The following is a 282116-nucleotide window of genomic DNA, read 5'->3' on the forward strand; positions in this document are numbered from 1 at the left end:
CTTAGAACTACTTAAACCTAACTAACACAACACCCAGTCATCACGAGGCAGAGAAAATCCCTGACCCCGCCGGGAATCGAACCCGGGAACCCGGGCGTGGGAAGCGAGAACGCTACCGCACGACCACGAGCTGCGGACGATCCGTGAATTCGAACTCGATTCCCTGGAGGGAAGAGGACGTTCTTTTAGCGAAACACTTTCGAAAGTAGAGAACCAACATTTGCGGCAAAGCTATCATATATCTCACGTAAGGACCACAAAGACAAGAAAACGAAAACTGGGCCTCGAACGGAAACATACAGACAGGAAAGGGAACGACAGTAGTGGTGTAAGTTCTTTCCACCATGCACCGTATGGTGTCTTGCGGAGTTTGTGCGAGTGCCTACTGAAAAATGATTCCTCCGAATTTTTTATGAGGATAGTTCAAAAATGGTTCAAATGGCTCTGAGCACTATGGGACTTAACGTCTATGGTCATCAGTCCCCTAGAACTTAGAACTACTTAAACCTAACTAACCTAAGGACATCACACAACACCCAGCCATCACGAGGCAGAGAAAATCCCTGACCCCGCCGGGAATCGAACCCCGGAACCCGGGCGTGGGAAGCGAGAACGCTACCGCATATGAGGATAGTCTTAAAGCTTGTAAATAAAACAAATTTTCTCCATCTTTACTCTTCACATCTACATGCTAAGTTCACAACATAATCGTCCTGGCGATGAATAAATTCCTCCCAACGAGCGACCAGTTTTATGTTAGTCTGCAGGATATCGTCGCCATTGGCACTTAAATTAAAATCTGCTTGAATGTTAGGCCGCGCCATATTTCTCCAAACAATTAGCGTTTCCACCCCTGTGCTGGAATCTTCCTCAGTATCTTGTGGTGTCCACTGCAATTGGACACTGTCAGAGAATAGTGACAGCTTGTCTTGTAGAGGAGAGTTTTCCCGTGCTTGTGCTGAAGAAGTGGGATTACTGGATGAAAAACCTTGGTCGACAGTTGCTGGGGCGTCTTCATTAGATACTGAGTGTTATTCCGTGCTAATACCGAAGAAGGGAGCTACTGGCAAAAGCTTGGCGGGCCAGCGTCATTGGTTACAAAGGGTGTTATTTTCGTATACTTACGCTGGAGAAGAGTTATTAGTTAAAATTCCTCCTGCTGGTGTTGCTGGACTCTTGCCATTGGCAAACAGGTAGAGAATGAAAGAGGTAATGTTTATCCAAACTATTATTGTCCTCAGAGGTGGTTTACAGGGAGTTGTTGTATTGCTCGTAATTTTGGAAATTTGTGATAAGAGCCGGCCGCTATGGCCGAGCGGTTCTAGACGCTTCAGTCCGGAACCGCGCTGTTCCTACGGTCGCAGGTTCGAATCCTGCCTCGAGCATGGATGTGTGTGATGTCTTTAGGTTAGTTAGGTTCAAGTAACGGCTGAAAGCAAGGGGAAACTACAGCCGTAATTTTTCCCGAGGACATGCAGCTTTACTGTATGATTAAATGATGATGGCGTCGTCTTGGGTAAAATATTCCGGAGGTAAAATAGTCCCCCATTCGGTTCTCCGGGCGGGGACTACTCAAGAGAACGTCATTATCAGGAGAAAGAAAACTGGCATTCTACGGATAGGAGCGTGGAATGTCAGATCCCTTAATCGGGCAGGTAGGTTAGAAAATTTAAAAAGGGAAATGGATAGGTTAAGGTTAGATATAGTGGGAATTAGTGAAGTTCGGTGGCAGGAGGAACAAGACTTTTGGTCAGGTGATTACAGGGTTATAAATACAAAATCATATAGGGGTAATGCAGGAGTAGGTTTAATAATGAATAAAAAAATAGGAGTGCGGGTTAGCTACTACAAACAGCATAGTGAACGAATTATTTTGGCCAAGATAGACACAAAGCCCATGCCTACTACAGTAGTACAAGTTTATATGCCAACTAGCTCTGCAGATGATGAAGAAATAGATGAAATGTATGACGAGATAAATTATTCAGGTAGTGAAGGGAGACGAAAATTTAATAGTCATGGGTGACTGGAATTCGTCAGCAGGAAAAGGGAGAGAAGGAAACATATTAGGTGAATATGGATTGGGGGGAAGGAATGAGAGAGGAAGCCGCCTTGTAGAATTTTGCACAGAGCATAACTTAATCATAGCTAACACTTGGTTCAAGAATCATAAAAGAAGGTTGTATACATGGAAGAATCCTGGAGATACTAAAAGGTATCAGATAGATTATATAATGGTAAGACAGAGATTTAGGAACCAGGTTTTAAATTGTAAGACATTTCCTGTGGCAGATGTGGATTCTGACCACAATCTATTGGTTATGAACTGCAGATTGAAACTGAAGAAACTGCAAAAAGATGGGAATTTAAGGATATGAGACCTGGATAAATTGAAAGAACCAGAGGTTGTAAAGAGTTTCGGGGAGAGCATAAGGGAACAATTGACAGGAAAGAAATACAGTAGAAGAAGAATGGGTAGCTCTGAGGGATGAAGTAGTGAAGGCAGCAGACGATCAAGTAGGTAAAAAGACGAGGGCTAATAGAAATCCTTGGGTAACAGAAGAAATATTGAATTTAATTGATGAAAGGAGAAAATATAAAAATGCAGTAAATGAAGCAGGCAAAAAGGAATACAAACATCTCAAAAATGATATCGACAGGAAGTGCAAAATGGCTAAGCAGGGATGGCTAGAGGACAAATGTAAGGATGTAGAGGCTTGTCTCACTAGGGGTAAGATACATACTGCCTACAGGAAAATTAAAGAGACCTTTGGAGAGAAGATAACCACTTGTATGAATATCAAGAGCTCAGAAGGCAACCCAGTTCTAAGCAAAGAAGGGAAGGCAGAAAGGTGGAAGGAGTATATAGAGGGTTTATACAAGGGCGATGTACTTGAGGACAATATTATGGAAATGGAAGAGGATGTAGATGAAGACGAAATGGGAGATAAGATACTGCGTGAAAAGTTTGACAGAGCACTGAAAGACCTGAGTCGAAACAAAGCCCCTGGAGTAGACAACATTCCATTAGAACTACTGATGGCCTCGGGAGAGCCAGTCATGACAAAACTCTACCATCTGGTGAGCACGATGTATGAGACAGGCGAAATACCCTCAGACTTCAAGAAGAATATAATAATTCCAATCCCAAAGAAAGCAGGTGTTGACAGATGTGAAAATTACCGAACTATCAGTTTATAAAGTCACAGCTGCAAAATACTAACGCGAATTCTTTACAGACGAATGGAAAAACTGGTAGAAGTCGACCTCGGGGAAGATCAGTTTGGATTCCGTAGAAATGTTGGAACACGTGAGGCAATACTGACCTTACGACTTATCTTAGAAGAACGATTAAGAAAAGGCAAATCTACGTTTCTAGCATTTGTAGACTTAGAGAAAGGTTTTGACAATGTTAACTGGAATACTCTCTTTCAAATTCTGAAGGTGGCAGGGGTAAAATACAGGGAGCGAAAGGCTATTTACAATTTGTACAGAAACCAGATGGCAGTTATAAGAGTCGAGGGGCATGAAAGGGAAGCAGTGGTTGGGAAAGGAGTGAGACAGGGTTGTTGCCTTTCCCCGATGTTATTCAATCTGTATATTGAGCAAGCAGTAAAGGAAACAAAAGAAAAATTCGGAGTAGGTATTAAAATTCATGGAGAAGAAGTAAAAACTTTAAGTTCGCCGATGACATTGTAATTCTGTCAGAGACAGCAAGGGACTTGGAAGAGCAGTTGAACGGAATGGACAGTGCCTTGAAAGGAGTATATAAGATGAACATCAACAAAAGCAAAACGAGGATAATGGAATGTAGTCAAATGATGTCGGGTGATGCTGAGGGAATTAGATTAGGAAATGAGACACTTAAAGTAGTAAAGGAGTTTTGCTATTTAGGGAGTATAATAACCGATGATGGTCGAAGTAGAGAGGATATAAAATGTAGACTGGCAATGGCAAGGAAAGCGTTTCTCAAGAAGTGAAATTTGTTAACATCGAGTATAGATTTAAGTGTCAGGAAGTCGTTTCTGAAAGTATTTGTATGGAGTGTAGACATGTATGGAAGTGAAACATGGACGATAACTAGTTTGGACAAGGAGAGAATAGAAGCTTTCGAAATGTGATGCTACAGAAGAATGCTGAAGATAAGGTGGGTAGATCACGTAACTAATGAGGAGGTATTGAATAGGATTGGGGAGAAGAGGAGTTTGTGGCACAACTTGACTAGAAGAAGGGATCGGTTGGTAGGACATGTTTTGAGGCATCGAGGGATCACAAATTTAGCATTGGAGGGCACCGTGGAGGGTAAAAATCGTAGAGGGAGACCAAGAGATGAATACACTAAGCAGATTCAGAAGGATGTAGGTTGCAGTAGGTACTGGGAGATGAAGAAGCTTGCAGAAGCTTGCACAGGATAGAGTAGCATGGAGAGCTGCATCAAACCAGTCTGAAGACTGAAGACCACAACAACAACAACAACAGGTTTAAGTAGTTCTAAATGTCGGGGACTGATGACCTCAGATGTCAAGTCCCATAGTGCTTAGAGCTATTTGAGCCATTTGGGGCAAGTTCCTATGGGTCGAAACTGCTGACGTCATCGGTCCCTAGGCTTACACACTACTGTATCTAGCTTGAACAAACTTACGCTAAGGACAACACACACACGCATGCCCGAGGGCGAATTCGAACCTCCGACGGTGGTAAGGGCGGGGGGGGGGGGGGGGGGGGGGGGGAGGGGGGGAGCGCAAACCGTGGCAAGGCGCCTAAGACCCCACGGCTCGTAAGCCGCACCTCAAATTCACTTCCTTGATGGCAAAGAGCCAAGATGCCGGAAGCTATAGCGCTCTTAGACACTTCAATCGCATTTCGGACTTTTCTTCTGTAAATGTTGGTTTCCTTAGCCAACAGCTGTACGATATTGAAATTGATGTCAAGGCCATAGTTCTCGAGACGTCCGCTAACGTCGATTTCATACTTCATGCTTTGTTTCAGTCGCGTGTGGCGTCTGTGTTCCTTAATACGTTCTCTAGCAGTCCTTCCCCCTTACCGCAGCCACACGTCACCTTACAGAAGCCTACAGTGTGCAGGCAATCAGGTGCATCCATTTTCCGTCGCAAAAAGTCTTTTACTTTGTTTTGGCTGAAGAAAGTGGTCTGAATACCATTTTTCATTAAAATTCTACTTGTACGCTCAGTGATCTCAGAAGCAAACAGTAACTTAAAAGATTGAAAAGGCGCTTCCCCACCCTTCCTATTAGGACAATTAATACTTCGGTTAAGTCTTGTTTAGGGAAAAACTTTTAGAGCCGTTGGCCTTCATGGTCTTCTTTAAAAGATCCAACATCTACTCCAATCTGTTGCCGTCGCTTATATGTAAGGCACGTGAAGACAGAGCATCCCAGTTGGATGTCTTCAGCTCAGCTCAGCGTGTGAAGCTCAGGGCCAGGAATCTGACTGGAGTAGAAGTGTGTTCAGTGATGAGTCCCCGTTTCGAATTGAGCCCCTGGCAGTCGCTCGCCTTACGGCCCAACAGCTAGAAGAGATGGTCTGGGGTGACATTTCATTTCGTAGCAGAACCTCTTAGGTTGTTATCAGCAGCACCTATAGAGCGCTCCGGTACATCGTAGACATTCTACGCCCAATTTTGTAGCCCTTCTTGGCGAGCCATCCTGGGCTAACGTTTCAGCAAGATAATTCCCACCCCCCACAGAATTTCGCACGAGATCCCGGAGCAGGATATCTGATAACTGCTTGCCCAAGGACCAGAGGTGAACCAACACGCTATTAACTTGGTCAATTTTTGAATATGTTTATCTTGAATAAATCATCCATTTTTTCTTAAATTGTAGTCATTAATTTTTCTGTAAAAGTAGATCACATCTACCGGTTTCCCTCCCATTCGGATAATTCCTTCATAGTGTGCATATTTATTTTTATTTTTGTCATAGAGTGTATAAAAATATACATTATTGAAACTTCAAACAGTAACTTAAAAGACTGAAAAGTCGCTTCCCCACCCTTCCTATTAGGACAATTAATACTTCGGTTAAAAGTCTTGTTTAGGGAAAAACTTTTAGAGCCGTTGGCCTTCATGGTCTTCTTTAAAAGATCCAACATCTACTCCAATCTGTTGCCGTCGCTTATATGTTAGGCACGTGAAGACAGAGCATCCCAGTTGGACGTCTTCAGCTCAGCTCAGCGTGTGAAGCTCAGGGCCAGGAATCTGACTGGAGTAGAAGTGTGTTCAGTGATGAGTCCCCGTTTCGAATTGAGCCCCTGGCAGTCGCTCGCCTTACGGCCCAACAGCTAGAAGAGATGGTCTGGGGTGACATTTCATTTCGTAGCAGAACCTCTTAGGTTGTTATCAGCAGCACCTATAGAGCGCTCCGGTACATCGATGACATTCTACGCCCAATTTTGTTGCCCTTCTTGGCGAGCCATCCTGGGCTAACGTTTCAGCAAGATAATGCCCACCCCCCACATGGTGAAGGTTTCTACTATTTGTGCTTGCAAATCCGCACCTTGGCCAGCAAGATCGTCGGATCCGTCCCCAACCGAGAACGTTAGAGACATGAAGTGCAGGACCCTCCAAAGCGCCAATTGGACAGAATTTCGCACGAGATCCCGGAGCAGGACATCTGATAACTGCTTGCCCAAGGACCAGAGGTGAACCAACACGCTATTAACTTGGTCAATTTTTGTAGATGTTTATCTTGAATAAATCATCCATTTTTTCTTAAATTGTAGTCATTAATTTTTCTGTAAAAATAGATCACATCTACCGGTTTCCCTCCCATTCGGATAATTCCTTCATAGTGTGCATATTTATTTTTATTTTTGTCATAGAGTGTATAAAAATATACATTATTGAAACTTCCTGGCAGACTAAAACTGACCGCCGGACCGAGACTCGAACTCGGGACCTTTGCCTTTCGCGTGCAAGTGCTCTACCAACTGAGCTCTCCAAGCACGACTCACTCTCCGTCCGCACAACTTTACAGTTTTAATCTGACAGGAAGTTTCACATCAGCGCACACTCCATTGCAGAGTGAAAATCTCATTCTGGAAACATCCCCCAGGCTGTGGCTAAGCCATGTCTCCGCAATATCCTTTCTTTCAGGAGTGCTAGTTCTGCGAGGTTCGCAGGAGAGCTTCTGGAAAGCCTGGAAGGTTGGAGACGAGATACTGGCAGAAGTAAAGCTGTGAGGACCGGGCGTGAGTCGTACTTGGGTACCTCAGTTGGTAGAGCAGTTCCCTGCGAAAGGCAAAGGTCCCGAGTTCGAGTCTTGGTCCTGCACACAGTTTTAATCTGCCAGGAAGTTTCATATCAGCGCACACTCCGCTGCAGAGTGAAAATCTAATTCGGGATGTACATTATTCACTGCTCACAAATAAGTCATTATACTGATATATAATAATCGTGATGCCCAATAGCTGCTTATGTCATGTAGAGAGTGACAATTATTGAACTATATGAAAAAATCTACCTCTGAATCTACATCCATACTCCGAAAGCCACCTGACGGTGTATGGCGGAAGGTACCTCGAGTACCTCTATCAGTTCTCCCTTATATAACTTAGTAACAAACTACAGCGTGGACACAATTTATTCAACATGTAAACGTCACTGCAGATATTCGTATTTAGGTTGTGACACGTTCGATATGCTTGCCATCATTGACGATGGTGTGGCGCAGACGAATAGCGAAATTCTGCATTACCCGCTGAAGTGTGGGAACATCGATGGTGTCGATGGCTGTTTTCAGCTCAACAATGGTTTTGGGATTACTGCTGTGGGCCGTCTTTAATATAGCCCCACCAAAAGCAGACGCATGTGTTCAGATCCGGAGAATATAGTGGCCAATCGAGGCTATTGCCAGTGGCCTCTGGGTGCCCCAGTGCCCGAATGCGTTCCCCAAAATGCTCCTCCAGGACATTAAACACTCTCCTGTTTCGATGGGATCGAGCTCCGTCTTAGCATGAGCCACATCTTGCCGAAATCAGGGTCGCTTTGGATAATGGGGATGAAATCATCTTCCACAACTTTCTCGTACCGTTCGGTAGTCACCGTGCCATCAAGGAATATCGCAGCGATTATACCGTGACTGGACATTGCACGCCACACAGTCACCCATTGAGGCTGAAGAGACTTCTCCGTCGCGAAATGCGGATTTTCAGTCCCCCAAATGTGCCAGTTTTGCTTATTGACGAACCCATCCAAATGAAAGTGGACTTCGTCGCTAAACGAAACCACACAGCGCATACTAATTCCGATCATGCCCCGCAGCCAACCGTGCAGTTTGAACGTCCTACGCAAACAGTTCAGAATTTATCACGATTTTGTTTCATACAGTTCAATGATTGTCATTCAGGCCGCTGGACCTGATGGGATACCAGTTCGATTTTACACAGAGTACGCGAAGGAACTTGCCCCCCTTCTTGCAGCGGTGTCCCGTAGGTCTCTAGGAGAGCGTATCGTTCCAAAGGATTGGAAAAGGGCACAGCTCATCCCCGTTTTCAAGAAGGGACGTTGAACAGATGTGCAGAACTATAGACCTATATCTCCAACGTCGATCAGTTGTAGAATTTTGGAACACGTATTATGTTCGAGTATAATGACTTTTCTGGAGACTAGAAATCTACTCTGTAGGAATCAGCATGGGTTTCGAAAAAGACGATCGTGTGAAACCCAGCTCGCGCTATTCGTCCACGAGACTCAGAGGGCCATAGACACGGGTTCCCAGGTAGATGCCGTGTTTCTTCACTTCCGCAACGCGTTCGATACAGTTCCCCACAGTCGTTTAATGAACAAAGTAAGAGCATATGGACTATCATACCAATTGTGTGATTGGATTGAGGAGTTCCTAGATAACAGAACGCAGCATGTCATTCTCAATGGAGAGAAGTCTTCCGAAGTAAGAGTGATTTCAGGTGTGCCGCAGGGGAGTGTCATAGGACCGTTGCTATTCACAATATACATAAATGACCTTGTGGATGACATCGGAAGTTCACTGAGGCTTTTTGCAGATGATGCTGTGGTGTATCGAGAGGTTGTAACAATGGAAAATTGTACTGAAATGCACGGGGATCTGCAGCGAATTGACGCATGGTGCAGGGAATGGCAATTGAATCTCAATGTAGACAAGTGTAATGTGCTGCGAATACATAGAAAGATAGATCCCTTATCATTTAGCTACAAAATAGCAGGTTAGCAACTGGAAGCAGTTAATTCCATAAATTATCTGGGAGTACCCATTAGGAGTGATTTAAAATGGAATGATCATATAAAGTTGATCGTCGGTAAAACAGATGCCAGACTGAGATTCATTGGAGGAATGTTAAGGAAATGCAATCTGAAAACAAAGGAAGTAGGTTACAGTACGCTTGTTCACCCACTGCTTGAATACTGCTCAGCAGTGTAGGATCCGTACCAGATACGGTTGATAGAAGAGATAGAGAAGATCCAACGGAGAGCAGTGCTCTTCGTTACAGGATCATTTAGTAATCGCGAAAGCGTTACGGAGATGATAGATAAATTCCAGTGGAAGACTCTGCAAGAGAGACGCTCAGTAGCTCGGTACGGGCTTTTGTTAAAGTTTAGAGAACACGCCTTCACGGAAGAGTCAAGCAGTATGTTGCTCCCTCCTATGTATATCTCGCGAAGAGACCATGAGGATAAAATCAGAGAGATTAGAGCCCACACAGAAGCATACCGACAATCCTTCTTTCCACGTACAATACGAGACTGGAATAGAAGGGAGAACCGATAGAGGTACTCAGGGTACCCTCCGCCACACACCGTCAGGTGGCTTGCGGAGTACGGATGTAGATGTAGATGTAGGTAATCGTGTTGCTCAGTGGTTGCTTATGTCATGTAGGCAGGTCGAACATTTTCTGACTTTTCAGCTTGCGCTTCAGAGTAGTCATAAAACTGAAAAGACGGCTGTGCTCAATAAATGAATACTGGTTTATAGTCTAATGGAGGAAATTTCCTTTAAAAAGATTGCGTACGTAGCGGGAACGCTGCGAGTGCGCAGTGGTGTACTCGCTCTCCTTTCAGAGCGAGTCGAGTTCAGTTGTTCCCGACAGGTGACGAGAGTCTAGTCTGCGAACACACGGACAGGGCGCGCTTAGAGATAACATCAGAGGACTCGTTGGCGAATTTAAAAAGCGTATACGGAGCTTATTTCTGATATCTACCACATACCTGAGTATTCTTCTACTGTCGGAAACACAAGTGTCTTGTTGAGCAGTCTCCGTTGTAAGGTGACTGCTTTTTCCCAGTATGCTACCAACAAACTGAAGTCTGCCACCAGCCTTACCTACAATCTGGCTTATATTTTCATTCCATTTCACATTCCTGCAAACTGTTACACCCAAATATTTGTATGAGTTCAACGATTCCAACTGAGACGTACAGGGTTGTAGTCATAGGATACTCCTTTCTTTCCTCTTGTGAGGTGCGTAATTTTATATTTATACTAATGTAAAGCAAGTTGTCAATCTTTGATTATGTGGACCTTATCGCAAAAAGTGTCTCATCACACACTCAAGCGCCAAACAAACTGGTATAGGCATGTGAAATACGTAAAGAGGGTGAATGCGACGCTGCAATCGGCAACGCCTATATAAGACAACAAGTGTCTGGTGCAGTTGTTAGATCGGTTACTGCTCCTACAATGGCAGGTTATCAAGATTTAAGTGAGTTTGAACGTGGTTATACAGTGGGTGCACGAGCGATGGGACACAGCATCTCCGAGGCAGCAATCAAGTGGGGATTTTTCCGTACGACCATTTCAAGAGTGTAGCGTGAATATCAGGTGTCCGGTAAAACATCTAATCTCCGACATCGCCGCGGCCGGAAAAAGATCCTGCGAGAACGGGACCAACGACGACTGAAGAGCATCGTTCAACGTGACAGAAGTGCAACCCTCCCGCAAACTACTGTAAATTTCAATGCTGGCGAGTGTCAGCTTGCGAACCATTCAACGAAACATCATCGATATTGGCTTTCCGAGCCGATGACGCACTCCTGCACCGTTGATGACTGCACGACAGAAAGTTTTGCACCTCTCTTGGACCCCACAACATCGACATTGGACTGTTGATGACTGGAAAAATGTTGCCTGGTCGGACGAGTCTCGTTTCAAATTGTATCGAGTGGATGGACGTGTACGGGTATGGAGACAACCTCATGAGTCCACGGACCCTGCATGTCAGCAAGGTACGTTTCGAGCTTTTGCAGGCTCTGTAATGGTGTGGGGCGTGTGCAGTTGTAGTCTAGATACGACTATGACAGGTGATACGCACGTAAGCATCTTCTCTGATCACCTGCATCCATTCATGTCCATTGTGCGGTCCGAAGAACTTGATCAATTTCAGCAGGACAATGCGACAGCCCGCACATCCAGAATTGCTACAGAATGGCTCCAGGAACACACTTAGGAGTTTAAACACTTCAGCTGGCCACCAAACTCCCCAGACATGAACATTATTGAGCACATCTGTAATGTGTTGCAACGTGCTGTTCAGAAGAGATCTCCACCCGCTCATGCTCTTACGGATTTATGTACAGCGCTGGAGGATTAATGGTGGCAACTGCCTCCAGCACTACTCAGACATTTGTTGAGTCCATGCCACGTCGTGTTACGGCACTTCTACGTGGTTGCTGGGGCACTACAGGTGTACCAATTTCTTTGGCACTTCAGTCTACTTAGCAACCTGAGGCCAGCACGTGTGTGCATTTATCACCATGGTCAGCCAATGACCAAGGTGAAACACCCTGACAAACTGTGCGCACTGACTTTTAATTCTCTCAGTTGTTGTTAGCAGTAACAGAAGCGTCGATTCACATCTCAGTGCTTCGGCCTGCCGGTAATCTACACTCCTGGAAATGGAAAAAAGAACACATTGACACCGGTGTGTCAGACCCACCATACTTGCTCCGGACACTGCGAGAGGGCTGTACAAGCAATGATCACACGCACGGCACATCGGACACACCAGGAACCGCGGTGTTGGCCGTCGAATGGCGCTAGCTGCGCAGCATTTGTGCACCGCCGCCGTCAGTGTCAGCCAGTTTGCCGTGGCATACGGAGCTCCATCGCAGTCTTTAACACTGGTAGCATGCCGCGACAGCGTGGACGTGAACCGTATGTGCAGTTGACGGACTTTGAGCGAGGGCGTATAGTGGGCATGCGGGAGGCCGGGTGGACGTACCGCCGAATTGCTCAACACGTGGGGCGTGAGGTCTCCACAGTACATCGATGTTGTCGCCAGTGGTCGGCGGAAGGTGCACGTGCCCGTCGACCTGGGACCGGACCGCAGCGACGCACGGATGCACGCCAAGACCGTAGGATCCTACGCAGTGCCGTAGGGGACCGCACCGCCACTTCCCAGCAAATTAGGGACACTGTTGCTCCTGGGGTATCGGCGAGGACCATTCGCAACCGTCTCCATGAAGCTGGGCTACGGTCCCGCACACCGTTAGGCCGTCTTCCGCTCACGCCCCAACATCGTGCAGCCCGCCTCCAGTGGTGTCGCGACAGGCGTGAATGGAGGGACGAATGGAGACGTGTCGTCTTCAGCGATGAGAGTCGCTTCTGCCTTGGTGCCAATGATGGTCGTATGCGTGTTTGGCGCCGTGCAGGTGAGCGCCACAATCAGGACTGCATACGACCGAGGCACACAGGGCCAACACCCGGCATCATGGTGTGGGGAGCGATCTCCTACACTGGCCGTACACCACTGGTGATCGTCGAGGGGACACTGAATAGTGCACGGTACATCCAAACCGACATCGAACCCATCGTTCTACCATTCCTAGACCGGCAAGGGAACTTGCTGTTCCAACAGGACAATGCACGTCCGCATATATCCCGTGCCACCCAACGTGCTCTAGAAGGTGTAAGTCAACTACCCTGGCCAGCAAGATCTCCGGACCTGTCCCCCATTGAGCATGTTTGGGACTGGATGAAGCGTCGTCTCACGCGGTCTGCACGTCCAGCACGAACGCTGGTCCAACTGAGGCGCCAGGTGGAAATGGCATGGCAAGCCGTTCCACAGGACTACATCCAGCATCTGTACGATCGTCTCCATGGGAGAATAGCAGCCTGCATTGCTGCGAAAGGTGGATATACACTGTACTAGTGCCGACATTGTGCATGCTCTGTTGCCTGTGTCTATGTGCCTGTGGTTCTGTCAGTGTGATCATGTGATGTATCTGACCCCAGGAATGTGTCAATAAAGTTTCCCCTTCCTGGGACAATGAATTCACGGTGTTCTTATTTCAATTTCCAGGAGTGTATTTGGCACAAGGACCTCTAGCAAGTTCCGGATAACTTATAATGCTAATAATAAGTTAATTATGTTGTTCTACAAGTTCTACCACTTCATTTCACAGGGCCACCCATTCCCATTCTCCAGCAGTTCACGTCAATTCCAGATGCGCACGAGCGTATTAAGCCGCAGCAGCGTCCCACACAACTACTTGAGGAACATCCGCCGTCGGTCGCTATCTCCTTCTGGTACAGGACGTTGAGACGACGAGAGACATATTAAGCACACTTTGCTGGAAGTGGGTTTCCGGCCGCAGTTGAAAGGGTGGGGGAATCGTGGAAGCGATAGCGGTACATCACACAGGAGCCAGAGGCCTGTGTAGCAGCAGACGCTACTGGAACTACCTAACGCCACATACACGACAAGCGAGGGAGTCCAAGCACACCTCAGGATCTCAAACCGTGAGTAAGCGATCCTGTGTTCTGAAGATGTACGGGGTGTTCAAAAAGTCTCTGCGCAATGCCGTATGACTGTTAGCCGTGCGTGCTGTATGATTGTTCGCCTGGCTGGGTTACTCCTTTCAAGTGGACTCTCCCAACACTCCACTGTTTCGTTTATCTCAGCCAGCGTCAGTAGCATCGTTGGTGTGTGTCGTTACGTGTTGACTTGAACGTTCCAGTTTAGTTCTTTTGTTCGTTTGTTTCGTTTTTGTCACTGTTAAAATGCTAACCATTGAAGAACGTGTGTTTTTAGTCGAACAAGGTTTCAAACGGCTCTGAGCACAAGGGTTCAAAGCTGGCGGTAAATACAAGGGTTCAGTTCGTCAAACATTTAATTCAGTTTTCCAGGAGGCAACACTCCCACGTCGCTATACTGTGCGAGATTTCATTAACAAATATCGAAGTACGGGTTCAGTGACAGATGCACCGAGTAGTGGGCGTCCCAGCGTTTTGTCTGAGGATAATCTACTCGATATTTCCGATAAGATGTCCACGAGTCCGAACAAGTCAGTAAGAAAACTCGCCCTGGAAATAGATGTTGGTGTCGGAACGGCCCACACAGCTGTAAGGAAAAAATTAGAACTTATCCCACACAAAGTGACAGTCGTGCAACAACTGAAAAATACTGATCAAGGCAAGAGACTGCATTATTGTCAATGGTTCAAAATTTCGTCCAACAAAATGGAAGGGATATTCTTAATGAAACGTTTTGCACTGATGAGGCGTGATTTCATTTATCCGGGTACATGAACTCGCAAAATTCTCGTACGTGGAGAACTAAAAAATCAGTTGTGTATTCATGAGGAACCACTTCATTTTGTGAAAATAGGAGATTGGATTGCAATTTCTAGATGTCGGATTGTGGGTCCCATATTTTTCAACGAAACAATAAATGCACAGCGATACTGCAGTCATATTATGTACCCATTCATAGGAGAACTTGTGATAAGTGAAACACTGAACGGTTATTGTCAACAAGATGGTGCAACTGCGCATACAGCTCGCGTTTCAATGTCACTGTTTGCTGATGTTTTTGGTGGTCGCATAATTTCACAGGGGCTTTGGCCTCCACGATCGCCTTACCTAACACCACCTGACTTTTTATTCTGGGGTGCGGCGAAAGCAACTGTCTATAAAAACCGTCCAGAATCCATCGATGAACTGAAAACTGCAATATCCACTTTCACAGCTTCTGTTACAGAAGAAATGTTACAGCTTGTGTTTGGAAACACGATTAGACGAATTGAATTGTGTATTCAAGAAGAGAGGGGACACTTTCAACATTTGGTGTGAAAATTTGTAAGTGAAAATGAATATTCAATAAATTAATAACTTGTATTTCACTGAGTTTCATTTCGGTATATTCACTGCGGCATACGGCACGCGCGGCTAACAATCATACGGCACTGCGGAGAAACTTTTCCAACACCTCGTAGTTACTTATATGCTCTTAAACAGACACCATGCTCTACTTTAAAAAAAAAAAAAAGAAAAAAGAGTCATTCCTTGCGCTCTTGTTATTGTCATAAATAGAATCAATGTAAAGGGTATGCTGTTTGGCGTTCCTTTCACTTGATGTAAGAAATCAGTTAGATGCGAAGACCCAAGATCCATATTATGTATTAAATTGGCTGCAGACCATTCCATGAGATTGGTGCCAGAGTTCACTTGTACTATGTTCCGTGTTTCAAGTAATAAATCAAAACATCTATCTGAACTATGTGGTTTTTTAGTAAACACAGTTCAAGGAGTTCGGAATTTACAGTAACAAATATCGGCCATGTTTTTTTCACTGTTGCCAACTTAATTAAGGAAGGTCTTCACAAAAAAGGGAAGTACTGGACGTTTTAACCACATACCGCAACAATAAGTCATAACTGCCTGCGTTATCCCTTACAAATCTTTGTACAGACATTCCTCTATCCACCATATCAAGGGATGTGAAATAAGAAAACCAAAATATAAACATGTACTTCTTGTAAGAATTACGCTTCCTGGTGGCAAACACTACGTCATTTAATATTATTTTTAATACAGGACAGATTCTCGTTTGTATATTAAATCCATCGGAAACTGTACAAGTGTGATTGCATCAATATTTGAGTCTGTTATTGCTTCCACGACTCGTTCTGCCATCTTAGCAAAGTCAAGTAAACGTAATTTGTACAAACTTTAGAATGAATGTGAAATGACGTATAAAATGTCTCGTCCCGAAGGAACTGTTATACTGATTGCAAATCTGGTTTTAGATTTTGCGTGTCATCCATAATTACACACTTATGGAGAACCTGATAGTGTGATTAATATTTTATCACTTTAATTCACCTGTTATGTTTGGATGCCAGCTGTGTGTGTAAAAGATTATCTTTTGTACACTAGAATCAGTTGAGTCAGAGTTACTTTTGAAAACAGTCTTTTAACTGGATTTAAATACTGGGTAACAGATCCCTATCTGATTACGTGATACTACAGTTTTGAAATTACCCAAAACAGAAGGTCCCAAATTGACCTTTTTATCCTGTCGTGATATTTAGTTGTTATTAATTCTCAGTTCCTGGTAGTAAAATATGGGGTAATGAATTACTCTGGTTTCAACATTCTAAATATGTATGTCTTACAAGGCTCCGAAAATGCTGTTTCAGAAGGATTGTTTGATATCTACAAAATAAGCAAGCAATCACCAATGTTGTGGTGTTGTTAAAAGCATGTCTTATGTTTAAAAAATATATATAATTTATGAAATGTTGGTTTAGGTTACTGGTACGATCAAATAGTCTGATACAAGATGTCGCGATCACCTTTGCTTCAATAGACGACAACCAATTACTTCAATTGTGTCTCAATTGGAAGGTACTATTTTGAGTTCTGAAGGCAGGGGGGATAAAATACACGTAGCGAGAGATTATCTGCAACTTTTAGAGAGAGTGGACTGTAATCAGAAGAGTCGAAGGATATGAAAGGCGGTCAGTAGTTGAAAAGGGAGTGAGCCAGGGGTGTAGCACATGGCTGTCTTATTCAGTCGGTACAAGAACAAATCAGTGATGGGAAGTACGGAGAGATCTTGGTGAGGGGATTAGCCTTCAGGTAAAAGAATTGAAATCATTCGGGTTTACTGACAATATTGCAATTAATTAAATTAAAAAAGCCTTCGAACGGAGTGGAGAGTGTTTAAAACAATGGTTGTAAAATGAATATCAAGAAAACAAAAATGAGGCTAGTGGAAAATAGGCTAATAAATTCAGGCGATACGGAAGGGATTAGCTAGGGAATGAGACACCAAGCGTAGCAGACGAGTTTTGGTGTTCGGGCAAAAAAATAGCGAACGATGGCAGGAGAAAAAGATGTAAAATGGAAACTCCAAATATAAAAAAAATCTTATCTGGAAGAAAGGAATTAATTGGCATTGAAAAACTCGGAAGTCTCGTCCTAAGGCATTTTGCTGTTGTGTCCGTCTGCTTTGGTGGACAATTGTTCACATAGGTTTGGTAGAATACGTTTATTTAACAAGAAGGAATACCTCTTATCCGAAGTGCATTGACTACAACGTAAGAATTAACAATGTAAAAAAGACAGTTCCTTCTGAAATGTTTTCTTTATGCAGTTCTTCGTAGCGGATGTAAACTGAAGAGCCAAACAAACTGGTACACGTGCCTAATGTCGGGTAGGACTCCCGACAGCTCGCAGAAGTGCCGCAACACGACGTGGCATGGACTCGACTGATTTCTGAAGTAGTGCTGTAGGGAAATGATACCGTGAATCCTACAGGACTGTCCATAAACCCATAAGAGTATGAGGGGGTGGACAGCTCTTCTCAACAGCATGTTGCAAGATACCCCAGATATGCTAAATCATGATCATGTCTTGGGAGTTCGATGCCCAGTGGAAGTGTTTAAGCTCAGAAGAGTGTTCCTGAAGCCACTCTGTAGGAAGTCTGAGCGTGGGGAGTGTCGCTTTGTCCGCTAAAATTGATCAAGTCTGTCGGAATGTGAAATGGACATGGATGCAGGTGATCAGACAGGATGCTTACGTACGTGTCACCTGTCAGAGTCGTATTTAGACGAATCAGGGGTGCACACGCCCGACACTATTACACAGCCTCTACCAGCTTGAACTGTCCCCTGCCGATACGCAAGGTCCATGGTTCAAATGGTTCAAATGGCTCTGAGCACTATGGGACTTAACATCCGAGGTCATCAGTCCCCTAGAACTTAGAACTACTTAAACCTAACTAACCTAAGGACATCACATACATCCATGCCCGAGGCAGGATTCGAACCTGCGACCGTAGCGGTCGCGGGGTTCAGACTAAAGCGCCTAGAACTGCTCGGCCACACGGCCGGCTCAGGGTCCATGGATCCATGAGGTTGTCTCCATATCCGTACCTGTCCATTCGCTCGATACAAATTGAAACGAGATTCGTCCGACCAGGAAACATGTTTCCAGTCATCAACAGTCCAATGTCGGTGTTGACGGGCCCAGCCGAGGCATAAAATTTTGTGTCGTGCAGTCATCAAAGGTACACGAGTGGGCCTTCGGCTTTGAAAGCCCATATCGGTGATGTTTCGTTAAATGCTTCACACATTGACACTTGTAGATGGTCCAGCTTTGAAATCTGCAGCAATTTGCGGAAGGTTTACACTTCTGTCACTTTGAACATTTCTCTTCAGTCTTCGTTGGTCGCCTTTTTGCAGAATATTTTGCCGACCTCAGCGATGTCGGAGATTTGATGTTTTACCGGATTCCTGATATTCACGGTACATTCGTGAAATGGTCGTATGGGAAAATCCCCACTGCACCGGTAACTCAGAGATGCTCTGTCCCATCGCTCGTGCGCTGACTATAACACCACGTTCAAACTGACTTAAATTTTGAGAACCTGCCATTTTAGCAGCAGTAACCTATCTAACAACTGCCGACCGCAGCGCCGTAATCTGTCTGTTTACATATCTCTGTATGTTAATACGCGAGTCTATGCCAGTTTCTTTCACGCTTCAGCGTATGTTTCATGGAACTCATGACACTTGCCTGCATTAGAACAACTGATTAATTTGCTACCGGCTTCGGTCAAAGACCATCATCTGGCACCTGAATGCATGTTAAAAAACCGAAATGACAAGGAAACTTCACTGCACATAACGCCATAAGAACACAAAAATATAAAACGTAAGTTGTGAAAAATTGTGAGTGCACGAGAACAATTATTTTCCCACATCAGCAACGTTTATCGTACACACGCGATAGGAAATTGGACATATGTAGTCTGGACCTGGTATTAGTAGATAATAACTTAAACGACATTTACAATATCTTGTTATACTTTTTTTTGGAACGGCGTGTCGCAGGGTACTGTGGCGGTTACGTTCCTCCGACTTCTAGCATATACACAATTCTGGCGGCTACGCCAACAGATGTCGCTGATTATTTACTTTAATCTTCTGTTTCCACCCTTTTTCGCTTCTTTTCTTTAGTTATTCTACCAACTTTATGTTATTTAATTAGCTCCCTGAGCTTGTTCTTGCGTATGTTATTATTTTTGTCCAAAATGACCACAAGACCTTTCCTTTTAACAATTTTAAATTTAACTTTACTCGTGTTTTTAATTTTTACAGTTTATCACTGCAATAACTTATATATTTGGCAAATCCATTATAGATTTCAGCTATTGTATTCTTCGCTTATTGCAACTGTACAATTTTTATAATCGACGAATATCTGAAGGGCTTATTTCAATACTAGTCCATTATCTCCACTTTTCTGTCTATAATGCTTCTGAAATTAATGGTTCAAACAAACAGAAAGTAAGGTTCATCTCTAGTAAGAATATTTCTGGTATCTCAACTGCAGAGTTTTCAGCGCCCTTTTAACTTTAGGACTCTGTATCTCAGAATGAACAAAAATGGAGTTGTACCACTACTGAAATAAGCCCTTCACCTGTTCACTTACAGTAGCGACATCAAATGAGCTAACGACACAAACATACTATGTTGCGGCTGCTGTATTGCAGTTTGTTATGACCAGTAGCGACAGAGACGGTATGACACAGCCAGAACTGTAGCGTAGTTTACATAACATTTTAAATATGTTCGACGATGCTGGTCTCATTTTGTATATGTTTTGTGACGACGCCATTATGGCTTTGCTAGTTTATGACAAGTTATAAAACAGGCATGCTGCGTCGTATGTTCAGCTCATGTTTTCTTATCCATTAAAGTAATAATTTTTCTTTACAGCGTATTTTATTGTTCTAAGATGTAACCTGTTCACGAGTTGTATTCCATTTCCCATTATTTTCTGCAGATCTGAAGATGGTAATTGCTGACTGAAGCTGGTCTGATGACGAAAAGCTTTGTGGTAACTGGCGGAAATAAAAGAAACTCATCCTACGCTTCCTGGATCACAGTCTTATCCGCGACTGCGTCGCAACTTGCGAAATTTTGCTTTGTTGGAAAGACATACTGTACTCACTGTTCATGCTTCTAGTCTCGCAAGTAAGGCGTCTCAGATGAAAAGAACAACGAGAGCACAAGAGTGACGATTCAGTTTGAAATATTTTTAAATATTTAAATACATAACGCTTCTTCCAAAATTAATGAGCAAACATGTTGATATTAAAGCAGTAATAGTGCATCATACTTTCTGTGTATGGTTTCATAAATTTGAATTAAATCTTGAATTTTACATATCCTTGCAGAAGGGAAGGGAGTAATCATCCCTGGCTGGGATGGCTAACATAAAAGGAGAGGGTGTTATGGTCTGGTACAGAGTGGGGAAACCATCCCCTTCTTTGTCCCCCTTTCCCCCTCTCCCCCCCCCCCCCCTTTCAACGCAGAAAATCGCACATTGCTTTTCGCTCTCTAGGGGCATCTGTCCTTTTTTGAAACGCGTACACCACTCAGATAGTTGCCGCACCTCCTCCCGACCATCTCGGCGAAAAGAGGTCCTTCTGACCAGGTTGCGGATTGGGCATTGCCGGTTTAGCCACCGCTACCTGCTCTCCGGTGACCCAGCCCCGCAGTGCCCTTGTGGTCATGCATTAACAGTGCGCCATGTTTTATTGTCGTGTCCCCGTTTTAGTCAATCTCGTGTTGTCCTGTCTCTGCCATCTACTTTACAGGATATTTTAGCGGATGACGCTCGAGCAGCTGCTCGTGTTCTTCGTTTCATTACTTTGACTGGATTGTCCAAAGACATCTAACTCTTTCACTTACTTTATCTACATCTTTGTAAGAACTTTCTGGTGTCCCCCCCCCCCTTGAGTTTTACTAGATTCTATGTACTCTAACTATTGTGACTGGACGCTAACGACCTCAGTAGTTGAGCGCCCTTAAATCCCCCCCCCCCCCCCAAAAAAAAAAAAAGATAGTTGCCGTTTTAACTATTACAACGCAAATTCGAAACACTGTTTGTTGCTCTACTACAGTTTGTGACACAACAGCTTTTTTTTTTGCATTATGTTCGTTGTTGATCGTTGTTTGGTCGTTGCGGACGTCACAATGACATCCTTTCAAGTTCGTTTGTTGATCCTTCCACTCAGTTTTTTTTATTACAGAGGCTCTCTGAGGCACGGAATGCGAACACGCTGAGCTACCGTGCCGGAACTCTGACACACTACGGCCGCCCGTCCACTGCTTAAAGCTGCCTGCTCGCAACTGACTGGTCAAATGCACGTGTGTTGTTTACAGCTGTATGTTCAAGCTGCCTCCGGAAAGGAAAGGAAATTTATGGTGAGGTCTTATGGGACCAAACTGTTGAGGTCATTGGTCCCTAAGCCTACACACTACTTAAACTAACTTACGCTATGGACAACACACACATCTATGCCCGAGGGAGGACTCGGGCTGCCTCCGTTGTTACTATCCCGACGTCGTTTAACACGCCAGGCATAAAATGTCTCTGAAATTTTTTGCATGAACTCTGTACGTTTACACGTAAAGCATGGAAAATGTTTCTGAATTGTTTAACATTCCGATAGTGGCTGCCCTGCAGGTTGACACATAAGATTTATATTTGATGTTTTTCATTTTCTTATCTTTTATTCTTTCACTCGGGGTGTAACTGGCCAGCGACGTATGTACAGTCGTGGACAAAACGAGCGAGATCCCTCGCCTTTTCGTTATGCTGATACGCACAGCTTTAAAGTCTGCTACACAGCATAACAGGCAAGGCGACGAAGTGCTACCAACATAATATGCACAGGCGTGAAATTGACGAACTATACAAACTTTGTCAGACTGTTTTCAATCATATGTAAGACTATACAAGGGTTGGAACTTAGATAGTGGCAACTATTTATTCACAACCGATACAAAAGAGTTACAAGTTTGCACCTGTTACTGTCCTTCAAAGTTGTCACCAGCGTTATGTAGAACCCGTTGCCGTTACCTGCTAATAGCAGTATTTTGTTGTTTCGATTAACATCCCGAATGATTGTCACATAAGCGGTGACATAAAGGTAGAAAATTCATGTTTTAGAGTCCAGAAAGCGCTGTGCAACAGAAACTGCAGATCATTTTGCCATTTTCATTGCGAAATTGCTGGCTTATTCAAGTCTGGGGTAATAATAGAGGGCTGTTTGCCTGGGTTGTGTGCTAGCATAGTGAAAGGTGTTTGCCACTGCAAGGGAGGTCTGGTTTGTTTTCGGTTCTAATCTCGATGGAGGCAAATAGACTATCAGTAAAGCAATTTTAAGAAATTCTCGCGCCCCCAATACGTCCCGGGTTCCCGCGTTCGATTCCCGGCGGGGTCAGGGATTTTCTCTGCCTCGTGATGGCTGGGTGTTGTGTGATGTCCTTAGGTTAGTTAGGTTTAAGTAGTTCTAAGTTCTAGGGGACTGATGACCATAGATGTTAAGTCCCATAGTGCTCAGAGCCATTTGAACCATTTGAACCCCAATACGTTTTATTGCTACATTTATTGTGTACTGGCGCCCTGTGGATGTCAATATGAAACTCTTGTAGAATTTAGTACTTGTTGCTGCCTTCCTTTTTCCGATTCTGTCAATAATTGAATTGACTTCCGTGTGGCACTGAATGATTTTTAACTGAATTTCGTTATGAATCTTCACGCATTGCTGAATTTGCACACTTTCATGGTAGGTCAGCAACGGTAATCCACAATGACTGGTCTGAAAGTTGACACAAACCGTTTCGCGGCCGAATGCGCATAATATTTTGCTAATTCCTAACGATCTGGAGCACTTTGTCTTACTAGAAGAGTTGTGTTATCTCGATAAGCTGAAATTCATTTTTATTAGTACAGTTCATATTAATTAGCGTTTCTTCTTTCATTTATATCTTATATTTACGTGTTGTGTTTAACACACTAATCAGCATTAAAATAGTCTTACACATGATTGAAAACAGTCTGACAAAGTTCGGATAGTTTGTCAATTTCACGCCTGTGCATATTATGTCGGTAGCACTTCGTCGCCTTGCCTGTTATGCTGTGTAGCAGACTTTAAAGCTGTGCGGATCAGCATAACGAAAAGGCGAGGGGTCTCACTCGTTTTGTCCACGACTGTACACTAAAGCGCGTGACATAACATGCAGCTGTTTAAGGATGGACAAAAGAATAGCGATGACCGCTAACAAACGACCATAGTGAAGCAATCATTATAGAATTCTGTCCCCCAATCGGTGAAAACGGAACCTTTGGAGGTGCACTTAGCTCTCCGTCTGTCTGTCCGATTGTTAAGATCCCTTTTTCACAGGAATGGGCTGATGTACCAGGTTGAAATTTATGTCACATACAGCCAGGCAGCAGCAGCCGACCGAGACAGACGCAGCAACAGGAAAGGAACCGATTTTGTGCCATTTTACGAGTTCCTAACCAGAAGCGAATTGTGCTGTTTCATCCATGTACTTTCGTAGATCAGTTTCTCGAATTTCTACGTGTTAATGTAACGTTTAATAGACATAGTCCTCGCATTTTCGTTTATAGCGGAAAGTAAACCGATTTCGTGACTTCTTACAAGTTCCTAATCAGGAGCGAATTATTTAGTCTCACCTGAGTGCTTTGGTAATTTAGTTTTTGAATCTCTGAGCATTCATCTAATTTATTAGACACAGTTCTTGCATTTTCCTCAGTGTCTACATGTAGTGTTCAGTAGCGTGTGTCAATTGTCCTTTGTTTGTCTGTGTAGTGTAGTTGTCAACGGTCTTTGGTGTGAGCAGGGATTGTGACTGCTGTGTTGCGGATGTGAGCCAAGTTGGTGACACTTCACTCTCGGGCTCCAGGCTGTGATGGCTTCGGTTACACAGCTTGAAGCTGCAGTGTATGATGGGCATCACTGTTGTGGGCCGGTCGTGGGGATCCAACGGACGTCCAGCATGTCTGAGAACTCTGATCGGTCTGCACCAGTGGCCAGCCAGCTGAAAAGTACAAAGAAAACTTGAGTCTCATTTCAAATGCGTACCTGACTCATACAATTATAATTGATGGTGACTTCAATTTAATTTCGATCTGTTGGCAAAAATAAATGTTTAAATCCGGAGGCGCACATCAAACATCGTCCAAAATTATGGCAAACGCATTCTCTGAAAATTATTTCGAGCAGTTAGTTCATGAGTCCACTCGAATAGTAAACGGTTGAGAAAACATGCTGGACCTCTTAGCAACAAATAATCCTGAACTAATAACGAGCGTCAAAACAGATACAGGGATTAGTGAACACGGGGTTGTCGTAGCGAGACTGAATATTGTAACTCCAAAATCCTCCAAAAATAAACAAAAAATGTACCTACTCAAAAAAAGAAATAAAAATTCACTTCACGCCTTCCTGAGAGACAATCTCCATGCCTTCCAATTTAACAATGTACCGGTAAGTGTAGACCAGATGTGACTTGAATTCAAAGTAGTAGTGTCGACAGGAGTTGGGAGATTTATACCAAATAAATTAACACACGAGGAGCTGACGCCCCTTGGTACACAAAACGGGTCAAAACACTGTGGAAGAAATAAAGAAAAAAGGATGCCAAATTTAAAAAACGCGAAATCTCCAAGATTGGCAATTATTTGCAAATGACTGACTCCCACCACAAATTCCTCTCCTGTGCCAACCTCTTCACGTTAGAGTAGCACTTGCAACCTACGTCCTCAATTACTTGCTGGATGTATCCCAATCTCTGTCTTCCTCTACAGATTTTGACCCCTACAGCTCCCTCTACTACCATGGAAGTAATTCCCTCATGTCTTAACAGAAGTCCTATCATCCTGTCCCTTCTCCTTATCAGTATTTTCCACATGTTCCTTTCCTCCCCCATTCTCTGCAAAACCTCCTCATTCCTTACCTTATCAGTCCATCCAATTTTTAACATTCGTCTGTAGCACCACATCTCAAATACTTCGATGCTCTTCTATTCCGGTTTTCGCGTAGTCCATGTTTCACTACCATACAACGCTGTGCTCCAAATATACATTTGCAGAAATTTCTTCCTCAAATTAAGCCTATTTTTTATACTAGCAGACTTCTCTTGGCCAGGAATGCCCTTTTTCGCAGTTTCAGTCTGCTTTTGATGTCCTCTTTGCTCCATCCGTCACTGGTTATTTTCCTGTCATGGTAGTAGAATTCCGCAACTTCTAGACCATCAATTCTGACGTTAAATTTCTCGCTGTTCTCGTTTCTGTTACTTCTCACTACCAGAAAAAACTCGAAATTTTATGAAATTCTTATCCAGCGTTCCATCAAGGGACGAATTTTGAAAAGTTTGTCACTTTCATCAATTGGGATTCTGTAGAGATGTGTGTTATCACTGAAGATGCCGCTTGGTTTACATATATCTGATATGGTTTACATTTGTCGTATGCAGTTTATATCAAGACATATACTCTTCATTCCAATATCATTGTTCTTGAGGGAGAGCAGTATAGCTAAAAACTTTTTATGCATTCATTGAATAACTCATGAAATACTCTGTTAGCATGTCTGATCTTTTCACTCGAAATCAATATTCAGTACTTGTTCATCAGAAAATTCCGCAAAGCACTCAACTGTAGATTTTCTTTTGGCGTTGCTACCAAATTGCATTACGCTGTTCCATTCCTCACAGATTGGGGTAGGTTTTACTGTAAGTTGCATCGTATGTTGTCCAATTGAAGGGAATATTAGCTTTCGTTTTCTTCTTGCAGTTTTTACTGCATTTTGCTCGTCCTCTCTTTCTTCATTAACATGAACTTAGAACGTACCTAGCACATCAGTTGGAAGGGTATCTTCCAATGCATTTTTATGAATACCATCACAGTCAGACGTGTCATATCTGCGATCTGGAGAGAGCTCAATCATGTCCGTGGTCTCGTTCACTTCACATGCATCATCAGAAGAAGCCATGAAATTGGGATCGTATAGAATTTATTCAATTTCCCTTATATGAAGCGCTTTATAGTGACACATTGTGGCTGGGGAGAAAAGAAAATGACCCTCAAATTGGGATCGAAATTCAGAGAACCCTCACGGGAAAATAAAATAAGCCTTGGAAATAAAGCAGCGATGAACATCCTTTAAAACTATTACAGAATATGTCAGTACACAGCTGCCGGAAGTTTTTTACGTAACCAAATAACAGTGCTGTTTTGAAAATGTTCAACTCTTGTAACTCTGAGAATCTTTACTTCTTCACACAAATAACCCTCTACAGGTCACTCGTTTAGGACAGCTGACTAGCAATCAACGCTCAAGCTCGACAAAAGTTCAGATAACATGGCAAGATAGTAAAAATAGCTACGAAAATAATTAGATATATAAAATTTCCGCTATAAAGACAAAGGTTCAAATGGGAATCATGGCAGTTAATGGATTAATATCTTCGCTTCTGTGTGCCATACTACACAGTTTCGAATTTGTACACTGTTTAATGCGTTGGTACATTGAGCCTTGAGCATTTTAGAAGTCTTAAGTATTTATAAAGAAATGTTTAGCACTCGTTTATATTTCTCAAACATTTTCAGTACTATTACTTTAAAGTTGTCTCTCTTCCTTTGAGCATGTACTAATCCGCTCTGGCATTGATGACCAACAGAAACGAGACCCCTGCCAGGATGTGCTGCTGCATCACCCACTGGCGCCTGACTACGCTCGTCATTGCAGTCCTCAGTTTGGTGAGTTTGAAAGCAACCATATATAATTACTTTGGAACACATTCTGGGAGCAGACAGAGATCAATGTTATTACTAATACCTACTATCACTCTTGATCACAAATTTATTTATTCTGGTAACCGGTTTAGACCACGCCTGTGGTCATCTTCAGACCTACAAGTCTTAGTGACCAATAGTGCATGTCACCTGCTTCAGTGTTTGTCACAGGTACCTGTTAATTCCGTACCTTGCACTGTCATTGTTTTATTCTTAGTATTCTAGTACTATTTTTTTATACTTTACCTATATTTTTGTTTATAAGACTGGCATGTAAAATAAAACATAGCAATGCTGTTTAATATTGTCTCATGTAAAATTTGCAATATACACTCCTGGAAATTGAAATAAGAACACCGTGAATTCATTGTCCCAGGAAGGGGAAACTTTATTGACACATTCCTGGGGTCAGATACATTACATGATCACACTGACAGAACCACAGACACATAGACACAGGCAACAGAGCATGCACAATGTCGGCACTAGTACAGTGTATATCCACCATTCGCAGCAATGCAGGCTGCTATTCTCCCATGGAGACGATCGTAGAGATGCTGGATGTAGTCCTGTGGAACGGCTTGCCATGCCATTTCCACCTGGCGCCTCAGTTGGACCAGCGTTCGTGCTGGACGTGCAGACCGCGTGAGACGACGCTTCATCCAGTCCCAAACATGCTCAATGGGGGACAGGTCCGGAGATCTTGCTGGCCAGGGTAGTTGACTTACACCTTCTAGAGCACGTTGGGTGGCACGGGATACATGCGGACGTGCATTGTCCTGTTGGAACAGCAAGTTCCCTTGCCGGTCTAGGAATGGTAGAACGATGGGTTCGATGTCGGTTTGGATGTACCGTGCACTATTCAGTGTCCCCTCGACGATCACCAGTGGTGTACGGCCAGTGTAGGAGATCGCTCCCCACACCATGATGCCGGGTGTTGGCCCTGTGTGCCTCGGTCGTATGCAGTCCTGATTGTGGCGCTCACCTGCACGGCGCCAAACACGCATACGACCATCATTGGCACCAAGGCAGAAGCGACTCTCATCGCTGAAGACGACACGTCTCCATTCGTCCCTCCATTCACGCCTGTCGCGACACCACTGGAGGCGGGCTGCACGATGTTGGGGCGTGAGTGGAAGACGGCCTAACGGTGTGCGGGACCGTAGCCCAGCTTCATGGAGACGGTTGCGAATGGTCCTCGCCGATACCCCAGGAGCAACAGTGTCCCTAATTTGCTGGGAAGTGGCGGTGCGGTCCCCTACGGCACTGCGTAGGATCCTACGGTCTTGGCGTGCATCCGTGCGTCGCTGCGGTCCGGTCCCAGGTCGACGGGCACGTGCACCTTCCGCCGACCACTGGCGACAACATCGATGTACTGTGGAGACCTCACGCCCCACGTGTTGAGCAATTCGGCGGTACGTCCACCCGGTCTCCCGCATGCCCACTATACGCCCTCGTTCAAAGTCCGTCAACTGCACATACGGTTCACGTCCACGCTGTCGCGGCATGCTACCAGTGTTAAAGACTGCGATGGAGCTCCGTATGCCACGGCAAACTGGCTGACACTGACGGCGGCGGTGCACAAATGCTGCGCAGCTAGCGCCATTCGACGGCCAACACCGCGGTTCCTGGTGTGTCCGCTGTGCCGTGCGTGTGATCATTGCTTGTACAGCCCTCTCGCAGTGTCCGGAGCAAGTATGGTGGGTCTGACACACCGGTGTCAATGTGTTCTTTTTCCATTTCCAGGAGTGTATGTAGGAGCGTCACAGGCAGTATTTTTATGCACAAGTACTGTGCCTTCTCGATTACCTTCTTTCTCAGTTTTTATTTGCAAGAACTAATTATTATCTCTCGAACAATATAAACAAATGGATGTCTCTGGTTACACCTTGAAATTCTATCTGTGCAGCATATACTACAACACGTCGGTCAACGATTTTTGCAGCCTCATTAATGGAAAGCGCCATGGTAGAGCATCTGTCGTTTCCATAACAACATGCTGCCGTTCATGGTACGTCGTCTGACGTGACAGTGTTCGCCTATCGATATTACAACAACCTTGTTGGAGAGTAGCCTGCTGCCACATCTTTGAAATGGCGTCTACACTTACCTTGGCAACTAATAGCTTCTAAATGGTTCTCCAACAGGCCCGGACGGGGCAACCCATGCACTGTCGAAACGATTTTTATTTCTCTCATATGTTTAATATTTTTAGATATTTTATCTGACAATAGCTGTTGAACCAGTTAAGTTCCATGTATTTTTCATTCTTATCATCGTTCTTTCATTATGAAATTTTACGTTATTATTTGACGTTTAACGCATTGGTTAGCGATGACATCAGTCTATCAAAAGTGGGCTGAGCCTCCAGTATATAAGTAAGACGCGCACTGCTCTATCTAGCAGCGATTTACCACCAGAAGGAGGCTTCTGCTCGTACAGAATTATGGTAATTCATCGTCTTATAACTTTGTAGTTTTACATAATTTTCTTTAATGTACCGGGTGATCAAAAAGTCAGTATAAATTTGAAAACTGAATAAATCACGGAATAATGTAGATACAGAGGTACAAATTGACACACATGCTTGGAATGACATGGGGTTTTATTAGAACAAAAAAAAATACAAACGTTCAAAAAATGTCCGACAGATGGCGCTTCATCTGATCAGAATAGCAATAATTAGCATAACAAAGTAAGACAAAGCAAAGATGATTTTCTTTACAGGAAATGCTCAATATGTCCACCATCATTCCTCAGCAATAGCTGTTGTCGAGGATAATGTTGTGAACAGCACTATAAAGCATGTCCGGAGTTATGGTGAGGCATTGGCGTCGGATGTTGTCTTTCAGCATCCCTAGAGATGTCGGTCGATCACGATACACTTGCGACTTCAGGTAACCCCAAAGCCAATAATCGCACGGACTGAGGTCTGGGGACCTGGGAGGCCAAGCATGACGAAAATGGCGGCTGAGCACACGATCATCACCAAACGACACGCGCAAGAGATCTTTCACGCGTCTAGGAATATGGGATGATTCTAATAAAATCCCATGTCATTCCAAGCATATGTGTCAATTTTTACCTCTATATCTACATTATTCCGTGGTTTATTAATTTTTCAAATTTATGCTGACTTTTTGATCACCTGGTAGTAGCCCTCTGATCAGACTTGTAGGTCTGAAGAAGACCTCAGGGGTGGTCGAAACCGGTTACCAGAATAAATAAATTTGTGTGTCAAGACTGATGTTAATAGTAACTATTAACCATGTATAAAATATAAGAGGCAACAAAACGAAACAAAGAGGATGTCAGTAAAGAGGTTGGACCAAAATACGGAAACACCGCAAGCCAATAGTTGGCTGAATATAAATGCAGGTGACAGCCTGCACTCTGCGCTGTTTTGATTGACCACGAACGGCGTCTCAGCTATACTGATAAACCAAAACATTTTGACCACTGTCCACCTCGACGTTGGACGCCGCTCGGTGGAGTTGCGGCCACGTGACGCGGTAAAGAAAGTATATAAGAGCAGACAGGGGATCACCCTAACGAAGATATGGGCTGAAAATGGGGAAATCCATTGAGATAAGCGACTGAAAAAGGGCAGATTATTATTACGCAAAGCCTGTGAACGAGCATGTCGAAAACGGCGAAGCTGGTCGAATGTTCACGTGCTACTGTCGTGAGCATCTACGGAAAGAGGTAGGACAGTGGAACTGTAGGCACGAAATGGTTGGACGTCCACGACTCTTCACAGAACATGGGTTCGGAGGCTTGTCTGCTCTGTAAAGTAGGTGATATGTGACATCTCTGCCGAAAGAGAACAATGCTGGTGCGAGCACAAGTGTTTCGGAACGTACCGTTCATCGTTCATTGTTGAAGATGGAGCTCCGCAGTAGACCACCCCTACGTCTTCACTTGTTGACCCAACGACGTCGTCAATTACGATTGCAGTGGGCACGGGGCCATCGGAATTCGACCGTCGATCAATGGAAAGTGTTAACTCTTCGGTTGGATCACATTTTTGCTAGTCTAGTTTGCTTGTCGTCTCCACAAATGCCGTCATCTTCATGAACGGCGGCTCGAAACGTGTAGCGTGGCACGGACGCAGGCTGGTGGGAGCAGTATTATGCGATGGGAGACATTCTGTGCTTGCTTGGGACCTGCGGTAGTAATCGAAGACACGGTCACACTTGCGAGCCCCCTACATCACTCCATGCTTGATTTGTAATGTATTGGGAATACATAGAAAGAAGGATCCTTTATTGTATGATTATACGATAGCGGAACAAACACTGGTAGCAGTTACTTCTGTAAAATATCTGGGAGTATGCGTGCGGAACGATTTGAAGTGGAATGAAAATTAATTGTTGGTAAGGCGGGTACCAGGTTGAGATTCATTGGGAGAGTCGTTAGAAAATGTAGTCCATCAACAAAGGAGGTGGCTTACAAAACACTCGTTCGACCTCTACCTGAGTATTGCTCATCAGTGTGGGATCCGTACCAGATCGGGTTGACAGAGGAGATAGAGAGTATCCAAAGAAGAGCGGCGCGTTTCGTCACAGGGTTATTTGGTAACTGTGATAGCGTTACGGAGATGTTTAATAAACTCAAGTGGCAGACTCTGCTAGAGAGGCGCTCTGCATCGCGGTGTAGCTTGCTCGCCAGGTTTCGAGAGGGTGCGTTTCTGGATGAGGTATCGAATATATTGCTTCCCCCTACTTATACCTCCCGAGGAGATCACGAATGTAAAATTAGAGATATTAGAGCGCGCACGGAGGCTTTCAGACAGTCGTTCTTCCCGCGAACCATGCGCGACTGGAACAGGAAAGGGAGGTAATGACAGTGGCACGTAAAGTGCCCTCCGCCACACACCGTTGGGTGGCTTGCGGAGTATAAATGTAGATGTAGATGTAGATGTCTTCCTCAATGGCGATGACAACTTTCAGCAGTATAATGTCGTGTCGTGACATAGGTGGAAAAGGCAAAAAGGGGTTGCTGGTCAGTCTGCGCTCCCGAGCGGTACAGAGGGGAAGGCTGAAGGACAATTCACGGTGAAGGCATTTGATTGTTTTCTTCTATCTGAGCCAACACTGGCACAGGCATTTTCTAGAAATGCAGGTGGTGACACTGGGTAGGGAACTCGTTGTGGAGACTCTTGGACAAACAGAGTTTTGAAGCGGTTGTTTATTCCAGACAGGACTAACTAATAAACTGGAGGCTAGTTCTAGGGTTAGAAAAAGCATGAATAACACTGTTACAACAGAAGCCAGTGCAGAAGTCCCAGGAGTGGATGCTAACCACAGTAGCAAACACTGGCAGCGTCTTAAGGCAACAACTTAGTTGCAAAACAAAACATACTGAATGTGACACTGTTCACTAGGCACTCCAAGTGAGAGAGCTGGACCGATGCTGGAGTCGACGGACGCGGATTTGCCGGCCAGATCGTCTGACTCAGAACTCGGCCAAAATGCGGAATCTAGGGGTTTTAAAGAGTCGCGTGGGGGTGCTGTTTTTCCCACTTAAAGCCACCCAGCCAATCCCGTAGGTCTCTTGCAGGTGCCTGCCAATCATGGTTTAGTTATGTCCCCTCTACTGCTCCTGAGGCGGGGATGTTAATGCAGTTGCACTAAGTCCGTATTTGGTATCAAAATTGTTCAGCTGAAAGCTAAACGTAACTGCTCTGACAAATACGGCTTACAACATTATTGTTATACGTCATTTAGTCCCGCCCCTCGGGCTTCTCGGAATAGGGACTGCTGCGTCAACAGTTTTTGGCGTTTTCGCTATCTTTCTAACCCTTGTGAGTCTACTGACGTTGCTGTTCTCAGGGCTGGTATCAAGCTGGCTTTATATGCTACTGCGTGCCTGTTGGTTACAAAGTTCTACGGTGGCAACCTACCACAGCGTCTAGACGACATATGAAGTTACATGTTGATTCCTTGAAGAGTAACTAACGCCCTGGGACCGCGTCTGGGGGCGTCTGCATTTTCGGAAGGCTCTCCCCTTACCGTTTACTTCATGTAACAATATCTCTCCTAGTTTCGTCTGCCCTCAGCATCGTCTCTGCTTCCGCACCTTGGAGCGCCTGTCCTCCTTTCTCACAGCTTCAAGATAACACTATAGTAGCAAGGAATAATCAATATATTACAAAAATTGTCCGTGTCTTGGAGCCAGAACCGTGCTGAGCGATTTGAGGAGAATTATAGTGAACTCACGTTGTGTCTCTGGGACCAAATTCGCCTGACGTACATCCTGTGGAACCCATGTGGGTCGCTATCGGGCCCCATCACCGCGTACGCACAGCGGCGGCCTGTTATTTACGCGAATTACGTGTCTGTGCGTAGACATTTAATACCACACACCTCCACAAACCTACCAACAAACTTTCACGTCCCTTACACGCAGAATCAGTGACGTATTTCGTTCCAAAGACGGACAAATAACCTGTTAAGCAGGTGGTCGCAACGTTTTGGCTCATCAGTGAAATCTGGTTTCGCAGGACAGAGCGGATCAAGTTACGGTTGTGGAAAGGGGCCAAAATGAGTTACGGTCAATTGGACAAAACACACATACTTTATTTTCCTAAAAACACTTAATCACACATGCCCTTAAAAGGATTCAATACAATACGGCTGAAAGCCCGACCACAAGTTATTACAGTTGCTTTAAGGAATACACATGGCTGAAGGCCTTACTTAAAAAAAAAAAAATAAAAAAAAACTTAAATACTCGGCTGAAGGCCACACACTGGACACAGACGAACTAAGGCTTTGGGCCTGGATAACAAGAATTTAGGAAAAAGAAGAAAATGTTAAACAAGTGAATTTTCAATTTTTATTTAAGACGGCTGGAGACCATATCTTAAAATATTTCACGTAAATGCTCGGCTGAAGGCCACATACTGAACGTAGGACAACTCAAGGATAATAAGGATTTCAAATAGAGCAAAATCTCCCTTTTTTAAAATAAGTTTTAAACAAATGAATCTTGAGACCTTAATTTAAGCTGGCTGAAGGCCTTATTTTAAAATTGAAACAAACTAAAGTAATAGATGGCTGAAGGCCTTGCACAGTACTTGAGACTAAAAGAAAATCACAATCTAAAAACAACAGAACAGTGGTGCTCAGAAGTGTTCTATGGGTCGGCCCGAGGAGTAACTCTAACATAAGCTTAGGTGAAACAGGCAGCCAAGAGTAAGACTAAATAATCGGATGGCAACCCGACCCAGGGACGGCTGAAGGACTGACCAACAACCTAATCAATTTCCTTCCGCTCGACCAACGGCACGACAACGGAAAATATCAGCGAGGACGAAGATACTAGCAGCACTACGTCTTGAAAATTGGCGTCTAAATACAGTCAAGGCACAATAACCACTCAAAATATGAACAACACCAAGACTGTCGAACTACACGCCGTGCTGGACAGCATCAACATGTCGAGGAATAACACGCTAATGACCAGGGCAGGCAGCTGGAACGTTAACGGCCACAAGGCAGAAAATACCGCTGGTGCACTTCACTAATAAGTAACAACCAATTCAATAGTTAAACGCCATACAGGAGCCGGCCTGGGTGGCCAAGCGGATCTAGGCACTACAGTTTGCAACCGCGCTACCGCTACAGTCGCAGGTTCGAATCCTGCCTCGGGCATGGATGTGTGTGATGTCCTTAGGTTAGTTAGGTTTAAGTAGTTCTAAGTTCTAGGGGACTGATGACCTCACCAGTTAAGTCCCATAGTGCTCAGAGCCATTTGAACCATTTGAACCATACAGGAAGACGGCTGTAAGATTTGAAAGTGGGCAAATTTTTGGCGCCTGTGTGGTGGGCGCTTTAGTGGGAAATAAGGAAAACTCCATCCGCTAAGTCACAACGCGGACGGAAATATTTTTGAGTGATAGTGACAGGTCGTGATTGAAGAGCATTGTTACGAAAGATAGGAGTAAGACAGCTGCAAAAGTCACTGCGTAGCCGCGCAGTTGGCCGGCGTTGCCTGGTGAAACGTTGTTGTGATGTCTCGTGTAAGGAGGAGAAATGCGTACCATCACGTTTTCGACTTTGATAAAGGTCGGATTGTAGCCTATCGCGATTGCGGTTTATCGTATCGCGACACTACTGCTCGCGTTGGTCGAGATCCAATGACTGTTAGCAGAATATGGAATCGCTGGGTTCATGAGGGTAATACGGAACGCCGTGCTGGATCCCAACGGCCTCGTATCACTAGCAGTTGAGATGACAGGCATCTTATCCGCATGGCTGTAACGGATCGTGCAGCCACGTCTCGATCGCTGAGTCAACAGATGGGGACGTTTGCAAGACAACAACTATCTGCACGAACAGTTCGACGACGTTTGCAGCATCATAGACTATCAGCTCGGAGACCATGGCTGCGGTTACCCTTGACGCTGCATCACGCAGAGGAGCGCCTGCGATGGTGTACTCAATGACGAACCTGGGTGCACGAATGGAAAAACGTCATTTTTTCGGTTGAATCCAGGTTCTGTTTTGTTTGGCGACATCGCGGTGAACGCACATTGGAAGCGTGTACTCGTCATCGCCATACTGGGGTATCACCCGGCGTGATGGTATGGGGTGCCATTGGTTACACGTTTCGGTCACCTCTTGTTCGCACTGACGGCACTTTGAACAGTGGACGTAACATTTCAGATGTGTTACGACCCGTGACTCTACCCATCATTCGATCCCTGCGAAACTCTACATTTCAGCAGGATAATGGACGACCGCATGTTGCATGTCCTGGAGGGGCCTTTTAGGATACAGAAAATGTTCGTCCGATGCCCTGGCCAGCACATTCTCCAGATCTCTCACCAATTGAAAACGTCTGGTCAATGGTGGCCGAGCAACTGGCTCGTCACAATACGCCAGTGACTTCTCTTGATGAACTGTGGTAGCGTTTTGAAGCTGCATGGGTAGCTGTACCATTCACGCCATCCAAGCTCTGTTTGACTCAATGCCCAGGCGTATCAAGCCCGTTACTACGGCTAGAGGTGGTTGTTCTGGGTACTGATTTCTCAGGATCTATGCACCCAAATTGCGTGAAAATGTAATCTCATGTCAGTTCTGGTATAATATATATATCCAATGAATACCCATTTATCATCTGCATTTGTTCTTGGTGTAGCAATTTTAATGGCCAGTAGTGTAGTTCAAGCGTACGACGAATTCCAAAGGCCGCAGAATGTACATTGCAAGATAGCTGCACGCTATGAACGAGGGCGACCAGCATTGAAGGATGGAGTACTGCGGGTAGTTTGAAGGCATGCTTCTCGAAGGTGAACCGTTTTCAGGTATGTTTATCTGGTCTGACAACTGGCAGTCCAAACTGAGCGGTACTATAAACAGCCACATCTGCTTGTACAGGGCTCCTGAAAATCGCAACATTCGCGTGGACGAACATGTTCATCTACTGTGCTTTAATGTGTGCTACCATCGCGTTGTTTGACTGGTCCATTCTTCTTTGAAGGTACTGTAACTGGTGAGATGTATCTTCATGTACTGTACACGCCGTTCGAGGGGTGTTTGGAAGTGAAAGATTTTACGTAGAACAAGATGGCGCTCCACCTCACTACCGCAGAGATGTGACATCATATTTGGGTGAAGATCTACCTGGACGATGGATACGTGGACTATCACAATCTGCCCTCGGTCGAACCCAGATATATCGCGCGCCTTCGCCATTCTGTTGACGGATAGCACGCTCACTGATACTAAATGCTCCGTGCGTGTGTCTGAGTAGCAGTCGTTCCTCGCCAGGTGACGCTGCTATAGCCTGGACGATAGTAAAAAGGTTCAAATGGCTCTGAGCACTATGGGACTCAACATCTATGGTCATCAGTCCCCTAGAACTTAGAACTATTTAAATCTAACTAACCTAAGGACATCACACAACACCCAGTCATCACGAGGCAGAGAAAATCCCTGACCCCGCCGGGAATCGAACCCGGGAACCCGGGCGTGGGAAGCGAGAACGCTACTGGACGATAGTAGGTCGGTGGTCGTAAGGTTCTGGCTGATCAGTGCATGAATCTGAATTTCAGCCTTAAATGAAGTAAAATATGGTCGAATAACAGCCCTGACAAGACGAAAATAGATTTAGAAACGTATTACAGCAGAATACTGAAGACTGGGTGAGCAGATCTTTTGTTCCTACTGCTGGTCAGCATTCTATACTCCCTTTTACTTCTGTTACCGTTATTTATGTTTCCAAATAGCAAAACACTTCTACCACTCTCATTTTCTCATTTTCTAATCATGTCCTCAGTGTTGCCCGACGTAAACGGACCGACACTCCATTACTCTAGCTTCTTTATTTACGTTAGTCCGATAACCTCTGTCCGAGACACTATCCACTCCATTCGATTGATTTCTCAAGTCCTTTGCAGACAGACAGAGTGACAATATCATCAGCATACACTAAAGCTTTATTTATATTTGGCTTTAACGTGTTACTAAAATAATACGATAACTTAAGTAACCAAGGAAAAACACTACTCACGCAACCAGTTAAGCGTACTTAAGTTGCATAACAAAAAAAGGTAGCTGTTTCTTCTTTACTTTGCCTGAAGATCCTTATACGAATGTGCAGCCGTTTGTAAAAAACTTCTTGTATTGTATTGTATGTTAACCGGGGGCCCAGAAACGACGGAGAGGCTCCGTCCCCGCCGCAGCCGCAGTGGTCCACAACCCCACGACGACTACCGCAGTCCACTTCACCCCTCCGCCACCCACACCGAACCACTCTTTCAGAGTTACTGTGCAGTTCGGCCCCCGGTGGACCCCCACAGGGACCGTCTCACACCAGACGAGTGTAACCCCTACGTTTGCGTGGTAGAGTAATGGTGGCGTACGCGTACGTGGAGAACTTGTTTGCGCTGCAATCGCCGACATAGTGTAGCTGAGGCGGAGTAAGGGGAACCAGGCCGCATTCACCGAGGCAGATGCAAAACTGCCTAAAAAGTACACAGACTGGCCGGCTCACTGGACCTCGACACAAGTCCGCTGGGCGGATTCGTGCTGGGGACCAGGCGCTCCTTCCCAATCCGGAAAGCCGTGCTTTATATCGCATCGCTAACCGGACGGGCTAAAAAATACCACTTACTTAATACTGAAAATATGCTTCTCTACTTGTCACATATTTTATATCACTGTGTGAATCATCAAAGATTTTTGTCACCCCAAGCACAGTTTCCCCGCAAGGAGTCCACGAAGGTATGAGTTTAGTAGGGAACAGAGACGATGGTTCAGAATGCTTTAGAGGTCTTGCTACAAATGTCCGTTTTCATTAATGTGCAACTGGCATCTATGTGGTAATGATTGTCGAACGCAATAATCAAATGCTCCATGAATAACGGGTACAGCATCAGACAAACACGCAAGCAGGCTTAATGGAGTGACTGTGAGAGTCTGGTGCATCAAACGCTTCGTCTCTACCAAACAGAAAGAAACGTATAGGAGTTCATAAATATCTGTAAAACAATACACTGACGAGCCAAAACGTTATGACCACCTACTTAATAGCTTGTTTGTTCATCTTTGGAACTAAATACAGCACTGCTTGTCCGTGTCAGGAATCCGACAGTTTGATGGTAGTTTTGTAGAGGTGTGTGGCATTAGAGGTCTCCAAACAGGGCGTGTAATTCCCATAAATAAAGGGCCGCTGATGTGCGTAACCGGTGATGCCGCCCGACAGCGACCCAGATGGGATCCATGGGCTTTACATCAGGCGAATTTCATCGGCGGGACGTCAACGTGAGTTCACTACAACGCTCCTCAAACCACAGTAGCACGGTTTTGACTCCGAGACATGGACAATTATAATGCTGAAAGATGGCATCGCCGCCTGGGAAGACATCAAGCATGAAGGGATGCAGTTCGTTCGTATTTGTTAGCGTGTCTTCAAAAATGGCTCTGGGCACTATGGGAGTTAACTGCTGTGGTCATCAGTCCCCTAGAACTTACAAGGGAACCTCCCCATCACACCCCCCTCAGATTTAGTTATATGTTGGCACAGTGGATAGGCCTTGAAAAACTGAACACAGATCAATCGAGAAAACAAGAAGAAGTTGTGTGGAACTATGACAAAAATAATCAAAATATACAACATAAGCAACATCAAGGAGCGTGAGAGATCGACAGCGTCGTGGTGTTATGGTTAGCGTGGGCACCTGCGTAACCAGAGGTCCTTGGTTCAAGACTTCCCTCGAGCGAATATTTTAATTATTTATTTTCAGACAATTATCAAAGGCACTCACACATAATCAACTTCGCTCTCCAAAATTCCGGGACATTTTCAGATTTCCTTGGACAAATACAGGATTTGACGGTCTACGCACGGAAAAATTTGAAAACGTTAAAAACATATGTTTTGACAGAGCACAGGGAAAAGTGTGCGACTGTGAAACGGTTGAATTCATTTGTTGCAGTTTATGTGACAAACTCTTGTGTTTTCATCAGTTTTTTGGGAGTGATTATCACATCCACAAGAAAACCTAAATCGGGCAAGGTAGAAGAATCTTTTTACCCACTCGCCAAGTGTACAAGTTCGGTGGGTCGACAACATATTCCTGTCATGCCGTCACCAGTGTCGTATAGCATATATCAGAAGTGTTTTCCTGTGGAGGAATCGGTTGACCTATGACCCTGCGATCAAATGTTTTCGGTTCCCATTGGAGAGGCACGTCCTTTCGTCTACTAATCGCACGGTTTTGCGGTGCGGTCGCCAAACACAGACACTAAACTTATTACAGTGAACAAAGACGTCAATGAACGAACGGACAGATAATAACTTTGCGAAAATAAAGAAAGAAAGATTTTTTACACAATGGAAGACTTGAACCAAAGACCTTTCGTTCCACAGCTGCTCACGCTAACCACAGGACCACGGCGCGCCCGAGTTGAGATTCTCATTTATGTTGCCTATCTTGCACATGGACTACTCAGTTTGTATATTTTGTTTATTTTTTTCATAGTTCCACACAACTTCTTCCTGTTTTCTTGATTTATCTGTGTTCAGTTTTTCAAGGCCTATCCACTGTGCCAACTTGTAACTGAATCTGAGGGGGGTGCGATGGGGAGGTTCCCTTGTTAAGAACTACTTAAACCTAACTAACCTAAGGACATCACACACATCCATGCCCGAGGCAGGATTCGAACCTGCGATCGTAGCGGTCACGCGGTTCCAGACTGTGGCGCCTAGAACCGCTCGGCCACCCCGGCCGGCAGCGTGTCTTCCATTACTACCACAGGTCCCATGCAAGCGCAGGAGAATGTCTCCCATTGCATAATACTGCTCTCACCATCCTGCGTCCGTGACGCGCTGCACGTTTCGAGCCGCCGTTCACCTCGATGACGGCGTTTGTGGAAACGACCAGCGACTTAGTGTGACAAAATACAGGGTGATTCAAAAAGAATACCACAACATTAGGAATTTAAAACTCTGCAACGACAAAAGGCAGAGCTAAGCACTATCTGTCGGCGAATTAAGGGAGCTATAAAGTTTCATTTAGTTGTACATTTGTTCGCTTGAGGCGCTGTTGACTAGGCGTCAGCGTCAGTTGATGCTAAGATGGCGACCGCTCAACAGAAAGCTTTTTGTGTTATTGAGTATGGCAGAAGTGAATCGACGACAGTTGTTCAGCGTGCATTTCGAACGAAGTATGGTGTTAAACCTCCTGATAGGTGGTGTATTAAACGTTGGTATAATCAGTTTACAGAGAATGGGTGTTTGTGCAAAGGGAAAAGTTCTGGACGGCCGAAAACGAGTGATGAAAATGTAGCACGCATCCAGCAAGCATTTGTTCGCAGCCCAAGAAAATCGACTCGCAGAGCTAGCAGAGAGCTGCAAATTCCACAGTCAACTGTATGGAGAGTCCTACGAAAAAGGTTAGTTATGAAACCTTATCGTCTGAAATTGGTTCAAGCACTGTCTGCAGCTGATAAGATTAAAAGAATCGATTTCTGTGATTTTATCCTTGCTCAAATGGTAACAGATGAATCTTTCGTTTCAAAGATTGTGTTTAGTGATGAAGCAACTTTCCACACTAACGGGAAAGTCAACCGTCACAATGTCTGTATATGGGGCACTGAGAATCCGCGGGAAACAACTCAGTATGAACGTGACTCGCCTAAGGTGAACGTTTTCTGTGCCATTCCAGCCAATAAAGTTTTTGGTCCCTTTTTCTTCGAAGGTGCTACTGTAACTGGACTACAGTATCTGGAGATGTTAGAGAATAGGCTGTTCCCTCAGCTCGAACAAGAAGCACAACAATTCATATTTCAGCAGGATGGAGCGCCACCACATTGGCACTTATCTGTTCGTAACTACCTGAACGTCAACTTCCCGAGGCGATGGATCGGCCGCCAGGCAGCCCGTGACAGAGCACTTCATCACTGGCCTCCAAGAAGCCCTGATCTTACCCCCTGCGATTATTTCTTATTGGGGTATGTTAAGGATATGGTGTTTCGGCCACCTCTCCCAGCCACCATTGATGATTTGAAACGAGAAATAACAGCAGCTATCCAAACTGTTACGCCTGATATGCTACAGAGAGTGTGGAACGAGTTGGAGTATCGGGTTGATACTGCTCGAGTGTCTGGAGGGGGCCATATTGATCTCTGAACTTGTTTTTGAGTGACAAAAAACCTTTTTAAATACTCTTTGTAATGATGTATAACAGAAGGTTATATTATGTTTCTATCATTAAATACACATTTTTAAAGTTGTGGTATTCTTTTTGAATCACCCTGTAAATAAAAAAAAAATTAAATGATCGTGTGTCACTGTTGTTAGGGAGGCCCCATTCGAGAAAGTTCGGCTGCCGAGTGCAATTCTTATTTCAGTTGACGCCACATTGGGTGACTTGCGTGCCGGTGATGAAATGATGATGAGGACAACGCGACACGCTGTCCACGAGCGGAGAAAATCTCCTACCCGGCCGGGAATTGAACTCGGGCCCTCTGCATGGGAGGCAAGCACGTTAGCACTCGGCTAAGCAGGAGGACGTAGTACAGCAAAAATGTGATTCACCGGAAGAGGCCACCAATTTGCAGTGATCGATGGCCGAATCCCGTAGGTCCTGTGCCCACAGCAATGGTGACTGACCATGTCGTTGAGTCAAGATGTGAATACGTTACGGGTTGTCTGCTGCTGAGCTCCAGGATCAACAATGTACGATGAACGGTGTGCGTGCACCAGCATAGTGCTCTTTCGGCAGAGATGCCACAGATTACCGTCTGTCCTACTTCACAGAGCAAACAAACCTCCGAATCCCGTGTTCTGTGAAGAGTCATGGTCACCCAGCCATTTAACGCCAAGTAGTACTTTCATCGAGAGAAGCACGTGAGCATGTGAACAGCTTCGAGATACTCGTTCACAGGTTCTATGTAGTAATAATCTGCCCCTTGTCAGAGTCGCTTGTCTGAATGGATTTCCCCATTTGCGGCTCACATCTTCGTTAAGGTGACCGCCCCTCCGTCTGAGTGGAGTGTCGCATGGGATATCTGTATCCCTCGTTTGTGATTCGAAGGACCGGGACTGCTCGAGCCCATACCATCTGTCGGATAATAAGGGTTTCGAAATGATGGTTTTAGGAGAATCGTGAATGGTGTTTCTTAGGTAGTTGGTAGGATTGTATTGGAAGGATAATTCTGGTATGATTTAGGGTATGGATTGAACTGAGATTGGGATAGGTTCGGATATCGACTTCTTCTTGGCTTCTCTGGCCCCAACGCGCCGACTGCGTTGTGGCTCGGCGAACGAGCTCCGCCCCTCGAGGAGGATGGCGAGATCTTTCCCGGCGTCTCGTGGTACGGTCTGGACGACTGCTGGCTGTCGTGAAACAGCCTTCTTCTGTTCTTTGGCGGAGACGGAGACCGGGGCTGCGTTTTCCTTTGTGGTTGCCTCAACGTTTTCGGAGGCGGCCAATGCAAGCAACCCATCCAGGTCCTTGGAGATCCGCATCGCCATCTTCTTCTTGGGAGGCGGCGGTGCTGGACCTGGGTCCGTTTCCATTTCGTTCTTTTCTTCTGTGGGCTCCCGCCCCGGTGGGGTTGGAGCAGGTGGGGTGAGCCGCAGGGCTTTGGCGGCAGAAGCCACTTCAGCCCGCAGCCGCTGGATTTCCCGATGAGCCGCGGCCAACTCGTCTCGTAGGGCGGTCCTCTCTGCCGCGAATGCGGCTTTGAGGTCCGCTACTGCAGCTTCTGTGGCCGCACGAAGCTTGTTGTGCGGCACAGCGTCGTCATGGTGGCGTCTTTCGGGGGGCGGATGGGCCCCCTGCTGCTGCTGGTCTGTCCCTGCCGCAGGCGCTGGCCCGCGGTCGGAACGGTTTCTTCGTCGCTTCCTCTTTCTCTTCTTGTTGCCTCCGCGACCCCAGTTAGCAATGTAACTGCAGCCACGAAAGCTCGCGACGAGCTTTCCTCCGCAGTTTGCGCACTTCGACGCTACGTCGCGCGGCTTTGTGCAGTCGCGGGTGTCGTGCGGCTCCGCGCACTTAATGCACGCAACTTGGTTGCGCCGGCAGTATTTAGCCACGTGGCCAATCTGATGGCAGCGGAAGCACTGCACATCTCGACGTGGTTTGCCGCCACCGAAACCGAGCGCCTCACTAAAGACACGCTCCATGACGGCGGCAACAAGGCGGCGGCTCGGCCTCCCATCTCTTCTGGGCGGCATCTGAGCCACAGCAGCGACGGCAGCAACACCAGTAGCAAGCGCTCCCCTCTAGCCAGCGTCTCCCCACACAGTGGCCCCCTCCGTGTCTCGTGACTGATCTGCTTATATACTTGTGTTAACGCGTCACGTGCCCACAAAGCCGCGAGGATGCATCCCAGGTCTCGATGGGCAGTGGTCATAGTGTTTTGGCTTATCAGCTTATTTGTACCTTTGTGATTTGGAAGATTCAAAGAAGATAGAGTTTGTTGGTGAAAATTTCGAAAGGTCAATGTATGCCTGACTAAGCACAATGCTAAAATGAATGTTATGTTAGGTAATTTGCCGCCTTTCCAGATCGTTATCCTGCATTCAAAGGGTCTCCCTTATATATTCCGTTCTTGTCAGTGGGGGTGGGGGGTTCAGTTACATAAAAATGTTCTGGGATAGGTGAACCAGAAGCCGCGTTTTGTTGGCAGAACACTTAACAAAGCAGCAACAAATTTAGTAAAGAGACTGACTACACTATATCTGTCCGTCTTCGCAAGAGCGTTACTGTGTGGTATGGGATTAACGGAGGACAAAACGTTCAAATGTCTGTGAATTCCTAAGGGACCAAACTGCTTAGGTCATCGGTCCCTAGACTTACGCACTACTTAAACTAACTTAAACTATCTTATGCTAACAAGGGAACATCCCCATCGCACCCCCCTCAGATTTAGTTATAAGTTGGCACAGTGGACAGGCCTTGAAAAACTAAACACAGATCAATCGAGAAAACAGGAAGAAGTTGTGTGGAACTATGAAAAAAAAGCAAAATATACAAATTGAGTAGTCCATGCACAGGACAGGCAACATCAAGGCTGACGGCAGCTCAGGAGCGCCGTGGTCCCGCGGTTAGCGTGTGCAGCTGCCGAAGGAGAGGTCCTTGGTTCAAGTCTTCCCGCAAGAGAAAACTTTAATTTTTTATTTCCAGACAATTATTATCTGTCCGTCCGATGCGATCACTTTTTTTTGGGAGTGGTTATCACATCCACAAGAAAACCTAAATCGGGCAAGGTAGGACAATCTTTTTACCCATTCGCCAGGTATACAAGTTAGGTGGGTCGACAACGTATTCATGTAATGTGACGCACAAGCCGTCACCAGTGTCGAATAGAATACATCAGACGTGTTTTCCTGTGGAGGAATCAGTTGACCTATGACCTTGCGATCAAATGTATTCGGTTACCATTGGAGAGGCACGTCCTTTCGTCTACTAATCGCACGGTTTTGCGGTGCGGTCGCAAAACACAGACACTAAACTTATTACAGTGAACAGAGACGTCAATGAACGAACGGACATACCATAACTTTGCGAAAATAAAAAAAGTAAAATTTTCACTCAAGGGAAGACTTGAACCAAGGACCTCTCATTACGCAGCTGCTCACGCTAACCACAGGACCACGGCGCTCCTGAGTTCTCATTAGCCTTGATGTTGCATATCTTGTACATGGATTACTCAGTTTGTGTATTTTGCTTATTTTTTTCATAGTTCTACACAACTTCTTCCTATTTTCTCGATTGATCTGTGTTCAGTTTTTCAAGATCTATCCACTGTGCCAACTTATAACTAAATCTGAGGGGGGTGCGATGGGGAGGTTCCCTTGTAAGAACAAAACACACACCTATGCGCGAGGGAGGACACAAACCTCCGGAACGGAGGACATCGAAGAAGTTCAAAGAGAGGCAACTCGTTTTGTACTATCGTGAAGCTATAGCTATATAGCTATTGTACTATAGCGCGCTCCGTCGGCCCCCTAGCGGCAGCCAGGCGAACCTCGTTCAAGGTCAGCCGCCTTAAGTAGCTGCAGCGGCTAAGTGAAGACAGCCATGCATCGACACCCACCCACCTCCCCAGGGGTCAGAACCCCTGCAACCCACAGATTATTATAAACATTAATGATTTAATTAATAGATCAAAAAGATAAGCTTTTTAAGTGAAACAATAAGTAAGCTTTTTTAAAAAAAAATCTCACGAGATAGATAAGGATGCTTCGCAACTTTAAACTGAAAAATGAAAAAAAAAATACTAAGACCATCGAAGACTGTACTAGAGTGAATGCCAGAGTACACCACACAGCTTCTCACAGTACACAAAGGAGCATCCCAGAGTGCCCCAGAGAGCTAAAACACCAAGAAGAATCGCTTCTCGGCTTTTGGCAAGATCAATGTGTAGAAGATCATATCAAATAATAAACAAATAAAACGGTAATAATACGCGAGTTGGGGTGGCAATCATTAAAACAAAAGCGTTTTTTGTTGCAGCGAGACCTATTGACAAAATTTCGTTCACCGACGTTCTCCTACAATACAGAAATTTTTTGCTGACCCCCACCTTCATAGAAATGAAAGTCATAATAAAATAAGTGAAATTCAAGCTCTGACAGAAAGGTTAAGCTGCTCATTTCTTGCAAGTGCAGTAAGAGACTGGACCTGTCGAGAAACAGCCTCAAAGTGGACCTACAAACCCTCCGTCAATCACTTGGCCGAACTGCAGGGTAATCACGTAGATGTAGATGTAAATGTAGAACTTGTTTCTGGAAAATTTTATGAGACTACAAGTCATCAACTGAGATGCACTCTTACGTTTCAGCTGGGGAATGTCAGTGTCCTCGCATTCATAGTGGTGCGGAACTTGAGGATGACGAATGCGGTTTTGCTCAACTTCTTCAAAAATAATGGATCAGGTAAGAAGGTTATCCATCTACAGGAATGATACTTGCTTCACTACCTACATCCATAGAGTCCCACCCAATGCTTAGGACGACAATGCACGTATTTTTTGCATAGTCACCAAATTTTGATTATCACCTCCAAAAAGTGAAATAATGTAATTAACTTTAGTCTGTTAATAAAATGTGACCCAATTGTCGATATGTAAAATTCATCAAGTTTTGGTTACTTAAAATTTTGGACACGGCTGGAGCAGCAACCGGAGAATGAAATCTTCTTGTAGAAGTAGTAAACAACCAGTCAGTTCCAAACTGAAATGTTTATTAATACTCCTTTACCATGATTTGCATGTTTATAAATATGGAGGTGAAATTTTATATTTCAACACGGACGCCTTTCGGCTATATTTTAGCGTAACTCTACCACAACATCTAATGCAGTTGTCTATTTTTTCCTTCTGAAGAAAACGTTTTTATAAACGCTACAAACATCATAAAGGGGCTTTAACAATCCTTACAATTTGCAACTGATTGGCTGTTTACTGTTTTTACAATAAGGTTTTGGCTACTGCTGCAAATGGTCTTCCTCAGGCTGTTTTGATGACAGATGAATGACACAAAACTTGAGTTCTTATGGAGTAGTGGAAGAAGCTGTTTTCATAATCTGATAAGGAACAAAAGATCAGGAGAAGTGTTGATAGATCATCATTGGTGGCGTTTTTGCTTTATTTCTTGTCATTGGTGAGAATAGACGTCCTTGATTGGCATTTGCGTTATTTCTGGCCATTGCTGTAAATGTGCTATGTAGAAACGGGCGGAAAAGTTTTGAGTTTGAGAGTGGTGATGGTGACTGAAAGCAGTGGAGGACCACATCCGTGATCAAATGTTGTATACAGAGCTGTGATCGGTGTTAGTGAAGAGGTCTCCGACACTGGAATGACCAAGTGAGGCTCAGAGCTCAACGAACTGTTGTCAGCAGATAGTCCTGGCCAGCGGCATGTGTGAGTTGCATTGCCCACTGGAGTCAGCGTGATGGCCACAGCCAACAGGAACTTCACACTGTGGCTGATGTACGACCATGCCTTCCAGGCTGCTGGCACATCTCGGAGTGCAGAATCCAACACAGGGCAGGATGGTGCTCAAACACTAGCCCCTGAGATGATCGATGTCGAAGTCGCGAGAACGCTATGTGCGATGACCAGCATCGATCGAAGCCTTCAGGACATGTTGCACAGTGACAAAGAGATTGCGACGCCCCCCAGCCTCGGTTCAAGCAGGCGTTCCACTAGAGGGGTGGCTGCCATTGGGTGGTTACCAAGAAGAGGGAGACACAGTGCTAAAGGCGCTGCCTGCGCCGCTACTGGAAGTCCATTGTTGATGACTGGACGCACCACGAGGCGTTGCAGCAATCTCCGTGTTGAAGACAGCAGATGGAGACGGCAGTAGGTGTCATGAAAACACCCTAGTACTGTCATGTACAGGGAGTGTGAGTGCGCTTCTGAGAACAATTGAGTACATATGAGACTGAGGGTCTGATTTGGGAAGGGGTATTTATGAGGGTCAACTGGCCAGTACTTTTTCAACAGCAGCACTCCCAACCTAGAAGAGCCAACAGGTGGAAGTAACGAGGCTTCGCCATTGGGTGTCGACGACTTCATTCGTATTGCTCCTCTTGTCTAATCAGTTCTTGAAGGAGCCTAGCCACAGGTTTAGTAACGCCCACCTTCGTCCTTCAGAGCCGCTTGCTAGCTTCTTTCGCTTCGTCAGCTCTATAAGTGAGTCCCTTTGCACGTCTTCTTACTTCGTGCTCCGTGGTCTCCACTACCTGGTCAGCACAATCATGGCACCCCTCTCCCTATGACGTCGTTTTGCTGCGTAGGGGAAAGACGGTTCAGTGCCATACATTAGCACTTACCTCAACACGTCGTTTGCGAAAATGTGTTGAACAAGTAGCAGGCGTTACCTATTTGCACTTCCATCCAACCATCCTCCCAGTGAAGCAATATTGTACCTCATCAGCGAGGGTATATCATGCAGGGGGGGACAGCACATCGAGCCACCTAATTTAGTAAATTCACTTCCTTAGCTGCGTCATTTCCCTGAATAGTTTTGCGTCGTAGTTTCCAGTTGGCTGTCACCTCCATACACAGCTTGTCCAGGTGGCTAAATGGAGACCTTGATTTTTCTGCTGGATACACGTGTTGAGTAGACTGAAGGACACCTAGGGAACTTCTCAGCACGGATATGTCCCATCTGCTCCAGTGCCTCAAGATTGCATGCAACTCTGCACCAAATACGCTCTAATCATTGAGCAAACAAAACTTCAGCACAACTCAAACTATTGAGCAGCAAGAGGATTATCGTGCTTAGAACCATCTATAATTACGTCTATACAGCTGTTTCGCTCATATGAAGTGGTCTAGGGGTAGCGTCTTTGATTCATAATCAAAACGTCTTCGGTCCCGGGTTCGATCCCCGCCACTGCCTAAATTTTGATAAATAATCAGCATTGGCGGCCGAAGATGTCAGCCTCATTCTGCCAACGGCCTTGTCAAAGAGGGCGGAGGAGCGGATAGAGGTTCAGGGCACTCTCTTGTCCTAGGGGTGGGAAATTGCCCCTAAAGGCGGAAGAATCAGCAATGATCAACGACATGAGGATGCAGAAGGCAATGGAAACCACTGCATTAAAGACACTGGAATGCAGAAGTATCATGATGATCTCTCCATTGGCAAAAGATTCCGGAATAGTCCCCCATTCGGATCTCCATGAGGGGACTGCCAAGGGGGAGGTTACCATGAGAAAAAGATTGAATAATCAACGAAAGGATAACGTTCTACGAGTCGGGGCGTGGTAGGGAAACTAGAAAATCTGAAAAGGGAAATGCAAAGGCTCAATCTAGATATAGTAGAGGTCAATGAAGTGAAGTGGAAGGAAGACAAGGATTTCTGGTCACGTGAGTATCGGGTAATATCAACAGCAGCAGAAAATGGTATAACAGGTGTAGGATTAGTTATGAATAGGAAGGTAGGGCAGAGGGTGTGTTACTGTGAACAGTTCAGTGACCAGGTTGTTCTAATCAGAATCGACAGCAGGCCAACACCGACAACGATAGTTCAGGTATACATGCCGACGTCGCAAGCTGAAGATGAACAGATAGAGAAAGTGTATGAGGATATCGAAAGGGTATTGCAGTATGTAAAGGGGGACGAAAATCTAATAGTCATGGGCGACTGGAATGCAGTTGTAGGGGAAGGAGTAGAAGAAAAGGTTACAGGAGAATATGGGTTTGGGACAAGGAATGAAAGAGGAGAAAGACTAATTGAGTTCTGTAACAAGTTTCAGTTGGTAGTAGCGAATACCCTGTTCAAGAATCACAAGAGGAGGAGGTATACTTGGCTTGTTGTTGGTTGGTTGTTTTTGGGGAAGGAGACCAGACAGCGAGGTCATCGGTCTCATCGGATTAGGGAAGGACGGGGAAGGAAGTCGGCCGTGCCCTTTGAAAGGAACCATCCCGGTATTTGCCTGGAGCGATTTAGGGAAATCACGGAAAACCTAAATCAGGATGGCTGGACGCGGGATTGAACCGCCGTCCTCCCGAATGCGAGTCCAGTGTCGAACCACTGCGCCACCTCGCTCGGTAGGTATACTTGGAAAAGGCCGGGAGGTACGGGAAGATTTCAATTAGATTACATCATGGTCAGACAGAGGTTCCGAAATCAGATACTGGATTGTAAGGCGTACCCAGAAGCAAATATAGACTCAGATCACAATATAGTAGTGATGAAGAGTAGGCTGAAGTTCAAGACATTAGTCAGGAAGAATCAATACGCAAAGAAGTGGGATACGGAAGTACTAAGGAATGACGAGATACGTTTGAAGTTCTCTAACGCTATAGATACAGCAATAAGGAATAGCGCAGTAAGCAGTACAGTTGAAGAGGAATGGACATCTCTAAAAAGGGCCATCACAGAAGTTGGGAAGGAAAACATAGGTACAAAGAAGGTAGCTGCGAAGAAACGGTGGGTAACTGAAGAAATACTTCACTTGATTGATAAAAGAAGTACAAACATGTTCCGGGAAAATCAGGAATACAGAAATAAAAGTCGCTGAGGAATGAAATAAATAGGAAGTGCAGGGAAGCTAAGGCGAAATGGCTGCAGAAAAAATGTGAAGACATCGAAAAAGATATGATTGTCGGAAGGACAGACTCAGCATACAGGAAAGTCAAAACAACCTTTGGTGACATTAAAAGCAGCGGTGGTAACATTAAGAGTGCAACGGGAATTCCACTGTTAAATGCAGAGGAGAGAGCAGATAGGTGGAAAGAATACATTGAAAGCCTCTATGAGGGTGAAGATTTGTCTGATGTGATAGAAGAAGAAACAGGAGTCGATTTAGAAGAGATAGGGGATCCAGTATTAGAATCGGAATTTAAAAGAGCTTTGGAGGACTTACGGTCAAATAAGGCAGAAGGGATAGATAACATTCCATCAGAATTTCTAAAATCATTGGGGGAAGTGGCAACAAAACGACTATTCACGTTGGTGTGTAGAATATATGAGTCTGGCGACATACCATCTGACTTTCGGAAAAGCATCATCCACACAATTCCGAAGACGGCAAGAGCTGACAAGTGCGAGAATTATCGCACAATCAGCTTAACAGTTGCTTACAAGAATAATATACAGAAGAATGGAAAAGAAAATTGAGAATGCGCTAGGTGACGATCAGTCTGGCTTTAGGAAAAGTAAAGGGACGAGAGAGGTAATTCTGACGTTACGGCTAATAATGGAAGCAAGGCTAAAGAAAAATCAAGACACTTTCATAGGATTTGTCGATCTGGAAAAAGCGTTCGACAATATAAAATGGTGCAAGCTGTTCGAGATTCTGAAAAAAGTAGGGGTAAGCTATAGGGAGAGACGGGTCATATACAATATGTACAACAACCAAGAGGGAATAATAAGAGTGGACGATCAAGAACGAAGTGTTCGTATTAAGAAGGGTGTAAGACAAGGCTGTAGCCTTTCGCCCCTACTCTTCAATCTGTACATCGAGGAAGCAATGATGGAAATAAAAGAAAGGTTCAGGAATGGAATTAAAATACAAGGTGAAAGGATATCAATGATACGATTCGCTGATGACATTGCTATCCTGAGTGAAAGTGAAGAAGAATTAAATGATCTGCTGAACGGAATGAACAGTCTAATGAGTACACAGTATGGTTCTAGAGTAAATCGGAGAAAGACGAAGGTAATGAGAAGTAGTAGAAATGAGAACAGCGAGAAACTTAACATCAGGATTGATGGTCACGAAGTCAATGAAGTTAAGGAATTCTGCTACCTAGGCAGTAAAATAACCAATGACGGACGGAGCAAGGAGGACATCAAAAGCAGACTCGCTATGGCAAAAAAGGCATTTCTGGCCAAGAGAAGTCTACTAATATCAAATACCGGCCTTAATTTGAGGAAGAAATTTCTGAGGATGTACGTCTGGAGTACAGCATTGTATGGTAGTGAAACATGGACTGTGGGAAAACCGGAACAGAAGAGAATCGAAGCATTTGAGATGTGGTGCTATAGACGAATGTTGAAAATTAGTTGAATGAGGAGGTTCTACGCAGAATCGGAGAGGAAAGGAATATGTGGAAAACACTGATAAGGAGAAGGGACAGGATGATAGGACATCTGCTAAGACATGAGGGAATGACTTCCATGGTACTGGAGGGAGCTGTAGAGGGCAAAAACTGTAGAGGAAGACAGAGATTGGAATACGTCAAGCAAATAATTGAGGACGTAGGTTGGAAGTGCTACTCTGAGATGAAGAGGTTAGCACAGGAAAGGAATTCGTGGCGGGCCGCATCAAACCAGTCAGTACACTGATAACAAACAAACAAACAAACAAACAAACAAAAGTTGCAGTAAAAACATAGGCAGGAGTGCAGTCTCTCCAGTACCAGACTAAGAAGAGGAAATAGCGCAGCTACTACCCTATTTAGATTTTCTTCACACTCCTTGAGATGCTGTGACCTAACTTATTTCATACACCAATAAACTACAAAAGCTCATATTTGAAGCTTATAAGAATTCCGAACACTTGCGAAACTGAATCATATTTGTTTCATTAAAAATAAATTTTGTTCAATATTTCATTACGAGAGAGGCCTAGGGCGTACGCTGAAAGTTGTCTCAAGCGTTTCGAAGTTATTCAGGAAATTTTTGTTTAAGGTATATTACTATTATTCCTGAAGTGTAAACTCTTAGCAAGCTTGAGTTGACCAAAAATGGTTCTCGTCCTCTTGGTTTGACACGTCATTGTGTAACCATGGTAACTGGCTACAGAACCCTTAACTCTGTGGCTAGATGTAGCACAGGATTACATATTATACAGTTTAAAATCCACATATGGGTACAGATTTTTGAAATTACAGAAGCTCTCTGCTCCCTGTACCTGGAGGATAGTATACAGAGAAATACGTGAAGTTTCCTGGACGGTGTTTCCATCCCGCGACCGATTTTAGAACCACATGAAGAAATGTGCCCTGCAGACAACCATAAGCAGTACATTAAATGTATTCGCAATTGCGAATGTGGACATCTATCAGCTGTAGAACTGAATGACGACAATGAACAATTGTGCCGGACCGGGCCTCGAATCCCGGAATACCCCGGTTATCGCGAGCGGTCGCCTTACCTTTTGTTATGTACCAAAATTCCAGGAGTCGCCCGCGCCTTCGGATGGTGATACATCCAAACGTGTGTTTTCGAAATTTCTAAAGGAGATTCCGTTCGTATTTCGTTCAGAGCGTCATGTTGGCAAAATAAGCATCAGCATCGCATGGCTTGGACGTTCCAGCCGGAAGGCGGATAAGGAAAGGCGCTCGACAGAAAACTGGAAAAGAACTGCTTGTACCTAGGTTTGCGAACAAGTGCTAGCATTTGACTATCCGTGCACAACTCATGGCCAGGCCCAAACTTCACATGGCGTCAAACATGCGTCTGCAACCTGTACTCGGACATCCAGTGTGTATATTCCGGCGCCCGTGGATAAATACGATATTGCAGTGCCTGAATATCCAAAGGAACTTTGCTTCGTAAATCGGAATAACACAGACACTGCAATATCGTATCGTAACAGAAGCAGTTTCCGGCATTTTGCACTGTTTTTATTGTTGCGAGATATGAAGCATTTTTTTGTGCACGGCTTGTGATTATTATGAATTTTACAAAGTGTTATTATCTATCTAAAAGCTACTTGGAGGATATTGTTAACTCTTCAGTTACAGAGTTTTATGGTGAGTCAAATTCAGTATACTTTGACATGTGTAAGGTTAAGCACACCTACAAACGAAAGGTCTTCTACCATGTAACACGTCATATTTTCAAGTGAATTTAGTTTCTTTAATATTTTAATTGTTTCCCCATTCCGGGAAATTATTTATGTTGGTTGCTAATATCTTCCATTTGTAATGTCACGCCTTTGACTTGTAGAAGGTCTTTTGTGATACTACTTCTTAATTTCATTTCACTTGCTGACTGTTTGTTTGTACTAGGTTAATAATGGAAAAAAATTTTCAAATTTGTGGTAACTACTGAGGTCATCTGTTCTTAGGCTTACGCACTAATTAAAGTAATTTATGCCAAGGACAACACACACACACCCATGCCCGACGGAGGACTCGAACCGCGACGAGGCGCCCTTAGGCCGAGCGGCTACTCCGCTCGGCTCATAATGGAACATAAATACAGTATTGACAAGTTTTGTTTAACTGAAACACTTTTAATTTTAGTAGAAAATTTGCTCCTAGATATATGACAATGTTTTACCTTGGAGTAGTGTTGCACATATGGAAAAGTCAAGTTACAGCGTAATGTTTGTAATTTCGGGAAAAGAGTGCAGCAAACAAGGTGAATGCTATCCTTTCAAAAAGGAATAAGCGTCTAGTACAGGGCTGGGAGTCTTAAAATTAAACTACAGCCTCCCCTAATAGTTATACAAAAATAACTTAAAATTTGAAACAAACATACGAAATGTCATGTTTATTGAAATAATTACACTAGGGCGTTCAGTAAGTAATGCAACACATTTTCTTTCGGTCAGTCTCGGTTAAAAAAACGCGTTGTTTGTTACGGGATGTCGTGGAATAGTCCCGCTTCTGTAGACTCATGAAGTTCCGAAAGGCGGAGGGGCTACACGTAGCTTTCGAAATGGCGTCTGTAACGGATGTTCGTGCCACGATCTTTATAAGCTCTTCCAGAATGTCTACGGAAAACCGACAGTGAACAAAAGCACGGCGAGTCGTTGGGCGAGGCGTCTGCCATCACCGCAACAACGTCTCGCAAACCCGTCCGATCTCCGCATGCTGACAGGCCTCACACAGCTGCGGCTTTTGCCGTGTTGAAACGTGCGGACACACTCATTCGAGGTGATCGACTGATCATAATCAAACACCTCCTGCTCGACTGGACGACTCTGTTGGTAGTGCTGCCACATCCGTCCACCAAATGGGTACTCAATGGTGAGTGCCTGGTGGGTTCCCACCACCAAAAAGAAGACCGTGCGAAATTGCTTACGTATTACGAGGCCGACTATGACAATTTTTTGTCGAACGTCGACACAGGAGGTGAAACATGGGTTCATTACGTCGAACCGGAAAGAAAGCGGCAATCCGTGGAGTGACGTCGCACCACCTCTCCTCCGAAGAAAAAGTTCAAAGCCGCATCTTCAACCAGTAAAGTCAGACGATGGTTTTCTGCATCTCTGACAGGGTTATTCCATTTGATGTCCTCCCTTACTGCGCAACGATCAACTCAGAAGTGTATTTTGCTACTCTAAGGAAATTGAACAAACAACATCAACGTGTTCGTCGCCGGAATAATGCAAACGAATTTCTCCTTCTCTATGACAACACAAAATCTTACACAATCTGCACAGCCGAGGGCAGCTCACAAAACTGCATTGGACCGTTCTTCCTCATCCACTCTAAGAGTCCAGATTTCGGACCTTCCGAACTGCATCTGTTTGGTCCAATGAAGGATGCACTATGCGGGAAGCAGTAATGTAAATGTCGTGTGACTAGGGCCTCCCGTCGGGTAGACCGTTCGCTGGGTGCAAGTGTGCAAGTCTTTCGGTTTATCACCACTTAGCGATTTGTGCGTCGATGGGGATGAAATAATGATGATTAGGACAACACAACACCCAGTCCTGAGTGGAGAAAATCTCCGACCCAGCTGGGAATGAGGGAGCGGCCCCTTAAGACTGACATTCTGTCGCGCTGACCACTCAGCTACCGGGGGCGGACGGGAAGCAATATGTGTATAGAAAGACGCTGGCTCCCGCGTCGACCAGTGAAGTGGTACCATGTGGGCACACAGGCCCTCCCAGTAAGGTGGCGTAAGGCCGTGACATTGCACGTAGATTATGTTGAAAAATAGGGTTTTGTAGGGTAATATGGTGTATTAGAATCTTGATTGGTGTATTAGAATCTTGTTGCATCAGTAATTGAATGACCCTCGTACATGTCAGTAATACTGTTAAACGACTAGAAATACGAGGGTTATTCCAAAAGTAAGGTCCGATCGGTCGCGAAATGGAAACGACTATGAAAATCCGATAAAGCTTTGCACAGATGTGTTGGGTAGTGTCTCTAGTATAACCCCAGTTAGCATCACGTCGCTCTTCTCATTTCTGAGCTCGCAGTGAGTGCGTAAAGATGTCTAGAAAATAGTGTCTGCCGCCAAGTACGAGGGCCTGGTGAGAAATTTCGCCTGAAGCTATGCAGCCAACATTACATAACTGTCGTGCTGTTTCGTCTTCACGACAATTCTCAGCCGCATTCTACAGGGGCAATGAAGATGCTCCTGCATCGTTTTCAAATGGAAATGTTAGATTACCCACAATACAGTCCGCAATTGTCTCCCCCTGAGTTTCATCTCTGGTCACATGAACCGCTGTCTTTGAAGACAACATTTTGACACAGACAACGAGGTGTAGGCCAGCGTGGAGAATTGGCGGAAAGCACTGGCGGCTGCCTTCTATGATGAGGCTATTGAAAAGTTGGTACAACGCTATGACAAAAGTCTAAGTCAGAACGGCGACTACGTAGAGAAGTAGCTGAAAGGTGTAGCTAATTGTTACAAGTAAAACATTTCTGATGTTCACTGTGGTTTCAATTTGGCAATCAATCGGACCTTACTTTTGGAATAACCCTCGTACATTACTGGCCATTAAAATTGCTAAACCACGAAGATGACGTGCTACAGACGCGAAATTTAACCCACAGCAAGAAGATGCCGTGATATGCAAATGATTAGCTTTCCAGAGCATTCACACAAGGCTGGCGCCGGTGGCGACACCTACAACGTGCTGACATGAGAGAAGTTTCCAACCGATTTCTCATACACAAACAGCAGTTGACCGGCGTTGCCTGGTGAAACGTTGTTGTGATGCCTCGTGTAAGGAGCAGAAACGCGTACCATCACGTTTGCGACTTTGATAAAGGTCGGATTGTAGCCTATCGCGATTTCGGTTTATCGTATCGCGACATTGCTGCTCGCATTGGTCGAGATCCAATGACTGTTAGCAGAATATGGAATCGGTGGGTTCAGGAGCGTAATACGCCATGCTGCATCCTGACGGCCTCGTATCACTAGCAGTGGCTGTAACGGATCGTGCAGCCACGTCTCGATCCCTGAGTCAACAGATGGGGGCGTTTGCGAGACAACAGCCATCTGCACGAACAGTTCGACGACGTTTGCAGCAGCATTAACTATCAGCTCGGAGACCATGGCTGCGGTTACCTTTGACGCTGCATCACACACAGGAGCGCCTGCGACTGTGTACTCGACGATGTACCTGGGTGCACGAATGCCAAAACTTCATTTTTTCGGATGAATCCAGGTTCTCTTTACAGCATCATGATGGTCGCATCCGTGTCTGGCGACATGGCGGTGAACTCACATTGGAAGCGTCTATTCGTCATCGCCATTCTGGCGTATCACCCGGCGTGATGGTGTGGGGTGCCATTGGTTACACGTCTCGGACACCTCTTGTTCGCATTGACGGCACTTTCAACAGTGGACGTTACATTTCAGATGCGTTACGACCCGTGGGTCTACCCTTTATTCGATCCCAGAGAAACTCTGCATTTCAGCAGAATAATGCACGACCGCATGTTGCAGATCCTGTACGGGCCTTTCTGGATACAGAAAATGTTCGACTGCTGCCCTAGTCAGCACATTCTCCAGATCTCTCACCAACTGAAAACGTCTGGTCAATGGTGGCCGAGCAACTGGCTCGTCACAATACGCCAGTCACTACTCTTAATGAACTGTGGTATCGTGTTGAAGTTGCATGGGCAGCTGTACGTGTACACGCCATCCAAGATCTGGTTTACTCAGTACCTAGGCGTATCAAGGCCGTTATTACGGCCAGAGGTAGTTGTTCTGGGTACTGATTTCTCAGGATCTGTGAACCCAAATTGCATGAAAATGTAATCACATTGCAGTTATAGTATAATATATTTGTCCAATGAATACCCGTTTATCATCTGCATTTCTTCTTGGTGTAGCAATTTTAATGACCAGTAGTGTAAAAAGGTAATTTATTTTCTACTTCATGCTTCGCATTCATGTACTAAATTTTTATTTACTGTCAGTACCCACACATTAAATGTTAAAAAATGAAAGTATTATTTTCATTAAAAACTGTGATTTCATATTTATTATTTAACATATTTCTTAAAAAATGAGCAAATCATAAGAAGTGAAACAACGTATGGCACTAGCGAGATTCGATTCAATGACATTATATTTACATACCATTCACGCTACACACTTAGCTGCTGGTGACTGTGCTAATAACCAGGTAGTTCAGCAATCTTCCAGTCCCCAAATGCTGTTTTCCTCAACTTTCTTTTTTACATCATTGACATACTGGCTTAGAAATTTAATTCCTGGGCACTGACTTTCAGTCAGAGACGGCTAATTTGTAAGGTGTAAAAATTATTCTGCATCCCTGTAGTTGCCAATTTCGCAATCGACTCCAGTCCTGGATAAATGTTCGTAATTTGATGCTGTTATATATATATATATATATATATATATATATATATATATATATATATATATATATGTACTAAAGTTAAACCGAGTCGGTATTAAGTAAGGTGTGTTGTTGCAGCCCCAGTGGTGATGCTGGCTTTGATGTTGGTGGTGTCCAATGCGGCCATTCTCCTGGACATTGTACTCTTTATTGGCGCTTTCAGAGTAAGTAAACATTAACCATCTGGGCTAGGCTCCAAATTGTCTATCGAATTAGGGAAATATAATAAATAAATAGGGAATTTAAGGAATAGGAATACTCTGAAGCCATTTATAAAAGTGGGTGTAAGTATGATGTTCCACATATTCTTCTAAACCACCTGATCGATTTCAGTCAAGTTTGGTACACATATCACTTATTGTCTGAGAGAGGTATTGTGAGGGTAAGAACCACCTAACTCCCATAGAGTTAGGGGTGGGTGTTCGAAAGCGTTGATAATGCCTGACATGTTGGATGCCCTGGAGGCCTGGCACCTAGTGTGGATCTATTGTTCACTCTGGGCAGTGAATGTGTGGATTGGCATCGTTGAGTGGAGAGATGGTGAAGGTAGAGGCAGATAGTGAGAGAGCTGAGGAGGGGATTATCAGAGAGAGATAATGAGATGGTATAGTGGAGGTAAGAGCTACCTAGTTCCTATAGAGCTAGGGATGAGGCTGGGAATATTTGGTAATGTCTGATATCTTGGACACCCTGCAGGACTGGCCGTTGTGTGGGTCGTATTGGTATGTGTGCGAGAGGTTATAGGTGTGAAGGGGGATGGTTGAGCGGAGAGACGTTAAAGAAATGGTGGATAGAGCGTGGAGGACAGGATGATCAGAGAGAGGGAATATTAAGATATGGACAGATAGAGGGAACGAATAAGTTGACAAAGGAAGGGTAGTAAGAGTTAGTACAGAGATAGAGGTTGGGCGATGAGATGGACAAATAAAAGGTGGAGGAAGAGATGGATAGTTAGTTGGGGAAGGAGGATATAGAGAGAGGTGGGAGGAGAAGGTGAACAGAGGGAGGGAGGATGAGTTGGGTAGAAGGAGGAGGAGACGTGTGCAATATAAAATAAAGAACATTGAAAACAGCGCACCAAAGGGGTATCATCGTATCGAAACGAAATTTATTAGATGTAAAGATACAGGTGAGAGATTCAAGTGATCCCAAAACATAAATAAACAAATACGGTGAGTACAAGTAGAAAAGAACAGTGCAACATCAATAACGTGTTGTTATCATCTGTTGCTGCAGTACATTTAGCAACACGGTTCGGCATCGAGTTGCAGACTGCCCCACAAACCTTGAAGAGAGTTACCTCCAATTCATGTGAAGAGGGACACGGTTACATCTGTGGTTTGAGTTGGTCCCACACATGTACCGTAGAGGACAAGTTGGGGGAGCGGTGGCCACAAATGAATCTGAACGTAACGTAGGAAGAAATCTTGAGAAGCTCGATCTCTATGCGGACCAGCATTATCTGCGGCTGGGAGACCGTGCATGGAAGGTCTCACATGGGGTCGAAGAATATCATGAACATAACGCTGGCCCGTTACGTTTCCACGTACTACAATTAGAGGCGACCCGCTATCGTAGGCTATGAGCCCCCAGACCTTTGCTCGCATCTCGTGGTCGTGCGGTAGCGTTCTCGCTTCCCACGCACGGGTTCCCGGGTTCGATTCCCGGCGGGGCCAGGGATTTTCTCTGCCTCGTGATGGCTGGGTGTTGTGTGCTGTCCTTAGGTTAGTTAGGTTTAAGTAGTTCTAAGTTCTAGGGGACTGATGACCATAGATGTTAAGTCCCATAGTGCTGAGAGCCATTTTTGAACCCCAGACCTTTACGTGGACGCCACGCCGTGAATGGCACTGTAGCGTTCATCAGGCTGCCATATGGCCATATGCGGTTATCATCTGTCCCCGAAACGAATAGGGATTGAAACTAAACACCAGGTTTTGCTAATCCATGGTAGTCCCCGTCATTCTGGCTTGGCACCACCGTACACGGAGTCGCCAATGTCTCGATGTCTCGGCGTTAACAGCAATACACGTCGAGAGCGCCTGGTTACCAAATTCGCACCCGCGAGGCGTCTGGAAATGTTTTGTGGAACAACTGGCACCCGTACATCAGTTTGTGTCTTGGAGCGAGTCACTGTAGGATCCTCGATTGAGTGATGCACGATTCTTCGATCATCTCACCTCGTCTTCTTCCTGGCGTCTCCAGACCGGGTATGTGTCAAGTGGGTGCCAACTCGTGTCAGCTGCTCCCAACATCGTCTGACGGAGCTCACTGAACGATCAATCTGGCTAGCCACACGGCGTGTCGACCTGCCTGCGGTTTCCATGTAGATGACTAGGCCCCTCTCAAACTGGCTTAACTGTGAGAAATGTCATCTGACAGGTCTGTCTGGCATTGTGCTCATACTAAAGTCGTCCTGGAGTCGGGATGCAATGGGCACGTTTGTGACTCGTCCACTATGCGCCTTTTAAATAAGGTCCACTGCCTGACTGCAGCGCCAGTGCAGGGTCTTTGGGCATGCGCATTAGCAGCAAACTTAGATCATTTGCATATCTGATCTCACTTTTCATGTACGCTAAGTTTCGTGCTTATACCTTCCTCCCCTCTAGATGCTCTGTTTTCAGTGTTCATGAGTGTATGTGACATATGCGTACAGTGGTTAAGCAGTGGATAAAAATCTAATATTTATAAATTTCAATGCCTGTGTGCTCTAATTTAGTTATTAATATTATAGTAATATTAATATTATGTGTGAAGCGAGGAGGGATGAGAGATACTAAAGAGCCAGTGGCAGTAGTTAGTTGTCTGCGTGGAGCGCAATTGCGACCTCTCGCTACTATATGTTGAGTCAGCTCCACAATTAAGGTACACCTTCTCAGTGGAAAATATGTACGCCAGCATGTTGACCGTTTACATGATTTCCTGTTTTCTTTTCGTGTGTAGGGTGATACTTAACTGTGTTCAGTACTTCTTTCCCTTCCCTCTCTTAATCACACACACACACATACACACACACGCACACATACTCACACACACGCACACACGCATACAACAGTCATACTACTATACATGTAGAAACTCTAAAATTGAGTAGAAGCATTTCTCGAGCAGATATGATTTCAGTTTTCGTCTGAAGTCAATTTAACATCCACTAAATTCTTTATATCAGTGAGTAGCCATGTTTACGGCTGGATACCTCACTACTCACTACACCACATTAAAAGTGAATAATGGATACAGTCAATAATTTCTCTTCCACTATTATATTTATGAAGATTAGTTCAGATTGCAATTGCTTGTTGACAACAAACTTCATAAATGTACTGTGTGACTACTGACAGTACATCCCATTGCTGAAAGATTTGCCCACAAGAGGTTCTCTAGTCGACAACAAACATTAAACCTCAATAACGAGTTACCCGAGAACATGATGCTGCAAGACATTAGTGAAAGAAAGAAGGGAAAAATAAGTCTACTTTTTTACTTGTTCATGTCTAAAATCTGGTATTATCCGCAATGCAAAAGTTTCAGACGTTTAAGATAATCTGTTACGTGCGATTTTTGGTACAAGTTTTTTTTCTTTACTGATAAAACGTTCGTCAGCCCCTCAGTCATTAATTTCCAGAAGTAACAGAAATTTTGCTGCTTCTTTCAGTGCTTCCTAATTTATTAAATGTGTGAGCATTAAATTTGCTGATGGCCGTCTTATAAGATACCATCCATTGATCAACCAAAACTTAACGACACCTGATCAGTAGGCTGTAGGTCCACCTTTGGAACGATGTAACGAAATACAGTAGAAGTTCTGCATGCCACACATCCGACAAGTGTTCGGTAGCTGTCCAGAGGAATGCGTCACAGGTCACACAAACCCCGTTTATGTGGTGATTTGTGCGCTCGGAGCTGGAGTCCGGTAGGGTCCTAAGCGTGTTCCATCGTGTTCACGTCAAGCGAATTTGCTGGCTAAGACATCAAAGAAAGTTCGCCGACACGCTCCTCAAATTACCGTAGCAGGATTCTGGCCTACAGAGTATAATTCGCTGCTAAAAGACGTTATTGCCCTCGGGGCAGACATGAAGCATGAAAGGATGCTGGTGGTCCACAATAATGTTAATTTCGTTATTCCTTGACGCCTTAACACATGTCCCACCATCCTCTCCCATGTCTTGTCAGTTTTCTCATATATTCCTTGCTTCGACGATTATGCAAAGAACCTTCTCATTCCTTACCTTATCAGTCCAGTCAATTTTCAACATTCTTCTGTTACGCCACGTATCAAAGGGTTCCATTCTCTTCTCTTCGGGTTTTTCCACGGTCCATGATTCACTACCACACACTGCTGTACCCTAAACGTACATTCTCAGAAATTCCTTTCCCAAAATAATTCCTGTGTTTGATACTGATAATGTAGTTCATGAATAATGTAGTTCATGAAATAAGTTTGTGGCTTGTGGAAAATAATTTGATGCTAAATCACAGTAAGACTCAGTTTTTACAGTTTCTAACTCACAATTCAACAAGAACTGATATTTTAATCAGACAGAATGGGCATGTTATAAGCGAGACGTAACAGTTCAAGTTCCTAGGCGTACGGATAGATAGTAAGCTGTTGTGGAAAGCCCATGTTCAGGATCTTGTTCAGAAACTAAATGCCGCTTTATTTACCATTAGAACAGTATCTGAAATAAGTGACATTTCAACACGGAAAGTAGTCTACTTCGCATATTCTCATACGGTTATGTCATATGGTATTATTTTTTGGGGTAATTCTTCTGATTCAAAAAGGGTATTTTTGGCTCAAAACGGGCTGTTCGAGCTATGTGTGGTGTAAGTTCGAAAACCTCTTGTCGACCCCTATTCAATAGTCTGGGAATTCTGACATTGCCCTCACAGTATATATTTTCTATGATGTCGTTTGTTGTTAGCAATATTAGCTTATTCCCAAGAGTTAGCAGCTTTCACTCAGTTAATACTAGGCAGAAATCAAATCTGCATGTGGAATGCACTTTCTTGACTCTTGTGCAGAAAGGAGTGCAGTATTCTGCTGCATCCATTTTCAATAAGCTACCACAAGAACTCAAAAATCTTAGCAGTAGCCCAAACGCTTTTAAGTCTAAACTGAAGAGTTTCCTCATGGCTCACTCGTTCTATTCTGTCGAGGAGCTCCTGGAAGAGCTAAAAAATTAAGCAAATTCCAGTGTTACATTCTTGATTTTCTTTATTTAAACTAACGACGTGTCGCCTGAATATGTTTCTTATATTTCATTTTATCTGTTTCTACAATCAACAACTGAATATGTTTCTTATATTTCATTTATCTGTTTCTACAATCGTGTTATAATTTCATGTATTGACTCGTTCCATGACCATGGAGACTTCTCCTTAATGTGGTTCCACGGAACAATAAATAAATAAATGAATAAATAAATAAATACCAGTAGATTTCTTCTGGCCAGGAATTCCAGGAATTCCCTTTTTCCTGCTCTGTTCAGCTTTTTTAAACCCTTCTTGTTTCGTCCGTCGCATGTTATTCTGCTTCCAAGATAGCAGAATTCTGTAACCTGATTTATTTCGTGATCATCTATATTGATGTTAAGCTTCACGCTATTCTCATTTCTACTACTTTTCGCTACTTTCGACATTCATTCGTTTCACTCTCAATCCATATCATGTACTCATTAGACTCCTTATTCCATTAAACAGATCCCGGCTCAGTTCCACTCTTGACCGTTACTGCTTCACCGATGTACACTGATTAGCCCGAATATTATGACCATCTACCTAATAACGGATAACAGCGGCAACGCGTCGTGGCATGGAAGCAATGAGACCTTGGTAGGTCGTTGGAGGGAGATGGCCCCACATCTGCACACACAAGTCACCTAATTCCCACAAATTCTGGGGAGTGGAACGATGAGCTTTGACGCCACGTTCAGTCACGTCCCAGATGTGCTCGATCAGGCTCATATCTGGCGAGCTGGGCGGTCAGCACACCAGTTGGAACTCTCCACCATGTTCCTCGGCCTTGTGACATGACGCGTTGTCTTGTTGAAAAATGCCACTGACGTCGGGGAAACATTATCGTCATGAAGGGGTGCACTTGCTTTGCAACCAATGTACGACACTCCTTGGTCGTCGTGGTGGCGTGCACGAAGTCCACTGGACCCATGGATGGCCATGAGATGTTCCTCAGGGCTTAACAGAGCCGCCGCCAGCTTGTCTCCCTCCTGCAGTACAGGTCTCAAAGAGTTGCTCCCCCTGGAAGACGACGGATTCGCGCCCCCGTCGGCATGGTGAAGAAGGTATCGGGATTCATCAGACCCTGCAACCCTCCGGCACTGCGCCAGTGTCCAGTGCCGATGATCACGTGCTCCCTTCAGTCGTAGGTGCCGAAGTCGTGGTGTTAGCATTCGCACCGCAGTGGTCGTCGGCTGCGGAGATCCATCGTCAACAATGTTCGGTGTGCTGTGTGTACTCTGCCCAGCATTAAAGTCTGACATTAGTTCTGCCACAGTTCGCTGCCTGGCCTGTTTTACCAGTGGGCCCAGCCTACAACGTCCGATATCTGTAATACGGGGTGGCCGCCCAACCCCAAGACATCTGGACGTAGTTTCACCTTGGTTTCGTCACGTGTAGAAGATCCCCACCCTCCCAGGACTCCTCGAACACCCGGCAAGTCTTGCAGTTTCCAAAATGCTCGTGCCGTCACAGTCCGCCCTCGGTCAAACTCAGATAGATCCCGCACCTTCCCCATTCTACACATGGACAGCACAGTCACTGACTCTGTATGCACCGTGAGTGTGTCTGACTAGCAGTCATTCCTCGCCGGGTGACGCTGCTATCTCCTGGACGGGATTATATCGATAGTTTCTGCAATCGTGTTATAATTTCATGTATTGACTCGTTCCATGACCATGGAGACTTCTCCTTAATGTGGTTCCACGGAACAATAAATAAATAAATGAATAAATAAATAAATACCAGTAGATTTCTCCTGGCCAGGAATTCCAGGAATTCCCTTTTTCCTGCTCTGTTCAGCTTTTTTAAACCCTTCTTGTTTCGTCCGTCGCATGTTATTCTGCTTCCAAGATAGCAGAATTCTGTAACAGTGTCACAGTGTTCTGCTGATCAATGTATAGACTGGAATTGTAGGGGAGAAAGACCACATCCCTGTCTTACACCCTTTCTAACCCGAGCACTTTGTTCTTCGTCTTCCAGTCTTGTTGTTCTATTTTGCTTTTAGTACAGTACATTTTGTATATGGGCTACCCAGCACGTAATAGGCGTTTTGCTCTATTGCAGCAGTGGGCAGGGCTACAGACGTCATATTGGTGCTGTAGCATTGCTACACTCAGTATATACCCAGCGTTGATAGCGTACTGTCTGTGCCTCTGCTGCTATGCTTTCTGTGACGTATTAACAGTTGCATTGCAATAGAAAATCCCGCCATTCGTGAGGTGCATTCTGTGATTAAGTTCTTGTTGGCAAGACACCGCAAACCTGTTGTCAAACACCGACAAAGTTAAGAGTTCCTTTGGTGTTTTGGATGGGAGGTTTTCGATCATCCACCATACAACCCAGATTAGACGCTGAGTGATTACTAGCTCTTCCCAGCAATGAATCTGATAGTGACGCCGAGATGCATGACGTCATAAACCAATGGCTGCAATCGTAGGCGGCAAACTTGTACAGAGACGATATTGAAAAACTTTTATCATGGTATGGTAACTGCCCCAATCTGAACGGCGATCATGCAGAAAAATAGTTTAAAAGTGAACCTTCAAAATGAATGTAATAAAATTAGGGTTTTCTATACTGTTAATTTCTTTTTAATTTCAAAATGTCTGTTTCTTTCTGCATAGCCCTCGTGCATTAACCGTCTATCACTGTAGCTGGAACCTATTTTTCTCGGAATTTCGAAAATCTTGCACCTGTTCACATTGTCGATCTCTCTTTCCGGGTCGACGAATTCCATGAATCTGTGTTACGTTTGCTTCAGTTTTGCTTCCATTAGCAAGCGGATCGTCAGAAGTGGCTCTTGGTGCCTTTACCTTTACTAAAGCCAAACCGATCGTCATCTAACAGTTCCTCAGTTTTCTTTTTCATTCTTCCGTAAATTATTCTTGTCAGCGACTTTTATACATGAGCTGTTACGTTATCTGTTCGATAGTTCTCGCACTAATCTCTTCTTGCTGTCTTCGGGATAGTATGGATGATATTTTTCCGAATGTCCGATGGTATATCGGCTCTCTCACAGATTCTGCACTCCAACTTCAATAGTAGTATGGTTGTCACTGCTCCCAATGAATTTAGAAATTCCGATGGTAGACCTCACGTCAAGTTTAACAGAATATCTGACATTGCGTCCGCAAGGTGTACACTTGATAGAAAAGTTAATGGTGGGACAGATCCTCCTTAGTATACATTGACTGTAAAGAATCTTCTAAGGAAATAGGCTACTGGCTAATAGACGTACAACAAAGCACAGAGTTTTAGGTAGGTGTGCGTGTGTGTGTGAAGTCTTATGGGACTTAACTGCTAAGGCCATCAGTCCCTAAGCTTACACACTACTTAACCTAAATTATCCTAAGGACAAACACACATACCCATGCCCAAGGGAGGACTCGAAACTCCGCCGGGAGCAGCCGCACAGTCCATGACTGCAGCGCCTTAGACCGCTCGGCTAGTCCCGTTTTAGGTAGTAAGATTCTGAATGAATCGTGTATGACAGTGGAGAGGGCCTTCAACAACCACTGTAGCAGGAAATTATCGATGGATCTCTCACAGTATTCAAATAAATTCTAAACAGCGCTCATTCACTTGCGGATGGCGCTGGATCTGAAATTGAAAGCAGTCTAGCAAAAACAGAAATCATTTTCCAATGCGCCATTAGAAAGGAACATCCAAGAGCACTGTGACGATTTAATCCCGGCACTACTGCAAAAATAAGTCATACAAAGTTTTCTGTCGGTGGCTATGAGAAACAACAAAAATCGCTAAAACGAAACAAGGCTTCAGGGCCTGATGGAATCGCTCTCACCTTCTATACAGACTTTTCAGGTGAGCTAGCTCCCGTCATAACCATAATACAATGTAGATCCTTTGTCCAAAAATGCTTGCCCAGCGGTTGAAAGAAAGCACAGATGACACCCATCAGCAAGAAGAATAGCGAAAGAGACCAAGTTTGATATTTCATAAAGGAAAAAGGAATTCAACAATCAGTCGCAAATCTACATCTATTCCAGATCGAGATTTCATCTACTGAATAGCTACATTCAGTGCGTTTAGATTGAGTCATACAGACTCATCAAATTTGTGGCAATACATGTTACAATACGACTTTAACACGAACATTGCCAGATCCTAACTCAAGCCTGAAGAGTCTATACCAGTCGATTTAAACGCATTGAAATAGCACAATTGCTGAAATGAAGATCTGCAAGAAGAATATAGATTGGATTTGCGACTGATTGTGAATTAGTTTTCGCCGGTCGGTGCGGCCGAGCGGTTTCAGGCGCTTCAGTCTGGAAACGCGCGACGGCTACGGTCGCAGGTTCGAATCCTGCCTCGGGCAAAGATGTGTGTGATGGCCATAGGTTAGTTAGGTTTAAGTAGTTCCAAGTTCGAGGGGACTGATGACCTCAGATATTGTCCCATAGTGCTCAGAGCCATTTGAACCATTTGAATTAGTTTTCCTTTTTTGATACAACACAAGGATCCATGAAACAACCGTCATATCTCTTTGCAAGCTTAGTGTTGTGTCTCTAATACACATCCTGGTACGGCAAGTTAACTGCAAGTACGCCTGTTAATTACTTAATATGGTTAAAACATGTTCCAGCGAGGTAGGCGAGGTGGAATGATACTGCCTGTTCAAATGGACACTACAACCAATCTGAGAATTTGTTCATTGATTCTGTATTTGCCACCACGTAGACTCTTTGACCCTACTCCTTTGGTAATAGGAATGAGCGTTGAAATCGCTCCCTACATATTAATAACTTAATTTCGCACAACGGAAACGGCTTCTAGCGAGCAGGTTCTCTCAACAGTGAGGTCATCAGCGCCATTGCTCAAGTAATTGGGTACAAATGAACTCTCAAGGAATGGGATAATTGCTGTGAATCCGTTAACTCCAGTGCTGGAAGTGGGAATACCATATCTCAAAAAACACAGTCACCCACTGAGATGACATACAACGCTGCTACAGAGAAAGTCTCCTTTTCAGTAGTCCATACATTATGCAGAAAGAAGGTAGCACGAATGGGTGCCGCTTTGTTTGAATCAGGGGAGAGCATCACAGAAACGTTGAAAACTTGAACTGGTAAGCGCTTGAAGACGGATATCAGTTAGTCTATCCCGAGAAAGCTATTCTACGCATTGTTCCAGAAGCGGCCGTGGCAAAAGATTAGACTAACTATAGCATGTGCATAGACAATGAAGCAGTGAATTTCCCGGCACTCCACTTGTAGCTGGGACCAGAGGAAAGCCCAGCATGCCGTCCAAAATACTGTCTGCCATGCTCTTCTCAGTAGCTGCAGGGTACTCGTACGTATGTAGATGTAGAAAAATGTGTCAAGTTTATTTGGCAGGAGGATTTAAAAACATTAGCTGCCAGTGGGCATTAATTTATATGAATAGGGCATGTTGGAAATTTGTTCTGGACTGGGGTTCAAATCCACGTCTCCTGCTTACCAGGCACTTCGCCCTCTGAACATAACATCAACATTAGCACATACCTCCCCCCCCCTCCCCCCCCTCCCCCCCCCCCTCCCGCCCCCGCATCCGTCAGACCCCAAATTCTCAATTTACACCACATACTACTGATGTAGTGCCCCTGCCTATTAGTCTCACTACTCTCGCGGCATCTCTCCGACTCCCGTAAGAGTGTCAGTTTGGTGTGCATCTGCACTGACGGGATCATACGTATATCTGAAGGAGTTATATACAGGGCTATTACAAATAATTGAAGCGATTTCATAAATTCACTGTAGCTCCATTCATTGACACACTACAGATACGTAGAAAAACTCATAAAGTTTTGTTCGGCTGAAGCCGCACTTCAGGTTTCTGCCGCCAGAGCGCTCGAGAGCGCAGTGAGACAAACTGGCGACAGGAGCCGAGAAAGCATATGTCGTGCTTGAAATGCACTCACATCAGTCAGTCATAACAGTGCAACGACACTTCAGGACGTAGTTCAACAAAGATCCAACAACTGCTAACTCCATTCGGCGATGGTATGCGCAGTTTAAAGCTTCTGGATGCCTCTGTAAGGGGAAATCAACGGGTCGGCCTGCAGTGAGCAAAGAAACGGTTGAACGCGTGCGGGCAAGTTTCACGCGTAGCCCGCGGAAGTCGACGAATAAAGCAAGCAGGGAGCTAAACGTACCACAGCCGACGGTTCGGAAAATCTTACGGAAAACGCTAAAGCAGAAGCCTTACCGTTTACAATTGCTACAAGCCCTGACACACGATGACAAAGTCAAACGCTTTGAATTTTCGGCGCGGTTGCAACAGCTCATGGAAGAGGATGCGTTCAGTGCGAAACTTGTTTTCAGTGATGAAGCAACATTTTTTCTTAATGCTGAAGTGAACAGACACAATGTGCGAATCTGGGCGGTAGAGAATCCTTACGCATTCGTGCAGCAAATTCCCAATTCACCAAAAGTTAACGTGTTTTGTGCAGTCTCACGATTTAAAGTTTACGGCCCCTTTTTCTTCTGCGAAAAGAACGTTACAGGACACGTGTATCTGGACATGCTGGAAAATTGGCTCATGCCACAACTGGAGACCGACAGCGCCGACTTCATCTTTCAGCAGGATGGTGCTCCACCGCACTTCCATCATGATGTTCGGCATTTCTTAAACAGGAGATTGGAAAACAGATGATGGATCGGTCGTGGTGGAGATCATGATTAGCAATTCATGTCATGGCCTCCACGCTCTCCCGACTTAACCCCATGCGATTTCTTTCTGTGGGGTTATGTGAAAGATTCAGTGTTTAAACCTCCTCTACCAAGAAATGTGCCAGAACTGCGAGCTCGCATCAACGATACTTTCGAACTCATTGATGGGGACATGCTGCGCCGAGTGTGGGAGGAACTTGATTATCGGCTTGATGTCTGCCGAATCACTAAAGGGGCACATATCGAACATTTGTGAATGCCTAAAAAAACTTTTTGAGTTTTTGTATGTGTGTGCAAAGCATTGTGAAAATATCTCAAATAATAAAGTTATTGTAGAGCTGTGAAATCGCTTCAATCATTTGTAATAACCCTGTATGTCTGCAAGAATGGACACCATTTTTGATCCTACAGCCACTATGAATATCAAGACGCAAAGTAGTGGTCAGCGTATGTGCCTAACAAGCAGGAGATCCAGATTCGAATCGCACTCCAGCACAAATTTTCTGCTTGCCTCATTGATATAACTTAATGCCCACTGACAACTAATGTATTTCATTCCTTTGTTTCTTGATTCATAGTGGTTGCACTATCAAAATGTGTCTATCCTGTTGGCTATGTTCAAAAGAACAGACACTACAAATATAATGGCCACTCAGAAAAGTGTATAGGAAATGGAATTATATCCATGATATACAGGCCATTTATTAACATGGTCGATATACCAAGAGTGCAATATCGATGTACGAGGGTAATCCCAAAATTAAGGTCTCCTATTTTTTTATAAGTACATAGATCTGTTCATTTTACAATGGTTTACATCAATTTACAGCTTGAACATTTAGCTATTTTTCGACTTAATTACCATTTCTGTCGATGCACTTTTGTAGACGCTGTGGCAGTTTTTGTATGCCCATGTCATACCAGCTCGCCGCCATGCTGTTCAGAAAGTTATGAACCTCTTCTTTCACCTCGTCGTCGGAACTGAATCGCTTTCCGGCCAAATATTCTTTTAACTTAGTGAACAGGTGATAGTCACTGCGCGCCAAGACAGGACTATAGGATGGGTGGGTGATTATGTTCAACTGAAGCTGTTGCAGGAGAGCAACGGTTTGCCGAGCGATGTGTGGGCGAGCGTTGTCATAGAGAATGTGTACGCTCTTGCTCAACATTCCTCTTCTCCGGTTCTGAATTGCCCGTTTGAGTTTTTTCAGAATCTCACAGCACCTGTCAGCGTTAATTGTGGTCCCAGCGACTCAGTTCCGACGACGAGATGAAAGAAGAGGTTCATAACTTTCTGAACAGCATGGCGGCGAGATGGTATGACATGGGCATACAAAAACTGCCACAGCTCCTATAAAAATGCATCGACAGAAATGATAATTAAGTCGAAAAATAGCTAAATGTTCATGCTATAAACTGATGTAAACCACTGTAGAAATAAACAGGTCTATGTGCATATAAAAAAATAGGAGACCTTACTTTTGGGATTTCCCTCGTATGTACCCACGAAACTACCTAAAAGATTTCGATGTTTAGTATTTATCGATAAATCTTTTCTCTGTCTGTGCAGCGCTGCCGAGATCTGGTGCAGTGCTGGTTGCATGGCCACGTCGTGGTGACCGGGGCCTACCTGGTCTACTTCTGGCTGGTGCTGACAGAACTGTTCCTCACTGGCTCCGTTCAGACTGGCTACTTCATTCTGGCTGCAAACATTCTCGGCATAGGTGAGAGAGCTCTGTAGTAGGACCCAGCTTCCCACAAAAGTAAGACAATAGCGGATAGAGGATCTCTACTTGTACACTACTGGCCATTAAAATTGCTACACCAAGAAGAAATGCATATGATAAACGGGTATTCATTGGACAAATATATTATACTAGAACTCACATGTGATTACATTTTCACGCAATTTGGGTGCATAGATCCTGAGAAATCAGTACCCAGAACAACCACCTCTGGCCGTAATAACGGCCTTGATACGCCTGGGCACTGAGTCAAACAGAGCTTGGATGCAGCTTCAGCACGACACCACATTTCATCAAGAGTAGTGACTGGCGTATTGTGACAAGCCAGTTGCTCGGCCACTATTGACCAGTCGTTTTCAGATGGTGAGAGAGTTGGAGAACGTGCTGGCCAGGGCAGCAGTCGAACATTTTCTGTATCCAGAAAGGCCCGTACAGGTCCTGCAACATGCGGTCGTGAGTTATCCTGCTGAAATTTAGGGTTTCGCAGGGGTCGAATGAAGTATAGAGCCACGGGTCGTAACACATCTGAAATGTAACGTCCACTGTTCAAAGTGCCGTCAAAGCGAACAAGAGGTGACCGAGATGTGTAACCAATAGGACCTCATACCATCAAGCCGGGTGATACGCCAGTATGGCGAAGACGAATACACGCTTCCAATGTGCGTTCACCGCGATGTCGCCAAACACGGATGCGACCATCATGACGCTGTAAACAGAACCTGGATTCATCCGAAAAAATGACGTTTTGCCATTCGTGCACCCAGGTTCGTCGTTGACAACACCATCGCAGGCGCTCCTGTCTCTGATGCAGCGTCAAGGGTAACCGCAGCCACGGTCTCCGAGATGATAGTTCATGCTGCTGCAAACGTCATCGAACTGTTCGTGCAGATGGTTGTTGTCTTGCAAACGTCCCCATCTGTTGACTCAGGTATCGAGACGTGGCTGCACGATCCGTTACAGCCATGCGGATAAGATGCCTGTCATCTCGACTGCTGGTGATACGAGGCAGTTGGGATCCAGCACGGCGTTCCGTATTACCCTCCTGAACCCACCGATTCCATATTCTGCCAACAGTCATTGGATCTTGACCAACGCGAGCAGCAATGTCGCGATACGATAAACCGCAATCGCGATTGGCTACAATAAGACCTTTATCAATGTCGCAAACGTGATGATACCCATTTCTCCGACACGAGGCATCACAACAACGTTTCACCAGGCAACGCCGGTAAACTGCTGTTTGTGTATGACAAATCGGTTGGAAACTTTCCTTATGTCAGCACGTTTTAGGTGCTGCCACCGGTGCCAACCTTCTGTGAATGCTCTGAAAAGCTAATCATTTACATAACACAGCATCTTCTTCCTGTCGGTTAAATTTCGCGTCTGTAGCACGTCATCTTCGTGGTGTAGCAATTTTAATGGCCAGTAGTGTATATCTGTGACAGGACTCATTATATACCGCCTGACAAAAAAGTGACTACCTATAACACATGCTTGGATGTCAGTGTAACTTCATACACATATCCACCATTGGCAGGTATGTATTATGATTGAAGCTGCAATGCTGTGTGAATTGTAGAACGACCAACAGAGTGCATTAGTGTTTTTCGCGTTTAGAGTTATCACACGTCTTTGTAGGGTATATGGTGCGGGCTTTCAAATAATAAAAATAAATCAGGTGAGGTGTTGCCCACAACTATGTACCCTCCGACTCAACGTTGAAATTTTAAAAGTTTTGTCTGGTTTCGTTGTCTAGGGGCTGGGATACGTAGTTGCCACATTACAGGCCAAATACCGCTGAGTCTATAGTATACGATAAGAATACACACATGAATCGAATGGTCGAACGTTTCTATCACTCGGCAATTGCGAAATATGAAAGTAACATATAAATTTATAAATGAAAGATTGCAAATAAATAAAATCTGCAGGTACTATCTTAACGACTGTAAATGATGAGTATGATAGTTGAATTACTTTTGAGAATGCGGTATATTTCTGCAAAACACTCATTGGTGTCGATGGTCCAGCAATTAAATAAAATATAAGTTGAATAACAGGGAAACAATAGATTCCTGCATCACGTAATTAGTTATGAACGACGACATAGCTAGCGATATATTCACTTCTGAACGCATACTTCGACTTCACTGCAGAAGCCACGGAAATCACACAAGAGCACAGGTCGGCACTCCGAAATATTTCTATCTTTCGCGACCACGCGAAAAACTGCTCCACGCTGTCTAAATCTTTCCGCCAACTGTCGCGTCCAGCACTTCCCGTGTCCTGTGCCGTCTCGTCCAGAACTGCCGCACTGCCCAGAATTACCTCATGTTCTCTCCGGAAACGATGCTCCTCCCCAACCTTCATACGTCTCTCTTAGGAACGAGTGCTGTGATTGGCTAGAGCGCTCCCTCCACATCTCCAAGCCAACGTACAGTCACAAATATATTGAAACATTTCGAAACTGGATTTACATTTAAATAACTTGATATTAAATAAATATTCCTGCAGCTGGACCATAAACACAATCTAACACACATTATTAAATACATAATCAAATTAAATAAACATGTATCAAAGGAATAGCAACAAAAGGTAAGCCAGTAGCTTAATGTCTCTGTCCTTTCTAAAACACAGTAAATATTTAACCAATTTCTTTATGAATAGTATACAGGGTGGAAAGTATTTAAACCGAGAAACTCTAGGAGGTTGTAGGGGACATCAAAACAAATATTTTTCCCTAGTGTCATTTTTTCCTACGAGGATTATTTAAACCGTTGGAGGCCGTATTACGCTCTTCAGTTGTAGGCAACTGCTGTCCACCAGTGTAGTAGCGCAGAGTGTCTGTTTACTATTGGAGCGATACACTTGGAGTGAGTACACTGATATGGTTGGTGTGTACTACATAGCGCGCCACAACGGACGAGCTGCACAGCGGGTTTATCAACAACAGAATCCTAACCGCCGTATCCCGCATCATACGACCTTTGCTGCTGTGTACGAACGTCTGAGTGAGACCGGGTCATTTAGCAGATTACCTGGACAGGGATGCCGTCGCACGGTAAGAACGCTGCAATTTGAGGAAGCTGTCTTGCAGCATGTGGAGCGGGATCAGCACTCGTTCAAATGGCTCTGAGCACTATGGGACTTAACATCTATGGTCATCAGTCCCCTAGAACTTAGAACTACTTAAACCTAACTAACCTAAGGACAGCACACAACACCCAGCCATCACGAGGCAGAGAAAATCCCTGACCCCGCCGGGAATCGAACCCGGGAACCCGGGCGTGGGAAGCGAGAACGCTACCGCACGACCACGAGATGCGGGCCGATCAGCACTCGTGTAATTGCACGTAACATGGGAACGAATCAGACGAATGTAAGAACAGTCCTTCGAGAGCAATTGTTACGTCCATTTCACTTACTGCGTGTCCACAACCTCGAACCAGTTGATTATCCACCCAGAGCACAGTTTTCGCAGTGGTACCTGGAACAGAGTGAAATGCTTCCTACGTTTCCATCCTCTGTGTTGTTTACCGATTAAGCAACGTTCGGACGTGATGGAGTCTTCAACATGCACAATTCGCATGTTTGGAGTGAGAATAACCCACATGCCACAGTTACTAGCGCTCATCAAGTGCGGTTCTTCGTTAATGTGTGGGTCGGTGTTGCTGGGGACTGTTCAATTGGACCGTATCTGCTACCTAGTTGTTGTCTCTTGGTCATAAAAAATGGAAAAGCGTTTGTTGGTTTAATTAATTTGCCGCCAGAGAAATCTTCCTCTACCGGTTTAAATACTCCTCATAGGAAAAAATGACATTAGGGAAAAATATTTGTTTTGATGTCCCCTAGAACCTCCCAGAGTTTGTCGGTTTAAATACTGTTCACCCTGTATATCAGATAGAAACAAAGCGATAGACGAATAAATATAAATATATATGTATATAATCATGCTACTACCGTTTTTTTGTGTAACTGTGGAATACTTATGGCCTGACTCGATTAGTAGTACTCGGCCACTTTGACCTCCAATAACTCATATACTATTCAAGTTACATGCCTCTAATTCATTCCAATTTAGGTTTACACTAATAGGTTTCTAAAGACATGTGGATCGACGGAATCGTTTAGATTTTTGAAATTCGTTGCTGGGTGTTACTTTTATAGGTTACCCTCAGATACTGAACTTGAGATTAATAAAAGGTATTGAAAATCTGATTACACCATCAGAATAGTAGTGCAATTAATGGTAATGTAGATGTTTCTTTTTGAGGTATCATGATTGATCTGGCTACTATTAATTTCTATGCAAACTGTGAAATGTCTGCTATTATGGTTCCACAAAGTCTGCCATCTTTGGCACTCCCGGCATAGACATCTCCTTCATCGACACAAAGCACCGTCCTCGTCACGGCTACCCCTGAAGTCCGGCTAACGTTGGGCACCACGTGTCTGCCGCCGGGCTCCGGCTGGCAGAGCGGCGCGTGCGATCGTCCCAACTCCGAACAGAAATACTTCCAAGGCGCCACAACTCACCAATTACCTCACACAGGGTAATTCGGCTGCCCCTACCGATCCCGTTTTATGCAACCCGCAATGCCTAACTATATGCGCCACGCTACCCTGCTGGAAAAACACCTGTGTTACGAATATAATAGAGTACACACTCTGTCATTTCAGTGTTTAATACATTATTTTCTGTACTGTCACCTCGTTTTAAGCATTATTTTCGCTTTTTGTTATACTCGGTCACTAGGCAAGATGTATTAAAGGTGATTCAGTTGCCCATAACGAAATTGTCTGAGAAAACCCAACAAACGTCCTGTAAGTCGTCTTAAGCCCGATATTCCCCTGCTGGCTTACTGCATGGTAATAATTTTCAGTAAGCTCATCTTGCAAACGCCTCTGAACACACCAGATTGGTGGCATAGACCCTTTGGAAAACATCAATCCCTTAAATCATTCATCTATGTCCATTGACATGTAACTAAATATGTGATGGGGTGTAACAATGAGCGACATCAGTAATTAAAACGAGATAAAAGTGTAGTAAATAATGTATTAAGGACCGAGCTGATGGAGTACATACTCTAATCTATTCACAATACAAGCATATTCCCAGCAGTGTAGCATTGTGCATAAGGTTAGATGTTGGCGGTTGCACGAAACGAGGCCGGCCACGGTGGCCGAGCGGTTCTAGATGCTTCAGTCCGAGAACCGCGCGACTGCTACGGTCGCAGGTTCGAGTCCTGCCTCGGGCATGGATGTGTGTGATGTACTTAGGTTAGTTAGGTTTAAGTAGTTCTAAGTTTTAGAGGACTTATGAACTCCGAAGTTAAGCCCCATAGTGCTCAGACCTATTTGAACCATTTTTTGCACGAAACGACATCGGCAGGGGAAGATGAATCATCAGGGCATGAACAGCATCCTATACTGAGTGATCACTGTGAAGAACATGGAGATGCCTGGTGCTTGTGCGAGACAGTGTCATTGGCACCTGTCAGACTTTGAAAAGGGCTTCATCGTGGATCTACATTTGGCTGGATGATCGAATCCTACAGTTTACAGATTTCTGGGCATCGAGATATGACAATGGCCCAGTGCTGGACTGCATGGGAGCGTGAGGACAAGTATATTCGTCGCCAAGGTTACGATTGACCGTATATGGCAACGCAAGGGAGAACTGCATATCGTGCCATTGGACAACAAGTAATGGGAGGATAATTAAATCAAGACCCTACACTGTCGACAGGCGCTGATATACATCAATGGGGACAGTTGAAAATATGTGCCCCGACCGAGACTCGGACCCAGGATCTCTTGCTTACATGGCAGACGCTCTATCCATCTGAGCCACCGAGGGCACAGAGACTATAGGAATTTATCCCTTGCACGCTCCACATGATGCCCACACTCCCAACTTAATGTCCACACACTACATTCGTAGTGCCCCTGCCGAATACACTCATTACTGGCAGCAGATCCATTGCCCGAACTCTTACAGGAATCGGTAAGATTGTCTGCAGCGAGTAATGAGTATAATGGGCAGGGGCACTACGAATGTAGCGTGCGGACTTTAAGTTGGAAATGCGGGTGTCACGGAGAGCGTGCAAGTGATAAATCCCTGCAGTCACACTATCCTCTGTGCCCTCGGTGGCTCAGATGGATTGAGTGTCTGTCATGCAAGCAAGAGATCCCGGGTTCAAGTCTCGGTTGGGGCACACATTTTCAACTGTCCCCGTTGATGTATATCAACGCCTGTCGACAGCGTAATGCCTTGATTCAATTATCATTTCATTCTAGGGCGCCCATGGTCGCCGATGGTATCTGTTCTTTCGGACATGTCCGAAAGAACAGATACCATCTTCATACAAGTAAGTAATGGACTCCCTGCTACATTCTGCGCCATCTGGTACCACTGGGAAAAGGCGAGCAGAGCCGGACTACAGAACTACCATTCCATATGTAGGCTGCCTTTAACACCACAACATAAATTACTGCGTTTGGAGTGGTGCTGTGAGAGGGAAGTTGGACTGCTGATGAATGGCGTCACACTGTGTTCAGCAATGAATCCCGATTCTGTACTAATGTTCAGCAATGAAGCCCAATTCCACACTAACCTAGATGACCATGGTTGGCGAATACGTAGGTGGTCTGGGGGCTGCAACGCCATTTGACTCGATGTAACTACATACTTTTTCAACCCTTGAACTTTCATTTTGTTTCCTCGTCCTCTCCTGAGCGCTTCACTTATTTTGTCTGGAGGTGTAGTTCCCCACTGCATGCAAGTCTGATAAACTGTATGATGCTATATAGCAATGAACAATTATGTACACAATTTGTTTAGAGACCATACCAGGTTGATGTGTGAAGTTTCCAACAGCAAGTAGTATCCATAGGAAATGAGACCATTTCAGAGACTTTACCAGTCTCATACAGATATTTTATTTATGTAAGCTGAAGCAAAGAGTGAAAATTTGTACCAATGCTGGGAATCGATCTTGGGTCTCCTGCTAGGGTTAGCCACTAAGCCACCTTGGCACAGCAGTTAACACAACTACACCAATTACCGTGGCGTGCCTCCCCCCTCGAGTCAAATTCTCAATGCCACCCCAGTCTACTTTGGATCGAAGAGGGAGACGTACCAGGGTAATCGGTGCATCTGTGTGAACTGGTGTGCAGTGGTTGCTTAGTATGTAATGCACCTGTCTAGAAAGCAGGAGACCTATGTTCTATTTCTGGCTGTGGTACAATTTTTCACTCGCTGCTTCAGTCTATATACATAAATGGTTCAAATGGCTCTAAGCACCATGAGACTTAACATCTGAGGTCATCAGTCCCCTAGACGTAGAGCTACTTAAACCTAACTAACCTAAGGACATCACACACATCCATGCCCGAGGCAGGATTCGAACCTGCGACCGTAGCAGTCGCGCGGTTCCAGACTGTAGCGCCTAGAACCGCTCGGCCACTCCGGCCGGCTTTCTGGTACAAAATTCGACATTGTTAACACGATGAAAACATATGATGTTGTTTGTTCCATTACTTACAGCCTAGTGGTTCCAGACTGAAGCGCCTAGAACCGCTCGGCCACAGAGGCCGGCCTATACACATGAAAAAGGAGAAATACCCAAAGACTCACGCCCACTGAAGAGAACTCATTATTGTAATGACAGAGTGTGTGAACAGTTGGAAGGCAACTCTCATAAACGCTGCCTTTATATGGTTCTTTGCAGCTGTAAACAGTTCTCTGAAGGCTTAATCTCATCTGGCTGGAACACCAGATTAAGTTTCTCTACTCTATGACACTCAGTCTGTACGATTGCGAGTCTCCAGTGTACAACTCGATCTTACGATCATAGAGTCACATCCGTTGTTGTTTAAACTCCATTAACAAGAGCCTCAAGAGTCCATGTCGACAACTTGGTGGAAATGAAGCATTAATGCCCATCTCACCTGCTGACTGGAACACTAGTTTCATGACTATTGAATTGTGTAGTCCATTTCTCTCTGGAAGGCCAAGATCCACATCTGCTGCACCATAATATGGAGTCCGTGTGACGGCAGGCCTGAATATGCAACTGGTGGATGGGTCTTCAGGCTTAAGTCATTTGTGATTCATACTACTGAATGAGACCCATTGCCGGCTGGAGTGGCCATGCGGTTCTAGGTGCTACAGTCTGGAACTGCGTGACCGCTATGGTCGCAGGTTCGAATCCTGCCTCGGGCATGGATGTGTGTGATGTCCTTAGGTTAGTTAGGTTTAAGTAGTTCTAAGTTCTAGAGGACTGATGGCCACAGCAGTTAAGTCTCATAGTGCTCAGAGCCATTTGAACCATTTTTTTTGAGACCCATTGTTTCTGTTTCAGCTAATAGCTGGGAAACTAGATCCAAATGTACTGAACGTTATTGTTCAGAGTCTCTTAATAAAAACTGTCAGTGACTCGGCGCCTCAATTGCTGCGTTGGAAATCAATTTCATGACTGTTGCCCCATGTTGAGCATTTCAGCCACTGGACGGGGTGCCAGATCCACGACTGCTGACTTGCGTTTTCCAGCATATGAGACCATGAACCTTCAGTGTCCAGCTCGAATGCTGAAAGAGGCAGCAGACATAGTTCCACTGGGATCTGTTGTTTTCAGACTTTGTGAACCTGAGACCATCGTGTTCACATCTACCGAGGCCTGGGACGCCCGATCCAAGACTGCTCCACTGCATTGTCTGGGATGAGTGCTCTTTGTGTCCATTTAAATGCACCGTAAAATGTCATCCACACCTACTAGCTTGCGTTGTCCAGACTTTGTGATTGCAAGCCTCCAGATCCATATCAGCCGCTGACCTGGATGCCACAATCATTTCAGTCACTGTCACTGTCCAACTACGCTGTTGGATATGATGCCAATGCCACGTCCACTGTAGTGTGTTGTCTTGGCTGTGTGAACAAAAGCCACCAGTGTCCCTCATGACTGTTGGCTGGGACACTGGATCGAAATTCACTGCACAGCGTTATTGAGACTTTGTGTAGATGACCTGACACTGTGTTCATCTCACCTATTATCTGGTACTCTAGATTCAGGTCTACTGAACTATACTGTTGAGACTGTGTGAACGTGACCTGTTATTGCTCATCGCAACTGCTCTCTCAGGAACAACATCTAAATTAGATGCTCTCTGTTGTTGAACTGTGTGAATGAAGATTACGTGTCCCAGTACTATTGCATTTTTCCTGAACTGAAAGATCCACTTGGAAAGATTTAATAAGACATATGGAAGAACTGAAAACAGCTTTGTGTAACTCAATTAGGAGTCAGAGCGACACAATCATCAGAGCAGAATGTAAAGTGTTGATATCTCGACTCTGTTGTCTTCTGTTGCAGCTGTGACCGTGTGTTTCTGGATGATGGTGCGTAGCTACAACCTCGAGTTGCAGCAGAACTTCTTGAGTACAGTGTCTGGGAGTTGTCGTCCATTGATTACCAACAGTTGCGTCCCAGCACCATCGCAGCCGAGTGATCCGTGAGACACTGAGAAGCTCTTGCCAGGGACACTTCATTCTCCCCAACCATGTACCAGTAATATCTAGACCCGACGTACATTTGCCACAGCTCCCGATTTCAGATTATCTTCCGCTGACAATCGTTCACAGTCTCACATCCGACATATACTGTACGAGCCATTGGATTAACTTACAGGCTGATAGCTGGCCACCTGGTATACGCTACATGCTCAAAGATTCGAGAGTTACGTGTGCACTGAAAATGAAATAGAATGTGGACTTGCAGATTAAACCGGGGAGGGCAGTGGTGGTCATAGCAGTTGAAGCAGCAGCTATAGTGAATGCTTCTACCTAACTCTTGGTAAAACGCTATCTGTATATTGGAGTACTTACATATAAAGGTTACATATCCAGTTCATCCGTACGCGCAGTTTCGTGCCTTACGCAGTGATCTATGAGTCTCCATGTGCTTGTTGACACCTTGTGGAGCATCTCAGGAGCTATACTTGGGAAGGATTCCTGGAGATTTGTGTGCAATACTTCACTAATCTTGTACTGACGTTGAGCCAAAAAGGAAATGATTCTTCCCCCATAATGACCTGTCTGGCGTGGCAAAGTCTGGGCTTGAAGGTGGCCATTTCAGTGGGGCTGGAGATGTTGCTGTACCACATCTACTACAGTAGGCCCAAAGTTGTTTCTCGATGAACTCACGCATCTGAATATCAAAGTTTGTTGGAGCTCTGTCTTGCTGTAAACACATGTGATCCTTGATCCTCTTGTCTTCGAGCTGAGCAGGGATACTAATAAAACAACTATTTATTTCTTCCCTTCTGCAGGGGCAAGAGAGTTACGGCGACTTCTCCAAAAGCCATAGAAATCAGGCAACATGGCGAGTATGTGGCGCCAGAGAAAGAGCTGTGACTGTCTTACAGATGGGCCCTACCACGCCACTAAAGACGTCAACCTCCAACTTATTTTTAACGAAGCATAACCACAGACATAACAGGAAACTTTAAATACTGTCTCCGATCATCAGGAAACGAGTTCGCCCAAAACACTGCTAGCGAAATTGTCACTGCACCAAATCGTGAGATGTTTGGCAAGGTCAGTTTGTGATACCATACGGAAATATTTAGATTATGCTAACGATCCATTTTTTCAACTTTGGCGAAAATCTTCTGCTCCTCAGACATTCAAATCTGAATGCATGTTCCAGAAAACCTTGAGCTGAAGTACTATGGTAAATATACTTAATTTGTCCTCAAATTAGGAATCAATAAATGCTTTAATCTTCTTCTTTTAGTATAGCAATGTTAAAAACGTATAGTGAGTGAAAAGTTAGCTTTGAACCAAATACAGCTCAGTCACAATCAAAATAACTTCATTCTAGTCTTCACGTTTCGAATACCCTTATCCCACCATAAGGTCACATCCTAAGCTACACGATACTTCTTTTAAAAACTATGGACTCTGATGTTTTATTTCCTTTCTCACATAATTACATTTGCCGTGATGATCGTACTGTGGTCCAAAAATTGTATGGTGCAGCATAGTTATTTTACTTGAGCTGAAAGATAATTTGCTCGGCTGCAAGGAAAAATACAATGTGGACTTGAAAAATGACAGCATCAACACAGAGATTATTAGATAGGATGCAGATGAAAAATCGAAATCGGTGCTGTTTTTAGGATGTCTGTAGAAGATTCTTGGTTCTATCCTAAGATTCAGGCGAATCTTTTGTACTCAAAGATTTCAATGCAACAGTGCAACAAACATTGACATGTTCCATCTACCAATTAGATGTCTCTCCAGAATCTTTCATTACGTCACAGACACGCGACTAAGACTGAATGTTTTACGTTTTAAGGTACCGAATTTTATAGCTAACAGAGTCGCAAATAGTTACGAAAAGCCATTAAAGTTTTCTACAGCTTGCCTTGTTCCAGTGGGCTTTAATCCAAATAACAGAAGAAATTAGATTTAGTAATTAATCGTGCTATCAGGCAGTAAGTTCATACCATGGAGAACGGCAACACAGGGACCTCTGGAGACGCAGTGAATCAGGGTTTCCACGAATTTCCAGACGCACCAGAGCTGTCGCACCTTTCGCCCAATAGATTGGGCTTTTCTTGTCTTATCAGCAGTAGATTGCGTAAGACGTATAATTCGATAATTTCTTGAATGTTATCACCAAATTTCTTTAGCATGCTCTATAAACAGTACAGAAGTTACTTAAGGTGGGAAATTTCCCGATAATGATCTGACAATCAAACAAGAGTGCACAATATACACTTTATAGGGCAGCTTACGGCAACATATATATTAACATATTTTGAAAGTTCCTGCAGATGTACGCAGGAGCACAGAATCATATGAAAGTGGAACGTGGACTACATGAAATCTACAGAAGGAACTGGAGGTATTGCAAATTTTGCACAATCTAAGAATTGCGATAAACTAAAAAAAAACGGCGACGAAAGAAATTCTTTATCTATTTGAATGATCTCCACTTAATATTCTTAAGCAGAACCGGTGACTTTTGCAGACAGTTCCCCTTTTGAGAGAGAGAGAGAAAGCGATAGAAGAAACTGTTAAAGGTTTGTCATTAAGTGGTTCTTTGAAAATGAGTGTCTCAAAATTTTTGAGAAGACACACTATATTCAGTTATTTACAACATACTGTCACGTCAATAATTGATCCAGAACAAGAACAGGACTTAGTAAAAGGGCTAGAATGCTCCAAATTTCTGGATGTACATACTGATGAAAACTTTAATTCGAAGGAAGGTATTACTGAGCTGCTCAAACAAGTTCAAATTCTTTTCCTCTGTATTATTGCTAGTCCTCAAAACAAACGCATTAACCTCCCAATGTTCTGTCTAATTCCGTTCAGTCAGGTGTTGGGAATAATTTTCTGGTGTAACTCATCAAATAGCAGAAAGAATAACATGTGGCGTTCACACAGTCATATTGTGGGTAAGTCTTCAAGGATTTTGGCATTTTAACTGGACTTCCACAATTCACACTCACACAGTTAAAAAAACCAATTGATTTCATGAAATAGCAGAATACCTAAAATAAACAGGGATCAGTATTAAAATGATAAATGAAAGAGACAAATTCAAAAGTAAAATTATGAACACGAAATTTGAAGTAAAAAATAGAAGGAAACAGCAAAGTGTGGACGGTCCAAAGGAAGCAGAAACACAACCAAAGAATGAAGAAGAGCTTTTGGGAAAAGAAAATGAAGAAAGAAACTAGAAAAAAATGAATAATCATGTAACATTCATGTAACCACTGTCCTGGAGCGAAAAAGGTAAAGCTATATACACAGAGTGCTAAAAAAAGACTCGAATACTTTGAGATGTGGCAGTACTCACCGAAACAAGAAATGTAAGTCCAATAAACATAGGTCTGGAAATGCATACTTTCTGCGATAAACACGTGTTTACAGGAGGTGTTCAACGTGGCGTCCATTTATGACAGTTCACCCTTCTGCCTTCTGGTGTAAGGTATGACACACCCTTTGAAGTATACCCGATTCTTATTGTACCTGCTGGCATGCATTGAAGATGCGACCCTGTACTGTCCGCACATCGTTAATTGGCGTTGCATAGACCATTTCTTTCAAGTGTCCCCATAAGCTAGTCTAGGTGTGAGGGCCCCCTCCACCAATCTAGTGGTCTTGAAATGTCTGCATCAGATATTCGTACACATTGTGACGAAAGAATGCTGGTGCGCCATCTTGTATAAAGACATTTGTACTCCTTGCGGCAGCGGTACAGACTCCAGCAAAGTAGGTATACATTAATGAGAAAGTCCAGATAATGTGATCATGTGGTAGCACGTATGGCCCTTTTAATCTATCGCCAAGTATGCCCGACCATACGACGATTCAGAATTGGTTTGACGCCCTCTTTCTTGGTTTACATCTGCGGACTGGGTGGGATCTTCTACTATCAGTTCTCCAAGGTACCTGTGTTCCTCAGATGCTGAAAAGTCTGTCGAACAGCTTATTACGGGGCACTTTGGTGTGAGAATATTTTTCAGCATAGAGGTCATGGGCTACGTCAATTTTCTAAAGCATAGCAGAATACCACATTCCCCTTTTCACTTCCATTGCTAACGAGTGGTGGAAGAGAGAAAATGTAAATGTACTACACCATTTGCCCGTACAGAAAGCTCAATAACAGTTAACACATAAATGAATCCTTTTGGAAGAAGTTAAAACACCATGATACATACCCAGGGTTGACAGAACCGTACAATAAGGCACACAAACATGACAGAAAATAATGTAGCCTGAAACATATTCGTATTTATTAGTGGATTTTGAAGTAAACTAATGCACAGTCATATTCAGAGTAAAAATTCAAGATTATAAAACTCAGTATTATTAAGCAACCTCATTCCTTTTCACTTCAGTTTAACACACCCACCTTCAAAAACTGATAATTGTAACCACTAGCTAATTCATAATATCCATTTGGTAAAATAATTTTAAATTCGTTATCAAGCTCCATTCATATATTTTCTACATGTGTAGTACTCAAATATTCACAACCTGTGATGTAATATGATCCATTGACTTATAACTCACTAACCTTTCTAAAAGAATTAGAACTGCTTGCATTACTGAGCTTCCTCAAAAAGGATTCCACTTTTATAGATTAAAAATTTAATAACTCTATAGATTTTTAATCTTCTCAATGTGACTAATGTGTAGGATGAATTAAATTTTGACTTTTTCGTTGAAAGAAATAATAAATTAAGAGGGGAACAAGTTGAATATAATATCTGCAAAGAATATTTTAAACCATCTTTAACTATAGAATGAGGGTCATACTTACTGTATGGATGTCTTAAAGCAAATTTATAGAGATGTAGAATACAAAATAAGATTTGTTAGTCATGAGGAAAGTGATATAGAAACATGGAAAGAAATATAAAAGTCAGATTATCTCCTTTTTATGACTGCAAAACAATAGCAAATTACAATTTGCTAATGAATAACTTACCAAAACTATTACAAAATTGTATTAAAAGCTATTCATTATTTTTAAAAGTTTCTCATTCAATAAGTAGAGCTTTTGAAGAAAGAGAGTATAATAAAATTTTACTAGTAAATTTATTTCATTTGCATAAGAAATGTGCCATGGATTTTATGTTTACCTTAGAAAAGAGAAGAGCTTTTTCAATATCCAGAGTCTCCATTTATAAAGAAAATTTTTTATTTATGTTTTCCTTATTAAATTAGATATTTTATAAATTGACTCAGAAAACAACAAAAATTCTACAGGGGTTTATACTGTTGAAAAGATAGCATAAATGATGTATAGTACACATGAATTAAGGTGTTTATTTTTTAAATAATATAATGATTATGAATGTGGGAACTGTACAGAAGATGATAATGATGAATAATGTCCATATTGTAAAGTATTTATTTTACTTTTCAATACATATGTTTCTTCATCGTGACAACTCAGTGCTTTTTTGTCTACATCAACTGCATAGCTTTCATGTTTTTCACTTCAAATCAAATTCATTGTCCTTTATTGTTGTATACTGCTAAATAAATAATCTTTACAATCTGCTAAACTTATTCTGTTTCTAAAAATAGATTTCTTAACACCTTTAGATTTTTCTCTGTTTTATCACCAATTTTATAAGCATATATTTTTGCACTTAAACCACAAAATTCTATTATTTTTCATTAAATTCATTTCTCATTTTTTCTAAAACTTTTTTGTTTCCTTGTGAAATACCATAAATATTATCTGTTGTATAATTAGTCATATGAAAGTAATCAATCATCTGTTTCATGTCTTCATAGAAACCTTTAGTCTGTATATTGTAAATGTAATAGTCTGTATTTTGATAACAAAACAATAGTTGCCCCATATTTTGATTCTATAGTGAAAAAATCATACAACAGTTCTTTAGATAAATGAAGTATACTTATTCCAACATACATGGGTTTATTAAATGTAATTTTTGTCTTATTCATACGAACAAGATTTTCATTAAATATCGCTCTCCCTTTAAATTTATCACATTTTGGAACAGCTCAGACTAAATTTTTTATATCCACTCTGTTTCGTATATATTTGCCATTGTCTTCCCAAACACTGAATTATTCATTGACTTGTGAAAATCTTTCTCAAAAATTCTTTGCTTTCATTCTCATTTCTCTGTTTAACTCTATATATTTTTTCAACCAGTCTGATTGATTGAATTTTAAGATTCTGTGTATTTTTGTTATTTTCATTCTTAGACAGATACTGTTGACGATTTCCATAGTGATCTACACAATTATTTTTGCTTCCCAGAGTAGTGAAGGATGTGCCTTCTTTAGTGTTAAATACAATTTTATTTTCAGGAGGGAGTGGCGAATCTTAATGTAAATCATGTAATTCTTTTGGATATTCTAGATCTACTTAGAAAATATATCCAATTTTAGCATTATCCGAAATCTAGTTTCTTTTTGCACAATCAAAATTACTTGATTTACCCCATTCGTATCCACCATATGGTAAATATTGTCTCATAGCATAACCATATAAAATGTCAGCATCTAAATATGCTAAATAATTTAATATCTTTTTTATGTTGTAATCTATCATATGTTTATTGTTTACTTTTACATTTCTTTTACAATACTGTGATATACCACTTCTTATTCGTTTTTCAACCATAAAAATCGATCGGAATAGTGTAAAAATTCTATTTCTTGTTTAGTCATATTTAACTATGCATCCTATGATAAACCAGGTGCAGTAAAATACCACGATGGATCTAAATCAATGCTTTTATACACGTTTTTTCTAAAATTCTCAATGACATCAAGCAGTAACAGAACATCTGCTTTTAAATACAGATCATAATATTCACAAAATTTTTATATTAAAGTTTTCCAGACCATTTGTGCATGATTGTAGTTTATTCTCCTTTGGTGGAAGCTGCTATCCTTCAAATTTTTTCCAAGAGTCCATGTAATCTTATGGATATACACCTTTCCTGATTACTAGATTGAATAACTCTTCTGGCATAAATAATTCATGTATCACATCATCCCGCATCTATTCCCCATTTTGATCACATAGAAGAATTAGAAATAACTATAACTGATGAAAATGTTAATTCAATTGACTTTAATGTTGCTACTGTAACAGTTATCTTAGAACTGTCTTAATAAATTTTATACTTAATAAATCATGAACAAGGTCAAGAGTTATCAGTTCTAATCATTCCCTGTGAATGAGAGGACTAAAAAAATTTAAATCTCCTCAACAAGAATGCAGAGATTAATGTAACTATTGAAGATGGTTGATTGATTCCTAATCATGCACACTTATACATGAACTTTAGAATTGTTATAGCTAATCGTGATTGATCAGAATCAGATTATCAAACTTATGACAGAAAATCAATAAAAATCAATTGAAAATTATGTTGCAAAACAGTTCAATGCTATCACCATAAAGAAAGGAAACAACAATTTCTTTGGAATGGAATACCCATTTATTTCTTCACTGGCTCATATTCGATTGACTTCGACTACAACCAATGAGTTAACCATAGATGGTCATACCCTCAATAACAGAAAGATAAATAGTAAGGAAAATGAAGTACATTATCCATTAGAATTATTTGACACATTTTTTTAAAGATTATAATGATGTGGGAAGGAGAGTTAACTGTAACTTTTACTTGGAGTCCAACTGCTGGAGATGTTATTCTTCAGTGGATTGACCATAAACAAGCCAATGTGGCATATACAGCCACTCATCCAAAGGACGGTAAGGTTGTAATAGAATCGATGGAAATCCGTATTCCAATGGTTTAATTTGAATTGGAATATTAGTTTGAATTACAACAAAAAAGATTAAAATATCCGAAAATTCCCATATCTTTCTTTGAACCACAAACCATAGGGACAGCTGGATTGGGTAGATGAGAAATTTTGAGGTAGATATTACACATTTCTGTAACTGTGCAGAGTTTGGTATACTGTACTACAATTTCTTTATTTACAGAGGAAAACAGAAAATAGTCAGGTACCTAACTCTTCTTTATTCAGTCATGTAAAATTACAGAATATCTATATAAAAATGGAAGAAATGTAATTTTTCCTCACAAAATATGGAATTTAGATCCAAAAAACAATTACCTAAAGTCATATGACACTTTCCTAGATTTTAAGACAACTACACAATTGAATAGTGATGTAAATGTAAGCCCATTCAGTTTTCTGGGAGATTATTCTATCAGTATGAATAATCTATCTAAAAGAATGAATGTATTAGCCACACAGGAAACTACAATGTAATTAGTTGCAACTTTTAATGATAACATTCTGGATGACACACTTATCTAAGTAGGAATCTGCGGTACAAAAAATTTGACATTCAATTCACAAGACTGAATTTCAGTTGAAAATTTTTAATTACATAAATGAACAAAAAATTGAAAATAACTTACAGAAGTGTTGATTTCATGCTTATATTCCTTTCTGGTAGGTGAATATGGATTGGGGGGGAAGAAATGAAAGAGGAATCCGCCTTGTAGAATTTTGCATAGAGCATAACTTAATCATAGCTAACACTTGGTTCAAGAATCATAAAAGAAGGTTGTATACCTGGAAGAATCCTGGAGATACTAAAAGGTATCAGATAGATTATATAATGGTAAGACAGAGATTTAGGAACCAGGATTTAAATTGTAAGACATTTCCAGGGGCAGATGTGGATTCTGACCACAATCTATTGGTTATGAACTGCAGATTGGAACTGAAGAAACTGCGAAAAGGTGGGAATTTAAGGAGATGGGACCTGGATAAACTGAAAGAACCAGATGTTGTAGAGAGTTTCAGGGAGAGCATAAGGGAACAATTGACAGGAATGGGGGAAAGAAATACAGTAGAAGAAGAATGGGTAGCTCTGAGGGATGAAGTAGTGAAGGCAGCAGAGGATCAAGTAGGTAAAAAGACGAGGGCTAATAGAAATCCTTGGGTAACAGAAGAAATATTGAATTTAATTGATGAAAGGAGAAAATATAAAAAGCAGTAAATGAAGCAGGCAAAAAGGAATACAAACGTCTCAAAAATGAGATCGACAGGAAGTGCAAAATGGCTAAGCAGGGATGGCTAGAGGACAAATGTAAGGATGTAGAGGCTTGTCTCACTAGGGGTAAAATAGATAGTGCCTACAGGAAAATTAAAGAGACCTTTGGAGAGAAGAGAACGACTTGTATGAATATCAAGAGCTCAGATGCCAACCCAGTTCTAAGCAAAGAAGGGAAGGCAGAAAGGTGGAAGAAGTATATAGAGGGTTTATACAAGGGCGATGTACTTGAGGACAATATTATGGAAATGGAAGAGGATGTAGATGAAGATGAAATGGGAGATAAGATACTGCGTGAAGAGTTTGACAGAGCACTGAAAGACCTGAGTCGAAACAAGACCCCAGGAGTAGACAACATTCCATTAGAACTACTGATGGCCTTGGGAGAGCCAGTCATGACAAAACTCTACCATCTGGTGAGCAAGATGTATGAGACAGGCGCAATACCCACAGACTTCAAGAAGAATATAATAATTCCAAACCCAAAGAAAGCAGGTGTTGACAGATGTGAAAATTACCGAACCACCAGTTTAATAAGTCACAGCTGCAAAATACTAACGCGAATTCTTTACAGATGAATGGAAAAACTGGTAGAAGCGGACCTCGGGGAAGATCAGTTTGGATTCTGTAGAAATGTTGGAACACGTGAGGCAATACTAACCTTACGACTTATCTTAGAAGAAAGATTAAGAAAAGGCAAACCTACGTTTCTAGCATTTGTAGACTTAGAGAAAGCTTTTGACAACTTTAACTGGAATACTCTCTTTCAAATTCTGAAGGTGGCAGGGGTAAAATACAGGGAGCGAAAGGCTATTTACAATTTGTACAGAAACCAGATGGCAGTTATAAGAGTCGAGGGGCATGAAAGGGAAGCAGTGGTTGGGAAAGGAGTGAGACAGGGTTGTAGCCTCTCCCTGATGTTATTCAATCTGTATATTGAGGAAGCAGTAAAGGAAACAAAAGAAAAATTCGGAGTAGGTATTAAAATTCATGGAGAAGAAATAAAAACTTTGAGGTTCGCCGATGACATTGTAATTCTGTCAGAGACAGCAAAGGACTTGGAAGAGCAGTTGAACGGAATGGACTGTGTCTTGAAATGAGGATATAAGATGAACATCAACAAAAGCAAAACGAGGATAATGGAATGTAGTCAAATTAAATCGGGTGATGCTGAGGGGATTAGATTAGAAAATGAGACACTTAAAGCAGTAAAGGAGTTTTGCTATTTAGGAAGCAAAATAACTGATGATGGTCGAAGTAGAGAGGATATAAAATGTAGACTGGCAATGGCAAGGAAATCGTTTCTGAAGAAGAGAAATTTGTTAACATCGAGTATAGATTTAAGTGTCAAGAAGTCGTTTCTGAAAGTATTTGTATGGAGTGTAGCCATGTATGGAAGTGAAACATGGACGATAACCAATTTGGACAAGAAGAGAATAGAAGCTTTCGAAATGTGGTGCTACAGAAGAATGCTGAAGATAAGGTGGGTAGATGACGTAACTAATGAGGAGGTATTGAATAGGATTGGGGAGAAGAGAAGTTTGTGGCACAACTTGACTAGAAGAAGGGATCGGTTGGTAGGACATGTTTTGAGGCATCGAGGGATCACAAATTTAGCATTGGAGGGCACCGTGGAGGGTAAAAATCGTAGAGGGAGACCAAGAGATGAATACACTAAGCAGATTCAGAAGGATGTAGTTTGCAGTAGGTACTGGGAAATGAAGAAGGTTGCACAGGATAGAGTAGCATGGAGAGCTGCATTAAACCAGTCTCAGGACTGAAGACCACAACAACAACAACATTCCTTTCTGAAAAATTTTAAGAAAGAAGAAATAAAAACTGAAAAATTTAGTATTCGTGTAAAAGGGTGATACCTAATTTTTTCATTATTCATTCAGTTAGATCTTGTTATGTAGATTATGTTTGGACTTACAATTTGATTGAGAAATTAACAAAAAAGGTTTTTCCCCTTTCTGTATGAGTTATACAGCTAACTTACTTCTATGTGTTGTGGGTAGAGGCTATTCAGAGGTAAAGGTCCTATCCATAAATACAATGAAAATTCTATTATCTCTAAAAACAAAAAAAGTTCTGCAGACTCGCTCATAACGTTTCTATTATGTGTCTCGCTCATAACGTTTCTATTATGTGTCAAACGGTACCGCTAATGCATGTTATATGAACCAAACAGTACAGCAGTTGCACCTTCCATGTCTTAGACTGTACATACAGCAGTGCCTCTGTGTTAGTGAAACTAACTCGATTCACACTTCTGTCAGATGATGGCATTGATGTAGCTTCCATTGAAGTTCAAATGAGAAAAAATTACTTTACACGTTAATTGTTCCTTTCTAATTTTCATTTGAGCATTCTTTTCATACTTACATGTAGTTTATCATTCATATCTTTAATTTAATACTATAATATTAAGAAAATTAATTATTTCTGGCCCCAAATAAACTGATGAAAAGAGAATTTCTACAATGTACTTAGCCATTCAGCTTCCATCTATATATACAAACTGCGATCGAATACATTTGCTCCTAGACTGCCCAGGCTGGAAGCAGACTGTCCACCCAAACAATGAAAATCGTCAATCATCAAGTTGCTGCTTTCCAGGCTCTGACCCTTCAATTAAAGATGACGCCACCAGATGCAGTGAATGTTCACCTGCTAAATCCTGTCCTCCAGGTAGCCCCACAACCAAAAATCACAGGGAGTGAGATCAAGTGATTGTGCCACCCAAGCATTTGGAAACAATCGGCTGATAATCCGATCGTTTCCAAATGTGTTACGGAGAAACACATGAACTTCATGAGAGAGTGTGGTGGAGCCCCATCTTTCATGAAAACTGTTGAGTTCAATGCATGTCTGCCCCGTATGGGGGAGGGGGGTGTTGGAGTCGTTGGCAGTGCATATCACAGTTATGGTGGCTAATCACGCTGAAACTCTTTGGTCCTTGAGCGCCATCTGTTCAAAAAAGAATGAGCCAATAATGAAAGTTGCTGTGAAGCCACACCATATGGTGACACGTTCATCATACAGAGGAACTTCATGCACGTGACAGTAGGTGAAGATCCCCACACTCGACAATTTTTGTGTTCACCTGACCAGTCAGAGAAAGTAGATTCATCTGTCCATAGGATGGTCCAGGGCCAGTGCTTGTCAACTTTAATCCTTGTCAGAAAGAGGAGAGCAAAGTCAACACGTTGTTATGCATCCTGTGGTGCAAGCTGCTGTTGTATGATATGGATCTTGTGCAGATACCATTTGAGAATGGTCTCCAACACGTTCTGTAAAATGAACCATGTGATATTCAACTGTTGTGGCACAGCGTGTGCACTGCTTAACGATCTGGAATTGCGAGCAGCGTTGTCTGCCATAGCAACAGTGATTTCATCGACTACCCGTGGTGCAACAAGTCGTCGGCCTCTTCCTGAAGCGACCCCAGTTCTAAAATTCGTTTGAACTACTTCATCATGCTCTGTACAGAAGGTGGAGAAAGAGGACCCTTCCGTAATCCAGTCAGCCAGCGATATTCTCCAAGTGCAGCTGCAGTATTACTGTTGTTTTGGTGATAGAGCTTCACCAATAATACCCTGCTCCTTTTGTCCAAGCTCATGTTGACACATCAACAAGTACACTGTGACTGGTCAGTTTTGGGGGTCATAGTTGGAAATGGACAGTGGTGTTGTGATGCACGGAAATCATGCACCCCATACGCTGGACATTAATGCTACCAAGTTTGGTACTTGTAAAGCAATTAGTTTCCGTGTTATAGCGTGATGAATAGGGAAAGTGTAATTATAATCACCTGGTACACAAAAATGTCCTTTTATATGCACATAATTTTGTTTGGAGTAGGTATTAAAATCCATGGAGAAGAAATAAATACTTTGAGGTTCACCAATGACACTGTAATTCTCTCAGAGACAGCAAAGGACTTGGAAGAGTGGATTGAATGGAATGGACAGTGTCTTGAAAAGAGGGTATAAGATAAACATCAACATAAGCAAAACGAGGATAATGGAATGTAGTCGAATTAAGTCAGATGATGCTGAGGGAATTAGATTAGGAAATGAGACACTTAAAGTAGTAAAGGAGTTTTGCTATTTGAGGAGCAAAATAACTGATGATGGTCGAAGTAGGGAGGATATAAAATGTAGCAAGGAAAGCGTTTCTGAAGAAGAGAAATTTGTTAACATCGAGTATAGATTTAAGTGTCAGGAAGTCATTTCCGAAAGTATTTGTATGAAGTGTAGCCATGTATGGAAGTGAAACATGGACGATAAATAGTTTAGACAAGAAGAGAATAGAAGCTTTCGAAATGTGGTACTACAGAAGAATGCTGAAGATTAGATGGGTAGATTACATAACTAATGAGGAGGTATTGAATAGAATAGGGGAGAAGAGGAGTTTGTGGCACAACTTGACCAGAAGAAGGGATCGGTCGGTAGGACATGTTCTGAGACATCAAGGAATCACCAATTTAGTACTGGAGGGCAGCGTGGAGGGTAAAAATCGTAGAGGGAGACCAAGAGATGAACACACTAAGCAGATTCAGAAGGATATAGGCTGCAGTAGGTACTGGGAGATGAAGAAGCTTGCACAAGATAGAGTAGCGTGGAGAGCTGCATCAAACTAGTCTCAGGACTGTAGACCACAACAACGACAATTGCCTTTTATTTAAAAATTTAAGCCTTTTATTTTTATGGTTATTTGTGTATAAAATGTCTCATTGTAAAAGTGCGCTTGTGACCCCAAATATAATCTACTTTTATTTAGACTCATGTATATGTCTAATTATTATTGGTCCTGCTGAAAGACATACAGAATTATATGGCGAGACAGCTCTAATCATAATGGAATTCTGACTGAGAACAAACTGAAACAGAAACTAATTATCTTCCTACAAATCATTAAGAAATCAGTTCTGAATTGTCTGACCATGAGTTTTAAAACATTGTCTAACAACTCCTAACAACTGTTCTGCAATGCTTCTGTATGCAAAGGACACCATGCCGCTGCAATTGCATGATCAGCAACATGCTAAAAATATTTCAGAAGCAATACTGCAATCCATACAGATTGCAATGCGTGGTCATAGTAATTGCAAAAACTATGGCCATATTTTTTTATATGAAGAGATTGAATAATGAGGAGGGTTTGGTCGACTACACCTAAATGTGTAAAACAATGAAAGAAACCAATGAAGACTGTAATTTACTATATTTGCAAAGTAGAGTATTTAAACACTGACAACCTTTACACAGACCTTATATATTCCACAAGATCTATACTCAATAAAGACGTCTCTGTCCGCAACAAAGAAACGAATATTACTCTCAAAGTTTGCATAAACAAATCTGACAAAATCCCTCCAGTGCACAAGCAAGCAACAACTACGTGTAACAAAAAGGCAAACTACTAAAAATCTTGAATTAACACCAAAATCTCCTCAGGCACTACTAGCACGATCACAGCAGACTGCAGTCTCTCACAGAATGCAGCTTCTCTCCACCACAGGCTGTGTGCGACCACTTCCAACTCCTCTCAGAAACTGTTTGATGGTTACTACTCATGCTAATAATATCTCAGACTCAGAGTTGATGTATGCACACCACACCAAAATCTTCAACTTTTGCAAAGAACTATTAATGTCCAACTTTCATAACCCCAACCCTCACTTTTAAGAATTTTGTGGGGTGATTCATGTCTAACATGGTGGCAAGGGGGAAAACTCAAAATTCTTACACAAAAGAATTGAGAAAAATGAATCGTATGATTTGTAAAAGTGCTTGAATACATAACATAAGCATATCATCACATTAATTATGTACATAATATGAAAATCATTAGCTGTACAATGTAGTCAAGAAAAATAGTACACAAGCATCATTTTGTGCATATAAGCACTCATCTCCACATGATAGTGACAGTCCTTAATTTGACAAGATAACAAAATGATATTTATAGTTCTCCAACAGTCTAAAAAAATCTTTCAGTTGTGCATTTACATAAACTACATGCAACTATGAATAGTGCAAAGAGAGAGAAAGTAAATATACACATATCATTGTGCAGGTAAGCACCCATAACTGTATGCCATTGGTGGTAGTTCATTTGAGAAGCTAAGAAAATGTTATTTACAGTTCTTCAAAAGAGTAAAAATCATCTGGCAATAGGAAACAATGTAAAGAAGCGCATGTCTTAGGTGCAGCCGACTCAGGGACAATTCATACTATGTCCACTGACAATCACACCGAAATGTTAATATATTCATTTGATGATGCACAAATTTGAGGTGTAAGCGGACTCAGGGACTCCTTATATACTTTATGTAGCCTGACAACCACATCAAAATGGTTTAGTGTGTCACACCTTTTCATATTCAGATAAAGATACTGTACGCAATCTGTAGTAATAGTGTAAGGCACAAGTATATCTTGTTGAACAACAAAGAATTCATGAAGGTAGTAAAAGCATTGATGTATCCCTTGCACAAAACAGGTTCTTGTGATTAAGATAGAAGTTAAAAAGTCTCATATATGACACAATAACAGAAACGAATCACAGTGAGTAAATGAATAATACTAAGTTATGTACACTTGATTATAAAAGTTAACATTATGTGAATAAGCACATAAGCTCAGTGCTTCATGAATGACTCAAAATGTGTATGACCACAGATAATTACATAAGTGTGACAAGTTCCTAAGCACGTTTGTAAATATGAAGTTAAAGGCCAGTCACACAGTGACAAAGTTGTTGCGTATAAATTCATTTTCTGGCGATCCAATACATGTTTTGATCCACAACATGAAAAATGTGTGATATATAACTTTTTGAATAACATAAAGATCTGTCGAAAGATGTTAATAGCAACACATTTAAAAATGTTATAATTAACCATAGATGCCAGAGCTATATATACATAGTAACTACACAAGATTTAAATTATCATACAATAGAAAATTTGTATTGCTCGAAGGTACATTCACATACACAATAAAATTACAGGTGAACAATCAAAATATGAAGTTCATGTAGCCCAATTTCTGTGGTAGTTATTTAAGAAAAAATGTATGTGAGTGTACATGCAATTCCTCCTTATACACTATAAGTGTTTTGAACTCTAGTCAATGTAAATTAGTAAAAAATGTCATTTCTTAGGACTGCATATTCAGTTTAGTTCTCATAGCTTATTATACATTCAGTCATTGAGTAATGGTCTTCGATTATCACAGTACTTCCCTGTTATTACAGTATAATTATTTCATGTTTAAAAATCATAGTAATGTTTACATGATGATTATCGAACATAAAATGGTAAGTCACAAAGTCAGTATCGTCAGATATTGAATGTCTTGTGTGTGAGGAGTCAGAATAGTGTGGGGTCAGAATCTAATGGTGTCATAATCCGATGGAGTCAGAATCGTACAGCCATAGATAGTTACTCACAACAGCAAAACAAATACAACATTCAAAAGATAGATCTTATAAAGCAACTAATAACGGCCTCACTTACTCTAAGATGCAACACAAAATAGTTTTATCCTCGAACTCTTTAGTAGTAGCTGAGAGAAATCGTTTATTAAGCGAAAATGAAGCAAACAACTACTCTTGACCTTCAGTATTGCTTAGTGACAGAAAAGATCGTCTTACAATCATTAACTTAACGTAATAGATTCGGCACTGTATCACTGCTACATCAGAACCATAAGAGAAAGATGAGAAAGACTGAAATAAAATCGTTTAAATAGAAAGACGCTAAAGTACTGAAGTTATTTACTTTACGCAGTTATTTACAACACGCATAAAAATGTTGCTAATCAACTTGCATGAAGCCATAAAAATACTGCAAGCTGAAAAGAAAAAGTTGTCAAAACGTAGAACATATTTAAAAACACATCATGTATCAATGTTTGTAACATAACTGGGTACTTCTGGAATGTCTAGTTCTCCGTAACAGACCACTACAACATTTGCACTGTTAGAATGTAACTCGCTCACTACGATGTTATCCTCAGATCTGAAAATATTGTTCTGTTCATACAAATGCATAAAGTTCTGTGCTCTTTTTATTGCTTCTGCAGTGCGGAAAAATTCATTTATCAGCATGTCACACACAAAAAACAAAGTGCAGTAAGTGTAAACAGTAATAAGTAGGGAAACAAAATTTTTCTTTGAGACAATTTCATTTCACAACTTTGCAAAGCTAGAAAATTCATTTCAAACTTACCTAGCATAATTCATGAGTAGAGAAAAGAATATTTTTAAAACTATCCATGCTCATTACTCGAAAAATACACAATGTGATCAAAAGTATCCGGACACCTGGCTGAAAATGACTTACAAGTTCGTGGCGCCCCCCATCGGTGATGCAGGAATTCAATATGGTGTAGGCTGTAATGGAACTTGAATTACGCAACCATTACGGCACCTCACCTGAACCTCTCGATACCAGCTATATTCTACTGTATTTCTGTTAACTACTTAACATATTTCTGAGACAACATTCAGATTTGATTTCACTTTTGATACATCGATGTGTTTATATTGCAATGATATTATTCTTATGTGTATTCTTTCTTTTGTCACTATGGTCTTTGACGTACTTGTAATCTGATTTTTTGCCGCGTAAGCGATAGTTAGTTAGTTGTTAACTTGTTAGAGAGTTGGATCTTGAGAAAGTCAAGTCGTGGACGTCATGTTGGAAAGACGAATATTGTCGTCAGCTTATAAAATGTGAACTTTAACAGTGACTGTGAGGAAGATGTTTTCAAGTATGTTTTGTATTGTGAAGTGATGTTTGTGTGTTACGTGATAATGCAACAAAAGCGATTAAAAGGAAGTGTAACTTAATTTCGGAGTGCTGATTATTTTTTTACATCACCATTGTCCAGCAAAAGTGTAATGTTCAAGGATGGTTTGTGAAGCGCATCTACATAACTTTTGAATATAGCAGAATAAAATCTAGGCCTCTTTGCATCCGAGCTTGGAATCATAACCACCTAGGTTTTCAACGTGAGCCATGATTTTACGACGAGAGCAGCGTGGGAAAACCAAAAAGATGAGTGCCTAGTTTTTTTATTATTACATGAAATGACTTTATTAACTGTGCTCTAATGACACCTGCCACATAATATGACTGTTGTTGCCCGAAAATGCAGTATTTAGCAGCATGAGCAACACCACAATTGTTATTAAATTCTGACCTTTGTTGTGGTAGGGTTGTTAGAAGGCCCACCCTTAGCCTTGATGACAGCTTCCACTCTCGCAGGCATACGTTCAATCAGGTGCTGGAAGATTTCTTGGGGAATGGCAGTCCATTCTTCAACGAGTGCTGCACTGAGGAGAGGTATCGATGTCGGTCGGCGAGGCCTGGCACAAATTCGGAGTTCCAAAACATCGCAAGGGTGATCTACAGGATTCAGATCAGGACTCTGTGCAGGCCAGTCCGTTACAGGGATGTTATTGTCGTGTAACCACTCCGCCACAGGCCGTGCATTATGAATAGGTGCTCGATCGTGTTTATAGATGCAATCGCCATCCCCGATATGCTCTTCATTAGTGGGAAGCAAGAAGGTGCTTAAAATGTAGACCTGTGCTGTGATAGTGCCACATAAAAAACAAGGGGTGCAAGCACCCTCCATGAAAAGCACTACCGCACCGTAACACCATCGCCTACTTACTGTTGGCACTACACACGCTGGCAGATGACGTTCACCAGGCATCCGCCATACCCACACCCTGCCATCGGATCGCCACATTGTGTACCGTGATTCCTCACTCCACACGTTTTTCCACTGTTCAATCGTCTAATATTTACGCTCCTTACACCAAGAGAAGCGTCGTTTAACATTTACCTGAGTAACGTGTGGCTTATAAGCAGCCGCTCGACCATGAAATCCAACTTTTCTCACCTCCCGCCTAATTCTCATAGTACTTGCTGTGGATCCTAAGGCAGTTTGGAATTCCTGTGTGATGGTATGTATAGTTGTCTGCCTATTACACATTACTACCATCTTCAACTGTCGGTTGTCTCTGTCAGTCAACAGCGGAGGTCGGCCTGTAACCTTTTGTGCTGTAGGTGTTCCTTCACGTATCCACTTCACTTTCACATCGGAAACAGTGGACCTAGGGATGTACAGACGTATGACACAAGTGATAACCAATCACCTGACCAAGTTCGAAGTCCGTGAGTTCCGCAGAGCGCCCCATTCTGCTCTCTCACGATGTCTAATGACTATTGAGGTCGCTGATATGGACCTGGCAGTAGGTGACAATACAGTGCATCTCATATGAAAAACGTATTTTTTGGGGTGCCCGGATACTTTTGATCACATAGTGTATATCCATATATGCACTCTTATCTCCAAACAGGTGAAGAGACAATGTGTCATCAGCAAGTACTGGTGTTTCATATAGGTAAAATTTTCCTGTTTTCTGGAGTTCCCAATGTATATAGCAGGTTGCTTGGTATCTCAAATTGTAATTCGTGTTCTTTCTATATTCGACAGCTCTAAACGTCGTAATACATCTCTTCAGTAGTACTATCCTCACAGAAAGCCTTTCATGACAAATCTCTTTTGAAAATACTACTGTGACACCTTTAAAGAGTGTACTTTTCTTACATTCTGTTGTTCCATAAATAGCTGTAAAAAAATAGTTCCTCACTTAATTGTGTATTCCTGTGAACAATATATTTAATTAACATTCAGCATAATATCCTGCAAACCATAATCCACTTCACATAATACATCGAAATTGCACTATAATGTACCATATTTCCACCATAATGAACCATAATAACGCTAATGGCAACACACACCACGCCCAATGGAGGACTCGAACCTCCGACGGTGGGAGCCGCGCGAACCGTGGCAAGGCGCTTGAGACCGCACGGCTACCCCGCGCGGCAACAACAGAGAAATTGTAGGCGACTGTAGCGTGGATGAAGTATCTGAAATCACTGTTAAGTATTCAGACCTCAGAGCTCTGGGACTGGACGGAATTCCCTTAATTCTGGGCTATTACTGGGACAACTTTTACTACTATTTTAAATGACGTAGCCGGCCGCGGTGGCCGAGCGGTTCTAGGCGCTTCAGTCCGGAACCACGCTGCGGCTACGGTCGCAGGTTCGAATCCTGCCTCGGGCATGGATGTTTGTGATGTCCTTAGGTTAGGTAGGTTTAAGTGGTTCTAAGTTCTAGGGGACTGATGACCTCAGATGTTAAGTCCCATAGTGCTCAGAGCCATTTGAACCATTTTTTTAAATGACGTAATTTGTGGTGGAATTCTGCCTGACGAGATGAAAGAGGGTAAACCGGTCCTCGTATCAAACAAGAGCGGACTGAAAATCGTAGAAAACCTACTATCTTTTACACTGCTGAACGTGGACTACAAAACTGAGATATAACAGCAGGATGAACCCGTTGCTTAAAAAAAGAAGTAAAAAACATTAGGTTTGCATCCTTGGAAAGACTACAATGTCGACTGTTTCTGAAATTACAGACATAATTTCAATAGCTGTTTCTGAAATTAGAGACATAATTTCAATAGCTATTGTGAGCAATAATTACTGCAACTTTTTTTCATCGATTTCCATAAAGTTTTTGATGCTGTCGGCCATATTGAGGATAATGGAGAAAGTGTACATGGAAGAGAAAGTAATAAAAGTCATTCAGAATGTGATCAGTGGCATATCTGCTAGGGTACAAGTTAACGGACATCTAACAAAATATTTTATCATCCAGTTGGGTGTGCCACAGGGGAATTTGTTCTCTATGCTTCGGATTCGACTTGTCACTGTTGAGTACGTCTCATTCCATTCTCGGTGCTGAAGGCATCATAAGAAGAAATACTAATACTACAGTTACACATCCCAAATAAAGAAACTTTAGAAGCTTAAGAGTCAAGGAGCTGAACCGATCTATGCGACCTGTTTATCCTTTATTTTCAAGATGTGAACATAACAACAAAGACAGAAATACAGTCCCCGGCGCTGAAGTTCAGAATACAACGGTGTAAGTAACAATAGTGCAGATATTACAGCAGACGCGATAAAGGGTTCGCGATGGGCCCCTGGCGTTGCTATCGTCAGGGTTTCCTTAACAGCGGCCATATTTCTTCTAATCATAGGGTTGTATTGCTACAAATTTAATTTAATTTACGTTCTATGCCGCAAATAAGTACCGAATTTGAAATTGGTTGTCTCGTAATGTGCATTACCTCCGTGCGAAATTTGTACCTTTGGAGGCAATAAATAGCTCATCCGCGCGAGGAGCGCTAACCAACAAACTGGTCAGTATTTCCTCTGTCAAATGTCCTCTCCAGAAATTGACTAAAATGCCTTCGTTATCCATCTCGTTTCGTCTCTGAGTTATGCCTTTGCAGGCCTACTATCCGTACTTTTTTTTTCCTTTATTGTTATTTTAATATCTGTACATGGGTGGGCCGGCAGCAGCATACTACGCTGCTCTTCAACCTCAGAGTGGACAATGAGAAAAACATAAAGAAGACACATAATAGACTGAACACATTGATGGGTAAAAAACAGTAGACACAGAATACAATAAACACGGAGCCGTTCACACTCGACGAGAAAACACACTGAAACACGTTGGCACGGCGCACGAACACTGACGACGTCGACGGCAAGGTGAACGGAGGAGCGTGACGGCGAACACTAAACACAAACACGATGGAACACACACGAGAAACCGATGGCGATGATCTCCGGCGCGCGAATGTCCACTGAGCGTGTGTACTTTCCGTACGTAGTGCTGGCAGATATACAGGGTGTTACAAAAAGGTACGGCCAAACTTTCAGGAAACATTCCTCACACACAAATAAAGAAAACATGTTATGTGGACAAGTGTCCGGAAACGCTTAATTTCCATGTTAGAGCTCATTTTAGTTTCGTCAGTATGTACTGTACGTCCTCGATTCACCGGCAGTTGGCCCAATTGAAGGAAGGTAATGTTGACTTCGGTGCTTGTGTTAACATGCGACTCATTGCTCTACAGTACTAGCATCAAGCACATCAGTACGTAGCATCAACAGGTTAGTGTTCTTCACGAACGTGGTTTTGCAGTCAGTGTAATGTTTACAAATGCGGAGTTGGCAGATTCCCGTTTGATGCATGGATTAGCACGGGGCAATAGCTGTGGCGCGGTACGTTTAAATCGAGACAGATTTCCAGAACGAAGGTGTCCCGACAGGAAGACGTTCGAAGCAATTGATCGGCGTCTTAGGGAGCACGGAACATTCCAGCCTATGACTCGCGACTGGGGAAGACCTAGGACACCTGCAATGGACGTGGCAATTCTTCGTGCAGTTGACGATAACCCTGATGTCAGCGTCAGAGAAGTTGTTGCTGTACAATGTAACGTTCACCACGTCACTGTATGGAGAGTGCTACGGGAGAACCAGTTGTTTCCGTACCATGTACAGCGTGTGCAGGCACTATCAGCAGCTGATTGGCCTCCATGGGTACATTCTGCGAATGGTTCATCCAACAATCTGTCAATCCTCATTTCAGTGCAAATGTTCTCTTTACGGATGAGGCTTCATTCCAACGTGATCAAATTGTAAATTTTCACAATCAACATGTGTGGGCTGACGAGAATCCGCACGCAATTGTGCAATCACGTCATCAACACAGATTTTCTGTGAACGTTTGGGCAGGCATTGTTGGTGATGTCTTGATTGGGCCCCATGTTCTTCCACCTACGCTCAATGGAGCACGTTATCATGATTTCATACGGGATACTCTACCTGTGCTGCTAGAACATGTGCCTTTACAAGTACGACACAACATATGGTTCATGCACGATGGAGCTCCTGCACATTTCAGTCGAAGTGTTCGTACGCTTCTCAACAACAGATTCGGTGACCGACGGATTGGTAGAGGCGGACCAATTCCATGGCCTCCACGCTCTCCTGACCTCAACCCTCTTGACTTTCATTTATGGGGGCATTTGAAAGCTCTTGTCTACGCAACCCCGGTACCAAATGTACCTAGAGACTCTTCGTGCTCGTATTGTGGACGGCTGTGATACAATACGCCATTATACAGGGCTGCATCAGCGCATCAAGGATTCCATGCGGCGGAGGGTGGATGCATGTATCCTCGCTAACGGAGTACATTTTGAACATTTCCTGTAACAAAGTGTTTGAAGTCACGCTGGTACGTTCTGTTGCTGTGTGTTTCCATTCCATGATTAATGTGATTTGAAGAAAAGTAATAAAATGAGCTCCAACATGGAAAGTGAGCGTTTCCGAACACGTGTCCACATAACATATTTTCTTTCGTTGTATGTGAGGAATGTTTCCTGAAAGTTTGGCCGTACCTTTTTGTAACACCCTGTATACAACGTTTAAAATTTATGCAGTTTGGCAACATTTTTCTTTTTTAATTTCTTACATTGTAATTTTTGATTCTTGTACAAAAAGTCCCTGCATTTTACAGAGCGATCGGAAATCTGTCCCTACGTCCTTACATTTTGAAAATAGAAAAAAAAAGGAAAAATAGCCAGGAGTTGCTACGGGAGGGACATGGCATTAGGCTCTCTACAGCCAGCTGGAAGCGCCTGCCATCTCTCGGCCGCTAGGTGCACTACGTCCTCGATGCGCTGCGGCGATGAACGGCCAATCAGTATGTGACTTCACACAGTCCCGCCGCAGGGAGACGCAGTTGCTCCGAACATGCTATCGTTGTTGTCAAAATTGTGAACTACTGAACATACTGAAGATAAAATAAACAACAAAATCTATCGACAGTAAATAGTGTGGCGGAACTGTGCTCGAGTTCTGGCTTGCTATTGTTAAAGAGAAGATATGGTTGGAAGGACATAACCTGAACGGTTCCATTCACCCTGGAAATGGTTAGTTTTATCGTAACAACCACTGACACTTATTTTTCGCTTAGCAGCTAGCTTTCACTTTGCATAGCACATGTTGTATATAATATAATCGGCATAGTTTATAGCGACACCGCTTTTAATGACGTATTGGCTATAACAGCGAAATCTAGCGGTACCGTCTAAATCGTGTATAAACGGTGAATTCAAAAGATCGACATCGATTATTGCAAGTTCTCGTATCAAACGACTTACTTTTCGACACATTTTCGGAGACACGTATCGGCTACTGGCTGTTACTCGCAGCTGCACTCACATATCAGTAAAATTAAATGAATTTTGTGTTTGGCATTTAGTGCCATTCGGGATGTTCGACCGCTTCCTGCAAGTAATTATTTTTATTTGGCGCCAATTAGGCGACTTGCGCGTAGTTGACGATAAAATGATGAGCACACACACACACACACACACACACACACACACAGACAGTCCCGAGCGGAGAGATTCCGGCCCGGCTGGGATTTCTACCCGGAACCCCGTGATCAAGGGTCAGCAAGGCTAACCAACGAATTGTTGACTCTTATCAGTAACTTTGTTACGATGAGTGACGGCTGGCAACACTAAAGTAAAATATGGACTTCATAAATTATTAAACAGCGTTAAACTGACGAAGAGAGAAAATAAATAACCTGTAGTTCGGTGCAGCGCAAATTTTTGTAACATTTGTATCGGCAATAATGTTAGATGCACCCAGGTTTCTGTCTGTTACAAGCAGGCTGCGCTTGCATATAATCAAATGCAGCCTCACTAAAAGCCTCCCACACGCTACATGTAAAGACACAGTCTCTCTGTTTGTCGTCCAGCGTTTAAAGGACGTAGTTGTGAGTCTGCAAACGTCCCAGAAGCTGGAAGAGACCCGACACGCTCAGCGAATACAATTCGATGCGCTTGTGTCTGAAATTAGAATAGAAGTACGCATTACACACGTTGGGGATTGTATTAGTGTTGTATTACGTTGAATCGTCTTATATATAACGTATAAAACAGTAAAAACATATTCGTAAATATGACAAAGTTCAAAAGTCAAAGAGTAAACAGCTTTCTCAAACAGCAATAATTGTTCCATATTTCGCTTAATTTTCTTCAGATCAACAAATATCTCGTACTAAAGACATTCCGAGGTAGCCTATGTTCTTCCCCAATATTTAAGCTATCTCCATACCAAATTTCATTAAATTTGGTTCAGCGGTTTTAACGCGAAAGCAAGGTTCCTTTCGCATTTATAACATTAGCACGGAAAGTATGGATATGGATCACATCCAATGTTCTTATTTGTTTATTACGTATTTGGGGATTACTGATAACAATGTAATAGTTATATTTAAACTCTTTTTTGCTGGAGGTTGTTGATTTCAAATCAGGCGTTAAAACAAATGCACCGTCAAATGCAAAATGCGTACGCCCATCTTGAAAGCAAAAAGAAAACAAAGGTAACTGGTTACCTTAAATAGGACGCTATACTGTATTATGCGTACTATACTGCATTTCAAAGTTAAAGCAACTGGTTGAAAGACTAAACAACACTGTCTTTCTCGTGATGGTAGAAAAGCAGATAATCAAATTCGAATCTGAGTTATTTTTTGAAAGTAGAAAAGGGGAGTAACAGTGTATTCGTTATTGATGCTTCGTGGTTATCTGTTAGATATTTTCAAAGAGTCAACTACAATACATCACATTTGTATAACATTTTACGGAAAAACATGGGACAAAGCATAAACCTCCATGTAATTTATGTATAGAGTACCATTAAGTTTGCTATTGTGGATTGATTTCTGTAATGTAGTAACTGGAACTAGGTTGTGTCATTCATTACTATTACCCTACATGGCATCTACAATACGTTTTAATCATGTCTATTTTAACTCATTCATTATCCAAGACCGTGATGGACATTACTGAACATTTTATATTGTTGCTACTGCCTTTTTCACTTATTACAGGTTTTATATATTTTGCTGGATTTTATTGCTGTACACTCTACTAAACATAAGGGAGATGCTCTTCAGTCATTCTCCACATTGTATTTCTGCTACTTTTTGAAGTCTTAACTGTATGGCAGCCTAAAATTTACAGATACGAAATTTTTATAAAAAAAATTCAAAACCCCGGTTCGTGCGACTATAGGCAATAACAACCTTACAGTCGGTCGCTTCGACGTTGTTATAACCGGTTTTAACTGCATTATTCAGACTGTGTTGCATGCTAAATTTAATATGAATTTGGTATTTGATAAAAATCATTGAGCAATGCATGAATATTATATTAATTTGTACCGTAGTTTTGGCAGTTTATGTAAGTGTCTTGCAAAAGTAGAGATTTAAGAGCTAACTAAAATAAGGTATCGTTATCTTGCGTTAGCCACGTTCTGTGAATTTCCAATATGTTAGGGAGATTCTGCTGTGCTCAGTTTCTTGTTTATTTTCTATTTACTAGAAGAGGAGTAATGTAGCACCATCATCAGTGGGTTTCTGCGTATTTGACTTAACTGCACATTCTGCTGTTAATCTCTTTGACTGTCTTATACGATGTAGCTGGTATTCAAGACATTTTGTTACCTGTATCTTTTATTTGCTTGTTGGCTGGGTTTTCCATGTCGTGAAAACTATGAACTATTTCGCAACACGCACAGTTTCACTAATTGCGGTACTTGAGAAAAACAAGACACTGTTTTGCTGAAGGCAACATCTTCCAAACACATATATATCGCTAAACCAAAGACAGGCCTTAATGGTGATCGTGTATGAAGAGAATTCACCTTAAGATGAAGATGTAAATTCGATTTATCAGAGGAAATTACTATATATATATATATATATATATATATATATATATATATATATATATATATATATAATGAAAAACATAGTGACAGACTAAGCTGCAGTGAGCTGAATTGTAGATTTGAATATTTACACATTTATATACATAAATTGAGCAAATATTCAAATAGTCAGTTCAGTCCTTCTATGAAAACTGTTCTTGGGCTTGTAATGTGTAAGCTGGCGTGGACAGATATTTTGGGTAGGTAGCTTTAAGTATCTATTACTATATCACTTATCCAGAAAGTAAGTTACACATTAGTATTTGTTAACGTGACCAAGTGGTCCGACTCGAGAAATTTGTGTCTATCTTTCCCACTTCTTCTACTGCAGATTCTCAACGCTTATATATAACGGCTTTAATTTTTTAAATTCTAAAATGTGTCTCAACATCAGTCGTTTTCTAGAGTTGGTGTTTCCATCTTCTTTTCTTCTCTTATCCAGAGTGGATACAAACAAAATGATAGGCACATAATGTGTATACCGTGTTGTTCCACCCTAGTTTCATTTTAAGAGGTAAAGTCAGTTGCTATTCACAATCGAAACCTCTCCAAGCAAGAAGTGTAGCTGTTTGCTATTTGAAGCATTGATACTGAGCTGTTCTATCATTATTTACACTGTAGAATTTGTGTGCATTATGAAATCACCACTGAACTGACTGTTTCTCAGCTTAATGAGTTGGTAAGCGTCTCCCAGAGAAGGAGTTCTGTTACTCTGAGGAATCTAACACCTAAAGGGAAGGGGAAAACTGTCTTTAGACACATACGAGACTGAGGACGTGAGGCGGAGTGAAGCATCTCAGGAGAAAAACTGTGTAAATGGCAGTGACATTGAACACTGAACATTAGACAGAATCATTCGTTCAGACACATGTTTTGAAGGCTCCCATCATTGGGCCATTAGGTAGATTCGTGAGGGATGTAAACAAAATAAAAGTTACTCCCCCCTACTATTCTGTTATGATGAACAACTAATAATGGCCACATAACTAACTCGAACTGAAGATAGAAGAGTTTGGTTATTATTGGAGATACTAGCTATAATCTCATTATATTAAAAATTAAAGAAAAGCTGCAATCTAGAACGCTGCATTATTAACAGAAAATTTTCTGTTTTCTACGAGCTTCAGCTTTTCCAAATGGATAATTTGGTTGCTAATCAACTTCTACATCCTTTGCCATTTTACGAATTTACTAATCACACCAGAATGAGATTTTCACTCTGCAGCGGAGTGTGCGCTGCCAGGAAGTTTCGTATCAGCGCATACTCCGCTGCAGAGTGAAAGTCTCATTCTGGAAATATCCCCCAGGCTGTGGCTAAGCCATGTCTCCGCATTATCCTTTCTTTCAGGAGTGCTAGTTCTGCAAGGTTCGCAGGAGAGCTTCTGTAAAGTTTGGAAGGTAGGAGACGAGATACTAGCAGAAGTAAAGCTGTGAGGACCGGGCGTGAGTCGTGCTTCGGTAGCTCAGGTGGTAGAGCACTTGCCCGGGAAAGGCCAAGCTCCCGAGTTCGAGTCTCGGTCGGGCACACAGTTTTAATCTGCCAGGAAGTTACTAATGACTGTTCTCGAAAATAAATACGTTTAATGCTACATAGTGATGAAATATGTGTGTTGAAAATGGTTCCTTACAACGCTAACAACAAAGTGCAAATAAATGCAAAAGAAGAGTATATCACATTGGTGTTGTGTTGTATAATGATATGTTTTACTTAAAATGCATACCGACGTCAAATACGTTTAGAGCAACCTTGAAATGTTGTTTGACCATTGCTTATAATCTGTCTCTTAATTTCTGGAACATCATTATAAGTAAACCTCATTTACCAAATGTTGTTAGCTATAATATCCTGTATTAACTAAATCACGCTATATTATTATTTATAATAGGAACGTTGTGATAGAATCGAAGTACTTTAGGAATAAAGAAGACTAGTCACCGAAATGCGGAAGTGTTGAGTCCTCAACAGCACACACATACAAAAAGAGATGAAATTTGCTAGCTTTCAGAATAAATTCTTCCTCGAGCTAGAGTACAAACACACACACACACACACACACACACACACACACACACACACACTTAGGCACATACCAGTTCAAATTACATCACCCTCATCTTGCAGAGCTCTCCACCGCCTTCAGCATGTGTTCATTACGTATATAGCCCGTGCACAAGTCACTCCTCCATTCCATTCCACATCCCATCCTACACAGCACAAATCCAAACCAAGCCCACCTGCTGCACTGCAATTTTGGAATTGTGCATCTTGGGTACAGAGGTGTGATTGTGGAGGGGGCGGGGTGCGGACATGGCTGTGCACACTAGCTCAAAATGGATTTACTCTGAAAGTAGCTAGGTTTCTCTCATTTTTCCTGCATGTCTGCCATCAAATCAACTTTTCGGTAAATAGTCTCGTTACTCCCAAATTATTTATATTATTTTTTTTACTTTGATTGTGTAGATTATGTAGTATCACTTAATAACTGTGATAATTATAAATTAACTGGCGAACTTGGGAATTCTCTGCAGTTGCGAAATACATATCTGACTTGTAATTACATCCTAGTCTCTTTCTCCCATCTCTGTCTGCTCATCTCTTTCTCCCTCTCTGCTTGTCTATCTCTTTTCTGTCCATTTCTTTTATCTCCCACTTCTCACTGTCCATCTCTTTCTCCCCCAATCTCTCTCCATCTCCTCCTCACCTCTCTCTCTACGCATCACCTCTCTATGTCCATTTTATACCTCCCCCCCCCCCCCTGTTCATCTCGTCTTCTTCACTCTCTAAGACCTTGATCCTTACTGTTATTGCAAACAAAACTCGACTGGGGAAAGGAGTCACTTAAATGAATGGATAAATCCATTTGGATAAGTAGTATAAGGGCTGCAGGAGATTACCTCAAGCTGCTTCACTTGTGAGGATGATAGCTTCAGTGAGAGTATGTATGCCTCATAGTTTCAGTCTGTGAGTAGGTAGGACTGCAAAGTTTTGTATGATTCAGATTCCAATGTACAGTAGTATTCTAATCATAAGTTGATAAGCCATAAGTACAACATTCTTCTTTCCTCTTAAGACTGTATCTAATGAAGAAAACAAAACATCACACTCTTGTGCATACAATTTTTGTTTAAAATTTTATCTCAGCAGTAAAGATATATGTGCAAGAAACAGTTTGTCTAATGGTTTCAGTGCTCTGATACCTACGCTAAAACTGACTGCGAAAAAGAAAATGAAATGGCACACATTCATGCCACTGCGTTTCCTTTCTCCCAGGCGCTAATGTCAGCAAATCTGTATATTGGTGTTTAAAACAAGACGTAGCCCATGACCGTCTGAATGTCAATGGAATCATCTAACAGTTTGTAGTAAAACGTTCGAGAAGTTTTCGACACTTTTGCTAACAACTTTTCCCCTTTATATATGTAATGTATATTAATATATATTAGGTATATTTCAAAAATACATCGCCAATAACCATCTAAATGTTTATTGAAGTACCACGCAAAAAGTGATATAAACTGGTCAATACATTTCCAAGATTTTTCTTAACAGCGTTTCGCCTTTACATGTTACATATATATTTGTTTACCATATGTATTTAAATACTGGTGCCTATGTCTGTCCAATATTTTAGTAGAGTATCATGTAAAAATAGGAAATGAATTGGCCATGAATTTTTGGAGATTTTTGGTAAGAACATTAAACTACGACATGTCATTATGTAGTCAAATAGATTAAGTTAGCACTGACTTGTTCTATATAGTATGTACTAATAATGCACTAAAAATAACTTAATTGACAAAACAGAGAAATAGACAAATAATTTTTAGAATGAGTGGCTAACACAATAGTCCTTCCAGTTTGATTTGAAATCCTGAAATGTTGCCTTTTTACTGTCCTGTATCTAAAGACAGCTTATAAAATATGTAGATTCTAGGAATAAAAATAGAAGATAACTATAGTAAACATAAGCTTAAGTCACCTACTAATTGAATCTATGCATGTATGGAACAAATAAAACTGGCTTTATTGTCAGCTTCCATCTAAGCATTTTAAATTTCTTAAAGCTACAGTAAAATAAGACAAAACAAAAATAAACCATCCTTCAAATGCAGATTGCAATTTCCCAGTCCTCAAATCTAGACATTTCTACCTGCTTTTTGCTGTGTATGCTTTGTTTTCAATTTGTTCTTTGATTATTTTTTCTTATAGGAGAAGGCTCCAAAACAACACACAAGTTCTGCCTGTAATGGGACTACAATCAGACAAGAGCCAGTAAGTAATATTAATATCAACAATTATTTTGTTTGTAAATATTTGGAGAATATTTCAATAGTAATTAAAAAAACAGAAACTCTTGTGAAGAACGACTAAATTACCAGCCATCTTCAGATCTTTTGTTATCAAAACTTGTATTGGCATCTTTCATCCGACAGTATGTGCAACGCTTTCTTTTGTGCTAATGTGGTAATATTTTGACTAGTTTTCTGTGTTATTATTTCAATTCAAAATAAATTTGATGAATGCAAATAACTTGGCCTGAGCTGTATTAGGTACAGATGTGCCACCTGTTGGTGACAAATGGAAATATGGGCTAGAGCGGGACGCGAAGATGGATTTCCTGCTAATCACGAGCGGTCACCTTAACCACTAGCTATTCGTACACGCCTCCCAGACCGACCCAAACTTCCACATGTCCGCGTGTCATAATTCTCACTGGTGCGGAAATACAGAGTAAAGCTGCAAGTATTTCGTGATGAATTTAGGAGACTATGGTATAATTATGTGGACACTCTTACATATAGAACTTTCGGTCGGCCCAGGAGGCGTGCACGGATAACGAAATGGTTGGAGTGACCGATCGCGATAAGCGGGATATTTGGGTTCGAGTCCTGGTCCGGAAAAACTTTTCATTTGTCACCGATATGTGGTACATCTATACCTAAAGCAGCTGAGACCAAGTTATTGGCACATTCGCATTCAGCGAATCTATTTCAACGCTCGCCCACTCACACATGCAAGTAAATATTATTTTAAATCGAAAAGCTGTAATACCTTTGAAGTGACTGTCACTTTTAAGTACCTTACTTAAGACTTGAAATCAATTAAGTTGCATGGTGTGGCGATTGCACACTCTAACCTTGTATACCAGTAGCACAACCAGTTTGTAGTTTTAACACTTCTTTATTGATTACACATACACACGAATTCATCAGCAGTAATAATCAATTAACAACATTTGCAGCTCAAGGCCCTATCCACAATTAGTATTTACAATATTAACCGTCACACTTGCGACAACGGCCCCTTTACATGCCGGTAACAACAACCAATATAATAGATGAAATAGATAACCAAATGTTTACAATGTCTGTTATTGCCTTGCTCACTCAGTTTTACACTTACTGAAAAGGTAAAATTAATTTGATGCTTTCTGACCTGAAGGGTACTATTAATTTTTCCGTTTGCACTTAGCATTCTACTACACTAAACGTCCGGTAGGTTCTAGACTTTATGCAGGCTTAAGGCAGAACGTCAATTTGATCCACATGTGATGGACGCGAGCAAACATTAATCTATTACTATTTCACAAACACACTATCCAAAGGGTGAACTTTACTCAACTTTGGGCAGTGGGAAATATTCTGCCTAAAACAAGCCTCCAATTTAATGGAATAGAAAAATCGCGCGTTAGCGTTAACGGGCTCTGGTCGGCCCTAAGTTGAAATACTGAGATTTCCGTCACACTGCAAGCTCGCGGAGCGAGGTTTGCTCGCTTCGACCACTATACATGTTTCTGAAAACAGGAAAACATGAGTGGCAGACACACTGTAGTAGATACAGGTTACACACACACATATATATATATATATATATATATATATATATATATATATATAGAGAGAGAGAGAGAGAGAGAGAGAGAGAGAGAGAGAGAAAGAAGTACCTCAACATAAACATATTACAAGTTAACCAATGAACAGATTTAAGGAGTTTAGTTTCCTTTGATCAACAAAAAAAAAATCTGCATACTACGTGAAAAGATGTGTCAGTCCACACCCAATGACTTAATGTCCACCTCACACCTCATAAGATAATCTGTCTTTGCTGAATGGCTGACACCCCTTAAATCAAACGTGCAGAACCTAATGTGACAATCGACCTTTAGATAGGTATTTGAAATTGCAATAGAAAGCTAATGTCACTTCGACAGGCCGCTAATGCAATAAGCACGGCCCCTATGCCCACAGACCAAAATACACACGGCCTCTATCCGACCATAAAACACAATGTGACCTATATTTATCATGTCCACTTGCCTTCCATACACACAAGAAATTATTAAGAAACAACAACTACCACTAATTCGTAAAACCAGAAAATTTTAAATCTATAACTAAATTAAGAAATGACGTTCAAGTGAACCAGCTACCTTCAGCGTGCCACTAAGCACCAAATGCAAACTTTCAAATGCGAGGCGCTATTTCTAGCCACTTTAGTAACATAATTTAATGGTCGTTCCAGAACACAACTCGCTTCACCACCATTGCAGTGAATGTTTTGCTGCCCACTAGCACGAGCAACTGCAACAGTCAACAGTCGTTAAGTACACAATAATATTCACTATATACAGAAGCAGGAACCACCACGAAAGCTAGGCGGTTATTTTTATTCTTGTTCATGTGAAATTCACATGCCATCCATCCACGTTAGCAAATCCTGGTCGCCACTGGCCAGCCGATTCAATCCAACTTCAATACTTTCCGGCAGCGGCCCATGCTTCTTCGTTGCTCCAACTCAACTGGTCCTCACGGCATACGGCCGTGCCACGTGACATGGTGTTGCCAACTCCCCACAAGGACAACATCGAAAGCGCGTCACGTCACGCACTGCCACAGCTCACGCGCGGACCCACCCTCCCCGACTTACGCACGCGCGCCACCACAAATAGCCTGCCTCAAAGACGCGAAGAGAACAAGGCACAGGGACAACGATCAAAGATGGAAGCAAGAATCGATATCACCTAGCGCCAGAAACCCACCGGCTCATTGCATTTTGCACATTTTGTAGCCTCTCAGATTGTATTTTTTTAATTTTTTTATTTTTATTTTATTTTAATTTTTTTTTTATTTTTACTTTATAGTTGCTTTATGGTGTGTTGCGTAGCGAGTATTTTCACCTTTTTCATGACTTCATCACTGTCTTGTTGCAGTTTGTAACAATTAAACTGACTCGAATTCGTAATTTCATAGCTCAAAATACACTCCTGGAAATGGAAAAAAGAACACATTGACACCGGTGTGTCAGACCCACCATACTTGCTCCGGACACTGCGAGAGGGCTGTACAAGCAATGATCACACGCACGGCACAGCGGACACACCAGGAACCGCGGTGTTGGCCGTCGAATGGCGCTAGCTGCGCAGCATTTGTGCACCGCCGCCGTCAGTGTCAGCCAGTTTGCCGTGGCATACGGAGCTCCATCGCAGTCTTTAACACTGGTAGCATGCCGCGACAGCGTGGACGTGAACCGTATGTGCAGCTGACGGACTTTGAGCGAGGGTGTATAGTGGGCATGCGGGAGGCCGGGTGGACGTACCGCCGAATTGCTCAAGACGTGGGGCGTGAGGTCTCCACAGTACATCGATGTTGTCGCCAGTGGTCGGCGGAAGGTGCACGTGCCCGTCGACCTGGGACCGGACCGCAGCGACGCACGGATGCACGCCAAGACCGTAGGATCCTACGCAGTGCCGTAGGGGACCGCACCGCCACTTCCCAGCAAATTAGGGACACTGTTGCTCCTGGGGTACCGGCGAGGACCATTCGCAACCGTCTCCATGAAGCTGGGCTACGGTCCCGCACACCGTTCGGCCGTCTTCCGCTCACGCCCCAACATCGTGCAGCCCGCCTCCAGTGGTGTCGCGACAGGCTTGAATGGAGGGACGAATGGAGACGTGTCGTCTTCAGCGATGAGAGTCGCTTCTGCCTTGGTGCCAATGATGGTCGTATGCGTGTTTGGCGCCGTGCAGGTGAGCGCCACAATCAGGACTGCATACGACCGAGGCACACAGGGCCAACACCCGGCATCATGGTGTGGGGAGCGATCTCCTACACTGGCCATACACCACTGGTGATCGTCGAGGGGACACTGAATAGTGCACGGTACATCCAAACCGTCATCGAAACCATCGTTCTACCATTCCTAGACCGGCAAGGGAACTTGCTGTTCCAACAGGACAATGCACGTCCGCATGTATCCCGTGCCACCCAACGTGCTCTAGAAGGTGTAAGTCAACTACCCTGGCCAGCAAGATCTCCGGATCTGTCCCCCATTGAGCATGTTTGGGACTGGATGAAGCGTCGTCTCACGCGGTCTGCACGTCCAGCACGAACGCTGGTCCAACTGAGGCGCCAGATGGAAATGGCATGGCAAGCCGTTCCACAGGACTACATCCAGCATCTCTACGATCGTCTCCATGGGAGAATAGCAGCCTGCATTGCTGCGAAAGGTGGATATACACTGTACTAGTGCCGACATTGTGCATGCTCTGTTGCCTGTGTCTATGTGCCTGTGGTTCTGTCAGTGTGATCATGTGATGTATCTGACCCCAGGAATGTGTCAATAAAGTTTCCCCTTCCTGGGACAATGAATTCGCGGTGTTCTTATTTGAATTTCCAGGAGTGTATATGACAAACTTGAAAATGTCAGAGCTATCTTAATTTTGCCTGTTTATCTTATTCAGGTTTTTGATAGTCTTAACCACTAGAATTTATTTATTCGTGGGACCTACAGGCTGAGGTGACAAAAGTCACAGAATGCCTCCAAATATCATGTCGGACCTCTTTCTGCCTGGCGTGGTGCAGCAATTCGGCATGCCTTGGACTCAACAACTCTTTGGAAGCCCCTTGTAGAAATATTTGGCAATGCTGCTATTATTGCCGTGCATAGCTGCGAAAGTGCACGAATTTACTTCTCGATCATGTATCGTAAAAGGTATATGGGATACATAATGGGAGATTTAAGTGGCCAATTTATTCGCACAAATTATCCAAAATCTTATTCACGCCAATCGTGAACCGCTGTGGACTGATGACATGCCGCATGGTAATCCATGAAAATTCCATCGTTGTTTTGGAATATGAAGTACGTGAATGGCTGCAAATGGTCTCCGAGGAGCCGAACATAAGCATTCGCAGTCGATGATCGGTTTAGTTCGACCAGAGGGCCCAGTGCACTCCTCGTAAACGCATCTCACAACAGTTTGGAGCCACCACCAACTACCATACTGCCATATTGACAAATTGGGACCAAGGCTTCCTATAGAGTCTGTACACACTCGAACACTACTGTCAGCTCTTGCCAACACAAATCGGGACTCATCTGACCATTGCATGGCCTTCAAGTTGCACAGGGTCAAACTAATATCGTCACAAGACCAGGAGAAGGGGCTGCAGGTGATGTCGTGCTGTTAGCAAAGGCACTCACGTCGGTCATCTGCTGCCATAGACCATTAACTCCACATTTAGCTGCACTGTACTAATCGAAAACTTTGTCATACGTCCCACATTGATTTCTGCAGTTATTTCGCGCAGTGCTGGTTATCTGTTAGCACTGGAAACTCTACACAAATGCCACTGTTCTAGGTCGTTAAGTGAAGAGTCCCGGCCATTGCATTTTTTGTGGTAAGAGGTAGTGCCTGACGTTTGGTATTCCTGACACACTCTTGACACTGGGGATCTCGGAACACAGAATCCCTTAGGAATTTCCGAAGTGGGATATCCCATGTGTCTAGCTTCAACAGCCATTGTGAGTTCAAAGTCTGTTAATTTCCGTCGTGTGGCTATAATAACGTCGCAAACCTTTTCAGTTGAATGACCTGAGTGGAAATGAGCGCTCCGCCACTGTACTGCTCTTTTGTACACTCTTTATGCGATATTATCACCATCTGTACATGTGATATCCCTATTCACGACTTTTGTCACCTCAGCGTGTGTGTTCTATAGACCCATATACGAGGTGCGACAATATAGTAATGACACTGATTTTCTTTCCAAGATGTGGCAACACTGCAGGCTTGCGTAGGCACAATATCTTTGACCTTGGTCTATAAGCTGCTTCTAGTCCAAGCAGCACATCAATGCAACTGTTCAGTCGTGAGTTGTGCTGTAATGAGCTAACACGTATTTGTGTCTCTCGTCATGGAAATGGAACTGCATAATATTGCGCAGCGTGTTAAATTGGGTGAAAACGCGACAACAACTTACGGTAAGCTTCAGAAGGCTTTTGGAGAGGAGGTTATGTCAAGAGCTGAAGTTATTCATTGGCATAAAATGTTTAGTGAAGACCACAGTGGACGACCATCTACCTCAGGGACGGATGTCAACTTGACCAGGGTGTGTGAATTCGTACGATACGATCGAAGATTATCTGTGAAAATGATTGCACAAGAACTGAACATCAATTGAGAAATGGTTCGTCTAATAATAACTGAAGATCTTGGTATGAGAAAGATTTGTGCAAAAATGCTCCCCAAAAATCTCACACCACAACAGCGAGGAACACTGAAAAATGTGGCATCCGACCTGTTAGAGCAGACAGAAATCAATCCAGAATTGTTGAGCCGTGTTATCACCGGTGATGAAACTTTGTTTTTTCAGAGACAAAACGGCAAAGTTCGCATTGGCGCTCAAAGGATTAACCCAGACCAAAACTAACTCGCATGTCAAAGTCAAAACTGAAATGCATGCTTGTGTGCTTCTTTGATTCCAAGGGAATTGTTCATAAAGAGTGGGTGCTTCCTGGACAAACAGTTAACCAATTTACTACAAAGAAATTTTAGAAAGATTTCGTAATAGAGTTCTTCATGTCTGTGCCAACATTGCTGATAATTGGATTCTGCATCACGATAATGCGCCATCCCATGCTGCTCTGTCAGTACAGCAATTTTTAACCTCAAAACAAATTTCAGTACAGCCACCTTATTCACCAGACATCGCACCATGCGATTTTCTTCTATTTCCAAGAGTCAAGACAGCGGTCAAGGGACACCATTTTCAAACAACACAAAATGTACAAAAAGCTGTGAAGAGGGTCTTTGAGGATTTTACAGAAGATGAGTTCCAGAAATGTTACCATCAATGGCAGAAGCGCTGGAAAAAGTGTGTGCAGTCAGAAGGGAACTACTTTGAAGGAGACAACACTAAACTTGACTAAAACGGTAAGCAATTTTATTTTCGCATCAATCTCATTACTTTATTGTCGCACCTCATACACAGATAAGTTGGTGTGTGCAGCACATTTTTAGTGCCTACCACACAGAAGGTGTTAAAGAAAGTGTCGAAATTGTTGAGAGACGCTATTACTCATTCCAACAAAAAAGAACATAATGAGATGAGATCTCTTGTTCGTAGGAGGAACTCAGTGACAATGCATCCTTCTGCCCTTCAACATTTACAATCCCAATTTCTTTGAAGGGGATCTGATTATCATTGTACAAGCTGGCCGATACCGAAGACACAATACTGTATTGTCTGTACTTCGTATGCTGGAATGTCATTGAATAATTCCTTCAAGTGTCCTCATATGCGGAAATCAAGGTCTGATGACTGTGGGAAAGAAGGAGGCCACCAAAGTGTTGGCTTGTTGGCTTCCCCCCCCCCCCCGACCAGTCCTATGGTCCTGAAATATCAGCAACATACGTTTCCGCCAACTACTGCAGAAATTAGCTGCTGCGTCACATGCATACACGAATGATGTATCTAACCCCCTCAGAACTTCTGCTCAATTAATAACATGTTCGATACCATAAAAATTTTAGGCATATTTCAGATGAATTTATTATATTAATTATTTATTTCTTTTCAATGAAAGCTCGTAAACTTTTCTAATTGACAAACACAGTTTTTTCTGAAAATACTAGTTTCTGTATGTATTTCGATGTCTTATCAAGTATCAATCTTACTCCATGATTATTAGTAGTCAAATTTTTAAAAGTATATGATATGAAAAGAAGTCTGTGTCATATACAATAATTGCTATTTTTCAGTATTAACTGTAAACAAAATGCATGTCTCAATTTATAATTCCATTAATTTTACTATTGACAATGAAATCAATTTTAAAAAGCAACAAATGCTGTATTTTTTAATATTTTCAAAATTGGGACCCTTCTTTTATTAACCATGAGGCCTATAAATTCTGAAGTAAATAATTATTTTCAGAAATCAATATGTAAATCAAAACTGACAAAATTTTGAATAATGAAAGCTATCTTAACGTGAAATTGATTTATTTCTGTATCCAGAAGGCTCTAAAACCTGGGTCTACAATATGTATACAATTTTCTGGCGCTAAGCAGTTTCGCCAGAGTTGTGGCTTCCTTGGTAGGTTCTTTATTATTTTCCTGAACTACAAACATAGAGGTTATTTTTATGTCAAGAAATATGATATATTGGATATCGCTGTCATTTAAATTGTTTGTCTACTTTACAATTTATTATACACTTTGTGTGTCACTTTGATCCCAACCAAAATCAGCCACAGGTCTAAATTAGCATACCATGTCATCTACGAATCTGGGGGATCTTAGAAAATCGTCTGCACTGGTTTCCAGCTACAAGTACAAATTAAAGAAAAACATGAGTATATTATATGGGTGTATGTTATAAAATGTTATGTTTTACTTCACTTAAAATGCATACCAACATTGAGTAAAGAGATGTTAAATAATTCTTGTTTGAACACTCCTTCTACTCTGTCTCTTAATTTTTGGAACATCATTATAAGTAAACCTGATTTATCAAATACTGTTAATCATATTGTCTTGTATTGGCTATGTTACACTATATTGTTATTTATAGTAGCAAAATGGAGATAGAATGTAAATACTTTAGGAGCAAAGAAAACCTCTCTCCGAAAAGTGGAAACATTGAGTTATCGACAGCACACACAAAAAAACATGAAATTTGCTGGCTTTCGGTATAAGTTCTTCCCTAAGCTAGAGTACACACACACACACACACACACACACACACACACACACACACACACAAACACAATCTAATGCACACCCCAGTTCATGTTTGCATCACACGCCTGTCCCATGTACCTGTCACCCCTCCATCCGACATTCCTAGCCAGTAAACTAACGGCCTCCCTCTGAGCTGCTGGTTATTCTTCTTCCCAAACTCTCTACCTACCTCTACCCACCCAACCCAAAATAATGCAAACCCCAACACAGTTGTCCTGCTGAACTGCAGTGCTGGTATTGTGCATCACCTGGGGCACAGAGATCTCTTTGTATATGGGGGGAGGGATGGGGGAGTTGGAGAGAGGATATGGACATGGCCATGTTCTCTAGCTCTAGAAAAGATTTATTTTGAAAGCTAGCTAGCTCTATTTCTTTGTGCGTGTGTGTGTGTGTGTGTGTGTGTGTGTGTGTGTGTGTGTGTGTGTGTATGGCTGCTATCAGTTCAACATATCTGGTTTCCTGTGGGTGGTCTCATTTACTCCCCAAGGATTTATACCATTATTTACTATGATTCTTTTGATCACATAGTATCTGTTAATAAGAACTGCAATTATAAATTACTTAGCGAACCTGGCAGTGCTCTGCCATTGCTGAATGCATATGTGAATTGTATATACATCCTAATCTCCTTCTCACATCTCTCTCTCTCTCTGCCCATTTTATCCTCCCTCCCTCCTTGTCCATCTCGTCCTCACACCCCATCTCTCTGTCCATCTCCTCCTTCTTCCCCCTGTCATTGTCCATCTCCCAGTCTATCTTCAACTCCTCTTCACCTCTCTTATTGTAAGGGCAACAGGAGATCTGTCTCCAGCTACCGGATTTGTATGGGTAGTAGCTTCAATGAGGGTATTTCTAATACTTTTATTCAGTGAACAGGTAGGATTGCAAAGTTTTGTATGATTCAGATTCCATAATACAGTAGTATTCTAATCGTAAGCTGATAGGCCAAAAATACAACATCTGTCTTTCCTCTTAAAATTGTCTGCAACAAAGAAATCAAAACAGCATGCTCTTTGTGTACACAATTTTTGTTTAAATTTATCTATAAGGAGTAAGGATATATGTGGAGGGAACAAGTTGTCTAATGGTTCAAATGAATTCTGTGATGAAAACTGACTGCAAAAAAGAAAATAAAGCTGCACATTTTCACGATACACTATATCTTTTCACGCAGATGGTTATGTCATGAAACCTGTACATTGTTCTTTAAAGGTACATAACCTATGTCCAACTGATGTCAATGGGATGTCGGGTAACAGCTCATAGTAAAATAGTAAGAACCTTTAGAAAATTTTGCTATCAACATTTCCCCTTTATATATACCAAATATGTATTACATATATTTAAAAAATACACAGCCGATGTCCATATGAACGGGTTTTTGGAGTATCATGCACAAAATCTAAAATAAACTGGTCAATACCTTTCCAAGATTTTTGCTAACAGCGTTTCCCCTTTATATATTACATCTATATTTATTTACCATAGGTAATTAAAAAACGTTTGCCAGTGCCAGTCCAAAAGTTCATCGAAGTATCGTGCAAAAATGGGAACTAATTCGGTCAAGAAAATTTGGAGATTTTTGGTAACCATGTTAAACTACAGCTTGTCTCTATATAGATTAAGTTACCCCTGCCGTGTCCTATATCATGCGTACAAACAATGAACTAAAATTATTTTACTAGACAAAACAAAGAAAAACCTGTTGTGCATCTAAATCCTACTTTTGAAAAACTCTAGATTCTAGGAATAACAACAGAGAATAACTATAAGTCCCCTACCGACTGAATCCATGCATGAACAATAGAACAATTAAAACTGGCTTTCTTATCAGCTTCCATCCATGAAACATTAATTTCCTAAAGCTTCAGTCAAATAAAACAAATAAAAATCTCCCCTCCAAGTACAGGTTACATTTCACCAATCCACAGCTCTAGAACTTTTCACAGATTTTTCGTTGTGTAGACTTTGTTTTCAATTTGTTGTTCAATTATTTTTTCCTACAGGAGAAGGCTCCAAAACAACACCCGAGTTCTGCCAGTGATGGGACTAAAATCAGAAAAGAGCCAGTAAGTAATATTAAAAGCTGGAATTATGTTGTTTGTTAATACGGGAAAGTATTTCAAAAACAATTAAGGGGAGCCGGAGGTGCCTATGCTGCCCATGTTAAAATCACTAAGTTTGAGGAACATTTATGAATAAACTACCAAATAGAAAAATTTGAATTTTTTTTTTTACATATAGAGTGGTTTAGCATTGCAGTTAGAGGGATTTTGGAGTATCTTTTCTAGTTTATTTCCAATTATTTTTTTTATTAATGACCCAAATTTTTTTACAAATAATTGCTTTATAATTAAACTGAAATGAAACTACTGAATATATTGCCAAATGGCTGTGTTACAATGTAAGTTTGACCACTAGAAGCGCTGTATAAAAATTTCATCTCTCTAGCTTGAGTAGATTTTGAGAAAATGTTCCTTATATTCGAAAAATTCTAATTTACAGGAAATGTCTATCAAAGTTTCTCAATACATTCCTGCACTATAGGATGGATTATCAGGGTCTTCTTCTTCATCCTCCAAAAGCTTCCTCTTCTGTCTTCTTTTCTGGCCTGTTGTTCCATCATACTTCATATGCCTTTCTCTTCTTTCTGCTCCCCTTAACCTTTCTCTGTCAATATTTCTTAGTGCTCGTACTGTGTTCAACACAGCTGTAAATCCTAATGCCTTCAGAACTTCACACTTCACACTGTTCCCTTGGTTGTAGGTTGCTATTGCATCATAAATGCCAAAGTGCAGTGTTTTTATGCTTACAAACACCATTTTAGGGATCACTTTCCAAATAAAATTGTTCACGCTCTCATCAGGATTCTGCGTCTTTCCATGTAGACATTTGTGTAACAATTCTGGCTGTGCTAAGTCATGAAAAATTGGTTTTATTGCATTTATCACAGCTGCTGGGAAACCATGTTTGTGATCATAGTCCTTTTTTGCATTATATTTGCACCAGGAATCTTTTGGGCACAGGCTGTGTTGAGGGTATTCATTGGAAGAGGCAGTATGAAGGAACAATGCCCACACTGCTTTTCGCATGTCACTAACATTACTAGTATTTTGCCTTCTAGCATACCCATAGTATGTAGACGTTCAATCACCTCCAGTAAGCCTGCCTCTCCCTCCTATTGTCTTTCCATCACTGAGCTTACTTGAACCCAAAGTTTGTTTGAGCCTTCGAAGCCGTGCACCCATATACTTTTGCACATGCCCAATGCATTCCTGCCTCTCCCTCCTGTTGTCTTTCCATCACTGAGCTTACTTGAACCCAAAGTTTGTTTGAGCCTTCGAAGCCGTGCACCCATATGCTTTTGCACATGCCCAATGCATTCCAACTTTTCAACTACAAATTCATTTCCATATGGTTTCAGTTCCTCTATAGTCTTGAAACCTTTGGAGTCACCATCCCCAAGGTAGTATTTGTAACTAACGTTGTATCTGGGAACTGAACGTTCAAAAGTTTGTTTCACTCCATCCACTTCCAAAGCACAGAGACGATGTTCCGCGCTCTTAGCGCTTAATTTGTCACAGGAAACAATGTAGCCAACCCTTGCACACTCGCTGTATGCGTAACATAAGGCGCTGTATGCGTAACAGACCGAGAAAATCCCAAGCAGTTCGCCAGGAAGTCACGAGAGGGTGTTAGATGCATTCAGCGGCCGCCCATTTCCTCTGCAGGCGTGGGGGAAAATGGTAATAACTCCACTTCTAGGGCGAGTAGAACAATAATTCAAAGTTTACATTAAAGAGGAATGTTCCAATTAATTTTCGGTAGCAAAAAAAAAAATCGTAATTTTTTGGATATGACCACCTCCGGCTTCCCTTAAAAAAGAACAACTCTTTTATCAAGAAACTTGTGTCGGCACCTTTCAACCGACTTTAGTCTGTGAAAGCCATTCTAGCATGATAGTGTGGTACAATTTTGACTACTTTTCTCTGTTGTTGTTTTTAATTCGAAATAAAAACGACGAATGCGAATAATTACCCACTTACTGGGAGCAGTCGCCTTAACCATTAGGCAATCTGTGCACGCCTCTCAGACCTACACGAACTTCCACATGTCTGTATGTCACACTTCTCTCTGGTGCGGTAACACAGAGTAAAGCTGCAACAAGTATTTCGTGATGAATGTAGGAGACCACGGTAAAATCACGTGGACACTCTTACATATAGAAGTTTCGGCCGGTCTGCGAGGGGTATACGAATAGCGAAATGATTGGGATGAACGTTTGCGACAAGCGGGAAATTCGCGTTCGAGTCCCGATCTGCCAAAATTTTCATTTGCCACTAGTATGTAGCGGGTGCACATCTCTATGTAACGTAACTGAGACCAAGTTATTCACATATTCGCTTTCAGTGAATTTGTTTCGAATTAACTTCGTATGTCTGTATATCGTCAATGTCCGCCCATCCAGACATGCAAGTGAATATTATTATTTTAAATCTCGTATCTGTAACACCTTTGAAGTGACTGTAACTTTTAGGTGGTTTATTTAAGACTTGAAATCAATGTACAAGTTCCAATTTTGTACATTTTGTGCCCCCACTCACCTTGTGGGTCTTTTTTTATTTTATTGTGCTTGGTTGGTGTGTTGTGTAGAGAACGTTTTCACCATTTTTGTGACTTCGGAAGGAGCGGTTGGTAAAGGAAGAAAGATTTTAAAAAATCAAGAACCGTTCATAGGATCTGTCGACCTGGCTAAAGCGTTCGGTAATGTAAAATCGTGTAAGATGTTCAAAATTCTGAGAAAAATAGGGGTAAGCTATAGGGAGAGGCGATTAATATACATTATGTACAAGAACCAAGAGGGAATAATAAGAATGGATAACCAAGAAGGAAGTGCTTGGATTAAAAAGGTTGTAAGACGGGGTTGTGTTCTTTTGCCCCTACTGTTCAATCTGTACATCGAAGAAGCAATCATGGAATTAAGGAAAGGTTCAGGAGTAGAATTAAAATTCAAGTTGAAAGGATATCAGTGATAAGATTAGCTAATGACATTGCTATCCAGAGGGAAAGTGAAGAAGAATTAAACGATATGCTGTATGGAATGAACAGGCTAATGAGTAGAGAATATGGACTGAGAGTAAACCGAAGAAAAACGAAAATAATGAGAAGTAGCAGAAATGAGAACAGCGAGAAACTTAACATTACGATCCATGGTCACGAAGTAGATGGGTTAAGGAATTCTGTTGCCTAGGCAGCAAAATACCCAACAATAGACAGAGCAAGGCGGACATTAAAAGCAGACTAGAACAGGCAAAAAGTGCATTCCTGGTCAAGTGAAGTCTACTATAATCAAACATAGACCTTCATTTGAGAACGAAATTTCTGAGTATGCACATTTGGAACACATATTTGTATGGTAGTGAAACATGGACTGTGCGAAAAGCGGAAGAGAAACGAATTGAAGCACTTGAGATGTTAGGTTACAGAGGAACGTGGAAAATTAGGTGGATTGATAAAGTAAAGAATGATGTGGTTCTGTGCAGATTCGTAGAGGAAAGGCATATGTGGAAAACACAGACAAGGAGAAGGGGCAGCCGATAGGACATCTGGTAAGACATCAGGGAATGACTTCCATGGTACTAGAGGGAGCTGTAGAATGCAAAAACTGAAGTGGAAAACAGAGATTGGAATATATCGAGTCAAACCAGTTAGGAGACCGATGACTCAAAAAAAAGTACAGTAGTATTCTAATAATAAGTTGATAAGCCACTGATATAGCATGGCTCTTTCCTCTCAAGCTGTCTGCAAAGAATAAAACAAAACATAACACTATTTTGTATAAATTTTTATATAAAATAATATATGAGGAGAAGGAATATAGTGGAAGAAACAATTTGTCTGATGGTTTAAATTCTCAGATGCTTATGTTAAAACTGACTGTGAATAACAAAATGAAACCGTACATTTTCACGGCATTGCATTTTTTAATGCAGTCGGTTTTCTCAGAAAATCTGTTCATTCCTGTTTTAAAAAAATACACAGCCTATGACAGTGTGAAAGTCAGTGGAATATCCTATAACAAGTTTGTAGTAAAGCGCCCAAGATAATAATAACATTTCTCCTTCATTTACTAATATGTATTTATATATATTTAATAAAATACATAGCCAATGTCCGTCCGAATGTTTATTAGAATATGATACAAAAATTTGAAATAAATTGGTCAATACCTTTTTGAGTTTTTTGCTAAAAAAGTCCCCTTTACATATTACTTACAAGGGAACCTCCCCATCGCACCCCTCTCAGATTTAGTTATAAGTTGGCACAATGGATAGTCCTTGAAAAACTGAACACAGATCAGTCGAGAAAACAGGAAGAAGTTGTGTGGAACTATGAAAAAAATAACCAAAATATACAAACTGATTAGTCCATGCGGAAGATAAGCAACATCAAGGATAGTATGAGCTCAGGAGCGCCGTGGTCCCGTGGTTAGCGTGAGCAGGTGTGGAACGGGAGGTCCTTTGTTCAAATCTTCCCTCGAGTGAAGAGTTTAATATTTTATTTTCAGTTTATGCGACCAACTCTTAGTTTTCATCACTTTTTTTTGGGAGTGATTATCACATCCACAAGAAAACCTAAATCGGGCAAGGTAGAAGAATCTTTTTGCCCATTCGCCAAGTGTACAAGTTAGGTGGGTCGACAACATATTCCTGTCATGTGACGCACATGCCGTCACCAGTGTCGTATAGAATATATCAGACGTGTTTTCCTGTGGAGGAATCGGTTGACCTATGACCTTGCGATCAAATGTTTTCGGTTCCCATTTGAGAGGCACATCCTTTCGTTTACTAACCGCACGGTTTTCCGGTGCGGTCGCAAAACACAGACACTAAACTTATTACAGTGAACAGAGACGTCAATGAACGAACGGACAGATCATAACTTTGCGAAAATAAACTTTTCACTCGAGGTAAGACTTGTACCAAGGACCTCTCGATCCGCAGCTGCTCACGCTAACCACGGGACCACGGCGCTCCTGAGCTCATACTATCCCTGATGTTGCCTATGTTGCCCATGGACTACTCAGTTTGTATATTTTGGTTATTTTTTTCATAGTTCCACCACAACTTCTTCCTGTTTTCTCTATTGATCTGTGTTCAGTTTTTCAAGGCCTATCCACTATGCCAACTTATAGCTAAATCTGAGGGAGGTGCGATGGGGAGGTTCCCTTGTTAGATATTTATTTCCCATATTTGCCTACGTCTGTCCAAAAGCTTATTAGACTATCGTGTTAGATTAGGAAATAAATTGGCCAAGAACTTTCCGAAATTTTTGGTAACAACGCTAATCTACAACTTGCTTTTTTTATAGTAATATACATTAAGTTACGCCTGACTTGTCCTATATCGTATGTACAAATAATGCACTAAAAATAATTTACTTGACGAAACAAAGGAATAATAAATAATTTGCAGAATGTGTGGCAAACAAAATATTCCCTTCAGCTTGATTTGTATTTCTGAAATATCGCTATTTTCCTGTCCTTACTTAAAAAATTGCTACTAGGAATAAAAACAGAAAATAACTATAGTAAACCCAAGCTTAAGTCCCCTACCGATTGAATCTATGCATGTACAGAACAATTAAAACTTTTTCAACAGTCAACTTCGATCCAAGAATTATAAATTTGTTGCAGCTTCAGTAAAAAAAAAAAAAAAAAAAAAAAGCAGAAAAACTCTCCTTCAATTACTGGCTACAATTCGCCAATCCACAGATTTAGTACTTTCTACCTGCTTCTTGTTGTGGATGCTTTGTTTTCAATTTGTTGTCAATTATTTCTTCTTCTAGGAAAATCCTCCAAAACAATGCACAAAATCTGCATGTAATGGGACTACAAACAGTCCAAAGCCGGTAAGTAATATTAATGTCAGTAGTTATATTGCTTGTTAACATTTGGAGAGTATTTCAAAAATAATTAAGAAACATCAACTATTTTATCGTGATCTTTTGTTACTAAGTCTTGTGTCGACACATTTCAGCCGACTTAAGTCTAAGCAAGCCTTTCTTTCTTTTGTGATAACGTGGTACATTTTTGCTTAGTTTTTTGTGTTATTGTTTTAATTCGAAATAAACTCGCTGATTGCGAGTAACATGGCCTTGGCTGTGTTAGGTATATATGTGATACCTAACAGTTAAACATGAAAATATGTGCCGGAGTGGGAGGCTAACACGATTTACTCAGTTATCGCGAGCGGTCACCTGAACCATGAGGCTATACGTGCAGCCTCTCAGACCATCTCAAACTTCCACCTGTGTGTGTGTGTGTGTGTGTGTGTGTGTGTGTGTGTGTGTCACACTTCTCACTGGTGCGGGAATATAGAGTAAGGCTACAAGTATTTAGTGACGAAACTAGGAGACCGTGATATGGACATGTAGACACGCATGTGCACGTTCACAAAACTCTGTCGGTCTGTGAGGCGTGCGTGGATAGTGTATTGGTTAAGGCGAAAGCGTAAATTTCGGGTACGAGTCCCCCTCTGCCACGAATTTTCATATTTCACCAATAGATAGTACACCGATACCTAGCACAGCTGAGACCAAGTTACTTTACATTCAGCGACTTTATGTCGAATTAATTTCTTCCTGCTGTAAACCGTCATCTGTGTCCGTGCATCCAGACATGCAAATAAATATTTACTATTTCAAATGTAAGAGCTGTGGTACCTTTGAAGTGATTTTCATTTCTGAGTACCTTACTTCACACTTGGGGTCAACAAAACTGCATTTTGTATGTTTTGTGGTCACTCAGCTTGTGATTGACTTTTTTCCTTCTTGTTGGTTGATGTGTTGTTTAGAGAAATTTTCAACTCTTTTTTTTATGAATTCACAGCTATGTTGTTACATCATTTTGCAGTTTCTAACAACAAAACTGGCATGAATCCTTAATTTCATAACTTAGAAATAACTGAGAAACATGAAAACGTTAGAGCTATCTAAATTTTGGCTGTTTATCTTGTTCAGATTTTTGCTAGTCTTAGCCACTAGAATTTGTTTATTTAAGGGATCTCAACACAGAGGTGAATAAAGTTATGGGGTATCTCTTAATATCATCCCACTTCTTCTCCTGTGTTGTATAGTGCAGCAACTCGATGTTTCATTGACTCATCCTGCAGAAATATTGAGCCATGCAGCCGCTGTAGCCATCCATAGTAGCGAATGTGTTGCTGGTTCAGGATGTTGTGATCAAACTGACATAGCGGTTATGTCCGTTCTTATGTAAAAAAGCTAGTAAAGTTTCTTACCTGACAAATACAGTTTTTCTGTAAATATAGTTTTCTTCCGCTTTTTCGATATATTGTCAGGCATCAAAATCACACCATGAAAATTAGTAGTACAATATTTAAAAGTATGTGATGTGAAAATAACTCTATGTTAGATACAATAGTTTGTATTTTTCAGTGTTAATTATAGCCAAAATATGTCTTCATTTCTAATTTCATTAATTTTACTGTCAATAATGAAATCGATATTATTAAGTAACAGGAAGCAACAAATTTTTAATAGTTTCAAAATTTTCAACCTTTTTCCTAATCATTAGGCTATTAAATTTATAAAGAAATAATTATTTTCGGAAATTAATATATAAATGGAACTGACACAGATTTCAATATTGTAAGCTGTCTTAATGTGAAATTTATTTATTGCTGGATTTAGAGGGGTTGGTAGCTTGAGACTGTAACATATATACAATTTTCTGATGCTAACAGCATCACAGTGGAATTGCCGTTTTTAGAATAATAATGAATTAAGTATGGGTCCGCCGTTTTGCAAGTATACAAATTACTGTTTAGTTTTGGGACCCAGATATGTTTCACCAGAGTTGTGGCTTCCTCAGTGAGTTCTTCATCACTTTCCTGAAATACATAGATAAAGGTTTTTCTTAGGTTAAGGAATGTGATCATTATCATTTAAATTCTATGCCTACGTTATATTTTATTTTACATTGTATGTAGCCTGTGGATACTAATCAAAATCACCCAGAGGCCTAAATTAGATGACCACGTCATCTAAAAATCTGAGGGATATTAGAAAATCGTCTGCATTATTTCCTTACAATGCTAGCAAAGTTTTGCAGTTACAAATAAAAATCTATGAACCATATTTGTGTTGTGTTACGCAATGACATGTTTCATTTTAAATGCATACCAACATTTAATACATTTAAAGTAATATGAAATACTTCTTCTTTAACCTCTGCTTCCTCTATGTCTCTTGATTCGCCCGTGCGTGCGCGCGCTCGTGCACACACACACACACACACACACACACACACACACACACACACACATTAATTCACATTAGCACATCAACCCATGCTGCACTGCTTTCCACCAATTCCAGCACCAATACATTACATGCCTGTCTTATGTGCTTGGCACCCCTCCATCCCACACTCCTAGCCAGCAAACTGACTGGCTGCCTCTCTCTCAGGTGTTACTTATTCTCCCCAAACCCCCCTCCTGCCTCCATCCATCTAACCTCACACAGTGGAACCCCCACCCCAGCCCACCTGCAGAACTGCAATCCTCATAGTGTGCATCTGGGGTACAGAGATATATATGTGTGTGCAGGGGAGCTGGGAAGTGGGTGTGGACATGACCATACACTCTAGCTCATGAAAATATTTATTCTGAAAGCTTTGTGTGTGTGTGTGTGTGTGTGTGTGTGTGTGTGTGTGTGTGTGTGTGTGCCAGTCAACTCAACACTTCTGGTTTTTGGTGAGAGGTCTCATTCACTCCCAGAGTATTTATGTTCTTATCTGCTATGGTTGTCTTGATCATGTAGTATCATTTAACAATTACAGCAATTATACATTAACTAGCGAACCTGGCAATGCTTTTCAGTTGCTGAATGTGTATGTGAATTGTATATACCTCTTATCTCCTTCTCCCTTCTCTCTCCGTCCATCTCCTCCTCCCACTCTCCATAGCTCCTCATCTTGCCCACTCTCTTTGTCCATCTCTTCCTTGTCCCCCCTCTCATTGTCCATTTCCATCTTCCCCAATCTCTCTGCATATCCTCCTCCTCACCCCTCTCACTTTCCACATCCTCCTTTCCCTCTCTCTCTTTATCCACTTACTCCCCCACCATTCTCTGTCCACTCTCTCTCCCTGACCCTCTGCCTTGTTTATTGTTACCGCAAATGAAACCTCGACTGAGAAAAGCAGTCACGAAAATGGATGGTTAAATCGATTGGGATCACGAATATAAGGACTACAGAAGATGTATCTCCAGGTGCTGTATTTGTGAGGTTAGTAGCTTCAATGAGTGTATTTCTCATAGTTTCAGTCTGTGAACAGGTAGGATTGCAAAGTTTTGTACGATTCAGATTCTATAGTACAGTAACATTTTGATCATAAGTTGATAAGCCATAAATATTCCTGTTTTCTCTTAAAACTGACTGCAATTAAGGAAACGAAAAAACACACTCTTGTGTCTATAATTTTTATTTAGAATTATGTATGAGGAGAAAGAATATATGTGTAAGAAACAATTTTTCTACTGGCTTAAATGCACTGATATCTATGTTAAAACTCAATGCAGAAAAGAAAACGAAACTGTACATCTTCATGGCACTGCATTTCCTTTCTCGCAATTGGTTTCTTTACATTGCTGTTTAAAACAGAACATAGCCTTTATACAACAGACGTCTGAATGTTACTAGAGCATAATACAAAAAACTTTAAATCAATTGGTCAATAAATTTTCGAGGATTTTCCGAACAGCGGTGTCCCTTTACATATTAGCCTCTGCCTGAGCGAAAAATTTTTAGAATATCTTGTAAAACCAGGAATTAAACCGGTCAAGAACTTTCTGAAGTTTTTCGTAACAAATTTAAACTACAACTTGTTTTTATGTAGTTACATAGATTAGGTTACGGCTGAGTTGTAGTTGTATACAGTAAGTTACGCCTGACTTGTCCTATATCATATGTACAATTACTGCACTGAAAATAATTTACTGGACGAAACAAAGAAATAAATAAATAATTGATAGAATGAGTGGCTAACACAACAGTACTTCCAGTTGGATTTGACTTTCTGAAATATTGTCATTTTCCAGTCCTGTATCTAAATGCAGCTTGTAAAGAAAATCTGGGTTCTAGGACTACAAACAGAGAGTATCTATAGAAAGGCAAACTTAAGTTCCCAACCGAATAAATCAATCCATGTAAAGAGCAATTAATACTGGCTTTGTCTTCATATTCCATCCAAGAATTATAAACTTCTTAAAGCTTCTGTTTAATAAAACAAAACAAAAAATCTCTGCTCCAAATGCAGGCTACAATTCACCAGTCCATACATCTAGACCTTTCTACCTGATTTTTTGTTGTGTATGCTTTGTTTTCAATTTGTTAGTTAATATTTTTTCTTATAGGAGAAGGCTCCAAAAGAACACACAAGTTCTGCCAGGGATGGGAGTACAAGCAGACCAGAGTCAGTAAGTATATTAACATGAGAAATTATTTTGTATGTTAATATTTGGGGAATATTTCAATAGCAATAAAAAGACAGCAATTTCTTTCTCAAGAAAAGAGAAAGACTAAATTACCAGCCATTTTCAGATCTTTTGTTATCAAGACTTGTGTCGACTCCTTTCAGCCAACTTCAGTCTAAGAAAGCCTTCCTTTCTTTTGTGATAACGAGGTACAATTTTGACTAGTTTTTTGTGTTATTATTTTAATTCGAAATAAACTCAATCATTGCGAATATCATGGCCTTGGCCGCGTTCCTGATGGTGAAACATGAAAATATGTGCCAGAGTGGGACGCGAACACGATTTACCCGGTTGTCACGAGCGGTCCCCTAAACAATAGGCTATACGTGCACGCCTCGCAGACCACCTCAAAGTTCCACATGTGTGTTTGTGTCACGCTTCTCACTGGTGCGGGAATACAGGGTAAAGCTGCAAATATTTAGTGATGAAACTAGGAGACTGTGGTATGTTCATGTAGACACGCATGTGCACGCTCACAACACTCTGTCGGTCTGGGAAGCGTGCGTGGAACGCGTAATGGTTAAGTCGAGAGCGGAAATTTCTGGTTCGAGTCCCCCTCTGGCACGAATTTTCATATCTCACCAATAGGTAGTACATCGATACCTAGCTGAGCTGAGACCAAGTTATTTTACATTCAGCGCCCTTATGTCGAATTAATTTCGTCCTGCTGTAATTCGTCATCAATGTCCGTCCATCCAGACCTGCAAGTAAATATTTATTATTTTAAATCTAATAGCTGTGATACCTTTGAAGTGATTTTCAATTTTAAGCACCTTACTTCAGACTTGAAGTCAACAAGACTGCATTCTGTATGTTTCGTAGTCAGCCAGCTTGTGACTTTTTTGCCTTATTGTGCTTCGTTGGTGTGTTGTTTAGAGAATGTTTTCAGCTCTTTTCTTATAAATTCACACCCATGTTTGTAATCAGTTTGCAGTTTCTAACAACACGACTGACAAGAATTCATAAATTCATAACTCAGAAATAATTGAGAAACATGAAAACGTTAGAGCTATCTGAATTTTGGCTGTGTATCTTATTGAGGTTTTTGATAGTCTTAACCAACAGAAATTATTTACTTATAGGACCTATACACTGAGGAGAAAAAAGGTATGGGATACGTCTTAATATCGTATCTGATCCCCTCCTGGGTGGTGTAGTACACCAGCTCGATGTATCATTGACTGAACTAGCGGTTTGTAGTCCCGTGCAGAAATACTGAGCCTTTTTTTCTCTATAGCCATCCATAATGGCGAATGTGTTGCTGGTGAAGTATTTTGTGCACGAACTGACACCTCGATTATGTCCCATAAACGTTCTATGGGATTCATGTCGGGAGATCTGAGTGGCCAAATATTCAAACCAATCGTGAAACATTGTGGTCTGATGATATGACGCACGGTCGTCCACAAAAATTCCATCGTTGTTTTGAAACATGAAGTACATGAATGGCTGCATTTGATCTCCAAATGGCGGACTATAACCATTGCCAGTCTGAATGTTTATTAACGCATCATGCAAAAATTTTAAATGAAATGGCCAACAACTTTTCGAAATTTTTGCTAAAAGCATTTCCGCCTTACAAATTACATATATATTGATTCACGACATGTATTCAAAAAAATTTAGCCTCTGTCTGTCCGAAAGTTTATTAATCGTGCAAAAATGGGAAACAAATCGGTCAAGAGCTTTTGGAGATTTGTGGTAACAATGTTAAACTACAATTTGTTTTTGTGTAGTATAGATTAAGTTACGCCTGACTGGTTCTATATCGATGTCCAAACAATGGACTGAAAATAAGTTACTGGGCGAAACAAATTTATAAGTATATATTTTGAAGAATCAGCCTCAGTTGCGCAGGTTTTCTGGTCTTTACCAGGTTTCGGCTAAATTAATCTAGCCTTCTTCAGAAGCATAAAATCACTGTATCATGCCAGATTAAGGCACAGTCAGCATTGAAATTAAAACCTATAGTACCGTGGTACCATGCCGGTTTTAATTTTAATGTTGACTGTGCCTTACTCTGGCATGGTATAGTAATTTTACACTTCTGAAGAAGGTTAGATTGATTTAGCCGAAGCCTGGTAAAGACAAGAAAATTTGCGCAACTCAGGCTGATTCTTCAAAATATGAGTCTATCACAGTTGCTGACAGGGCATCAATGTGCCAAAAAATTCTGAATAAGTATATATTTTGAATTTCCGAAATATTGTCATTTTCGTGTCCTGTATGTAACGGCAGCATATAAATAAAACTAAGGTTCTAGGAATAAAATCAGAAAATAACTGTCGTAAACATAAGCTGAAAGTCCCTACCGAACAATTAAAACTGGCTTAATTGTCAACTTCAATCCAAGAATTATAAATTTCTTGTAGCTTCAATTATATGAAACAAAACAAAACATCTCTTCTTCAAATACAGGCTAGAGTTTTACACATGCAAAATTCCACAGATGCAGAACTTATTACCTACTTTTTATCGTGTATTCTCAGTTTGTTCTTTGTAATGTGTCTTATCTTTTCTCATAGGAAACGGATCCAAACCAACAAACAAATTCTGCCAGTGTTGGGACTGCAATCAGACAAGAGCCAGTAAGTATATTAATATGAGCTATTATTTTGTTTGTTAATATTCAGAGTATATCTCACTAGTAACTAAAAAACAGCAACTCTTTTGTCAAGTAAGGAGAAAGAATAAATTACCAAACATCTTCAGATCTTTTGTTATCAAAACTTGTATCCCTATCTTTCTCTTTTGTGCTGCGTGGTACAATTTTGGCTAGTTTTCTGTGGTATTATTTTAATTCGAAACAAATTCGCTGAATGGAGATAACTTGGCCTCAGCTGTATTAGGTGTAGATATGTTACCTATTGTTCACACCTAGAAGTAAGTGCTACTCCGGGACGCGAACATGGATTTGCTGCTAATCGTTACAGTGACCTTAACGATTAGCTATTTGTACACGCCTCCCGGACCGACCCAAATTTGCATATGTCCGTATGTCACACTTCTCTCTGGTGGGGGATTACAGAGTAAAGCTGCAAGTCTTTCGTGATGAATGTAGGAGACTATGGTACAATGATGTAGACAATCTTACATAACAGAACTTTCGGTCGGCCCGGGAGGCGTGCACGGTTAGTGAACTCATTTACCATAAGTGGGAAGTATGGGTTCGAGTCCTGGTCCGCTAGGACTTTTCATTTGTCACCAATATGTAGTACACCTATATGTAACACAACTGAGACCAAGTTATTTGCACATTCACATTCAGCGAATTTATTTCGAATTGACTTCGTACAGCTGTATATCGTCAACGTCAACGTCCGCCCACTTAAACATGCAAGTAAATGTTATTATTTTAAATCTAAAAGCTGTAATACCTTTGAAGTGACTGTCACTTTTAAGTACCTTACTGGTGAATTGAAGTCAACAAGGTTTCATTTTGTATGTTTTGTAGCCAGTCACCTTGTGATTTGATGATTAATCGAAACCCTCAGCTGCCACATTTGTTGCTGATATACCCCAATGGGGACAGCTGAAAATGTATGCCTCAACCGGGACTCGAACATGGGATCTCCTTCTTACAGGGCAGACGCTCTATTCATCTGAGCCACCGAGGGCACAAAGGATAGTGCGCCTGCAGGTCTTATCCCTTGCACGCGTCCCGTGAGACCCACATTCCCAACTGTCCACAATCTACAGACGTAATGCTCCTAATAGATATTTTGCCCATCCACTCGTTACTGGCGCACACTAAGGTGACGATTCCCGTAAGAGTTCGGGCAAAGTGTGCGCATTCGCACAGAAGGAGGTCAATGGCCGGGTAGCCTTTAACTATATGAAGATAGTAACTGTTGTGAAAGGGTCGGGGCACACATTTTCAGCTCTCCCCATTGAGGTATATCAACAACACCTGTAGGCAGCTGAGGGTTTCGGTTAATTATCATTTCTTTCTAGAGAAGCTGCTTGGTCATCATTGGTATCTGGTCTTTCAGAACAGTTACTGTCCTCATATAGTTGAAGTATACCCGGCCATTGACCTCCTTCTGTGCGAAAGCGCACACTTTGCCCGAACACTTAAGGGAATGAGTGAATGGGCAAATATCCTTTAGGAGCCGTACTTTGGAAGTGCTTTCCAACGTTCGATTATTGTCTTGAAGACTTATGGAAACGATCAGATGGTATCTGAGTTGTGCTCTCCGTACTCGTATTGTTTGAACTTAAGTAGGACAGCTTTTTGCATACAATTTATGAGTGCGAGCTTAAATACGATTTGAAATAAAAATTTATTTTGAGATGAAATCAGTACTGTATGATGTATGCGTGATGTCAGTTGTCCCATATAAACTTTTAAATATTGTGCTAGGCTGTGCTGCCTTCAGATGTTCCAACAGAGACGAAGGCGGGTTTTGGATTCTTGTATTTCTGTGGAAACCACACAGAAGCCTTATGGAAACCGAAGATGTGTTCCTATCTATGCGAATTTTTTTTTCTTTTTTGCTGTCCAGCTACGTAACACATGAGTTACAAGACGTATGTTATTGTGAGACGTGACATTTGGCCTTTAAATTGATTTTTTCTACAATTTTATATAGCACACCTCCTTCTTATCAAGATAGATTTAAAAATAGGATTAGGTATGAAATATGGACAGGTTCATCCAAGCTGTGAACATCTCGTAAATATGTCTCTCTGTACTACGATTTGTTTTTAATAGTACCTAAATGTAGCCACGTTCTGGTTTACATATAGTTACTGATTTCAGATAATTTGATTATGTGTTTACGAATTTATCATTACTGCTTTTAGGAGGAACGATAATAGTGGAATACCAAGAACGGGATGCTCAGATTAAAAATAGCATAAGACAAGAATATAGTCTTTCGCCCCTGCTTTTCAGTCTGTAAATCGAAGAAGCAATGACGGAAATAAAAGAAAGATTCAAGAGTAAGATTAAAATTCTAGGTGAATGGACATCAGTGAAAATATTCACTGATGAAATTGCTATCATCCCTGCAAGTAGAAAAGAATTACAGGAGCTGATGAATGGAATGAACAGTCTTTCTGCTACTTAGGCAGCAAAGTAACCATCACAGACGGAGAAAGAAGGACATAAAAACCAGACTAGCACTGGCAAAAAGGGCATTCCTGGTCAATTAAAGGTTATTAGTGTTAAACATAGGCCTTAATTTGAGGAAGAAATTTCTGAGAATGTACGTTTGGAGCGCAGCACTGTATGTGCAGTGAAACGTGAACTGTTGGAAAACCAGAATAGAAAAGAATTGAAGCGTTTGAGATGTGGTGCTACAGAAGAATGTTCAAAATTAGGTGGAGTGGTAAGGTGAAAAACGAAGAGGTTCCCTGCAGAATCGGTAAGGAAACGAAAGTATGGGAAAAACTGACAAGAAGGAGGGATGGGATAGGATGATAGAACATCTGTTAAGACATCAGACAGTAACTTCTCTGGTAGTAGGGGCAGCTGTAGAGGGTTAAAATTGTAGAGGAAGGGAGCGAAATACATGCAGTAAACAAAAAAGAAAGTATGTCTCAGTACAGACACCTAGCAAGGTAATACAGCGGTTAGAACACTAGGCTCGCATTTGGAAGAACGATGGTTGAAATCCGTGACTGGCCATTCTTATTTAGGTTTTCTATGATTTCCCTAAATCGCTTAAGGCAAATGCAGGGATGGTTCTTTCGAAAGAACGCGGCCGAGTTCCTTACCCACCCTTCTCTAATCCGAGCCTGTTCTGTTTGTAAATTTACCTGGCCATGTTATGGTCAGCAAAACTTCTGCTGCACATGCACTGCGTGAAAATGTTAAGTAGCTATGTCAATTACAGTTGTGTTATGTAAGAACTTATTTCTTAGGCTTGAAGTTTCGATATATTTTCTGGAGTGAACAAGAGTGTCAACGTATCATCAAAAAATTTGGGACTCAGTTTTTGAATTCCTGATTTGTATTCTGTTTTACAAGGTCATTTTTCTTTGTTATGCAGAAGATCGTTTTCCATTTCACCTACGTAGTTGTGTTATTTAAAAGCAAACAATGGAAAATCGAGGCTGAAATAATGAAAATATTGTGCAAAGTATACATTACTACTCACCACATAGAGGAGACATGCAGAACAAAGAAACTGCTAAACATGTGAGCTTTCGGTCAAAAGGCCTTCTTCTAGAGTAGGAAACACACACACACTCACAGAAGCACAACTCGCACATGTAAATTCTTCAGTTTGCCTTACTACTCTTTAAACTTCTCCCATGTGTTAAAGCTCTCTTTTTCTTCTATAACAGGGAAGAATGATAAAGATGACATTTAGTTCTCAATGAACGAAGAGGATGATAGGCAATATGAAAGGAAAATTAAATAATATTGCCAATAACGCGAGCACCGGATGGTCTTCAGTCAGCTAACAGTGCAACAGATGCAGCGCTCTCTGAGGTCGGTATTCATACTTTACCTGTCGTGACGCTACAACGTTGCATTTCCTATTGCCAACTACTACTTTCACCTCTAAATCTGTGTCTGCTTTTGTTAACCACTGTTCTCACCTCACTGACTTCAAATTTACTTTAAATCTAATCGAATGTTTTTCATTGCGTCCACATAATTGGAATGTTTATGTGTAAGGGATGCATGAATGTCAGTGACTGCACGTTCCTTTCTGTTGACACAGCACGAACTCCGTCTACGCAGATGCAAACTGCTGCATCACTTTGACTAACGATAATTATTTTCGTTCCCCCCCAGTCACATTGCGATTTTGCTTTGGATTTAATCTTCCCAGTAAGCTGAGTGACTTTAGTGCCCACAATTTCCTTAACTACTTTTGCAAGGATATTAACATTTACTGTGAGTCCTCTCAAATCGATATGAATCACAATTACACTGTATTTGCAAATGTATTCTACTTAGGAAATATTACTACTACATTAATATATTTTTTCAGATATTGATTTAGTATCTGACGTCTCTTCAATAATACTGAGTTTACATACTTCAGTTTTTGTTTCGATACACTTCTATTGTGTTTACTTTTATCGTTTGTGTCCGAAATTTCGCTAACATTATTTTGTACATTAAATACTTTATTATCAGTCTCTGGTTCTAAATAATTGTTACTAACTGAATGGGTTTCTACTTGCTTATCAGAGCTGTTCATTTCATTGTGAATATTAGATTGTTCATTGATCCTATTATTTATTTCATACTTGTACTCACTTAAATTCTTAAATAATTGTTTTTTTTCGTTTCTTCAAGGATCCCTTTGATAACGTTGTCAATTTTAGCTTCAAGTTCTGTGATATTTTTGTCCAATGCCTTGATATTTTTATTGAGCTCATTTTGCCCTTCATCTAGCTTTTGATGAGTTTGTTATGCCCTTCTACTTTCTGAATTCTTGATTTTAGAAAGTTCATCACTGTATGCATCTGACTTTTAATCTAATCCTCCACATTATTACCTTAATTACTATTCTCATTTGGCAAACTACAAGCTGATGAACTGCTGTGGCTAAAACTACACTACCCGACTGTCCATTCATTTGAAATGTCCACGCCAGGCCCTATTTCTCTGGCTTATTCATTCCAGTCTACCATGTCATTGTTGTCAAACATGATATCATTTTCATTTTCAGTGTAATTATTTAAAAATGACTCTACATTTTCTTGAACATTATTTCCAACATCATTATCCGCTTTTTATATCAGATCAGAGGGGTAGTAGCCAGTATTATCTATTTGCAAATTCTTGTAGCTGGTGCAAAGGATCTTCCCTACTATCATCCATTTGCACACCTTAACTATTACTAAAAAAGTATCTTCCCTTCCCTTCGCTAGCCATTTAACAAGTAATATTTTAATATCTGGAAATTTTACAAAACTATTTCTCAATATAGCAATTATTACACTATATGCTGCAACCGCATTCAGTTTACTCAGACCCTTTCACTGGCCTCAGCACACATTAAACATACTAGAATCTGCTTCTTTCTGCGTTATGCCATTGAGATGCTCTGCTCACCGCCGTCGCTGAAGATGGGGTGACGTACAAGTTTCAGGACTGCTGCATCTCCCACTGCTTTATCTCTGCTAAGGTGTTGTTTTCACTGCAGCCGGACTGCTTGATCTCACACCACTTCTGAAGTCATCTCACTGCACTGTCTCTTGCGTAGCCGTGTCTTGTCACGCAATGAAATCAGCACTAGCACCCACATAATCCAAGGATCGCACACACAAATGTAATTTAACATTGTTTGCATAGGTCATTATAAATTGAGCTCTTAGTCTCTTCGTTCGCCATGTTCTATATTAAGTGACTAACAGTTTGTAACACAGTTCAAGCACATTTCAAGAAACAGTTCAGTTAACATTTTAACGCTGTCTGACACTGTCTTACAGCTTCACTTCTTCCATAAAATTTTCTCTTAGGAATATGTTCTTAACAGTAATAGCCACCAAAGATACGGCGTCTGTCAGTGGAAGGGATGCGAGAGGAAGAAATAAAAATCATGTAAGTATCTACTCAGCTATTTAATACGACGATGATAATCTGTTTCCTAATCAAAACTCATTCGCCATGTTAATTCTTCCTTTTATTACCCTCCTCTGAGTTGCAATGAATGACATGTACCTGTCCCCATTTCTAATGGAAATGCAGGACTTGTGATGGGCCTAGTCAGGTTCTGCCACTTCAAGGTAAAATACAGATATTTTGTTACACTCCACTAAGATTATCACTTGGTACAGATATCGGTGTTCCATTGCAGATGCAGAGCTCAGTACGTTAGTTCACTGTTCTTGAAGTGAGGCTGTAAAATAACTGTTGAGGTGGCTAAGGCTCCTGACTGTACTATATGATCCGATGAGTTGTAAATTTGGGATGCCAACATATGAAGCAGATAAAACTGTAAACTGCTAACAAGACGTTTTGTAGATGTTGGGTGGGTTTGGTTGGGTCGATATGGTGGAAGAGACCAAACAGCGAGGTCATCGGTCTCATTGGATTAGGGAAGGATGAGGAAGGAAGTCGGCCGTGCCCTTCCAAAGGAACAATCCCGGCAGTTGCCTAGAGCGATTTAGGGAAATTACAGAAAACCTAAATCAGGATGGTCGGACACGGGATTGAACCGTCGTCCTCCAGAGTGCGAGTCCAGTGTGCTAACGACTGAGCCACCTCGCACGGTGCAGATGCTGAATTCTCCTTCTGCAGTGATTTAATGAATGTGTTCAAAGTATGGGCTGACGCTTCAGTGTTCAGAATTTGCAGTATACTCTCATTTAAATTAACAACCAACACTGTTGCTCTGCATTTACTAGGTATCAAAACCTCATTCATGGTTGATGGCGAGGAACTCATTTGTGTTGAAATGTTATTTCATTGTACATTGGATGCAGTAAGTCATCTACAATATTTTCCAAATAACTGGTTCTTATACTCCATAAATTCATGTATGGAGTTAATACTTAAGGTTTCAGATGTAGATGCTGCACAAATGCATGTTCTTGTACACTGCTCTAAGTCATTCACATATGAACTGTGCTCACACAGATAGCACATATCACCACTTAATGCAGCTTTAACATACAGCTGCCACCTATTCAGACTGTCTAACAGACCTAATGCAGCACCCCCTTCGTCACGTAAGTTCACAGCACTTGAATTGCATGGCTAAATGGATGAGTCTCTAGATTCTATCTCAAGTGCTTTCTTTGCAAAGACATCTATGGTGGCTACCTTAATGTCAACTAGGATGATGGGAGGATGGGATGTGTCTTACTCTGTTTTCATGTGAGCACTGATGTACAGCATTGCACGAGATAGCTTGTTCCAACCCATTTGGTCAAAAATGCACTTTAACACTATGTTTGACATTCTCAGTTTCCATTACTACTTAGTATTGTCTACTTATATGCCTATATCCACAAGTTTCCATCTACTGGCAGTCAAATTATATGTCGTGACAAGTAGCTGTAAACCAGTTGCTGTCGCTTGATGAACAAGCGACAGCAACTGTGTGTTTTGATCAGATATACCTGGTAGCCAGCTGCCAACTGCAGTGGCTCAACAAATGGTGGCGTGGTAAACAGAACCTTTGCACTGTTGTGGCTCTACAAGGGATGGTGCACAATATGGGAACTTGATTAGTAGCATGTCCTGCTCTGATATCTCAGTAGGACATTGTTGTGGTGAAAAAGGAAAGATCATGATTACTCGTACACACATACAATGAGAAGTGATGGTTAGTAATACTTACAGATAGTCATGTTCTTCTTCCTCTTATTCTGCCCAGCTGATCTCTGCTGTCACTTCATGGTCCTGCCCCTAAGGCGAACAGAACGCAAGTGACTCGATTGATGTAACACCTCGAGGCAGGTGACTGCAGTGCCACAAACTGTCTGATTTCATGATCTACCATCCTGTCTGCCACAACATGTCACCACCTTCCACCATATTCTCTACCACATTCTGCCATCTTGTGACCTTGACTTTGACACTTTGACCTTCTGATGGGGGGTGGCGACCTTGACTTTATGCTGGGGAAGGGGAGGGGGGGGGGAAACATGCAGTGAAAGTGACCCAGCACTGGGTTTGTTCCACAAATGAAGACTAGTGTTTTCAGTCTAATAACTGGCTCGGTGACATTTTATTCATAGAGATACTTCAGTCTATAATATATTAATGAAATATTCACTGTCAGCACTCATCAAGATCTTATTTCTGTTCGTCATCCATTCCACCCCACTTTTCTCCCTAAATGGCCTCTGAACACCTCACAATGATTTTCCCTTTTTATCTCTGTTCTTGTACCCTCTGTCTTAAGTGTTGTACAGCCATCGGTGTTTCTGCACTTCCTTAATCACTACTGGGCTTTCCAGACGCTCCATATTAACACTTCGTAAGACATAGCAAGAGGGCTACAACGACAATGATGTGACGGCGGTTTAGTCCAATAACAGCGACCTCCCGAGTCCCCAGTCTCTCTATCCTGCTATGTCGTAAGTAATACCTGCACACAGACTGTTCCACAAAGTTATACCAACTCTTCCACAGCGGGGTAGTGCAGACACACGAAATACAGTAATTAATAACTAATGCGCGGCTCCCCCCGTAGGAGGTTCGAGTCCCCCCTGGGGCATGGGTGTGTGTTGTCCTTAGCATAAGATAGTTCAAGCTCGATTAAGTAGTGTGTAAGCTTAGGTTCTGATAACCTCAGCAGTTTGTTCCCATAAGACCTTACCACAAATTTCCAATTTCCAGTAACTAAGGTAAATAATGCAAGAAACGCACATGAACAGAATTCAGATATATCACCGATCGCTGCACTGCGATGTAACCTGTTAGGAGCCACTTCCCCAGACAGATCATAAAACGTAGTGCGTTTTCCGCAGGTGTTGCCAAAGTCCAGCGTGGAAAAATAAAAAAAATAGTAAAAAAAGACAGTTCGAATGCACTCCAGCACGTTCTCGCCGCGTGAACACAGAAGTCCTAGGACGTGCAGCATGTGGAAACACGTCATGTGGACAGACCCATCAACAAACTGTGGCCTATAATGTCGCCCAGAATTCCTGCGTTAAAGGGCGTGGAAAACACGCTCTTGTGGCGGTAGCCTTAGCCAATAGATCACAGGCGAACAGATCGTGGTCCATTGATCTGATGGCAGCCCGCTCCTCATAATTCACTCTTGTCATCGTTTTAAAAGCATCTTTCATTTCTTTCCGGAACAGGGAGGGCTAACCCTTGTCGAAACTACTAAATGCCACAGTCCAACAGTGTTTACCGATGGTACAATGTACCCTACCTGCCTTACTGCATTTTAAATCTTATTTGTTAAATTCACTCGCAATTTACTAATGTGAAATGAACGTTCTAACAGTACAGCTCTGCTCTTATAGATGTCGTATTTTATTTTTCAAATGTTTTCGTAATTTATTAAGCAGCACCATCCACTGCTCTTCAGAGTTACTGTTTTGTCTGCTTATACATTCTCCCCAAATTTTATTATTTTCAGCAGTTGAGCTCTTACTTTCGTAACTTAACTTACCGACGTTCTTTTGTAAATTGTTTAAGTTTGTTTTAATATGATAAATTTTATTACGTAATGGTGCATTTACTGGCAGTCTCTAGAAAATGCATGCCTCTTCTTATGTTAAACATCAGTATCACGGAACACACAATAGTTTCCTGATTCAGTGCTTGAACGTACAATATGTGACATCTTCTACTCTGTGACAATCTTTTATGCTATCTTCTTTGTCATATCCTTTTCTTTTCATATTGTACCTGTTGCAAGTAGATAGTACAATATTTTTTTCTATATTACGATCCAGAACACTGTTGTGTTCACGTGTTTATTTTTGTTTTTTTCCTTTTTTTTTTACATTAGGCCCACTTCAGCATTGCTGCCATCTTCAGGTTATCTGTGGAAAGTATGTAGTTCGAGAGAATATTTTAAATTTTGAAGTAAATAATTTATCGAGTTATATAATTTTGATTTGTTATGTACATCAGGTAGTCTTGATATCCATATGAGATCGATGTTTCACTTACTGTCACACTACTGTATAAGTTTGCTGCTTGTACTACATCAGTTATTTATAAAAATAATGATAACGATGTTACTTGACAGCTGAATTCACAGGTGATGTTGTATGGTTACAGGCTGTTTGCTTATATGGTATTCTGTAGGTGATATCTTCGTCATTATGAGCTGTAGTATATTTTTTAAATGATTATATGGTTCTAAGCTCATATGTAATTTAATCCTTTTATTGTGTGTGAATATCTTTCGATCTCTTCAAGAATATTCGTTAGTAATCCTTTTGTGCAAAGTGTAAAACTTCGACAGCCCTTTCTATAGTGTTCACTGTGTGCCGTTGTGTTTATAAGTGATGGAAGAAAGTGTGTTCTCTGTATCAAATACTGAAATTCTGTCTTAGATCGGAAGATGAATGCTAGCACATTTGAACCGGTAATATAATTTTGTTAACTTGCGCTCGAGAGAAATAAAAGTTATATTAAAAATTAAAATCGCTGTTCTACATTATTGACCGTCTCAAGCCTAATGCAAGCCAGCAACATAATCTTTGTGAACCAAATTATGGTATTTTTTTCTTTCTCTCTTTTTTTTGCGGACCAGTGAGGAGTTTGTAGCCCTTGTACTAACATGTGTGTACATCCGTGCCATACATACATATAGGCCCGCATCTCGTGGTCGTGCGGTAGCGTTCTCGCTTCCCACGCCCGGGTTCCCGGGTTCGATTCCCGGCGGGGTCAGGGATTTTCTCTGCCTCGTAATGGCTGGGTGTTGTGTGATGTCCTTAGGTTAGTTAGGTTTAAGTAGTTCTAAGTTCTAGGGGACTGATGACCGTAGCTGTTAAGTCCCATAGTGCTCAGAGCCACATACATATAGGCCACACACGTCCCTATCTCTGCTACGTCACGGGTAGAGACACCATTTCTAAGTCATGTGATGGAGGGCAGGCAGCTGAGTTTCTGTCATTACGCGTTGTGCGAAGTAGAGCCATCAGTTACAGCGTTTCTTATTTATAACTGAAGTCAAACACTGATTTTAACTGCTGAGCAATTTGTATTACTATTACACATGCAGTGCTATTGTTCACTTCATTTCTCAGAAATTCTGGACGTTTATGCGGAGGCTGTCGTTTTTACATTTGAACTTATGAAAGCGTAACAAGCTGGAACAGTCTATTCCCTTCCTTTTATAAACAAGATGTTTACAGTTCTTCAGCAAATTCCAGTATCTGTTTCACTGTGAGTCAGTTACAATGTAGTGACAAATGTCATGTTATGGCGATATACACACGTACAGATGGCGGTAGTATTGAGTACACAAAGTATAAAATGGCACTTGGTTGGCAGGCCTGTCATTTGTACTCAGATGATTCGTGTGTAAAGGTTTCCAACGTGCTTATGGCCGCACGACGAAAATTAAGAGACTTTGAACGCCAAATGGTAGTTGGAGTTAGACGTACGAGACCTTCCACTTCGGAAACCGTTAGGGAAGTCGGCATTCCCAGATCCACAGTGTCAAAAATGTGCCTAGAATACCAGATTTCGAGTTCTACGTCTCACCATGGACAACACAGTGGCCGAAGGCTTTCACTTAACAACCGAGACCAGCGGATTTGGCGTAGAATTGTCGGTGGTAATAGACAAGCAACTCTGCGTGAAAGAATACCTGAAATCAATATGGCACGTACCCCGAACATATTGGCGAAGTATGGCTTTAATGGGCCATGGCAGTAGACGATTCACTTGAATGCTTTTGCTAAAAGCACGACATGGCCAGCAGCGCCTCTCCTGGGCTCTTGACCATAACCGTTGGACCCTAGACCACTGGAAAACGTTGGCTTTGTCAGATGAGTCCCTGTTTCACTTGGCAAGAGTCGATGGTAAGGCTCGATTGTGGTGCAGACACGAATCCATGCACCTAAGTTGTCAACAAGGCACTGTGCAAGCTGGTGGTGGATCCATAATGTTGTGGGCTGTGTTTACATGGAATGGACTGGGTCCTCTGGTCGAACTGCAGCGATCATTGACTCGAAATAATTATGTTCGACTAGTTGGAGACCATTTGCAGTCATTCATGCGTTTAATATTCCCAAACATGTCACCAGGAAGAACTGTTCGCGATAGGTCTGAAGAACATTCTGGACAATTCGAGCGAATGGTATGGCCATCCAGATCTCCTGACAAGAATCCCATCGAATATTTGTGGGACAATCGAGAAGGCAGGTCGTGCGCAATATCCTGCACCGGCAACAGTTTCGCGATTTCGGATGGCTGTAGATCAGCATGCCTTAGTATTTCTGCAGGGGCTTCCGACGACTTGTTGAGTCCAGGAAACGTCGATTTATCGCACTACCGTGGGGAAAAGCAGGTGCGACACGATATTTGGGGGTATCCCATGACTTCCGTCGCCTCATTGCAGTACACGACTTCCACAGGAGTAGAAGATGAAACATCACTTTGGAGGTAAACATTTACGACCTTGACCATGGTTTCCACGGTTTTAAGACCATGTTCTTCAGAATATGGAGGACGTAAAATCACCCTATCTATAGTCTATGTGGGACTACTTTTATATACTGTATTTAAATGGTGACATGTACTAGATAGACTCCCACATTGACTATAGATAATGTGATTTTACGTCCTACATCTTCTGAAGAAGGCGGTTTTGAAACCGTCGAAACCATAGTCAAGGTTTAATTAATCTGTATTTTGCAACCGGATGATTTTTATGCCCCAGTGAAGTGTGGTAGGTCGGCTGTTGTTTTCTATCTACATAAATGATCTTTTGGATAGGGTGGATAGCAAGGTGCGGCTGTTTGCTGATGATGCTGTGATGTACGGGAAGGTGTCATCGTCGAGTGACTGTAGGAGGATACAAGATGACTTCGACAGGATTTGTGATTGGTGTAAAGAATGGTAGCTAACTCTAAATATAGATAAATGTAAATTAATGCAGATGAATACGAAAAAGAATACTGTAATGTTTGAATACTCCATTAGTAGTGTAGCGCTTGACACAGTCACGTCGATTAAATATTTTGGCGTAACATTGCAGAGCGATATGAGGTGGGACAAGCATATAATGGCAGTTGTGGGGAAGGTGGATAGTCGTCATCGATTCATTGGTAGAATTTTGGGAAGATGTGGTTCATCTGTAAAGGAGATCGCTTATAAAACCCTAATACGACCTATTCTTGAGTACTGCTCGAGCGTTTGGGATCCCTATGAGGTCGGATTGAGGGTGGACATAGAAGCAATTCAGAGGTTGGCAGCTAGATTTGTTACTGGTAGGTTTGATCATCACGCGAGTGTTACGGAAATGCTTCAGGAACTCAGGTGGGAGTCTCTAGAAGAAAGGAGGCGTTCTTTTCGTGAATCGCTACTGAGGAAATTTAGAGAACCAGCATTTGAGGCTGACTGCAGTACAGTTTTACTGCCGCCAACTTACATTTCGCGGAAAGACCCCATAGATAAGATAAGAGAGATTAGGGCTCGTACAGAGGCATACAGGCAGTCATTTTTCCCTCGTTCTGTTTGGGAGTGGAACAGGGAGAGAAGATGCTAGTTGTGGTACGAGGTACCCTCCGCCACGCACCGTATGGTGGATTGCGGAGTATGTATGTATATGTCGATGTAGATTGTAATGCACTGAAGCTCTTGCATGTACAGTTGCTGAAGTACAGCCTTGATCAAAATCTTGAACAGTAGTTCAGAAGTCGTCCGGAAGTGGAGGCCGGTACGAGTGTTGGTTTCAAGACAGTGACGTCATTCGTGGCCTATACCATCTATGATCAGATAAGGAATGCAAATCAGCCCACACCAGCTGGGCTTGGCACTGCACGTGTACCGTGAAACCGAAAAATCTGGGACCTCTCTTCGGAGAAGAATCCATTTTGCAACCTAAAGTGTACAGACATCCACAAGAAATTACCTTAGACTGCGCACCCTCCATGTACAGACACTTGAAGTAACACCCCCCTCTCGCAGAACCTCGCCCCCAATTACCCTGATTTCTACATGCAACCAACTTGATCTCACAGTAGGTGACTTGAGGGCTCTAACTTCAATGGCACAGGGAGCCACTCTTCCCGGCGAAAATAGTTAGGGCACTGTTTACGTTATGGAGTTAACTGAAATCATGTGATTGGGAAACACTGTCAAAGTACAGGTTTCGGCGGTACGACTGAGCAAAAGATTTTTTCCCTTTTAACTGTTGTGGCCTACACTTCCAAGCTTGGTCTGATGCAGATCTCCACGCTATGGTATCCTGTGGAAGCCTCTTCGCCTCTGCAGAACCACCTGAACCCTCATCCATCTGAAACTGCTTACTGTGTTAATTCTCCCCTTCCTCCACCACACACTTCCCATCATTACCTAACTGACAATTCTCTGATGCATCATCATGTATCCTATCTACTGATCCCTCCTTTTAGTCATATTGTAACATACATGGGGCGGGTGCTGAAAAGTAATGCCTTCGAATTTTTGATTTTGTGCTCAATATACGTCGGGATATTAAATGCCATGCACAATATTCGGTCGACTTTCCTAGTTCCTTGTTGCAAGCAGCAGCCCTCTGCTGCTAAAGGGCTCCGAATTAATTCGAACGTTTCATCCACACATGGCACTCCGTGTTCTTCAGCACGACAATGCCAGATCACACACGGGCGCTGTCACATCTGCAACAATCCGCACCTTTGGTTCACTCTCATATACGAGGGTTGTCCAGAAAGTAAGTTCCGATCGTTCACGAAATGGAAACCACAGTGAAAACAGTTTGGTACACCTTCCACCTACATAGTCGCCGCTCCATCTTCGAGTTTTGTCGTAGTGTTGTATCAACTTTCTAATATCCTCGTCATAAAAAGCAGCCGCTTGTGCTTTCGGCCAGTTATCTGCACTGGTCTGCAGATCGTTGTCTGTGGAAAAATTTTGTCTTCATAGCCAGCGGTTCCTGTGAACGGAGATGAGACTCAGGGGGAACCAGTTACGGTCTGAGTTGTGGGTGGTCAAACACTTCTCATCGGAAACGCTGCAGGAGCGTCTGCATTGCCCCTGCAGTGTGCAGCCGAGAATTGGCGTGAAGAAGGAACTGCTCGACACTTGTTTTATGTGGACTGCATGTCACAGGCGAAATCTCTAACCAGGCCCTCATACTTGGCGGGGGACGCTATTCCATACGCATCTTTACGTGCTCACTGTTCACTCAAAACTGAAAAGAGCGATGCGACACGATCGACGGGCATACAAGAGACAATGTCCGACACATCTGTGCAAAGCTTTACCGGATTTTCCCAGTGGTTTCCATTTCGCTACTGATCGGAACTTTCTTCCTGGACAGCCCTCGTATCATGCTCCATACAGCCCCTCTTGGGCCAACTTGCATCTGTTTCCAGAACTTAAATAATACCTTCGAGGACTTCACTTTAATAGTGCTCATCTGATGCAAGCAGAGATCAGTTTGTGGCTCCGTCAACAGAGTCAAACATTCTACAGTGATGGTCTTCCTTTGAGAGAAATGTGTTCATCGCCAGGGTGACTATGTTTAGAATTAAATTTGTAGCCGAAAAGAATAAACATGTAGATTGTGAACAAAGTTGGTTTTATTTTTAAAAGTGTTATAGGATTTCACGTACAAAATTCAGAGACAATACTGTTCAGCATACCCTAGTATTTTCTTTCTCCCCAGTTAGATTTTGTACCCATTCATTAATTATGCAATCTACCCATCTCCGGCGTTTCCTTTAGCACTGTACTTCAAAATCTTCAATCCGCTTCTTGTCCGAATTGTTTATTACCCACTTTTCACTTCCGTCAGTGGCTGCACTCTAGGCTTGTACACTAAGAAAATATTTTCTAAATTTAAAATTGCATTAGATGTTAACGAATTTATATTTTGCAGATATGATTCTCTTGCTATTGCCATTCTGAATTTTTATCCTCTCTATCCTATCTATCAGTTATTTTCCTGCCCAAATAGAAAAAAAGCATGTACACTTTTAATGTCACATAGATCGATAACAACAAAAAGCTCCACAATCAGCTCTCCATGCAATGTAATCAGTGTGGTCGATCATAACTACTTGCCCATTAATTCCTGATCGTGCTTCAAGCTTCTAAGTGAAATGTGACCATCATCCCTTTGTTACAGAGCAACTTTCCAGTCAGAGAACCAATCACTGATGCAGAGAGGGGACTTCCCGAAGACTGTTGCTGTAGTTTCTCCCTCAAGAAGGACTCCATCATCGATGCTCTCATGTGTCTGGTGAGTACATTATGAAATAAATTGTGATAGCGTTTAAAGTACTGTAGCTTCCTTGCATTGAGAACTTCAACAAGGCTCTGTACTTCAGTACTCATCTCGAATTTTACCGGACAAACCTTTTTCTCTCGCTTTTTAAGCCACTAGCCTGTCCACTTGTTGGATGCTGTTCCATCTTTTCCTATCTTCTACTAACCGTTTCATTCCTAAGCAATTAGTACACCCAAACCACCCTAAAGTGTACTTCTCATATTCTACCTTTTTATGGTGTCAACTGAGTTCATGTGGGAGGGCAAAATTGTCACAGTATATGTTACTCCGGTATGACTGAGCAAATATATATATATATATATATATATATATATATATATATATATATTTTATTTTTTATTTATTTATTTAATTTTTGTTTTTTTTTTTTTTTTTTTTTTTTTTAGTATACAGTTCGAAGACTGGTAGCATGCAGTTCTCCACCCTAGTAAATCCTGTGGAAGCCTCTTGGCCTCTGCAGAACCACTGTAACCAAAATCCATCCCAAGCTGTTTACGTATTGATACCTTAAATGGTTCAAATGGCTCTGAGCACTATGCGACTTAACATCTGTGGTCATCAGTCCCCTAGAACTTAGAACTACTTAAACCTAACTAACCTAGGGACATCACACACATCCATGCCCAAGGCAGGATTCGAACCTGCGACCGTAGCAGTCGCGCGGTACCGGCCTGAGCGCCTAGAACCGCTAGACCACCGCGGCCGGCATTTATACCTTATTTCTACCCCCACCCCACAGCACACATTTCCTTCCATTACCAAACTGGTAATTCTTTGATGCCTCAGTATTCTATCTACTGATTCCTCCTTTTAGTCAAATTGAAACACGTACGGGGCCGAGATGAAAAATACTACCTTCGTATTTCTCATTTTTTTCTCAGTATCAGCAGAGATATTACGTACCATGCACATTACTCGGCCGACTTTCCCGCTTCGTTGGGACAAGTTGCAAACGTCTGCTACCAGGCGGCTTCGAACTGTTGCGTGTAACGTAACTATGGCGGTGCTTGAGAAACAGCTTATAAAACTAAAAGCGCGAATTCGAAGGTTTTATCCAGACATGAAACTCCCTCTTCTTCAGCATGACAATGCTAGACCACACATGAGCACTGCGAAATCTTCGACAATCCGTGCCTTGGTTGTCGCTGTCACAGATCGTGCTGCACACAGTCCAAACATGGCCCCATACGACTGTCACCTGTTCCCAGAACTTCAAGAATACCACCAAGGACTTCACTTTGGTAGTGCCGAAACGGTGCAAGCAGAGTTAAGGTTGTGACTCCATCAGCATAGTCAGACATTCATAGTGACGGTATTTCTTAGGGAGAAAAGTGTTCGTCACCTAGGTGAATATGATGAGAAATAAATATACAGAAATGAACGATAAAGATGTAGGTTTAATAAAGTTTATTTTATTTAAAAACCCTTTATGTGTTTTCACATACAAAGTTCAGAGACCATTTCGCACGCCTTCGTATTTCTTTTCTCCGCAAATAGATTCAGTACCTCTTCATTAGTGTGCAATCTACCCATCTCCAGCATCTCCTTTAGCGTACTATTTGAAAATCTACTCTCTTCTTGTCTGAATTATTATTCACGCTACACTTCCGTCAATGGCTACACTCTAGGCTAATGTGTTCAGAAAAGACTTCCTAAATTTTATACTTATATTACATCTTGCTATTGCCACTCCGTCACGTTCCAACTTAAATTCAAAACATCTGTTGAATGATCGCCGGCCGGAGTGGCCGAGCGGTTAAAGGCGCTACAGTCTGGAACCGCACGACCGCTACGGTCGCAGGTTCGAATCCTGCCTCGGGTATGGATGTGTGTGATGTCCTTCGGTTAGTTAGGTTTAAGTAGTTCAAAGTTCTAGGGGACTTATGACCACAGCAGTTGAGTCCCATAGTGCTCAGAGCCATTTGAACCATTTTTTTTTTTTTTTGTTGAATGATCAACTTGCATTAAAAACAGACACTATTTTGATTTTATATCATCTCTTACAAAATGTGAAAATTAGCCTATTCCTTTTGTATAGCCGGCCGGAGTGGCCGTGCGGTTCTAGGCGCTACAGTCTGGAGCCGCGTAACCGCTACGGTCGCAGGTTCGAATCCTGCCTCGGGCATGGGTGTGTGTGATGTCCTTAGGTTTAAGTAGTTCTAAGTTCTAGGGGACTGATGACCTCAGATGTTAAGTCCCATAGTGCTCAGAGCCATTTGAACCATTCTTCCTTTACCAAAGTTAGATTTACCAGAAGGAGTGCAGATTATCTTTCAGTTAGTGTTGTGCCTACACAGGGGTGGCAGAGTACTTGTACTTCCACACCAAATCTCTCATTTTGAAAAAAAAAGTCGTAATAGATCGGTAACAATAAGAAAACTACACAGTCAGCTGTCCACCTGTAGGTACCAGGCTTGTGCAGTGGACACAGTGCGGCCAATCACGTCTCATAACTATCTGACCATTTAATTCCTGCATGTGCTTAAAGCCTCTGAATCAAACGTGCCAATCATACCTTTGTTACAGAGCTATTTCCCAGTCAAAAAACCTACCACTGTTGCAGAGGTGGTAGCTCTCAACGATTGGTGCTGTGGACTGTCCCTCGAGACGGGCGCCATGATCGCTGGTGTCCTGTTTCTGGTGAGTACATTAAAAAATAAGCAATGATAGTGACTAGAGTACTACAACTTCCTTGCATTGATTACTTCACCCAGGTGCTGTACTTCAGTAGTGACCTCATCTCCAGTTTCACCTTAAAATCATTTTTTAAGCCATCAGAATTTTCCTAAGTTCTGCTAACCCCTTCATTCTCACATAACTATTACACACACCACACTCTATAATTTAACTTTTATATCGTACATTTTCCATGGTGTCAACTGAGTAGTGCACTGAGACGACAAGAGTCATGGGATACGTGCTAATATCGTGTCAGACATCTTTTTGACTCGTGTAGTTCTGCACCTCGACGTGGCATGGACCCAACAAGTCGTTGTAAGTCTCCTGCAGAAATGTTGACCTGCGCTGCCTCTGTGCGCGCGAGCTCCGTCTTCAGGGCACAAGTGGCCCAACGGGACCATCCGACCGCCGTGTCATCCTTGGCTGAGGATGCGAATAGGAGGGGCATGTGGTCAGCACACCGCTCTCCCGGTCTTTACGATGGTTTTCTTTGACCGGAGCCGCTTCTATTCGGTCGAGTAGCTCCTCAATTGGCATCACGAAACTGAGTGCACCCCGAAAAATGGCAACAGCGCATGGCAGCCCGGATGGTCATCCATACACGTGCCGGCGACGCCCGACAGTGCTTAACTTCGGTGATCTGGCGAGAACCGGTGTATCGACTGCGGCAAGGCCATGCCTTTGCTGCCTCTATAGTCGTCTATAACTGTGAAATTATTGACAGTGTAGCATTTTGACATGAACTGACCTCATGATTATGTCCTATAAATGTTGAATGGGATTCGTGTCGGATGATCTGCGTGGCCAAATCATTCGCTCTAATTGGCCAGAATGTTGAAGAAACCAATCGCGAGGCACGATAACATGGTGCGTTGTCATCCATAAAATTTCCATCGTTGTTTGGGAACAGGAAGACCGTCAATGTCTGCAAATGGTGTCCAGGTAGCCGATTATAAATATTTCCAATCAATGATGGCTTCAGTTGGACCAGAAGACCCGGTCGATTTCACGTGAACACAGTCCACGCCATTATGTAGCCACCACAAGCTTGTTACCAACTTGGGCCCGTGGATTTGTGGTGTCTACGCCATCTACACGTACATCTACATCCATACTCCGGAAGCCATCTGACGGTGAGTGGCGAGGGGTACCTTCCGTACCTCTATCGGTTCTCCCTCCTATTCCAGTCTCGTACTGTTCGTGGAAAGAAAGATTGTCGGTATGCCTCTGTGTGGGCCCTAATCTCTCTGATTTTATCCTCATGGATATACGTAGGGGGGAGCAATATACTGCTTGACTCCTCAGTGAAGGTATGTTCTCTAAACTTCAACAAAAGCCCGTACCGAGCTACTGCGAGTCTCTCTTGCAGAGTCTTCCACTGGAGTTTATCTATCATATCCGTAACGCTTTCGCTGCTCCCCGTTGGATCTTCTCTGTCTCTTCTATCAACCCTATCTGGTACGGATCCCAACCTGATGACCAGTATTCAAGCAGTGTACTGTAACCTACTCCCTTTGCTTTCAGATTGCATTTCCTTAGAATTCCTCCAATGAATCTCAGTCTGGGATCTGCTTTACCGATGATCAACTTCATATGATCATCCAACTTTAAATCACTCCTAATGCCTACTCGCAGATTATTTATGGAATTAATTGCTTCCAGTTGCTGACCTGCTATATTGTAGCTAAATGATAAAGGATCTTTCTTTCTGTGTGTTCGCAGCACAGTACACTTTACATTGAGATTCAATTGCCATTCCCTGCACCATGCGTCAATTCGTTGCAGATTCTCTTGCATTTCAGTACAATTTTCCGTTGTTACAACCTCTCATCCGCAAAAGCCTCAGTGAACAAGGTCATTTATATATATATTGTGAATAGCGACGGTCCTACGACACTCCCGTGCGGCGCACCTGAAATCGCTGCAAGAAGGGGGTGCAAGTTCCTTCGCGTACTCTGTGTAAAAACGAACTGGTATCCCATCAGGTGCAGCGGCCCTTCCTCTTTTGAGCGATTTTAATTGTTTTTCTGCCCCTCTATCATGTATTTCGACATCTACGATTTTGTCATCTGTGCGACAATCTAGAGAAGGAACTAGTGCAGTCTTCATCTGTGAAACAGCTTTGGAAAAAGACATTTAGTATTTCGCCACATTTGAATCCTACCATCAGCTCCTACCAACTAAGATGGGGACCCATCTGACCAGACCACTATTTTTTCAGTCCAACTGATAGACTGACGAGCCCAGGAGAGAAGCTACAGGCGATGTCGTACTGCCAGAAAAGGCACTCGCATCAGTCGTCTGCTGCCATAACCCATTAACGTCAAATTTCGCCGCACTGTCCCAAGAGATACGTTCGATGTACGTCCCACATTGATTTGCTGCTTGTCTGTTAGCATTGACAACCATACGCAAACGCCGCTGCTCACATTCTTTATCTGTGTGCCGTCGGACTTTGCATTCTCCATGGTGAGAGGTAACGCCTGAAACTTGGTATCCTCAGCACTCTTTTGACACTGTGGGTCTTGGCATACTGAATTCCCTAACGATTTACGAAATGGAATGTCCCATGTATCTAGCTCCAACTACCGTTCTGCGTTCAGAGTTTGTTAAATCGCGTCCTGCGCCCATATTCGCGTCAGAAACTTTTTCACATGAATTACCTGAGTACAAATGACAGCTCCACCGACGCACTGCCCTTTTATACGTTGTGTACGCGGATCTTCCGCCATTTTCATTTGTGCACATGGCTGTCCCAAGACTCTTCACTCCTCACTGTAAATGCCTCTCTACTGCATCTTCCAGTGCCAGACAAACTACTCCTGGATGCCATAGTATATATTCCACCAACGATTTATGTTTCTGTCTTACCGCAGATTTTTTTTTTTTTTTTTTTTTTTTTTTTTCATCAGTCTACTGACTGGTTTGATGCAGCCCGCCACGAATTCCTTTCCTGTGCTAACCTCTACATCTCAGAGTAGCACTTGCAAACTACGTCCTCAATTATTTGCTTGACGTATTCCAATCTCCGTCTCTCCGTCTTCCTCTACAGTTTTTGCCCTCTACAGCTCCCTCTAGTACCATGGAAGTCATTCCCTCATGTCTTAGCACATGTCCTGTCATCCTGTCCCTTCTCCTTATTAGTGTTTTCCACATATTCCTTTCCTCTCCGATTCTGCGTAGAACTTCCTCATTCCTTACCTTATCAGTCCACTTAATTTTCAACATTCGTCTATAGCACCACATCTCAAATGCTTCGATTCTCTTCTGTTCCGGTTTTCCCACAGTCCATGATTCACTACCATACAATGCTGTACTCCAGACGTACATCCTCAGAAATTTCTTCCTCAAATTAAGGCCGGTTTTTGATATTAGTAGACTTCTCTTGGCCAGAAATGCCTTTTTTGCCATAGTGAGTCTGCTTTTGATGTCCTCCTTGCTCCGTCCGTCATTGGTTATTTTACTGCCTAGGTAGCAGAATTCCTTAACTTCATTGACTTTGTGACCATCAATCCTGATGTTAAGTGTCTCGCTGTTCTCATTTCCACTACTTCTCATTACCTTCGTCTTTCTCCCACTTACTCTCAAACCATACTGTGTACTCATTAGACTGTTCATTCCATTCAGCAGATCATTTAATTCTTCTTCACTTTCACTCAGGACAGCAATGTCATCAGCGAATCTTATCACTGATATCCTTTCACCTCGTATTTTAATTCCATTCCTGAACCTTTCTTTTATTTCCATCATTGCTTCCTCGATGTACAGATTGAAGAGTAGGGGGGAAAGGCTACAGCCTTGTCTTACGCCCTTCTTAATACGAGCACTTCGTTCTTGATCGTCCACTCTTATTATTCCCTCTTGGTTGTTGTACATATTGTATATGACTTGTCTCTCCCTATAGCTTACCCCTACTTTTTTTCAGAATCTCGAACAGCTTGCACGATTTTATACTGTCGAACGCTTTTTCCAGGTCGATAAAGCCTATGAACGTGTCTTGATTTTTCTTTAGCCTTGCTTCCATTATTAGCCGTAACGTCAGAATTGCCTCTCTCGTCCCTTTACTTTTCCTAAAGCCAAACTGATCGTCACCTAGGGCATTCTCAATTTTCTTTTTCATTCTTCTGTATATTATTCTTGTAAGCAGCTTCGATGCATGAGCTGTTAAGCTGATTGTGCGATAATTCTCGCACTTGTCAGCTCTTGCCGTCTTCGGAATTGTGTGGATGATGCTATTCCGAAAGTCAGATGGTATGTCTCCAGGCTCATATATTCTACACACCAACGTGAATAGTCGTTTTGTTGCCACTTCCCCCAATGATTTTAGAAATTCTGATGGAATCTTACCTATCCCTTCTGCCTTATTTGACCGTAAGTCCTCCAAAGCTCGTTTAAATTCCGATTCTAATACTGGATCCCCTATCTCTTCTAAATCGACTCCTGTTTCTTCTTCTATCACATCAGACAAATCTTCACCCTCATAGAGGCTTTCAATGTATTCTTTCCACCTATCTGCTCTCTCCTCTGCATTTAACAGTGGAATTCCCGTTGCACTCTTAATGTTACCACCGTTGCTTTTAATGTCACGTTGCTTTTAATGTCACCAAAGGTTTAGCTACATATCGAAATTTTGACATCATTCGAAAGCGTTCGATTTCAAATGCTAGCAGGTTCTAATTCTCAGGGTTTACAGCAATCCATGTTTCATTTCTGCATTGTCCCGCTTTCCAGATGTGCACTTGAGCACTGTGATTTCTCAGTTCTGTATTATTATCTTGCGTCTAGAGAGCTATTTTACTGAAGGAAGGCTGCTTTCTTTGTTTTGGGGATCCTGTCGAATCTTCCAAACTACAATGGAGACGTGTATCAGTCATCTTGCACTACTTCGCCATTCGCTATTTGGTGTTAACAACTTCGCTATTTCACCTCCAACTCATCAGCTCCGTCTCTGTTATGTTTGCCCTCAACTTATATTCTGTGTTAAGTGTTGCTTTCCGTCCTTTCCCAAAGTCCTCCGAAGCCCTTCTTACACCAGGTAGAAAGGCTGTATCACCTGCGAAATTTAGTTCCCCTTGCATATTTACATCTATCACAAGTCTGCCGTATACAAACAGTCTGTCCTATACTAACAATTTACAATTGTATAGGAAGAGCACATTCACTTGAAGGATGTCACAGTATTCCGTTTTGTGAGACAAGTGCTGTTTCATTGCTTTTTGGTGAATTTTTGGAGTAGGGGTAAATGCTTTTGGAGCCTACCTTTACTCCGTATATGAAGACAATCTTACCGAGTCCCGTAAGAGTTCGGACAATGCCTCTGCCGCGAGTAATGAGTGTAACGGGCAGGCGCACTGCGAATGTAGTGTGTGGACATCAAGTTGGGAATGTGGGTCTCACGGGGAGCGTGCAAGCGTCTGCCATGTAAGCAGGAGATCGCCGGTTCGAGTCCCGACCGGGGCATACATTTTCAACTGTCCCCGTTGATGTATATCAACGCCTCTCGGCAGCTTAGGGTCTTGATTTAATTATCATTTCATTTACTCTGTATGACGAAAGAAGATCCTGAGCAGCTGGAAGTGGTGTTGCCAGTTTACAGGCGCCACCAGTACTGCCATGACTACTGATAACTGCACTGAGGAACTGCCATAGAATCGAATTCCATGATTCGTCATTGAAGGTGAACGAAGGAACTATGCCAAGCCCACTTCAACTATTATCCGTTTTCTCTAGCCATACATACTGTGACTTCCACACTTTGCAACTGATTACAGCCAGAAATTTAAAGTTACCAAGTACATTATAGAAATACGAAATAGGTCATTGTCGAAATAAAGAGAATCAGTGAACCAGGGAATGTTGATTTTAATTTTCTTTAACACCATTGCTTGACAGCAGATGTACATCAGCTGAGTATCGATTTTGGCCTGTGACGGCCATGTGCAGATCTGCAGTGCAATGTCAACAGTCCAATAATAGGTTGTTTATGTATGATGTCTCAACATGCTGGATGTTGTATTACGGCTGTTTTTTCTGGACGTGCTGGATCTTTTCCGCATTTGGTTTTAATTTGCATCGCCATGCTGGTGCAATTCTTTTATTGTACGTCGTTACAGAAGTATCATAGAAAGCTCTCTATCAGTAAATATTTGGTTGCCCTGGAGATTTTTGTTACTGGCGTAGGGATTATTTTAATCTCCGCCCATTAAAATATTCCACAGCATACTGACTGCTATTTTAAGTATCTGGAGCTCGATTCTTGTACTTACCCTTATATCTGAGATGGGAAAGTTGGCATTTTGCTCTCCTGGGACCAGCTTGAAAATTTTCTAGTTTGGTCAAGTATTGCAGTTTAATAAAGTAGTCAAAGTATTACCTACTTAAATCGCACTTGTTGCTGAGTACCATGGTTTGTCAGGTATCTCAAGAAGACTGGAAACCACGTTGTTCGCCAGTTGCTTGTCTGCCCTTGCATTTGATTTGTTATTCATATCCACGCGCAGAGCGCAGATCTACGGGAAAAGTGCATGTTCATTTACATTTTCATAGGGCATTTTACCTTTTCTGTGGAGACAAATAATATAGTAAACAAACGGATCATGAATACTAATAAACTAGAAAGTATCTTTTAATAAAAATCTATCGTTACAATACATCGAACACAATCTAAAACCAGTTGAATGCAAATGTACTTTTTTCTTGTTTTAAATCCAGGTATGGAGCCTTGTGCAGATAGCGGTATCGTCACTCATTTTGTTCATGCTGGGCACCTATTACCGTTTATATAAGGCAGAATCAGGTAATAATCCTCATATATTTTTTTGCTACGAAAAGTCAATCTTATTTCAAAATAAATGAAACCCTAGTTAATATATAATTAATGTAGCAGACTAACATTATCAAGTTTTTGAAAACTTAAGTCTAACAAACATCACTTGTGTTAACAGTATTTTTAAAGTTTACATATGTGAGGTCTTAGATGTTTTGTCGTCTGAGACTACCCACGGAGCAGTTAAGACTGCGCAACTCTGAAGCTTCAGCACTGATCACAGATATAAGGTCCTGAGCCTGCACAATCAGAACACACCTCTCGCCCTCATTGCTGATTCTGTCCACACTGAACTCAACCATCTTGAAAGCTCTTTCCGCAGCCATTGAGAAAGGTTTCTTCTACCTTTTCTTTTCTTTGTTTCTCCAGGTCGCAGTTGGTGTATTGTTTTGGTATAATGCTACTTCTCATTTTCCTGCTTCTTTTTCTGTTTCAAGCTTTCATTTCACTGATTCTTCCATTCAGTTTCTTATCTTTCCTTTCATTCCGCCTTCCTTCTTTTCTCGAAATAATTGTTCCATTTTTCTCATCCAATGCTACAATTTTGCACACAATAAGGGGTGAATATCAAGAAACTGAGTGGTCAGTCTCTTTTTTGCGTTGGGTTTAGACTTAGTACGAACACATGAAAAAACAGCATGCGTTTCCTGGTTCTGGATCGCTTTTAATGTTTTACTGCTATTATCTGCAAACTTGTCTTCTTTATTGCGTATTTAGCCTAACCAGATGGGGCCATAAGGCCCCTTCTTAGGGGTTTACCGCCATTTCTTCTATTTATACCAAAATGGGTTGTTATACAATCACTTAAAGAAAAGCCGGCCGGTGTGGCCGAGCGGTTCTAGGCGCTTCAGTCTGGAACCACGCGACCGCTACGGTCGCAGGTTCGAATCCTGCCTCGGGCATGGATGTGCGTGATGTCCTTAGTTAGAGTTAAGTAGTTCTAAGTTGTAGGAGACTGATTACCTCAGATGTTAAGTCTCATAGTGCTCAGAGCCATTTGAACCAACCTACAGAAAACAACATAACAACCATTATAACAATCTCGCTATGAACAACAGATACCAAATGTATAACATTTTCTCTTTTTTTCTTTTTGAGTCATCAGTCGTCTGACTAGTTTGATGCCGCTCGCCAGGAATTTCTCTCCTGTGCTAACCTCTTCATCTCAGAGTAGCACTTGCAACCAACGTCCCCAATTATATGCTGGATGTATTCCGTCTTTGTCATCCTCTATAGTTTTTTCCATTTTCAACTCTCTCTAGTACTATGGAAGTGACTCACTGATGTCTTAACAGATGTCCCATCATCCTGTCCCATCTCTTTGTCATTGTTTTCCACATATTACTTTCTTAGCCAGCTCTGCGTAGAACCTCCTCATTCCTTACCTTATCAGTTCACCTATTTTTCAACATTCGCCTATAGCACCACATCTCAAATGCTTCGATTCTCTTCTGTTCCGGTTTTCCCGCAGTCCATGTTTCAATACAATACAATGCTGTGCTCGAAACGTATATTCTCAGCAATTTCTTTCTCAAATTAAGCCCTAAGTTTGATATTAGTAGACTTCTCTTGGCCAGGAATGCCCTTTCTGCCAGTGCTAGTCCGCTTTTGATATCCTCCTTGCTACATCCGACATTGCTTATTTTGTTGCCTAGATAACAGAATTCCGTAACTTCACCTACTTCGTGACCGTCGATCCTGATGTTAAGTTTCTCGCTGTCCTCATTTCTGCTACTTCTCTTTGCTTTCGTCTTTCATCGATTCACTCTCAATCCATATTCTGTGCTCATTAGACTGACCATTCCATTCATCAGGTCATGTAATTCTTCTTCACTTTCACTCAGCATAGCAATTCACCTTGAATTATAATTCCACTCTTTTATTTCCATCATTGCTTCTTCGAAGTACAGATTGAACAGTAGGGGCGGAAGACTACATCCCTGTCTTTCACAATTTTTAATCCGAGCATTTCGTTCTTGGTCGTCCACTCTTATTATTCCCTCTTGGCTCTTGTAGTTATTGTATATGACCCCTCTCTCCCTATACCTTAACCCTACCTTTCTCAGAATTTCGAACATCTTTCACCATTTTACATTGACGAACGCTTTTTCCAGTTCGACAGATCCTATGAACGTGTCCTGATTTTTCTTTAATCTTGCTTCCATTATCAACCGCAACGTCAGAATTGCCTCTCTGGTGCCTACACCTTAACTAAAGCCAAACTGATCGCCATCTAACACATCCTTAATTTTCTTTTCCAATTTAAGCTGACTGTGCGAAAATTCTCGCACATGTCAGCTCTTGCCGTCTTCGGAATTATGTGGATGATATTTTTTCGAAAGTCAGACAGTTCATTGCCAACACACCAACGTGAATAGTCGTTTTGTAGCCACTTCCCCTAATGATTCTAGGAATTCTGATAGAATGTTATCGATCCCTTCTCCCTTATTTGATCTTAAGTCCTCCAAAGCTCTCTCAAATTCAGGTTCTAATACTGTATCTCCTATCTCTTCCGAATCGATTACCGTTTCTTCTCCTACAACATCAGACAAATCTTCCCCCTCATAAAGGCCTTTAATGTACTCATTCCACCTATCCGCTCTCTCCTCTGTTACCACCCTTGGTTTTAATTTCTCCGAAGGTTGTCCTGACTTTCTTATATGCTGAGTCACTCCTTCCATCAATCATTTCCTTTTCGATTTCTTCATATTTTTCATGCAGCCATTTCGTTTTACCTTCCATGCACCTCTTGTTTATTTCATTCCTCAGCGACTTGTACTCCTGTATTCCTGACTTTCCCGGAACACTTTTGTACTACCTTCTTTCATCGATCACCTGAAGTACTTCTTCTGTTATCTATGGTTTGCCGGCCGGAGTGGCCGAGCGCTTCTAGGCGCTACAGTCTGGAACCACGCGACCGCTACGATCGCAGGTTCGAATCCTGCCTCGGGCGTGGATGTGGTAGATGTCCTTAGGTTAGTTAGGTTTAAGTAGTTCTAAGGTCTAGGGGACTGATGACCTCAGATGTTAAGTCCAATAGTGCTCAGAGCCATTTGAACCATTTTTACTCATGGTTTCTGTGCGGTTACCTTTTTTGTACCTACGTTTTTCTTTCCAGCTTCTGTGATGGCCATTCTTAGAGATGTCCATTCCTCCTTAACTGTACTGCCTACTGTATTATACTTTATTGCTGTATCTACAGCCTTAGAGAACTTAAACGTATGTCGGTATTTCTTAGTACTTCCGTATCCCATTTCTTTGCATATCGATTTTTCCTGGATAATCTCTTAAACTTCAGCCTACTCTTTATCACTTCTACATTGTGATCTGAGTATATATCTGCTCCTTGGTACGCCTTACAATCAATAATCTGATTTCGAAATCTCTGGCTGACCATGTAATCTAATTGAAATCTTCTCGTATCACCCGTCCTTTTCCAAGTACACCTCCTCCTCTTGTGATGCTTGAACAGAGTAGTCGCTATTACTAACTGAAATTTACTACAGAACTCAATTAGTCTTTCTCCTCTCTCATTCCTTGAGCCAAGGACATATTCTCCTGTAACATTTCCTTCTACTCCTCCCCCTGCAACTGCAATCTAGTCCCCCAAGACTATTAGACTTTCATCTCCCTTTGCATATTGTGTTATCCTTTTTATATCAGTATATACTTTCTCTATCTGTTCATCTTCAGCTTGCGACGTTGGCATGTATACCTGAGCTGTCGTTGTCAGTGTTGGTTTGCTGTCGATTCTGATAAGAATAACCCTACCACTGAGCTGTTCACAGCAACACACTCTCTGCCCTACCTTCCTATTCATAACGAATCCTGCTCCCGTTACACCATTTTCTGCTGCTTTTGATATTACCCTATATTCGTCTGACCAGAAATTCTTGTCTTCTTTCCACTTCACTTCATTGACCCTTACTATATCTAGATTGAGTCTTATAATTTGCCTTTGTGGATCTTCTAGCTTCCCTACCACGTTCAAGCTTCTGACATTCCACGATTCGACTCGTAGGACGTTATAGTTTCGTTGATTATCCAATATTTTTCTTTTGTTCACCTCCCCCCTTGGCAGTCCCCTCCCGGAGATCCAAATGGGGAGCATTCCGGAATCTTTTGACAATGGAGAGATCATCATGACACTTTCTTATTTACAGGCCAAATGTCTTGGGATATAAGTTATGTGTCTTTAATGCAGTGGTTCCCATTACCTTCTGCATTCTCATGCCATTGATCATGCTGATTCTTCCACCATTAGGGGCAGTTTCCCACCCAAAGGGCAAGAGAGTGACCCTATCTGACAAGGCCGTTGGCAGAATGAGGGTGACTTCTTATGCCGGAAGTCTTCGGTCGTCAACGCTGATTATTAATCAAAACTTACGCGGTGGCAGGTTTCGAACTGGGGGCGTTTTAATGATCAGTCAAAGACGCTACCCCTACAACACTGGTCGCATACTGATGTATTAAATAGCAATCTCAATGGCAGTAATTTGCATTAGTAATAATAACAGAGGACATTTTGAAAATATTAATTAGCTAAACTCATTTGAAGCGATGTTTAGTGTTAGCAGAATTGCAAGGGACAGTGAAAAAAAGAGGATAAGATTGAGATGTTGATGACAATGGCTGTTAAGAAATAACAGACTTTAAATAGAGAACTCTGTAAATAATGGGGATGGAAGAGTGGTTTTTAACGGAGAGCTGAAGAGAGTGAGCAGCAGACAATTGTGTGGAAGATATAGTTATTGTGATAAGAGGAGGACCATAAACTGTCTTTTGAAATTTCAAAGGAATTTAATTTTCCGATATTTTGTGGGAGATCGTTCGAATGTCGGTTTCCTAACACAGAAAATGGTTTAGATAACATGGCAGTGAGAGGAAGTGAGAGGATTTTACTTTGTTGGTAACGAGTAGTGTACGAGTTACTGTTAAATAAGAGGGAGGGCAATGAATGACAATACATAGAGTCAACCCAGTCTATGATAAACTCCATTCTTGTTTGCACATAGCTGTGATAATTTTCCGTTGGCAGAAGTGATGAATCGAACACAAGCATTCAGCGCCAGCCTGCATGAGCTCTCATAAGCAATTTCTTGGAGAATAGGGCTGCCGTAATCAAGTAGAGGGACTATTAGCGACTTTTTGAGTTTCATTTTAAACTCGAGAGAAAACAATTCTTTTACATTTCTGTAGTGAATGAAGTGACGACCACATCTTCTTACAGACTGCAGTTGAGTGTACAGTTCAGTCCAAGTCATGGTCTGCTATTATCCCCAAGTTCTTTCCAGAAAAATATAGTATTATTTCCCCAAGTTCGGGTCGACAGAAGCGTCCGATCCCACGCATCGGCTTTGACCCGTGACGTAAGGGTGTTGTGTGTGACGTCATCATGGCGCGGAGTTTGGCTTGTGAGTGAGTGTGGCGTGTTTGTAGATGTCGTCGTGTTGTGCTCTCTGGTGGTATGTTCAGGGTTTTCGTTTGTGTGGCGTAGTGGGCTCAGTTTGCTTTTGCTCATTATCCAGAACTGTTCGAGTGTCGGCTGTGTTTGTAGTGGAATTCGTTTCAGTGAGTTAACGATTTTGTGTGAAGGTTAATTTAGTGTTGTTCGCTGTACATCGTGTGGTAATTTCAGTCAAATTGGTTGTTGTTTTTCTTCAGGAATGGATATGACGGATAAAATGAAGTGCGCAGGTCAAGGGAAGTGTCCTATCCCAAAGTGTGGCTGTGAATGTTGATATTGGTATCGGGAGATGTTTTTGAGCTATATCGGCCAAGGGAAGTGTTTGATCCTAATTTATGGGATCGGGAGCTGCTGTTGAGCTATATAGCTCAAGGGAAGTGTCCGATTCCAGATGATATTGTGTTTAGTGGTATTTGGGGGTTTTGTGATGTAGGTTTTTTTCGTCGTTTTGTGTGGTTTTGTATCGGGGAGGGTGCCTAAATTTATTTATATTTAGTTTTCTCCCACCTAAAAACACCCCATTTCCCGCGCTTGTCCCGTTAGTGTCATTAGGGTTTTTGTGGAAAGTGTGTGTGTTTGTTTTTCGATGTATTTTCGTCCTCAAAATGTGTACGTACCGACTTTATATGCGCCATATTGGAATCGTGGTTTCTGGTCGTTTCCGCCATATTTCTGACGTCATGGGTCAAAGCAGGCGGGCGGGATCGGACGCTTCCGTATTTCCCCAAGTTCTTTGCAGAATAACAAACAGTTCTTTATCATCAACAATATTGACGATTAAAACTCATTTGAAGCCTTTTTTAGTATTAGCAGAATTGCAAGGGATGGTGAAAAATAGAGGAGGAGATTGAAATGTAGATGAAAATGGTTGTTAAGAAATAACAGACTTTAAATAGAGAACTCTGTAAACCTTGGGGAGGGAAGAGGATCTCATCATATCTACATTGCTTAAGGTATTGTAGGAAGCTAAGTGGGTAGTGTATTTATGTCTGGTAGGGGTCAGGAGGTCGACAGCTGACCATTCAAGAGGCATGAGTAAGGTGACATTGAGGCGAGATGAGCCTGAAGGCATTATTAAAACAATGGTATAATATTAAATATTTATTGTTCACATATTATAGCAGATGATGTATCGACATTCAGACACCAGGCTAGCGTGGTAGCAGTAAGTAACAGCTCAGTAGGTGCTGACCATGGAGTGGCATCAGCAACATTGTTGCGGGCTTTGCCCCACTGAGTGAGGTCGTGTCGTCTTTCATGCTGCCCTAGATTTCCAGCAGCTTCCTGAAGAAGCTTATTAGAGCGCTGTGGCTCCGCCATAGACTGCGCACAGTGAAGGCATCTAATAGCACTGCTCAGAGCAAGTGAATTCGTGCACACAACAGCCATGGCCTCTCGATAGGAGAGAGACCGGCAACATTGAAGTCTACCACAGAAGCAGGGGTGGGTGGCAGCAGTGGAGGGCCACACAATGATGGGTGATGATCTGCTCCCAGGCCCAGCTATTTTGGGCTCCAGAAATCTAGACTAATGGTGATGACCATAGCTTCCCATCAGTCTTGATTCAGTAGTTGGCACTGCAGCTCACAGTGATGAACTCTGCCCAGACAGGTCTTGCAGCTCCATAGAAGATCGAAGGTGGTTAGACAAGCAGGTCTTCCTTGTTAACTGAAGAGAACTCCACCAGAAGAGAAGTAGTATTAATGTAGGGCAGGCTTGCGCGTTCTGCTATGGAGAGGCATTAATGATGTTATTGACTTAGGAAGGTCAGGTTCTGGCAACACATACAGCGGATTTTCAAATCAGTACAACGTAGATTGTGCCAAATTTACAAAGGTCGTTCCAAAGACAGTCGCTGAATGATCAGATCTCTCGGTCCCTTCCGAATTTCACAACCTCACCTTTCAGACACTCTTTCTGGCATATCAGTATACTGAATCTTCTTGGTCCGAAAGGTGTTTCTTGTATGTTAAAGTGCTGTCCAGAGTGACTCCCTGGTATCTGGGCTTTCGTTGTATCTGACTGTGCCAAGAGGGCCGAACTGTGGACTGATCTTTGCTGATGAAAGGCGATTAGAGAGGTGGAACAGGCTTACCTCGGTTTTAGAAACATTTGGTCTCAGTCGCCATGTCTCAAAGTCTTTCTGGCTGCACTAAGTGTACTATCCTGCTAAGCAGATTTCTCTGAGAAGCCTCTGAAACAGTCTTGACATACGTTTATATAATGTTTTTAGTCTCTCACTTATTCTGCCTAGTTCACACCATCTGGTTCCTCAATTCCGCTCATTATTCTAAACCTCATTGTCTTAAAATCAGTCCAGGAATCTGTTGTTCCTACAAGGTCACATTTCGTCCAGATAAGTATTTGTACAATAACACAATCATTTTTCATAATTTCTTAAGGTCATGGTAGAATTTACCATCTCATATACTCTTCCTTTCCTAACAGGTAATTCATTACTCTGATTCTTTCTTAAGTATTCGTACCTCTATCAATAAACTATTCAGCTTGTGCCCAGGTGCTTTAGGAGGGAGCGAAGTTTTTCTCTTGCGAGATATGTAATCCACACAAAGCATAACAAGAAGCAGCTCGGCACTATAAAATGTGTCACTCATGGCCAGTACGTTCTGGCATCGCTTCTCGCGATACTGTTGTATGTGTTGAAGCATCGGGTACGCAGTGATTCGTCCCTTTTACTATGCTATGAATTTTCCCATGAAATGTATATGAGGTCCCATTTTAAGGTCTTACTTAGGAAGGTCAGGTTCTGGCAACACATATAGCTGATTTTTCAACCAGTCCAAAGTAGATTCTGTCAGATTTACAATAGTCATTCCAGTGACTGTCGCCGAATGACGGACTGTCTTACCAGCTTTGTCACAGATCGTACCATTTATTAAAGTCCTTCTATCTTGTAACTCCATCGGTATCAGACCTTGCTCTTAGGAATTTATGATCACTGCTTCCAGAGTAAACACTGGGTATACTCAGTGCTTACCCACTTTAAAATAAGAATGTGTCAATATCATTTTCCTCTGATTTTCAGCTTCTTCTGTCTTACTCCAAAACAGTGGTACTTCGCATGCCTGCGCACTAGTCCGTATCATTCTCATGTGAGAGACCGTAAGTGCTGTGTCCTCGCCAATGGACGCAACTGGACCTGGCGCACTGAGGCAGTTTTTGACTGGCGTCACCAACCACACGTGCCACCCAATCAGCAATCTCCAGACCGCCGCCAATGAGAAGGTCTTCCACGTTGTGTTAAGCGCTGCCAAAGATAGCAACGGATGGTTCATGTTCGTCGATGTAGTGCGACAGTTCTAGTATGAAATTTCAGGGTGCAGTTCATAGCTATGGTTCGCAGTGGAGATCAGCCTGCGAGACTTATTCTACAAGTGGAGTCGAGTATAGCATTTGCATAGGCACAAGTGTTTACTACACTGATTGACAGTGTGGCACCCAGGACGGATATAGTCTTGTTGACATTGTATTCAGTAACAATCACCTTGACAGGCCACTGCTTATTTGTATCAGTCTACAAGCACATCCAACGACTTACTGTAATAAGTTAAGTACTGCAGCGCAATAAACTGTATATATGTGTGTGTCACTAATTAGATTGCATTGTCACATTTTCCCCGTGCACCTCAGAGCACCTAAGTATCAGGTCGCCTTGTGTGACGGCCTGACGATTTTGGTGTAGATGCATTAGTGGCAGAGTGCAAATCGTAGACTCTGTCCTGGTTCTCGAGTACAGCCAACTGCCTGTAAGTGTCCAGTTTGCCTTACATACCATCAACTTAGGTAAGTTTCTCTCCGGTTGCGTTTATTGTAAAAAGTGGAGGGCATTAGAAAAGTGGTCACTGGAATGGAGGTCATCTGGCGTCTCACAATGGACGGAGTCTGCGAGGAGAGCAAACAGCCAAATCAACAGCAGAAAATGTCCCTGCTGCTGAGCAGAAATTTGTCATTGCGCCCACATTCAAGAGATGTGTGGCTGCAAATATTCAACCATTCTACTGGGACAGGTGCAGAGACTATCCCAGAGAGTATTGTGGGGACTGATACCTCCCAACAGTAGAAATGGGGAGGAAGCTGGTCAATCAGGGGAAGCTGGTCCATCAGCTCGGAAACTGCCTCGCTATCCAGCTGTTTCGATGGGAGAGTTGACGAGAACACAGTGTGAACTTGAAGGACACAAAATTCACAAAGAGGCAACGGCCTGTAGTGTTGGAAGTAGGTTTATATGTGAAGAGTAGAGCGTGTCAGTGACGAAGGCTGCCACCTCACCCTGAGCTCTGTCGGCATTTATCTGTGCCATACAAATTCCGAAGCCATTTAAATTCTACTGTATTATGTCGATTATCCATTGGTAAGGTTCGTCTTCCCTTTGTCTCTGTACCTTGATGGTGAGCCCAAGGTCGTTGGTGGCAGACTGGTACAACTTCATGGGTCCCCTGATTGGACCAAATCCATCGTCAAACTTTCAGCAGGGGCAGCAGCCGCCGATTTCGATGCTGTTGCTTTAGGTTCCATTCCAAGACTCTGACTTGTCCTTTTGGTGGCTTTCCCTGTTTGGACTGAAACATGGGTATTAGTCGATGCTGGTGGAACATTGGCTCCACATTATCTGTCTGAGAAGTTTGTGTAACTGGGTCTCTGGCAGGTGCAGGTTTACTGGAGTCTGCCTTTTGGCGTGAGCAGTAACGGGGCCTGTCTGTGTTGTCACACTAACTTGAACTGTAGACGGTTTCGCAGCAGATGCAAGTGAGATAACGAAGCAGAGACAGCACGACTTTAAACACCTTCTTCACTTCTGCGTAAGACATGCGTCATGTAAATTTACTTTCCTGAATCTTTTCTTCATCCCTGAAGCTGCGACTCTCTCTGCTCCAAACTGGATGTGAGTTAGAGAAATTAACACACGCCGGTGGAGGCGCACATTCCACACCTGGTGCACGCACGGCTTGACCCCAGCTCCCACAAGTACCGTAACCGTTACACGCAAGTGTACTGTGGCCAGCTGTTTAGCACTTGAAACATCGCAATGGATTCGAAAAAAAGGGCGAACTGTTAAGTGTAAGAAACCAGTATTAATGTGGCTGGGCATGTCTGGCGTATTAAAGGTTAAAATGAAAGTACGCGTTTTTTCAAGGCTCCCATGCACTCTATTCATCACTTGTTTCACTTCTGTAACGCTTTAGTTTGCCCATTCCTGTTGCAAAAGACTGATGTCCTCATCCATGAGACACCACCCGAAGGCTGGAATTTAGTGTTTTATGCAATTCAACGACAGTGATGTATTCGCCTAAAGTTGTTGTTTTAAGAAGTTTCTGTATTTGCCCATAACTGGCATTTTCAATCAGTTGTGTACCATTACAAAACCTTTTTACAGACATAAGAAGATCTTCACCAGTAAGTTCTTATTTATGAGTTTTGATGACTGCGTCAGTGGCCTCTAATTCGTCAAGTACAGCTGTAATTTACTCAGCTGTTTGTAACCTCTGTGTGTAGAAAGTCATTTCTCTGTTGTTTATTTGAAAAATAAAGTATTCCAGAACTGCGACATTCTTTTTGTGAAAAACTACACTCATGCTCGTAAATTAATGATAATTGCAGAATGTGGTGCCACACAACGTGGCACTAGACAACACTGGCGCTAATAGCATAGGCACATAGGGAACACACATGACAGATCTGTAAGTCAACGGTATTGGTGATAAACTGAGAAAACACATGTGCAACAAAACGCCACCGTTTGCTGCGCATGCACCCCGCCACCAGTATGGGATATGATCACCATGCACACGCACACAGGCCACACAACGGGTTGGCATACTCTGGATCAGGTGGTCGAGCAGCTGCTGGGGTATAGCCTCTCATTCTTGCAACAGTGCCTGAAGCGTCGTAGGGGTTTGAAGACGTGCAGCGATACGTCGACCGTGAGCATTGGGTTTAGGTCTGAAGAACAGGCAGGCTACTCCATTCGCCTGACGTCTTCTGTTTCAAGGTACTCCTCCACGATGGCAGCTCGGTGGGGCCGTGCGTTATCATCCACCAGAAGGAATGTGGGACCCACTGCACCCCTGAAAAGGCGGACATACTGGTGCAAAATGACGTCCCGATACACCTGACCTGTTTCAGTTCCTCTGTAACAGACATGCAGGCGTGTATGTGCACCAATCATAATCCCACCAACATCATCAAACAATGATCTCCATACAGGTCCCTTTCACGCACCTTTCACGGTCATTAAGGGGTTACGATGTTGGTATCTGGTTCCTGGTTCACAGTAGATGAAAATCCCGGCGAGAATCACTGTTCAGACTATATCTGGACTCGTCCGTCAACATAACCTGGGACCACTGTTCCAATGACCATGTACTGTGTTCTTGACACCAGGCTTTACGGGCTCTCCTGTGACCAGGGGTCAGTGGAATGCACCCTGCAGGTCTCCGGGCGAATAAACCATGTCTGTTCAGTCGTCTGTAGGCTGTGTGTCTGGAGACAACTGTTCCAGTGGCTGCGGTAAGGTCCCAAGAAAGGATACCTGCAATACTCCGTGGCCATCTGCGGGCACTGATGTTGAGATATCAGTCTTCTTGTGGTGTTGTACACAGTGGACGTGCCGTACTGCAGCGCCAGGACACGTTTCCTGTCTGCTGGACTCACTGTCATAATCTTGAGATCAGACTTTGTGGCACACGGAGCGCCCGTGCTACGACCTGCTGTGTTTGACCGCCTCCAGTCGCTATAGTATTCTACCCCTCATAACGTCATCAATTTGTGTTCTTTGAGCCATTTTCAACATACAGTCACCATTAGCACGTCTTAAAACGTCTGCACACTTACTCGCTCCACCGTACTCTGACATACACCAACGCACCTCTGCGTATGTGGACTGCTGCCAGCGCCACCCTGCGACGACTGCAGGTCAAATGCACCGCATGGTCATACCCTGAGGTGATTTAAACCCGCAAACCGCCCACCAGAGCGTTGTTTCACCATGTATCAGCATTATCGTTAATTTATGAGCATGAGTGTAAATACCGTCAGAAACACAGAAGTCGTAACAGAATATTATGATACAATGTACTTACGAGGCGGGTCCAATACTTCAAAAACATTAGTGTTAAAACACAAAGCCAGGTATAATTCTGAAACTTAACAAACTTTTAGGTCGCAGAACACTTCATTAGCGCCAAATATTCAATTCGATTTCTTGTCTTTGACTGCACGGGTCATGTACGTCGCAAAACGAACATGAACTGAGCAGCTCCAGACGTTTCATCAACAAATCGGACTTATAAATAATACATTCCCATCTTACAGGTCAACTAGGATCAAGAAAAAAATATCCCACATTATAGCATTCAGTATTATGCACATAACTGAACTCAACATATTTTAACACTTGAAATAAGTTATTGAAATTTGTTTTCAGTTTTCTTTTTCATGAAGTGTTGGACTAAATATGAAATATAACCACTTAGACAGAGAGCTTCTGAATGCCTTTTCACGTGAATTATATATAATAAGATCATTAAGACTACATTTTGTGAAGTAGAGCTTTGTGTTGCGTTTACAGAACAATGGGAAGAAATGGGTGAACCCTCATTATGAATCTTTATTTCTTTAGACTGACTTTGGTTTTGCTTCTCTTTTCAGTCTATTATATTACACATTGCCAAGGTGCCTGTGCATATTCCTCCCCCAAATATCTGTTTCCATCCCACTGACATCTATTCGGACACTCCTTACTGGGTCCTATCTGTTCAGACCCACACTCAGTTACCGACTGCTTGATTCTCTTAGCCATGGCTGACAACGTGCAGTGACAAAGCTACTTTTTTAAAATGCTGTTGTGCTACTGGCTTGGAGCCGATGGCTGTGTGTTTCAGATCGCTGGTGTAGCGGTGCACTGGAATTCTGGACCCATCTTTCTTGGACTGGTGATGTGTCGGAGACGAGCTGACGGGTGTGGCACATAGCATTGTGGAACAGAGCCCTGACCCTTTGGGCGTGCATCGACTGTGCTACTGCTATGCGGGGGTGCTGAGGCGATGACAGCTTGGCTGCTCCTCTGCCTCACTGAGGGAGCAAAGTAAATCCAAGAACCGAGCCCACAACTGCGACAGTCTTGCACTAGGGTCATCTTAGTGCATATTTGAATTTACAGCTATTGTCGCTTTAACGATAAATCGATAAAGTGCTGGAATTGTCTGTGATGCACTAACCAGATTTTAAGACAGCGTTCGGTTTACTGCAAGTGCAGCAAACCGAAATAACCTGCCCCAAACACAGATCTTTAAATTTAAATAAACAACGTTTGTTGTTCTCAAATAACAGTAAACTACGTAGGCCAGTGATAAATTCTGCTATGTAATTAGGCGAATTGCAAAATGCTCGAGTTCCCAATATATAAAAATAAAATAGCTGGAAAATACAGGGTGTTCAAAACGTCTCTCCGCAGTGCCGTATGATTTTTCCCCTGCCTGAGTTACTTCCCTTCAAATGGACTCTCCCAACATTGCACTGTTTCGTTTGTCTCACCCAGCGTCAGTAGTATCGTTGGTGTGTGTGTCGTTACGTGTTGACGTCAACGTTTAAGCTTACTTCTCTTGTTCGTTTGTTTCGTTTTTGTCACTGTTAAAATGATAACCACTGAAGAACGTGTGTTTTTAGTCGAAAAAGTGTTCACAGCTGGCGGTAAATACACAGTTTCAGTTCGTCAAACATTTAATTCAGTTTTCCTGGAGGCAACACTCCCACATCGCGATAGTGTGCGAGATTTCATCAACAAATTTCGAAGTACGGGTTCTGTGACAGATGCACCGAGAAGTGGCCGTCCAAGCGTTTTGTCTGAGGCTAAACTACTCGATATTTCCGATAAAATGTCCATGAGTCCGAACGAATCAGTAAGAAAACTCGCCCAGGAAATCGATGATAGTGTCGGAACGGCCCACACAGCTGTAAGGAAAGAATTAGAACTTTTCCCATACAAAGTGACAGTCGTGCAACTACTGAAAAATACTGATCATGGCAAGAGACTGCATTATTGCCAATGGTTCAGGAATTTCTTTCAACAAAATGGAAGGAATATTCTTAATGAAACTTTATTCACTGATGAGGCTTGGTTTCATTTGTTCGGGTACATGAACTAGCAAAATTCTCGAACATGGAGTACTGCAAATCCATTGTGTATTCATGACGAACCACTTCATTTTGTGAAAATAGGAGGTTGGATTGCAATTTCTAGACGTCGGATTGTGGGTCCGATATTTTTCAACGAAACAATAAACGCACATCGATACTGCAGTGATATTCTGTACCCATTCATAGGAGAACTTGTGTTAAGTGAAATACTAAACGGTTATATTCAACAAGATGGTGCAACCGCGTATACAACTCGCGTTTCAATGTCACTGCTTGCTGATGTTTTTGGTGGTCGCATAATTTCACAGGGACTTTGGCCTCCACGATCGCCTGACCTAGCACCACCTTTCTTCTGGGCTGCAGCGAAAGCAACTGTCTATAAAAACCGTCCAAAATCCATCGATGAATTGAAAACTGTAATATCCAGTTTCACTGTTCTGTTACGAAAGAAATGTTACAGCTTACATGATTAGACGAAGTGAATTGTGTACTCGACAACAGGGGGGACACTTTCAACATTTAATGTGAAAATTTGTAAGTAAAAATGCATATTGAGTAAATTAATAACTTGTATTTCACTGAGTTTCATTTCGATATATTCACTGCGGCATACGGCACGCGCGGCTAACAATCACACGGCACTGTGGAGAGACTTTTTGAACACCCCGTACAAGTGATGTACTCAGCTGAGTTGTCCAAATTCTCCCTAACAGACAATAAATGCAACCTGATCGGCGTACGCTGTTATAAACGTAAACACTGTCGAAAATAAGTCAAAGATGTGGGAAACGCTCTCTGTTCAACTCAGACACAATGAACATAATTAAGTTCTTAATGACAACTCAGGAAACATTTTAAATTGTTTCCGTGCCGCGACCCAGTCTTCGGACAGAAAATTACATCTGAGTAGGATTATATGGATGCTGGCATACAGAGTTGCGTTAACAGCGTGGTCCAGTAGCTGGCACTGTGGCCACATGTGGATCACAGTAGCTGATGCTCCAGTGGATTGCGAAGCGAGGATAGCTGCGCTCAGGGGTGAACTGCGCCTCAGTCGGTTATCATTTAAAGTGGGGCGCTGTCACCACACTAGCACGAATCTACTGTGACGGCAACAAATCGAGACGATAGGCTCATAAACTGATAAACCAAAACATTATGACCACTGCCCAGCGTGACATTGGATGCCTCGTGGTGCTACGGGCACGTGACGTGGCAGCAAAAGCACAGGGTGATCAAAAAGTCAGTATAAATTCGAAAACTTAATAAACCACGGAATAATGTAGACAGAGAGGTAAAAACTGACACACATGCTTGGAATGACATGGGGTTTTATTGGAACCCAAAAAAAAAACAAAGTTCACAAAACGTCCGACAGATGGCGTTGGACAGCAAAACTGCTACCGTGATGGGTGACAGGTACGCCGATATGTTACACAATCGCATCATCCCCAGCCTGGCTGATAAACACCAGCTGGAACTTACGATGTTTATGCAGGATGGCGCTCCACCCCATATTCCTGGACGCGTGAAAGATCTCTTGCGCGCCTCGTTTGGTGATGATCGTATGCTCAGCCGCCACTTTCGTCATGCTTAGCCTCCCATATCCCCAGATCTCAGCCCGTGCGATTATTGGCTTTGGGGTTACCAGAAGTCACAAGTGTATCGTGATCGACCGACATGTCTAGGGATGCTGAAAAACAACACCCGACGCTAATGCCTCACCACAACTCCGGACATGCTTTACAGTGCTGTTCACAACATTATTCCTCGCCTACAGCTATTCTTGAGGAATAATGGGGGACATATTGAGCATTTCCTGTAAAGAACATTATCTTTGCTTTGTCTTACTTTGTTATGCTAATTATTGCTATTCTGATCCTATGAAGCGCCATCTGTCGGACATATTTTGAACGTTTGTATTTTTTTGGTTCTAATAAAACCCCATGTCACTCCAAGCATGTGTGTCAATTTGTACCTCTCTATCTACATTATTCCGTGATTTATTCAGTTTTCAAATTTATACTGACTTTTTGATCACCCGGTGTGTAAGCGGTTCAGACACGGATGGTGGATCACCCTAGCAAAGATATACTCTGCAAATCCATTGAGATAAACAAACTTGAAAAAAGCGGCAGATTATTATTATGCAGAGCCTGTGAAGGAGTATCTCTTCACAGGACGTGGGTTTTGAAGGTTTATCTGCCCTGTAAAGTAAGATACATGGTGACCTGCGGCATCTCTGGTACACGCACAAGTGTTTCGGAGCACAGCGTTCATCGTACACTGTTGAACGTGAAGCTCCGTAGCAGACCACCCCTATGTGTTCACATGTTGACCCAACGATATCGTCAGTTACGATTTCTACAGTCAGGATTCGATAGTCGATCAATGGAAACCGGTCAGATCTTTGGGCGAATCACATTTTTGCAACAATTGGTCTACGATCGTCTCCACAAACACTGTCATCGAGGCACGAAACGTGCATTGCGCCGCAGACGTATGCTGTTGGGAGCAGTATTATGCTATGGGAGACACTCTCCTGCGCTTGCATGGGACCTGTCGTAATAACCAATCACACACTGGCAACTGTAAAGCGCCTGCATCCCTTCATTCATGATGTCTTCCCTGACGGCGACGTCATCTTGTAGCAGTAGAATTGTCTGAGTCTCTGAGCCAGAACCACACTGCAGTGGTATGAGCACCATGATAGTGATGGTTCAAATGGCTCTGAGCACTATGGGACTTAACATCTGAGGTCATCAGTCCCTAGAACTTAGAACTACTTAAACCTAACTAACCTAAGGACATCACACACATCCATGCCCGAGGCAGGATTCGAACCTGCGACTGTAGCCGTCGCGCGGTTCCAGACTGAAGCGCCTAGAACCGCTGGGTCATACAGGCTGACCATAATAGTGATATCACGTTAAAGTCCTGGTGACAAAATTCGCCTGATGCAAATCCTGTGGAGTCCATCCGGGTTGCTATCGAGCACCATCATTGCCTATGCAATAAGCGGCCCTTTATTTACGCGAATTACGTGACCTGTATGTCGACATCTAATGCCACATGCTTCAAAAAACTTACCAAAAAACAGTCGGATTCCTGATACGCAGAATCGGTGATGTATTTCGCTCTAAAGACGGACAAAACAGCTGTTTCGCAGTTGGTCATAATGTTTTGGCTCATGAATGAAATGGGACTGGATTTTAAGGCAGGGATCACTTATCCTCAGCGGAAACCAGGAGCATCGCCGTGATGTGAGAGCCGTGGCAGGCATGAGATGACTGGGCTCTGCCAGTAGTAGCCATAGGTTCCAGATTGAGCTGCGCCAGCCATCTGGACTAGGTCCTGCACTGGGCATTTCACCAGCCATAGTCCGACTACTGTCTGAAGGCAGCAGGTTGTACCCCACACAGCAGACTCCACACACCACCTCCGTGGTTGCTTGCAGAGATGAGAAGCGATTCCACGAGCAAAACGCATATCGATGCTGACCTCAACGGCCATGGCCTCTAAAGGCTACCTGGCTTCAGCTGCCCAGAGCATACCCGAATCAGATGTCGACCAGGGAGGAACGTGTTGCAGCAAAGGGTGTGGAGGATGATAGCCTGTCGGTGGTTGCGTCGTCTGGTCCCCATCAACAGCTACCCAGCTTAGGACCCCAGGACAAGGCATGCGCAAAGGCATGCGCAAAGACGAAACTGTCTCAGTAACGCATCGACTCACCACAGGCGGCTCGCTGGACCTTCGCGAGGTCGATGAACGCAGCCTCAACACTGTACAGAAGAAGCAGCCTCCCGCTGCAACACCAGGTGTGAACTCTGACGCAGCCGCTGCACTGCCTGGAACGGTCTGCCAGTCGTAGCGACACAAGACACAACTGTACCGCCAACAAACGCTCCACCAGTCGCGGCCATTCAAGCGGTCACTATCCTTCCAAAGCAGATCTCGCCAGTTGCTCTCCTAAAAGAAGCCACAGCTCTGCCGAGTACAGCCGTACCAACTGTGACCCCACAAGATGTCACAGTGCTGTCGACAACTGCCCAGCCAGGCATGGCAAATGAAGATGCCATTGGTCTGCCGTAGGCAAACCTGGTGGACCTGATGGGTCTTGTTGCAGCAGAAGTGACTACTGCAGGTGACAGAATGGATGTTTGACAGGCCTCACAAAATAGGTCTGTAATGGCAGATGGGAACGATTCCTCATCTTTGTTCAAAACTATTCGTGACTGCCAAAGAAGATGGCACAGAGGGGTGCCCCTCTTCCTTCTCCACGGGCAGACAAGGATGGCTTCTTCGCTCCGATGCGAAATCAGCTTGGGTCCAAGCGCTCGAGGAAGTTCAACTCACGCCAGAAAACCGCTTTGAGGCCACTCCTGGTGGCTACAGACGAAAATGACGTGGCACCAACAGTGAGGAAGCCTTCTCCCCCCTCCCCTCCCAATTTTCATCTGTAGACATGGAGTTTACAAAGTCTTCAAAAAGGCGACCATCACAGGGATTCGCTGGGGACGATGTGTACAAGGTCTTCACACCCACTACTGACGATCACACAAAACTGATGAATTACATTTATACCAAGGGACTCCACTACTTCACGCTCGATGTGGAGCCCCTCCACCTCCGGAAGGTGGTCTTCCGCCCCTCCCTCTCAAGATGGACCCAGCCCTTCTTAAAGAAGAATTTGTGGCCCTGGGTTTCGGTGTCCAGGTCGTCAAAATCATGTGGTCATCCAGGAAGCACTGTTTCTCGGCATCCTGCTCGACAGTGATGATAACGGAAAAATATTCCACATCCTCAGTATTGCAGACATTGCTGTGGAAGTCTAACCTTCCCATGCCAAGGGATGGGCGCAATGCTACTGATGCCAAGCCTTGACCATGTGTTGAGATACTGCACGATGCCGTCTCGCTGCGTCAAGTGTGATGGCTTACATCAGAGCTGAGACTGCATACAGAAAAGGTATGACCCGCAACAGGCCTGTAACTGCAGTGTAAAATATGTGGCCAGATACTGTGGCTGCGCTGCCTATAAACGCCGCCACCTTGGCGGCAGAGCAGTGCGGAAGGTGCAGCCATGCACAGGCTTTGGAGTAATTGCCAGTGGGCAGGCGTCATCCCCCGCCTCCCATTAAGAGGGCTCGCATTGACGATCTGGTCTGCCGCTACGATCACGTTTAACGAGTGGACAAACGTGAGTTTTGCATTTCTCATTTGATCGTCATTTGCATGGTTGCTCGTGGACGAGTTGATTATACTAGGCAGGGTGCTATGTACACATCGAAAGAAGGTTTGCATCACCTCGGTTCCGAGAGTTCCGGAACCTGTACCGAAAACTGGAATAGAATGGTTCAAATAGTTCTGAGCACTATGGGACTCAACTGCTGTGGTCATAAGTCCCCTAGAACGTAGAACTACTTAAACTAACCTAAGGACATCACACACATCCGTGCCCGAGGCAGGATTCGAACCTGCGACCGTAGCGGTCGTGCGGTTCCAGACTGTAGCGCCTTTAACCGCTCGGCCACTCCGGCCGGCAACTGGAATAGAGATCAACATAAACATCATTTCCGCCCTTTTCATTGCTCATGAAAACCACACATTGCATGTTGTACCACCATACAGCGAGACCTTCAGAGGTGGTGGTCCAGATGGCTGAGCACGCCAGTACCTCTGACACCCAATAGCACGTCCTCTTGCATTGATACATGCCTGTATTTCTTGTGGCATACTATCCACAAGTTCATCAGGGCTCTGTTGGTCCAGATTGTCCCACTCGTCAACGGTGATTCGGCGTAGATCACTCAGAGTGGTTGGTGGCTCACGTCGTCCATAAACAGCCCTCTTCAATCTATTCCAGATATGTTAGATATGGTTCATGTCTGGAGAACATGCTGGTCACTCTAGTCGAGCGATGTCATTATCCTGAAGGAAGTCACTCACAAGACGTGCACGATGGGAGCGTTTTGTCGTCCATGAAGACAAATGCCCGCCAATATGCTGCCGATATGGTTGCAACATCGGTCGAAGGATGGCATTCACGTATCGTACAGCCGTTACGGTGCCTTCTATGACCACCAGCTACATACGTCGGCCCCACATAAAGCCACCCCAAAACAGCAGGGAACCTCTACTTTACTGCACTGGCTGGACGTGCGTCTAACGCTTTCAGCCTGACCGGGTTGCCTCCAAACACGTCTCTGACGGTTGTCTGTTTGAAGACATATGTTACACTCATCGCTGAAGAGAACGTGATGCCAATCTTGAGCGGTCCATTCAGCACGTTGTTGGGCCCATCTGTACCACCCTGCATGGTGTCGTGATCGTGAAGATGGGCCTCACCATGGACGTCGGGCGTGAAGTTGTGCATCATGCAGCCTATTGCGCACAGTTTGAGTCGTAACACGACGTCCTGTAGTTGCACGAAAAGCATTATTCAACATCATGGCGTTGCTGTCAGGGTTCCTCCGAGCAATAATCCGTAGGTATCGGTCATCCACTGCAGTAGTAGACCTTTGGTGTCCTGAGCGAGGCATGTCATGGACAGTTCCTGTCTCTCTGTATCTCCTCCATGCCCGAACAACATCGCTTTGGTTCACTCCGAGACGCCTGGACACTTCTCTGGTTGAAAGCCCTTTCTGGCGGAATGTAACAATGCGTCCGCGATCTAACCGCGGCATTGACCATCTAGGCATGATTGAACTACAGACAACAAGAGCCGTGTATCTCCTTCCTGGTAGAACGACTGGTACTGATCGCCTGTCGGACCCGCTCCGTCTAATAGGCGCTGCTGATGCATGGTTGTTTACATCTTTGGGCAGGTTTAGTGACATCTGTTAACCGTCAAAGGGGCTGTGTCTGTGATACAATATCCACAGTCAACGTCTATCTTCAGCCGTTCTGGGAACTGGGATGACGCAAAACTTTTCTTGATGTGTGTATGTAACCTGTGTGCTGCGTTTTCTCGTAAGGTGTTGGAGGTGATCTGCAAGCCAAGGTTCAGAATTTCTCCTTACTTTTATTTTTAAGATGTGCGTGTTTATTGTGTGTTCATAACTTGTTTCGAAGTTATTTTCTGCCCCTGCCTGCGAAGAAATACCATATGCATCAGCTCTAAGCTCATACATACTGACACACTTAAAGCCTCTAAGTGTCGCCACTTGCAGTTTGTTCCTTGGACATTCCAACGAGTAAATAATGAATATTGGATCATAAGCAGATAATCCAGTTGCAGAGCTCCGATCAATGGGAATTACTCTATTCAGACACTGGGTCGGATATATGGATAAACGTATGGTGCCTGCTGTATAATGAGTTGGCCCAAGTGGTAACAGCATGAGATTTGAGCAGGAAAGTATACACCTGGAATTTGAATCGGAAGGACAGTTGTCTAGAAATTTTATAGTATCATGCATGATTTACCAGCCAGCAGTGATGTCTAAAAATTATGTGCAGGAGCAGGGCTCGAATTAGGATTTGCCGCATTGCATGAGCAGTTGCCTTAACCACTTCCGTTATCGCTCATCAAACCTCCGTATGTCTCACTATCGTGGTCTACTTATTTCATCACCTAATCCTCTCAACCGTACTTGGATTCCCACAACAGGGAGAATGAGACAAGCCTAGATGGCCATACAACCATAACAATACTAGTCTCGATACATCACTGACGTACAGCTACTGAACTAGCGTCTCATACGCAACACGTGGGGTGAGGAAAGCTTCCAGCAAGAGAAAGCACAAGTAGTAAGTGCAAGGAGGGTGCGCGACAGTGAGTGAACATCACTATGGTAGGCTCCCCAGCGGATTAGTGTAGCGGTCCGGTGTGCCGGCCAGCCAGTAGATGGTTTTTGCGGCGGTTTTCCATCTACCTCGGCGAATTACAGCTGATTCCCTTTATCCCGCCTCGGTTACACTGTCTATATCAACGATTGGTGCGCTAAAATTGTCTCCACGAAAGTGTACACCATAATTACTCTACCACACAAACATTGGAGTTACATTCGTCTGGTATGAGGCGTTCCCAGGACGGGGTGGGGGTGTGGGGGGGGGGGGGGGGGGTGGACTGCTGTGGCCTGCTGTGGGGTTGTGGGTTGTGAACCACTGAGGGTTACGGCGAGACGAAGCCTCTCCATCGTTTCTAGGTCCCCGTTTTAATGCACAGTACACAGTGCTAGGCTTGTTTAAGACGTTGATATTGAAATTGTAACATTAAAACTAAGGTCATATTTATATTAAGAAAATGGTAAGAAGTAATATGCTACCATCTAGAAGAAATCATTGAGGTAAAAATAAACTAAGTAAACTGTGAGATAGTTCAGATAGAAGACAACAGCAGAGAGAATGGGTGATGAATGGGGGAAGAGGTGCAAAGCGGGCAGCAGGGGCAGTTAAGGCACTCATTACATGTAATTTTATAGACATCACAGTTAGTGAAACGATCTTGTTGTGCTATGACAGAACGAGGAAACTTTTGCTCCAGGCTATTGTTTATAAAGCAAGCAAATCTGCAGCCATATTTATTGTTCAATAGTTTATTTATCCTGTGCAATACATTTCCTAGAACAGGTGTAGAAGCAATCTTATCACTACTCTCACTTCCTGTTTTCAAGCTGCTGTTGCCTATATTATCAGCCGACCTTGGGTCATATACATTAGTAATTGCAGTGGATTTAATTATGGAAATTTCTTTTTGAAAACAACGCTGTTCTAAAGGAGCGTGAACTGCACGATGTTTTGCAGAGTAGAAAAAAACTGTTTTGTGGGTGGCATCAGCAGGCTGGGATGTTATCTGCAAAAGTGGGTTTCCAGAAAATGTCAAAGCTGATTTTGTTCTTGAGTAATCTTTGTCTGAAATCTAGGAAATTAAATTCTGAAATAAGTTTTTTATTTATTTCTGTATTTATTAATTATTAGTGTTATAATTTTAATTGTAAGGTCGTAACTAAATCTAGCATAATATTGTTAATTCATTTCGCACACCCTCTTTGCGCTGACTACTTAATTCCTTGCCGTGCCAGAAGCTTTCCTTAGCCAATATATATATATATATATATATATATATATATATATATATATATATATATATTAAAATGCTCCCACTGTTAACCAGTTTAGGTTGCCACTGCTTCCTTCCGAAGAAGACGTTTTTATGAATCAAATAAACCTTCCATTATGCTACTGACTGGCTGTTTATTGCTTCTTCAAGAACAGGTAAAGACATTTGCATAGGATAGAAAGGATAAAATAGCATGGATAACTACATCACACTAATTCTTCGACTGTGGGACGTGATCTGTGTTAGATTCAGCAACATTATTAATTTCTGTGTAGTTCATTTTTTTTGAGTTTCTTCATCAAACTTCCCTAAATAGTCCGTCTTTGTTTCCCACTCTCCTTTTGCCACATATTCATCCACTGCCTCTCTTCAGCCACTTATACGAATGTAGATTCCAGATAGATCAAAAACCACAGCTGTCACAATGGGCAAGCTATTTATAATTACAGAGCTAATGTGGCAAGTGAGTTACATGCTGAAACAATTATGAGCACAGATGTGAGGACGAATTTAATCAGTGCCTTCTAACGAACTACCAACCCAGCTGGTTAGTACACCTTGCAAACCGAAAATCCTCACTATTTTAGTGGAATGCGTGGATATTACAGTTCATTTTCATTGTGATTTTTTCATTGCCTTTTATGTTAATACCTTACTCATGAAAAAGGCAACTAAAATTTTGCCATGTTTCTGTTTCAGTTACTGACATAGTGACGACTGCATACTTTATATATTACATTACCGAGGCTATCTGTAACATAATTCTCCTCCATGGAATCGTCAAGGTAAAGTGTCTATAGAAATACATTATATTCGTCAGAAACCAAATTCTTTTTAACTTTTTGAAAATTATGTTCCATTCTTGTTTTTTACGATGAGATAATGTTATTGTATTTCTTTATGTTATTATTATAACTGATAACTCTACAGTACTACCAGGACTATACCGAATCTGGCCCAGTTATTTACGACCTGTCACCCTTATCTCCCATTGTCAATGATTCATGACACCCTCTCCCCATCCTCTCTGCCCTGCAACATTCCTCTCCCACATACCTTTAAGACAGTTGTCTAATTTACAAATGTAAGACACTTATCCTTAGCAGTGACTTAATTAGGATATTTTTCCCATTATGTCAGACACAGTATGGCTCCCACTCTTAAGTCACAATCCAATGTAGTACACTTATGTTAAGTATAAAGTAGTGTAAAATTCAAAACAGTTTTCTTGTTAAAACGGTCATTATACTGTTTTATTAGATTATTTAAACACTGTAACTGTGAACATTGTTAAACATCAGCCACAGACTTATTATTTGCATAAAAATGTAGAGGACAGCCATGGCAAGTAGCTCACCATCTACTTTTGCTTGCACGCGTTGTGTGTGCGTGTGTGGGGACGGGGACGGGGGGGGGGGGGGGGGCAGGAAGTTAATTGAATTGGTGATAGGTTGTCGTGTGTGTAACACTATCAGAACTAAAAGTGGCGTAGAGAATTTACTTAATGTGTAAAGGAGCAGTATCTGTTCATTTTCAAACAAAGAATATTCCTGCCACAAAAAAATTACACTGAGTAATTGTTAGGTTCATTTTTTAAACAGAGTACACTCTTGTGATGTAACAGTTACACTGTGTAGGTGTACGGTTCATTTTTCAAATATAATATACTCCTGCTACATAAAAATTACTTTGGAAGTACAGGTTTGATTTTTTAAACAAATTACACTGATAGTCCCTGATTATAAGTTTCATGTATCATAATTACAACTGCTCCCACACGTATGTGGTCTAGGGATAGCGTCTTTGATTCATAATCAAAACATCTTCGGTCCCTGGTTCGATCCCCGCCACTGTCTAAATTTTGATAAATAATTAGCATTGGCGGCCGAAGACTTCCGGCATAAGAAGTCAGCCTCATTCTGCCAACGGCCTTGTCAAAGAGGGCGGAGGAGCGGATAGAGGTTCGGGGCACTCTCTTGTCCTAGGGGTGGGAAATTGCCCCTGAAGGCGGAAGAATCAGCAATGATCAACGACATGAGGATGCAGAAGGCAATGGAAACCACTGCATTAAAGACACGTAACGTGTATCCACAGAAAATGTGGCCTGTAATTGAAGAAGTGTCATGTTGATCTGTCCATTGGCAAAAGATTCCGGAATAGTCCCCCATTCGGATCTCCTGGAGGGGACTGCCAAGGGGGAGGTTACCATGAGAAAAAGATTGAATAATCAACGAAAGGATAACTTTCTACGAGTCGGGGCGTGGAATGTCAGAAGCTTGAACATGGTAGGGAAACTAGAAGATCTGAAAAGGGAAATGCAAAGGCTCAATCTAGATATAGTAGGGTTCAGTGAAGTGAAGTGGAAGGAAGACAAGGATTTCTGGTCAGATGAGTATCGGGTAATATCAACAGCAGCAGAAAATGGTATAACAGATGTAGGATTAGTTATGAATAGGAAGGTAGGGCAGAGGGTGTGTTACTGTGAACAGTTCAGTGACCGGGTTGTTCTAATCAGAATCGACAGCAGGCCAACACCGACAACGATAGTTCAGGTATACATGCCGACGTCGCAAGCTGAAGATGAACAGATAGAGAAAGCGTATGAGGATATTGAAAGGGTAATGCAGTATGTAAAGGGCGACGAAAATCTAATAGTCATGGGCCACTGGAATGCAGTTGTAGAGGAAGGAGTAGAAGAAAAGGTTACAGGAGAATATGGGCTTGGGACAAGGAATGAAACAGGAGAAAGACTAATTGAGTTCTGTAACAAGTTTCAGCTAGTAATAGCGAATACCCTGTTCAAGAATCACAAGAGGAGGAGTTATACTTGGAAAAGGCCGGGAGATACGGGAAGATTTCAATTAGATTACATCATGGTCAGACAGAGATTCCGAAGTCAGATACTGGACTGTAAGGCGTACCCAGGAGCAGATATAGACTCAGATCACAATATAGTAGTGATGAAGAGTAGGCTGAAGTTCAAGACATTAGTCAGGATGAATCAATACACAAAGAAGTGGGATACGGAAGTACTGAGGAATGACGAGATACGTTTGAAGTTCTCTAACCCTATAGATACAGCAATAAGGAATAGCGCAGTAGGCAGTACAGTTGAAGAGGAATGGACATCTCTAAAAAGGGCCATCACAGAAGTTGGGAAGGAAAACATAGGTACAAAGAAGGTAGCTGCGAAGAAACCATGGGTAACAGAATAAATACTTCAGTTGATTGATGAAAGGAGGAAGTACAAACATGTTCCGGGAAAATCAGGAATACAGAAATACAAGTCGCTGCGGAATGAAATAAATAGGAAGTGCAGGGAAGCTAAGACGAAATGGCTGCAGGAAAAATGTGAAGACATCGAGAAAGATATGATTGTCGAAAGGACAGACTCAGCATACAGGAAAGCCAAAACAACCTTTGGTGACATTAAAAGCAACGGTGGTAACATTAAGAGTGCAACGGGAATTCCACTGTTAAATGCAAAGGAGAGAGCAGATGGGTGGAAAGAATACATTGAAAGCCTCTATGAGGGTGAAGATTTGTCTTATGTGATAGAAGAAGAAACAGGAGTCGATTTAGAAGAGATAGGGGATCCAGTATTAGAATCGGAATTTAAAAGAGCTTTGGAGGACTTACGGTCAAATAAGGCAGAAGGGATAGATAACATTCCATGAGAATTTCTAAAATCATTGGGGGAAGTGGCAACAAAACGACTATTCATGTTGGTGTGTAGAATATATGAGTCTGACAACAAACCATCTGACTTTCGGAAAAGCATCATCCACACAATTCCGAAGACTTGTCAGCTCTTGAGCTGACAAGTGCGGGAATTATCGCACAATCAGCTTAACAGCTCATGCATCGAAGCTGCTTACAAGAATAATATACAGAAGAAAGGAAAAGAAAATTGAAAATGTGCTAGGTGACGATCAGTTTGGCTTTAGAAAAAGGAAAGGGATGTTGTTGTTGTTGTGGTCTTCAGTCCTGAGACTGGTTTGATGCAGCTCTCCAAGCTACTCTATCCTGTGCAAGCTTCTTCATCTCCCAGTACCTACTGCAACCTACATCCTTCTGAATCTGCTTAGTGTATTCATCTCTTGGTCTCCCCCTACGAATTTTACCCTCCACGCTGCCCTCTAATAGTAAATTTGTGATCCCTTGATGCCTCAGAACATGTCCTACCAACCGATCCCTTATTCTGGTCAAGTTGTGCCACAAACTCCTCTTCTCCCCAATCCTATTCAGTACCTCCTCATTAGTTATGTGATTACAAATCTAATCTTCAGCATTCTTCTGTAGCACCACATTTCGAAAGCTTGTATTCTCTTCTTGTCCAAACAATTTACCGTCCATGTTTCACTTCCATACATGGCTACACTCCATACAAATTCTTTCAGAAATGACTTCCTGACACTTAAATCTATACTCGATGTTAACAAATTTCTCTTCTTAAGAAACGCTTTCCTTGCCATTGCCAGTCTACATTTTATATCCTCTCTACTTCGACCATCATCAGTTATTTTGCTCCCCAAATAGAAAAACTCCTCTACTACTTTAAGTGTCTCATTTCCTAATCTAATTCCCTCAGCGTCACCCGACGTAATTCGACTACATTCCATTATTCTCGTTTTCCTTCTGTTGTTCATATTATATTCTCCTTTCAAGACTCTGTCCATTCCGTTAAGCTGCTCTTCCAAGTCCTTTGCTGTCTCTGACAGAATTACAATGTCAACGGCGAACCTCAAAGTTTTTATTTCTTCTCCATGGATTTTAATATTTACTCCGAATTTTTCTTTTGTTTCCTTTACTGCTTGCTCAATATACAGATTGAACAACATCGGGGAGAGGCTACAACCTTGTCTTACTCCCTTCCCAACCACTGCTTCCCTTTCATGTCCCTCGACTCTTATAACTGCCATCTGGTTTCTGTACAAATTGTAAATAGCCTTTCGCTCCCTGTATTTTACCCCTGCCACCTTTAGAATTTGAAAGAGAGTATTCCAGTCAACATTGTAAAAAGCTTTCTCTAAGACTACAAATGCTAGAAACGTAGGTTTGCCTTTCCTTAATCTTTCTTCTAAGATAAGTCGTAAGGTCAGTATTGCCTCACGTGTTCCAGTATTTCTACGGAATCCAAACTGATCTTCCCCGAGGTCGGCTTCTACTAGTTTTTCCATTCGTCCGTAAATAATTCGTGTTAGTATTTTGCAGCTGTGGCTTATTAAACTGATTGTTCGGTAATTCTCGCATCTGTCAACACCTGCTTTCTTTGGGATTGGAATTATTATAGTCTTCTTGAAGTCTGAGGGTATTTCGCCTGTCTCATACATCTTGCTCACCAGATGGTAGAGTTTTGTCAGGACTGGCTCTCCCGTCAGTAGTTCCAATGGAATGTTGTCTACTCCGGGGGCCTTGTTTCAACTCAGGTCTTTCAGTGCTCTGTCAAACTCTTCACGCAGTGTCATATCTCCCATTTCATCTTCATCTACATTCTCTTCCATTTCCATAATATTGTCCTCAAGTACATCGCCCTTGTATAGACCCTCTATATACTCCTTCCACCTTTCTGCTTTCCCTTCTTTGCTTAGAACTGGGTTTCCATCTGAGCTCTTGATGTTCATACAAGTGGTGCTCTGTAGGCAGTATCTATCTTACCCCTAGTGAGATAAGCCTCTACATCCTTACATTTGTCCTCTAGCCATCCCTGCTTAGCCATTTTGCACTTCCTGTCGATCTCATTTTTGAGACGTTTGTATTCCTTTTTGCCTGCTTCATTTACTGCATTTTTATATTTTCTCCTTTCATAAATGAAATTCAATATTTCTTCTGTTACCCAAGGATTTCTACTAGCTCTCGTCTTTTTACCTACTTGATCCTCTGCTGCCTTCACTACTTCATCCCTCAAAGCTACCCATTCTTCTTCTACTGTATTTCTTTCCCCCATTCCTGTCAATTGTTCCCTTATACTCTCCCTGAAACTCTCTACAACCTCTGGCTCTTTCAGTTTATCCAGGTCCCATCTCCTTAAATTCCCACCTTTTTGCAGTTTCTTCAGTTTTAATCTACAGGTCATAACCAATAGATTGTGGTCAGAGTCCGCATCTGCCCCGGGGAATGTCTTACAATTTAAAACCTGGTTCCTATATCTCTGTCTTATCATTACATAATCTATCTGATACCTTTTAGTATCTCCAGGCTTCTTCCATGTATACAACCTTCTATCATGATTCTTAAACCAAGTGTTAGCTATGATTAAGTTGTGCTCTGTGCAAAATTCTACCAGGCGGCTTCCTCTTTCATTTCTTAGCCCCAATCCATATTCACCTACTACGTTTCCTTCTCTCCCTTTTCCTACACTCGAAATCCAGTCACCCATGACTATTAAATTTTCGTCTCCCTTCACTATCTGAATAATTTCTTTTATTTCATCATACATTTCTTCAATTTCTTCGTCATCTGCAGAGCTAGTTGGCATATAAACTTGTACTACTGTAGTAGGTGTGGGCTTCGTATCTATCTTGGCCACAATAATGCGTTCACTAAGCTGTTTGTAGTAGCTTACCCGCGTTCCTATTTTCCTATTCATTATTAAACCTACTCCTGCATTACCCCTATTTGACTTTGTGTTTATAACCCTGTTGTCACCTGACCAGAAGTCTTGTTCCTCCTGCCACCGAACTTCACTAATTCCCACTATATCTAACATTAACCTATCCATTTCCCTTTTCAAATTTTCTAACCTACCTGCCCGATTAAGGGACCTGACATTCCACGCTCCGATCCGTAGAACGCCAGTTTTCTTTCTCCTGATAACGACATCCTCTTGAGTAGTCCCCGCCCGGAGATCCGAATGGGGGACTATTTTACCTCCGGAATATTTTACCCAAGAGGACGCCATCATCATTTAATCATACAGTAAAGCTGCATGCCCTCGGGAAAAATTACGGCCGTAGTTTCCCCTTGCTTTCAGCCGTTCGCAGTACCAGCACAGCAAGGCCGTTTTGGTTATTGTTACAAGGCCAGGTCAGTCAATCATCCAGACTGTTGCCCTTGCAACTACTGAAAAGGCTGCTGCCCCTCTTCAGGAACCATACGTTTGTCTGGCCTCTCAACAGATACCCCTCCGTTGTGGTTGCACCTACGGTACGGCTATCTGTATCGCTGAGGCACGCAAGCCTCCCCACCAACGGCAAGGTCCATGGTTCATGGGGCGAGTTAAAGGGATGAGAGAGGCAATTCTGATGTTACGGCTAATAATGGAAGCAAGGCTAAAGAAAAATCAAGACACTTTCATAGGATTTGTCGTCCTGGAAAAAGCGTTCGAGAATATAAAATGGTGCAAGCTGTTCGAGATTCTGAAAAAAGTAGGGGTAAGCTATAGGGAGAGACGGGTCATATACAATATGTACAACAACCAAGAGGGAATAATAAGAGTGGACGATCAAGAACGAAGTGCTCGTATCAAGAAGGGTGTAAGACAAGGCTGTAGCCTTTCGCCCCTACTCTTCAATCTGTACATCGAGGAAGCAATGATGGAAATAAAGGAAAGGTTCAGGAATGGAATTAAAATACAAGGTGAAAGGATATCAATGATAAGATTCGCTGATGACATTGCTATCCTGAGTGAAAGTGGAGAAGAATTAAATGATCTGCTGAACGGAATGAACAGTCTAATGAGTACACGGTATGGTTTGAGAGTAAATGGGAGAAAGACGAAGGTAATGAGAAGTAGTAGAAATGAGAACAGCGAGAAACTTTACATCAGGATTGATGGTCACGAAGTCAATGAAGTTAAGGAATTCTGCTACCTAGGCAGTAAAATAACCAACGACGGACGGAGCAAGGAGGACGTCAAAAGCAGACTCGCTATGGCAAAAAAGGCATTTCTGGCCAAGAGAAGTCTACTAATATCAGATACCGGCCTTAATTTGAGGAAGAAATTTCTGAGGATGTACGTCTGGAGTACAGCATTGTATGGTAGTGAAACATGGACTGTGGGAAAACCGGAACAGAAGAGAATCGAAGCATTTGAGATGTGGTGCTATAGACGAATGTTGAAAATTAGGTGGACTGATAAGGTAAGGAATGAGGAGGTTCTATGCAGAATCGGAGAGGAACGGAATATGTGGAAAACACTGATAAAGAGAAGGGACAGGATGATAGGACATCTGCTAAGACATGAGGGAATGACTTCCTTGGTACTAGAGGGAGCTGTAGAGGGCAAAAACTGTAGAGGAAGACAGAGATTGGAATACGTCAAGCAAATAATTGAGGACGTAGTTTGCAAGTGCTACTCTGAGATGAAGAGGTTAGCACAGGATAGGAATTCGTGGCGGGCCGCATCAAATCAGTCAGTAGACCGATGACAAAAAAAAAAAAATCAGAGTAGTTATCTAAGTATCTTGGACGCAGGGAAGATTTACTTAAATAAAAATAATGCATTTGGTGGGCTTGGTCCCACAAAACAGTGGTGGCTGCATAAGGTAATTCAGAGGTTATGAGTCATGCACAGCACTCCAGTCATTTTGGATGCTGCCATACATGTGCGTCACACAGACAATGCCGATGACACACTGTCTCAGCTCCCTTGCCACACTAGCGCCATCAGCGCTGATTTAGCATCCTGTATTTTTTGCTTCCATATATGATGAGTCATTTACCAGATACCGAAGATTATCACACACTTTTCACACTCCAAGAAGTGATTCTGAAAATTCAGTTTTCTGCCTCGTTATGGAGTCTGGGGTTCAGTTCATATTTGGTGTCATATTAAGCTATTATACACAGATTCCATCTGTTCTACTTGTTGTATGTCCTCTCATGAGTAGTGCATGGATTAATAACTTCCTGCACTTAAGAGGATGATAACCATGCATTGCTTAGTGTCTTTCGTGCTCTAAGCAACATCTGCACATATACACGAAGAGGGCAAAATGCCATGAGTATCCTCTACAACAGTGTTTAGGCCACTCTCTGGGAGAGTCAGATACTACGTTTAGTTGCCAGAATAGTTAGAATATGGAGAAAATCTAATAAAGAGGCTGCCTACAGTACACGTGCTAGTCCTCTTTTAGGGTATTGGTGCATCTTATGGAATCCTTGCCAGAAAGGACTGACAGTTCTTTAGAGAAGGACATTACCAGTTTACCTACTCATCCTTACCTGATTCATACTTGTGCTATCTCTGCTATTCACAATAGATAACACTGAATGCTCCATAAAGCTGTTCCCAGACAATGCTATTGTCTGTATGAAGACTACATCAACAATCTCATATGGAACACACAAAGGCTAACTTAGAGGATGTGGTGGCGAGCACTTCTGGTACCTCTATCGTTTAATCCTCGCCCCTACTCCATTGGCGAATGGTACTTAGAGGAATGATTATTGGTAAACCTCTGTATTAGCTCTAATTTCTCCGATTTTCTTGTTGTCATTTAGTGACTTACGTGCAAGGAGGTAATATGTAGCCCAGCTATTCCCGGAATTCACTGTCTTGAAATTTATGCAATAAAATTTCTCTGTGAGGTACATCTTTCTTGTAGCATCTATTACCAGTGTTTGTTTAGCCTCTCTGTAACGCTCTCGTGCTGACTAAACGATCATTTACATGCTGCTCTGCGTTGTGTCTTGTATTCCTCTTCTATTAATGTATCTGTTAAAGATGAAAGACTGACGACCTTTACTGAAAAATCCGTTGAAGAAGCGCTTAGTAAGGCAGTTTGTTAGTGGGTGAATTACATTTCCGTAAGATTCTTCCAATGAATACGAAGCTGGCATTTGCTTTTCCTACATTTTTTTAAGTGGTCGTACCACTTTAGAACACTCCAGATGGTTCCTTCCAGGTGTCTTACGGCTGTACTGTTTCAAGTGATTCGTCGTCAATGGTAATTGTACAGTACTGGATTCTTCGCCTATTTATCTTTACTGCATTACATTTTTTTACACTCGCAGTCTCTATACCAATCACTGATCCTGTTGATACAGGGTGCCAATATTCACCTATATGAAAAAAAACGTACACTCATGCTCATAAATTAAGGATAACTGCAGAATGTTGTGCCACACAACGTGACACTACACAAAACTGGCGCTAATAGCATAAGCACATAGGGAACACACACGACACAGATCTGTAAGTCCACGGTATTGGTGATAAGTTGAGGAAACCGTCCCGAAGCACATGTGCTACAAAACGCCACTGTTTCCTGCACATGTACCCCGACATCCATATGTGATATGATCACCATGCACACGTACACAGGCCGCAAAACTGGTTGGCATACTCTGGATCAGGTGGTCGAGCAGCTGCTGCGGTATTGCCTCCGATTCTTGCACCAGTTCCTGTCGGAGTTCCTGAAGTGTCCTAAGGGTTTGAAGACGTGCAGCGATACGTCGACCGAGAGCATCCCAGACGTGCTCGATGGTGTTTAGGTCTGGAGAGCAGGCACGCCACTCCATTCTCCTGATATCTTCTGTTTCAAGGTACTCCTCCGCGATGGCAGCTCGGTGGGGCCGTGCGTTATCATCCATCAGGTGGGACCCACTGCAACCCTGAAAAGGCGGACATACTGGTCCAAAATGACGTCCCGATACACCTGTCTTGTTACTGTTCCTCTATCAAAGACATGAAGGGGTGTACGTGCACCAATCATAATCCCACCAACACCATCAAACCATGACCTCTATACAGGTCCCTTTCAGGATATTAAGGGGTTGGTTGCTGGTTCCTGGTTCACGCCAGATGAAAATCCGGCGAGAATCACTGTTCAGACTATATCTGGACTCCTCTGCTGTGAACATAACCTGGGACAACTGTTCCAATGACCATACACTGTGTTCTTGACACCAGGCTTTACGGGCTCTCCTGTGACCAGGGGTCAGCGGAATGCACCTTGCAGGTGTTCGGGCGAATAAACCATGTCTGTTCAGTCCTCTGTAGACTGTATGTCTAGAGATTGGATTGGATTGTTTGGGGGAAGAGACCAAACAGCGAGGTCATCGGTCTCATCGGATTAGGGAAGGACGGGGAAGGAAGTCGACCGTGCCCTTTCAAAGGAACCATCCCGGCATTTGCCTGGAGCGATTTAGGGAAATCACGGAAAACCTAAATCAGGATGGCCAGACGCGGGATTGAACCGCCGTCCTCCCGAATGCGATATGTCTAGAGAAAACTGTTCCAGTGGCTGCGGTAAGATCCCGAGCAGGGGTACCTGCAGTACTCTGTGGCCATCTGCGGGCACTGATGGTGAGATATCGGTCTTCTTGTGGTGTTGTACACTGTGGACATCCTGTACTGTAGCGCCTGGACACGTTTCCTGTCTGCTGGAATCGTTCCCATAATCCTCAGATCACATTTTGTGGCACACGGAGGGCCCTTGCTACGACCTGCTGTGTTTGACCAGCCTCCAGTCGCCCTAGTACATCAATATGTGTTCTTTGAGCCATTTTCAACACACAGTCACCATTAGCGCGTTTGAAAACGGCTGCACACTTACTCGCTGCATCGTACTCTGACATGCACCAACACACCTCTGCGTATGTGGACTGCTGCCAGCGCCACCATGCGATGACTGCAGGTCAAATGCACCGCATGGTCATATTCTGAGGTGATTTAAACCCGCAATCCGCCCACCAGAGCGTTGTTTCACCATGCATCAGCGTTATCGTTAATTTATGAGCATGAGTGTAGATTAGTTACAAACTACGGCGTGCACACACTTTATTCAACACGTAGATGTCACTACAGATATTCGGATTTAGATTATGACACGTTCGATATGCCGGCCATCATTGGCGATGATTTGAAGCGGACGAATAGCGAAATTCTGCATAACCTGCTAAAGTGTCAGAACATCGATGCTGCCGATGATCTTCTGAATGGCTGTTTTCATCTCAGTAATGCTTTTTGGGTTATTGCTGTACACCTTGTCTTTAACATAGCCCCATGTTTTCAGATCCGGAGAGTATGGTGACCAATCGAGGCCCATGCCAATGACCCCTGAGTACCCCAGAGGTAGAATGCGGTCCCCAAAGTGCTCCTCCTGGACATAAAAAAAACTCCCTGCTTCGATGGTGTCGAGCTCCGTCTTGCATGAACCGCATCTTGTCGTGATCATGGTCACTTTGGATAATGAGGATGGCATTATCTTCCAAAACCTTCACGTACCGCTCGGTAGCGACCGTTCCATCAAGGAATAACGCACCGATTATTCTGTGACTGGACATTGCATATCACACAGTCACCCAGTGAGGGTGTAGAGACTTCTCGGCACAATGAGAATTAGTATGGTTTGGTGTAGCGACGAAGCCAACTTTCATTTGGATAAGTTTGTCAATAACCAAAACTGGCCCATTTGAGTACTGAGAATCCGCATTCCGAGATCGATAAGGCTGTGCATCCTCAACGGGTGACAGTATGTTGTGCAGCGTCCACTCACGGAATAGTCGGTGCGATAGTCCTTGATGGCACGATCGCTACCGAATGGTACCTGAAGGTTTTGGAAGATGATTTCTTCCCCATTATCCAAAGTGACCCTGATTTCGACAAGATGTTGTTCATTCGAAACGGAGCTCGACCCCATCGAAGCAGGAGAGAGTTGATGTCCTGGAGGAACACTTTGTGGCACCCAGAGGCTACTGGCATGGGCCTCGATTGGCCGCAATTTCTTTCGGATCTGAACACATGTGACTCCTTTTTGGGGGGCTATATTAAACACAAGGTGTACAGCAATAACCCCAAAACCATTGCTGAGCTGAAAACAGCCATTCAGAAGGTCAAGACAGCATCGTTGTTCCAACACTTGATGGAGTCATGCAAAATTTCGGTAGTCATGTGCACCACATCATCGCCAATGATGGCAGGTATATCGAACATGTCATAACCTAAATCTGAATATCTGTAGTGTGTGCACACCGTAGTTTGTAACTAATTACCTTTTAATAAAATTATAAACAGCCGACCAGTTGCAATGGATAAAGAATTCTTTACCTAGGTTTCAACAGATTTAAATTTGTCTTCTTCAGAAGGCAGCCTAAGGACAATGAACATCGTAGCTTACATTAGAAACGTATGAAACTTAAGTCAAGAATAGATTTTAACTCAAATTAGAGAGCTCTTGCATTACAGAAATATGAGAACGACGACTGGTACTTACAATTTTACATTAGTATGGACTGATGTATCATCGCCGTTTTTACAAACGTCTGCATAGATCCATTTGTCAAAATTAAAATATAGCCCTAGAAATAGGGTTTGTCACGTAAATATAAATTAGTACATGGATGTTGCAGAGCTCACAACCGACTGAGTGTGATCGGCCAGCGTAGTTACTCTGCGGCCAGGGCAGGTGGCGCTCATGGCTTTTGTACGCCAATCGGCACATGGTTCGCGCCATGAGCGCCACCTGCCCTGGCCGCAGAGTAACTACGCTGGCCGATTACACTCAGTCGGTTGTGAGCTCTGCAACATCCGTGTACTAATTTATATTTACGTGACAAACCCTATTTCTAGGGCTATATTTTAATTTTGACAAATGGATCTATGCAGACGTTTGTAAAAACGGCGATGATACATCAGTCCATACTAATGTAAAATTGTAAGTACCAGTCGTCGTTCTCATATTTCTGTAATGCAAGAGCTCTCTAATTTGTGTTAAAATCTATTCTTGACTTAAGTTTCATACGTTTCTAATGTAAGCTACGATGTTCATTGTCCTTAGGCCACCTTCTGAAGAAGACAAATTTAAATCTGTTGAAACCTAGGTAAAGAATTCTTTATCCATTGCAACTGGTCGGCTGTTTATAATTTTAAACTTGGAACCGTTGCTGTTGTGCAGCTATGTTTAAAATACTGTAATTACCTTTTTTTCATGTAGCTCAATAACTGTCACTCTTTATCTCCCTTAGGTACAAGCATAATGTTGGGAGTAGTGACAACACGAAATCTTTTCACTTGCAAATCAGATTCTACACTTACGGTTTGTTTCCCAACAGCGACATTTATCGGTTTCTGCAGTATGAAAGGCTGGGTCTCTTGCATTACACCATCCTGCTTAGTTTCTTCTTCCACAGATACATCCTCAGGTAATGGTGTATTTCGTAACTGGTATTGAAGAATTTCGTCCGTCCGTTTCGAATCCGAATAACACTCCCGAAGTGCAGTTTTAATCATCCGCCCAATGTCCGCGGTATCATTCATGGCAAGGCAAGTAACTTGCCACCGCTCGTTTGCACTACATGTTTACAATATCAAGTAAAGACTTGAAAGACACTCGTCTGCTAAATATACACAACTCGCGATTGTGTGCAGCGCACCGTCTAATACATCCGAACTCCACGACAGACGGAAGTAAACTGCTAAACAAATATTTTGGAATCTACACTCACGGAAATTGAAATAAGAACACCGTGAATTCATTGTCCCAGGAGGGGGAAACTTTATTGACACATTCCTGGGATCAGATACATCACATGATCAAACTGACAGGACCACAGGCACATAGACACAGGCAACAGAGCATGCACAATGTCGGCACTAGTACAGTGTATATCCACCTTTCGCAGCAATGCAGGCTGCTATTCTCCCATGGAGACGATCGTAGAGATGCTGGATGTAGTCCTGTGGAACGGCTTGCCATGCCATTTCCACCTGGCGCCTCAGTTGGACCAGCGTTCGTGCTGGACGTGCAGACCGCGTGAGACGACGCTTCATCCAGTCCCAAACATGCTCAATGGGGGACAGATCCGGAGATCTTGCTGGCCAGGGTAGTTGACTTACACCTTCTAGAGCACGTTGGGTGGCACGGGATACATGCGGACGTGCATTGTCCTGTTGGAACAGCAAGTTCCCTTGCCGGTCTAGGAATGGTAGAACGATGGGTTCGATGACGGTTTGGATGTACCGTGCACTATTCAGTGTCCCCTCGACGATCACCAGTGGTGTACGGCCAGTATAGGAGATCGCTTCCCACACCATGATGCCGGGTGTTGGCCCTGTGTGCCTCGGTGGTATGCAGTCCTGATTGTGGCGCTCACCTGCACGGCGCCAAACACGCATACGACCATCATTGGCACCAAGGCAGAAGCGACTCTCATCGCTGAAGACGACACGTCTCCATTCGTCCCTCCATTCACGCCTGTCGCGACACCACTGGAGGCGGGCTGCACGATGTTGGGGCGTGAGCGGAAGACGGCCTAACGATGTGCGGGACCGTAGCCCAGCTTCATGGAGACGGTTGCGAATGGTCCTCGCCGATACCCCAGGAGCAACAGTGTCCCTAATTTGCTGGGAAGTGGCGGTGCGGTCCCCTACGGCACTGCGTAGGATCCTACGGTCTTGGCGTGCATCCGTGCGTCGCTGCGGTCCGGTCCCAGGTCGACGGGCACGTGCACCTTCCGCCGACCACTGGCGACAACATCGATGTACTGTGGAGACCTCACGCCCCACGTGTTGAGCAATTCGGCGGTACGTCCACCCGGCCTCCCGCATGCCCACTATACGCCCTCGCTCAAAGTCCGTCAACTGCACATACGGTTCACGTCCACGCTGTCGCGGCATGCTACCAGTGTTAAAGACTGCGATGGAGCTCCGTATGCCACGGCAAACTGGCTGACACTGACGGCGGCGGTGCACAAATGCTGCGCAGCTAGCGCCATTCGACGGCCAACACCGCGGTTCCTGGTGTGTCCGCTGTGCCGTGCGTGTGATCATTGCTTGTACAGCCCTCTCGCAGTGTCCGGAGCAAGTATGGTGGGTCTGACACACCGGTGTCAATGTGTTCTTTTTTCCATTTCCAGGAGTGTATAACAAACGAAATATTTGTTCAGCAGTTTATTTTCTTCTGTTGCGGAGTTCTGACACCTGCATCTCAGCCGCAACCACAGCCCCCCTCACACACCTGCGCAACATCCGCAGCAGAATGCAGTTGCACCGACCCTCACGCTTCGTCATGAAGAGTGATGCAACGGCCAGCAACTAGGAGATACGAATACCACAATACCATAGTCACTCGATGCTAAATGAGTATGATGTCACACCCTTCTTCAGTAATACCTTTCCTCCACATTACCACGGACATCCGCAAAATACGTCCATCTACTGAAGTGACAAAAGTCATGGGATAGCGAATGCGGTGGTATCGCGTACACGAGGTAGAAGAGGGCAGTGCATTGGTACAGCTGTCGTAGGGGCTCAACTGGTTCATGTGAAAAGGTTTCCGACGTGATTATGGCTGCCGGCCGTGTTGGCCGAGCGGTTCTAGGCGCTTCAGTCTGGAACCGATTGACCGGTACGGTCGTAGGTTCGAATCCTGCCTCGGAAATGGATGTGTGTGATGTCCTTAGGTTAGTTAGGTTTAAGTAGTTCTAAGTTCTAGGGGACTGGTGACCTCATAAGTTAAGTCCCATAGTGCTCAGAGCCATTCTGAACCTGCCTAAGGCGTGGATGTGTGTGATGTCCTTAGGTTAGTTAGGTTTAAGTAGTTCTAAGTTCTAGGGGACTGATGACCTCAGAAGTTAAGTCCCATAGTGCTCAGAGCCATTCTGAACCTGCCTAAGGCGTGGATGTGTGTGATGTCCTTAGGTTAGTTAGGTTTAAGTAGTTCTAAGTTCTAGGGGACTGATGACTTCAAATGTTAAGTCCCATAGTGCTCAGAGCCATTTGAACCATTTGATTATGCCTGCACGACGGAAATTAACATATTTTGAACAGAAAATGATAGTCAAGCTAGACACATGGGACATTCCATTTCGGAAATCGTTATGGAAGTCAATATTTCGAGATCCACAGTGTCAAGACTGTGGCGAGAATACCAAATTTCAGACTTTACCTCTCACCACTGACAATGAAAGCCGACGGCCTTCTCTTAACGACCGAGAGCAGCGTAGAATGTTTCGTGCTAACAGACAAGCAACACTGCATGAAATAACAGCAGAAGTGAATGTGGGATACGTATCGGGCGAGATATGGCGTTAATGGGCTACGGCAGCAGACGATCGACGCGCGTGCCTTTGCTAACAGCACGACATCGCCTGCAGCGCCTCTCCTGGGCACGTGACCATTATGGTTGGACCCTAGACGACTGGACAACCGTGGCCTGGTCGAATGAGACCCGACTTCAGTTGGTAAGAGCTGATGGTAGGGCAGAGTGCGGGGCAGACCCGACAAAACCAAGGACTCAAGTTATCAGCAAGCACTGTTCGAAGTGGTGGTGGCTCAATAATGGTGTGGGTTGTGTTTACATGGAACAGACTGGGTCCTCTGGACAACCTGAACGGTCATTGGCTGTAAATTGTTATGCTTGGCTACTTGGAGACCATTTTCAAACAACGATGGAGTTTTTATGGATGACATCGCACCTTGCCACTGGGCTTGAATCGTTCGCAATTGGTTCCATGAACATTCTGAACAATTCGAGTGAATGATTTGGCCACCTAGATCGTTCAACATGAATTCCATCGAAAATTTATGGTACATAATGAGGAGGTCATTTTGTGTACAAAATCCTGCGCCGGTGACACTTTCCAAATTATGGATCGCTGTAGAGCATCATGACTCAATGTTTCTGCAGGAGACTACTGGTGACTTGTTGAGCCCATGCCACGTCGAGATGCTGCACTATGACTGACGAAATGAGTTGCGAGACGATATTATTTGCGATTTTGTCACCTTGCTTTAAGCTAGTGGATCATATTTCTGACGTGTCAATGACATTCCAGCAAGTTATCTCTCCGCTGCCGTTTACGTCCGACGCATTTGATACGGATATCAAATTATTCATTCTTTCAACACTCACTTAATCCTCTGCCCTTGCATTGTATTGTATTGTATGTTAACTGGGGACGTAGAAACGACGGAGAGGCTCTGTCCCCGCCACAGTCGCAGTGGTCCACAACCCCACGAAGAGTACCGCAGTCCACTTCACCCCTCTGCCGCCCCACGCCGAACTATTCTTTCAGGGTTATTGTGCAGTTCGGCCTCTGATGGACCCCTCCCCCCCCCCCCCCCGCAGGAAACGTCTCACACCAAACGAGTGTAACCCCTATGTGTGTGTGAAATCTTATGGGACTTGCTAAGGTCATCAGTCCCTAAGCTTACACACTACTTAACCTAAATTATCCTATGGACAAACACACAGACCCATGCCCGAGGGAGGACTCGCACGTCAGCCGGAACCAGCCGCACAGTCCAAGACTGTAACGCCTCAGACCGCTCGGCTATGTAACCCCTATGTTTGCGTGGTAGAGTAATGGTGGTGTTCGCGTACGTGGAGAACTTGTATGCGCAGCAATCGCCGACATAGTGTAGCTGATGTGGAATAAGGGGAAGCAGCCAGCATTCGTCGAGGCAAGTAGAAAACCGCCTAAAAACCATCCACAGACTGGCCGGCTCACCAGACCTCGACACAAGCCCGTCCGGCGGATTCGTGCCGGGGACCAGGCGCCCCTTCCCGGCCGGAAAGCCGTGCGTTAGACCGTACAGCTAACCCGGCGGGCATCGTCTGCCCTTAATGGCTAGCGTTATGAAACAAATATTACATTGGAAGTGTGCTCACTGTGATCAGATAAAGGGAGTTTTCTTGGCTTCATTAGAGCACGCGACGTGTCAGCCTGCACTCTTGCAGAGACTTGGTTACATCCGACTTAGCGTATTTCAATTCCTGGCTACCACCTTCTGCGAAGAATTGGCTATGGATGTGCTGCTACCTTGATTAAACATGGAACTGACTACACGCCCTTGAATTTAAATATGAGTGTGGTGGCTGTCGATACCATAGGAGTGACTTCAAAGGCTTCTGGACGCAATATAAAGGTCTTATCGGTATATCGAGTACCAGACAGGAGTACAACTTGTGAACTCATCGGCGCTATTGAGCACTCAAAGATAATCATAGGTGATCTCAATGTGCATCATTAGGCTTGTCATCTGGCACATACTGACAGAATAGGAAGACTGCTAGCAGAGGTAATGGAACTGTACGGTCTTACAATCCGGAACGACGGAATACCTAATCGGCTCACCAGGCCAGGACAACATCCTAATACAGTGGACATATGTTTCTCCTCGCCAACCATTGCGATGGCCACCACGTGGCAAGTACTGCAGAGACCTAACAGTTTTGATAATACTACCACATTGCGCACCTGCTGATATAAAAAAAAAGAACTAGAAAATCCGATTCGAAAGCGTATCAAGCGAAGATTGCAGGGGAGCTGACAAGCTATGCTGAACGGAACAACAACTGCGAATACTATGCCAATTTACTTCAAATGATGGAACCCGCAGCCGATACCTCGATTCCACTCTATACCCCATTCCCTACGGGCAGCGCATGTTCGCCAACTTGGTGGGATGAAGAGCGCACTACTGCTATTGCACAAAGGCGAGAAGCTTTGAAAACTTATAGGCCTACGCCTAATATTTGAAATATGCAATTCAGTCGTGTTCAGGCGAAAGTGAATTGCCTGTTGAGAAGAAAGAAAAGGACCCGCTGAAAAACCCTTTGTGACAGTCTCAACAAAGCCATAATGATCTCAATTTGGAATAATATGAACCATACCTGCAAGACGTTCAATAGGTCTGACAGATTTGCCACACACTCGCCGCACGTTGTGACTGCAATTTAACATGTCGTCGCGCCAGACGTCCAACCGGACGATGATCTAGCTCATCTTCTCAATGAACCATTCTGCGCAATAGGATCTCCATAGAGCATTAGCAGAGGGATATGAATACTGATCAAGGATTGGACAACATGAATCTTTCTGGCAGACTAAAACTGTGTGCCGGACCGAGACTCGAACGCGGAACCTTTGCCTTTCGCGGGCAAGTGCTCTACCATCTGAACTACCCAAGCACGACTCACGCCCCGTCCTCACAGCTTTACTTCTGCCAGTACCTCGTCTCCTACCTTCCAAACTTTACAGAAGCTCTCCTGCGAACCTTGCAGAACTAGCGCTCCTGGAAGAAAGCATATTACGGAGACATGGCTTAGCCAGGCGGATGTTTCCAGAATGAGATTTTCACTCTGCAGCAGTGTGGAGACATGGCTTGCGTAGCTCAGATGGTAGAGTACTTGCCCGTGTAAGGCGAAGGTCCCGAGTTCGAGTCCCGGTCCGGCACACAGTTTTAATCTGCCAAGAAGTTTCATATCAGGGCACACTCCGCTGCAGAGTGAATATCTCATACTGGGCAACATGGCCTACACTATGATTTGGCTGCTTCCAAAGGTAGGAAATCGGCTACTGCTCAGATTCTATGCACTGATGTTGATATTCCAGAGCCGAAAACTTTTCGCATTGTCCCCACTTACAAGAGAGGGAAAAACGTGGGGAGAAACCACATAATAAAGGCGAATAGCATTATTTTCATGCTTGTTACAAAATTTTAGAATGAATGATTAAACACAAATCAAAACAGTGGGCGGACCGTCAGAATATTCTTCCAAATGGGCAGTATGGTTTTTAAGAGAGATAAAGACCCCTCTGATGCCATTGTTGCTTTACTTAGTGACACCCATATTTCACTTACAACAAGTATCTGCTGGCAGTTTACATGGAACTTTCCAAAGCCTATGGTTGTGTCCTGCTCCCACGATTAGTCAGCAGTTGAAGAAGCTTGCCTGAAAAACAGAGTGTTAATCGTACATAGGGATACATAGGGCCCCGGTACACGAGCAAGAGTTTGCCACAGGGTTCGATTTTATCGCCGCTGTTATTTAATCCGTACACTGCTCATCTACATTCACTTCTGCGAAACAATGTCGAAATGATGCAAAACGCAGATGACCTCTGTGGAATTTCAACTTGAGCTTGCATGCATTTGAATTCGCGGGAAATATTGCATTCCAAATCCGCTGCTTGCATTTAGACATGGTATAGATGAGAAGCGCCAAGAACGATGCTACTGGTTCCTTTCTGTATACCAGTCGAACAAGTTATCAGATACCTTCGCCTCTATGTCAGCTGGAAGCTTACTTGATCCACGCATGTGAAGTACATTCTATAAATAAGTGAAAAGTCAATTAGTATTATACATTAAACTATGAGAGGTTGATGAGGTGCCAACCAAAGAGTATGTATGACTTTGTATCATACGCTAATCCGGGTCTATATGGACTAAAGTTGCCTTTGCTATGGTTTGGTCGCTGATTCTACGCTAAAAAGGCTTAACAGATGCCAATATAAAGTGATCAGATACTTCTTGGGTGCTCTGCGGACAACCCCTACAAACGATCTTCTAGTCGAAGCTAACGATACTTTGTTCAGAAGACAGTAAACTGGATTTAAATATCTACTAAAACACGCACAATTCTGGCAAGATACTTTGTTTTTGAAAATTCGGATGTTAGCAGAGAAATACTTTACTATTAGATACTGGTGGTGGTTAAGTTCATATGGGACCAAATGGCTGAGATCATCGGTCCCTAGACCTACACACTACTTAATCTAACTAACTTACGCTAAAGACAACACACACACCCGCGCCCGAGGAACGACTCGAACCTCTGACAGGGGGAGCTGCGCGAACCGTGGCAAGGCGCCTGAGACCGTACGGATACCACGTGCGACTATTAGATACTGATTTCTGAAGAAACTTTTACCTCTAGTATATATATTTTTAAATTACTTCACCATGGGCTCACGAATCGCAACAGTTTCGCACCACCCATGCTTCATAACAGATTACAAGAATCATGTAACAGATGTAGACATTCGAACGAATATACTAAACACTGACCCTAATATGAGCCAACAACTGTTACAGGGCGTTTTAAGCGGTTGGAAACATGCTCACCGTATCTACACAGATGGATCACCTACTGCAAATGACGTTGGAAGCTCACGTTATGGCGAACAGACGCACCACTGTGCCCAATTCCAGCTCTCTTCAGAAGGAGGAGGAGATTAGTGTTTAACGTCACATCGACAACGAGGTCATTAGAGACGGAGCGCAAGCTCGGGTGAGGGAAGGATGGGGAAGGAAATCGGCCGTGCCCTTACAAAGGAACCATCCCGGCATTTGCCTGAAGCGATTTAGGGAAATCACGGAAAATCCAAATCAGGATGGCCGGAGACGGGATTGAACCGTCGTCCTCCCGAATGCGAGTCCAGTGTCTCTTCAGAAGCCCCAGTACTTACAGTGGAGCTCACCGAAATTCTAGAGGGTCTTAAATATGCGGATGGCTTAGCTATATATAGGGTGGTACATTGATCGTGACCGGGCCAAATATCTCACGAAATAAGCGTCAAACGAAAAAACTACAAAGAACGAAACTTGTCTAGCTTGAAGGGGCAAACAAGATGGCGCTATGGTTGGCCCGATAGATGCCTCTGCCATAGGTCAAACGAATATCAACTGCGTTTTTTTAAATAGGAACCCCCATTTTTTAATACACATTCGAGTAGTACGTAAATAAATGTGATTGTTTTAGTTGGAACAATTTTTTTCTTTTTGTGATAAATGGCGCTGTAATAGTGACAAACATACGGATCACAATTTTAGACGAACAGTTGGTAACAGGCAGGTTTTTTAAATTAAAATACAGAACGTATGTACGTTTGAACATTTTATTTCGGTTGTTCCAATGTGATACATGTACCTTTGTGAACTTATCATTTCTGAGAACGCATGCTGTTACAGCGTGATTACCTGTAAATACCACATTAATGCAATAAATGCTCGATGTCCATCAACCTCAATGCATTTGGCAATACGTGTAACGACATTCCTCTCAACAGCTAGTAGTTAGCCTCCCGTAATGTTCGCACATCCATTTACAATGCGCTGTCGCACGTTGTCAGGTGTTGTCGGTGGATCTCGATAGCAAATATCCTTCAACTTTCCCCACAGAAAGAAATCCGGGGACGTCAGATCCGGTGAACGTTTGGGCCATGGTATGGCGCTTCGACGACTAATCCACCTGTCATGGAATATGCTATTCAATACTGCTTCAACCGCACGAGAGCTATGTGCCGGACATTCATCATGTTGGAAGTACATCGCCATTCTGTCATGCAGTGAAACATCTTGTAGTAACATCAGTAGAACGTTACGTAGGAAGTCAGCATATATTGCACCATTTAGATTGCCATCGATAAAATAGGGGCCAATTATCCTTCCTCCCATAATGCCGCACCATACATTAACGCGCCAAGGTCGCTGATGTTCCACTTGTCACAGCCAACGTGGATTTTTCGTTGCCGAATAGAGCATATTATGCCGATTTACGTTACCGCTGTTCGTGAATGACGCTTCGTCGCTAAATAGAACGAGTGCAAAAAATCTGTCTTCGTCCCGTAATTTCTCTTGTGCCCAGTGGCAGAACTGTACACGACGTTCAAAGTCGTCGCGATGCAATTCCTGGTGCATAGGAATATGGTACGGGTGCAATCGATGTTGATGTAGCATTCTGAACACCGACGATTTTGAGATTCCCGATTCTCGCGCAATTTGTCTGCTACTGATGTGCGGATTAACCGCGACAGCAGCTAAAACACCTGCTTGGGCATCATCATTTGTTGCAGGTCGTGGTTGACGTTTCACACTTACTGTTTCCTTAAATAACGTAACTATCCGGCGAACGGTTCGGACATTTGGATGATGCCGTCCAGGATACCGAGCAGCATACATAGTACACGCCCGTTGGGCATTCTGATCACAACAGCCATACATCAACACGGTATCGACCTTTTCCGCAATTGGTCCTCACTGGAGGAATGTTACGTGATACCACGCACTTATACGTTTGTGACTATTACAGCGCCATCTATCACAAAGCGAAAAAAGTGGTCCAACTAAAACATTCATATTTCTTTACGCACTACACGAATATGTAATGCTAAATGGGGGTTCCTATTTAAAAAAAAACGCAGTTGTTATCCGTTTGACCTATGTCAGCGCCATCTGGCGGGCCAACCATAGCGCCATCTGGTTTGTCCCTTCAAGGTAGGCAAGTTTCGTTCTTTGTAGTTCTTTCGTTTGACGTTTATTTCGTGAGATATTTGGCCCGGTCACGATCAATACACCATCCTGTATACCGTCATTATTCTGTTGGACATGAGATCAGTAATAGTGCTCATAAATCATCGGTTTGTCAGTAATACAATTACTTGCTGTACCAGATCATGGACTGCATTGCAGCAGTACAGCGTCGTACCAAGATCACCAAGGTGTGTGTAAAGGAACACCATGGTATAAGGGACAGTCAAATTGTCGACGCTCTCGCTAAGAATGTCATCCACCACAGGACAAAGGCATATGAACATGTTCCTTACACACACATTGTGCAAGATCTACAACAGCACATCAGCACCTTGTAGAACAGTAAGTGGCGCCTATTGTGCCACTAAGAGCAAGGCGTTATCCAGCTGTATTGCCACATATCTCTGCCAGACCATGGTAATCCAGTGCTACGTAACACGGAAAGTTTATGGTTACCATCTCCCACCTCCACTGTAACGACGCACGGTTCCGGCTGCACCTTTCTCGGCTACAGCTGACTGATTCACCCCTATGTTACTGCTGCATGGATCACATTATTTACAGCTGCCCACTGTGATACCACGTGACAACCGAATTTGGTGCAATTTTTGGTATTTAGAGGATAACAACTTCCTACCAGGGTCAGTACTAGCAATGCAGGATCTACGAGGGCAATCCCAAAAGTAAGGTCTCCTATTTTTTAGTACATAGACCTGTTTATTTCTACAATGGTTTACATCAGTTTACAGCTTGAACATTTAGCTATTTTTCGACATAATCACCATTTCTGTCGATGCATTTTTGTAGACGCTGTGGTAGTTTTTGTATGCCCATGTCATACCAGCTCGCCGCAATGCTGATCAGAAAGTTATGAACCTCTTCTTTCACCTCGTCGTCGGAGCTGAATCGCTTTCCGGCCAAATGTTCTTTTAACCTAGGGACAGGTGATAGTCACTGGGCGGCAAGTCAGGACTATAGGGTGGGTGGGTGATTATGTTCCACTGAAACTGTTGCAGGAGAGCAACTGTTTGCCGAGCGATGTGTCATGGAGAATGTGTACGCCCTTGCTCAACATTCCTCTTCTCCGGTTCTGAACTGCCTGTTTGAGTTTTTTCAGAGTCTCACAATACCTGTCAGCGTTAATTGTGGTCCCAGTGGGCATAAAGTCGACCAAAAATACCCCCTTCCGATCCCAAAAAATTGGTTGTCATGACTTTACCGGCAGACTGGGTTTGTTTGAATTTCTGCGGCTTTGGCGAAGAAGGATGCCGCCACTGGCGTGATTGTTGCTCGGTCTCAGATGTAAAGTGGTATGCCCAGGTTTCGTCACCAGTGACAACTGAGTCCAGAAAGTTGTCCTTTTCGGCTGCAAGGCGGTGAAGAAATGCACGGGAAGCATCAGCTCGTTGCCGCATGTGGTCCTCAGTCAGCATGCGTGGCACCCATCTTGAACACATCTTCCGGTAGTTCAATGTTCCCGTTAAAATTCTTGTGCTTCGGGAAATCTCAGGAACCAACGTGCAGAGATCATCCAGGGTGATCCGCCGATCTTCACGCATGCTTTGCTCAACCTTCAACACTGTCTCCTCAGAAGTTGACGGTCTCCCGCTCCTTTGTTCGTCGTGAATTTCGGTCCGACCAGCTGCAAACTCTCTACACCACTTACGTACGAACATTTTTGACATCCATGCACGATTCACCATACACTTCCGTCAATTGGCGATGGATTTCCATCGGCGCCGTGCCCTTTGCGTTCAAAAACCGAATAACTGCGCGCAATTCGCACTTAACGGTAACTTCCGACAGGAACTCCATTCGCAAAGGCTGCCAAGCCAAGACTGAGCGCCTCAGCGCGGCGAGCGCGTGTTTACATACAGCGCGTGAAACACTCTTCATAACAGTGTGACCAACTGCCACACAAACAGAGTTCTGCACTTATAAAAGAAATAGGAGACCTTACTTTTGGGATTACCCCCTTATCACTGTATAGACATTTGTATTGCTTTTTGGCAGCTGAAGATATCATTATTTAAATATTCTGTGGAAATCGATGTAAATATTCTATGTGAGTCTTGGCAATACCTGTGTGACAAATATGATTGCATGTACCTTTCAAATTATAACACATCATGTGTTGGAGGCTGGCTGAGTAGATAATGTCTGAAGGTCACAATAGCCTCCACTCCCATTTTGGATCTACTAAAAATGATGGTTACATTGTACCTAAATTTGGTGAACTGGATATTATGCATCTACCAGCAAGAAAGCCATTTTCAGAGTTTAAAACAGACGAAATAGATTCATTGATTGGTAGTTCGTTTGGAAAAGTTGTAAAAGTGTCTTTATGGAAATTCTACAAGCATGTGTTGGAGAAGTGTTGACACAAGAAGACGTGGAATGCTCTAACAATAGTGTAATGCAAGATATAGAAAGAAATTAAAATTCCTGAATGGTCTTCGGTATATGAATTGCTAGAAGGCATGGAGATAATTCTCAATGGGGTAAGGCAGATAGTTTATAGAAAAAAATTAAAGACACTTTAGCATTCGAAAACATAATGTTCTTCGTGTCTATCGAACTACTGATCGGAAAAAGAGTTAGATGATTGTGAGGTAGATTTAAATTTTAAGTTAAAATTTAAGCTGGGTTCTCTCTCTCTGTCTCTCTCTCTCTCTCTCTCTCTCTCTCTCTCTCTCTCTCTCTCTCTCTCACACACACACACACACACACACACACACACACACACACACACACCTCACCCCCCCCCCCCCCCACAAACACACAACACACATACACACACACATCATAGTCCGGCCCCGGTAGCTGAGTGGTCAGCGTGACGAAATGTCAATCCAAAGGTCCCGGGTTCGATTCCCGGCTGGGTCGGAGATTTTCTCCGCTCAGGGGCTGGGTGTTGCGTTGTCCTAATCATCATCATTTCATCCCCATCGACGCGCAGGTCGCCGAAGTGGCGTCAACTCGAAAGACCCGCACCAGGCGAACGGTCTACCCGACGGGAGGCCCTAGCCATACGACATTTCATTTCATTTCATCATAGTCGGCTGGGGTACGAGTTTACAATTGGACAAGTCGGTGCGAGGAGAAAAGAAATGGGGTTCACATCACAGAGATACCAGAAATACTTCTCACCACACACTCTTACGCATCTCACTTTCTGTTCAGTCTACATACAGACAATACCATTGCTTGGGAAGAACCATACTATGTTAACTATTACAAATAGTAAAGACATTGCAAGTGCAGATTAGGTATGGCTGAGAAGGTATATCAGTGATATCGTTGCCATCAGTCCCATCTGGTAAGGCTTCCATGCAACACAGAAATACTCAGGTGTAGCGTAAGCAGCCAGTACCAGTTTTACTGCGTCTTCTAAGTGATCTGACAACGAAATATAGTCTTCGGCTCGCACTTCCACCTGACCCAAACAATGTTTCAGAGGATAATTACGCTATTTTGCGCCATTTCTGTATATGTTCACATCTTATTTAGAACATGAAACGCACTAAGCAATGCATAATATTGTTATTAACTTAAGTGATGGAAGCTACTATACAGTGCACTATTGATGAGAAGATATGATCTTGATGGATTAGAAGAAATCTGAGTGCAAATTGTTTAATATGCTCCACAACAAACATGAACTATGCCCCAGTCATAATGTTGGACTGGGAATTAGAGTTTTTGGAATCATTATTCCTCAAGAAACCCTTACAATAGAATAGTATTCAGTATCCAATCCGGGTTTTTTTGCATGTGGAGGAAAAAACCATGCACGGCGCTATTTCATGACTGGTAGCACTCGGCAAATAAGGGAGCTGAAACAGAAATGGCTGTGGTATTATCTGGCTGACACAGACTTGGTAGTGCACGTAGCGAGCAGAGCACTGTGGGGGACTGTTGGTGAGCTGACCATCTACAGTGGGTTTGTTTAAATAAAATTGTCCCGGTTTCAACCATAGTTAAATACCTCTATCACATACTGCTACACACAAGTCCGTGGGGGGCGGGGGGGGGGGGGGCAGTTGCTGTACATGGGTGGTTTGAAAAGTTCTCGGAATCACCAAGAGAGGTCAGCGCTAGCGCAACGAGTTGTTCACTTGATATTCATTGGACTCTTGTCTGTAAACACGTGCCATGTCAGTGTTCTTGGAAGAGAGCTGTGGCGGTGACGTGGCTCTGTTGTTGTACCTGCCTACTGATTTGCGAAGATGGAAAAAAAATCGAGATTCGAGCAGTCATTAAGTACCTAGTAAAGAAAGGTATGAAAGCAAAATACATTAACGCCAGTTTCCAGAACATACTGGGGGGACCCTGCTCCTTCATATTCAACAGTTGCCAAGTGGACAAGTGAATTTAAATTTGGTCGGGAGAGCTTAGACGATGATCCGCGCAGTGGTCTGCCAAATGTGTCACTACTCCAGAAATCACTGCAAAAGTCCACAAAATGGTCATGGAGGATCGCTGATTGCGTGAAATTGCTCACGCTTGCCAGTTGTCATCTGAAAGGGTATATCATATTTTAACTGAAGAATTGGAAATGAAAAAATTATCTGCAAGATAGGTGCCGTGACTCTTGATGCTGGTTCAAAAACGCAAGTGCCATCTCCATAGCAAAATTACACGAACTAAGATATGAATTGTTGCCAAACCCGCCTTATTCACGTGATATGGCCCCGCCAGTCTTCCATCTCTTCCCAAAACTGAAAATTTTTCTTGCTGGATGAAGATTCACTTCAAACGAAGAATTGATAACCAGAGTTGACAACTATTTTGCAGGCCTCGAAGAAACTCATTTTCCAGATAGGATAAAGGCACTGGAACATCGTTAGAACAAGTGCATTAATCTACAAGGAGACTACATTGATAAATAAAAAAGTTTCAGTGATGCAAGTACTTTTTTTCCTATTCCGTTCCGAGAACTTTTCAAACCACCCTTGTAACTGATAAAAAGAGAACATAATTTGTTCAGGAAATGAGCCCTTGTACATCGACAGTGTAATTGTTGCATTCCTTAAAATATGAACTTGATATCTAAATGGTGTTATTGTTACATTGAAAGAGAATACATCGTTTGAAAAATGAACGGTTACTGCTTGTTTAAGCATTGAACAAAGCATCTCCACACTCTTTCTAGTACTAATAATGTTACCAACACATACACACACATACATCTGATGTAAGCACAAGCAATTGGTGAACTCTTTACATCAGCTGTCGGTTACATTTGGATGTAAGCAAGTAGTTTCTGAGTCTTGTTTAGCAATGCTCAAAGTTATAATGTTTCAATAATGTAATAATGCAATAAAATAGGACAGCAACTATGTTAACAAGAAAATTATTTTGCATTTTTTAACTTCTTACCATTTTGTACTTAGCATAAGTGGACTAACATGGATTGTGATTTCATAGCGGCAGTCATGTTTAATCTGCCGTATTGTGTACTAAGGTATCTAAATTAAGTGAACGTTAAGGATAAGGATGTCAGGAGTTAGTGGCACCCATATTGGATTGCCATATTGAGTCACAATATATCCTGGTAACAATACTAGGATAATATATTATGCTAACTGGATTGTCCTAAATAAGTCCAGAATAAGAATAGCTGTCATAAATAAAGTCCCTTATGTATCCTCAATACCATAGGATAACAGTCCGCCATTTATATGGAGGATGCAATCTACCCCTCCTATCTTCGTTCGTGATACTGTCCACTATGTTAAAGTCTTTTCAGAAGATTCGAGAGGACTAAGATTTGGAATAAACTTTTTACTGATCTTTTCTCGCGCAGTTGGCTCCAGTTCTCCACGTCCAGGGGTTTGGTTCTTGAAGCTGAAATTTTCACATTTTAGGTTATCATGGTGCAATTGACCTAAAAAATTTTGAAGAATGTCGTAGCAGAATTTTTGTTTTTACGATAATTTATCGTCTCGCATTTTACTATGTCACACTGTCTTTTGAATTTTCACATTAACAAAGCCGAAATTACATTGTTCGTCCAAAATACAAAAATACATCCGATCACTCTGCGGTAATAACAATATTCCAAAGGGTTTACAAATATTCTTGACGAATGAATGTCTAATAGTTTAGATTATTATTTTATAAATGAGCCCAGAAATAAACGTAATAAACAGTACTAGACTGCATAATTAATAATAGAAATTTTAAGTGTGCCAACTAACTCGCTATTTTCAAATGTTTCTAAAAAAACTATTTTAACTGTTCATTCAGAGCTGGTACATATCGATTGTAACAAGAAAATAAAGTAATTCAATTTCATAAATTTTAGCTTGAAATATAACATATTGTGTACAAAATTGATTGAAACTTTTCAGAAAAGCAGCTTAGATAATACTGACCTATCCAAAATCCGAAAAATATTTCTGGTATCGACTGCTGCTGTAGAGGAAAAGTAATGGTAGAGGAGGATGTCCCTTTACAAAGGTAACTGGGGCATAGGAGTGTGGGAGAGGGCAAAGGAGAGGAGGACAGTGAAAGGGGGGAAGGGGGAGGGGGTTGGGGGTGGCAAATAGTTGACGGGATGACGATGAGTGGCTGTAAATCACTGGGCCAGAATCGGCGTAGCCCCATGCTTACACTGTCTGATTTTGGTAAGAAGCTCATTTTATTAGTTTTGTTGAAATGACTTTTTTTATCAGTGTATCCGAGGCGAGTTTATTTGCATGGTCAAAAATACATAGAGCTGCCATCAAAACTTGTATTACATTAAAGAGGCAAATCCATACTAGTAACATCAGCTTCTTCTTATACATTTCAGGCAAGGACTGTCTTGTTTTTACCATGGTTGATTATTAAAACCCTGGGGGACATAGCAGTGATCGTAATAGCTGTTATCGCATGGTCTGCTGTTTTTTGGTACGAACCTCCTTCCGTCGGTATCAGTATATTTTTTATGTGCATCATCTACTTGTGTAAGTATACTGTTATACTGATTACTGCAGATGTCACTCGGCTGCCACTGTAGTTACTCATACTCCTGCTTAATTGTTGGCCTACAGTGCTGGAAACATCCAAATAACCCATTTTCACAATGGATGTAAAACTAATCTAATTTTTTATTTAAACGTGTTTTATTTCCTAACTAGCTGAGACTTTATTCCACTCTTCTATTATTCCATCTCCCCCTTTTCCCTCCATTTTCACCCCATCTCTGTCCATCTCGTCCCTCCACCTTTCTGCCCATCTTCCCCACCCCATCTATCTTTCTAACTCATTCACCCCCTCCTCCTGCACCTCTCTCTGTCCTACAAATACCCCACTTGCCTCGTCTCTCTGGCAATCGCCCCCTCCTCCTTTGGGTCATCTGCTCATACCCCCTCTGTTCATCTTCACCTCCCCTCTAAGTCCATTTCCCCTCCCACTCACTTTGCCAATCTCCTCCTTCCCCTCCCTCTATCTCCTCCTCTCTACCTCCTCCTCCTCCTCTCATCTGCCCTCTCCATGTCCAGCTCATCCTCTTTCCTATCTCCTCCCATTTCCCTGTCTCTTCTCTCTGTCCATCCCCTCCTCCTCCTACTTTTGCCCATCTTCTCCGCCTCTCCATCTCTCTCCATGTTATAATACTTGCCCAAATTAGAGGTTGGTTGTTCTTAGCTCCACAGTATTTCTTTCCTGATTGTTACTACGTGTACCAAATTTCATCGATCAGCGGTTCAGAAATATATATCACATATACTTAACATATATTTGTACATGTATTTCACCTGTATCTTAAGCGTATTGCGCCCTGCAGTTTCATTTTCGTGCAGTTCAATGTTTATGGCTTCATATCTTCTGAGCTATGTACTGTACAATGTTATAATTTGCAGGCACATCCAGTGGTATGAAATTTTCACTCTACAGCGGAGTGTGCGCTGATATGAAACTTCCTGGCAGATTAAAACTATGTGCCGGACCAAGACTCAAACTCGGGACCTTTGCCTCACGCGGGCAAGTGCTCTACCAACTGAGCTACCCAAGCACGACTCACGCCCCTTCCTCACAGCTTTAATTCCGCCAGTACCTCGCCTCCTACCTTCCAAAGGTCCTGAGTTCCAGTCTCGGTCCGGCACACAGTTTTAATCTGCCAGGAAGTTTCATATCAGCGTACACTCCGCTGTAGAGTGAAAATTTCATTCTAGAAACATCCCCCAGGCTGTGATTAAACCATGTCTCCGCAGTATCCTTTCTTCCAGGAGTGCTAGTTCTGCAAGGTTCGCAGGAGAGCTTCTGTGAAGTTTGGAAGGTAGGAGACGAGGTTCTGGCGGAATTAAAGCTGTGAGGACGGGGCGTGAGTCGTGCTTGGGTAGCTCAGTTGGTGGAGCACTTGCCTGCGGGAGGCAAAGGTCCCGAGTTCGAGTCTCGGTGCGGCACACAGTTTTAGTCTGCCAGGAAGTTACATCCAGTGGTATATGTGTCTACTCTGTCTGTAAAATGTGTTTTCAATAGAGTGAGTAGTAGAGAAGGAATAAATGAAAACGTCATCGATATCTGGCACCTTTTCACGCATCTCAGTCTTTATGATGTCGTATCTTCTGAACTATGTGTCGTACAGTGATACTGTTGTAGGTACATTCAGCTGCAGGTGTAGACACTGCGAAAAATGTTGCGAATGTAGTCAGTAGCCGTGAAGTAATAAATTTAAACCTCTTCTATGGCTTAGCAGTTTTTTCCCCTCATCTCAGTGTTTACTCTGTTCTATCTCCTAATCCGAGGCCAACGAGAAAGAAAGGCAGCAGCGCATACGTCACAGCACGTGACACTGCAGGGTTTGCGAGTGCCAGCAGCCGTCTCCGGCTGGGAGCCAGTAATTATTTCAGACGAGTTTGATAATTCATCACTGCAAATTTAAATGCGTACAACTTCTCGACAGCACACGACGAAGTTAAGACCTTTGCTGGGTACCTTTCTATTGACATACTGATTTCCCGTGGTCCCCGCAAGGAGCTGAGAGTTCGCAATGTATGGCGGACAAGACGACTAGTGTGATATGACAAGTTCGTTCTAGGGCCGGTTTTTCTCGTGGGTGCCATCCCGAACTATGTGTCGTTCAATGATGTAATTTTTCCTGTACTCTCTGTGGTAAATGTGAATACTGTCTGCAAAATGTGTCACGAGTGCAGTTAGCTGTAAATAAGTAGTAAATTATAACGTCATGCTTCTTGCAGCAGTTTCACTCCACGAAAATGTACTAAGCAGTAGACTGCTTTCCTTTCATTATTTTGTGGGGGTAGCCAGCAAGAAACTGTTTCGTTAAGATCTGAAATTGTGTGTAAAGTTTATTGGAAGTCTTTTAGTGCTCTCATTCTCAAATACTAGATAAAAAAGTATAGGTATTTGCACACGTTGTGAAGTACAGTGCTACTTCACCTCTACCCCTCTGATAGGTGGATCGTTCTTAATCCCACAGCGTTTCACTCCAGACTGGAAGCGGTTTGTGCAGGAAGTTTGGATGAAATCGAGCAAGTGCTTTAGGAACAGATGTGGAACATACATACGAACCTAGTTTTGGATCTGATAATGCTGAATACAGTTTTAAATTTTTTAAACGTATGGTCAACCTAATTAATATTACCTTTACTACATCTGAAATCAATATTTAACACTAAGGATTAAAGTACAATGTTGCATCAGTCATGAATGGTGTTGCTGTAAATAATGTTATTGCTGATACAAAATTCGCTCTAGACATACCCCAGTTTCCATTCTATGAAAGAAAAACAGAATTACTAACACAGTAGCTAGGCTTATTGAAGAAAAAATAAAATACAAGGAGGAGAGGTATAATAATAAGATCCAAAATAATCTTACCATCTCCTCTACATATTTTATATTTAACAACGAATTTTACGATCAATCTGATGGTGTCGCCATGGGGAGTCCTTTGTCTCCCCTGGTGGCCAATCATTTTATGGAGGATTTTGAGGAGACAGCACTCGACTCTGCCACTTTTAAACCGACAGTATTTTGGCGGTACGTTGACGACACTTTTATAGTGTGGCTTCACGGTCTGGACCGTCTCCAAGAATTTTTACGTCACATGAACTCCATACATGAAAATATAAAGTTTACAATAGAGATAGAGAGAGATGGTTGTCTGCCATTTTTAGACGTCTTGGTGCGACGGAAGAGTGACGGCACACTTGGTCACTCGGTGTACAGAAAGCCCACTCATACAGACCTGTATCTACAAGCTACTAGTTGCCACCATCCAGCACAAACAATGGGCGTTCTCAAAAACTTGGTCCACCATGTCCATACTATCTCTGACGCCGACGGTCTTCAAGCGGAACTGGAACACCTGCAAAAAATATTTTTGAAGAATGGCTTTTCAACTAGGCAAGTTAACAGAGTGATGAAGACCTACAAACGACGAAACAAGGAAGAGGCCTTCAGGTCGAGTGTTTATCTACCATTTATTGGGAATATTTATTCACAGATAGGCAGAATATTGAGAAAGTATCAAGTGAGAGTCATCTTTCGCCCTCCTTCCAAAATTTCATCACCGGTGGGATCCGTTAAAGACGACCTGGGCCTGCGTAAACCAGGTGTTTACAAAATTCCGTGTGAATGCGGCAAATCATATATAGGGCAAACAACACGAACTGTGCAGGAACGCATTGTGGAACACCAACGGCATACCCGCCTTCTCCAACCCACCAAGTCCGCAATCGCCGAACATTGTATTTCCACAGACCATTCCATGAATTACAATGACACAAAAATTTTGGCCCATACATCAAACTTTTGGAGCTCGATTATCAATGAATCTGTGGAAATAGGATTGTCTGAGAACGAGACTCTCATCAATCGAGATAGCGGTTTTCAGCTAAACTCTGCTTGGAATCCTGTTATAGAGAAACTTTGTAGTCGACGTAGTTATCTGCATAAAGATGGAAATTGACCTGACACGGATACGCCAGGCTTTCACAGTGGAGGGCGCGAGGCGCAGCACACAGAGCCGTTATGAACGCGCGCTGAGCAGCGCATGCGCAATGTCACCTCAGAAGGCTTTAAATAGCGGAGCTCAGCGCTTAATCGCCAGTACTACTTCAGTGGCATTCACCTGAAGATGGCCAGAAGACTCTGCGCCGAAATATCGTGGCAGAAAGTTACTGATATCCGGCTGTTCTCCTGTGTTTTCATGAAACAATCTTACCATATGTGGAATTAACGATAAACAAACCTATTGCCCTGAAAGCAGATAAGGGTGCTAGTGTAGATATCATAAATGAAAATGATCAAGTTTGCAAGGTAAACGACATAATTGCTACTAATAATATTACGAAATGAAATAGAGATCCTACCAACAAAGTTAGTGCTTTAATCAGGAAAGCTTTAAAAAGCGTAACTTCATCCTGACAGACAGGGAGGTCAATGAATGTTTGGTCTTGAATCCACGAACACCCACATTCGATGCGTAACCTAAGGTCCATAAGACTGGATATCAGATATACCCTGTAGTGAATTATATTAATAGACCTGCATACAGAATTAGTAAGAAACTTAACATGCTAATAATAAAATATTACACTTTTGAAACAGGCTGTACAGTTAAAATTGCCACTGGTGTAGCGCTAGCCAGATTTAAGATATACCCATAGCTACTGAAGGAAACTTAGTCTCATTTTATATAATAAATCTGCTCACTAATGTTTTAATAACAGAAATAATTGACATTATAAAAAATAACCTAACTGAGGAAATTATTGAGTTGTTACAATTGATCTTATCTGTTTATTAGTTTAAATTCCAACATGAGATACACTCACAACCACATAGTGTTTGCTTTGGACAACGGTATTGTTAGCACACTAGCAGATTTTTTTTTACAAATCAGATATTGCTGAGAACCAATTCTTTGAAAAATTTACTGGTATAACTATTAAGATTTTATATTACAAGACGTATGTAGACGATACTCTTGCTCTCTTCAATGGCACAATTGCTGAAATCGAAAGTATGTTTTCACAATGTAACGGGGTACATCCTAAAATCGTTTTTACTATGGAACTGGAAAAACAACAGTTGATCAGTTTTTTGGGTTTGATGACAAAGGTGGACACAAATTCGGAACATTTGGAAACCAACCTGCACTGATAGCATAATCCACAACAGTTTGTTCCACCCGGAATGTATAAGAAAGCTTTTATCACTGCATGACCAACTGAATCATTAACCTCCCATTAGAACGGAACGAAATTACTGATTAGTTGTGTATACTAGAACATATAGGCACAAATAAAGGCTACAATGCTGATTAGGAGAACAAAATATTTAGTACCAAATTACATAACAAAAGCAACAACACTATAAAGAAATAACAATAACAAGAGAAGCAGAACCAGAAAAAACGAAGTGCATGTTGCCAAATCACACGGAATAGCCGATGATTTTCGTAAAACTAATGTACAAATCGGGTTCTGCACAAACAACAAAGTAAGGACAATAATTAGACACAACGCACAAAACAAAACCATTCTCACAATCATGCATTTATAATATCGCATGTAGTGAACGTGAAAATTTCTATGCGAGGCAAACAGGTAGACGCTTGTCCACTAGATTCAGAGAGCACACAAACATAAGGGAGACGTGCATCTCTTCATTTAGTGCCCATCTGCAAAACTACAATCATTACACCAACAACTTCGTGAAATCATTAAAGGTACTACACAGGTTAGAGAAAGATAGATTAACGGACGCTGCTGAAGAACTAATCAGTGAAGAAGCAAATCTCAAAAATAAAAATTTCTGGACTGTTTTAGACATGTATTCTAATGTACTGTAAGTGCACACTTTTAGATGTATGACATATATACTCAAAATCGCAGCATATAAAATGGAACATTCGCTGACTAGTTGTTCTGATGTGCAATTGTCCATATTACGTTGTTATCTGTGCTTAACATAAACGTATATGTCAAAAATCTTGTAAGTACGATATACAAATATAAAAAAACTACAAAACTGGCTGTATCTGTTGTTAATCCCACGGTAAATTGTTCTCATTACGTTACATTATGTCCTGTGGATGCCTGAAAATGGCTTAATGCCGAAATTGCAATCGAAAAGTTAAATAGGAACAGCTGTAAGCAAGATGAAATCCTTTAAAAATTTGTAGAATCTGTGGATCCATACTGCAAGAAAATAACCAAGTGTAATGGAAAATATGTATATTATGAAGAAAATTTGATAAATGAATGAAAACATAAATATAAACAATACTTAACAATGTGTTATCAAAACTGGCTCTTTTAGATCACAGTGAACGTAGTGCCCTTTGCCAAAATGACGAAAACAAAATACACAGCACACAAAGTGAGAAGTGAACCCATATATAAAAAAACTGTACAGGATGTTGAACCCGAAGGCTGAAGAGACACAGAAGGTCTGTATTGTCGATGGATGGAAGAGGTTGTCTGGTCACAGAATGTGAGATAGCCAATACTGCTAATGGATGACGATGATGATGATAAGAAATGATGATGATAACAAATGATGATGATAAGAAATAGTCATAGAGAACAGCATAATAAATGGTGATTTGACCTGTGGTATTCGCTGTTGTCCTGCTTCTCTAAATTAATTTACTCTGAAATGTCGATCGGTTATCATACAGAGTCAGAAACCATCAACATTTTTAGCATACTCAAAAAAGACTGCTTGTTGTCACTTTTCACTTCACTTCTCGGCACTCTTTTGGATGAAGTGCATATTATTTGGTTCCAAATACTTCCAGCCCACACAGATGACAATTCTTCCCTATGAATCACTGGTGTAGAATCTTTCCATCGACACTGCATGGCGAAGTTAAACCAAGATTATATATTTAATTCTACTCTTTATTGGAATATACACTTCAGAGAACATCTACGACACATTAAAGCTTTGTAAGACACCAGGTGTCCACCCACGTCAGTTCCCTATACTGCCAATAGCACTACTCAAGAATGCCTCACAGACAAATTCAAAAAGCTCAAGGTGCAACGCCTTCTCTTAACAAAAGGACAATACGCAATGGATGGCCGTCATATCTGTAGTAATCAGCAGTCGCTCTCAAAATATACCAAAGATCACACTGAGGCCTTCACAGACCGAAATTTCCTCCCAACCTCATACAGAAACAGATATCCCATGCCTTTTCTCTCCAGTGACCTCCAAAAGTCTCATCGTCAGACCACAGAAGAGTATTCCCCTCACGACTCAGTACCACCTAGCACCAGAGCAACTGAATCACTTTCTCTGCGAGGGTTTCGACTACCTCTCATCGTGTCCTGAAATGAGGAACGTTCCACCCACTATCCTTCCCACCCCTCCCATGGTGGTATTCCACCTCCCACTGCACCTACACAATATCCTCGTCTATCCCTTCTCCACCCCTGATCCCTGCCCCTTACTGCATAGCTCATATTCCTATAATAGATATAGATGCAAGACCTGAGCCATACACCCTCCTACCACCAACTACTTCACTCCAGGCACATCACCTACCCCATTAAATGCAGGGATACCTGTGAAACCAGTAATGTGGTCTACAAGCTGACCAGCAACCACTGTGCTGCATTCTATGTGGGCATGAGGACCAACAAGCAGTCTGTCCACATAATGGAAAACTGTGACCAGGAAACATCTGGACCACCCAGTTGACTGCTTCACAGCCTGTGCCATCCGGATCCTTCCTACCAACACCAGCTGTTCTAAGCTACACAATTGGAAATTCTCTTTGCAATATATCATGTGTTCCTGTAATTCCCCTGGCTTAAACCTCCATTAGTCACTGTCCTTCACCAATATATCCCCTTCCCTGTCCCCCCTCCAGTACTGTATAGTCTTCTGTTTCACCAATGCATACTCAGTCTTTTTACTTTTACACACACTCCCTCCCCCCCCCCCCCCTACCTTCTGTCTAACATCCTGACTGCATCTGCTGCCCTACCCTCTCCCCACCCCACCCCTGTATGCTCCCATAAGCAGCACTTTGCCATCCCTCACTCCTATCCCGCTGTCTCTTCCCCTCCCCACCCCTGCCTACTCCTTAACGTCACCACACAGATTGCTTCTCCGATCATGCATGGATGATCACAATCTGGCTCAGTGGCCCGAGATATTGCTCATGTCTCTGTGAGTTGTCTTTGCTTGAATGTGTGTGTGTGTGTGTGTGTGTGTGTGTGTTTTGTCTATTTCTTTAGAAGAACTTACTTGTTTAGCAGTATTATCTCTCTCTTTCAGAACTGTTATTAGTCGATCATGTATTTTCCACTGTTTGATTTTAAAAGTTATCAATAGATACAGTACAAAATTTAGAGCCTCCAGAAATTCAAAATTAAGTGAAGTCATATCTTATTAGTCACACCTTGTACAAATGAACTGAATTATTGAATCAGTACTTGTAAATACCTGTAGACACGTAATTAAACAGAGACTGTTATAAATAAACCCTCATACATACTACACACAGTGACTAAAACCTATTATATGTGTGTAACTCTTGCTTAGCTATCAGTAGGAACTAAACAATAGTTATTTAGAGCAACTGAAGAGGTAGCGGCCCCTTCAAAAGTAGCAGTTTTCCTTCTAATTCAGTTGACCAAACATAGCTATCATAAGCATGAATAACATTAAATAGTATAGCAAAACAGTACAGTTAATACAGCATACAGGTTACATTTCTGTAGTTTGTCTGTATATTGTTAATGCATCCCTGAAGGTGTTGCTATGTGACAGAGTATGCAGAATATGATCAACACATGATTTGCCATTCTGCAGAATGGTGTACTGTATTTCAAGCTAAACAAAATCTTCCATTTTTTTACATCCCCGCCCCCCCCCCCTGTAGTTTATTTCTAAGTAATGTACAATTACATCTGATTTGCTTAATATATGCCTACGGCCTCTGTCTATTTCTCAGTGCCCAACGTATACTTCCTGCGAGTTGTCTACAGCTACTACTGGATGCTCGAAAAGAACCCAGAGTCTGACAGGCTGGTACCTAAGAATGAGAATATATAGTTGTGAACTGAAATGGTTACTTTTGCAGTTTGAATCACCATTACTTCTGTGAAACACTTAGCTGATGAAACTGCTTTGGACGTCTGTGAATGTTGAAGAAAGAATGGTTATTATTATTAGTATTGGTTTTGACAGTGAATCTAGAATCCATGTACTTCGTTTATCGTTAATGGTGTCTACACTTTATAACTCAGACTAGACTTACTGCTTCCATTCTCATAAACAGTGCATTTCATAAATAATTCCAGAGACCATTGAAGGTACAAGAATTCATTTTGCAGTGTTTTCCATTGACTTTTGTGTATATAACCGTCAACTGTTGCATCTAGTAAAGAATAGTTAAGTAGTTGTTATTAAGTGTTGTCGGGAAAAAACGTACTTATTTATTTTCATTATGTGTGTCACTGTGACTGAATTTCAATTTTTGTAAGATAATGATGATCTTCAATCAATGTTACATGTAATTTGTAGACGAAAAATAAGACTTTTTTACTATTTGATTTTGTTAAATGAAGATTAATAGTTGAATGAATTTTTATTGAAATTAATAAATGAAAAATTTCTGTTCCACTATCTTTGTTAATTTCCTTGTACAATTAAATCCATGTCATGAAACCACTGGCTTTTGTACATAATTAGCAGTCATCTGTTAGACTGTACAACGAAAGGAGCTGGCAAAAGATAATGATGTTAACAAATACAAGCAATTTTATTTTCAAGTTATCGGGAGTGTACAAGAACAAATTATTTTTTTATCAAACTAGAATTGCTGAGTGCTGATCCATATATAAATCCATCAAGCTCTTATTAAAAATTTTTAATTATAAAATATCAGTAGTTAGGACTTACAGTAGCTTATCCCAGGGGTTGCCTGTGTAAATCATGATATTCTTTCACAGAAGTAATACTTTATTAAATTTATGTGTATAGTCATCTGCTGTAAGAAGTAGATTAAAGTGTGTTAAATCATTCAGTTAATTCACACATTATTTGTATGGGAAAAAAATTATAAGATTTGTTGACCAAGGATTTCTATTGTTGTTGCTTTTTATATCTTGTCTGGCTTTGTTTAACTTTGATCCATAAAACATAGAATCTTTGATAAATGTCGTACACCAGCAGTAAAGTGATGCAGTTTAAATGTTAAAATATGAGGTTCAACTATTTCTGCTGTAAAGACAGTAGCCTAGTTTTGGAACATATAAACGAGTAAAATAACACGCATGCCATTGGTGCCACTTAATAACTGTGGAAAATAAAAAATTTAGAATTATATATTTAAGTAATGGGAAACTCTAACAACTGGCTCAGCATACATTTTGGCTTTGGTGCAATTTATTCTCAAAAACACACTTGAAAATAACGTATATCGTTAAGATTCTCATGTACATAGCAGAAAGAAAACCAATCTACACCACCCAGTAAGCACTCCTTCGTCAGGCCACGAGTGGCCTACCGGGGAATCCGACCGCCGTGTCATCCTCAGTGGAGGATGTAGATAGAAGGGGTGTGGTGTCAGCACACCGCTCTCCCGGTCGTTATGATGGTATTCTTGACCGAAGCAGCTACTACTCGGTCGAGTAGCTCCTCAATTGGCATCACGAGGCTGAGTGCACCTCGAAAAATGGCAACAGCGCATGGCGGCCTGGATGGTCACCCATCCAAGTGCCGACCACGCCCGACAGCGCTTAACTTCGGTGATCTCACGGGAACCGGTACACTACCCAGTAGCAGCTATAATTTTGGCGTCATAAAATAGTAACAGATGTAACGCTCCTTCATAATCAGCCTCTGAAAATAAAATGTCTGACTGATTGCAGAAATGTTCATATGGAGGTTAACGTGATTTACGTCATAGACTTAATTATGTAAAAGAAGTGAGTTCTTGAACAGAGGTAAGTAGTTATTTGACAGATCCAGATGATATCATTGTGGCGTATCTCATACAATATGGGGCTAACAACTGCATGCAGGTTCTGAAGGTATACTGCTCTAAAAAACGGATGGCACATAGACAAATACACTACTGGCCATTAAAAGTGCTACACCAAGAAGAAATGCAGATGATAAACGGGTATTCATTGGACAAATATATTATACTAGAACTGACATGTGATTACATTTTCAATCAATTTGGGTGCGTAGATCCTGAGAAATCAGTACCCAGAACAACCACATCTGGTCGTAATAACAGCCTTGATACGCCTGGGCATTGAGTCAAACAGAGCTTGGATGGCGTGTACAGGTACAGCTGCCCAAGCAGCTTCAACACGATACCACAGTTCATCAAGAGTAGTGACTGGCGTATTGTGACGAGCCAGTTGCTCGGCCACCATTGGCCAGACGTTTTCAAGTGGTGAGAGATCTGGAAAATGTGCTGGCCAGGACAGAGGGTAGAGCCACGGGTCGTAACACATCTGAAACGTCCACTGTTCAAAGTGCCGTCAGTGCGAACAAGAGGTGACCGAGACGTGTAACCAATGGCACCCCATACCATCACGCCGGGTGATACGACAATATAGCGATGGCGAATACACGCTTCCAATGTGCGTTCACCGCGATGTCGCAAAACACGGATGCGACCATCATGACGCTGTAAACAGAACCTGGATTCATCCGAAAAAATGATGTTTTGCCATCCATGCACCCAGGTTCGTCGTTGAGTACACCATCGCAGGCACTCCTGTCTGTGATGCAGCGTCAAGGGTAACCGCAGCCATGGTCTCCGAGCTGATAGTCCATGCTGCTGCAAACGTCGTCGAACTGTTCGTGCAGATGGTTGTTGCCTTGCAAACGTCCCCATCTCTTGACTCAGAGATCGAGACGTGGCTGCACGATCCGTTACAGCCATGCGGATAAGATACCTGTCATCTCGCCTCGGGTTGGATCCAGCGCGGCGTTCCCTATTAACCTCCTGAACCCACCGATTCCATATTCTTATAACAGTCATTGGATCTCGACCAACGCGAGCAGCAATGTCGCGGCACGATAATCCGCAACGTGATGGTACGCATTTCTCCTCCTTACACGAGGCATCACAACAACGTTTCACCAGGCAACGCCGGTCAACTGCTGTTTGTGTATTAGAAATTGGTTGGAAACTTTCCTCATGTCAGCACGTTGAAGGTGTCGCCACCGGCGCCAACCTTGCGTGAATGCTCTAAAAAGCTAATCATTCGCATATCACAGCATCTTCTTCCTGTCGGTTAAATTTCGCGTCTGTAGCACGTCATATTCGTGGTGTAGCAATTTTAATGGCCAGTAGTGTATAAACGCAGTGAATGATCATGACTTCATTTAGAGATATGGAGAAGCGTGGCATACAAATGACAGAACACAAATCAGACTGCATCAGAAAAGGTGAAAGATATAAGATCGAAGCTGGTGGAAGGTTTTCGTTTGCTGATCCTTCAAATAGAAGGTACAATGTAAGTATGCTATTTTAATTACACAATCCACATTTCTATGAATGTAATCTACTAAACATGTAACTAAACAAAAAAGAACCTCTTACTGGCTGTACATATTTCTTCAGTGTCCTGCAGGGATTTATTTTACTACAGTGACCCTTGAATACCCTCCACTCTTGATTTTTATCAGGTTGTTGTAATGGTGGTTGTTGAATGATTCGTGAGCTTTCTGTTGCCATTTATGAGAAGTTGTTGTTGTTGTTGTTGTGGTCTTCAGTCCTGAGACTGGTTTGATGCAGCTCTCCATGCTACTCTGTCCTGTGCAAGCTTCTTCATCTCCCAGTACCTACTGCAACCTACATCCTTCTGGATCTGCTTAGTGTATTCATCTCTTGGTCTCCCTCTACGATTTTTACCCTCCACGCTGCCCTCCAACGCTAAATTTGTGATCCCTTGATGCCTCAAAACATGTCCTACCAACCGATCCCTTCTTCTAGTCAAGTTGTGCCACAAACTTCTCTTCTCCCCAATCCTATTCAATACCTCCTCATTAGTTACGTGATCTACCCACCTTATCTTCAGCATTCTTCTGTAGCACCACATTTCGAAAGCTTCTATTCTCTTCTTGTCTAAAATATTTATCGTTCATGTTTCACTTCCATACATGGCTACACTCCATACAAATACTTTCAGAAATGACTTCCTGACATTTAAATCTATACTCGATGTTAACAAATTTCTCTTCTTCAGATACGATTTCCTTGCCATTGCCAGTCTACATTTTATATCCTCTCTACTTCGACCATCATCAGTTATTTTACTCCCTAAATAGCAAAACTCCTTTACTACTTTAAGTGTCTCATTTCCTAATCTAATCCCCTCAGCATCATCCGATTTAATTTGACTACATTCCATTATCCTCGTTTTGCTTTTGTTGATGTTCATCTTATATCCTCCTTTCAAAACACTGTCCATTCCGTTCAACTGCTCTTCCAAGTCCTTTGCTGTCTCTGACAGAATTACAATGTCATCGGCGAACCTCAAAGTTTTTACTTCTTCTCCATGAATTTTAATACCTACTCCAAATTTTTCTTTTGTTTCCTTTACTGCTTGCTCAATATACAGATTGAATAACATCGGGGAGAGGCTACAACCCTGTCTCACTCCTTTCCCAACCACTGCTTCCCTTTCATGCCCCTCGACTCTTATAACTGCCATCTGGTTTCTGTACAAATTGTAAATAGCCTTTCGCTCCCTGTATTTTACCCCTGCCACCTTCAGAATTTGAAAGAGAGTATTCCAGTTAACGTTGTCAAAAGCTTTCTCTAAGTATACAAATGCTAGAAACGTAGGTTTGCCTTTTCTTAATCTTTCTTCTAAGATAAGTCGTAAGGTTAGTATTGCCTCACGTGTTCCAACATTTCTACGGAATCCAAACTGATCTTCCCCGAGGTCCGCTTCTACCAGTTTTTCCATTCGTCTGTAAAGAATTCGCGTTAGTACTTTGCAGCTGTGACTTATTAAACTGATAGTTCGGTAACTTTCACATCTGTCAACAACTGCTTTCTTTGGGATTGGAAGAGAAGACCCATCTTAAATCCTACATATTCCCTACCTTACCCTTTCCTCAGTTACCACTCCTTCCCTCATCTCATTATCTTACACTCCACTGCCTTGTCGTTAGTCTCGGGAGGGATGAAGGCTAGGGAGAATACCCTGAAAGAATCTGGAGTGGGGTCCCAAAGGCGGTTGGAAGGCGTACTGCGTCCCCTACTGGTAGCTCCTGCAACCGACGTGATACCAGTCGTATTGGCTTGCCTTTCCTCTGAACGCTTTGCCCAGGCATGTAGCATCCTGGAGAGGGCACTTCAGCAACGTCTAAAAACATCAGAACAACACGGGAAGAGGGAGTCACCGGTTATAAGCTCTGTCTGACTGGAGTAAGACTTGAGCGCCAGAGTCCGCTTCCGACGGTGGGAGAGATCATCGCATCTCAGTGGACAGCTACCGCCCGCCTCAAGCTGGGCAGCCTCCAGTCAATAAGGCGCAGTCCCGCCACTATTCGCCTGATTCATAGAGTGTGTGGAGCTTAGAAGTGATCTTCAACAAGCGGGCAGAAAAACAAAAAGGAAATAATAAAGAAACCGCCATGTCGTAATGCCACCTGAAATGTCAGGACCATGTGTCCAAGATACATTGACGATATCCAAGGTGCTGATTTCATTCGTAAGATTGCAGTTATTGGCACGGAGTTCTATCGCTTTAATTTGTGAGACTACAGGAGATGCTGCTGCCAGCCACGGGCTCTATTTGGGAAGCTAATTATACGTTCATCTGGCAGGGGAAGTCACAAGATGAGCCAAGACTTCACGGTGTATAATTCGCGGTTAAAAACACTCTCTTGAACAGTACTGTGCCATCATCTGGTGGAATACAGCGGATTATTACTTTACAAGTACGCTCTTCGAGTGGAACTGTCAGCATCTTTAATGTGTACGCTCCCACCAGCGCAGAAAAGAAGGATCTGTTTTATAATTTACTCAGCGACAGAATAGCCAAAGTACCCAGCTAAGAGTCACTATATATCCTAGGCGACTTTAATGCTCTAGTTGGGCCAGATAATGAATGACATGTGGCTGACTTGCCTGGCTCATCATGGAGTGGGAAAAATAAACGATAATGGGCAGATGCTGCTGGAAATGTGCTGCTTTCATGGTCTGCGTATCAAAAACACGTATTTCCAAGTTAAAGATCGACACAAGATGTCCTGGAGGATCCCCGCTCTCATCACTGGCACCAACTTGATTTTGTCATAGCTAGGTGTACAGATCTAAAAAATGTCCTGCTGACACGAAGCTATGATCGCGCTGACTGTAACACTGACCATGCTGTGGTGGCGAGCAGACTGAGACCCTCCCCTAAGAAATATCACACTACAGTGCATTAGGCATGATCCTGCTGGACTGATATGCCCGAACATTTCTCTGTCGTTTCAGTTGATTTACCCAGCCAGCGAAACGGGAATGTACAGATTTATTTGGAATCTGACCCATAGTGCAGCGTGTAATTTGCAACATATACAACTGTTTATAAAGAACACACGGAATAGCCTCTGGGTGACAGCATGAACCATGTGCGCTAGCTTGGCCACTCATTCTATCCAGTAGGGACATAAACTAACCCAGCAGTAGGTCCTGTATTGCTTCACAGCACTGTTCATGTTACAGTGTTACTGTTATGTACACACACACATACCTCTCAAACAAAACTGTAACAGAGGAGCAGAAATAATTGCCAAATACCACCACTACACAAAAAAATTGCAGTTTTGTTATACAAACGAAAGGAAAATCTAGAAATAGATCTCAAACCTTGAGTATCACAAAAAGTTTTCGTTTTATTAATTTGTGTCTTGGATTTTGGAGAGGAAGAGGCACTTTCGAAAAGAGATGCACACTATTGTCTTCCATACACTTTCTCGTTCACGTAGAATTCAGCTGGATTTCGACGTTGACCACTTACTTTGCGTAAAACCAGAAAATGCCTCTAACTTGGAGTCTACGACAAGCTAAATAATTACTTATTGGTTATTAAGAAATAGTTATTTGACATGTATTGGAATACTAAAAAATCACTGATCTATAAGCTAGCAAACAATCACTTGAAGTTCAGCCTGCAACAAGATGTTTATCATCCCGATTTGGGACGCCATTTCTGTTCTAAATATTTCTGTTTGTTACATAACTACATCTAAAGAAAGAGAGTACGACATGTTCAGTATTATTCTCATCATTCTCCTACACCATTATAATCATCACTTGTGTATGATTCTAGTCCTTTTCTCATATTGATTGTGCACATAATAACTGTGTCCCATCACTTGAAAATTGCAAATCTAAAAGAAATGAAGATATTCATATCGCGACAGTAAGATTATCATCAGCAAAGAACTTGTTCACGTTGCTGTCACTAAAATGTTTGGTTACTTACCTTATGACGTCAAATGCCTGACATGTAGCAAAGTTAAATTTGGAAGCAAACTAAACAAGTTTTTCCTTGAGAACTCCTTCTAATGCACAGAATAATATGTGTATGGTGGTGTGTAGAAGTCTAACAAAATACGAGTGTATGTAAAATCACACGAACTATGTGATTCGTTTGAAGAGTTTCTAGCAAGCAGACCACAACCTGTCATGTTAAATGGAGAAAAGTTTTCAAAAGTAAAAGTAACTTTGGACGTGTACGATGGAAGTGTTATAAGACCATTACTTTTCACAATATAGGTAAATGACTAGCATATAAAGTTGAAAGTTCTGTAGCAGCACCATAGTTTAAGATAGGAAAGTTAGATTCGGTGCAACATTTCTGAGCACACAAGTTACAGCCAGGGATGGGCCTGTTGACAGTAAGTTACGCTGACCAGCGGGTGTGAAGTATAATGGACGCCACAGGGCGGTCGAACCGCTGAAAAGAGTTTGCATGTCACAAGTTACAGGCGGAAGGGGCCAATGGAGCAACCTAGGTGCTGTGAGTAAGTGACGGAGAGGCACTTTAGCAAAACAGAGGTGCACAGCCGCGTCTCAGTAGGTGCCAGTTCTGCTCGACGGCGGGGTGTGTCACACCACTGGCTACAATCAGCAGCAGATGGGGCGCCAACATTCCAGTCTACAGCGGGTCGCTGGTTAGACCCTCTGAGGCCAACACGGGCCGTCAAAGTGTGGCAACTCTCCTGGAAAGTGGGGCGTGTCACACCACCAGCTACACACAACAGCAGATGGGGCGCCAGACTTCCACTCCCTGAGGCCGACATGGAGTCCGTAGCCAGCCAGCGACGGGTAACTCCACGGCTTGCTACCGCAAGCAGACTTGTTGGCATCCAACACACACCAGGGACATCCGAAGCGAGGGCCGCAGATTCGGACCACGGATCGCAGGCGCTGGTTGTCGCCTGCGATCTCAACCAAGACGGCGAAGAAGCATGCAATGAGCCACCTGCAGCTCCCAGCGAGCGGCGCTGAGGCGGCAGGGGCGAAGACCGCTGAGTCGACTATCGGCGCATCCTGACGAGCGAGGCCGACACAAAGCGGGGCATTGCATGAGTCGCTGAGGCAGCCATTCTGTGCCAAGCCATTTCGCAGATAGCGAAGTTGCGTCCTCAGCACTGCGGGACCCAGTGACCCAGACCAAGGGGAATGCGGCACTGTAGTTGGAAACAATAAATCACATGGAAAGCTCAGACAAGTCTTAATTCAGTGCCTTCTACCTCTTCCTGCTACATTTGGTGTTTCTGTTACATTCAGGGACAGAAGCTGCCAATGCAGTTCTATAAGATTTGTTGTGGATGATACTAATGTATACAGGTAATTCGCGACTCTAGGAAACTACAGCAAAATGCAAGAAGACCTGCAGAAGATCGATGTTCGGTGCAGGGAGTGGAAACTGACCCTCAACATAAACCAGTATAATGTGTTAAGTATATGTGACAGAAAGAGCCTGTATTGTATGATTACAAAATTGCAGAACAATCGCTGGAAGCTGATACTTCCATAAAGTAACTACAAGTACAGGTATGGATTGATCAGAATTGGAACGACCACCTAACATTAATCGCTAGTAAGCCAGGCACCAGACTGTGATTCCTTTGAAGAATCCTCAGGAAATGTAGTCCACCAAAAAAGGGAGGAGCTCAAAAAACACTATGTCGACCAATACCTGAAAACTGCTCGTCAGTGTGGGATCCATAACAGGTACGACTGATGGAAGGAATGGAGAAGAACGAAAGTAGAGCAGCACGTCGTGTCACTGTTTTACTCAGTAAGCGTCACAGAGATGGTCAGCCAACTCTAGCGACAGAAGCTGCAAGAGAGGTCTCCTGCATCACATTATGGTCCTCTGTTAAGTTCCGAGAGTGTACATTCCTAGAAGAGTCAACCAATATATTGCTTCCTCCTATGTATATCTGGCAAAAAGACCACGGAGATAAAATCAGAGAGATCTGGACCCACACAGAGGCTTATCAGCGATAGCTCTCCCCAGGAACAAACACAATTGCGACAACAAAAGAATATACACAAAGTACCATCCACTGCACACCGTAGTATAGATGTAGATGTAAATGTACGAGTTCATATCTGTATTAAAAAAATATATAAGGTAAATCCGAGATAGATGGCTATGATTTTTCCAAAAGCCAGTTTCACAATCTAATACACAAAAAAACTTGAAACTTTCCATAAATTGCTTTTTAAATTCGTAAAGCACAAAAGTCGATTTCGTTTACAAATTTTGTAGTAGCTACAAATTCTTAAAAAAAAAAAAAACATGTAACTCTTGGCCATCTAATCCGAGTATCAGGGTTAGAACTCCAGACATGTAAGGGATAGATAGCCATTGGACAAAACACTTTTGAATCAAATGGAAGATTATAAAAAGACTTTTCATACTTTAAAAATGTTTTATTGAATTTTTCGAAAAAAAAATAGTTCATAAACATATTAATTGTGGGTAAATTGTCCGCAGCCCATGATCTTGCGGTAGCATTCTCGCTTCCTGCGCACGGGGTCCCGGGTTTGATTCCTGGTGGGGTCAAGGATTTTCTCTGCCTTGTGATGACTGGGTGTTGTGTGTTCTTTATCATCATTTCATCATCATTGACTTGCAAGTCGCCGAAGTGGCGTCAACTAAAAAGGAATCGCAATACGGCGGACGAACTTCCCCGCATGGGGCCTCCAGACCAACAATACCATACGATCATTTCATTGTAGGTAAATTATAACTTAAACAGACCTTCATATGTAAAATGCCGTTTACAGTTCTTGAATTTTTTAAATATGGTACTTTTATTAACTCTTAGGAACATATCAGTTTTACATATGAAATAATGAGATATCACTCAGTTATGCATTTAGTAGACTTTGGAAGTAAGCCTAATTTATGAAAAGGAATGTTTACTTTACGGGCATAGATAATTTTTTTTAAGAAATTGTGTGATGACATTGGTGGCACACTTCAAAATATGATGTGCAGGATTCATGTAACCAACAATTACCCTTTTTCACTAGTTTTGTTCCCATTAAGCCTGTGTTTCTTTTTCCTTTAGCATCAAGTTTCAATTTTTACTTTTTAATACGTGCGACTGCTACGGTCGCAGGTTCGAATCCTGCCTCGGGCATGGATGTGTGTGATGTCCTTAGGTTAGTTAGGTTTAAGTAGTTCTACGTTCTAGGTGACTGATGACCACAGCAGTTGAGTCCCATAGTGCTCAGAGCCATTTGAACCATTTACTTTTTAATATGTTTGATGTTAAGGTTTTAGCTTTAGTTTTTCTAGGCCCACATTTGTTTGTCTAAGGTTCGGGTATAGCCAGTAAAGGTGAAATATTGTTCAGAAGTTTTGGTGGAATGGGATTTTTCGATATCTCCATTTAGTCCTAACGGGTTATTAGACCCTGTTTGATGAAGAAAGAATAAGTGGATTGCTGCCATAGCTGTGATAATAAATGGTAATACAAAATGAAATGTAAAGAATCGATTTAATGTTGTTATTAACAGCAAATCCTTCTCACACTTATTGAACTAAATCCGTTCCTAAGTATGGAATTGCTGATAATAAATTAGTAATTACTGTTGCACCTCAGAATGATATTTGACCTCAAGGTGAAACATATCCTATAAATACAATTGCTATAACTAAGAATAGAATTACTGTACCAATTATTTAGGTGTGTATATACATATAAGATCCAATAAGATCCATAGTAGATTCCTTATCCTACATGTAACTAAATGCAAATAAAAAATATAGATGCTCCATTTGCATGTAAAGTTCGAATGATTCAACCATTATTTACGTCCCTCCAAATGTGTACTACACTACTAAATGTTATTTCAATATTTGAGGTATAGTATATAGCTAAAAATAGTCCAGTTACGATTTGAATAACTAAACACAATCCGAGTAGGTACCAAAAATTTCATGAAAATGAAATGTTTGTTGGTGCAGGTAAGTCAACTAAGGAGTTGTTATTAATTTTAATTAAAGGATGTCTTAATCATAAGGGTTTATTCATTAGTAAATTATCTTATTTTATGAATAGGTCCCTGGTAAATATTAGTGATTTTAACTACTGCCAATAGTGCTAAAAATAAATAAATTATTATTATTATTGTAATAATAAATGTTGGTCTATTATATAATTTTTCTAAAGATATTGCTATTTCTTGGTAATTGATTGAGTTATCAATATTTATGGTTTCGGTATTTTTGAAGAAGCCTATAAATATTCTTATGTCTAAAATAATTATTGTTGATATAATAAAGACTCATATTGTTAAGGTGATAATTATAGTAATTCATTTAGGTTGATATATTTCGTTTGATGCAATTCTCGTAATATAAAGAAATAGAACGAATATACCACCAAGAAATGTTAAGATTAAAATGTATGATAGTCAATAACTTTCCATTATTTTTGCTGTTATTAATCCAACCAGGAAAGTTCGGGGGATAATGAAAAGTATTATTGATATTGGGTGTCCTAATTTAATGAAATTAATATTTATTATATTTCATAGTGATATAATTATTATTTTAATGATTTCAGGGGTTAGTTTATTTAAAATATCGGTTTTGGTTACCTACGTTGGAAGCCTTTCACCTCTGAAGTTTTAAAAGTGGGGGCTAGACTTATTTCTGGTTTACAAGACCAGTGTTTTTTTAACTATTAAATCTAATCTTTATATTCTCTATTTTTACTTCCTCACTGGTATATTTTGCTGGTGTCTATGTTTCTTCTTCTGAATGGAAGCATTTATTAATGGTTCTTCTGAGATTGGAATATATTGTTCTTTCTTTATTTATATCAATTATCGTATTTCTTATTGAATTTGATTATGGTTATTTTTTCTGTTTTTTTAGTTTTTTCTGTTTGTGAAGGTGCTTGAGGTCTTTCTATTTTTGTTTCAATAATTTGGTCTCATGGTAATGATTTTTTAATTCTTTTGGTTTGTCTTTATGTTAAAGTATTTATTTATAACTATTTTTTGATCCCATTGTGTTTATTAAATAATTGTTGGTGGTTGGTTCTTTAATGTTCCTGTCTAGTTTTGTTTTTATGATTTGTATATATTCATACGCTGATTTGAATATAATTAGATACTATTTTGGTATTGATTATTTTTCTTTTAGTTTAATTTTGTTGAGTTTTTGAAATTGTTCTTCAATAATTACTGCTAGACGTTCAGTTTATTTCAGTTCCTATCATTCTAATTTTGTTGTTTTTATGGTTTTGATTTTAATAATTATACTTTATTGTTCATTTGCTAGATTGAGTCTTCTTTCTTTTTTATTTTTTGAGGCTAGATTGGTTCCTACTTTGCTTTTGATTTTAGGTTGGGGTCATCAACCTGAGCATTTGCAGGCTGGTGTTTATTTAATTTTTTACACTTTGCTTGCTAGATTGCCTTTATTGTTAGTTTTATTTAAGGTTTATGATTTTTTAATACTTTATATTTCCTTTTATTGGTTGATTTTGGTTCTTATTATTTTATATTTTATGTTTTTATAATTTTGGCCTATTTGGTTAAGATGCCAATATTTTTGATTCATTTATGACTTCCTAAGGCCCATATAGAGGCTCCTATTTCTGGTAGAATAATTCTTGTTGGTGTTTTATTAAAGTTGGGTGGTTGTGGTATTTTTTGTGTAATAAAGGTTATTTCTTATTTTGGTGTAAGGTTTAAGTATTTCTGGTTATCTCTAGGTTTATCTGGTGGGGTTATTGTTAGATTTATTTGTTTTTGTTAGATTGATTTGATGACTTTATTTGCTAATGCTTCTGTCACTCATATAAGAATAGTTATTAGTGGATTGATAACTATAAATTGATGGGTTTGTATAGGTTCGATTTCTGGATTATTTTGTTTGTCTAATATTATTTATGAGCGTTTAGGTAGATGGAGACAATTAATTAACAAGGGTATAATTAATTTGATACCTAGAATGGCTTTGTGGTGATTCCTTTTAAGGTCATCAAATATGACTGCTCCTCCATCATTGAATTTGGTAGGTGAACTTAGAATATTAAATAGAATTATGTTTTGATCATCTCTTAGATTTTCTGCTTTGATTTTATTGACTGTGACAACAGCTGCGGAAGCCTATGTTCACACTACTGAACAAAGTGTATATGTAATTTTTCTCTATTCATCAGTCTTCTGACTGGTTTGATGGGGCCCAGCACGACTTCCTCTCCTACGCCAACCTCTTCATTTCAGAGTGGCACTTACAACCTATGCCCTCAATTATTTGCTGGATATAATCCAATCTGTGTATTCATCTACGGTTTATACCCTCTATCACTCTGTCTAGTACTATGGAAGTCATTCCCTGATGTTTTAAGAGAGATCCTCTCATCTTGTCCTCTTTCTCAGTGTTTTCCTTAAATTCCTTTCCTCTCTGATTCTGCACAGAACATCCTCATTCCTTACCTTATCAGTCCACCTAATTTTCAATGCTCATCTCCAGCACCAAATCTCAAATGCTTCAGTTCTCTTCTGTTCCGGCTTTCTCACAGCCCATGTTTCACTACCATACAATGCTGAACTCCAAACACACACTCAGAAATTTCTTCCTCATATTAAGGCCTATGTTTGATACAAGTATACTTCTCTCGCCCAGGGATGCCCTTTTTGCCAGTGATAATCTGCTTTTAATGTCCTCCTTGCTCCCTCCATCATTAGTAATTTTGTTGCCTAAGTAGCGGAATCCCTTTACTTCATGTACTTCGTGACCAACAATCCTGATGTTAAGTTTCTGGCTGTTATCATTTGTGCTTCAACGCGCAAGTCGCCGAAGTGGCGTCAAATCGAAAGACTTGCACCCGGTGAACAGTCCTAGTTACACGACTTTTTTTTTAATTTTTGCTATTTCTTATTATTTTCGTCTTTGCTCCATTTACTATCAGTCCATATTCTGTGCTCATTAGACTGTTGCACCATTATACATTGTCAAACGCATTTCCAGGTCAACCGATCCTATGAAAGTGTCCTGATTTTTTCTTTAGTCTTGCTTTCATTATCAACTACAATATCAGAATTCTCCCCAAGTTGTCCACAACTCTTTTGTGGATACGTGCACGGCGATCATGGGACCCCAAGCTAGTGGCTGCATACCTTCCCTTTCCACATCCCTTCCTGTTCCCGATCCTCCCCCTCTCCCACCCGTTCCCTCCCCTTTCTCCCTCTGTTTGGGACAAATTTTTCGAGCCTACGTCTGGAGACGGACGCTTGTGAATGTATGACGTGGTTTCCCATCTTTTATCTCTATAATGGAAAGTCGCTGTCCTTACTTTGTGCTTATCTTTCCCTCGATTCTTGTCCTTACCTTCTTCTCCCCTGCTGCGTTTAAGAATTCGTCTCTTCTTTCATTTTTCTTTGTTCCTCCTTTTCTGTTTTTTTCCTCCCTGTGCGTGTCTGAAGGCCGACGCAAGCATTTCCATGTGTAGTCGGTGACGGGGTAACGCGTAACTCCGCGCCCTGGGTAGATAAGTAGGACATGTACGTACCCCCTGCTAAAGTCCAGGCCCAGGGAGTGGTGATTACCCAAGCTGGTACCTTCCGAACGTGCCGATTGGTCCCTCCGTCCATTTCTCGCGAGGTGCAACCTGAGGTGTGGACAATCACCTAAGGCAGGAGTGCCCTCAGAGTGGGCCCCCACTAGGAAGGAGCGCGCCATTGGGGATGCTGGTAATCATGGGGGATACTTTCGCAATGGTTTCTTCTACTTTCACAACTTCTGCCCACAAAACAAAGCTAGATAAATCTCAGGCACAGAAAATTCTTCCCTCAGTGCCACAGTTCCTAGTTGTTTCTCGGTCTGACGAAGGTCAAGACTTCTCAAGAGTAAACCCTTTCATTATTCAGAAAGGTGTCGACGCAATTGCAAGTTCTGTAAAGTCTTGTTCCCAGTTACGAAATGGCACCTTGTTGTCAGAAACAGACAGTGTCCTCCAGGCACACAAATTGCTTCTAACTACACTATTACACACCTTCCCTGTTCGGGTGGAAGCGCACCATATATTAAACTCATCACGCGGGGTGGTTTATACCCCATCACTCGACGGATTATCAAATGAGTTTCAAAATTACCTGTCTGATCAGGGAGTAATGGCCACACATCGAGCAATGAAAAGAGTTGGAAAGGAATGGGTACCGACCCGCATCCCTTCTTCACGTTTGACAGAGTTCAACTTCCATTGAACATTAAAGTGGGATATGAGATAATTTCAGTTCACCTACGCCTTGCTATCGGCCTCAGAGGTTTAATCATACCAGCTAGTTGTGATCCAATGCTGCTAAATGCCTTACTTGTGGCAAGGATGCCCATGAGGATGATTGTCTAGTCCCATCCCCTCGCTGCATGAACTGTATGGGCGACCACGCTGCTTCCTCTTGAGATTTCCCTATTTTTAAAGATTAACGAATTATTCAGGAAATCCGAGTGAAGGAAAAGGTGTCTACCTTTTGTAACAATACGAGTCAAGATAGATCTAACGGAACTTGAATAGCGTATTTGCCTCTATTGGTTACGGTAGAGAGATCGATCATTCGGTCATATATATAATGCTATCGTTAAAAACACACGCCGCGCGATTTGTTACAATTTGGTCGGTCATAATAATAATAATAATAATAATAACATGCTTTTGAATACAATTAAAATATAACGGCGATACCTGTTTAGTGTTATTGGAAATAATATGTAGTAAATTAATGAGTAAGATAGCCGATCCTATAAGGAGAGGTAAAATTTGGCATATTGAGGTGTTTGGCTTTATATCGACGAAGCCGATGATACGGCGTCATTTTTTCGTTTAATCTTAGAAATAAACAAGTAAAGAAGTACTAATTGTGTGTTGTGAAAAAATATAGGGGCGAGTTTTAAATAACTACGGTACACGATCAGAGTAACAAAAGGACATTTAGTTACACGAAATCGCGGATACCGAAGTGTGGTCATTAAATTCCGGGATAAACCTATACGCATTTCACGAGGGACGCGGTATTGAGACTATTTTTTTAATTATATCACGGAGAGCTAGCTCCAATTTATGAAAAGGAGAAAAACGTTACGCGAACTCTTAATAGTAGCGGATCGGAGAGAAAAGTGTGTAACTGTCTTACGCCTAACAAACATTCGTGGAGGGTGGTGGCTAAACTAAAAGAGTCAATAACAAAATACTGTATCATTATCATTGACTGTTGGTGTCGAGCAACCAAAACTGTTCATCAAAGGGTTTCGATGGCACTTGGGAGTTAGGGTTCAGGCACTCGCATATACTCCATGTTATATCCTAGCCAGTAATGCCAACCGAGCCCGCTGCCAAAAGGTTGGCAGCATCAAAGTCCGGACGCCGTCCGCCTAAGCAGCGCCAGCGATACACGAAATAGCCGCAAGTCTGCGCGCGCCACCGCTGGCTTCTGGCTTCTTAAGCGCTGGAGTCGCGAGCGCTAGGACAGTTCTGTATTCGCCGCTCAGTTGTATACTCGCCACCGAATTGTGTACTTGCTAGTCAGTTGTGTGTTCATCGCAGCAGAGTTGTTGTTTGTCGTCAGCCGACGCTGACCTAGCCGCTCCGACTCGAACTAGACAGATTTCTGTAGACACGGAGTTCACCTCTGTGTTTCTGTATCTTCTTTAATAAAGATAAGTACCGACTTTTATTTAATCAGAGTGTTTGTGTTTTCATCTTTCTGTTCACTGTTCCAGCGGACCGGTCGGCCCGCTATTAAAAGTGTGGAGGTGACTTCGTAAGCCGTTTCTACAGCGAATTGTTTGTCGCTACGAACACCGCCACAAAACTCCACATCAGAGTGTGAATGAGTGGTGAATGCGAAATAAAACTGTGAACAAAGTTACGTTACATAAAACAGAAGAAACAATACAGTTTGGTCGTATCTGTTATTATTCCAAAAACTGCAACATTTCTTACCGTTGTACGAAGCCTTTATAGATTATCTTTATAACAATTTGCTTCGAAGGGATCTCGTCACGAGCTACGTTTTGGGGACCTGGTCAAGAAGGGGTAGTTCGTAGATCCTAACTACTGCAGCTATTCTAGAATCAGGTGCTCCGTGACCTTTGTGTGTTGTCATTGACTTAAGGTTACCATATCTCATGCTCTAAGATCGACGCGCCTTTCCACTTGGTATAACGGTGCCTCACGGCAACAACGACAACGCCGACGACGAAGGAAGATACGGTAGACTTTGATGGTTGTAAGTTATTCGCCAGTAAAAGCCCACTGTGCTTCCAGCACTGTCCTCGCCTCTCCTCGACCTACTAAGGAGGTACCCATGCAGACTTGCGATCTCATATTTAGCGCCACGGTCGTCAGATAGGCCAGCCCAAAGACCGGCCGTTCAACCTCCCCACTATTACCCTCTCACTCTGTGGCTCAACCTTCATTGGCTCAAGCTAAATTATGGGCCCCAAAATCGGGCGCCCGGCTTTACAAAGAAGAGCCTACTCGTGAAGATTTTTTTACATACCCAGACCTCACAACCCTAATCCTTCATCTCAACGTCCTGCTTCCGAAAAGGCTCATAAGAAACACAGTTCCCTCCCCCACCACGGAGTGTCTATTCTACAGCACCACGCAGCAGTAGCCGCCCTCGGCCGTCCTCTGTGTCGCCGAGAAGCACCGCTGGCGACCGATCAACCAGCCGGTCACTGGCGGCAGGAGCTGCCCGCCAACACCCTATCGATCAGGATCTTCTGTCTCTGGTTGAATGCCATTCCACTCCGTCGGCCCACCAGCTCTCAGCAATCGATTAGTGGAGCCAACGTTGGTGAGATTTTTGCTTTTTTCGTCCACCCTATCTCAGTTATCCATTCGAATGTCAGCGGAATTCGCTCCAATCGAGACGAACTATCGGTCCTCTTACGATCCTACTACCCGGTCGTCTTCTGTCTTCAGGAAACGAAGATACGTCCCCAAGATGGCTTTGTATTCCCTCATTTCCAATCAGTCCGGTTTGATGTCCCCTCTGTTGCTGGCACATGGACTTACGATACTCCACCATGGTACTATCCCTTATCACCCAATCCACTTACATAGTTCCTTCCAAGCTGTCGCTGTACACCCCTCCCTTTCTGATTTCACCTTTGACACACACAGTGGTTACGGTTACTACAAGCCACACCACAAGTTGGGAAACGGGGCCAAATTTCTAGTAGTTTACTGTCGAGTTGAGATTTTCACAAATGTTTTATTCGTATCTTACAGAAACTAGCAGTACGGCAATAAACAGCCTTTTAAACACGCCGCTAACGGCGATCAAGTAATTTATAGCAATATAACAATTTAAAAAAAAATTTAAAAAAACACAGAAGGTAGCAGTACGGCAATAAACTACCTTTTAAAACGCGCCGCTAAAACTAATCAAGCTAATTTATAGCAATACAACAATTTAAAGAAATTTAAAGGACATTAGTAAACAGGCTACTAAAGTAAATACAGAACTTTGTTAATTAAGTACGGTGAGGTAGTGAAGCTACAACACAGCCATTAAAAAAATTAAACAGGTCTCAGCAAACACACGATTAATGGCAATAAAAGGAATTTACAAACTTGGAGGAATTCAAAAAAATTTTAAACGAAAGTGTCCTGGAATATCATTAGAATATAATAGATATGACGGACCCGTGTAAGGCGGCCACAAACCACCCACTCAGGGATGCTCAGGCTAGGCAGAATACTGACCAATTTAAATACGCCCGTAAACACAATTGCCACTCTCAGGCTGGTCACTGCACCGACTTTTAGCCAGCGAAAGCTTGTTATAAGATGGCTTAACTTGTTGACAGAATTAGAGCTAACCTCGTGCAAGGAAACATTACACCACACAGTCCTGAATGAGCGACCACATGATCAACCTACAAAAAGCATGAATTTACTCATAACCCACGACAGAATAGCGAAACAGTTAAACTGCCAAAACTACACCTGCCATCGGACAGTAACGAGAGGAGGAGGAAAGATCATTGTCTTCAATTACACCGGTGCCGAAGACAGGAAACCCGATCGCCGGAGGCCACAAGGCAGAAGAGACGCTGGTTACACAAAATATTACTTAATGATTAAACCTTCCACGAACTTAACTTGCAATTATGCTCGAACAGGCAGTACACGACCTCCGACGGCAGGGATCCACACATCCGACCGCGCACGCATCGCCAGTGTACCGAACACGCCACGGTCACGCGACAACACGCTGTCACCGGAGTTCACGTCTTCTCTGCAACGTTGACGGGTAGTGACCGCTCCTTCATGTAGGTGTCTCCTTTTGAACTCCAGTGTTGAAATGGAGGATTTAAAGAAGCTTGTTAACGTCCCACCAAGGCGAAATGAACAGCAACTACTCGTGGGGCGATTCTGTATACAATAAACACGCGGGGAGCTCTTTCGTCAACTCGACCCGCTCGTTACACACAACCGACAAACATCACGTGGCGAGTCGGTACAACCGATCACGCCTGCTTCGCGCTGGAGAGCCACACTGCCCTCCCGTGTCCACCACACTCTCTCCCCGCAACCCCCTCTTCTGCGCCACCACACGAGGTTACAACCGGTCAAAGATCTCACTTCCTCCATAGCAGTTTCCCGGAAGCTAAAACGCATATATCGATAGCAGAGGGAAAAGACAACCAAGCAGTCACTTAATGACAGACAACATATCAAACAAACATGTCAGGGGAAGAAAAGGAAAACCAATGCAATCTAAACACAAGGTGTAGCACGAGTCGATACACGGCTCAACCTTCTCTCTTTCTACCATATACATCCCAGGGTATGTCGGTGTCCGCAGAAACGAGGCAGCCGATATAACGGTCAAGGCTGCTGTCTCTCTTCCTCGGCCCGCTGTTCGCATGGTTCCCCTTTACCGATCTACAGAGCGTTTTATGTCGTCGAGTTTCTCTTTTATGGCACACACATTGGTCTGCGCTTCAGGATGATAAATTACGGAACATAAAACCTCTTCCCTGTGCTTGGACCTCTTCCTCCCGGCCTCGTCGTCGGAAGGAGGCAATTTCAACTAGACTCCTGACTGGGCACTGTCTTTTTAGCCATCGACATCTTTTAAGTGACGACCCTCCCCCAATCTGTCCCCACTTCTATCAATGGTGAACGTTGAGACACCTTTCATTTCAGTGCCCCTATTTTAATCCGCTACGCGCCCGTTTACAGCTGCCGCCTGATACATCTTCTCTTTTAGCAGATGACGCTCGCTCAGCCTATTCCGTCCTTAAGTTTATCAGTGTTAGTGAGATTACATCGGTCATTTGAAGCTATTTTCGGGGAAAACAACCCCCCTCAAAAGCAATTTTCTAAGATTTCCTTCCGTTTTTAGTTTCCCTCCTTCTTGAGTTTCGCTCCCATTGCTGCTGATTTAATTTTCAGTTTTTTATCCTTCACGGAATGGGTGCTTATGACCGTAGCAGTTTTGTGCCATGAAACCATAATAAAAAAGACGTCAGAATTGTCTCTCTGGTGACTTTACATTTCCTAAAGCCAAACTTATCGTCATGTAACACATCCTTTTGAAACTTCCTGGCAGATTAAAACTGTTTGCCGGACCGAGACTCGAATTCGGGACCTTTGCCTTTCGCGGGCAAGTGCTCTGCAAGGCTCGCAGGAGAGCTTCTGTAAAGTTTGGAAGGTAGGAGACGAGGTACTGGCAGAAATGAAGCTGTGAGGACGGGCTGTGAGTCGTGCTTGGGTAGCTCAGTTTGAAGAGCACTTGCCGCGAAAGGCAAAGGTCCCGAGTTCGACTCTCGGTCCGGCACACAATTTTAATCTGCCAGGAAGTTTCATATCAGCGCACAGTCCGCTGGAGAGTGAAAATCTCATTCTGAACACATCCTTTTAATTTCCTTTTCCATTCTTCTATATATTATTCTTATCAGCAACTTGGATGCATGAGCTGTACTGCTGATTGGGTGGTAATTCTCGCACTTGCCAGTTCTTGCAATCTTCGGAACTGTGTGGATGATATTTTCGGAAACTCAGATGGTATGTCGCCACTCAAATGTTCTACACATCGACGTGAATAATCGTTTTTGTGCAAGTTCCCTCAATGATTTTAGAAATACCGATGGAATTTTATCTATACCTGCTGCGTTATTAGATCTTAAGTCTTCCATAGCTCTTTTAAGTTCTTATGCTAATAATGGATTCCCTATCTCTTCTAAATCTACTCCTATTTAATCTTCTATGACATCACACAAATCGTCCCGCTCCGGAGGCCTTCAATTTACTCCTTCCATCGATCCGCTTTCTCCTCTGCATCTAACAGTGGAGTTCCAGTTGAAATCGTGATGTTACCATCCTTGCTCTTAATTTCACCGATGACTGCTTTGGCTTCCTATATGTAGTCAGTCCTTCCAACAATCATTTCTTTTTATTTTTCTTCACATATTTCATGCAGCCATTTCATCTTTGCTTCCCTACACTTCCCATTAATTTCATTCTTCAGCGATTTGTATTTCTTATTCCTGAATTTCCCTGATCATTTTTGTACTTCCTTATTTCATCTGTCTACTGAAGTATTTCTTCTATTATCCATGGTTTCTTCGCAGTTACCGTCTTTGTGCCTATTTTTCTTTCAAACTTCTGTCATTACCCTATTTAGAGATGTCCACTCCTCTTCAACTGTACTGCCCACAGAGCCATTCCTTATTGCTGTATTCATTGCCTTAGAGAACTTCAAGCGTAGCTCATAATGCCTTGGTACATCGGTATCCCACTTCATTGCTTGTTGATTCTTCCTGAATTATCTCTTAAGCTTCATCCTACCCTTCATCACTAATACACAGTGATCTGAATCTGTGTCGATCCGTGGGTACGCCTTACAATCCAGTATCTGATTTCGACATCTCTTTCTGATTATGATGTAATCTAACTGAAATCTTTTTGTATCACCCCACCTTTTTCAAGTGTACCTCCTCCTCTTGAGATTCTTGAACAGAGAATTTGTTATTACTAGCTGAAATTTATGACAGAACTCTATTAGTATTTCTCCTCTCTGGTTCCTTGTCCCATTCGCATATTCTCCTCTCACCATATCTTCTACTTCTTCCCCTACAACTGCATTTCAGTCTCCCATGACAACCAGATTGTCATCTCCCTTTACGCACTGTATTAGCTTTTCAATATCCTCATATACTTCCTCTGTCTCCTCATCTTCAGCTTGCGACGTCGTCATGTATACCTGAACTACCGTTATCGGTATTAGTTTGGGCTCGATTCTGATGAGAACAAACCTACAACTGAACTGTTCACAGTAACACGCTCTCTGTCCCGCCTTCGTATTCATAAGGAATCCTACTCCCGTTATACCATTTTCTGATGATACTTATATTATCCTATACTCATCTGACCGGAAATCCTTGTGTGCTTGCCATTTCACATCAATATCCTCATATACTTCCTCTGTCTCCTCATCTTCAGCTTGCGACGTCGTCATGTATACCTGAACTACCGTTATCGGTATTAGTTTGGGCTCGATTCTGATGAGAACAAACCTACAACTGAACTGTTCACAGTAACACGCTCTCTGTCCCGCCTTCGTATTCATAAGGAATCCTACTCCCGTTATACCATTTTCTGATGCTACTTATATTATCCTATACTCATCTGACCGGAAATCCTTGTGTGCTTGCCATTTCACTTCAATATCCTCATATACTTCCTCTGTCTCCTCATCTTCAGCTTGCGACGTCGTCATGTATACCTGAACTACCGTTATCGGTATTAGTTTGGGCTCGATTCTGATGAGAACAAACCTACAACTGAACTGTTCACAGTAACACGCACTCTGTCCCGCCTTCGTATTCATAAGGAATCCTACTCCCGTTATACCATTTTCTGATGCTACTTATATTATCCTATACTCATCTGACCGGAAATCATTGTCTGCTTGCCATTTCACTTCAATATCCTCATATACTTCCTCTGTCTCCTCATCTTCAGCTTGCGACGTCGTCATGTATACCTGAACTACCGTTATCGGTATTAGTTTGGGCTCGATTCTGATGAGAACAAACCTACAACTGAACTGTTCACAGTAACACGCTCTCTGTCCCGCCTTCGTATTCATAAGGAATCATACTCCTGTTATACCATTTTCTGATGCTACTTATATTATCCTATACTCATCTGACCGGAAATCCTTGTGTGCTTGCCATTTCACTTCAATATCCTCATATACTTCCTCTGTCTCCTCATCTTCAGCTTGCGACGTCGTCATGTATACCTGAACTACCGTTATCGGTATTAGTTTGGGCTCGATTCTGATGAGAACAAACCTACAACTGAACTGTTCACAGTAACACGCTCTCTGTCCCGCCTTCGTATTCATAAGGAATCCTACTCCCGTTATACCATTTTCTGATGCTACTTATATTATCCTATACTCATCTGACCGGAAATCATTGTCTGCTTGCCATTTCACTTCAATATCCTCATATACTTCCTCTGTCGCCTCATCTTCAGCTTGCGACGTCGTCATGTATACCTGAACTACCGTTATCGGTATTAGTTTGGGCTCGATTCTGATGAGAACAAACCTACAACTGAACTGTTCACAGTAACACGCTCTCTGTCCCGCCTTCGTATTCATAAGGAATCCTACTTCCGTTATACCATTTTCTGATGCTATTTATATTATCCTATACTCATCTGACCGGAAATCATTGTCTGCTTGTCATTTCACTTCAATATCCTCATATACTTCCTCTGTCTCCTCATCTTCAGCTTGCGACGTCGTCATGTATACCTGAACTACCGTTATCGGTATTAGTTTGGGCTCGATTCTGATGAGAACAAACCCACAACTGAACTGTTCACAGTAACACGCTCTCTGTCCAGCCTTCGTATTCATAAGGAATCCTACTCCCGTTATACCATTTTCTGATGCTACTTATATTATCCTATACTCATCTGACCGGAAATCATTGTCTGCTTGCCATTTCACTTCAATATCCTCATATACTTCCTCTGTCTCCTCATCTTCAGCTTGCGACGTCGTCATGTACACCTGAACTACCGTTATCGGTATTAGTTTGGGCTCGATTCTGATGAGAACAAACCTACAACTGAACTGTTCACAGTAACACGCTCTCTGTCCCGCCTTCGTATTCATAAGGAATCCTACTCCCGTTATACCATTTTCTGGTGCTATTTATATTATCCTATACTCATCTGACCGGAAATCCTTGTGTGCTTGCCATTTCACTTCAATATCCTCATATACTTCCTCTGTCTCCTCATCTTCAGCTTGCGACGTCGTCATGTATACCTGAACTACCGTTATCGGTATTAGTTTGGGCTCGATTCTGATGAGAACAAACCTACAACCGAACTGTTCACAGTAACACGCTCTCTGTCCCGCCTTCGTATTCATAAGGAATCCTACTCCCGTTATACCATTTTCTGATGCTATTTATATTATCCTATACTCATCTGACCGGAAATCATTGTCTGCTTGCCATTTCACTTCAATATCCTCATATACTTCCTCTGTCTCCTCATCTTCAGCTTACGACGTCGTCATGTATACCTGAACTACCGTTATCGGTATTAGTTTGGGTTCGATTCTGATGAGAACAAACCTACAACTGAACTGTTCACAGTAACACGCTCTATGTCCCGCCTTCGTATTCATAAGGAATCCTACTCCCGTTATACCGTTTTCTGATGCTATTTATATTATCCTATACTCATCTGACCGGAAATCATTGTCTGCTTGCCATTTCACTTCAATATCCTCATATACTTCCTCTGTCTCCTCATCTTCAGCTTGCGACGTCGTCATGTATACCTGAACTACCGTTATCGGTATTAGTTTGGGCTCGATTCTGATGAGAACAAACCTACAACTGAACTGTTCACAGTAACACGCTCTCTGTCCCGCCTTCGTATTCGTAAGGAATCCTACTCCCGTTATACCATTTTCTGATGCTATTTATATTATCCTATACTCATCTGACCGGAAATCATTGTCTGCTTGCCATTTCACTTCAATATCCTCATATACTTCCTCTGTCTCCTCATCTTCAGCTTGCGACGTCGTCATGTATACCTGAACTACCGTTATCGGTATTAGTTTGGGCTCGATTCTGATGAGAACAAACCTACAACTGAACTGTTCACAGTAACACGCTCTCTGTCCCGCCTTCGTATTCGTAAGGAATCCTACTCCCGTTATACCATTTTCTGATGCTATTTATATTATCCTATACTCATCTGACCGGAAATCATTGTCTGCTTGCCATTTCACTTCAATATCCTCATATACTTCCTCTGTCTCCTCATCTTCAGCTTGCGACGTCGTCATGTATACCTGAACTACCGTTATCGGTATTAGTTTGGGCTCGATTCTGATGAGAACAAACCTACAACTGAACTGTTCACAGTAACACGCTCTCTGTCCCGCCTTCGTATTCATAAGGAATCCTACTCCCGTTATACCATTTTCTGATGCTATTTATATTATCCTATACTCATCTGACCGGAAATCCTTGTCTGCTTGCCATTTCACTTCACTGACCCCTACTAGAGTTTGCCTACCACGTTCAACCTCTCGACATGTCACGCCCCGAATCGTATAACGTTATCTTTTCGTTGTTTATCCAATCTTTCTCACAGTCATCTCCGTCATGGCAGTCCCCTCTTGGAGATCCGAATGGGGGACAATTCCGGTATCTTTTGCCAATTAAGAGATCATCATGACACTATTCAATCATAGGCCACACGTCCTGTGGATACATGTTATGTGTCTTTAATGTAGTGGTTTTCATTGCCTTCTGCAGCCTCATGCCACTGATCATTGCCGATTCTACCACCTTTAGGGGTGGTTTCCGACCCCAAGGACAAGAGAGTGTCTTGAACCTCTGTCCGATCCTCCGCCGTCTTTGACAAGGCCGTTGGCAGAAGAAGGGTGAATTCTTATGCTCGAAGTCTTCGGACGCCAATGCTTGTAGTTATAAAGATGGATCTACTGAAAGTAGGTGAATTTGCATGTCTTGCATAATCACAGTGTAATGCTGATGTCAATGCCCATGAAACATCTGGGGCAAAACAATCGCAGTGATACACTGATGGGTGCAAACTGAAAGTAAAATATGTATTTATTTGTTGTCACATACTAATAAAACATAAAACCACTTATTGGAGGTCACCCCATGTTAACATTGTCACCGTGTTCCATATACTAATAATAAAAAATAAAACAAGAACGTGAAGTTACATTAGTGCAGGTATAGTCTATTGAAAATCATCAAAGAGTAGCATGCCTAACGATCTGAGTATCATATGGGAATATAGGTTCCCCTGTTACATGTTCCACACTATACCTTTACATATACTGTAAACGATTAAGCCATAGCAATCAAAAATCTACTAGACCACCAATACCAAAACCACATCAAATTAAATAACCTACATTTTTTACAAGAGGGGATAAAGCTGTAAATACGAAGGTTGGCGTTGTATGAGCAAGAATGCTCAAAGTAAAAATACCGGCTGTTGAAGACAGAGAAGCAAAAGTGTCCTAACTAACAGAAACAAAATGCTAGGGACTCATCACAAAGGGTTATGGAAGAAGATAAGGACTCAAGTGTATCAGTAAAACTTTAGTGGTGTCAGAGCGCCTATCCAGATCAGAATATTAAAATGTGTGAGCAATCAGTAGGTCAGCTGCGCCATAAGGCAACGGAATTTAGCTAGTGTTACATCCACCAAGTTCCGTGGGCTCTAGATATGGTCGAAAGGAATGAACCACCAAACCAGAAATATCTCAAGGAACCAGTGAAGGCTGAGCACAAATCGCTACTAATCACGGTTGATGCGTAATGAAAGGAGGGAAATATTACACTACTGGCCATTAAAATTGCTACACCAAGAAGAAATGCAGATGATAAACGGAGATTCATTGGACAAATATATTATACTAGAACTGACACGTGATTACATTTTCACGAAATTTGGGTGCATAGATCCTGAGAAATCAGTACCCAGAACAATCACCTCTGGCCGTAATAACGGCCTTTATACGCCTGGCATTGAGTCAAACAGAGCTTGGATGGCGTGTACAGGTACAGCTGCCCATGCAGCTTCAACACGATACCACTGTTCATCAAGAGTAGTGACTGGAGTATTGTGACGAGCCAGTTGCTGGGCCACTATTGACCAGACGTTTTCAATTGGTGAGAGACCTGGAGAATGTGCTCGCCAGGGCAGCAGTCGAACATTTTCTGTATCCAGAAAGGCCCGTACAGGACCTGCAACATGCGGTCGTGCATTATCCTGCTCAAATGTAGGTTTCGCAGGGATCGAATGAAGGGTAGAGCCACGTGTCTTAACACATCTGAAATGTAACGTCCACTGTTCAAAGGGCCGTCAGTGCGAACAAGAGGTGACCGAGACGTGTAACCAATGGCACCCCATACCATCACGCCGGATGATACGCCAGTATGGCGATGACGAATACACGCTTCGAATGTGCGTTCACCGCGATTTCGCCAAACAATGCGACCACCATGATGCTGTAAACAGAACCTGGATTCATCCGAAAAAATGACGTTTTGCCATTCGTGCGCCCAGGTTCGTCGTTGAGTACACCATCGCAGGCGCTCCTGTCTGTGATGCAGCGTCAAGGGTAACCGCAGCCATGGTCTCCGAGCTGATAGTCCATGCTGCTTGTAACGTACCCTCTCTGTTATGTTATTGTTGTTTTGTGTTATTGTAGTTGTAGAGATATGACATTATTGTAGCGGTTTGCTTAGTCAGCCGTACTTCGGAATTTTTAACATTAAATGGAGCCTGAAACTTGCGTAATAAATACTTCGCGTGAAGTGCGATTTGCGGCATAAACAAAAATTAATTGCGGAGATCCAATCCAATGAATATTAACAGAAAAGCTTTAGAACAATGCGCACGACTGACTAGACACATTCAGTGGGCACGTACATTCGCGTGCGAGTGGTTGCGAACTGATGAGAAAGATCTATCTTAATTTTTTTCGTAAAATAATTACGTCGTAACACACTCGGAGATTACGAACGTACAATCAGGGTAGAGGCATGTACGTTCTATCATTCCCCGTGGCCTGGGTAAAAAAATTGCAATTGTTTAAATTTAAGAATATTTCTTTTTCTATTGGACTCCTATTTTCATACGAAAAAGAAGATTGCAGGTTCTGAATGTCTCGGCAAAAACACGTCTGAAATAATCTTAGCGGCCACCAAAGGAAAGTAGTGAGCACAATCACATAACTCTATTGTTGAGCAGCGCCGTCGTGAAGATCGTCGCCTCCATCTAAAATTCGCCTTCTCGAATTAACAGAATAATTTGTACTCCATTGGTATGGGATTTAGGCTTGATCTTGACAGAAATTATAAAACACATTTTTCATCATTTAACACCTTCATTTAACACACACATAGACATGAAATTATACAGTACGTCTTTACGCCAGCACATCAGAACAAAAACGTAGTTAATACCAGAAGTAATACAAGAATCTCGAAATTAGTCCTTTGTCTATCAAGGATAAAACAGTTTTTCAGAGTATTCCTCTGGTATGACAGACGAACAAATTTTCTTATTGTATCTTTGAGATTAAATTACAACATTTTTTAGTTCCTTTTCATGCTGCAAACGTCGTCCAACTGTTCGTGCTGATGGTTGTTGTCTTGCAAATGTCCCCATCTGTTGACTCAGAGCTGCACGATCCGTTACAGCCATGAGGATAAGATGCCTCTCATCTCGACTGCTAGTGATACGAGGCCGTGGGATCCAGCACGGCGTTCCGTATTACCCTCCTGAAGCCACAGATTCCATATTCTGCTAACAGTCATTGAATCTCGACCAACGCGAGCAGCAATGTCGCGATACGATAAACCGCAATCGCGATAGGCTACAATCCGACCTCTATCAAAGCCGGAAACGTGATGGTACGCATTTATCCTCCTTACACGAGGCGTCACAACAACGTTTCACCGGGCAACGCCGGTCAACTGCTGTTTGTGTATGAGAAATCGGTTGGAAATTTTCCTCATGTCAGCACGTTATAGGAGTCGCCACCGGTGCCAACCTTGTGTGAATGCTCTGAAAAGCTAATCACTTGCATATCACAGCATCTTCTTCCTGTCGCGTCTGTAGCACGTCATCGTCGTGGTGTGGCAATTTTAATATCCAGTAGTGCATGTAAAGCCTCTTGACAGCACTTTCTGTAAAGTTTGGAAAGTAGGAGACGAGGTACTGGCAGAAGTAAGACTGTGAGGACGGGGCGTGAGTCGTGCTTGGGTGGCTCTGTTGGTAAAGCACTTGTCCGCGAAAGGCAACGGTCCCGAGTTCGAGTCTCGGTCCGGCACACAGTTTTAGTCTGCCAGGAAGTTTCATATCAGCGCACCTTCCGCTGTAGACTAAAAATTTCATTCTACTTACTTGAAGTTGTTGAATATTGATGTTGGTAGCTAGTCTGCTACGCAATCTACAACTTGTCCTTTGCAAACAGCAAAACGTAATTCTTATTTTTCTGTTTATTATGCATTTACGACCGGAAATGAGTACATATCACTTTTTCTTGTGTGTAACTTACGGCTTTGATGTTGCAGTGTTTTATCATATGTTTTGGCTGGGTGAATACGTTGATTACTGTGACTTATGGTCGTTTGACGGAGAGTCAAACATAGAGATTTCGCCGCTATTACGTGTTGTTGTAGCTGTATAGTATTCATTTGTTTCGTGGCGTGAGCACTCAAATCTGCGCATGATATCATATTACGCTTTTGCAGTAACACAGCTTAGTACTTAATTGAGAATTAAATAGATTTATGAGTTCGACTGAAGTGTTTACTTACACATTGAAATTATTCTCACAGACACAAACGTTTGAAAAGTCGGCTACATCGTTGGAACTACGAATGAGTAACACGCATATGTTATGTATTTTTGCAATTTTAAAAAGAAATTTTCGGAATTTTATAGATACACTTTTACATTTTGGTACAATACATCATTTGCAACTCATTTTTTACCGTGTAAATTCCAGAAAAAGTCACTAGTGCGCATCGGCTTTGCGCCTACAATACAAATTGAGCCACCTATAAAATAACGTCTCTGGCATCAAGTGACTAGAGGGAAACATTTTTGCTGGCTTTTAAATTATTTTAATTTTCGATTTCTGTTGTAAATACGTAAAGTTACCATGGAAAAAAGCTTATTATGGGCATAAAATAACGTAATTAATCGTTTAAGATGATTTCCAGGAAACAATCAAATACAAAATGCCCCATCATATTTATGTACTTTCCTGGTTTCTAACAATGGTGTCCTTTTGAGGCACGACTTTTGGCTACCTGTCCAAACTGCTGACTTATGGTATTTTGGATTTCAGGGACATCTTCGTCAACGTTAACTGGTCGATCAGAAGTGATATCTTCTTCAAAAGAGGCACCTGCGTCAGAAGAGACACGTAGTTCCGGAGAAAGATACTATCTGCACTAGTACCTCACCTACTCCAGATGAATCAATCCCGACCTCTAGATACCCGATAAAATAATCTTATTTTTAAAGGAAAACTGACCAGTTCAGATTAAAATATCTATATATACTTCTGATAACAATAGGTCATCTAGTGATACGTATTATAGTAGAAAGTTACAAAATAACGAAATTATTCGTCGTTATTGTTTGTTTATTCAAAATCTACAGCTTCGGTATTTCCATTTACTGTAAACTTTTTGACATAAATATCACTGCGCTTAATGGTGAAATTGGTTTTAAAGACTAGAAGCATTCACTGAGAAATTTAGGAAGTCATGATAAGAGCTCTGGACACATACTTTCTTTAAAAAATCGCTGAGATCAAAAAAATACTGACTAAAAGATCAAACACTAGACACTGTAAATCATGCTCTAACAGATCTTAAGAAAAAGAGGTGGATGGCAGTTTTTGAGCCGATAATTGACATTATAAAATTTTTAGCTGGTCAAAATTTTAATTTTAGAGGATCCACTGAAAACTATTTGAATCAAATAACGGAACATTTTAACGTCGGTAGAGTGTATTTGTAACTTTGATGATGCACCATCAGAACACATTGCACGAATTCAAAGTGCTCAGCATTGCATGCCCCATTACCTTGTCCATAATACTCAAAATGAATTACTTACTTTAATTTCTGAAAAAATTAAAACAGCTATAGTTGATCTTTTAAACCAACCTAAATACTATTCATGATTCTAGATCACACAACTGACACACGGGACAAAGTAATGTTATTGTAAGGTTCGTTTATTTTAACCTGTCAACAAAACTTGTTGGTTTAAGATAACATTTTTTATGTTTTTTACCTATAATTTATACTATTGAACAATGGTTACCAACTTATGTTGGATCTGTTAAAATCATGCAATGATGAACTAAGACTTAAAGGCCTAGGATATGATAATGGGGCATAAAGAATATACGATATGAATCCCAGTCCTTTTTGCGTTCCATGTGCGGATCGTGTCTCAGTTCGTAGTAAATGACGCCACTACAAACTCACTGGAAGGCTCGATCTTTTTTCTGTTGGTCAAGAAATATAAGCATTTTTTTCAGCATCAACTTCACATTGGGATGTCATTATGAACCAGATACCTAAACACTTTTTCAAATACGCGACAAGGAAGTCGTGTTAATGCTTGAAGAGCTCTTTGCATTAATATGGATAAAGTTCATGATGCATTATATTCTATTTTTATTAGTGACAGGTACGACAGTGACGCAGGACACATAGCGAATTCATTAGTGTCAAAACTGAAGACCTACATGTTCATATGTTCAGTTTTAGTATGCTACAGCATTTATCAGAAAAAGCAAAATTTTGCTAAGGCGTTTTTCTTTCACAGGTGGTCAAAATGATCAATCTGGTCTAAAATATTTAGGTGTATACTGCATAGAGTGTGTATGCCTAAATTGTGGATTCGAAGTAATTACTGAAGATTTATAATGTCAACCTGAATTTGCCGATACTGCTCATTTACTTTCTCGAAAATTACTTTTTAATTAGAAAGCGGCAGATAAGCCATATTAGGCCCAAAAACGAAATTTAAAGTAAATTTTTGTTTTTTGCTAGTTGATACAGTGGTCCTACAGTTAAATGAAAGATTTGATTTGTTAACAGAACACAACAACATTTTTTCAAAACATTGAAAGCTCAAGTGAATTGGAGAAAGACCAAAGAAAAACACTTACAACAAAAGTTAACAGACGGAAATAAATTGGCTATTAATGGGGAAGATCTATTTAACGAGCTGGAATTGCTTCCTTTATTTTTTGTAAAGAAAACTGGTGCTCAACATCCATATTTGGAAGGCATTTCTGTTATAAATATTGCTGTATGTTACACAGCTACATGTCCACTATTCTATTTGGGGCCATCTTCACCGTATTGGGTGCCAGGAGGCGAAAAATCAGCTTGTGCCCCCTACTCTGACCAACAAAGGAAAAAAAAAAACAAAAAAAATCTTGCTCGATGTGTTAAATTACATTTATTCCAATAATTTAATGTCTTGTGTTTCGAAAATGCATTTATCACTTCGTGTGACTGTTGAAGAAGGCGAAAGTTTATTTTCAAAATTGAAATAATAAAAAATAATTTTTGATCAACCATGCCCCAAGATAGATTGACAGATTTGGCCATCATTAGTATTGAATTGAAAGTAGATTTCAAAACAGATGATATCATTAAAAAGTTTGCCTACTAAATAGCCAGAAAAATCTAGTTAACTTTATTTTAGAGGAAGTACTAAATAAAAAATGCAACATAAAAATTAAATTTTGTTCTTTTTTTTTCAATGATGGCAAAGGGGGGAGGAGGAGGCGCAAGCTGATTCTTCTCTCCCTGGTGCCCAAGATCATTAAGATGGCCCTGAGAAGAATAGTGGACATGTCTCAGTCTCTTTCTTTACATGTAGCTGTGTAACATACAGCAGTATTTATAACTGATATGTTGTCTACAATTCGAATGACGGACATCAGTTTAAAGAATGAAAGCCAAGCCAAGTGACTATTTGCCAGCTGATAGTTAAGTGACATTTTTAGTATCCTAACACACAAGTAATTATTCCCTAATAACTAATAAGTAATTGTTTAGCTTATCATGGTCTCCAGGCCAGAGGCATCTCCTGGTTTTACACAAAGTAAGGGGGCCAGGTAGAAAGCCATCTGAATTCTATGTAAACAACAAAGCCCATGGAAGACAATAATGTGCTTCTCTAAAAGAAAGGCCTCTTCTTCTCTGAAATCGAAGATAAATAAAACAAGAATTCTTTGTGACACAGTGGATTTGTGATTCATTTGTACAGTTTTCTTTTAATACAGATAATAAAACTGTATGTTTTTTCGTCTAGTGGTGGTATTTGCCTATTTCTTCTGTTCCTCTATTACAGCTTTATCTAAGAGCAACATTTAGTAATTCAGTTAATAATTTTCTTGTAATGTGCAATTCAGTTAATAATTTCCTTGCTACCTAATAAGAAATGTTTCCATACAGCATGCTTTATGTACTATAGTGCTCTTTTCTTTATCCAACAAGAAAATTAGTTTCCTGAATAGGCAGTTTTTGTATCCATTTTAATGCTATTTTGGGCTCTGATGTTTTGAATGTGGGAGCCATTTTCAATCAATTGCATGCACATAAATAAAAACGTTGTTAGAATACCATGTACAAAGCAACCACTGGTTATAGTCACCAGCATGAAAGCACAACAGAAAACGAAAAAAGAGCAATTAGAATATGACACATTGAACATACATTTGTTTATTTACAATGATAAAATTTTCCGAGCTGTGAGTGTATCAACTGATATACAATAAAGTGTAAAAAAAATTGAACATTGTGAAAGTACAGGTGAAAATGCTAAACAAGAAACAGCTGAAAAGTCATATAATAAAATGGTCTGTAACACTACTGGACTTGCAAGGTGTAGTAAGCCGTTTTATTATACAATGCTTTCAAGTGTGAGTAAAAACATGGAAAAGTATGTAGTTTGAATATCTTCGTATCTTCAGCTGACACAAGCAAGCATTCAGTCAGTTGCGATATTGAAGCATGAATCAGGACAGAAAGACAGTGACAGAAGCAAAGCTGTCAGAGTGGGTACTTGGACAGCTCAGTGGAAGAGCACTTTCACACGAAAATCAAGTACTCTGGTTTAAGTCTTGAACTGGAGCACAGCTTAAATTTTCCAGGAAGTTACAGATCTTTGTGCACTCCTACAAAAATAACTTCCATTGTATGTGGCTACAAAAATTCAGAAGTCGTAGAGCAGCCTCCATAACAACAATCTCATCAAAATTAGAAGTGGAAAGTATTCAAGGCTCATTGTAGAAAAACAACTTCCATGCATGTAACTGCCACAGTAGCTATAGTTAGTAATATGTATTTTTTTGTTTAGTTATGTTTTTAATAGATAACATTCATAAAAATGTTATGCTGTGAACTGTGACATTCAAACAGCGTACATACTACATCATTCCTTATACTTGAAGAATCAGCAAACAAGAATTTCCTACAAGCTTGTATTTTATATCTTTCATCGTTACTGATGCAGTCTAATTTGTGTATGCCGGTCTTCTCTGTATCCAAAAATGAAAGTCATGGTCACCCACATGGCTTATATTTATCAACGTGCCTATTCTTTTTTAAAAACATTTATCTATCTCATACACCTTCAGAAACTGCATGCAGCTGTTATTACCTGATTACATGAGAAACATTCTGAAATGTTTCCATCTGGATCCTGTCAACTAAGTACTTACCTCGCTCAAGAACTCATTTCTTACAGAAAATTAATTCTACGACATGAACCGCATTCATCTCTGTATGAATGTTTCTACAGTCTGCCAGATTTTTTATTTTCACAGGATGATTATTAAATGGTATCATATCTGTCTATGTTACTATTTTATGTTGCAAATTTATAGTTACTGTAGGGTAGTGAATATTGTTTCTTCTTCTGCTGTGTTATGAGAATTTCAGCAGTATACATGATTTTCAAGTGTATGGTTAGAACAAATTAAAATAGCACCAAAGTGTAAATGTATGTGGAATCAGTTAGTTCCCAATTACACTCGTGTTCAGAAAAAACAGAACACCTTGAATCACTAGAGGTAGAATGTTCATATTCATAGGACATGTACATTGGTATTTTCTGCAGAAATTATGGGCACTTGAACCATGTCGGTCAATGAGTTCAAGGTCAACATCGATATCGTGACGCAACAGCACCTAATGGTAAGGCATACCTGTGGCTCTCGTCGTCAGTATAAACTAAAGGTAATGGATCAGTGTGACTTGAGCAGACACACAGGACGCCTCGCAGACATATGTGCAAACTGTACCGTTGAATCAGTGGGTTTGAAAGAGGGTGCATTATTAGAATGAGCGAATGAGATGCATCAAATCGAGAAACTATTTTCGGCAGAGCAACAGGTATGTGCAGAATGGTACATGGAAGACCATAAAACTCAAGAAGATGGGTCTGGTTGCACCATCCAGACCACTTATCAAGAAGATCCACACCTCATTGGAATGGCATTGCAGAACAAATTTGTTTCCTCCTCAGCTCTGATGGAACAGTGAAACGCATTGTAAATTATCAGGGGTGAGAGTCCGTTTATTATGACATAGGTTATGTGTGTATAGACCACTTCTCCATCTAATTTTGAGGAATGTGCAGAAGCATGCTAGATGACAATACTGCATGGAGTAACATCACTGGAGACAGGTATGGCATGAGATAGTGTTTTGTGGTGAATCCAGGTTATGTTTGTTTGAAAGTGATGGTAGCATTTTGGTTCACTGTAGGCAGAGGGAGCAGCATCGCAGTGAATGCATTTGCACAAGACATACAGAGCCAGCTCAAGGCCTTGTGATATGGAATGCTATTGAGTACAACCAAAAATCACAGATGGTGCACGTCCAGGGCACTGTAACTAATCTGACCTATGTGAATGACATGCTGCGACTCGTAGCCATACCCTCTCCATACAACACTCTAGATGTCATTTTTCAGCAAGACAATGCACAACTACATGTTGCTACACAAACATGTGCCTTCTTGGTGTCATAGGATGTCAGCCTTTTTCCCTGGCCTGCCAGGTCATCAGACTTGTTGCCAGCTGAAAATGTACGGGATATGGTCAAACAACGGGTGCAGTGCTGTGACCCAGTGCCAAACACCACAGATGAGATTTTGAACTAGGTGAATGCAGCATGGGCGGCTATACCACTGGCAACCATTCACACCTTATATGCGTTGATGCCATAATGCAGGGTACAAGTTATCAGGCCTATGGTGGATCCTGCACTTACTAGGCAACAGGACGCATGCTGAAATGGGCTGACTGAAATGATAGTAATTTCTGCAAAACTTGTTAATGTATGTGTTCTGTGAGTATGAACATGCTGTCTCTCTGAACACGAGTGTGCCTAAATAGACATATAGGTTACAACAACATACATAATCATAAATCGTTTATTTTGGACAGTTATTAAGTTTTGCCTTAGAGAACAGCTGCCTCAAAGTATCCCTCTGTGGCACCAATGCCATGCATGTTATTTTACTCATTTATGTTTTCTACAACTAGGCAAATCTTTCTGTAGCAGACTTAATTGATCCTAATTGTTTTAACACACAACTTGCATGACTTTGTCGTTGGTATACTCCATTTATCAAGGATTCAATGTTTTATGATTCAAAGTCAAACTAAGCTCAGACAAGTTACATAAAGCAACAGTAATAGGTCATCAAACCTAGTAATTCGTTCTATTGTAAATCATGTGTGAAATAACTAAATGATTTAACACACTTTAATCTACTTATTACACCAGATGAATATACATAGAAACTGCAAAAAGAAGTATTACTTCTGTGACAGAATATCACATGCAACAAGTAGGATAAACCACTGTAAACCATGACTGCTGATATTTTATATTCTAAATTTTTAATGATTGCTTGATGGCTTTATGGAAATTATTGTATTAATATTTATTATTATTATTATTATTAATATTAATAATAATAAACGGTTTATTTGGGTAAAGTCCAGCTAACTTGAAAAAAGTAGTCTTTGCTTTTGTAAATGTCATAATTTTTGCCAGTCCCTTCTGTTATACTGTCTAACAGATGACCAATAATTATCTACAAAATCAAAGTCTCATGAAGTGGACAGATCTATAGAAGACAGTTAGCAGAGCTTTTGGTATAGAATTCATTTATTAATTTCAATTAAATAGAGTCAAGCATTAATCTTCAGTTTGCAACATCAAATAGTCAAAAAGTCTAATTTTTGTCCTACAAGTTACAAGTAACATAGGATGAAAATCATCATTTACTTACAAAAATTTAAATACAGTGGCAGAAATGTACATAATGAAAGTTAAAGGTGTACTTTGCCTGTCAACATTGAACACCAAATATTGACTTACGCTTTGCTAGATGCAACATTTAGGGTTATAAAACAAAAGTTCCATGGAAAACATTGCAAAATGAATTCTTGCACATTTCAATGATCTCTGGAATTATTTATGAAATTCTGTTTATGAAAATGGAAACACTTAGTTTAGTCAAGGGTATAAAAATGTTGACACTATTCGTGATAAATGTTACATCTGGATCCTACATTCATTGTCAAAACTAATAATGATAATGATAATTTTGCTTCCTTCAACATTCAGATACATCCAAAGCAATTTCGTGAGCTATGCGTTTTACTGGAGTAATGGTGATTCAACTGCCACCTCTAATCACCTCATCAAAAATTTCTGCCATATTCCACTACCCTGACAGCATCTGATTTCTTTAGTGTTCTGTAGTAGCTGTAGACAACTCGCAGGAAGTACATATCTGAAACTGGAAGAAAAAAGTGATAAATACAGAGGATGCAGGCAGGTGTTAAACAAATCAACTGTAATGGGGCATTACTGAGAAATAAACCACAAGGTCTAGATATGAGGAAATGCAAGGTTTTGTTTAGCTTGAAATACACTGCACTGTTATGCGTGAATGCAAATCATACACTGATTATGTTCTGCATATCCCATCATGAAACAGTGTATTCAGGGATACATTAAGAAAATACAAACGCTGTAAAAATATGAACTGTATGCTGCATTCATTGTGCAGCTGTGCTAAACTACATAGTGTCATTCATGTATATGATAGTTAAATTTAATCACCTGAATCAGAAATAAAACTGATGCTTTTAAGGACTTGATTTAACAATCCCACTCATTTGTAGAAGGCATGTCTAATAAACCACAGTGCACCTTCTTTAAGAAGACATAAGTTAGCTGGAACCTTTGAGGTTTCAATTTGTAATGGGAAATGACCTGGGTGGACATCTCGTCTGTTACAAATCTTTTATGTGTCACGAATATTGTCTGAAATCTATCCTCTAATAAAGAGTAAAAATATGTCACATATCCTTTATTTAACTAGACCATGGAGTGTTGATGGAAAGATTATTGACCAGTGAATCATAGGGAAGAATTGGCATCTGCAAAAGCTGGAGAATTTTAAACCAAATGTTCATCCAATAAAGTGCAATAAGAAGTTGAATTCAAAGGGACAACAAGCCATTGAAATGGTTCAAAAGGCTGTGAGCACTATGGGACTTAACATCTAAGGTCATCAGTCCCCTAGAACTCAGAAGTGCTTAAACGTAACTGACCTAAGGACACCACACACATCCATGCCCGAGGCAGGATTCGAACCTGCGACCGTAGTGGTCGCGCAGTTCCAGACCGAAGCTCCTAGAACCGCTCGGCCACACTGGCCGGCGGACAACAAGCTGTCTTTGTTGGCTATGCTGAAAATGTTGGTTTTTGCCCCTGAACAAAAACTGATTGACATATCAATATAAACTATGGAAGCAGGACAGCAAGGGAAAGATTACTTAAATACTACTGTACTTCGTGCAGTGGCGGATACATACGGTGGGCGCGCCCCCCTCCCTCTTGTGGGGCCGCCCGCATTGCCGCCCCGCCGGTCACCCCGCATGCTATTCGTTCGTTTCTTTCGTCATTCGACTCGACTGAATCGAGTTATCGAGTAGTTGTACTTTCCTATGTAGCACGCGCGTCCGCATCATCGTATGTTATACGTTTCTGCCAGGCACGTAGATAGTTAACGCATACCAACGAGAAAAGTGATATCGATACATTATTCTGTGTGGCATTTGCTCGACAAAAGTCCTGAATATTCTACCGTTTTCTTGTACAGAGAACCTTCGATACGGGGTATTCGACGAATAGGATGCTAGCTTATATTCAGAAGCAGAAATATTAAGACTGAAGAATGAGTAAGTAAAAAGTCCTATTTGTAGCAAGTGCAAGTGTGAATATTAGCCAAGAGTTGGAGTGATCAGTTGATTGTGAAGTATTAGTAATAGTAATTCACAGTAATTTCTCTGTAAAAATACACTACTGGCCATTAAAATTCCTACACCAAGAAGAAATGAAGATAATAAATGGGTATTCATTGGACAAATATAGGAAACTAGAACTGACATGTGATTACATTTTCACGCAATTTGGTTGCATAGATCCTGAGAAATCAGTAACCAGAACAACCACCTCTGGCCGTAATAACGGCCCTGATACGCCTGGGCATGGTGTCAAACAGAGCTTGGATGGCGTGTACAGGTACAGCTGCCCATGCAGCTTCAACACGATACCACAGTTCATCAAGAGTAGTGACTGGCGTATTGTGTCGAGCCAGTTGCTCGGTCACCATTGACCAGACGTTTTCAATTGGTGAGAGATCTGGAGAATGTGCTGGCCAGAGCAGCAGTCGAACATTTTCTGTATCCAGAAAGGTCCATACAGGATCTGTAACAAGCGGTCGTGCATTATCCTGCTGAGATGTAGGGTTTCTCAGGGATCGAATGAAGGGTAGAGCCACATCTCAAATGTAACGTCCACTATTCAAAGTGCCGTTAATGTAAACAAAAGGTGACCAGACGTGTAACCAATGTCACCCCATACCATCACGCTAGGTGATACGCCAGTATAGCGATGACGAATACACTCTTCCAATGTGCGTTCACAGCAACGATGTCGCCAAACACGGATGCGACCATCATGATGCTGTAAACAGAACCTGGATTCATCCGAAAAAAATGACGTTTTGTTATTCGTGCACCCATGTTCGTCGTTGAGTACACCATCACAGGCGCTCCTGTCTGTGATGCAGCGTCAAGGGTAACCGCAGCCATGGTCTCCGAGCTGATAATCCATGCTGCTGCAAACGTCGTCGAACTGTTCGTGCAGATGGTTGATGTCTTGCAAACGTCCCCATCTGTTGACTAAGGGATCGAGACGTGGCTGTACGATCCGTTACAGCCATGCGCTTAAGATGTCTGTCATCTCGACTGCTAGTGATACGAGGCCGTTGGGATCCAGCACGGCGTTCCGTATTACCCTCCTGAACTCACCGATTCCATATTCTGCTAACAGTCATTGGATCTCGACCAACGCGAGCAGAAATGACGCTGTACGATAAACCGCAGTCGCGATAGGCTACAACCCGACCTTTATCAAAGTCGAAAACGTGATGGTAGGCATTTCTTCTCCTTACACGAGGCATCACAACAACGTTTCACCAGGCAACGCCGGTCAACTGCTGTTTGAGTTTGAGAAATCGGTTGGAAATTTTCCTCATGTCAGCACATTGTAGGTGTCGCCACCGGCGCCAACCTTGTTTGAATGCCTTGAAAAGCTAATCATTTGCGTATCACAGCATCTTCTTCCTGTTGGTTAAATTTCGTGTCTGTAGCACGTCATCTTCGTGGTGTAGCAATTATAATGGCCAGTAGTGTATTTTCTCATCCTAGCTCGTAATACGAGTTAGGCGTGGGAAACTATTGATGAGTATATCTCCGGTAATGGTGACTTTCGAGAAGATTCCTAAAAGCGCATTGTTACTATGTAGGTCCTCTATCGAATGCGCAAGAAAGAAATAGAATGGAAAATAAACGTTCCACACACATAAAGTGCCGGGTGACATCATCATTTTATTACGTTAAAAGTAAAAGTAGTTCAAGATAGCTTTAGCGTCCTCTCCTTGAGGCTTTTCTTTATCCACCACTGATTCTGCATCATACATACATGTTCTATTTGTGCATATATTGATGGAGATGGCTCCACAGAAACTGAGCAGAGGAGCATATAGCAAGAGCTATGTTTACCCAGGCCATGGCGCCATTAGTTACGCTGTTATGTATGACTATTACTCGTGGGGCATCCTCTCAGAAAACATTTATTATTTGCAATACATCTCTTTATTCTACTGACTATGTTGAATAATGCCCAATCATTAAATAACACCTTATTGGTGCTGATTTGTACAGCGAATAGATAATACACTGAGTTAACATGACTCAATCTCGATTATTTTTGTTATAAAAAACAATATACGAGTAAAATTGAAGCGCAGTTTGTGGAAATATATAGATATGAAAGTCAGTCTCCTGAGAAGATGTGTTTCCTCGTTACTACGCAGTTATTGGTTATCTCCCATTCTACGATTGCACAAACTCTTCCATCCACCGTCAATACAGAGTTCCTACATATCTTTTTCCTTGATGTTCATGCTGTGCACTTTTATTAACATGTTGGTATAATTTGGAGTGATATGTTTCAGCATCATGTACCATTTATTCTACATGATGTTTTCACTTCTCACTCTGTCTGTGTATTGTTTATTTTGTTTTCATCATTTTAGCATAGAAGACTACGGTCACTGTGATATAAAACAGCCGATTTTGATAAACCTTGTGCAATCTGATTTATATTTCTTTTTTCATCTATTTATCAAAGTTCCTTTACAATATACGTTATTTCCATTAACTTGGTCAGATTCTTCTCTAGGTCTTTTTGCTTTGTCACTTGTGAAATATGGCTATCCAAATTCATAGTGTTTTACCTAACGTGTTACCTCATTTTGGTTTGAAATTTTTACTACTGACAAATTTTTCTTAGTCACAGCCATTGCATCTGCTTCAGTCTGTCTCCCATACTCTACTTTTAGAGAACTTTTGAAAGTATATATGTGTATATCTGTAAATTATATTTGCTTTCAGCCAGTACTATCTGGTTTTTCTGCAAATATTAATGTTCTCAGCAATGTGTTTTTGTAACAGTGTGGTGCAGATGGCTTTGTTTCTAGCCATTTAAGACTATTTGGTCCACACGCAGATAAAAGTAATATAAGTCACACAGACCTCATACTTGTATAACAGGCGAACATCACCAACTTGACCTTATATTTTAAAGAGAAAAAAGAACACGAGCAACATGTCAGCCACAACAACCAGTTCCACAGGAAAATTTTGCCCGAATTCCGATAGTACGCATTTATGACCTTCTGAAAGCACAACCGTTAAGCATTGGCATGGATCGGTTGCTTGTCACTCGCTCCAACCCACTGCAGCCATAAAAAGCCCAGGTGCGAAGTACTGTAAAGTAGGGCGAGTAAGATGTCTGTGTTCGTAATGTAGGCGAGCCAGGAAGCTATACTGCTTTGTTCATTGTGTCAAAGAGCGCAGTTTCCAACTGGTAGTTGGTACCAGAGATCTTTTTGCTTTGAATACTTTTATGTTGCGACCTTCGACCAGAAATATAATAGACTGGTCCTGACGTCATTTTCGTGGCTCCAACATCTCTGGGCTAAAGTCACGTGAATGTTGGCAAAACATGGTTGTTTCGTCTTGCGCTTATGGCTGTACTCAGCGTTTTGTCGGGGGAAATGGCATTACATTTCACGTGTGTTTCTGTGATAGTGCAGATGCGTTTATTGAAATCTTCTGAAGTGACTTTTATATGTTTTTTTACACTTGAAATAGAGTATCACGTAAATTAAAGTGTTGAAAGTGATGCCTGTAAAGTCAGACTTATATTACATTTTGGAAAGTATCTGTGATAATTCGGTTACAGAAGTAAGTATAACTGTTTCTCGTTCCTACGCATAGGTTCACTAAGGATGAATACCGAAGGCAGTTTGGATACAGGCCCTGAAACGGGAAAGCTTTAAGCCCTCTGCACATACGCGCCTTTTTGTATATACAAGTGAGATTATAATAAGGCAAGAGCACCTATAGTCGACACATGAAGAGAATTTTTTTCTACCTTCTAATACTATTAAATAAATGTAGGCTCCAAAATTATTTTCTGAAACTTCAAAGTCTCACCTTTCATCTAAAATATCATTTTTTTAAAACTGTTAGTTTAAACTTTTGTGAAAATAGTAGGAACTGAACCTTTGAAGTGCACCTAAAATTGATACCCTAAAATGGACCTGCTCCTAAAGTCGACAATTTTGGCACCTATAGTTGACATAATTCCCATATCCCATTTTCTCATTAGTGACTAGAGCTAAAAACGCGGCGAATCCAATATTTAAAGTTTTGACACGAGCCCACTCTTACTGTTTAAAAGAATTTTAACGACATTTTACTTTAATTGATAGTTTATAGTAATTTCGTCCCGCTGCCCACCAGAGGGGCGTTCGATGTATTTGTTAGATTTTATAAATGGTACTGTGAACAAATCAAGGTCAAATGTAGTTCTGACGTAATTTTTCGCAAATAAAAAAGTAACTTTTGTTGGAAGCGTTTGGCAGTCAACTGAGAAATGTGGGAAAAATACGATACAAACATAGGATGGCAGACCGCTGATTTTAAATCCCGCCACGTTTTGCCAACAGTCACGTGGTTTATGTTGGAGCCACACCAGCCCTATAGCTTCTGCACAGCAAGGCCAGTCTACTAGTATCTATGGTCGAAGGTTGCGACCCACGGATGCAATGCAGATTAATGAAATGAAACGAACAGGTGTGTCATGAAAGAAATAGCTTAGCACTATATAGTTATTAACGTTCCTCTTGTGCATTATTTTCTTTGGACTGAAACGCCGACACTGTTAAAGTGAAGTAGTTGCATGATTTTTCAACGTGATTAGTGTGATTAAAATGTAAATGGAACATTATTAACTCCATTTCAGAATAAGTCTTCCGTTGGTTAGATTTATAAATTTTGATTTCTGTGAGCGTGAGATTGAAATGTTACGTACTCTTTTCATGTGTGAAAGAAACAATGTGTTCTCGAACAAGGTTTCAAAAAACGTTCAGGATGCATGGTGCCGCCCTTGTCAGTTTCCCTCACGTTCAACATTCCACGAATGGCAGGGTTCTGGTCTTCGCTGTGCCGTACAGTAATTGGTGCCGGCTGCTGTGGCCGAGCGGTTCTATGCGCTTCAGTCCGGGATAGCGCGACTGCTACCGGTCGCAGGTTCGAATCCTGCCTCGGGCATGGACTTGTGCGATGTCCTTAAATTAGTTAGGTTTAAGTAGTTCTAAGTTCTAGCGGACTGATGACCTCAGATGTTAAGTCCCATAGTGCTCAGAGCCGTTTCAACCATTTTGATGTAATTGGTGCTTTGGCATTAGACAGCTGCAGTGGAGCAGAGTGAATGACAGACAAATGGTGTGCGCGCAAAGTTTAAAAACTGTACATGTAGATGGTCATAACTGCCAACAGTGAGAATTATGGCCAAATTTGCGTACAGCATCGATTGCTGGATCAGTTCTGTGTATTATCCAATGAAACATTATTTAAAATTGTAGCATAGAGTTCGGAGAGGAAAGTAGCTATTATGACAGCTCTTCGCATCACTACAAGCACTAGGTCTCACTATTCCGAAAATTTTAACCTCTATGTTAGTCTCACAATCATAGTAAAAAATTAGAGACTTTTCGAAAGAATCTATATATCACTGTGTCAAAAATGAAGTTTTGTTGTTTGACTGTGCACACGGGTAAAATAATTATAGTTACTACAGGGAGAAATGGAGAAGTGTTTATATGAGGAGTAGGATGACGGATTGATGCACTACTTCTAGATCAGCCAAGTGCACAGATTCAGTGAGGGACATGTGTGGTGAACAAATTGAATCATACTAATTGAGAAATAATGTTTCAGAATGATGCAAAGTAACACCGCTACAAAATTCACTTCAGAAAAAAATGGTTCAAATGGCTCTGAGCGTTATGGGAGTTAACTTCTGAGGTCATCAGTCCCCTAGAACTTAGAACTAGTTAAACCTAACTAAGAGCAACACACACATCCATGCCCGAGGAAGGATTCGAACCTGCGACCACAGCGGTCGGGCGGTTCCAGCCTGTAGCGCCTAGAACCGCTCGTCCACTCCGGCCGGCTTCACTTCAGAGTATAAGAATCCATATGTATAATAAAAACGATGGTACGTATATATGTACAGGCATCCATAATTAAAGTTCCATTTTCAAAACGCTATAGGAACAGAGCCGCGGCTCAGAAGGACATCAATTTTGAACAGCATATTATTGACACACGAGGAAAAGTCATGGAACAAAAAACAATTTAACGAAAATTTTAACCATAAATGGCGCTGTAAGCGTCTTAACATAGATGTGGTAGGCTACAAATGCCAGATGAATCGTAATGCAATGGCGACGATTTGAGTTGCACGTTAAATCATCCGTGCCGTTCAATGTCCATGACTGCACAAGTTCGGCAGTCAGCGTTTGTGTCACTGTTAGCTGCGTAGGCCTATCCACCACGGCAAGGTCGTACAACATCGGATGGGAAGACCAGTTCTAATTGTACTGAGGCCAAAGACCGATTAAAATGAAAATGACACAGTTTTAAATTGTCTTGTGGCCAAACAACCGCATAAAAAGCAAAATGGCATCGGTTTCTGTCGATAGACTGGTGCAAAACGTCTTCAGTATACGGTCCACTGTTTTCTTCCACAAACTGAAATGGAGAAACAACACATTTCACAACAAATCAGAATGTCTCGGTGGTCACGTTCAGAACGCATTGTGCAATATGTGCCTTCAATTCAGGTTCGTTTTAATTTGAGCACTGAACACATCTTTTAGATAACCCAACAGCCAGAATCCACACAGATTAAGACCACGTGATCTGGTGGCCAGGCTGTAGGAAAATGACAGCTTATAATTCTCGCATTTCAGAAACGCCCCTGCAGCACCCACTTCACTGGCCTCCAATGCACGGAATGACTCTCGCAGCCTTTACCAATAACAGTAGATGTAACAGGATCCGCAGAACTCATCTCTTCGAAAAAATACGGCCCCACGATAAACGATGCTGTCAACCCGCACTACACGGTCACCTTTGCAGGATTAAGTGGTACCGGTTCATGTGCCTGCGTATTTTCCATTGCCCGTATTCTGGAATCCTTGGAGATGGAAATGGGCTCTTTCTGTCCACAGAATGTTCGTCTAATCATTGTCCACTTCTATGCAAGCAAGAAAACCCAGAGCGAATGTTTGTCCATCTAGCAGGTCAGCAGGAAGCAACTCCTGAACATGGGTAATTTTGTACGGATAGCAATGCAGGATGTTTCACAGGGTTTTATGCACCATGCTCACAGGCATGTCCTACATTCGGACAATTCCACGTGCACTGCATGTTTCCACATCACCGCTCGACTTCTCTTGCAACGCTATGGCAACATCGCCAACTGACCTTGGATGAGTTGCTTTCCTCCCTCTGCACTTCAAAAGGACCTGTCTTTTTAGAATTTTGTAATAATTTTCCCCAGGCCCTTGGTAGACATTGGATCAATGACTTTTTTCATAGTCTTGAGTGTCTGGAACTTCTGCAGGTCTTGTACAAGAACTTTACCAGAAGCGTACAATCCTTCATAGAGACGGTCATGTTTGGTGTCTTGCACGCAAACTGAGCAACGGGCACGTGCCGTGTGTCTGTTGGTGTGCATATTCTGACGCTTACAGCGCCATCTACTGGTCGAATTTTCGTTAAACGTTTTTGCACCATGACATTTCCACCTGCGTGAATAATATGCTGTTCAAATTTGACATTCTCAGCAATGGTTGTCATTCTACAGCGTTTTGAAACTGAAACTTTAATTTTGGATACTCTACATGTATGTATGTTCCACATTTCTTCCTAAAATACTGGATGAATTTAAACCAAACTTGTTACACAGATCACTTACAGTTTGGAAAGAAATACTGTGGGGATAGGAACCACCTACCTATCAAAGAGCTGGGAATGAAAAAGTATTGTAGCTCATTACACACAAATACCCATACTCTGGTCATCTAGTATTTGAGAATAAGAGCACTTAAGACACTTGCAACAAACTTTATTTCAAACCTTTACAAAACTGCTTACAGCCAGTGACCCCACAAGAGGATGAAATTAAAAAGTTTGTTGCTTACTGCATTTTCGCTGTTCATTGGTGGCCAACCCCTTTTTTCCATTGATGAATTTCTCAGTAGAACCAATTGATTTATATATATATATATATATATATATATATATATATATATATATATATATATATATATATATAAGTACAATATAACTTCTGCACCATTTCAGTGCAGTAATGTGTTCCTTGTAAATAAGTATTGTAGTAGTTGTATTACATGTTTATTACCTTATAAATACATAAATAAATAAACTTTCTTTTATTTTAAATTCAGTGCATTCGTAGTTGTAAAATGATTCTTTCATATAGTGCTCATTAAAAAATGACGATCATTCCACTTGGGACCTGTGGAATAGTACATTAGCTTATTTGTCTGAATCGTATATATTTGCCATGTATTGTTGTTCTTCTGACATGTTCTACATCCTGGAGGACGTCCTCACTACAGATCAATTGGAATGAAAGTAAATCTAATCTAATCTAATGAAACGTTTCAGTTTATTACTTCTTTACTACTCACTGTATTTCTGACACATTATGCAGACAGTATTCACATACATCACTCAATGCACCAGAAACGTTATATCATTGTACGACAAATAGTTCAGCAAATATGACGTAATAAACACTGAGATGCGTTGAAAACTGCAGCATCATGCAAGACGTTTAAATTTGTGATGTCATGACTACTAACTCCATTTGCAACACTTTTTGCAGACAGTATCTACATCTGCCGCTGAGTGTATGGACAAAAATATATCACTGTACGACATGTAGTTCAGGAGATACGACGTCAAATACAGAGGTGCTGAAAAACTGCATGACATTTTAATTTATTACTCCTTTACTACTAACTTAATTCGCAACACATTTCGGAGGTGGTATCCACACGTGTCGCTGAAGGTACGTACAAAAATGTGTCGCCGTATGACCCATACTTTATGAGATATGACACCAAGTACCAAGATGTGTGGAACTGTGGCACAATGTACGGCATTTTAATTTATTACATCTTTACTACTACTTGTATTTGCAACACATTTCACAGACAGTATTTACATATGCCGTTGAATGACCCTAGAAAAACGTACCATTGTATGAGATAGTTCAGGACAAATGATATCATAAAGTCTGAAATGCGTTAAAAGCTGCATACATCATGTATGGCTTTTTAATTTGTTACTTCTTTACTACTAATTCTTTTCACAATACATTTAGCAGACAGTAGTCCCATATACAAATGGATGTATGTGAAAAATTATGTCATTTTTCAGCACATAGTTCAGGAATACAACGTCATAAACATGGAACTGTGTGAAAATGAAACAGCAGGGTGCAGTTCGCTAAAAGACAGGTCAGATAGGTGTACCAATATGTGTAAAATATGTCAGATATATGTTATATACATTTGACATGTGCGTACTCGGGCAAAACTAACCACTGATCGATTTCATCTAAATTTGGTACACTTAATCGTTACAATCCGGAAGTGAATACTGTTGGGGGTAAGAGCAACTGACCCCCAGTTGGGTTGAGCCTGATAATGTGGAGAGAGAAGGGGAAGGAGGAGACAGACAGATAGTGAAGGGAAAGGAGGAGAATGGCAAAGATAAGGGAGGAAGAGAAGGACAGAGACAAGGGACAGTAAAAAGGACAAAGGAAAGATGAGGAGTGGAAGAGTGAGGGGTTAAGACGAGATGGACATAGGAGGAAAGAGAAGGAGATGTACAAGGGGAGGGGGGAGGAGCACATGGATAGAGAGAGGGGAGAAGATGGACAGAGATCGGGGGGAAGAGTATATTGAAAAGGGAAGGCCAGGGGAGATGGGTTTACAGGAGGGTGGAGGAGGTGAATGGAGGGGAGGAGGAGGAGGAGGAGGAGATGAACAGAGGGGATAGGAGTAGATGAACAGAGGGATAGGGGCAGATTGACAAGAGAGAGAGGGAGGAGGGGTAGGACAGAGAGGAGGGATGGAATATGCAGACAGAGGGGGTGAGGGATGTGGACAGAGACGAGATCATGGAGGAGATGGACAGTGTGTGGGTGAAGAAGGAGATGGACTAATAGAAGATTGGAATAAATACATATTTGGGCAAAGCCAGATCCTCAGCTACTTAAGAAATAAGATGTGCTTAAATAAAAAGACTGAAATAGTTTTATGTGCGTTGTGAAAGTGGATTATTTGGACATCCACATTACTGAAGGTAATAATTAAAGATGAATATTAGTTAGTGTAATGACAGTTGAGCGACTTCTAAACTAGTCTGTATAATAGTATACTTACACAAGTAGATGCCAGCGGAAAAAGATATAGTAAGGCCATCAAAAGGAAGTTCATACCAAAAATCAGCAGCCCATGCAATAACGCCTACTACAGCCAATAATACATCCACCAGGACTTGAATAATCATCCATGGTAAAAACAAGACAGTCTTGTCCTGAAATATATAAAAAGAAGCTGACATTAAGGGTACAGAATTGTCTCTTTAATTTAATATCCGTTATGGTGGCAGCACTATGTATATGTCATCATGAAAAGAAAATTCTCTGAGATACATTGATAAAAAAAGAATCATTTCCACAAAACGTAAAAGATGTGCTTCTTACCAAAATCAGATACTCTACGTATGATGGTTATGCTGCTTCTGGCTGCTTCTGGCGTTCTCTCCCCTCATCAATGATTTGTGGTCCCCATCCCACCATTACCAACCCCATCCCCATTCCCCCTCCCTCTCTCACATTCCTACAGTCGAATTATCTTACATATAAGTAAAATATTACATTCTGATCAGGGGATAATCTGCAGATCGTAATATTTTAAGAAATACTTCAGAGCGAAGATCACATTGAAATATTTACTCTAAGCTGACGACCAGTTACAAAATATCTTTGCTATCACATTTAGATCTGCATTATGACAGCCAAACATTGCATTTGTAAATTTATTTTCTATGCACGTAGTAATGAAATATGTAATTATAATGTTTTACATATACGTAACAACTTAGGCAGCTAGGTGGATGCCTTGCAGCAGATGTTATTTTTTGAATTTACATTACATAAATTATACAATTCGCTTATCAGAGATCTGTACAGTAACTAAAGTAATCCAAATCTGAAGCTAAAGCAAATTTCAGACATTTTATACAGACTGTACTGTAGTAACAGCTGCTAATATATAAGCCTTCATGAAGGAGCAATATCGTCATTTAAGTAATAAACTCCTAAGATTTTTTTTAATTTGCTACATATAAGTCATATCTATTAACTGAAAAGCAATCCATCCAAAGTTTTTTTTTAATTTTTTACTTTTAAATTTTATTGTCACTGTACATTGCAAGTTCTGTATGAAATAATTCTTTGAAAAATTGCTCGAGACGAGCTTGTGTGTGATGACATGTAATTGGCAAAAGTTGGATGGCAATACGATTGTAAATAATATTTTTATTAATGACATGCTAATTGGTTGACATCTACCTGATGGTAGAGCTTACATTTCCAAACTATTTAAATTTTTAACATTGTCAAAATACATTGCATAATTTTGAAAAATATATTGTATGTTATCTGCATCTAAACCATCTATTTATGTATTTCATTTCTACTTGCATAGGCAATATCTTTACAAATGCAATGTGTGTCTATGTTATAATGTGTATCTGAAGATGACAGCAAAGTACTTTTGAAACTGGTCATGAAGTCAAAATAGATATTTTAACTCAGTCTTGGTTCTGAGGTATTTCTTCAGATATTATCCATAAATGGTGGTCTATTATCCCTTTGGGATGGATAGATAAAAATCTTTATTTATTACATTTATCCTTATTTCTGATTTATTCTTGATAATTTCTTAAACAATCAGTCTAATCTATTATCCTTAATGTGATAATTTATTAAAAAGTATGGCTGAGATGGATGCCACTACTCCACCGCTCTTATCCTTATTATTGACTTGTTGTTTTGTTGTTGTGGTCTTCAGTCCTGAAACTGGTTTGATGCAGCTCTCCATGCTACTTTATCCTGTGCAAGCTTCTTCATCTCCCAGTACTTATTGCAACCTACATCCTTCTGAATCTGCTTAGTGTATTCATCTCTTGGTCTCCCTCTAAGATTTTTACCCTCCACGCTGCCCTCCAATTCTAAATTTGTGATCCCTTGATGCCTCAGAATATGCCCTACCAACCGGTCCCTTCTTCTTGTCAAGTTGTGCCACAAACTCCTTCTCCCCAATCCTATTCAACACCTCCTCATTAGTTATGTGATCTACCCATCTAATCTTCAACATTCTTCTGTAGCACCACATTTCGAAAGCTTCTATTCTCTTCTTGTCCAAACTATTTATCGTCCATGTTTCACTTCAGTACATGGCTACACTCCATACAAATACTTTCAGAAACGACTGCCTGAAACTTAGATCTATACTCGATGTTAACAAATTTCTCTTCTTCAGAAACGCTTTCCTTGCCATTGTCAGTCTACGTTTTATATCATCTATACTTCGACCATCATCAGTTATTTTGCTCCCCAAATAGCAAAACTCCTTTACTACTTTAAATGTCTCATTTCCTAATCTAATTCCCTCGGCATCACCTGACGTAATTCGACTACATTCCATTATCCTCGTTTCGCTTTTGTTTTATGTTCATCTTATATCCTCCTTTCAAGACATTGTCCATTCCGTTCAACTGCTCTTCCAAGTCCTTTGCAGTCTCTGACAGAATTACAGTGTCATCGGCGAACCTCAAAGTTTTTATTTCTTCTCCATGAATTTTAATACCTACACCGAATTTTTCTTTTGTTTCCTTTACTGCTTGCTCAATATACATATTGAATAACATCGGGGAGAGACTACAACCCTGTCTCACTCCCTTCCCAACCACTGCTTTCCTTTCATGCCCCTCGATTCTTATAACTGCCATCTGGTTTCCGTACAAATTGTAAATAGCCTTTCGCTCCCTGTATTTTACCCCTGCCGCCTTCAGAATTTGAAAGAGAGTATTCCAGTCAACATTGTCAAAAGCTTTCTCTACGTCTACAAATGCTAGAAACGTAGGTTTGCCTTTTCTTAATCTAGCTTCTAAAGTAAGTCGTAGGTCAGTATTGCCTCACGTGTTCCCATATTTCTACGGAATCCTAGCTGATCTTCCCCAAGGTCGGCTTCTACCAGTTTTTCTATTCTTCTGAAAAGGATTCGCGTTAGTATTTTGCATCCGTTACTTATTAAACTGATAGTTCGGTAATTTTCACATCTGTCAGCACCTGCTTTCTTTGGGATTGGAATTATTATATTCTTCTTGAAGTCTGAGGGTATTTCGCCTGTCTCATGCATCTTGCTCACCAGATGGTGGAGTTTTGTCAGGAATGGCTCTCCCAAGGCCGTCAGTAATTCTAATGAAATGTTGTCTACTCCCAGGGCCTTGTTTCGACTCTGGTCTTTCAGTGCTCTGTCAAACTCTTCACGCAGTATCGTATCTCCCATTTCATCTTCATCTACATCCTCTTCCATTTCCATAACATTGTCCTCATGTACATCGCCCTTGTATAGACCCTCTATATACTCCTTCCACATTTCTGCTTTCCCTTCTGTGCTTAGAACTGGGTTTCCATCTGAGCTCTTGATATTCATGGAAGTGATTCTCTTTTCTCCAAAGGTCTCTTTAATTTTCCTATAGGCAGCATATATCTTACCCCTAGTGAGATAAGCCTCTACATCCTTACATTTGTCCTCTAGCCATGCCTGCTTAGCCATTTTGCACTGCCTGTCGATCTCATTTTTGAGATGTTTGTATTCCTTTTTACTTGCTTCATTTACTGCATTTTTATATATATTTCAGATGTGGCCGTATATCTATTCAATGTAGGCCATACTATATTAATTCACGTGGCAAATGCCCTTCAAATTAAAATCGGTGATGAAATGTGGCGATTCTGTGAAGACAGAGACGCCAATGGCGATGTGCTCAGCGAAGAAAAGGGCTTTCGAGAGGAAAATAAGGACTTATCAGGCCAAAGTAGAAGAAGGCGGCCATCCACCAGCCGCGACGATAGTTATTACATACCAGGCGTCTATGATATCCCGTACGTTTCAAGCTTTGTCCTCTTTTTTTATATAATTAATGTACTTGTCAAACTTAAAACGCGTTTTTTTCGGCATGGCGTAGTCGCCCACGCTACAATTTCCATTCCATTATGTAGAGGATACGATATTTTGTCCTGTTTCTGTGTATGTATAGATGTTATTCTCTTAAACGTGGGAAGTTATTATACAATGCATATTTACAAGAGGATGTACTCCTAATGGAACAGTTGGAAAATTGTATATAACAGTCTAATATGACTCTGACCACAATCTACTGGTTATGAACTGTAGATTAAAACTGAAGAAACTGCAAAAAGGTGGGAATTTATGGAGGTGGGACCTGGATAAACTGACTAAACCAGAGGTTGTACAGACTTCCAGGAAGAGCATAAGTCAACAACTCACAGGAATGGGGGAAATAAATACAGCAGAAGAAGAATGGGTAGCTTTGAGAGATGAAGTTGTGAAAGCAGCAGAGGATCTAGTAGCAAAAAAGACGAGGACTAGTAGAAATCCTTGGGTAACAGAAGAAATATTGAATTTAATTGATGAAAGGAGAATATATAAAAATGCAGTAAATGAAGCAAGCAAAAAGGAATACAAACATCTCAAAAATGAGATCGACAGGAAGTGCAAAATGGCTAAGCAGGCATGGCTAGAGGACAAATGTAAGGATGTAGAGGCTTATCTCACTAGGGGTAAGATATATGCTGCCTACAGGAAAATTAAAGAGACCTTTGGAGAAAAGAGAACCACTTCCATGAATATCAAGAGCTCAGATGGAAACCCAGTTCTAAGGAAAGAAGGGAAAGCAGAAATGTGTAAGGAGTATATAGAGGGTCTATACAAGTGCGATGTACATGAGGACAATGTTATGGAAATGGAAGAGGATGTAGATGAAGATGAAATGGGAGATACGATACTGCGTGAAGAGTTTGACAGAGCACTGAAAGACCAGAGTCGAAACAAGGCCCTCGGAGTAGACAACATTCCATTAGAACTACTGACGGCCTTGGGAGAGCCATTCCTGACAAAACTCCACCATCTGGTGAGCAAGATGCATGAGACAGGCGAAATACCCTCAGACTTCAAGAAGAATATAATAATCCCAATCCCAAAGAAAGCAGGTGCTGACAGATGTGAAAATAACCTAACTATTAGTTTAATAAGTCACAGCTGCAAAAGAATAACGCGAATTCTTTACAGACGAATGGAGAAACTGGTAGAAGTCGACCTCGGGGAAGATCAGTTTGGATTCTGTAGAAATGTTGGAATCGTGAGGCAATACTGACCTTACGACTTATCTTAGAAGAAAGATTAAGGAAAGGCAAACCTACGTTTCTAGCATTTGTAGACTTAGAGAAAGCTTTTGACAATGTTGACTGGAATACTCTCAAATTCTGAAGGCGGCAGGGGGAAAATACAGGGAGCGAAAGGATATTTACAATTTGTACGGAAACCAGGTGGCAGTTATAAGAATCGAGGGGCATGAAAGGGAAGCAGTGGTTGGGAAGGGAGTGAGACAGGGTTGTAGTCTCTCCCCGATGTTATTCAATATGTATATTGAGGAAGCAGTAAAGGAAACAAAAGAAAAATTCGGTGTAGGTATTAAAATTCATGGAGAAGAAATAAAAACTTTGAGGTTCGCCGATGACATTGTAATTCTGTCAGAGACTGCAAAGGACTTGGAAGAGCAGTTGAACGGAATGGACAATGTCTTGAAAGGAGGATATAAGATGAACATCAACAAAAGCGAAACGAGGATAATGGAATGTAGTCGTATTGCGTCAGGTGATGCCGAGGGAATTAGATTAGGAAATGAGACACTTAAAGTAGTAAAGGAGTTTTGCTATTTGGGGAGCAAAATAACTGATGATGGTCGAAGTATAGATGATATAAAATGTAGACTGGCAATGGCAAGTAAAGCGTTTCTGAAGAAGAAAAATTTGTTAACATCGAGTATAGATTTAAGTGTCAGGAAGTCGTTTCTGAAAGTATTTGTATGGTGTGTAGCCATGTATGGAAGTGAAACATGGACGATAACCAGTTTGAACAAGAAGAGAATAGAAGCTTTCGAAATGTGGTGCTACAGAAGAATGCTGAAGCTAAGGTGGGTAGATCACGTAACTAATGAGGAGGTATTGAATAGGATTGGGTAGAAGAGAAGTTTGTGGCACAACTTGACTAGAAGAAGGGACAGGTTGGTAGG

General features: G+C 42.1%; 3 protein-coding genes across 7 annotated transcripts in view; 2 read left to right on the forward strand and 1 right to left on the reverse strand.

Annotated features, from left to right (window-relative positions):
* Window positions 1–13652: 13652 nt before the first annotated feature.
* On the forward strand, window positions 13653–87123 carry LOC124717102. Its single transcript, XM_047243811.1, has 6 exons — window positions 13653–13735; window positions 26788–26866; window positions 46210–46303; window positions 58467–58552; window positions 71862–72015; window positions 81417–87123. Exons 2-6 carry the CDS (start codon window positions 26807–26809, stop codon window positions 81557–81559), a joined length of 537 nt encoding a protein of 178 aa, XP_047099767.1. The 5' UTR covers window positions 13653–13735; window positions 26788–26806; the 3' UTR covers window positions 81560–87123.
* Window positions 87124–105350: 18227 nt separating this feature from the next.
* Window positions 105351–226449, forward strand: LOC124717141. 5 transcript variants are annotated; one of them, XM_047243889.1, is made up of 12 exons: window positions 105351–105551; window positions 112619–112681; window positions 123443–123505; window positions 129285–129347; window positions 133875–133937; window positions 136520–136582; window positions 152684–152797; window positions 155372–155485; window positions 162236–162320; window positions 186736–186821; window positions 216822–216975; window positions 225954–226449. In XM_047243889.1, exons 1-12 carry the CDS (start codon window positions 105549–105551, stop codon window positions 226052–226054), a joined length of 972 nt encoding a protein of 323 aa, XP_047099845.1. In that variant the 5' UTR covers window positions 105351–105548; the 3' UTR covers window positions 226055–226449. The 5 variants fall into 5 exon arrangements, with proteins under 5 accessions (XP_047099845.1, XP_047099848.1, XP_047099847.1 ...); XM_047243892.1 differs by lacking the exon at window positions 216822–216975; XM_047243891.1 differs by lacking the exon at window positions 136520–136582.
* Window positions 226450–264159: 37710 nt separating this feature from the next.
* Window positions 264160–282116, reverse strand: part of LOC124717140 — a 295935-nt gene continuing 277978 nt past the window's right edge. Inside the window, exons 11-12 of the mRNA XM_047243888.1 lie at window positions 276113–276266; window positions 264160–264436 (exon numbers count right to left, since the gene is read on the reverse strand). Of these exons, the coding sequence (XP_047099844.1) occupies window positions 264339–264436; window positions 276113–276266 (252 nt within the window). The 3' untranslated portion in view covers window positions 264160–264338. The remainder of the gene's footprint in view (window positions 264437–276112; window positions 276267–282116) is intronic.

This window comes from Schistocerca piceifrons, chromosome 9, assembly GCF_021461385.2.
Source record: "Schistocerca piceifrons isolate TAMUIC-IGC-003096 chromosome 9, iqSchPice1.1, whole genome shotgun sequence".
NCBI lineage: Eukaryota > Metazoa > Arthropoda > Insecta > Orthoptera > Acrididae > Schistocerca > Schistocerca piceifrons.

Coding starts and splice junctions, on each gene's coding strand:
- LOC124717102 (XM_047243811.1), top strand. CDS start 26,807: ATGTGCTGCTGCATCACCCACTGGCGCCTGACTACGCTCGTCATTGCA. Junction 26,867..46,209: donor TCATTGCAGTCCTCAGTTTG/GTGAGTTTGAAA, acceptor CTTACGTTTCAG/CTGGGGAATGTCAGTGTCCT. Junction 58,553..71,861: donor TCTTTATTGGCGCTTTCAGA/GTAAGTAAACAT, acceptor CTGTCTGTGCAG/CGCTGCCGAGATCTGGTGCA.
- LOC124717141 (XM_047243889.1), top strand. Junction 129,348..133,874: donor CTACAAACAGTCCAAAGCCG/GTAAGTAATATT, acceptor TTTTTCTTATAG/GAGAAGGCTCCAAAAGAACA. Junction 152,798..155,371: donor TCGATGCTCTCATGTGTCTG/GTGAGTACATTA, acceptor CCTTTGTTACAG/AGCTATTTCCCAGTCAAAAA.